Genomic DNA, 288,358 nt, shown 5'->3' with positions numbered 1-288,358 from the left:
GAGCTTAATATCCTGTATTTCAGTTTCCATAGCTTTGGCTTTGATAGATGTGACAAGAGAATACCAGCCAATCTTCAATGGATTAGTTGTAGAAATCCCCATTCCAACCTTATGTCTGACAGACTAATGAGTGTGCACAACCATGATCTGTCTTCCCAACTCCATAAGAATGATCTTATCAATCGGGTGTCTAGGAAGCATGTATGGCTGCCCACTATAGCATCCAACTCTCATATAAGTAAAGGTCAGGAATTGAAGAAACAAGCACCCATACTCATTCACTCTTTCCCATGCTTCACCTGACACCCTTTTATTCTTTAGAGTTTTGTCAAACTGAAACATAAAGTAACCAAAGAATGCATCTTGAAATCTTCTAAAATGTAATATGTTGGGTCACAAAGGCAACTGATCATAATATTCCCACACAGGTATAAGCAAGCGATCACCCTTGGTAGAAAGACCAGGGAAATTTCTCGGTGATGTTGCCAAATACACCAAGTATGAATTCATGGTGGTAGGGACTTTTGCAAGTTTCTCGCACAAAGTATCACTAATAATCTCTCCCCATGATATATGATGGGATTGCCTTATGAACATGATAAACTGGTACATCCAGGGCTCAAAAACATTAGTGTTCAAGACCCATCATCCTGTTGGGGAGAGTAACGATGTCTCCAATTTCCCACTTAAAGTCACAATGGTACAACTTAGCCCACCTTGAGAAGACGGCTTGTGGCTCATGAATCCACTCGTTAATATAACTTTTGCAGTCCTCCCTCTTGACATAGTACTTGGTTGCACTACTTTTCGAAATCTCCATATAAACAGGTGCTGGTGGTATTTAGAAGACTTTCTCAATTTTATCTGCATCAAGGCGGATTATTTCCTCACCATCATTATTTCTAATGGTTCTCATCTCCTTGTCAAAGTGATGAGCACAAACAAGAACAAATTTAGGTTCTCGGGCAGCCACTGGAAAAGAAGACGCATGATGAATGTGATTGTCCAACAACTCCTGCATATTGCTATTTTGCAGATCCTTCACCCTCTTAATGAATTCTGACATGTCCACATGCCCTATCTCTGTGTCTTTAATGTGATCCAAAGGAGAGGAAACTTGCGAAGGTGAAACTTCATTCTAGTACTTGTCATATTTATACTTCATCTTCTTCAGAATTGGAGATGACAACAAATATGACATTAAAGGACAACCTAGTATACTGCGATGGAGACTTAAAAGTGTCAAGGCAACATCATAATCAGCTACAACTAACATTTTCCCTTCTTCAAATGGGAAGAACTCCAACCCTTGCACTTCACGATTTTGTGAGAGAAAGATGGGAAATAAATGGGAATGCTGGGAATTTTGACTTTGACCAATTTCAGATCTTGGGGATATTTTTACAAGTATACAAGTTGAGAAGAATGAACATGTGATTGGGTTTTTAAAACCCCAATGCAAGTATACTTGTAAAATGGAAAATGGAGAAATGAGTGAAAAATGAGATTTAGACTTGTGGGAAATGATGTGAACAAAAAGTACGGATATAGGTAATATGGATGGATAAAAATGGGAAGGTTTCGGGGATGTCATTTTCAAGAAAATGGGAAGAACTTTGGACATGCAATCCGGTTCTAAATCCCCGATTTTGGAAGGATGGGTATTTTTCATCTTTGCAACTTGGAATTTTAACAAAAGATGGTTAAGCTATTATAACCATAAGGGAAGATCAATTATTTTCATCTAACTTGTAATCGGGATTTAAAATCCCAAATACAAGTAAAGAGGGAAAATGGGGAAGAACAATGCAATTCACAAATTGCTTTGCAAAAGGAAAAATCTCTCGCACAAAACCAATTTTTGGGACAAAACCAACATATAGACAAATTCACAACTAGAAAGGAAAAAAAAGAAAATAAGAAAATGAAACAAGAAGAAGAAAAGAAATCATACCTTGCTTTAATCCCAAATGACTCTTCAAAAGATGATCAATCTTTGAAAGAAGAGAGGAAAACTCTTAAATAGAGAATAAATCACATTCCAAAACCCTAGCCACATTTTTGCCAAAACACCATAGGCAGAAAAACGTGACACAAAATGCAAGTAAGTAGGGCCAAATCACTAAGGACAAACCAGTTTAAGAGTCCCAAAGCCAAATGCTTAAGGGAGAAGTGAAATCGTGGCACCAAAACCCCAAAATGCAGCTTGGAAGAATCACGTGGAAAATGGTTTTGAAGAATTAAAACGCAAAAAATGAAGGTTAAACTGTTTACCAAATCAAATGCAACATGTTCTTAATCTCACAAAAATCGCCTTGCAATAATATCGCCTCCTTGATCCATAAATCTCTCCACAAAAATCGGGAAGAATTTGTGGCAAAAATATTTTAGGAGAGGAAAATTGAGTTCTTGGGAAAGAATTACAAGTTTCATTTTACATGTAATAGAGAAAATCGGATTTTTTTTTCATATTACATGTTTAAAATTTCACTTTTCTTTCAACAAGGCAAAATCGGGTTTTATAAACCCAATTGGAAGGTTAAAATGCCTTCATTTTCACTTTGTGGAGCAAATTGGGTTTTCTAGAGACAATAGAAATTTTAAAATGTCACTTTATTCCATTTCTAAGAAAAATCGGGTTTTTGAGAGAGATATACAAGTTATAATAACTTGTAAAGGGAAAATAAAATCCCTTCAACAAGTTTTAATAACTCAATGCATGCAATAGGGGAATAAAATCCCCATTACAAGCAAAAAACACTAAAATAGGGGTTTTACAAAAGAATTACAATTGACTTTTAAATATGCAATTTAAAATTCACTTGTAACTTATCCAAACATCCCTATTAAGACTTTAAAAGCCAAAAAGCATCAAGAGGGAAATAAAAAGTAAGTTACAAGTTCTTTTTTCAATAAAGTGCACTTGTAATTAGCGAAAAATTTTCCCTACAAAGACTAAAACATAGTAAAATCATTAAAAATTGCAATTCAAGGAAAATTTCCCACCTGCAGATAGGGAGAAAAAACCCGAAATTGTAGGAGAGACATAGAAAACAAACTCAGAATGTGATAAAATTTGAAACTTGGTTTGAGGATGGACTGAGGATTAAGCTAGTCCAAGGGCGAAGCAAAATTATGCCTCAGGAAGCATGCCATAGAGTAGAGTTTTCATTTTTTGACATAAAATTTATGTAATGGTCGTTCATTTTTTAAAACAAAAATGAGGATAACACACTGCTTAGAGCTCACTCCTCAATTACAATAAGGGAAACAACCCCTTAAGGATCACTGCCTTACATATCATCTACAGTGATGGATTACAATGAATGAACTCTGAAATAACATCTAACAATGCTTGGATGAGTTTCAATTAAGTGTCAAATCTCTAACTGTATTTGCTCTACAACTCTGCTATGTTTCCTCTCTCAGTTAGCTACCAGATCAAGAATGCGCACGTGAAACTGCGTTACAAAGGATTCTTGATCACCATTCACTCACATATCAATCATACCATACACCAAAAAGATTTTCTGCATCGGTCTTATATATTCGCAATCACAAAATAGATCATTCACCAAGTCGACCTGCTAATGTAACATGTAGTTATATGTTGGCTTGACCAGATCACCAAATAGGTGATAAAATGATGTCTCTATGTCAGCTCAATCATCCCATACATGATTCATATCCCACAATCACCAGAAATCTTCCAGATCAAAATTGCTCTACTCAACCTGAAATACCGGTTAACTGGCTACCGGTTGACATTCACTTCTGAATATCAAGATCCATGATTATTGGATAGGAATCTCAAGGAGAGTTCCCATCAATGACAAACCTAAACCATTAATTAAGCATTAGAATGCATCGAATGAGTGTCAATTTCCAACAATCTCCCCATTTGGCATTGATGGCAACACTCGTGAAAAATGACTAAGTGTTGAAACTTGTACATCAGATCAAAATTGCTAAGGCTCCCCCTTAGACAAAGAATTCTGAAACCTGTAATTACACTTTTCTACTGTACATTTTCCACCTTTACTCTCCCCCTTTGACAACAATGCCAAATATGGGGCGTTGTCCAAAATGTATATATAAGGATACCTGTCGGAGACTTTACATGAATTTGAAAATATTAGCAAAAATGTTCTTAAAAAATCCTAGGTGAGTGTCCCACCCACTCTTCAATTTATCCAAAACTATGGTGAATGCACTGAAAACATATGCATGAATCTCCACATCCTTCAATTCAAATGGAACAGGTTGTCCCATAGCCTTTAGACAGTCAACATTATTAATTAACATGGTGTCCAATGGGGGGGCAATCAAATTCTGAAGTTCACCAACTCTCCTCAAAATTCTATCCTTATCCGTATTAAGGATTGAGATTCGATCATTGAGAGCCATTATTTGTCCTTCTACACTTTTGGTAAGGGATACATTAAGATGAAAAGACTGTGAATACCAACAAGTTTACCCTAGCAAACACTTATTCGCTTGTCTATGTCTACTATGAACTTTGACAAAATAAGACAAGACTTATATATTTTACCAACTTTTGATAATGCATCTGAAATAGTCTGCAGACCTTTATTCAATCTCACTCTATCATCTTCTATCTTTTTTTGAAATGTCTGCATCCTTACCTCCTTAAATCTATCTAATACACGCTTAGTAGTAGACTTCTCTAGAGAATCAAAATTGGTATTTACATTGTTAATCGATTGAAGTAATTTATCAGAGGGGCTAGAATTAGGATCAAGTTGCACACCCAGAACCACCTTATGCAAAACATCAATAGACATCAAAATAAGCTTTTTATCTTCAGATTATGACTTGACCAGATCTTGACTGACCTGATCTTGTACAACTACTACAAGCATCAACTTTTCAGCAAGAGACATTTGTCCAAGATCTAGAGGACCATCAAGATTGATAGAGATTTGGGTTAGGGTCCTTGTGACTAGAGGAGTGTCAATTTCTAGATCAACAACTCCCTTCCCTTTATCTACCTCAACATCTCGCACCTTTGACTTCTTAGGATCCTTTACCTCAACACCATCCCCTTTATCCATTACACCAGTGTTACTACTTGGTGCGGTATCAACCTGTCTACCACCAGAGGATTTGTATTGATCTCAACATCAGTGGTTACATTGCCTTGGTCTTTCGAATTCTCCTTGGTCTGAGTTTCATCCTTTTTATCACTGGAGTCACCTTCCTTTACATTTGGATGGGAAGTCTGAACTGCATCACTGTACAAAGGATTGTTCTTCATGATTCTTCTCTAGATATCGTCAGTCTCCTTTCTCACCTCTTCAACCCTTCCAATCATCAACTTGTTCACCCTATTTCTTCTTTTGAATTCCTTTTTATTAGCTTCCTCAATGAGCCTTTTGGCTTCATCTTGGGAGACATAGGTGCAAACATTAATCAATTCTCTTTCTTTCATTTCCTTATCAATTTTATTATCCGTCAATCTTCTTGCATCAATAATATTATATAAATCTTTAGGGATACTCCGCTCCAATTGAATCAAAGTCTTACTAAAGTTATGTAAGTATAAAACAACAACTTCTTCAACCTTTCTCTGATTTGCCTCATCCATATTTTCATAATTTACTCCAATATTCTTCAAATTTCCATCAACAAGTATCTCATCAACCAATGATCTGTTGACAATGGAGGAACAATTGTATATTTACCTTGCATATCACCAGATTCAAGATCTTTATCAAGTTCCATTTCTAGTCTTCCTTCCCCTCTTGGGTCTTCCGGTAAGGGCAGGTTCAAATTTATCTTTCTTGCTTTGCTCCACACCACCAGATTGTGGTTTCCTCACAACTTTGACAAACTCTCCTTTCTTCTTGGCCTTAATTGCTTCCTCGTCTGACTCAGTTTCAGATGCCATCAGAGATACAACAACATAAGTTCACTTAGGCATCTCCTTTTTCCTCAAGATTCCCTTTCTGGATGAGCTTTGTCTTGTAGATGGTGCAACCAGAGCAAGGGCAAATTTGATTTCCTTTGGTTTAGCTTTAGAGGGAATCGATTTGGCCTTAGGTTTCTTGGTTTCCTCCTTATCCTCCATCTAAGCATGTTTCTCCCTTGCCTGCTTCACCTCCTCTCGGGTGAATCCCATCTATACTGCCACTTCCTTAACCATCTTGGATACTTTCCTCTTCCTAGCAGGGGTTGTGAATTGCTTGTGCAAATCTAGGTCTTTCTCCTTGAATGTACCAAACCTTCCTTCTTTCTCATCAACCAACTAACTCAACATATGTTGAGCATAAGCATCTAGGGTAGCAACATCAACTTCATAACCCATTGGAATAATCCACACAGTCCTTGGCTCAACTCCTTCCATTAGGCATTGGTCTTTATCAACCATGAAGCAAATTTTTTTCTCATACTTCTTCACTATCTCTTTTGGGATTCTTTCTCTTCTCTTCATTATACCTTGTAAAGTTTTGAAATAACCCCAAGGAGTAGATATCCTCATTGTGGCATCACCAATCCCCATAATCCCTTCCTCTTGTCTTCCTTCAACATTAGATAGGCAGAGTATATTGTTGTGTCAAAGACAGTTTTGTCTACTTGACTGGTATGTACTTTATATCCAACCACCATTGATGCAAACTTGACGTCAAGCTCCAGAATGTCATTGATTGTTATTGCTCTGTTGTAAAATTGAGAACCAGTGGTGGGAATCACAATGTTGTTTGATATCCTCAGGCTAGGAGCTTCAATGAATGCGTACAAACAAGTCACGTCCTGGATTACTTTCTTAGTGATCTTGTAAGGCATATCCAACCACATAAATTCATCGTGAATTATGTTGAGTACGAAGTGGATCCATTCTTTCTCATCAAATATTGGAAAGTGTACGAATTGAGTGAAACCCTTAACCTGCAAGTTCTTATATTCCAACTTGAGATTCCCCAAGTTGTCTGCCAGATGCTTGTTATACAGGGTCAACATATCAGCGCTCCTGATTTCTTCAAGATCACAATGGATATATGCCTTGATGTCCTCATTATGAAGATCACTGTAGGGTACAAAGGAAAATACTCCTTCAGGATCATCCTCGATAGATTTGAAAGGTTGTTTCTTAGAAATGGGTTGAGCTCTATCCTTGATTTCCACAACCAGTGGGGTAGCAATTCCAGATACTGATGCCATTTTGAACTTAGGGTTTTTCAAAAACTGATAGCTTGAAACGGATAAATACCTCAATTCACAACTACGCACAAGAATTCACTTTATGATCATTGTAATAATTGTTTGGATCTTCAAATCAGCTCTTTCTACTCCTCTACACTTTCTCTTGTTCGCATTGTGAGAAATAAAGCTTTGAAATCCTTTTTTAACCTTTGAAAACCTAATTCTACATTTTAATAAATGTTGCAACTGGTTACCTTGATTTTTATGGAGTCGCTTACCGAAGCATCAACTCTTCACTAAATCTTCCAGATAACATCTACATATATGATTTAAGCCTTCTGCAACCTTTCAGAATCGATTTCAAATCTTCGAAGAGGGGGTTCTTAGGATTTACATGACAAGTTCCCCCTAAGGCAAAAAGTCCTAGTCACCAGATGAAGATCCTACACTAGATTCGAGTGCAAATCCATTGTCTGCTTTGGATTCATCTTTTCTGACCCACATCTTCTCATGCTTGTCTATGATCTCCTCTACCTTTCCCTTGCCTTTCTCATCCGATTTTCTCTTGTCTACCGGAGCACTCTTGTTCACATTTTTGCATCTGCAATATTTTTCAATGTGACCAATTTTATTGCATGCACGAAAAATAACATTCTGCATAGGTCTGAAGTTCATCTGATTTGGTCTCATCTCGGCACTAGTTATAGATATGTCCAAACATCCCATAAGCATATCATCTCTTGTTTTGAAAATTATTCATTACTGTTTTGCACATGTTTGACTTGTGACCAAAATTATTGCATATGAAACATTGACCGATAATGGTAGGACCATTGTTCATATTATTCATTCCAATATTCACTCTACTTATGCATTGATTCACCATATGACCAAATATATTGCTAGTAAAGCATCTACCATTTAATTTATGAGCATTAGGTTGTCTTACCGAAGGATTCTTATTCTTAGGCTTTACATTGCTTTGTCCATATCCAAAGGATTCTCCTTTCTCAAATCCAAGTCCTCGCATGTCCTTTCCATGTCTCTGACTTTCCAGCATTTCATTAAGCCTTGCTAAGCTAGCATTGAATTTGTCTTTGTCTTTGTTGGTTAACATATTTACCCTTTCTTAATTTTATGATGAATGACTCATGTATGCCCTTTTTGAAAAAGGCAAATGAAACCAACAGTGGGGTGAACCGATTATTGGTTTAGCCTCTGCATAAGGGTGCAACTTCCTGTAGGATATTCAATGAATTTTTAAACATACAAAAACATTAACTTCACTTTTAACCAAAAAATGACAAAAGGCATTTTGCATTCATTAGTCAACACCACATGAATGCTACAAAGATAAATGCTTTATATGCAAAGCCCACAGACTTGCAATCAGATTAATCTCACTTCATAGAACTATCCTTATTAAATAAATTAAATCATCATGGACTCTGATCGAGTGTCTCTCATGCCTCAAAGGATAAGGGGGATCAAAATATCCAAACAAAATTTAACAGTAGAGTTATTTATCAGATTCATTCACAGACTTATGAAAAAGTGGATAATCAAAGAAGTAACATATTATGCACATGCACATTTATCCCAACAGAGACTTTATTTTCACATTCAAACACACAGATTTGAAAGCTCCTAAAAATGTATCATTTCATAGATAAAAATATCTTCACTTAAAAATCCACAAAATTCCAAAAGAAACAAAGTCTTCTAATTTTTAAAGTTTTTTAGACCTTTGAAATGACTTTCCTAGATACATAAATAGCCTCCAGGCGTATAGTTTTGAAAAGTAACCAGAATTAAATTTTAACTCTTTCCAAGAGTTAAAGAAATTGTCCTGCCTATAACTATCATAACTAAAAAAATAATTGTCTAAGAGGCGTGAACAAAGTGACATGATCAAGATTCTGATGCAATCGAAGAATCTGCTTATTTATCCTGCTTTGTCGGGGTTCTACGTATATTCCACCACTCCATATGTGTGGTTGAGAAGTCGAGGGAAAGATGATAATGAGGAAGCCCAATATATGCAATGTATTGCTTCAAGACTTCTTTGTCCTTGCTTACCTGCAAGACTTTAATCTTATGTGCTTCCAGATGGTCAAAGCAAATTGTCAACATGGACTCAATCCTCGCTATTTGAGAGAAACCATCAGTAGTCAGGGATTTTGTCTCTTTGATGAGCCACACTCTTTCCTTGAAGGCCTTGATCGTCTATGCCACATCTTTGTCAGTCTGTCCATCATCCTTTGATAACTGTATATCAATGCACTTCAGATTTTTTTGCATTATGTTAACGAGTTATTTTAACTCCTTAAGAAATTTGATGGATTCTTCATGGCCTTGTTTGATTATTGAGTTCCTCCATTCAATATTTTTCTTCACCACATACAACACATTATCATCTAAACCATCCACTGGGTTCTTAACAAGAAATTTCATAACTCCAAACCTTTGCACATCATTCATTTGTGTCAATATTTCTACCCATTTATTATTTTCTTTTTCCCATGTTAAGGCTTCCAATTCCAGCTCCTTACTTACAGCTACAACATCCCCAAACACTTTTATCAGATTATCAATGTAATATGTGCCTTGTTGTGCTATAGAATCAAGCCATTTTATAAAAAATGTCAGCTATCATGCGGTTCCTTTGAACTTGATCTAGTAGCTTCAGGTTCACTGGCGATTTTAGATCAAAGGATAGTGACATTTGTGACAAAGGTTGGGGATACGAGTTATGTATGGCATTAATATGTTCAACCATCTGTCTGACAATCTGCTTCAACTCTTGTTTGTCCTTTTCGTCCTTCCAAGTTCTGGATATCATCCTCTTGGTAGAGGACTCCAAATGCTTAGCATCTGCAGACCTTGAAGCAACCCCTAAATCAACCCTTTCAACCACATAATCTTTTTCAGTGGCATTTTCTGCATCTTTATATGAAATGGGCCTAGCCACTTCTGCTATCCAGTGTCCTGTGTTATAATTAACATCTATCATGGCCTCCGTTTTAAGATTTTTAGACAGATGTTTTCCCAAGGAATTTGCTAACTATATCCTCAATGATAATGGTGATGGGAACCACACTACATTTTTGTTAATAGAGGTCTCTAGCCATCTGGGAGCACTGGAGGAAACTTTGGGTAAAGATGTCTGATAGCTGGGAGGAACAACAATGGTCATGGTGCCTACCGGGTCCTGGTCTTATTTAGGTTATTTTTCCTTGTCCATATCTTGAACTAGGGAATCACTCAACACTCATTCATCCATGGTTACCTGAGTCTATTCGCCCAACAACAATCTGGTTCCCCGTAGGTTTCCTGCTTTCCTTTTTGCTTTTTGAGCACGTGACTCGAACCAACGAGAGATTCAATGGAGATTTATTTGGTCTTTTACTACCCACTTCCTTTGCCTTTCATCTTGTGGCACCTGCAATATCAATAATCAAATTAAAGGACGAAGTGGGAAACTGAGTAGCAGCATGAAGTTGACCAATTGTTTCTGTATACACCTAAAAATGGCTATGAGTGATTAAATTAATTTGAAAAGATTAATTTATTTAATTCATTTCATGTCTTTCTATTAATTAATTTAATTGAAATATTTTATTAATTAATTCATCTATCCTCTTCCTCTAATTAATTATCTAATATTTAATCATTCTTCTAATCAATTAATTGAATATTTAAATATTTAATTATTTCCTCCAATCATTTGAATATCTAATATCTAATGATTATTCTTCTATCCTATAGTCTCAAATATTAAATAATTTCTAAATTATTTAATCCCTTATCCAACTCATCAATCACGTGGCTAAAGATATTAATATTTCTTAAATATTAATTCATCATTTATCTTCAACTTCCAATTTAATGAAATATTGTGTACGTACACATATATCATAACCTTCTTTTGTATTCTCTCCAACATCCCTACATCTTAGGAAGGACTTGAGTCCACTTGTCCTCACATGCCTAAATCTTCTCCAACCACCCCTAGATTCCCTTAGTCAGCAACCCAGTCAAGGTGAGATGAGTGACACTTGTCTTCTCCTTCGCCCTTTCTCTCAACCTTCACCTTTGCTCACAACCATCCAAATCCGCAGATGTGATCATGACTGCTGATCTGAGCCACATCATCTTATCCTCTCAAAGTCTATAAAATCAAGAGTTTGAGTTGAGAGAGAGTTAGTCTTGAAGTTAGTCTTCAAGTGAATTTGCAAGCTAATCATTTGTGAAAACTTATGCATCTGTGAGTTTTAATCTTGAAGCAAATAGCATAATCATTTAGCATTGCATATCATAGTATTAGTTAACTATCAATTATCAGTCCATTCTTCATATGCCATCTTGGAAGCTATCGGTGCTTGTCTGAGAGCACACCGTCTGCAACCAGGAACAATGGAGTTAGGACACAATGAGACTTAAATCATGAAGGTAATAATAGTGTTTTTATTTTATATGTATTTCATGTAGTTTCATTGGTTGAGTTTGGATTTCCTATAGCATTTCCTTTGTATTTTGTGAAACTAACATGTTGCAGGTAGTATTCTAATGATGAAATTCAAGTCAACACATTTTGGTGCCTACCGTGGGGCTTAGGCTTCGAACTTACCTTTTCTAATATCTTGTCTTATTCTTGTGAAATCAATTTAACGCTTTTGTAAGTCAATTTCACGCATATGTGAAATTTGATAGCACATATGTTGAGTAAGTTAGCGCTTTTGTTGCTCAGGTTAGCCCTGTTTTTAATAGAATAGCGCTTTTAATCATGAATCCACAAATTCAAATAATAGGTTAGCGCTTCTGTAACATTGGTTAGCGCTTTTGTGATGCAGGTTAGTGCTTCTGAACATAGGTTAGTGCTTTTGTAACGCAGGTTAGCACACATGTTCTCTAAGATAGCACATTTGAAATAGAGTGCAAAATTTGTAATCAAATCTTGAAATTAGTCTTGTGGAAGAGCAATATATATGGAATATAAAATTTAAGTATAAGTGATGTCACTTATACTTTAAGTTATATTCCATATATATTATCAGGATGTTTGAGAGGGGTTTCAGACCTCTCGGAGTTATAATGCAAAATCTAGTTTTTGGAAGATCCTCCAAATTTTAGACTTAGTCAAATTTCAGGGTATTTCGAGATCAAGAGTGAAAAATTTGTAACCACGATTTGAAATTAGGCTTGTGGAAGCCCACCTAAGGTTTTGGATTTTCACTACTTTTTTATTGCAGGTTTCTAACAGTTTCTTGCAAATTTGGAGGAGTTAAGTTAGGATTTAGTGATTTCTTTTCTAGCTTTTTCAAAGTTGGTTAAAAAGAACTCATATTTCCTTTTGGGTAAAAATAAATTCATTTTTCAATTTGGTGTTCTAAAAAGTACCTCACTTATTTTTGGTCTCTAAAAATAATCACATTTGCAAGGTAAAAAAAACAACAAATCAAACATTTACTTTCTTGCAAAGTTTGGATTCAGACCTCAAATTTTGGGCTCTAAAAAGATCAACAATCTTTCATTTTCTTGCAAAGGTAAAAAGAACAATCAATTTTTTTTTTTTTTTAAAAGTTAAAAATAACAATCAACTTGTCCATTCTTACAAAGAAAGTTACTTTTTGCAACGATTTTCATTTTATTGACCAGGATTTCCAATTCCTAGTTTAGAAAATCATTTGCTATGTGGGGCTAAAATAAACACCATGCTTGTTGGAGCAACATCTCCAAATAGAACTTAGCCAACAATTGCTTTGAAAAGGTTAAAAAGAACTTTGATTGCTTTGTCTTAAGTGGTAGGTATATGCTGTTGGGTCTCAAATCAATAGATTGGATAGGCTCTAAGGAAATGCCAACTCCTATGATCAAACCCTCCAATTGACTTGGCCAACTTATAGAGTGAACCTATTTGGTTACCAACTCTCTCACTTTAGGCTCTGCAGGACCTAGGCGGGTATACCTACTCACTAGTTGTTCCTTCAACTAATGCTTTTTATAGCAAATTTAGTGTCTTAATTTGATATCTCCTAGTCTCAGAATGGCAAAATTTTCTTAAACAGACTGATTTCAGATGTGTGTATTGATCTATGTATCTCACAAAGGTATATATGTTACACTTTGTCTAAATTACCTACTATACCTACTCTACTAATCCTAATGCTTAAAAGTAAAGGGTAATTGGTATGGTTAAAGGGTTTGTTTACAAATGATCAGTGCCTTTCCTCTTATTTGGGCTACAAAGTCTTATATTTCTTCAGGACTTATTGTGTAAACTTATGAGACAGTTTTTAAACCCACCCCCTCTCGACGAGTCTGTCAGTTACTATTTCTTATGAGCTCTACTTCAATGTCTATATTGTAAACCGCTTGAATGAATCTAACCCTAACTTTAAGAGACCATCCAAGGAAGAAATACAGGGAACAATTACAATTCACAAGTAAATCTTTTTTATCCAAATCTACAATATGAAACACAAAATTTCACTAGAAGAACACAAATAACCTTATCTCCTTTAGATAATATCATAAGCAATTGCCTTTTGAAAATATGTTAACTCTCAACACATATGAGAAAGAAAATGCAACTGGTTATTTTTTATAAAAAGTTTATAAGTACAAAATTGCCTCCACCTCTTGTCTCTCTATCCTCTCTTTACATTTTACATCACACATATATATGTGGTTGAATATTTTTCATACCCTTTTGGGTGAAAAGACACCCCCCTTTAAAATAAAAATATTTCCAAATCCCGAAATTGCCTTAGTTTATGTAATTGATTGTCACTTTACAAGTTGTTTAGGCATATTAGAGGTGTTTTAAGGCTATTTTATGGGTATATAATGGATAAATGGTCTTTAAATGATGTAAATACCCCCTTTGGTGCTTCACAATCCATTTTTTATGCTCATTATTGTGTTTATGTTATGGTTTCATATTGTGCAACAAATATAAAATATATTACTTGTACCTATTCAATATATATATATATATATATATATATATATATAATTTTTCTTGTTCCTTGTCTTAGAATATAGAATTCTAAAAATTGCAAAATTTAGGGTTCCAACATATGCTCTCCCCTCAATTGGGTGACCAAAAAGCCGAACCCACTCTTTTATGCTTTATTTACTTTCAAGCAATTAAATCCTTTAAAGGGCCTGCCTTCCCAAAGCCTTGAAAGGGCTAGTGTGAAGGGTACGAACCAAGTGGGAAACGACTTTATTGCCAAGTTTACCAACCCACTATAATCAAATGTGGAGGCTGATGAAAATCCCCTCCAACGGAAGTGTGTATTTGATAGCCTTCTCCTAGTATCCTTGTGATGCAAAAAACCTTTGTTCTAAAGGTTGGGAAGCCTCTTAATTGATTTTATCATTTTCCACATCGAACGAAATCCTTACTACGAACCATAGAAGCAGAAGCTTTGAGTTGAGTCAGTTGCCATACATTGGCAATATCATAGTGCAAGGGTGGGGAAGAATCCACCCCCAAGATTACTCACCATATATCTCCCAAGATAACTACTTAATTGAGGAGCAATTCTCTTTGGGTTAATTTCTGGCAAAAGGCAAAAAAATGGGCGCCCTCTAGGGGGTGACAAGGTTGTTTGAGCTGACAGAGTATCGAGACTAGTGGACTATGATATTGTTGATGACCTTTGAATAAAGTGTCTATCTGATGTGTCCTTTATTGTAAATCAAACCAATGAAAACATTAGGGATTTGAAAATATCCTCACAAAAACAAACACTCAATGTTTAGCATAGGGATGATCATTGTTTTCATGTGTGGTATGTCTTCTTGTTATGAACATTGAAATATCTTGCAAATCAAGCAATACAACAATCAATTCAAAACAAAGAGCAAAAGAGCAACCTTAGAGAGAAAATAATTTCAAAATCCAACAAAGCACTTTTTTTGAGGTGGTTATAAACTTCTCAAACTATCTTTAGGCAAGACTTTCATCCAATAAAATTAGGGGAGTATCAAACCAAGTGATCAAGAGTTTATCATCCAACTATCTCAACGACAACAATACCTAGCTCGGTATTCAAGTTAGTCAAATCAAGTTTCCATATCAAGAGACTTTATCCATATCATTTGGCATACTTTGTCATAGGGGCCTATCAAACAAACCCTCTATTCGACTTAGTGAGCTTGAGTATCCGAAACAACGTACCCATCAAGTCAACAACATCAACCTATCTAAACTGAAACTTTGATCACTCATGTGAGCATCCTTTTTGCTTGAAAAAGAAGAAGCTTATTCAAAGGAAATGAGTCCTATCCCAAATCAAGATCAAGATATCATGGCTCTCCAATCTAATCCCATTTTTTATCAAGATCTTACCTATCAAGAAGCTTATGATGATCCCCTAAAATTCTGGTATTCCATCCATGATGATCCCCTTTTATCTCAAGAGCATAGTCCCATTCAACATCCACCTCCTAAGAAAGAGCACGGTATCCCTTCCATCTCCTTCACTAATCTAATTCAAAATCAAGTGAAAAACACAAACTCAAATGATCCTACTCCAAGTCAAGATCAAGATCAAGAAAACTCTTCATCATCCAAATCCATTTTAGGTCCTTTCGTTCCAAAGTCAAACTCTTCATCGTCCAAATCCATTTTAGGTCCTTTCATTCCAAAGTCAATCTCTTTATCCTCCAAATCCATTTTAGGTCCTTTCATTCCAAATTCAATCTCTTTATCCTCCAAATCTATTTTAGGTCCTTTCGTTCCAAATTCAAACTCTCCATCCTCCAAATCCATTTTAGGTCTTTTCGTTCCAAATTCCAACTCTCCATCCCTTCCATCCATCTTGGGTCCTTACTTCCCTCCATCCATCATTCCATCACCTCAAATGAACCATAAGAAAGATCAACAAAGGCACACATCTTTTAACTTCTTTCAAACATCTATCTAAACATATTTTTAAAACTATTCTTCCATTATTCCTTTATCTATTTTGGGTTCTTATGTCCCAAAATTCAATTTTCCTCCATCTCTTCAACACTTCTCAATTTGTGTACCAACACTCATCTTGAATACATTTTCATCTATCCTCACACAAATCTTCAAACATTCTATCTATTATCCAACACCTCTTTTCTATCCTTCCATCCCTTTCATTCAATCCTTTTCATTTAATTCATCATTTGTGTCATTTTGTCACATGCTTGCCCATGCTCGAATCTCATGTTCATTCCATTTCCTAGATATATATTCATGATACACTTCAGAATCTGAGGTTGTTCCACTTTAACATTATCTTTTGGCTGGGATACACACTCAATCCATAAAAGAACCACTTATCGTATCTTTGTACCGACATCTTTTGATTACTACATCTCATACACTTAATCAATTGCTCTAAATCATTGTGATCTCTTAGTCGAAGACATGGCTAGTGAAAAATCTAAAACCTTACCTTAGCACCATTGTAATAATCAAACCCATGTAAGTTTCACTACTTACAAACCAATGCAATCAAAGTAAGAAAAGAAAATACAATATCAAAAGATCCAAAGCATGATCAGGAAAATAAATATCTAGAAAAGAAAAGAAAAAAAAAATGAAATATCAAAAGCTTGGCTATGGGAATATGCAAGTAACTCCATTAGGGCTATGGACACCTGGCTGGAAATGGAGCAATATTTGTGATATTACAATGATAACCTCGTTGGATCTATGGACGCTTGTTAGTATCGAGGCTCTATCCAGGATGCTTTTGAAGTCAAGGTAACCCATGTAGCTAGCCACGTTGGATTCTGAAGATTACAATGATCATATGAGCTATAATGAACCCAATTGCACACACATGGGTAATCTAAGACTAAGTACCTTGATCTAGTTTGGGATTCTTCTTCCCTTTTGAGTCTACTTCCTAGTTTCTAGATATGTTTGGTTGAATTTTCCGGAGGTTCTAAGTGTGGGTTGGGTCTCTATCTTTGAAAAGTCTAGGAACACTTATTCAGGTGGTGCTAAATACTATGACAATCTTACATATCACCTCTTTACAAATGGAGACCTCTATACTTGGGGTCAAAGTTTCATCCACTCTATTCTTCATACCACATCTCCCATTATCCTTCCTCCAATATCCATTACCCTATCTAAATTCATCTAGTGCTATCGATGATCTTGCTTCATGCTAATCTATATCATATATCCTAACTATTCATTTCTTCCATCATATATCACTAACTATGATCTTGTTTCTCCTGTCCATATCCTATCTCCATCCATATCCCCTTTTTCATCCTTGATCTTGATCAAAACTAAGGACAAAAACATGATTTTAAGAAGCTCTTGATGTGTCTCCTCATAAGCTACTTTCATCTTTCTCCTATCTATTTCTACCTCAATGGTTCAGTCATCTATTCATCCATTCCTTGTCTTGCTATACATTGGGGAAACCAAATACATCTTTCTTCTAATCCAAAAAGCTCGAAAAAAAAAAAGAAGAAAAAAAATAAAATAAAATAATAATAATAAAAAATCAAAAGAACAAAATTGAAAACCAAAGCATGAGCGCATGGCCCATCTATCAAATGAACAAACAGGAAAACTCTCAATGTCTACAATCAAACTGATCACATGTCTTGTTAATCAATTTATCACTCGAAATCTATCAACATCAACATGTCTTATACAAAGATAGGTACACTCGAAACCAGACAGATCAGTCTTATACGGGGTACTCACTCTTTGAAACCATACGTTCTTATCAGTCATCAAATAAATCAAAACAATGACATAGATCAGTATGATTGCTGGATTTTGTTCTGGGTAGTCTTATCTTTATCAATTGATGCCAGGACATGTTTCATCTCTCAAAAATCAGAAAAGTAGAAAATCCCTAAAAAGCATAAAACAGTGAAAATAGAAAGAAAAAAAATCAAAATATGAAAAGAAAAAATGCAATAAATTTAGATGGTGAAAACCTGGTAAACCGGTGCTATCTAAAAAGTGAGTTCTTCCATCTACGAGATTGCTTTGCACACCTATCCACTCCATCATATGCAATCTATCACTTCCTAGCTTATCCATTCCATCTTTCACGTCTGTTGCTCTGAACCATTTAGTATGCAACTTGCCAACAATTATCAATTTTTGACATACTTGTCATAGTCACTGTCTTAGATCTTATCAAAATCAATCAATCTGCATTCGTATCCCGCCATGGTTTGGATCTTGATCAATTCATACATCCATAATAAAGTTTTGTTTCTGGTGGGGACAAAATCCTAATTCCTTTTTCAAAGGTGATCTTTTGAAATCCAAAACATTCGAAAAACTTGGAAAAACCAAAAACATCTAGGGTTTTGAAACAGATAACGAGCAACAAAGTAACAAAGATCAAGGCATCTTATGACAACTGAATCATGAAACTCGAAAAACGAAGAATCAACCAACAAGTAATAAAGGATTATCAAAGATCATTCATCAAGATGATTATATCAGTTAATTACCATTAGAACATGAGAATGACATACAAGATTCAGTGTTTATATCTTGATTTTATTGCTAATCATGTACTCTATGCGACTTAAGGATGTCCATGACTAGAGAAGCTATGATGGGGCATGATTATTTTCTTTGATTGTTGTCTGTGGTTTATCTCTTACTAAAGTATGTACTTGGTCTCAGAATATGATCGACAAAAGATCAAGGAGGACGTTTCGAGTCATGCATGAAAGGAGATAATCCTTGTCTGTTCTGCAAGAAATACTCAGGTCAGCTTGACTCATTATGTCAAGTTGCTTGTATTAACATGCTATATCAAAATACATGTAAGAAATACTTCGGTCATCTCGGATCATTATGTCAAGTTGCTTGTATTTTCTTACAACATTATAAAAGCTCAATGATGAAATCAAGCACTGTTACACGACAATATATGAAGAATGGTAGTATCATTTTTAGTTAGATCATTTTAGATTAGCTCATTATTTGTCTGCATTATAAGCATTCAATGTTAGTTGCATTATAAGCATTTCATTTAATTCACAGATCAACGGTCATGAATAAAGATTGAGTATACTTGGACAAACAAAAACAATTTGCATTTGATCATTATAGGTGCATTCATTTTAATCATCATCCATTTCATTTATTTGCATTTTAATCATTGCATTAGTTTGCTTTCAATAAAGTGCATTTCATTAATCATGTAGTGTATCATCATTATTATTTGCATTAGGATCATTGAAGTTCATTAAGATCATTTAGTTGCATCTTCACACTTAGATTCATAGTCATTATAAGAATTACATTAAAAAATCAAAAACATTTCACATCGATCATTTGTATTACATAATCATTCATTTGCATTCCCATATAGATCATTGCATTTGCATCATTTAAGTTAGTAATCATTTTCATTTGCATCCAAGATCATCAAAATAAAAAATAAAAAGCATTTATCATTGCATCATCATATAAAGCATCATCATGATGAAGAAAAAAGATCATAACATCATCCATATAATCAATACATATATTTCATCATCATAAAATAGAGTAACATGCACAATAAAAGATCATCATATAAAGTCTGTGTCCAAGTATACAATGATATCAGATCAAAAGTACAAGTGTCCCATCAATACAAATCGAGTCAAGAATCATGACTGCCTCTCGAGCTTGCGGGTCTAACACCTGGATCACCTGCGACACCTGCAACAACATCATCATCTAATGGAATCATTCTTCACTTTAATATCTTCATCATTCATTCAACTGTCATCTATCAGGTCTTATATAGGATATATATTTCCTGAAACCAAACGTTTTGATCATCTATCATGTATTATACAGGATCTATCTTTCTTGAAACCAGACGTTTTGATCATCTTTTGTCTTATATGGGATGTATCTTTCCTGAAACCAGACATTTTGATCATCTTTTATCTTATATGGGATGTGTCCTTCCTGAAACCAGACTTGATCTCAATCCAATCAATCTTATCAATCCAATTCATCTGATCAATCTCCAATCTATTCACTCATCTATCTTTCATATAACAGTATTCTTCTATCGAGAGATCATTCATTCCTTTAATGCACAAACAATCTCTCGAGGGGGCATCATCATCAAATCAATATCCAAGAATTAGTATCCATGGCACACAATCAGGATTTTCAATCTTCATCAGGCACACTATCGAGACTTGATTTAATCTTTGAAACAATGTTAACTCAACATCATTTCAAAGAGGGGCAAAATGTATACTCATAAAAATGGCAATGAGTGATTAAATAAATATTTTATATTTATTTAATGTTTATTTTTCTATTAAAAAGTTAATTTGAAAAGATTAATTTATTTAATTCATTTCGTGTCTTTCTATTAATTAATTTAATTGAAATATTTTACTAATTAATTCATCTATCCTATTCCTCTAATTAATTAAATATCTAATATTTAATTATTCTTCTAATCAATTAATTGAATATTTAAATATTTAATTATTTCCTTCAATCATTTGAATATCTAATATCTAATGATTATTCTTCTATCCTATAGTCTCAAATATTAAATAATTTTTAAATTATTTAATCCCTTATCCAACTCACCTTCCATCTCCACTTCATCTTTCCTTTGCCAACTCATCAATCATGTGGCTAAAGATATTAATATTTCTTAAATATTAATTCATCATTTTTCTTCAACTTTAAATTTAATGAAATATTGTGTACGTACACATATTTCATAAACTTCTTCTATATTCTCTCCAACATCCCTACATCTTAGGAAGGACTTGAGTCCACTTGTCCTCTCATGCCTAAATCTTCTCCAACCATCCCTAGATTCCCTTAGTCAGCAACCCAGTCAAGGTGAGATGAGTGACACATGTCTTCTCCTTCCCCCTTTCTCTCAACCTTCACCTTTGATCACAACCATCCAAATTTTCAGATCTGATCATGACCATTGATTTGAGCCACATCATCTTATCCTCTCAAAGTCTATAAAATCAAGAGTTTGATTTGAGAGAGAGAGTTAGTCTTCAAGTTAGTCTTCAAGTGAATTTTCAAGCTAATCATTTGTGAAAACTTATGCATCTGTGAGTTTTAATCTTGAAGAAAATAGCATAATCATTTAGCATTGCATATCATAGTATCAGTTATTAGTCCATTCTTCATATGCCATCTTGGAAGTTATCAGTTCTTGTCTGAGAGCACATCCTCTGCAACCAAGAACAGTGGAGTTAGGACACAATGAGACTTAAATCATGAAGGTAATAATAGTGTTTTTATTTTATATGTATTTCATGTAGTTTCATTGGTTGAGTTTGGATTTCCTATAGCATTTCCTTTGTATTTTGTGAAACTAACATGTTGCAGGTAGTATTCTGATGATGAAATTCAAGTCAACATAGTTTCCACTTTAGGAGCGAATTGTGATCCCTCAACCAGTTTTATGTTCTCCTTATGACATTAAAGGACTAAGTTTGAATAATTTCTTCCTCTCTTCTATCCCAATTGATTTTAGGAATTGGTTGCCCTTGAACTCTCTCATTGAACTTAGGATCCAACACATCTTCACCCTCCTCCTCCCATACTCCTGAAATATTTATTGACAATCCCATTGTAACTATTTGTTGCAAGGTGAACCTTGACCATAGTCTTCTTCTGACCTCCAATTCATCATAAATTTTTTCCCAATAGTCCTCTAAGTGGGGTTTGTGTCAAAAATCTGCATCAACATTCAAATTCTCAATTTCATATCCAACTTATGTCTGGCAATGTAGGGCTGCAAGTTCAATTTCTTGAATTCTAGTTCTAGGTTCAAAACATCAGAAACAGACTTGCAACTGTAATGGCCAAGTTCGACTAGAAAAATTACCCCAAATTTACCTTTTTCCTTTAATTTCTTATCTATGTGGGCAAGTTGTCTACAAACTTGAATAAGCACATTGTTGTCTAGGGCATACCTGGGCAATTTAAATGGTTCACATTCAAATCCCCCCACTCTAATGTAGGTAAATCTAGATAATTGGATGTAGTAGCTTCCATATATGCTGACTAATTCCCACACTTGCAACAACTTTAATCAACCCACTCTTAACAATCTTTCCCATCATTGAATTACCATCTGGGTTTCCCACACTCTCTAGAAAATCTCCCAAGTCAACCTGAGACAAAGAAGTATCTCCCAGCTCCAGAAGTGTACACACTAAACATGATGTGTGGCCAAGTTTCTACAAGGTTGGTCTCATGACTGTCACTCTTACATTCATCAACAACTTCAAAACGAGGACAAAATTCTACCCAAAACAAAGATTTTACTATAGTGGCCTTCTGAGCAAGTAACACAATGGGAAAGGGATAACCAAAACTCACCTATTATTGTCATGAAATATCTACAACCCTTAGAAGTATGGAGCTATAACTACCTTCAGCACCCTTTTCTTCTCCAACAATAAGCAGCTACTAAATTACAACTGAAGGGTTTTCCTATTAAAGGTAAAAAAATCTATACAAAACTTACGCATGCTTCTTAATAACTCATACAATCATGCAAAGGAACTCTTGATTTGATGGGATTCTGACGACTGCTTTTATTACAAATCACTTCCACACAAGTGACTCGAGCTTTCATGAGTACTTTCCATAATTGGGATTTTCAAACTTGACATGCTCAAAATATTCCTTTTTCTGCGCCACCTTTCATTAACTTCCCCCGCCTTGTTATATTTCTAGAGCCAATTTACAATGACCTTTGAACCGTGAACCATTGATTAAAGTTCAAAGGTTCAAGTTCAACATGAGAGAACAATCATGAAGGAACCTTGAAGTGTAAAATACCACCTTGCGGCTCAACACAAAACTGAAGTAGGAACGAGCGAAGACTTTTAGATGAACACAAAGATGAACCTCAAACTTTGAACCCGACAGAGTTCAATGGTTCAAGTTCAAAACAGACCTAACATACTTAAGCTTGTCCCATAACAACAAACAAAAACTGCAGAACACATAAAGACGCCATATGAACTTTGAACTCTGAACCGAGACATGGGTTCAACATATAGGTTCACTGAAACAAGACAAGTAAGATCACTTCATAAATAAGAATGAAACGTTCTGAATTTGGGGAGGCAACGTTAATTATGCTTTATTTTACCAAAGATAGGATTTTGGCTATTGATAAAATAGTAGGGTAACATCGGTTCTGACTAGGGACCAGGATTGTAAAGGAGCAAGAAATGAATCTAGAATATCTGGTTACACACACAAGCCAACATAAAAAAGGTCCAACCACAACAAAAAATGACAAAACATACAACACACCAAAAACCTATGTATAGAGCAGGAGGACGTCTTCTTACAATTGATAAAGATTTAAATCCTACCCATTATAGGACAAGGGCAAGACAATTCCATCAAGATATTCAAGTTTAAATGAGTTAGTGCCCATGTTGACTTGAGTTTCATTATCAGAATACTACCTGCAACATGTTAGTTTCACAAAATACAAAGGAAATGCTACAGGAAATCCAAACTCAACCAATGAAACTACATGAAATTGATATAAAATAAAAACACTATTATTACCTTCATGATTTATGTCTCATTGTGTCCTAACTCCACTATTCCTGGTTGCAGATGGTTTTCTCTCAAACAAGCACTGATAGCTTCCAAGATGGCATATGAAGAATGGATTGATAACTGATACTATGACATGCAATGCTAAATGATTATGCTATTTGCTTCAAGATTAAAACTCACAGATGCATAAGTTTTCACAAATGATTAACTTGAAAACTCACTTGAAGACTAACTTGAAGACTCACTTGAAGACTCACTTGAAGACTCACTTGAAGACTAACTCTTTCTCAACTCAAACTCCTGATTTTATAAACTTTGAGAGGATAAGATGATGTGGCCTGGATCAATGGCCATGATCAAATCTATAGAATTGGATGGCTGTGAACAAAGGTGAAGGTTGAGAGAAAGGGGGAAGGAGAAGATGAGTGTCGCTCATCTCACCTTGACTGGGTTGCTGACTGAGAGAATCTAGGGATGGTTGAAGAATATTAAGGCATGAGAGGACAAGTGGACTCAAGTCCTTTCTAAGATGTAGGGATGTTGGAGAGAATATAGAAGAAAATTTAATAAATATGTGTACATACACAATATTTCATTAAATTTGGAGGTTGGAGATAAATGATGAATTAATATATAAGAAATATTAATATCTTTAGCCACACGAGTGATGAGTTGGCAAAGGAAAGATGAAGTGGAGATGGAAGCTGAGTTGGAAGAGAATTAAATAATTTAAAATTATTTAAGATTTGAGACTATAGGATAGAAGAATAATCATTAAATATTAGATATTCAAATGATTGCAGGAAATAATTAAATATTAGATATTCAATTAATTGATTAGAATAATAATTAAATATTAGATACTTAATTAATTAGAGGAATAAGATAGATGAGTTAATTAAATAATTAAATATTAGATATTCAATTAATTGATTAGAATAATAATTAAATATTAGATACTTAATTAATTAGAGGAATAAGATAGATGAGTTAATTAATAAAATATTTCAATTAAATTAATTAATAAAAAGACACGAAATGAATTAAATAAATTAATCTTTTCAAATTAACTATTTAATAGAAGAATAAACATTAAATAAATATAAAATATATTTAATTGCTCATAGCCATTTTTATGTGTATACATTTTGCCCCTCTTTGAAATGATGGCAAGACAACATTGTTTCAAAGATTAAATCAAGTCTCAATAATGTGCCTGATGGAGATTGAAAATCCTGATTGTGTGCCCCCTCGGGAGATTGATCGTGAAATTGTTTAAAAATTTGGATAAGTGATTGATCTCACAATAATTGAAAAGGTCTGCCAATTAAATTCATTTATGAAAAATAAATATAATTGCCCCATTGAAAAAAATATTAACTACCCTTCCGAATAGTAAATATAAAATTAACCAAAGTTAATTTTAATCTCATTTGCATCCTTATCAGCTTGTGAAGAAATTATCTTGGTGAGGTGACAAAATGGTAATCCCATTGGAGAACCATCGATTTGAGCATGTTCAATGATAGTAGTGACCTCCTGAGTATGGGTATCCGGTATGTACCTTATCTCGAGCTTTTTGCAACTTGTCGTACAATTTTTCATGTTTGTTTAGTGTGTTTGTGGTTATTTTTAATTTTTTCAGTTTCGGTAATTTTTGTTAGCGTTTTTGTTTTCTATGTTAGTGCTTTTGCATGTAAAGTTAGCGCATCTGATTTTTGTAGTGCATATGTTCATTTTGTTAGCGCATTTTGCTGTGTCAGTGCTTTTGCTTTTAGTGTTTGTGCATTTGATGTTTATGACAACGCTTTTGATTGTTTCACGTTTTTGTTCCAAGGTTTAACACCTTTGCAAAAAAGGTTCACGCATATGTTCAATTTAGGGCCTGTGTTCAATATAATAACGCTTTTGTTCAAAAGATTAGCGCTTTCTTTTCAAATGCATTTGTTTGATGTTGTTCATGTAAAAATTCACTTTGATGATTAGATTTAGGCATTTTGAAGCGAAATTGTGATGGATAGGTACTTGATCGATTGATTTGATAATGTTGATTGATAGGATAAATGATTGATTGATTTGATTTGATTGAATAGATTATCTTTAAGAAATTGATTTAGTTTCTGATGAAGAGCATAACAAAGTTTGATTGAACTCAGTGATTAATAGAAAACCATGATTGATAGGTTTAGATTGATTTGATAGCTTGATTTGCTTCATTTGAAAAGATTTACAAATTTTTGATGTGATAGATTAGCGATCTCTTTGATTTTATAGATAGATGAATGATGATTGATCGAATTTTCTTGGTAAACAGGAGAAACTTGATGTTCTCCAATGTCGGGAGATATTCCTGGTGATGCGACACTTAGTGCTAGAGCTTACATAGGCAGAGGTGAGACATATAGATGCCTGCAGATTATGCCACTTGTTATACATGCCTGATATTACCCATAATAGGGGATTGTTGACAGCTTTAGCTAAGAGATGGCATAGCAAACATAACACTTTCCACCTGCCCATGAGTGAGATTAGTGTGACGCTTGAGGATGTCTACAGGATCCTCCACATCACATTGACCAGTAAGTTAGTTCATTATGATTTTCACGATTATGTAGGGACAAAGGCTTGCAGAGTCGTATTTGGTGATGAGAGTATTTCGAGAGGAGAGATCCGATGGAAGGATATGATTATGTAGTATGAGACTCTCCCTGTGATTCTTGCAGGATTGATTGGGGGATTCATCTGTCCAGACAGAAGATCTCGAGGTTTTGCTGCTGGGTGAGGTGAGATTCTTCAGAGCATGATGCAACATCAGACTCGATATGCGTGGGGTGTTTGTATGCTCACTCATTTGTATCATGATCTTCATTAGGTTGTTTTCGATGAGAGTGCTAGTCTGTCGACAGGATGCACACTTTTGCAGATCTGGTGCTGGGAGCACATTTCTATTATGCGAGCTATTCATCATAGAGTTTGTGGTGAGAGGCAGCCATATGTTTATCTGTATGCTAGTATCCTTACTCAACATAAGTTGGGTAAGATGGCGTATTGGCGTTGGGTTCTTGATTCACTAAATAGTGTTATTTGGAGACCTTATATCGATTGTGAGCCATGGATGGATGATGCACAAACATTACCATTTATTATGTAGAGTAGATATCTCATTGGTCGGACTCCATACATTGTTGAGAGATAGTTGATTAGTCGCATTCTGAGACAATTTGGTATCATTTAGCCTATGCCTACTGGTGTCACGATATACGCACGATGGTACAAAGATAAGAAAGATTGGGGACCTTCTTTGTCATTTGAGATAGCACATGCAGAGTTTCTGGCTACTCCTAGGGTGGCTTATGATATGAGATTGCACATTCTAGATCCTGGGATTATTGCAGATTATGCTCAGTACATACTTGCACACCCGTTTCCTCGTATTACCAATCCAACATATCCTCCTCCCAGCTCAAGAGATGAGGATGATGATGATTCAGATGATCCGATTATCAGGAGACAGAGACGGAGATGAGAGCTTAGAGCTTCTTAGGAGGCCAGAGGGGATGGAGATGAGGGTGGAGATGGAGGTGGTGGCGGTAGGAGACCTAGACGGAGAGGAGGTCGATTGAGAGTCTGTGGAGGACCTTTGGACCAGTTGGCAGGATTGGGAGACCGCTTCCGATGGGTGGGAGAAAGTTTGGATGGATTGGGAGGGATATTGGCAAGGTAGGGATGAGATCATTGAGAGGATTGCCCTCTATAGGAGGAGGCAGGATGACTAGACATGATGAGGGTTGCAGGAGAGGCATTGATTTTGGTCAGATTCAACTAGACCATAGAGTTATTGCAGCTCATGGTGGAGAGGATGAGGATCCAGAAGATGATGTTCCACTCATTAGATGATGAGTTCTAAGAGATACTCGGATTGAGATTTCAGCAAGTGGTCAGGGAGGTGGAGATGAAGGGATTGTGGGTCATGTGCCTCAATAGAAGACCATGGATAGTCTCAGAGCACCGATAGATCAGCTTAGAGCATAGGTACAAACATTCATGGCAGAGAGAAACAAAGTTGTTAGGAGACAACAAGATACTCAGGGCCTCCTTGATCACATTCAACAGGTTGGATCAGGCACTCTCTCAACTGATACTGTTAGAGAAGTAGTTCGGGCCAGGAAGGATACTTCCCATTGGCGATGATTATATGAGGATTTAGTTGTAGAGAGCCAGAGAGCAGGTAGCTATCATACCATCGTGAGGATGGATACTAGTAGCGGTGGAGTCATGGGACCTCCTCAGAGGAGTAGTGATCATGTGAGACAGGCATCTGGAGGATCTTCTCGCCCACAACCACAGAGATGGACAGAGTCAGGTGGTAGCGGTACAGGACAACCTTGACTTGACTTTGTATTGATGAGGCACTTGTACTTTTGATCTGATATCATTGTATACTTGGACTTTTATTATTTTATGATGATATTTTATTATGCATGTTACTCTGTTTCATGATGATCTATATGCATTGATTATATGGATGATTTTGTTTTTTCAATGTGTAAGATGATTTAAATGCAAATGATCTACATGATATGTTTTTGATTTTTATATGTAATGCTTATAATGATTATGAATCTAAGTGCAAAGATGAAACTAAATGATATTTAATGAACTTTAATGATAATGAAAATAATAATGATGATACACTACATGATTAATGAAATGCACTTAATTGAATGCAAACTAATGCAATGATTAAAATGCAACTAAATGAAATGGATGATGATAATTTAAATGATTCTAAAGATGAATGAACCTATAATGATCAAATGCAAATTGTTTTTTGTTCGTCCAAGTATACTCAATCTTTATTCATGACCGTTGATCTGTGAATGAAATGAAATGCTTATAATGCAGATGAATAATGAGCTAATCTAAAATGATCTAACTAAAAATGATACTTCCATTCTTCATATGTTATCTTGTAACAGTGCTTGATTTCATCATTGAGCTTTAAAATCTTGTAAGAAAATACAAGCAACTTGACATAAAGATTCAAGCTGACCTGAGTATTTCTTACATGGATTTTGATATAGCAAGTTAATACAAGCAACTTAATATAATGAATCAAGTTGACCTGAGTATGTCTTGCAGAACAGACAAGGATTATCTCCTTTCATGCATGACTTGGAACATCCTCCTTGATCTTTTTTTGATCATATCCTTAGACAAGTACATACATTAAAGAGATAAACCACAAATATCAATCAAAGAAAATAATCATGCCCTATCATAGCCTCTCTAGTCATGTACATCCTTGAGTCGCATAGAGTACATGATCAGCAATAAAATCAAGATATAAACATTGAGTCTTGTATGTCATTCACATGTTCTCATGGGCATTAACTGATATAATCATCTTGATGAGTGATGTTTGATAATCTTTTTATTACTTGCTGGTTGATTCTTCATTTTCTGAGTTTCACGATTCAGTTGTCATAAGATGCCTTGATCTTCTTTGCTTTGTTGCTCATTATATGTTTCAAAACCCTAGGTGTTTTTGGTTTTTCCAAGTTTTTCGAATGTTTTGGATTTTCAAAGATTTAAAAGATCACCTTTGCAAAAGGAATTAGGATTTTGCCCCCAGCAGAAACACAACTTTATTGTGGATGTATGAATTGATAAAGATCCAAACCATGGAGGGATACAAATGCAGATTGATTGATTTTGATAAAATCTAAGACAATGACTACGACAAGTATGTCAAAGATTGATAATTGTTGGTAAGCTGCATATTTTCTACTAATGGTTCAGAGCAATATATGCGAAAGATGGAATGGATAAGCTAAGATAGATGGAAGCAATAGATGTGATAGGATGAAGTGGATAAGTGCACAAAGCGATCTCATAGATGGAAGAAATCACTTTTTAGATAGCGCCTGTTTACCAGGTTTTCACCATCTAAATTTATTGCATTTTTTCATATTTTAATTTTTTTTTCACTCTTTTATGCTTTTTAGGGATTTTTTGATTTTTTGATTTTTACTAATTTCTTCAAGACTTTATATCTCAAGCATAGAACTTCTTGAGATGAATAGAATTGATAGGTTGAACAAACCAATCACCTTCAAGGGTAGATAAATTGTATGCTTCTGAGTCATATGTTGCTACTATGACAAAAGGTCCTAGCCAATTTGGTTCAAATTTACCCTTCTTTTCTTGGTCTTGCTGATTTCTTGGATTCTCCCTTAGAACTATATCTCCAATCTGAAAAAATACGTGGCTTGACTCTATGATTATAACTACTTTCCATTCTATCTTGATATACTTTCAAATGATCTGTTGCATTTTGGTGACGTTCCTGGATCAGCTCAAGCTCTTGGAGTCTAGAGACTCGTTGTTCTTCCTCTTGTATAAGACCTTTCAAGGAAACGCATAGAGAAGGTATCTCTACTTCTATGGGTAATATGGCTTCGGATCCATAGACTAAGCAATATGGAGTTGCCCTCGTTGGTGTGCAGATGCTGTTTCGGTATGCCCAAAGAGCAGGATTTAGTTGAATGTGCCAGCCTTTTCCAACTTCATTGACTCTTTTCTTCAAGATTTTCACGATAGTTTTGTTTGATGCCTCGGCTTGACCATTTCCTTGTGGATAATATGGAGTAGAAAACCTATGTTGGATATGAAATTTCTCACATAGCTCCTTCACATCTTGATTCTTAAATGGTCTTCCATTATCAGTGATAATTGTCATAGGAACTCCATAGCGACAAATTATATAATTCAAGATGAATGATGATATTTGTTTTCCTGTCACTTTTGTCAAAGGTATTGCTTCAATTCATTTAGTGAAATATTCAGTAGCAGTCAGAATGAACTTATGTCCATTAGAGGACGAAGGGTTTATCTTTCCTACCAAATCAAGGCCCCATTGAGAAAATGACCATGATCCGGCCACAGGATACAATTCTTGTGCTGGTGCATGAATGATATTCCCATGGATCTGACATTGTTTGCATTTCTTGGCATATGTGAATGAATCTCTCTTCATAGTAGGCCAGTAGTAACCCATACGAAGAAGTTTCTTAGCCAATGTTAATCCACTTGAGTGTGTGCCACAAATACCTACATGAACTTCGTTAAGAACTTTCTTAGATTCTTCTTGTTCAAGACATCTCAATAAAGTACTATCTAGACCTCACCTATATAAGGTATCGGCAATAATAGTATAGTGAGATGATTGACGGATAAAGTTTCTTCTTTGATTGCAGGATAGGTCAGGAGGAAGGATATTCTCTTTTAAGTACTGATAGGTTTGGCCGTATAAGGATTGACTGGTTCCCAATATATGGCAAATCATGTAGGTATGTTGGGATTGACTGGTAGGGGTTAAGATATCTTCCATGAGGAATTTGTAATGTTGTTGATTCTCCTGATTCTGCAAGAGAGATGCTATTGTAGCCATTGTGTTTGCTGCTTTGTTCTCATTTCTTGGGATTTGAGTGAACAATACTTCTTCAAAGTGTTCTTTAAACTCTTCTACTAGCTATTTGTAGGGCATGAGCTTGTCATCCTTAGTTTGATAATCATCATTTATTTGGTTTATGATAAGCTGTGAATCACCATAGACATGTAATTCCTTGATATTCCATTCAATAGCCATTTTGAGCCCAATAGTCAATGCTTCATATTCTGCAGTATTGTTTGTGCATGGTGTAGACACTCAAAATTGTCATGTCTAATTAAATAAATATTTTATTTATTTAATTATCTAAGCCTAATTCTTCTATTAATTAAATAAATTTTTATTTATTTAATTAATTCATTTATCCTCTTCTAGCCTTATTTCTCATTTAAATAAATACATTTATTTATTTAAATTATCCCTTTCCTAAATTAAATAAATATTTTATTTATTTAATTGTCCTACTTCTTCTATTAATTAAATAAATCTTTATTTATTTAATTAATTCATTATCTTTTTCTACACATGACACATGTCATTCATCTCTTAATTCATACACTACTTACCTCTTTCATTATTTTGGTATTTCTTTTACCTACCCTCTAATCCTAGCCGACCTCTCTTTTTACACCTCTCAATCTTAACCCTCCATTTCTTATTGTGTCTTCTATTTAAGGAGATGCTTTCTTCATTGTCAAACCCTAATCACTCTAATCACCCTAATCACTCACCCTAATCAACAATTTTGGAGGACTTGGCTACACTACGATCCTACTTGCAACCACATTCCGTTCTTTGTTGAACTCTTGTGCATATAAAAATCTGAGAGCAAATATATCAAGCAAGATCAATGGAGATAGGAAGAATGGAGATCAAAACCCTATTGGACATGTGATGGTATAATCTTTGTGATTTTGAGTTATTTGCATTGTCTTAGGTAATCTTCATATGTTATGGTGGATCTTTGTTGTTGTTAGGCTAGGGTTTGGTGGTTGAATTCATTTAGCCTTTCAATTTTGTTATTATTGTTATCCATTTTCACCATACACACATGGAAACCACAGTCTATATGATTTTGGAATTGTGTGTCCCAGAGGTGTGATGAATAAAATTCCTGTGCCTGATCCATATTGCGTATAAGAAATATACTATTCTCAAAATTTTGTACTTACTGTCAGAATGTCTGCATCAGGAATTTCAATGTGCCATGGTATGTCATTATGTAAAGGTTCTTCAGCTAATTGATCAACAATGACCTGTCCTTTGATAGATTTTCAATCAACATACTCTATATCAAATTCACTCAGTATCATAACCCATTTGGATATTCTTCCTATCAAAATTGACTTGTCCAACAAATACTTTAGTGGATCTATCTTTGCTTTTAGTTTCACATAATGAGTCAACATATAATGTCGCAGCTTCTGAGTTGCAAATACAACTGCTAGACATGTTTTCTCTATTGATGTATAATTCAGTTCATAGCCGACAAGTGTTCTACTGATGTAATACACTGCTCTTTCTTTCCCTTCTTCATCATGTTGTGCTAGGAGAGCACCTAATGATACGTTTGTCCTCGAGATATAGAGAAACAATGGTTTCCCTTTGATTGGTGATACCAGTACTGGAGGATTCATGCGATATTCTTTGATTTGCATAAAAGCCTCTTCACATTTCTGATCCCATTTGAATGAAACGTTCTTATGTAAAAGATGAGTGAATGGATGACATCTATCTGCTAGTTGAGAGACACATCTTCTGATTGATTGCAATCTTCCTTGTAAAGATCACAATTGACTTATGTTCTTGGGTGACTCCATTTCCATGATGGCTTTGACCTTTTCAGGATCTACTTCAATTCCACGAGCTGATATAATGTACCCAAGAAGTTTTCCACAAGGTACTCCAAATGCACATTTCTTTGAATTTAATATCAACTGATATCTTTCCAGCCTATCAAAGATCTTTCTTAAGATGTTCAAATTTTCTTGTCTTGTATGAGATTTTGCAAGTATATCATCTACATAATCTTCCATAAATGTATGCATCATATCATGGAAAATTGTTGTCATAGCTCTTTGATAAGTTGCTCCTGCATTCTTAAGCCTAAATGGCATAGAATTCCAACAATAAGTACCCCATGCACAGGTGAATGCTATATTTTATTGATCTTCAGGGGTGATTCTTATTTGATTATATCCTGAGAAGCCATCCATTAATGAAAACATCTCATGCCCTGCTGATAAGTCCACAATTATATCAATGTTGGGTAGTGGAAAATCATCTTTGGGACATGCTTTGTTCAAACCTCTGAAATCAATACAGACTCTTATTCTTTTATCTGGCTTTGACATTGACACAATGCTTGAAACCCATTCTGGATAGGCAACAAGTCTTATGAAACCCACATCTAATAGTTTCTTTAGCTCTGCTTTTACAAGAAGAGTGATGTGTGGATGCATATTCCTTAGCTTTTGCTTAACTGCTTTTTCTTTTAAATTCATATTGAGATGATGCATTATAAGATCTGGATTAAGTCTTGGCATGTCTGCATAGGACCAAGCAAAATTTATTTGTCTTTGTCTGAATAATTCTATGTATTCTTTCCTCTCTTTATCTAATAATGAGGCAACATAATGAGGTATCTTGGGATCCTTTGATGTGCCAATGTTTATTGCTTCTGTTGGTTCTATTAGAATAAGAGATCTCTCCTGAAAATATGCAGGGAGGATGTAAAACTTTCCATCTTCTGGTGCCTCAAAGAGGTTTTCACCGTCAGATATGTCCTTTATTTTCCCTTTTGATTGTTCTAGTGTTGTTATGAAATGGTTTTCAATAGTAGGTCTCTTTCCTTGTTTTATTTCAATTTTGCGACTGGAAAGTTTGGCATTCTCTCGATTGCAAGAAATGTTACTTGATTTCATAATGGAATATATCTTAGGTGTTATGGGCTTGACAACATTAAGATACACAACTAAGTCATGATCATTGGAAAAGACATCCAATTCAAGGTTTTCTAGATTATCCCAATCAATTAGTTCTGGATGAAGAAGGGGTAAGTCATAATCATCATCATTGTTAGGTGCTTCAAAGTTCATGACATAATGGTCATAATTTGGCGTAGAATAGGTAATGTCATAGATAGAATGATCTTGAGGATAGTCTCTCCCAAGTGTTCTCCAATTAGTTCTAACAAAATTAGTATTAGTATTTTGTAGTTCACACTCAAATGGTTCTTCATCTGACATTCATCCCTTATACAAATGAATTATATCAACACACACATCTTTAGTACTGCAAGTTCCTTCTTGAATATTTTCAATAAATTCATTTGTATTTTGAAGTTGACATACTTGTGTACATGATATGGAGAATTCTTTTGCTAGCTTTTGTCTTCTTTCAAACTTAGCGTCTTCTGGACTAAAAGTCAATCCTACTTGACTATCTCTTAGTTCTTCTATGGTTCTACCATACCTTGGTACATCTTGCTCTTTATTTGATAGAAATCTAATATTTCCAGATGCTTGATCCATATCTATTTTTACTTCTTGTGGCATTACTTCTTTGTCTTTTTCATCCCCTTTCTTTTGTTGTCTTGTATATGCCTCTTTTCTCTAGATTTTGAGTTCTTCTTGTCTTCTTTCTAACTCCATCTTTTGTTTTGTAATAGACAAGTCTTCTTTTGTGATATTTGTTTGCTCTTCATTTTTTTCTTCACTTGATATACTAGATGAGACATCTGGACCCCATTCATATTCATTTGAATATGTCTCTGAACCATTATCTAGGACTACACCACTATACCACATAGGAATGTTGTATGGTGCAAAAAGTTCCTTGATTTATGCCATCTCTATTTTCACTGTTTCTGGAGTATCGTGTTCAGATTTTGCATTTGCTCGTATTTCTTGAACTTGTTGACAAGATTCTTCTTTTCTTTTGATTGAAATCTCCTCTTCTTGTTTCTCATGTTCTTCTTGTTTCTTCTTAGTGGCTACTATTTCTGCTAGTTGATGTAGCTTTTCTTGCCATTTTTCTTCTTTAGAGACTAATTTCTTTCTCCACTTTGGCTGTTGATAATTATGGTGCTTTTGATTTGATTTTAGATATCCAAGTCCTGATTTATCTTCTTTAGATTGCGAGTGAGGACAAATAGGTTTTGAAATACCTTGATGTCACTTACCAATTTGTTCTTTTCCTTCATATCCCATTTTTTGCATGATCTTATAACCATTGCCATATTGTTATATGGGAATATTGATTTCTGCAGCTGTTGCTATGGTTTCATTTTCATTTTTGTACAACCAACCAATAATATCCTTGTCTTCAGTTTCTTCTTCAAGTGTTCCAACTCTAACAAATGCTCCGTTAAACATGTCTTTTGATTTCTCTGAGGTCCGTGATTGGATATTTGTAAGCTTTCCATATGACTTAGGTGAAAGTGGAAAATTATGTAAAGAATATTTTCCTATTCCTTCATGATTTAATTTGAGCTTTTTCTCGAAGGTTTCCCATAACTTGAATTTATTTGGTAGGATATACTAATTCTCTGTTATGTGGAACTCTTGTATCTTGTGTTGGCTTCAGATTATTGCAATATTGGCTAGAGTTTGCAATTATAGTGACCTCTTGTCCTTCATGAGGAAATTTTAGACATTGATGATATGTAGAAGGAACTGCTTGCAAGTTGTGAATCCACGACCTTCCCAGAAGAATGTTATACGAGAGGTTCAAATCTAAAACCTGACATAATTTATTCCTTTCCACAGGTCCTATTTTGATTGGTAACACCACAATTCCTTTAGAAGAACACTTTGCTTCATCATAAGCCTTAATAGTTATTTTCTTCTTTAGATCTACTGCATTTTATGAATATCCCAAAGCTTTTATTAAACTTAATGCACAAATATTTAAGCCTGCTCCACCATCTATGAGTACGAGTTTGACACGAGTTTTATTAATGGTGACTTCAACATGTAAGGGGGCATTGTGAGGATGTTGCAAGGACGCATTATCATTTTCAGAAAGTGATAAGCAATGAGGGGCTATAAGGTGTCCCACCATGTTTTGGAACTGATCCACATCCAAATCTTTTGAAACTATTGTTTCTACTAAAGCTTTTTCCAAAATTTCCTCATACATAGGTGAAACTTTGAGAAGTTCCAAAATTGATATTTGAGTGGGTATCCTCTGTAATTTCTCTACTAAATTGTATTGTTGTGAAGTGGATGTTGAGTCTTTTCTTATACCCGGAAAGGTGACCTTCACTTTGCTTCTCGTAATGACATTGATTGGCTCTAAAGGTGTGTTATCTTTAACAATGATGACATTTACCACATCATCATATGTATAAGTGTAGTTCACTTTGGCTTTTCCTTTGTCATAATTCGGAAGTGGAGTTTTGAAAGCTAGGTGTGACTCGTTTGTCTTATGGCTATCCACTGTGATAGTTCCATTATCGATTAGATCTTGGATAAGGTGTTTCAATCTCTGACAATGATTTGTTTGGTGTCCTTTATTTCGATGGTAATTACAAAAAAAATTGTCATTCCACCAATTAGGCTTGACTTGTAGTTCATAACTTCTTTCTTCTGGTAAAACAATTAGTTTGTTTGCAAGAAGAGTTTTTAAAGCTGATTCCAAGGGTTCTCCAATGTTGGTGAATTTCTTGCAAGGATTGGAGAAGAAAGACTTGGATTTATTATTTTCTTGATTGTTATTGTTTGGGATTTGATTTGACAGATTAAAGATTGGTTGTTGTTTCGTAGCACTATTGTCGTCATTTCCTCCATCGATGATATTCCTATTCTTTGACCAGAACTTGGGTTTGTCATTGTTTTCATTGTTGTTGTTGTTGTTGTTGCTGTAAGAATTATTGTAAATTTTTAGCTCTCCTTTCTTTACCATCACATTTTCTATTTTCAGACCATTCTCAATCATCTTGGCGAAGGAGGGAGGACATTGCATTTTTAGTCGATAACTCATTTCATTGATAAGATTATCAATGAATATGTCCATCTTTTCTTGATCAGGTACATCTCTTGGATACCTATTAAACATCCGTTTCCATCGCTGCAAGAAGATCATAAAATATTCACCATTCTTTTGTTTAACATTGCATAAATCTAGCATTGTTATCTCATTCCTCACATTGTAGGAGTATTGTGAAAAAAATCTATTCATGAGTTCTTCAAAAGATTTGATTTTAGATGGTAATCTTGAAAACCATTCCATTGATTGTCCATTTAAACTCCTAGGGAAAAGACGCATCAGGTAAGTTTTGTCATGTGCAAATTCCATACTCATTGTACAAAACTCCCTAATGTGATCTAGAGGATCATATTTTCCATCGTATTTGTCATATTTAGGGATCTCGCAATGCTGTGGAAATGGTATCATATTCAAATTTTTATCAAAAGGATATGGGCAGATACCTTCCAATGAATACTTCTTGGAGCTTGTTCCATTTTGCATACCTTGTATCTGTTGTTGTACAGTTTGCATTTGTTGAGTGAGATTTAACAATGAATTATCCATATAATTTCTCCTTATTTCTTCGTAAGTTCCTTTATCACTATGCTCTTTTCTTGTGTCATCACGTTCTTTTCTTGTCTCTTCATGACTTTCTTTGTTTACATCTTCGTTATTTGGATCATCTATGTTTTGGGTGTTACTTATCTTTGCATCTTGTTTCAAGCTTTCCATGTTGAAGTCTTGTGGCAATTTAGCTCCTGATTTTGCCAACATCAAAAGATATTTCTCTTTTTGCTTTGCCAATAATTTTTCCATTAGTCTATCAAATTTGAAATCTTGCTCAAGGTCTCTAATGGTATTATTGACCGCTTCTTCGTCAACAGTCGTATACCCTAAAGTTTGTAACATCAGATTATCTTCTTCCTCCATTTGTTTTGTTATTTTCTAAGTTGTTCGTATTGAGCTCTAGTCCAAATTGGCATGTGATTGTTTCAAAATTTTTAAGTTTCCAAAGGACAAGTCAATAGGTGATTATTGGTTTAGGAAGATATGCTTTGTTGATTTTACCACTATTGTTTGTTCGTTGTGATAAAGTGTCTCTTTGTTGAAAAGCATGTCCTTGCAAAACTTCTTCGTCAAACTCTGTCTCGCAACCACGTAAATAGTGACAAAAATGGTATAGGAATGTCCTATGTTTTAATAAGATCTTGTGATTGATATACAAGAATCTTATTCTTTTCTAAGTAGCTTTATAACTGGGTTTTCTTTTCTTAAGGTGATACTTAAAATTCATATAAGCATCTGATAGTTTACAAGTTTATTTGATTCCAAAGTTGGTGAAATTCTGATTTTGATATGACCTAGGTTCAAAATAGGAAATATATATCCAAGATAATGAACACAAGATGAATTGATCAAGCTTCATGATAGAGGATTTGATATGTCCTGATGATAAGCTTGACAATGATGTTGTTTTTTGCACTTAAATTTTTTGAATCAATAGCTTGTTGAATTTTTATGCTTATGGAAACCTTTCAGAAATAGCTTGTTGGATTAGTGACCCAATTATTGAACTAGTTTGGAAATGTGTGATAGTTTAGAGACAAATCTACTCAAGAAGTGTTTTGATACTGATGTTGAAATTTTGGTTTGATATGCTTTTTTAGATGTGAAAAAGCCTTTGTGCTAACTCTTGTGGTAAAGAGTGTTAACTTATGGGATAAAAGCACTATTTTGTTGCTTGAAAACGCTATTCTAATTATGTTTCAAGGATTTTTCTCAAATCTTTTAGCAAGTTGTTGGATTTTTGTTCATTTTTAGATGATGATTTTCTTCAATTTTTTACCATTTTGAACATGTCATAGACATAGAAGACACAATGTTTTTGAAAAATAAAATGCATAAGCAAGTAAAAATCCTATGGTAGGCTGAGACAATAATTGTTGAATCTCACGTTGGGTTTCCTCCAAGGCTACGCTATTCAAAGTGGATATTTAGATGCTTCACCTCAATGGCTCCACCCTCAGCACTCACTTCTCTGGGGCAGCCAAGCACTAGTTTCCATGAAAACTCCCCATGGAAAACTTTATATCTCTACTAAGAACCGTATGTGTGTGAGCCGCTTCAGAGGTTCGACCTCTTGCGCAAACAATTAGAAGGATTTTGGCAACTAGTACAAGTGGTTTTTAGTAAGGCTTCTAGTCATGTGGCCATACATGCGACACTTTTAGCTCTGTAAATACAAAAGGTTCCCAACCTATAGAGGTTACGTTCCATAGGGTTTATGGGAAAACATAGTGTCGGTATGAACTTATCAACACATGTTGCTTGTTACTTTCATTACAAACACGATTTATTTAGAGTGGATTGGAAGGACTCGGTATTAGCCCGTTTCCACTTTGGGTCATTCCCCTCTCACTGGCCCCCTCAAGGTAGCTTGGGAAGGCAGACCCTCTAAAGGTTATACATTAAAGAAAGTAGGTATGGTTTTCTGATCACGTATGAGGGTGAGAGCATACTTACCTACTACTTCATCAAGCACAGAAAACACAAGTTTATTTTAGCCTTCTAAAATCTATGTGCAACTACTTTAAATAAGTCACTCAAAATGCATGTTGCATCTTGTTAATTTATCCCCTTAGTTAAGTTAAATGAGCATGAAATGATGTGTTACTTTCCAAAATAGAACTCTTAATTAACTAGGTGAGGAAATGCATGAAATTTTCTTTAAAAAAATCCTGCACATACATGTCAGTAGTTTGAAAAATTAAAGTTCTTGGACATTCGGACCTGCAAGAACATTTTGTTAGTTGCAAATAAAAGCGTTATCCTAACAAATGCATTCTCTTTCACCTCTAAAGCACTAACCTAAAGGACAAAAGCACTAACTTGAAATACAAAAGCTCTGCTCTGCGGACTAAGAAGTGAGAACTAACTCATTGTCTCCATACACCTTTAAGGAATTGATCCCTCTTGTTTGTGTCGTTTGGAGATCCAAAATCAAAGCTTCTTACTCAACCACATTATTAGTACAACTAAAATGAAGTTTGGAAGAAAATTAATATTTCTCCCCTTCAGGAGAAATTAGTAGCACATCTACCCCTTCACCATTATTTTTCCTTGAGACATCAAAGAACATATCCCATAATCCATGCATGTCATTGTTTTCTTTGGAGAGATTGGGAACAGGGGTGTCTTCCTCATGAATACAATATGTACCTAGTCTGGTATCTTTGACCTCATCTACGTGATCAAACTATAATGCATTTGTCCACTCATCAAGTAGGAAATCGGGGACCTCCTCCAATTGAGTTGTGGGCTCTCTTACTGAAATTTACTCTCTCTCCTCATGGAGGGTACAATTCATGTTGATAGGGCTCAAAATGATCTTTGGCAATAGGTTCAACCCTAATGGTCACTTCTGTACCATACCTTGTTCTGAACAACATATGCAATCAATTAGAAGATAGGTAGCCACCTATCTTAGTAGTGAATTCCCTAGATAGACAAATGGCAAAGTAGGTTAATAGGTCAATAATTGATAATCTTGCAACACACTGCAACCCAGGGAAGCATGCAAGATCAAATTTAGGCCCTTAATGACCCCCAAAGTCTGAATTGATGTGCCATCAATTTGCACAACCCCTCTTGATATAGGCTCATACTTGATGCCTAGGCAGTCATCCACCTCATCGGGCATAACCAAACTACTAGCCCCACTATCTATCATACAATTATGAATAAGATTATCTCATATGATTAAGGAAAAATTTATACATACGAGGGTGTTCAGACAGTATGGCTGAGTACAAGGAGTACCACATGCAGCTGCCTTATATGCTTGAAGACAGTGGGATATTTTAGAGTGGGGTCCGACCATATCCTATGAGGCAACTTATGCAGAGTACTTTGGATTGGAAGCACAAACATGGGATTATACATCAGATTTTATTGATAGAGGAATGATTGCAGAGTACTCACACTATTTTGTGGCACATGCAATACCGAGGATTTCTTGTCCAGATGAGTCAATGCCTTCCTTTGATGATGATGATGATGACATACCACAGTTGATGACACCAAGATGGAGGAGGGATGAAGATGATGAGGGAGAGGGTGGAGAGGGAGAGGGCATAGATGGGGATGATGGGGGAGATGGTGGAGGTGGTGCCAGCAGCTCTAGTCGGCGGAGAGGGCAAGAGGATGAGCCTAGTAGATGGAAGAATAGGTACAATGGAGGAGGAGATCCACGATCCCTCCTACATAGGGCATAGGCATATCAGATGCCCCTAGTCAAGCTTCAATATAGAAGTAGATAGGACATCAATAGATACAGATCAGGGTGCCTTCTCATCAACAATAGTCTTAGATTAGTGCATTGCATTCCTTGGTACAACAACTACATGGTTAGCTTATGCAGGTACAAGGTCAACTTGCGCAGGCCCAGGGACAAATTGCCTCTCTAACATTAGAGAGAAATGTAGCTATTGAGAGATGGGCGAACAGAGGCCTTGGCTGAAAGATTAGAAAGAGACGCTAAGGGGACTATTACAGGTGAAACCCTTAGAGAGATCTGGTACTTAGTCAAGGAGATTGAGTATTGCCAAAATTTATATGATGATATTGTACCTATTTATCAACACGCCCCTATTTATGTAGCAATATCCTAGACTAGATCAGAACGTAGTCGATCGCGGATAGAGAGAAGTGGTGTTACAAGACCACTTCACTGAGATCCGAATATTGGGTCGTCTTGGGGAGCAACAAGAGGTGTAGCTAGACCTACCACCTCAGGGGGGAGCACAACTTAGATTGTTATGTTGTATTACTATTTTGATATATACATGCCCTGAAGACATTTTATTATTCCTCTCATTTTTTGATGTATCTTTCATATTTTGTGATATCATTATATATTGGACATCGATTATTTCTTGATTATATGAGATGCAATAGAGACTATTGATCTATATGCTTCATGATGTGATTGTCCATTACTTACATGATGGATGCATTTACTTTTACATGATTAGATGTTCCTATGATGTGTTGCTTATGAGTTTGTAGATAATGATATGCAATGCTCATGCTATTTATGATGCTTTATACAATGTTTATGAGGATCTATGCTATGACTGATGCAATGGTTTATGTTATGATTGAATATGCATTTTATGACATTATGATAGAATGTATGATATGAGATTCTTAGTAGCACTTGATGCTTATGTGTGTATGCATGATTTCATTATGTACAATAAGAATATTATGAAATGAATTTTAATGTGATGTGAATAAATGAAATGTGCAATGATATGATGATGCAATGATAAATGCAACACAATGTGATGATGTATGAAATGATGTATGCAGTGCATGGATGTACACTGACGAGAGAATATAATGATGTAATGATCTATAATGAAAATGAAATGACACTAAATGCAATAATTAAATGAATGCAACTATATACAAAATGAATCTAATGAAATGATGATTAATACAATGAAACACCTATCATAAATAATTACAATGATGATTATGCACACTACTAAAATTAAATGCCATGTAGATGAATTGGTTATATATATTTTTTGTTAATGTCCAATGTATTCAATCCCTTAATTAGAGAGATAACATCATTTTAAAACCTCAAGCCTTGGAAAAGTGATGCATGAAATGACTATGCAATATGCGATATGAATGCAATCTATTTTAAATATGCAAACGCTAATTAATGCAATGTTGTCATTAGGACGGTCACTTTGTCATGCTTTTTATCATCATTGAGCCTTTAAAATGTTATAAGTTAGTACAAACATCAACGGTATAGATAACCCATGATGACCTGAGTACTGCTTACATGGATTTTGATATTGCAAGTTAATACAAGCATCGAGGTATGATTAAACTAAGATGACCTGAGTATTTCTTGTATACAAGAGACAAGAGTTAGTCATTTTCTTATGCAAATCCGAAATGTCCTCAATGATGCCTTGTTGATCATGTCCTGCAACAAATTTGCATAGTACTAATGATTAACTTATAGACAACAAAAATAGAAAATATCATGCTCCTTCCTTGCTCCTCTAATTCAAGACATCCTTGACTTGCTCAGGAGGCATGATAACAAAAATCAAGATACAACAGTTGAACATTCTTGCTAAAGTGATTGAACCATAATTTAGAAGATATCATCCATTGATATTTGTTTGTTTGATGTTGGGTTTGATTTTACCTGTTGTTAAATTTTGATCAATGTTCAATGTTGAATTTCATGACCATGGTTTTCTGATGGTTGTCTTATGGTTGCTTTTTTGTTGTGTTAGGTTCAGGATTTTGCCCCTAGTCCAGAAAAAAACCTTTATTATAGATATATAAAATGATCCAAACCACGGTAGGAATTTACATATGATGTGTGAATATGTACAAAAAGGTTTTATTATGGATATGTACAATGTCAATGAGAGAGATGGAAAAGCGGAAAGATGCATGGACAATTAGATGGAAGAGCTAGTTGACAAATATCATCTCTTTCCAGGTTTTCACTATTTGTTTCATTGCAATTTTCTCATATTTGATTTTTTTGCCTTTTTTATTTTATTTTATGATTTTTCACTTTTTTTTTGGATTTTTTATTTTTTTCAAACATAAAACTTTTTGAGATGTAAACTATTAATAAGCTTTTCAAGAAAATCACCTTTGGGTGTTGATAATTAGTAGAAACCAGATCCATATGCAACCGTAATGACAAAAGGAACTAGCCAATTCGGTTCAAACTTCCCTCTCTTTTCACGATCTTGATGATTGTGTGGATTTTCCTTTAGTACTAGATCTCCAACCTGAAACATCCTATACCTGACCCTGTGATTGTAGCTCCTTGACATTATCTATTGGTATGCTTTCAAGTGGTCAAAAGTATTTTGTCAACATTCTTGCAATAATTCCAACTCTTGTAGCCTAGATACTCGTTGTTCTTCATTTGGAATGAGACCTTTGGGTGATACTTGCAAGGATGGTATGTCAACCTCAATAGGAAAGATTGCTTTAGATCCATAGACAAGGGAATATGGCATACCTCCTATGGGTGTGCGGACACTGGTACGGTAGGCCCACAAAGCAAGATTTAACTGAGCATGCCAATCTTGGGAAGCTTCATTGACTGTCTTTTTTAGGATTTTCAAGATAGATTTGTTAGAAGCTTCAACTTGACCATTTCCTTGGGGATAATAGGGTGTGGAAAATCTATGTTGGATCTGAAATCTATCACAAAGTTCTTGTACATCAACACACATCAATGAGACATTATTGAGGAAACTAATTAATGAACAAAAAAGACAATACTCCCCAATGGCGTCCCATTGTCCTCTATCTCCAAGGACCTTGTGGGTCTATTGATTTAGCTCTCAGTAGCATAGACCTCCAAAATGACAACCTGAAGAATGTGTGGCTACATGATTTAAATGAAGTGCATGGTTGTTGTGTTATGATTAAATGAACAAGATGCTAAAGTTATGCTAAATGCCAATACGCTAATGGATACTAGTATGCTAGAATGAGTATACTAAAATGCAGAATGAAAGATGCAAGATTAAAAGCTAAGAGCTCATGAATGAAAATTGAGACATGACAAGATTCAACGGTCAAGATTAAAAGCTAAGAGCTCATGAAAGATGTAGATTTTCCAGGGGAAGAGCTGAGGTGACAAGATTCAACGGTCAAGATTTAGCCTAGAGAGATGGACGGTGAGAGACGAAGAAGTTAGAGAGGAGGTTGGGAGACATGACACTTGTCATCCTTGGAGCGACAAGTGGCAAAGAATCTCCAACAAATGCTAACAAGAGGGCAAGTGGCAAGGATGCCATGTGTCTTCAAGAGAGAAGGGAAACTCCATAGGAGGTTAGGATAAGGAAGTTGGAGGGGACAAGGTTAGTTAAACCCAAGGTTAGATGGTAGGTTAGACTAGAAGGGGGTTAGGTTAGGTGGTTTAGGATTAGGAGTCATGTGAAAATTTCAATTTAAAAATTCAAATTAATTAGAAAGAGATAATTAAATAAAACAAATTAATTGAATTTATTTATTTAATTAGGAAAAATGGAGGAAATGAATTATGGTAGGAAGAATTAAAAACAAGTGAACTATACAAATAAATTTTCCAATTTATTTATAAGTAGAAGAATAAAGGAATTTATTAATTAAATAACTCATATTTAATTAATTCTCTCTAGGCCAAATTTTAATGTATACACATATTGATTGGTGTGTTTGTGAATCATAATCATTTATTTTTCTTGAGTGCTATGCTTGTTCCCTTGTTACTATCTCCTAAAAAAATAGGGCAACCTAAAGGTGTCAGGTAGTCGAGTGGCATAAAACCACCATTGAGGATCTAATGTATTGAAGGCTTCATCTTGGAGGAGCTTTGGTTTACATGCAATTGGAGGTTATGTACTCATTGCCTTAGAAAATGTATAATTGTTTTTGGGATTAATGTGTCTCAATTTTTGCAAATCCTAGCATTTGTTTGGTGATTATTTAATTATTTTATCCTAAGTTTATTTGTCTATGTTATTTAATTATATGTGCACATGTTAAGGTGCATGGATGACATGGTTCCTAAATTTTAGAACATAGGTGTACCACTTTTTATGAGTTAACTAAAGTCATAGTTGATAGTTAAATCATGTCATATTGTCAACTAAAAGTTGTAGTTTCTATTTTAGTCAAGTTTGGAAGTTGCCTTTAAAGGTGGAGTTTAGCATGTAGGCACTTTCTATTTTAGTTTGAGTTTACATTATATGTGGGTACCTTGGAGGTGCAATTATTATTTGGTAGGTGTAATTTGCATGTGCAAATTTGTTGACAAACAATTGGAAACTTGTCCTTGTGCATACATAGTGCTTTTATTGTCTAGCTTGTGCATCTTCAATCTTGGGCATTGTATTTTGGAAATTTATGATTAATGCATTGAAATCTCCTATATATTTTTAGTAGTTGTATTTTGGATTTAGTTGTATGAGGTGTTCTTAAGTACTATTATGCTAACAAAATTACTCCAAAATTGTGTAGAAGTGTGAACTCTTGCAAGAGCATAGCTATGCAATTGTATTATATATTTTTTGACTAGCAACATATTGAGATGTGTTTTGAAGTGGGGTTTTTCTCTCAAAAGGGTTTTCCTCATCTATATGTTGCAATATGTGTTATTGATGAATATCTATTTACAATGATTTGAATATGCATGTAACTTTGTAATACTTTAAGTAGTTAGAAAATTCCTAAACTATCCCCTCTACAATGATTTGAATATGCATGTAACTTTGTAATACTTTAAGTAGTTAGAACATTTTCAAACTATCCCCTCTACTTAGATTGGTGTAGGAAGTGACTTCCACACATTCAACTTGCTTTCAATTGGAATTCGAACCTAGACAACCTTGATTCTATTATTGGGCTAAAGGGTTTTTGCATTTTCATTTGTTTCAATGGACCTTCACATAAGTTTTTTATGTAACATTGTTTTAGGTGAAATATGGAAAACACATATAAAAGGATTGAGACGAATAATTTTAATGATGGTGAAGCATGTGTTGTCGTGTTCACAATGCTTAAATTTAAAGATGTGTGGTTGATAGACTTGGGTGCATCTTTTTATATGACCTTGCATATGGGTGGTTTCTCAAAGTATGAGGCATATGATTATGGAAAGGTGTATTTGGGTAATAACTCTCATTTGAAGATTTATGGACATGGTAGAGTCAATATAGATTCTCTAATGATAGAGCGAAGGGGATTGATGGTGTTGTACATATACCCGGTTTGGCACAAAACCTTCTTTCGATATCATGTAAATTAAATGATGTAGGTGTGTAGAGTGTTTTCTTGAGTGGAGGATGCAATACGATAAGAGAAGCTATAGTGTTGGCCAAGGGTGTTTGGATCAACACTATGTAAAAGTTGGATACATGCATGATTTAGTGCAATAGTCCCTTTGATAAACCAAAGAAGAAGTCTAAAGTTGGATTCTTCATCCTCACGATCAACTCAAGCAGTAAAGAATTTGTTTGCATCTACTTTTAGTGGTAATGCATTTTGGGTACATAAGGGTGTTCATTCCTTGGAGATGAAGCTTCCAACTAAGAATGCAACGTTATGGCACTAGAGACTCAACCATATTAGTGAGAAGGGTCTTAGAGCCCCAAAAAATAAAAGTCTTGTTCAAGGTCTTATTGATTATAGTCTCAACTTTAAATTTTGTGAACATTGAATCTATGGTTAACAAAACCATGTTCAATTTTATTCTAGTTCTCATAAGTCTTATGGGGGTTTGGACTATGATCATTCTAATGTGTCTGGTCTATAAATATTCCTTCATTATCAAAATCTATGTATTTTGTTTCATTCATTGATTATTATAACATAATGATAATTTTTTATATTTTCTTGAGAGTAAAATTAAAGTATTTAGTAGGTTTAAATTTTTTAAGGCCTTCGTTGAAAATTAGACTAGTAGATAGATTAAGTATTTTGAGGTCTGAAAAGGGTGGTGTGATTTTCTCAAAAAAAATGATAAGTTCTATAAACATCATGAGATTAAGACATAAGACAAATCCATACAACCCATAACAAAATGGAGTTGCTGAGAGGATGAATAGGGAGTTGATGGAAAGTGATAGGAATATGCTAAGTGGTGTTGATTCTTACAAGAATTTTTGGGTTGAAGTTGTCACCACTGCATGTGTTGTGGTAAATAGAGGTCCTACATAAACTCTTATTGGAAAGACATACAAGGAATGATGGTGTGGTCAAAATCCTTCCATGAGACATCTCAAAGTATTTGGTTGCAAGGCATATGCACATGCAAGAAGTGAGAATTTTTTTAAGTTGGAGAACAAAATGATCAAATGTATCTTCATTGACTATGGTGTAATTTGTATCTAGTGGTCAAGAAGGTTCCCTATAATATAAATGTAATTATAGAAGAGATTAAACATTCTATTGTTAAGCTATAGCTAGAGAAAGAAGAGAAACAAAATGAGATAGTTCAAGTTCCACCTACGCTGATGAAATATGAACTATTTAGTCCTATTGGTCCTAATGATGAAGAGATCCATACCAACTCTAAAATTTCTAAAGAAGAAGAAGAATAACCTCAACCTCATCCATTAAGGTGGTCTACAAGAGTTAGGTGGTAACTGAAAAGGTTTGGTTATTCATTGTTAGATTCTAGTTGTATTTTTGTTATTATTTCTAACACTAATGAGCCTAGGATTATAAGAGAGGCCATGTGTATTGATGGTATAGATTCTTGGATTAAATCCATGCACGAAGAGATGGTTGCTTTGAAGAAACATACTAAATCGGATCCAGTACCTTTTCTTGAAGAATACAAACACATTAGTTACAAATGGGTGTTCAAGAAAAAGTTTGGTCTTGATGGTAGTGTTGAAAAGCATAAAGAATGGTTGGTCATGAAAGGATATTCTCAAATGGAGGGATTTGAATATGGTGAAATATTCTCTCTTGTAGAAAAGCTGGTATCTATTTATTTCTTGTTATCACTTGCAGTAGTTTATGACTTGGAAATTGAACAAATGGATGTAAGGACAAAATTCCATTAAGGTGACTTGGAGGAAAAGATTTACATGTCACAACCAAAGCATTTCATGGTAAAAGATAAATAAAAAATCTTATATATGTTGAAGAAATATTTATATGGTCTAAAATAGTCTCCTTGAATGTGGTACCAAAATTTTGATACCTATGTGTTGAGATTGGGATTTTAGAGGTCTAATTTTCATGATTGTGATCATTACAAATCTGATAATGATCTCATTCTCATTATTGCATTGTACATTGATGATATGTTGTTCTTTGAGAATGGAAAATCTTTGATTTTTGACTTGAAGCATTAATTGTCAAAATAACTTGAGATGAAATATTTAGGTATAGCTAGGTATATTCTGGGAATGGAGATAATAAGATATAGAACCAATAAAAATATTTGGTTATGCCAAATAAAGTACATGAATTCGATGTTGGAGAGATTAATCACATCTTCTAAATCCTTGGTAGTTCCTATTTTGCAAGGAATGAAATTATCTGTAAAAGATTGTCCAAACTATCCTACGAAGATAGAGGACACAACTAGAGTATTGTATGCATGTTTTGTTGGAATTTTGATGTATGTGATGGTCTATATGAGGCCATACATTGCCCAAGCAGTGGGAGTCATGAGTCAAATTATGGGTAATCTTGGATAGGTACATTAGGATATAGCGAAGAGAGTGTTCAGATACTTGCAAAGTAATTTGAAGTATTCACTATGTTATCATGAGTATCCTACTAGACCTTAACATTAAGTTATTATTCATGGATATATGGATCCAGATTGGGAAGGTGACACTGATTGTAGAATATCCACTAGTGGATATGTGTTCATGATTTTTGGTGGTGGTATCATTTGGACGAGTATGTGGCATGTTGTAGTCATTTTTTCCACTGTAGAAGTAGAGTACATCATATCTACTCATGCTTGCAAGGAATCCATTTGTATTAGGAGGTTGTACTCACATGTTGGTTTTGATGCGAGAATGATTAATATATGTTGTGATAGTCAAAATGCCATTTCTTAGCAAAGAATCCTACTTTCCATACCGAAAAAAGCATATTGATGTTCAGTTTCATTTCATTAATGATGTGGTGAAAGGTGAAATATGAAAAGGTGAAATTGGATAAGGTAGACACTTAGGAAAATGTTGTAGATGCATTGATAAAGCCAATGAGAACTAATAATTTCATATGGTGTTTGAAGTCTATAGGCCTCAAGATCACTAGTAGTTGAAATATTATTACTTCTATTGGCTCTTCAAATGTTTTAAATAATTAGGAGAAGTGTTGGGAATAAGGTGTCGCAAAATTTTCAAGTCCTAGCATATATTTGATTATTATTTGATTATTTTATCTTAAATTTATTTTCCTATGTAATTGAATTGCATGTGCACATGATGATGTCATTTATGGGAGTGGCAACTCGAGTTTTCTTCATACATGTGACGTTTCATGGGTGACATGCTTCCATTTTTTTAGAACCACTTTTCATGATTTGATTGTAGTCATAATTGATACTTAACTCATGTCAAGTTATTAATTACAAGTTGCAAATTTTATTTTTGGGGAGCCAAGTTTGGAATTTTCCTTTACTTGTGGAGTTATGCATGTAGAAAAATTCTATTTTGAGTGACTTTGTATGTAATGTGGGCGTGTTGGAGGTGTAGTTATCGTTTTTTAGTTGTATTTTTGCATGTGTAGTTTGTTGACAATTCATAGTCGTAGCATTGCATGTGCAAGTGTATTGACAATTACAAAGTTATCATTATTCATCTGTAGTGTTATTGGTGCCTAGCTTGTGGATCTTTAGTCTTGTGTGTTGCATTATAGAAATGTCTAATTAATGAATTGTAATCTCCTATATATTTAGCACGTATACGTTGAAGATAGTTGTATGATGCTACAAAAATCACTCTACAATCATATAAAAGTGTGAATACTCTTGCAAGAGCAAAGTTTTGAATTTGTATTGTAATTTCTTTCCTGATAATATATTGGGTTGTGTTTTGGAGTGTTTTTTTTTTTTCTCCTGAAAGGGTTTTGCAATGTATATTTTTTTTTATGTGTTATTGTATTGAATAATTGTTTACGCTAATTTCAATATGCATCTAAATTTGTAATACTTTAACATGTTATTTTTTTTTTCATTTTCTCCACTTAGATAGGTGTAGGAAACATCTTCCGTGCACTCAACTTCTTTTAAAATTCATGACTTTGATTCCTCTATTGTAATTGTAATTATTATATTAGAACATTTTATATGTGCAATGTCAACCTCTCACATAAGTGTTGACGGATCTATCTTTGTTAACATGTTTTCTCAACGTTGGTTTCAAATGCTAGTATAACTCTTTACATTTTTCATTATTCTAGTTAAGTTGGTAAAATAAACTTAGAGAACATTTGTATATGGGCTTGAAATAAATCTAAGGTGTTAAAGATCATTCAAATTTGGCTTTGGATCTTGTGTTATCCATCTTCGTATTTGTGTCTGAGAACCTACTATAGAGTGGTATCATTTAGGTTCTCCCCCTAGTTAAGGACCAAAAGGGTGTGCTGTCAATAGTTTCCCTTATCCTCATGTCCTTAGATTTGTGTTACAGTCTCTTGTAGGCCTTCCATCATATGGGGAGTTTCTCCTTCACTATTCAACATGTTGGAGATTGGATTGGATTGCCTGTCTTGGTCTCCAAATCATTTTTTATTGTTTTGGAATTTGTTTGCATTGTGATTTTACTTTTGTGAGTCTGGGAATTTATCCCTAGGTATGATACTCTGAAACAATTATTCATTCACTCTATCCAAGACTATAGAGTGAGGTCAATACTACAACACAAAATTAGGACTACAGTGCAATTTGTGGACTCCATTACGTGTTATAGATTTCAAACGCATCAAAAAGACTCCAATGCATCATGCTAGTGTCCCTTTGGCACACTAATATCCTTTCTAGGCACTATTTTATCACTTTTTTGTTGACAAGAGTTTCTCTAGCAATTTCTTGAAGAAATTTTATAAACAAAAGTTGTTCCCGTTAGCCAAGTGAGTCCTCTAGTGTTCTTTCTTTGTTGACAAGTGTTGTACTTAGATATTTATACCAACATTTGCATTAGGAAGTATGTCATTTCTTGAAAGCCACATACCTCCTATTAAAAAAAAACTTGTGAAGGGTTTCCCTTGTATTTGGGTGTTGTTTGATTTGATGTTGACTGGATTGGTGGTGGATGTTACCCTCATACTGCACCTCATCTAGGAAATCATTGGTCATGTCATCTAGTCAAGATATGATATCTCGTAGTAATTTTTCCATTTGTATAGGTATCCTTTGTTGTTTCTAGTGTCTCCATATTTTTATTTGTATTTCAAGTCAGTTATTCCTTCATTTGACCCTTGTATTGTGATTGCAAGAGATCACAATTGTATTTTAATAGTCAATCATCATCTGCATGTCATTATAGTATCTCATATGGCCATCATGGTGAATTAAACCCACAATTGATGAATCTTCCATTGGTACCGCCTTGTTTATAATATTTTGAGGTCAATCATGTTGTTAGTGTCATTAAGACATTGAGTTGCACATGACACTTGTATGCATACTATTGTTGAGACATGGACCAGCTAGGACTTGAACCTAGGACCTTCCATACGATGCTGGAGTGCTCTACCACTGAGCTACTGGCCCCTCTTGGACCAGTCCATCATCGGTCCGAATGTGGCTTATTTCCAACACCAACACCCACCTTAAGCCACACCTCTTGTGTGCTTGGGGCTCCTAGCCTGGACCTGGCTTTGATACCATGTTGAGACATGGACCAGCTAGGACTCGAACCTAGGACCTTCCATACGCTACTGGAGTGCTCTACCACTGAGCTATTGGCCACTCTTGGACCAGTCCATCGTCGATACGAGTGTGGCTTATTTCCAACACCAACAACTATTGCACGTAGTATGATATGTTGTCATATATTATTCGTTAGTGTTCTTAAAAAAATCTTCAATTGGCTAATGCCCTTGGTGCGTGTTTGGGGAATCACACTTCCAATATTTTAGACATGTTCTTTAAAGAAGTGAGGATACATGATTTGTCATAGAATATCACCTCAAATAGGGAGAGTAAGTTCTTCAAAAACTTATTGTTCACGGTGTGGAAAAGGTTGGCAACACAATGAAACTACAATTATGTATAACATCCACAAATATATGGTAAAACAAATATTGATAATAGGAGTTTGGAAATTTTCCTAAGAAGTTTAGTGGGAGACAAACTAGCAAACGAGATACACTACTGGCACAAGTAGAATTTATTTACAACAACTTAATGTATCAGGGTATTGAAAAAACTCCTTAAATTATCTATGGAACATCTCCCAAAGATGTCACAAACTTGATGGACTACCTATAAAATTCTTTAGAAAAAATATTGTTGAAGATCCTCTTTAGGTGTATAGAGAAGTTGTTAGCAAGAGACATGACAAAAACTCAAATGGGGAACTTGAGAACTATAATTCTCCTTAACATGTCTAATAATATTTTACCTAAAGTTTTGGCTATTAGGCTTGTCAATATTCTACCATCCTTTGTTAACTCTACTTAGAGTGAATTCATTATAAGTAGATACAATCTACAAAATTTGATCACCAATTGAGAATCAATGGAGTGGGATACAGCAATAGAGCAAGAAATCATTATACTCTTCCTAGATTTTAAAAAGGCCAATGACAAGGTGGATTGTTCATTTATTAATTTGGCCCTTGAAGTTTTTGGTTTTCCTAAATAATTGTCATATAGTGAAGGTGTTATATAATGATGTCACTCAAATAGACATCAATGACTCTCCCTCAAAATGTTTTCTTCGAAGGTCACAAGCATAATTTATTCATATGCTATATATTATATTTTGAGAAATAAGCACAAGGCAATTGATAGAAAAGGTTAAACTCTTCCTAATAATGACAACCTAATCAATATTTGCTTTACAAAGGACACATCAATCTTTGTGAAAATGGATGAAAATAATTTTGATAATATGATGAATAATATCAATCTATTTTGTAAGGCCTTAGGAGAAAAAAAATTCAAAGAGTAAATCTACTATTCTAAGTTCCAATGACTCATCTTCTAATTGGTTTAGTAAATTTTACTTTCAATGGGGTGGCCCAGCCAAACAAATAAGGTACTTGAGAATTCCCTTTGCCATTAATCCATCTCTTAAGGAAATTCGGGGTTGGATTAAGGATAAAATTGAAAAGAAAATACTCAAGTGGAATAAGGACTATATTTTCATGGTTGGAAGACTTCCAAATTGTTGAAAAAAAGTCCTCCGAGTTCTTAGGAACTACTAAAGTAATGACAAGTCAAAAGAGTATTATAATATTTTTATGGTCTAATGGAAAAAGTGGGAAGAAAAGAGAAGTTGTGAACCAGAATTGGTGTTGCTTAGACAAAACTAAAAGACTCTTGGACTAAAAGATCCAAAATTGCAAGGAATTTATGTTGCGGTAAAGTGGGTCATTAGATCCTTTAGTGGAATGGAATCTTGGAATGTCCTAGTAAGAAATAATATTCAATTAATTATTCCTTAACAAGCTAAGCAATGGAAAAATTTACACCCTCATACTATCTACTGTGGTATATTTCCTATATCCCTTTTTGGCTCAAAAGTATTTGGAAATCTTGGGCAGTTGCCAAAAGTTTCATCAAAGGCAACAATATTTTAAAATAAGAAGAATAAGCTTTGTAGTTTTCGATCAATCTAGTGGAACCTACAATGGAAAAACAAGCCTTTAGCTCTTCTCCATGGTTGGGATAGCAAAGGGATTAAAGATTTCAATAATGCGTTAGATAACACTCTTTGCAAAACATGGCTTGTTCTTGACAATAAGTATAGTCTACCCAATACCCAAAGGAGAACATACTCATTGTTGAGGAAAACATGTTACAACATGCAACTTCTAGCTCAATTGAGTTTCAATGCTAAAATATATGATAACTTGAAGTAGAGTGATGGTTCTACTTTCTATAAGATTAGCCCTAGAAAATTGACTCCCATGAAGTCACCAGAAACCCAAATGTGTGTTGGCATTTGAACTATAATAAAGGTCAATGCTCCAAAGTGCTTGCACTCTGTCAGTCCCATGTCATTGATCAAAAAAGGGTTTGTTTCAAATGGATGATCCTTTTAAAGACATTGTCTATTGAATTAAACTACTTCAACTTTGATTTTAACTTAAATATGTCAATTTATATGGTTCCTAAAACTATTAATCCCATTTCTTATTGTTTCTTTCTTAAGGAGATGTGGCATTTGTTTTTAGCTAACCTTGGTGGGATAACAAAAAAAAATTTGTTGGCATAAGATCCTTTTTGGTTAAGTGAAATGTCTTAGTAGGTTTGATAATTTATTTTTGCTTGTTTTAACTATTGAGATCCTTTAGTTTTTTGTGGAAAGCTAGAAATGAGGACTATTTCCAAGAGAGGGGAATCTTACTATGTCCTTAAAAAAACTCACCTTCCATAGTCTTGTCATGCAGGTTACCTAATGTTGAAGATCTCCAATAAGAAATTTGAAGAGTTAATCGGTAATGATCTTACTAAAATATTAAAAATTGAAATGAAAACAAGATTTTAGTTGTACACAAAAGAAGATGATGATAAATTTGTCAAAGCCTATTTGGAATTTCAATGAAGATACAATAAAAAATTTCACCTATGACAAGCTTGTCAAGGATATGGGTTTAAAAGAAAGGAGCTTTGAACTTACGATAATGATCCAAATCCAATGACATCTTTGAAATCATCCCACCAATCAAAATATATGGCAATGACAAATATAATGAAAGCTAGAATTTGAAATACTAGATAATGTTTTGAGCTTTGCATTAACTAATTATCCCATGGTTATATTTTGATGCTTGGATGAACTCGTCGATAACTCTCGTTGCCTAGCTTGGGCATAGTTGACTATTTGTAGCTCAATATTCAAGAAAAAAATTGACATTGGTGTAAATTAGTGGGATAAAAGTTTGGTTATAAATCTATAATATATATTTGTGATGGGAAAGTATTTTGACCTCATTTCTAAAGTTTTTTTTCCAAAACTAGGCATTTGTTAAATTATAAATGTAGTGTCTTTTTCATCAAAATGGGCATCCATATATTTGTATTTTTCATTTTTTTTTGGGTTAGATGTGTTTTAAGTGATGTATAGTGAAAGACACTTTTATCACTTCGGTCCATGCAATACATGTTTTATGTTTTTTTAATTTTTTATTTTCTCAAATGTTAAACTTGTTTACAATCAAATTTTAAGTTTATTATTTAAAAAATACACTCTTAAATATGCTTTGGGATTGTGTTTTTACTAATAAAATAAAATATTTGATATTAGTTTTTATCAATGGCATTTTTTCTAAAAAGAATTATTATTTTAAATCAAGATGATATAAATCAAATGCAACATTCTCTACTCATGGTATTTATTTACATAAGTTTTAATGATTATAGAATATGTCAGATAAGCTATGGTGATTCCACCACACCAAATATGACTTTGTATACCTTGTGTCAAGGTATAACAAACATGTAAGACATTAGATCTAATAAGCAATAATCAAGTCAGTACCTTAGGAATAAATAAACCTTAACACAGACAACAATAGATAACCCGAAGGCATAAAAAGGAAAGGTTACACCAAACGTGTAAATATACAATAACAATCCCCCTTCAACAAGATATGGAGGGCACAAAGGAAGGTGGCATGCCACAAATATCCACTCTCAAATGCACTTCCTAAAACCAACTAGAAAACAATTTCTTTTACATTCCATAACCACAAGTCATTCTCTCGAACCTAATATAATAACCAAGTTTCTAAGACAATTCAATCAATGCTCAACAATATACAGCCAATGAATCTCAACACTCGACCAAAAAAAAACATGATCCAACTCAAACTCCTATAGTTGCATAACATTCTAATAAAGAGAAGATGATGAAATCATCCATGATAACCCACATCAAACTCCATGCAATCTCCAAAAACTAACTCCTCACCCAAGATTTAAAGATATTTGGCACAAACCATGAGAGCTCACCCAAGAACTACTAAAGTTTCACTCAAATCAAAATTATGGTTCATTTGAGAACCAAAAAACAAAAATGGCTGGATTGAAATTGATAAAGTTCTTCGCTGTTTTTTAGATTCAATTGTGTTTGTATTTTTTATTCATCAATCGAATCCAGAAAGAGCAGCGAAAAGCATAATAGATTGTAGAAAACTGATTACTTCAATTAACAAACAAATTTACCAAGTCAAGAAGGTATCAAGCTCTTGTGAGTTCTGGTTTGAAGATGGTGCCAAATATTTTAAACCCGGATGTCTTTAACTTATTTCACTTGTGTAATGTGTAGTGTAATAAGCCCTTAGACTTGTATCGCATGGTTGTGTGATGATAATTGGCAAGATTATTTGTGACTAAGTTTGACCATGCATAAGATGTTCACGGTTGGTAAACTTGTCAACAGGGGATCTAAATGAATTTACTGGGGGCATCTCACTTCCAACCACATATTGTGGAACTTTTGTTATGGATAGGAAGGTACATTCAGAAAATAGCCTCAGCAAAACATGCATTCATCTCATGCAAGTCGATAGACTTGTAGTCACAGAGCCGTCATATTAACGAATCAAAGTAAAATGAACAAGAAGGATTGCACTGGATATAAAACTCTTCATACAGAATATGGACTCACCTTTTCATATCGAAAATGTACTTTATCTACAAATTATCAATATTTTTTTTTATTTCATATTACTGATTGCCAATTGTTAATAGCATAATCATTATATTGTACTAAATAATTATGGAGGATTTGTTAGCATGATAGAACAATAGTGTGATGCAATTAGATTACAAAGTCACTGCGTTGTGATTTAAATATAGATTCATATAAATAATTGATATTCCTCAGTCATTAACCATCGATTGATTAATTGAAAGCTTCATTATGAAGGATTTGTATATACGAAGCTTTAGATAGGCTCAATAGAGTGCTCAATGGAGTGTCTTTACTGCCATTTCTATCCAACTTGTGCAAAATGTAAAAAGCTTTGATTAGATGGAAAAATTGGGATATTAAAGCCTTCATGACTTCCCCTTAAGATTGTTTTATGCATAATCCACATGTTGGCATCTCCCTATTTATATTTTTTTGAACATACAAATGCCAAACGTAATTAGGACGTAAACATAGCATACTGTAAACACAAATACTAAAAAGCCGAGCACAGTATGCATGAAGCAAGCTGAGTCTTTACCATGAATGATCAACTTCAAGGAACATAAATGAAGCTATACATCCGGAAACTCAGTATAACTCAGTATGATTAACAAGCATAAAAACAAGCAGCCAATAAAATACAGATAGCTTTCACAAAGCCCTTTCTTCGAGTAGACTTACAGGGTATTACATTTGTAGACTCCAAATTCTTTCAGTGCAGCAAATCCAGCTCAACATACACCTAGAACTGTTGGAATCTCTACGTGTCAGTCTGCAGAAAATACTCAGCTGTATAAAAGTCTCATCAATAACGTTGATGTGTATCCTGCTTCAATCTTTTTGATGTTTAATGAATCGAAGGAAATGCTTATATGTGTAGAAGTTTCTCATCAATAAGGTCGATGTCTATTCTGCTTTGAATTTTTTGTTGTTTTCATAACGAGTCCAGGGGATATCCAGGCTTTATTCTTTGCAGATATGTCACCTTCTGACCAGCAACACAAACGACCATCCTCTCCTCCTGTCCAGACAATATGTTGATTGTGAATGGGATCAACTCCCGCATTCAATGGTGACCAAACAGATCTCACAACACCTATATGACCACCATCAAGAACTGCATTAACTGAACCAATTACACCAGAGTTTGGTTGGGATTGGCCACTTCTTGTGTTGTAGCTGACTGGAAAATAACCTAGTGAACCATCATTTGTGCCTCCCTTGAGCCAAAGGCTATCTTGGGATAAGGAATAATGGCAATCAACAAAGTAATCTACCTGCAAGCATTAGTAGAAAACAACCCATATGTTCAGTAAGATTAATAGTAAACAAAAGCTCCTCAAACCCAAGGAACGCCAAATATTAGTTGAGAAACTATTTATAAAAAACATGAACTACAAATTGTGCTAAATTGCACCAGTTTCAAGCACTTCACTACATAAATGCTTCCCGATAATATAAAGCCTAAGGAAGTTCCAACCTAGTCATTCCACAAATGATTTCATTAGAAGAAAGTGAATAAGCCTTATATCTAATATGTATAAGGCTTGCAAACCATGAAAAATTACACTTCCTCGAAATATGCAAAGCAAGCTTTGGCAGGAAATGCAACATAGAAACAACTGACATACTAATATAGGAGGCATGATCTTCATATGGGTGATGATGGGATTATTTTTCAGTTTTTCCCTGAGATTCTGAGATAGGGGAATGGAAGATGAAAGAATGTGGTTTAGGGGATGGCAAAATTCTCCTAGATTTTGGAGATGGCAGTGGAAAAATGACAGTGTGACTACAGGGAACAATGAGGAGGTGGACAATAAAATAATATTAAAAAATTAAAAAATTAGAAATAAAAAATTAGAACTAGCAAAAAGCAAGTGAAAAGAAGAGATCCAAGTGTAATGCCTCTCCCGTTTTAAGTTTGGAGATGCCAATATCTCATTATGTTTCGAGCTTGATCATGGAGATATTGGGTTATGTATATGTTTTGCTCTTTGAGTGCCTATTCTATGATCAACTTCACTGTGTTTTGGGTATCTTTAATATTTATTATGTGTTTAGACTATTGATCATTGCTGTGATATCATTGTATTGTGTGCATGTGTTCTTCTGTACCTAATTCCTTGAGGTGGAATGATGTACTCTTGTGTATGCTATTCCATGTGCTGTTGGGTTGATAGGATCCAAAAGGGTATCTTTAGATTTTTGAGTTTTGCACTTTGAATTTTTGGTGTTCTTGAAGGTCCTTTAATGGTGATTTTCACTATTCCCTAGTTTTTAGGGATTTTTGAGTTATGATTTAAAAGTGGAATTTTATGATTTTGATGTGAAATTATTATGTGGAAGAATGGAAAATGATTATGAAATTTCGAATTGGGATTGATTCAGATCCGTTTTCATTTTGATTTGATCAATTGTGCATATTATGTGAATTTGGCTCAATTTGATGAAAGTGTGAATTAATTTGATTTTGGTTTCATTGAACCTAGGGTAGGTATTAGGGGCAATGATGGGAGTGGTGTCCAATTGGGGCCAGGGCACAAGTGCCTGCCATGGTAACTCACTGGGCATTTCCTTAATAAATAAAAACTAATGACACATTAATAAAATGAACAAAGATAAGTGGATGCCCCTAGCATGCCTTGAGCACTCCTATAGGCTAAGGATGTTTTGGGAAGACATGCCTGCTCGTGGAGCGTTGGGATTTATTTGGAGACATGCCTGCTCATGATGAACTAGGACTTGTAAATCAGGTTTCCTTGTTTGTATGAGAGGACTACTCAGTTCCGGATGAGCCATCCCTTCGAGCTACATGATGACACTTGCTGCTCTTTCTCTCTAACATCTAGCCCTATAGATTTGAGTAGCACCTAGAAGATGTTGTGCCTTCCTTCTTGGTGTTGTTTCATTGATGATCATATGATTGCCATGTGTTGACCCATGATGTTATATATCACCTTGTACTTGGATTATTTTTGGTATTCTTACCTTGATGCTTCACGTGTTGCATACTTGTATCAGTGTTTATATCATTCTCTTGGTTGTATTGTGTTGTAATTGAAATGTTTGGCATTTCTTTCATTTGGGGTTGTTTGCTCTTTGTTTATGTATGATGTGCTTTCTTGTGTTTGGTGTTTGTGTAAGCCTATACTTAGTGTGTATTATTGTCTGAGTGTTTGGGCCATGTGTATATCTTGATGAGCATAGTGGTGTGGACCTCCAGGTTCCACATGGTCGAGGGGCATTGCTAACCACCATTAGGGACCAAAGATCATGGCTTTGAGGATGGCATCGAGTTTGTCCTATCATTCTCCTTTCTAATGCTTTCAAGTTCTCAATTTAAGCAATGTAATTTATGGATATTTGAGTCCAAGCTATGTATTAATGTATATGTTCATGAGACGCTCCTCCTGGAGGATGAAGTAAGCAATTGATAATGTAATGGATTAGAATAGTGTTAACATGTGCCAGTGTTGGCATTGGACATGAATTTATATGCTCTCTTTCTCTATATTTTTAAGTTGTAACATGGATAAGTGTATAGAAAGTTTTCAATTGGGCTTAAAATAAACCAATTAGTGTCTTGTGTCATCTTGGAGGGCATTGTAGTCCCCTCTCAGCATTGTCAAGTGGTCTTGAGTAGATTCGAGTCAATTCGAGTCCAATTGGGGCTCTTGGGATGCATCTTCGATAGTCTTGTAAAGCATCCAAGTGTTATATGTCATGGTTCTTTGTGTTCTTTAGAGTGTTTGAGCCTTTAGTGGGAGTTTAGGGTGGTTTGGAGGCATTTAGAGTTCTCCCCATCATCTCCCTCTCACATTGGTGGTGCCCAGTGTCTAGGAGTGTCGTTTGAACATTGTCCCCGCACCTTTTTGGCATTTTCATGTTCATCAAGTGTCCTCGAGGTGATTTGTCTACTCCAATGTATTTGTGAGGCCTTACCCTAACTTCCATTCACTCACTAGTTAGGACACTAGTGCGGATCGGGGAATGACAGCATGGGACAATGTTACTAGGGACACTAGCACGCCTGGTGGACTATGACATGCAGAAGGACTAGGGCATGTCGTGCTAGTGTCCTCTAGGCGTGCATGTATCCTGGCTTGGCGCCCAACTCCTTTGTGTACTCCTTAGTCCTCAACACTTTCTCGGTAGGATTTACAGAGCCTTGAAGTATCAGTTTGAGGACATCAAAGTTGTCGTACGGTCGTGGAAAGTCAAGGGAACCTATAAGGTGATCCTTGTATGTTGCGAGTTTCAATGGTGTCAATTGCATCGATATGCGAGTTCAAGTCCGCCGGAAGCCGATTGTTGCACCTAGGACTGAGGAGAAATCCTAGTTTGCCAAGAGAAGTCTTGCAACTCCTTATGATGTCTTGTAAGAGTTGAAACCCTTGGTTGACCTTGCATAAGGAGTCTCGATTCACACTTTGACTCCTTGGCGAATAATGTTTGTGCCTCCAAAATGCCCAAAACTTCATCCAAATGTTCCAACTTTTGCTATAAATGAGGATATCATCAAAGAAAACCAAAACAAATTTCCTTAATTGTTTATTGAGCACTTGATTCATGTAATACTAGAAGGTAGCTAGAGCATTAATCAAGCCAAATGGCATGACCATAAACTCATATTGTCCAAAGTAACACTTAATAATTGTCTTGTGAATGCCATCTTAAAACTTGATTTAATGATATCCTAATCTGAGGTCTATCTTTGAGAAGTAGACTATTCAATGTAGCTCATCGATCTTAGAATTAGGTATTTGTTTTTTGTGGTCTTTTTGTTCGAGGCTTTGTAGTTTATGCACATTCGCATCTTTCCATCCTTCTTCAACAAGACTACAAATTAAAAGAGGGCCTTGAACTAGGTTTGATGTGACCCATGACCAAAATCTCCTTAATGGCTTTCTCTAGTTCTTCCTTATGCCTTATGGGATGGTGATAGGTACTGATGACTAGTTTGGTTCCTCCTTCCAACTCCATGACATGCTCAAACCTCTATCAGATTGCCATCTTAGAGGTATATCACTAAAAAATTTCTTGTAGCTATCCAAAAAAAGATTGGATATCGACAAGCTAAGACTTCTTGCTATTTGAAGAAGTGGTGTGAGTTATCAAACATGCCATAGTGGAAAGTTCTCTCCATTCTTCTAGCAGAAATGATTCTAGGTGCTCCATTTGCCATTCCTTAGAGCACTTCCATCTTCCAATTAACTTGGAGCTTAAGTTCCATAGTTTGAAAGTACTGAATGAATTTCCCAAGGGAATGTAACTATTAAACCCCCAATACTACATCAATATATCCTATGCCAACAACATAAAATCCATCCATCACTTTGTGATTTAGCAAGGGGAGGCTCAATTTGGAAATTTTCTTCGTGCAAGGCATGATGAATCCATTAGCAATCATCACATTAGATCCTTTGAAGACTTTTTTCACAAGAACTCTCTTGACCACCAAACAATCATCAATCAAACTGTGGGTTGCCATATTGTTACTTAACATTGTAACCCTCTACCCATGAAGAACTCCACAAACTCTAAAGGGGTTATATTCAAGCTAGTGTAGCAAAGGAACCTCTTGAAACTATTTACTCATCCTATCTTTCAAGTTCACGTCCATCTTCCACTTTTTCTAACCTAGGTTCCTCAGGTCTAGATTCTGCATTTGAAAGAACTTCAATGTAATGCAATTGGCCACGACCAAGATATCTATGTCTTGGTGTCGATGATTCCTTGCAAAGAAGCAATTTTTTTCCATCTCAACTCATTCTAGGCCTCTTCCTCTTTTCAAGAAGGATTATTCTTGAGCTAATTGATTCTCTTTCAAAAGGCTTCTTCAAGGGAAGGGTCTTTGTTTGAAATTCACTATTAGTAACTGAAGTTTCTAATGCCAAAGACCTCTTAATTGTCTTCCGCAATGATGGCGGATCGAAAGCATTGACAAACCCTTGAGGGTTTTAAATAGGCTTTCTATGAACAACATAGTTAGCCTCTTTTTAGAGACATCAATGAAAATCAATCACATACTTGTCCACAATAATCTATTTCTAAGATGAGCCAACTCTTTGGAATGGATTTTAAGGTCTTTTATGTCAAATCGCTCGATCAATCTTCTACTAAACTCATGATAGGTATTGATAAGACTATGACCTTGGATGACCAATCCATGGTACCACCACTCATGAACAATACCTTCAAGATGAAGAGTGGCAAACTTGATGGCTTCTTCCTCAAACATGGGTTTTAGTGATAGGTACATATCTAGCTTCTAAATCCACGCACGAGTTGTACATTTGTTTGACCCATCAAAAGTTGAAAAGGACAACTTCCCAATGAATGCTATAAATCTCTATTATGCTAATTTGTTTGGGTCTTGGTTCAAGTCTAGATCCATTCCTTGTCTTCTTCAAATTAATGAAATGTGTAAGGGACATTTCTACTTGAATCTCTACATGAAGATACCCATACTCAATATAAGAAGCAAAAATATATCTAGTAGCAGATTCCATACATCTACTTTTGGTACTTCTTCCCTACGTAGGAAAGTTGGTTGGAAAGGTCTAACACTGAATCAATAACAGTTCTATTGTTGTTGTTACTGTTATTATTCACCAAAGAACTCCTTTCAACATTTTGATTTTGTGTAGTCCTAAGAACATTCAAATTTTGCATGGTCTAAATCAACTGAGCCATCATATTTGTCAGCTGTTGTTGCCTTTGAATAAGATTATTAAATTGGGTGTCTTATTTCTTTTTGTCTATCGTGACTCTCTTATCTCTTCCCTCTATTATAAACTCTTCAATTTCTGGACCCTAGTGCCCACATTGAAGTTCGGATCAACTAGTCTTTGCTCTCTCTCTACCGGTATATGTATTCTCTATCACTCATGATATAATCTGCATCAACTGGAAGTCTCTCAACAAGCTAGCAAGATCACCAGCTCTAATACCACTATAATCTCCAAACATATTCACAATTTTACAATGAACAATGCATGAGCCTTAACACCCTCTGATCATCAAGATTCTGATGTGGACAAGGTGAGAGTATATGGTGAAAGGGGTTAGATTGATATCATAATAAAATGCTTGTTGGCAACAAGTCATGTAACTCAACAATGCAACTGTCACAAAAATCTAGAAGTAATGAAATAAATATTCCAGCGACAAGCCTTCCAAATTAATTACAAACAAATAACTGTGAATAACTGAAACTAGTTTTGGTGGCAAACCTTACAGAACAAATTACTAAAATCTCAATCTGACGGAGAACCATACAAATTAGTATTAGAAATATTAATGCTCGAAAGTAAGTTATTTTTCAATGTTGTGGCGGTATAGCTTTCCAAACCTACAAGCAAGAAATAACAATGGCTCTTATATAATTTCTAACTGTAAACCAGACAAAAATTTGTAATAAAAAATATTATTTTAATGATGAGTAATACTGAATATTAAAACGAAGATATCTCTAAAATAATTTCCAAAAATCTGAACGATATTACTGCATTTTACTAAGACATGTACGGCTATATATAAAAGAATACTGCAAGCTGAAATGATGCAAAACTGGCAGCTTATTATGGCTGTGATCTCCCTAGCAGTGAACAACAGCATCTTTTATCATTCAAAATATATCATTCATACCTCCAAGTTGAATCGCAGCCTCCCTAGAGGAAATAGCAAACTAGATAAAAGAATAGAAGGCAATGTCAAGGTTGCGATCACCTTAATAGCAAGTACGCAGCCTCATTATTTCAACTTCCATTTTAATCGCCTCTCCTCGTATTAATATGAGGTGCTACAAATTAAAAAATAGTCTTCAAATAAAGTATGGCCTCCAAATCAAGCAGCTATGAACTTAGGAAAGTTGTGGTTGCGTACAATGAATAGAATAATATGGTACAGCAGCCTCAGCCATAGTTTGAACGATATTTAATAAGTCAACAACGCCTGAAATGGTATGGCAAGCAATTACAAAGGAAACAATATTTGCATAGCATATGTTTATTAAAAACTCCCAAAACCTGGAAATAAACTAAAATTAAAATATCACGCCAATATTTAATCTCACCCCACACAAATCACTAAAAACTGATAATCTTAATACCAATCGGAAATATATTATGAAAAATCTACAAACAAAATAACTGAAACTAGAAGAACTGTACAACTATTCAGCACCAGAAATTTGTTTGGATGGAATTATTCAAATGAATAGAAAGGTTTTTATCCTTGATTCCAATTTTGGCCAAAGGGTTTTCATCCTAGAACAGAAAAGATGAACAATATTCAAAATCAACAAAAATGGATTTGATAATATGAAATTGATAACCCTCTCCACTCCTCAACTCCTCATATAAGTTCTTTAAAAAGAAATTAATATTATTTTCTTTTTTTTTCCTTTTCCCTCCAACTTTATGTTTAAAAGTTGTCTAAAAAATTCTTCTAACTAATAAAACTTTTGAACCCATTCATAACAAGGCTTTTTCTACCACTTTTAAATTAACTTTTTTAATAATAAAATATAAGTTATTTTTTAATGAATAAATCATAAAGTGACTATTTGGACAACTTTAATTAAATTATCGATCTATTTCCATTGTTACACAGGGACGTGTTGCCTGACTAGGGGGAACACATCACAAACATATGTGCAATATTTGATTAGGCCAGTTGCATCATTCCTTAATGCCAATCCCATCTTTCATTATTGTGGGTAAAGGATGCAGGAACATCCAAATACACTCGCAATCTTGCTCACCGAAAAACATGGTCATTCAATTTTGGCGTTTTTGCTCTGCTTTTTCAAGTTCTTTTTGTCCTTTTGCTTGGTTGAACTCGTTTTCATAAGTGGGGTGTACAGCCAGGCGAATGGCCCTTGCTTAATTACTGACTTTATCACTTCAAAGTGCTTGTTGGGGCCCACCTACCAAGCAGTGTCCTTAGAATTCAATTATAAACCATTTTGCTTCCATAGAAACAAAATGTAAAATAATTTTTCAGGATGATAATTCTGTGTAGAACTTAGGAAAACTGAGGCTTTTTAGCTTTCTATACATGATTACTATTCCTCGTCAAATCTGACTTTGATTGGCTCAGCATAGATGCTGACTATACTAGCTTTCTATTTATTTGATTTCATAGAAGAGTGTAATACTCTAGCTAATTTTTTTAAACCAAAATATTGCAATTTTCACAACTTAGGCATTTCATCAAACAATTTGCTTACTGCTGTTTTGGGCTTTTGTTTCAACTTGTTTGAAGGGATGTGGTAAATAGTTATCATAACAATAATTTCCCGATCTTCATAATTATAGCAAATTCAATTTAACAAAAAATATTAAATAAAAATAATCAACAGCTAATTCTTTTACAAATTCTCCATATGGTTGTTGTAAAATGATTTGCACAAAAAATTGCATATAGCAGTAACAATATTAAATAATGTTCAATATTCATAAACAAGAGCTGACCTCAGCTGCTGATTTATTAGTTATTACCAATCACCATCAGCAATGTTTGACTCTTCCTTAAAGTTGTACAGCCTCCCAAGGATGGTATGGTTCCTGCATAACATGGTATATCAGCCTAATTTGAATCTTCAACTCCCTTGCGGAATGTACGGCAAACCTGAGGAAGGCTGTGCTAAGGTGAAGGAAGGCTTTGGAAGGCTTAAAACATTTAAATCGCCCTCGTTTGAAGTAGTGCCACGTTTGACTAGACTTTGAATCCTTTCCAAACTACCACGTCAGCTTGTGGTCTCCAAAATTTAGTACGGCACTCCCTCATACAACTACGCTAAATTCACATAATGTTGCGATCTCCTTTTTTGTAGAGTTGTGCTGGCTTAAACAAGTCTAAATAGGTTGAGGCAAAATATATTAAGGCGTTTAAACCATAGTTTGAAAACTCGGCTAGGACTTGTCAAGATTTGTGGGGCACGCGAGTCCGTTGGCTCACCGAGCGGCAATATTGTACATGAAAATAAAACTAGTTAATTAAGTTGTAATTGTCTTGGTTAGTTGGCAACCGAGGGGTGGCAGTTGCGGTGCGACGGTTGGCGCTCACACCCCCTCAGTATCTTTATATACTTTCGAATGTAACTTGTGACACGCGATTATGAATGGAATAACATCTCTTATATTTTATCTGATGTCTATGGTATTATTATTCTGCATTATGTGTCTTATCTATATGCTTTAAGCTATTCACCCAAGAGGGTAAACATTTGGCGCCGTTGCCTAGACATAATCGAGAACGGAGGGAACAGATGGTGCACGGACACGATGGGCCTACCCGTTGGTGAGATAAACCCAGAGGTTGACGCCGCGCAAACAGAGCTCTACAACGGGGAAGACATTGCGACGAGGGAATTTTCAATCCTGCTCCAGGTAGCCATCGAGACCTACGTCTGAAGAGAAGCCACGGAGGCTGAAATCCCAACAAGTGCCATGTGGACAGCACTGGAAGTTAGCCCGACAGTAAATCGGTTGATGAACCACCTCCCCCAGTTGCTTGCATAGGCATCACTGGCACAACGAACTCGCCTGGAGGAGATTGCCTGAGAAGAGCGACGCCAACAAATCCTCCAACAGTACGAAGAAAACAGTCGTCGGGAAGCGTAGCGAGATGGCACGAGGCCAAGCAGGAATTATACCCTGAATCCCATAGAGATAAAGGAACATTCTATATTCAAATAAAGGTGTCATAATATTCACACAAGTTGTATCTGATGAAATGAATAAATAAAGGAGTGTTTTGGTTTTATGTGTTGTTATTTATGGAAATGTACGGGAATTAATGCCCAACCTATTCAACAAAGATAGAAATAAGAAAGCAGAAACAAACGAGTGGGAGGCCGCACAGAGGGCCTTGATTCTGGAGCAACAAGTCGAACGTAGACGGAGGCTGAGGCAACTTGCCGAAGGGTTGCCCCAAGGGAACCAAGGAGGTGTCACAGAGGGTGCAGAAGCCGAGGGAAATTTCTATGCGTCGCAAGAACACCGTAGGGTGAGAAGCCATGAATAGTTTCTAGAGGAAACAAGGTTACGAAGGAATCTAGTCGAAGAAACCCAGGATCAGTTCAGAAACTTATCCCTTAAGCCACGAAGTGAGGATCACCAAAGGGAGCCAGTAGTGGGCGCGGGTGAGAACGAAGGGGAGGACAACCGTACGGTTGTAGGTGCGACACATGACAGACAAAACACCGTACCCCCAGTCACTCACGCGAGACATACCGGCGCCGGAGGGAGCAATGCAGGGGCACGAACACCGCCACAGCCACCTCCGGGGAGACGACCCCCATCGATGGCGAGTAAACAAAAACTGCCGAAGTTCAACGGCGACGGGAAGGAAGATCCCGTCCGCCATTGCAGCACTTGCGAAACCATATGGTCAACGAACGGTGTTACCAACCAAGACGAATGGTTAACACAATTTCCAACAACCTTAAAGGGAGTGGTCATAGACTGGTACTTAGATATGGATAAGGCCAAAGTCGGCACATGGCCCGACCTGAAGAAGGAGTTCGGGATAGAGTTTCACCTCCTTAGAGATGACAACGAAATAGTAGCCGAAATCTATGGTACAAAGCAGAACAAGAACGAGACTATCTGAGCCTATAGTCGGTAGCTCAAGGAACTATTGGGGAAAATGGAGAGTCAACCAACAGATGGGTTGAAAAAGAGATGGTTCGTGGAGGGACTGAAACACTCCCTCTGGAAGAAGATGAAAATTGTTCCACCAACCTCGTACGAAGACGCGTATAATAGAGCGATGGATCTCGAGAGCGAGACCAAGACATCCAAGAAAAAAAAGAAGGATAGCTCGTCCGAGGATGATGACTCTTCTGAGGAAAGCAGCATCGATGGCGAGGCGGGCAAAAAGGTGCAAGCGCTCCAAAAAGACATGGAGCGAATGAGGAAAGAATTTAAAACAATGAGAAGCACGGGTCGGACAGAAGGCGACGTATGGTGCACGAAGTGCAAAGAAGGAGGACATACGAAGGGTACTTGCCCAAAGAAGGCCTTTTGTGAGATTTGCCAAGTGATGGGACACTCCATTAAGGAGTGCCCATACAACATGAAGACCCGAAGCACGCAAATGAACCAAGTGTTGTTCACTAAGCAGGCCACAACATCCACGCTAGCGAGTACGGCCCAACAAACCACGACATCATCCGGAGGTTACCAGAACAACAGACGCAGCAGCGGAAGGAACAATAACAATAACAGAAGCCGCATCCAGTATGATGCCAAGGGCCAGCCAATGATCTAGTGTAGGGCCTGCAATCAGTGGGGGCACTTCGCCCGTGATTGCACGAAGGAAGCCACCCCTCAGCACCTTTGTCGATGGTGTGGGCCAGGGGACCATGAGGACACAAATTGCCCTAAGCCAGGGGTTAACCTCCTCAACATTGAGAAGACTGGTGAGAAGGAAGTACTGGCGATCACCCGCGCTCACACGAAAAAGGCCACGTATCCCGACCCCCGTACGGAGAAGGAGAGATTATGGGAGGCAAAAGCCAATATCGAACGTGAGATGACGGCCGAACGACGGAACAACGAGGGGGTGAGTACATCATCCCGTACGGAAGCTAAAAATAACATCATTGGGCAAGTACTGCAGATGGAAGTACCTATAAAGGTAAAGGACCTTTTGGAAACAATGCCACAGTTGAGAACCGCCATTTTTAGTTCCATGCAAACCACTGCGCAGGCACCTTTGCGTGCCACACAGGCGGAAGCTCTGGTCAACCCCTCGGCTGACCAAATGTTGCTGGCCTTAAATAGTGGTCGACATCCTGCTGTAGTAGAGATTGGGATTCTCGGGGCTATCCTCAAAGACACCATCATGGATGGAGGTTCGGGGGTGAATGTATTGCCAAAGGATACATGGAAGAAGCTCGGGAAGCCAACACTATGGCCACCCACGTTCAACTTGGTAGGTGCAGACCAGCACGGCATCAAGCCACTCGGCACCCTAATGGCCCAGCCGGTCACCATCGGCACGCAACCCTTCATACTAGATTTTGTTGTAATCCCACTCAAGAAGAAGGGGTACAACGCCATCTTAGGCAGAGGGTGGCTGGTCACAGCAAAGGTGAACCACGATCGGAAAAAGAACACCCTTTCTATGTAAAAAGGGGGGCGGAAGTATAACATTGATCTGAGGACCCAGGTTGTCGGTGAGGAACTGGCGTCATCTGACTCGGATTCAGAGGATTCAAACAGATGGGAGTGGGACTCCTATGAAGGTAAAGACGAGAGGGAACCAAACGAGGAAGGAGTGCTGGAACTTGGCGGATGTTCAGAAGATGACACTTCCTCCTTGAATGGACTCTTCCACTGGCAAATGGAAGACTATGAAGTGTTTCACCCGGCTTGTCACATGCTACAGATTGAGGACGAGTCAAGCGAGAAGGAGGAGTTTCCGCCAAAATACACGGAGTACAAGGAGGGAGACACCAAAATAAATGATGTCTCGGCATACGAATTTTCAAAAGATAGGCCAATGCGGTACGAAGACCCCACTGTGAAGGAAACAAACCTGGGGGACACTGCCAATCCCTGAAATATCTGGGTAGGCGACGATTGGAGCCCAGTCCTGAAGGCTGCAGCATTCAAAATCTTCCTGGAATACAAGGACGTATTTGCGTGGTCCTACAAGGATCTGAAGGGGGTTCCTCCAAAAATGTGTGTCCACCAGATACCATTGGTCCCAGGAGCTCAACCGGTACGGAAGAGGCCATACCGAATGAACAAAAACTATGTTGCCAACGTGAACGAGGAGATCGAACGGACGCTGGAGGCCGGCATCATATTTCGAGTGGAGACAAGTGAGTGGGTCTCGCCGATTGTGATTTCACTAAAGGAGGAGGCCAACAAGATTCGCATCTGCGTAGATTTTCAGTGCCTCAACGCCGTCACCATCAAGGACCCATTTCCCATACCCTTCACAGATAGTATCCTGGAGGAGGTGGTTGGCCATGAAATGTACTCATTTCTCAACGGCTTCTCAGGGTACAACCAGATTTTGATAGCTGAGGAGGACAAGCTGAAGACCACCTTTGTGGTGGAAGATGGAGTCTATGCGTACAATCGGATGCCTTTCGGCTTGTGCAATGCTCCCGCAACCTTCCAGCAGATAGTCCTTCACATCTTTGATATGATGTCGGTGGGAAATTTTAAAGCCTTTTTGGATGACTGGTCGATTTTCAGTAGCGAAGACACTCACTTGGTGGCGCTGAGAGAGTGCATGGAGCGGTGTCAAAGGGCCAGGCTCACCTTAAATCCACGGAAATGTCGGTTTATGGTACCATAGGGGAAGTTGCTAGGCCATATCGTTTGCAAAGCTGAAAACTGACCCAGATAAGGTACGAGTAATTGTGGAAATGGAGGCGCCCATTGATGTGACAGGAATCAAGTCCTTCTTGGGACACATTGGATACTACCGGAAGTTCATCAAGAACTTTGCCCAACTTTCATTTCCACTCGACAAACTAACTCAAAAGGGCGAACCATACATATGGGAATTGGCACAAAGGGAAGCATTCCAGGAACTCAAGACGAGACTGGTGGCGGCACCCATTCTGGCCTATCCAAATTGGGACCGAGAATTCCACGTACACGTGGATGCCTCGAACTATGCCATTGGTGCTACGCTAGCGCAGGAAGGGGCACACGGGTTGGATCACCCCATCTATTTTGCAAGTAGGTTGATGTCGAAAGCTGAGAGGAACTACAGTACCACCAAGAGGGAGGCCCTCGGGATGGTCTATGTCGTACAAAAATTTCGACACTACCTGCTAGCGACACCCTTCACGTTCTATGTGGACCATCAGGCCTTGATGTACCTAGTAAACAAACCCATCATCCAAGGCAAGATAAGCAGATGGCTACTACTACTTCAAGAGTTTACGTTCACAATAATTGTACGGCTAGGCAAAAGCCATGTCATTGCTGACCAATTATCCCGGATCAGGTTTGGAGAACCACCAGAAGGGGTAAATGATGACTTCCCAGACGCCCACCTATTCAAGATCGCAGTACTACCACCATGGTATACTGCCATCAGGGAATATCTCTCCACCTCCGTATTCCCCCAAGGCATGTCGTCGGGAGAGCAAAGAAAGCTTGTGTTGAGAAGCTACACATTCCAGCTGATTAATGGTTTATTGTATAAAATGGGGCCCCACGAGGTGTTACGTCGTTGTGTGATGGAGGAAGAGGTGCCAAGCGTCTTGAGGGAAGCACATGAGGGGCCCGCAGGAGGCCATATGGGACTGGACACGATGGCAAGGAAGGTGTTGCTAGCAGGCCTCTGGTGGCCCACATTGTATAATGATGCGAGGGAATGGGTAGTAGGTTGTGATACCTGCCAAAGAGAGGGGAGGTCGCTGAAAAGGGATTTCATGCCCCTCAACCCTTCGCATGCTCAAGAATTATTCGAACACTGGGGGCTGGATTTTATCGGCCCACTCAAGGTGAGCCGCGCTAGGAGATGTCGCTACATAGTGGTAGCCACTGAATATTTAACGAAGTGGGTTGATGCGCGGGCCCTACTAGATAACTCGGTCGTAAGTACAGCAAGATTCATCTACGAGCAAATTATTACACGATATGGGATCCCTATGCAGTTGACAAGCAATAGGGGTGGACATTTTGTGAATCACGTTATTAAACTCCTTACTACGGAATTCAAGATTTTCCATTCATTGTCTAGCCCCTATTACCCGCGAGCCAATGGGCAGGCCGAGGCTACCAACAAGATTATTGTGAGCGTGATATACAAGTCGTGCGGTGTCGAGGGAGAAGACTGGGAAGAAAAGTTACCTTCGGTCTTGTGGGCCTACCGTACAACCTACAAGGTGACCACAGGGCAGACTCCGTTCCAACTCATGTACGGGCAGGAAGCTGTGGTGCCAGCGAAATTCATGGTGCCAAGCCTTCACATTGCAGTAGAGAACAAACTCGGGGATATGGAGAGCCTGAGGGAGAGACTATATGCCTTAAGCAAGTTGGACGAAAAAAGAATGGAGGCACAATGGGCCACAGAGGCAGCCCAGTAAAGACGGAAGGTCTGACACGACAAGCATCTTCGTCGAATGAAGTTTACTCCTGGGCAGTTAGTGTTGAAATTCAATGGGAGGAACGAAATCAAACCAAGAAAATTTGAAGTGCGATGGCTAGGGCCCTTCAAGGTACGCGAGGTCAATGCCAACGGGGCGATTAAGTTGTGGACGCTCGACGGGAAGGAGATACCAGATGCCGTCAATGGGTCCACCGTGCGGTGGCACCACAGGGTCACCATGCGGTGGCAACGCAAGTCACCGTGTGATGGCACCGTGTGTCCACTGTACGGTGGTGCCCTCCACCATAAATAAACATAATGTAGGCCAAGGAAAAAAAAACACAAGGCAGACCCAGCCAACAGGAAGAAAAATATTCCGGAGGAAGGAGATTGCACACCAAGTACACCCACCCGCCATACACCGTACTACCGACCGACAGGAGCAAAGGGAACGCTGGCAGTTGGAAGCAAAAAGTGGCAACAGACAGTTGGAAGTGGCAAAAAGTGGTAGGTTGGGTTTAAAGCTATAAAAGTAGATTAAAGAATTAATCTGAGACCAATGGACACAAATAAGAACAAGGCAGATTGGCAAAAACGGTTACAGCCATTAGAAGACAAGTTGCAGGGAGGGCGAAAAGCTTCAGAATCGAGTGCAAACATAGGCAAACGAGTTTTGCCATCTGAAGTGCGTATTGCAGGCAGCCTCGGGATGAGCAGCAGTCAGAAAAGCAAGAAGCATTGTCCAAAACCTCTAGCGACAAAGGACAAGGATGAGGTAACAGCAGATAATATTGTGTTCGAAGGTCTAAATGGAATAGACTGTAGGAACTGGTGGGCGAAGACACCTCACGATGACCTGATAAAGAAAAGCCTTCGCCAAGCACAGGTACACTAGTGTTGTGACGTTTTCACACATCGCCCCATTGCAAATGGGGACCCTTGCTTTTTTGCTTTTTTAGGGTTTGTTCTTTAGGTTTTTTAGGGTTTTGTTAGCTAGCCTTTGCATTTTGAGTGTCGCCCAGGGGATCACATCGATAAGCAAGTCCGGCTTGAGTGAGGTCCTGATCCTGAAATTTGGCTAAGTCTGGAATGTCCTGATCCTGAAATTTGACTAAGTCTGGAAACTGAAAAACCTCCAAAAACTAGATTTTGCAATATAACTCCTGGAGGTCTGAAACCACTCTCAAACATCCTGAAAGTATATATGGAATATAACTTAAAGTATAAGTGCTTATACTTAAATGTTATATTCCATAAAAGTTATCCTGATAGAGAGTTCGAAAGTCAAATTTCGCTCCTGTCCCTCACTAGGGGACCAGAGCGAAAATACTTATTTGAGCCATTCCTGACCGTGTTTGGACGAATTGAGACATCAAAGGCATGGTGAAGGACAAAATGAGCATGATAGAGCATCCAGACTTGATCAAAAACAAGGAAATGATGAAGTTTTTGCCTGGAGGGTCAAATTCGCTCCTGTCCCTCACTGAAGGACCAGAGCGAAATTCTTCATAAGGTACGATCTGGGCAAAGATCAAGCAAGTTTTATGTTTGAAGGCAAGAAAGGAGATGAATTGAACCCGTTGAAGACAAATTGAAGATTATCAAACGTCAACAAGGGACCCAAATGCCCAAGTTCGCTCCTGTCCCTCAGTCAGGGACCAGAGCGATATAATGGTTATGTTGCCTTTCCTCCAAGTTCAAACCACTCCAAGTCAAGGTGAGAGGTGGCAAGGACATTTCGAAGCGTCTCAATCAAGCACAAAGTTACAAGGATCGCCAAAATGAAGGATTTGCACTTAAAAACCTAGGTTCGCTCCTGTCCCTCTCCAAGGGACCAGAGCGAAATCCTCATGAGGCTCTAAATTTTGAAAGTTTATCAAACATCAAGTATCCAAAGGGATCAAAGGGACTTCATTCTACACGATGAAAGTGATGGCAAGTTGATGGAAGCAAGGACAAGCTCAAAATCTTAAAATTCACTCCTGTCCCTTAGCAAGGGACCAGAGCGATATTGATTATAGTTGCTAATTCCTTCAAAAATCACGTTAAGTCAAGGTTTTGCAAAGTGGTAAAAGGTACAAGGTGTCTTTTGAAGATGATATGCAAAGGTTTCGAACGTTAAATAATCATCAATTGAGCTAAAGAGACTATATCGCTCCTGTCCTTTGGACAAGGACCAGAGCGATTTCTATTAAAACACTCATGCTCCTTCAAAATCAAGACAATGCAAGGGTGGGCAAGATCGAGGATGCCATTTGAAAGATAATGAACAAGGAACAAAGGTTGAAAGATGGCAAATTCTAGCTAGAACACATGGATCGCTCCTGTCCCTCTCCAAGGGACCAGGGCGATGATCTTCTAAACATCAAATGTGTCTTGTAGAATTCAAGCGAAACGAAAGTGGAATGAAAGAATAGCATTGTTTATCCTTCACAATGAAGATTGAGATTCGAAGTTACAAAGGTCAAGGAGAAGACACTAGGATCGCTCTTGTCCCTCTCCAAGGGACCAGGGCGATATTTACTAAAACATTTGTTATCCTTCGAAGATCATAACAAAACAAAGTTGCAAAGGGTCTAAAACGTTGCTTGAAAGGTAATGAGCGAAGAGTTGATATTAAGAACGGAGAATTTCACGTAAAAGAAGAGGGATCGCTCCTGTCCCTCTCCAAGGGACAAGGGCGATATCATATCTAAAGGACATTCATTTGCAAGAACAAGTCAATCAAGCTTGAAGGACCTAGCGAAAATGGCAATTCCAACGTAAGGATGAAAACTTTGAACGTCAAAAATGCAAGGATCAAGACCAAGTTGATGGATCGCTCTTGTCCCTCAGTCAGGGACCAGGGCGATGAGGTTTGTACTCTTCCCAATTGTCTAAATTTGGCGTTCAAACAAGTTTTTGAATTTATTTTAAATGCTAAATTCGATAGGTTTTGAAAATTTAATTAAGTGGCATTTAAAAATAACGCGTAACATTTATTAATTAATTTTGCCTATTAAAAATCGAAAAAATTAATTATAAAGGCATAAAGTCTAAGTTACCGGTTCCGGTTCGGATTCGGGTTCGGATTCGAGTACGGATTCGTGGATTTGGCAAAAAAAAAAAAAATTTGGGTATGGGTACGGGTTCGTCCGTATATATATATATATATATATATATATATATATATGTTCAAACTTCAAACATCAAAATTATATATGTTCATAGTTCAAACATACAAATATGAAACATCAAACATACAATGTAACTTTCCCATACAATGATACATAAATGATAACAGATAAATCATAAATCATAAATCCATAATTGCCAATGCCAATAAATATTCAGTAGATGTAATTATAAGATTAAAAATATTGTTTTTCTATTGTTTTTAATTGCTTGCTAACCCGTGGGCCCCGTTTTTGGGAACCCACGAGCTTGGGTTCACCCGGGTCCCCCTGGGTTCGCCCTGGGTCCCACCCGGGTCCTGCCCAGGTGGCTGGGTTCCCTGTGGGTCCTGCACGTTTTTGGGAACCCACGGGCTTGGGTTCACCCGGGTCCTCCTGGGTTCGCCCTGGGTCCCACCCGGGTCCTGCCCAGGTGGCTGGGTTCCCTGTGGGTCCTGCATGGCAGAACCCACAGGGAACCCAGCCGCCTGGGCAGGACCCGGGTGGGACCCAGAGCGAACCGGACCAGGACCAGGACCGGGCACGGACCAGGACCAGGACCCAGCCAAAATAGGGGAGAACCGGTATCTGAGCATAAAGTTAATTAATTATAAAAACAAGTTGAGCGCTTGGGTTTATTTTACAAAAAGTCGGCCTTGGTTTTTATTAAAAATGGCTTTTAATTATCTTTGTTTTCACCAAGTCGGCCTAAGGTAATGCATGAGGAAAGTGCTTATAAAAGGAGGTGTTTATTTCATTTTTAAATCATTATTCAAGCATCCTCTTTCATATGCAATTTGGAGTATACAAAGGAAGTGCGAAAGTATCATTCAAGAGGAGGAGCGAATTTCAAAGGGAAGGTGCAAGCATTATCAAAGGAGTTCGAGTTTCAAGTTAGGCGAACTTGCCAAGGACATTGAGGAACACATCAAAGATATTCCCAAGGGTGGCGAATTGACAAAGAGGACGTTCATTATCCTTCAAGATCACGTTGAAGCCATCAAATTTTGATTTTTGCCTAGGCGAATTCCTTTATTTTGCATTTTTAGTGTTAGCTCTCAAGAGAGGTATGGCGATGTGATCCCTTGTTTTGAATTTTGAAATTTTGAATTCTAGTAAGCTCAATCTTTTTTAGGAAATGATTAATAAAGGACTTATCATTAAGTTTCCTAAAATTTGCTCTCTAATTCATGTTATGTATTGCAAAATCATGTTACTAATTTTGAAATGTTGTGTAGGCATCAAATGGAGATCTCTTCAAGGAAAATCAAGCCGGATCAAGGACGGTCTTCGCCGGGACGATCAAGCCAGGACATGGGTGACCTCTTTCAATCCAACATTCCAAGGCGAGGTACATCATCATCCTGCACATCAAGGACACAAGGAGTTAGAACAAAGGGCTCATTGAAGAAGTAAATAGTTCCAGATGAATTAATTAAAGCAAGCTTCTCAACAACATCAAGTTGAATATCTACCAAGTTACAAGTGTCAAATGAGGTGGCGTCCTAGTCATCATTTCTCCAATCAGTGAGGTCCACCTCAGCATGTCCAGATTCAATGTACTTAACTCATGGAAGGTGGCTCAAACTCTGATGTACCTACCCCGGCTATCCATTGGTCGATTTTTCTAGAGAGGACATGTGTCCAAGCAATACAATTTTATCATTGGTCAAGCATTAAATGTTATATAATGGTTGTAACAAACCCTAATTAGGGTTTTCATTGTTGAATCTTGGCCATTGATCTTGAATTGATCTAAGCCATCAAATTGTATTGAGGGCACTATATATGCCCTGGCATTTCATTTTGTAAAAGAGAGTTAGAGAGAGAGTTGTAAATAGTTGAAGGCAATTAGTAGATAGAGAGTAGTTAGAAATTGATAGAATAGCAATTAGAGTAGAATAGGAGGACAAGGCAAGAAATTGTTGCCATTGATTGTAAACAAACTCCATTTTCATTGAAGTAATGGTGAAATATGTCGTTTTCTTGCAATTTGCATGGTTTCTTGTTGAGTCTTCAATCTTAGATGGTAGATGATTAGATGAATGGAGGAAATGTGATTGATTGATGGTGGAATTCGTATATCCATACTACTAGCAGTTTGTTGATTGCAGACTTGCCTTGTGTAGTCAACTGGAATCGTTTAGCTTAAGCTCAATTTCAATTTGTCGCCTCTTCATTGATATGCATCAACTTGGATGGTATCTATGCCTGCGGTGATGATTTGAACATCATAAAGCTTCCCTTAGAAGATCGCACTAGCCTTGTGGAGATGTTCTATTGATGTTAAAACAAGACCTAGTTAGAGTTTCATCAAAAATCAAATCATTGCTCCTACATTCTTAGTATTAGGATTAGATCCTCTCTTCACCCCCTTCCTTTTTCCTTTTTTTTTTTAATCTAAGTTAGTGAGAGCTTGTGTTCTAGCAAAGTAGATCGGAAATTCAATCACCAAATGTAAGTCCCCTTGTGATTCCAGCAAATCACATCATACCACGGCGAGCTTATCCACATGTAGAGACCCTACCAAAAGGAACCTTGGAGTCATCCTAACTGATCCTTCATGCGAATCTTCAGCAGTTAGAGACTTTATTCAAGAGAGGATAAGATGCCCTTAGGTATTTTATTCTGTGTATGATGGTGTATAAAATACACGTCAACAACTAGGCCGTCCAGATGCCAGTTTTTTGTATAAAGGACTTTGAAGTGGTTTTGCGTGCCATGATTGGCAGCTATGACAGACACCGCCACCAGTCTGTATTTGATTATCAACACAAGCGGATAACTATTTCATTCACGGCAGGTGAGTTCACCAAGGTGTTTGGCATACCGAGGTTGAAAGGAAAAAAAATACACTTCACAGAAAATATCTCCGAAAAACCATGCCACATTATTGCAGTTGATGTTACGCGATAACCTCACCCAGGGAGAAAAAGATAGCCTCAAAAGTGCAGGCAAGAGTCGGGGGGTAAAGAAAACATTTTTTGCCAAGGGAGTATGGCGATGCCTGTTGTCCGTGGTGAAGAGTCGCCTCACAGATGTCAGCCGCGCGTCTGACACAGCTATCGCACAGATAGTGTTGATGAATGGGCTGCACAATGGGGTGGTGTATGATTGGGCATCACTATTGGCGGATAGAATGGACAAGTTCATGACACTGCAATACATAAAATTTATATGCCCCATCACGCCATTGGGTTATTTCTGGATGCAGTCCGCACACAGATCACCCCAGGCTCACAGCAATTGAAGTCGCAAGGGCGTGTTGCACCAAACCAACCGCCCATATTCTATTGGTCGCACTTGGACGTCTCGGCACATGGCGCAGAAGCACATCTGGGCACAAAAAGAAAGAAGGCCGCCATGTCAGACACGGAGTCCGACATAGAAGGGTCCAATGCAGAGGAGGATGCAGATAGCGGCAAGGAGGAATCCGCAAACACCTCCCAGGTGAGCAGAGGGAGCTTTCCGTTGGCAAGAAGAAGTGACCAATTGCCAAAAGAAGAGGTAGTGGAGTTAGCCGATACAGAAGGGTCTGTTTTAGCATCGCAAGTATAGGTCCACTTTACACCGACACGCTTACCGGAGACTTGTCAGTTGGCGGTGCCGCAGTCATTCGGGACAGTGAGCGTAGTCACCACGATGCCAGTTCCTAGCTTTGGGCAACCTTGGCTGACAATAGCCTAAGTCACGGAGTTCGCCGAACTTCTGGCTTGGAGTGCGGAATTCGGCGAACCCATAAACACTGCAAAAAAGTCATAAAAAAACGCCTAAAGTTTGTAGGGTTTCCATGTCACTGTCCCGGTTTTCAAAGCATATTTTTTGCGGGCGCTTTTTAGGGTTTACGACCTTTTTTTAATAAATATGATGCCGATTTCGTCTGAAAAATTATTAGTTCGCGAAGTAGTGTTTTCTGTTCGTTTTTCTGCCTTAGTGATCTCCCTTCGCGCCGTGTTTGTGCCTGTGCGTCGCGCCTATGCCTGTTCCTTTTTCTGCCTTAGTGATCTCCCTTCGCGCCGTGTTCGTGCCTGTGCGTCACGCCTGTGCCTGTTCGTGTCGTGTTCGCGTCGTGTTCGTTCCGTGTTCGTGCCTTCGTGCCCTCTTTGTGTGTTCACGCCATTCGTGCCTGCGTGTTCAAGTAGGCCATTTCTTCCCGCATTTTTATTTTTATATTTTATAATAATTTATTAGATATTAAGATATTCTATATTTATATTTAAATGTTTTTATATTTTATATTCATATTAAGATATTAAGATATTTTATATTTATATTAAGATATTAAGATATTCTATATTTATATTTAAATGTTTTTATATTTTTATGTTTTATTAGATATTAAGATAAATTTTATATTTTATTTTTATATTTTATAATAATTTGTATTTTAGATAAATTTTATGTTTTCTAATTTATATTTTAAATAGATGTTTTTATATTTTAGATGTTTTATATTTTATGTTTTATGTTTTACATAAAAAGATAAAACATGTTTTAGAAGATATATTCAGATTTAATAATAAAAATTGATATATTTTTGTTTTATGCTTATTGAAATATAATTTAATATTACTTTTCCTTTTTAGTGTCGAAAGTAAAAAATTTCATATATTTAGTTTTGATGTTTTTTAAATAGAATGTAAATAATTTAAATACTAAATATTGTTTTTCTTTGGAAACATTACAGATTGTAACAAAATGCCTCCTAAAAAATCAGATTCTCTAGTATGGAAATATGTGACACGTGATGGTAATGAGCTCTTTTGTAAGGAATGTAAGAAACCTTTCAAAGGAAGTTTAACAAGGGCAAGAGACCACTTACTTGGAATCAGTAGGGGTGCAGGAGAAGGTGTTACTGCATGTCCAAAAGTGACTGCAGAAATGAGAGCTGGTTTAGAAAGAGAATAGTCCTCTTCGATTGTAGGAATGCTCAAGACGACACAAAAAAAACAAAGAATTCAAGAGGATGTGTCCAAGTTCACATCTATTTCTTCCTCTTCCATTTTACCCAATGCCTCTTCCAGTTTACCCAAGGCCACAGGTGCATCATGAGGAAGTGGAACATTGAAAAGCTTTTGGAAACCGGTAGAGAAACAACAAGTGGATGATGCATTGGCTGATTTGTTTTATACGAGTGCCATTCCATTCAATGTGGCAAGAAATCCTCATTTCCGTAATGCAATTCAGAAAGTTGCAGAATTTGGCAAAGGGTACACACCTCCAACTTCAGAGGCTTTCAAAACAACTCTTTTAGAGAGGTCAAAAGATAGAGTGACAAAAAAGTTAGTTGAGGTCAAAGCTTCTTGGAAAGTAACAGGTTGCACCATATTGAGTGATGGATGGTCAGATATATGTCAAAGGCCATTGATTAATGTTTTAGTAGCTTGCCCTGAAGGTGTTGTCTTCTTGAAAGTGATTGACACCATGAACCAGAAGAAAAATTCAGAATATATTTTTCAGATACTAGATGAAGTCATTCTTGAAGTAGGGGTGGAAAATGTGGTTCAGGTGGTTACTGATAGTGCAGCGAATTGTGTGGGTGCTAGGAAGTTGATTGTAGAGAAGTACCCACAGATATATTGGAGCCCATGTGCAGCCCATTGTCTAGATTTGCTACTTCATGACTTGGCAAAATTCCCATGGATACATGAAGCAATCCATAGAGGAAGAGCAGTGGCAAATTTTATTAGAAACCACCGTCTCACGTTGAGTCTATACAGGCAACATGCATCTAGGGAGTTGTTGAGGCCTTGTGACACAAGGTTTGCTTCATTTTATATCACTTTGAAAAGAGTGATTGAAGAGAAAGCAGCTTTGAGATTGGTTGTTTGTTCCAATGAGTGGGAAAGTTCAGCACTTTCTAAAAGTGCTAAGGGGAAGAACATAGAGCAAATCATTTTGAGCAGCAACTTTTGGGAGAGTGGAGCAAAAGTTTTGAATATATGTGGACCAATTGTTGATGTTCTTCGTATGGTGGATGGTGACACTCCTTGCCTTGGCATGCTTTATAAAAGCATGGACCGTTGTAAGGAATCTATTCAACAAGCACTAAATAATGTAGAAGCAGAGTACATGGAGATTTGGGAGACAGTTGATTCCAGATGGAAGATGATGCACACACCTTTGCATGCAGCAACATGCTATTTGGAGCCTAAGTTATTTCATATTGATAGACAAGCTGATCCTGAAATCATGTCAGGGTTTTATGAAGCCATTAGCAGGTTTGAACAAGATAGAACAATTGCAGGTCTAATTAGAGACCAAAGTTGGAAATACAAGAGAGCAGAAGGGTTGTTTGGAATAGAAGCAGCCCGAGATGATATGACACGAGATGAGGTACTTGGCTATAGATGGTGGATGAGCTATGGAGCACAAAATCCTAAACTACAACGCTTTGCCATTCGAATATTGAGTCAGGGAGCCAGTTCATCAGCTTGTGAGAGGAACTGGAGTTGCTTTGACCACATCCATTCCAAAAAGAGGAAAAAGTTGCTGTCCGGAAAGTTGGGAGATCTTGTCTACATTCGGAGCAATTTAAAATTGTTCATGAATAGATCAGCAAATGACTCCACATCTTCTTCACAACAACGAATTTCAGAAGGCATGGTAACTGGAGTTGCAGATGAGCCTGAGGATGACTTTGTGGATGATGAATTGGGTAGTGATACTGATGATGATGATGCTACAGCAGCAACTCAGCCATGTGCTCTTGACGACCTGGAGCTTTCTTGAATCTCTATAGTCTTGAATTTTGATTATACCTTTTTGACTAAAAACATCTTCCCAGTCTTGATGACTTGTAGGCTTGTAGCTTTTTTGAAGTTCTAAAGTCTCGATGTTTGATTGTATCTTTTTGATAAAAAAAACTTGAAAATCATGATATCACATGTTTCCTATGGTTTATATTAAGAATGTTGCATCTTTCTATAATGATTTTGAATCTATTCTGCAATCTTAAGTATATTGATAATTTGTTGGATATATTACTAATTTAAAAAATATATATATAAGGCGAATTTGATGCTGATTTTTTTTTCTGAACTTTTTGCCCTTGCCGAACTTCATCCGAACTCCATAGTTGCCGAACTCGAACTCAAACTCGAACCTTGTGACTTAGACGATAGCGATGACACCACCGCGGACGGAGACCTTGGCGAGTGCAGAGGCTTCCATGGTGCACGATGTGCCGAATGTGCCAGGACACGATGTGCCAGGTTTGCCAGGCTATATGCAGGAGGCAATGACGGAAGCAGGCGCTCTCCATGATGACCTCAGTGCCTGGTTGAGCCGTTACTAGCTTACACCTGTGGCACCTGCGGGAGAGGCCGCTCTATCTCCAGGCAAGGCTGTGCATTCCTTGGATATCATTGATCTAGAGGAAGGGAGTTCTCCTAGCAGTGAGGCGCTTCAGAGGGTTGCGTCACCCCCTACGGTTGTAGTAACCAGTCCTTACAGAGAGGAGGGGGTGCCTGTGGGAGTACAGCAAGGTACAGGAGAGTTGGAGCAGTTCATTGGCAAGATGACTCTGAGAGCACAGCGGCTTGTGTCATCTGCCACACTCCAGGTGGATGCCGCCATGGTTGAGCGGATCGAGGGGCTGTTGACCTTTGCCCGCACCGGATGCAAAGAGGAGTTTGAGAGGTGTTTTTGAGTGTGCCGGGTGACCTGAGACGAAGAGCCTGGCGATGCTAGAGGCTTGGCACCTCACTGAGGGGGTTGGCGAGACCCAGATGCAGTCGTTGTTGAGAGAGGTGGAGCAAGCCTTCCGCGAAGGTTATCTTGAGCTTCGGAGGACACAACAGACGGCAACCACAGTTGAGGCCTTGCGCGTAGCAGCAGTGACAGCTCGGGAGGAGCTGACTACCAGGTTTCGGGAGCTGGAGGCTACCATGGCACAGACTCAGACAACAATGGACACTTTAGTAGCGGAGATGTCTGCCTTGCTGATACAGTTGGAAGAGGAAAGGGCATCCAGAAAGCAGTTGGAGACTCGATTGGTCAGTGCACTGGAGAGCGTGGACAAGAAGGATAAGGAGGTGTTGGAGGCAGCCTATATGGTAAAGACTGCCATGGAGCGACAAATGGTGGCGGAGCGGGACCTGAAGAGGACGGAGCAAGTGTACAAACTCCGTGGGCGATTGGCGTCCGCTACTACACCACCACCGGCGCCTTCTTCATCAGGGCCACCCTCTGCACCCCCTTAGTTTTTGATTTTGGGTTCTATAGTCCCCATGTATTCTCCATTTTGTTGTAAGTCACCTGGAGACGACTTTTCTTTTTGGGGGGGATGATGTTGGCGGCAATATTGTACATGAAAACAAAACTAGTTAATTAAGTTGTAATTGTCTTGGTTAGTTGGCAATCGAGGGGTGGCAATTGCGGTGCGACGGTTGGCGCTCGCACCCCCTTGGTATCTTTATATACTTCTGAATGTAACTTGTGACACGCAATTATGAATGGAATAACATCTCTTATATTTTATCTGATGTCTATGGCATTATTATTCTGCATTACGTGTCTTATCTGTATGCTTTAAGCTATTCACCCGAGAGGGTAAACATCTCGCACCTGGCTGGAAATACCCAGACGGCTAAAAAAGGCATTACTTTGGTTTTTTTTTTGTTTCATTCTGCTGTTTGGTGCCCAAAATAGCTCTGCATGTGTCCATTTCTTCATATTTTGGTTCAAACTTGTCCATTTTCAATCATCCCAAAAAAAAATCGGGGGCATAGCCCCCAAACACCCATTTCTGGCCCGCAGGGCAATGCACCCCTTCTATCATTGGGGTTTTCTCATATCTACACTTTTTGCAGCTTATCATTGCTGCCCCTCAAATCCATTAGGGCCCTGTTGTGACCTTTTTCACACATCGCCCCATTGCAAATGGGGACCCTCTGATTTTCCTGCTTTCTAGGGTTTTTGTTAGTGTCATGTGACCTTTTGTTGCAGTTTCACCAGGCCTTGTCCATTTCAGAGCATTTCAAGCCCTGACGATTGAAAGTTAGTTTTTGCAAGTTATGTGATTCCAGAGTGTGAACACCACCAGAGTGATTAGAAAGGCCAAAGGACAAAGATCGCAATCGATTTGGACGAATTTGGACAACTTTCTATTTTTAGAAAGTTTTTTTGCTTTTTCTTATTTTTTAGGAAGTTTCGTTTTTGGCATTTTTAGCCCGATCCCCAGTATGACTATTTTTAGAAAGTTTTTCCTATTTTTTAGGGATGTCTGCTTTTCGTTTTTTCAGGATGCAAACCTAAGGTTTACACTTGCACCACTAACGAGCTTCGACCGGAACTCGAAAATTCCAAGTTTTGATCTAAAAAAGCTAAATCCCTAGATTTTAGGCTTTTTACTTTTTCGGGATGCCAACCTAGGGTTTACACTTGTACCACTGACCAGCTTTGACCAGGACTCAAAAATTCCAAGTTTTGACCTAAAAAGCTAAATCCCTAGATTTTAGGCTTTTTGCTTTTTCAGGATGCAAACCTAGGGTTTACACTTGCACCACTGACAAGCTTCGACCGGAACTCGAAAATTCCAAGTTTGACCTAAAAAAGCTAAATCCCTAGATTTTAGGCTTTTTGCTGCTTCAGACAATCCACCTAAAAGCATGGATTTCAAATTTCAAGTTAATCCAATTAAAACTTAAATTTGATTAAGCTGTGAAATTTTGAAATTTTTCTAAAAATCTTCTAAGTCTGGCTAATGAAGGGTTTTTGTAGGTACAAATGAGGCTATCCAGAAGTCCGCCATGTGTTGAAGAGGCCATCATGGCCAACACTCTAAAGTCCGCCCATGAGGGGATGTGTTGAAGATCGCCTTGCATGGAGCAAACATCAAAGTCCGCCATGTATGCATTGGAGGTCCATGTAGGAGGCACCACCAAAGTCCGCCAAAGGTTGAGAGGCCATGTGGGAGCACTCTCCAAAGTCCGCCATGCTTTAGGAGAGTCATGAGGAGGGACCTCCAAAGTCTGCCCCATGCCTTGCCAAATTTTCGCCAAGAAGGAGGCCATGTAGGAGCAAAGGCCAAAGTCTGCCAAGGTTAGAAGGGTCATGGGGGAGCTAACACCAAAGTCCGCCCAAGAAGGATGTTGCTTGAAGTTCGCTTAGGGGATGGGTTCAAAGTCCGCCAAGGTGGGAGCCTAGCCCAAAGTCCGCCCAATGTGGAGCACTCTCCAAAGTCTGCCAAGGTTGGGAGGCCATGTGGAGAGGTGCTAGAAGTCCGCCCAACGTGGAGAAGCCACCAAAGTCCGCCATAGTCATGTAGAAACCTTCCTAGAAGTCTGCCCAGGATGCTAAGTCATGGAAGAGGAACCTCCAAAGTCCGCCCAAGGGGATGTTGCTTGAAGTCCGCTTAGGAGATGGCTTTGAAGTCCACCTAGGCTAAGGTGGAGAGCCCTCCAAAGTTCACCCAAGGTAGAAAGCCCTCCAAAGTCCGCCAAGGTTGGGAGGCTAAGGAGGAGGAGTGATCAAAGTCCGCCCAAGGTGGGAGCACTCTTCAAAGTCCGCCCAAGTCTAAAGTCCACCATATGCCTAACCCATGAAGACCAACACACCAAAGTCCGCCAAAGGTTATGAGGCCATGGAGGAGCAAAGGCTGAAGTCCGCCATGCCTTAGCCAAAATTTCGCCTTGAAGAGAGCCATGAGGAGAGGTCTCCAAAGTCCGCCATACCTTGGAAAGTCAAACAAAATCAACAAGATGCCAGTGATGTCACAAAATCCACTGGGATTTCAAAATTAAATCCAAAATGAAGAAAATATCTTAAAATCCTCAAAATAAATCCAAAATGGAAAGTTTTTTTTCCTGGAAAAAGAGAATATTGAAGGAATATTGGAAAATTATTGAGATATTAATGCAAAATGGAAAGTGATTTTTGAAAGGGAATATTGGAAAATTATTGAGATATTAATTCAAAATGGAAAGTTTTTTTTGAAAAGGAATATTGGAGAATTTATGAATATCTTCAAACTTAAATCAAAATGGAAAGGTTTTTTTTAAAATTAGAAGTATGAGTTGAATGATTTTAGGGGTTTTACTTGAAGATTTAACCTTGTCTACAAATACTTCATTATCAACTTCATTATTACACCAAGAAGTTCAAAGTTACTAAGGAGAGCTTAGTAAAGTATGTCAGTTTGAAGATCATCTGGAGAAAATTCTAGATATTGCTGGAAGTTGGATAATATTTTTGGCATAAGGTTTACAAATTTCTGGAGAAAGACAACTAGTACGAGGAAGAATCATCCAAACTTTTCTGAATTTTCTGAATATTTTGGAGAAAATTCTAGCCTTACTTCTATCCAAGTCAGAGGTGAAATTAAAATTGTGAATTTTTGAATATTTTCTAGAATCTAATAAATGATTTTTTTTTGAAAATTTTGAAGGAAGAAAATCATTTTTTTTGGGCTAAGCATGAAATTTTTTTTGAAAGTTGACACTTGGTGGTAACCACAACCAGCCTTAAGACTGAGGGTTTTAAGGTGAAAATTCAATTTTTATGGCTAAGTATGAGAATAAAAAATGGAAAATTTTCCAACACTTAGCCATTTCGCAGCCCCGTTATTTTCAAAACTTTACAAATCCTTTTCTAACTTTAAAATTTCCATTGTTTGCCTACAGGCCTTATACATTATGAAATTCTAGGTAGACAAAGATGCTCCTCCAGAGTCGAGGATGACTTCAAAGTGGAAGAACATCAGCAACACCAACCTCGGACACATCAATCTGAGGGAGTTTAAAAAGCGAATGTTTGGTCTAGACAACCTTGTGCCTACCACCATTACGCGAAAAATGATGAAGAGTGGTATTGTGCACGCTGTCGGCTTCCTCCCCACCATGCAGTGCAATGAACTAGTAGTCGAATGTGCCAAACACTACAACCCCATCAATAAGGATATTGTTGCACCTGATGGAAGAGTGTTGGCGAATGTCAGCGATGAGGCCATCAAAGAGGCCTTCAGGATCCCCAAGTACCACAACACAGTATATATGACGAAGGACGAAGTTGACAGTTTGTACCACGACCACCTAGAAGAATATGATGCCATAGTTAACCACTCCTGGATAGACAAGCCGAGGAAGGGCGCCTCCAAACTCCAGAGAAAGAGCCTAGTGCGAGCATACTTCAAGGAGGACATTGGGGACATGATTGTCCTGCTCAATAGAATAATAGGAAATCCTCAAGGAGCTCCATTTGAACCCTGGATGTATTATTTCTATAATGAAATAATCAATGGAGTAAAAATGATAGACTAGGCTCGGATGATCAGCGACAACCTAGACAGCCAACTAAGGAACTTGGAGACGAATAGGACTTTCTTCATGAGTTCTTACTTGTTTTATTCTTTGGCCAGGACCTACAGGTACAAAGGTCTCACTTGTAGAGGAGAAGTTGGGAACAAGGAGAACCAATTTCTAGTATATGATTGCTATCCCCAGCTCCACATGGAGGAGAAGTTCCATTTCCAAAGGGTGAATGATACCTTCCTGATGCACATTACCTGGACACTTCAAGGTGGCCTGCACCAGAGGCTATCTCAGGAGTCTATGGACTTCATTGGTCAATTCGGATGTTGGTACATACCATAGATGAAAAACTCGGATTTTGCAATAACTCGGCAAGGCCAAAAAATTTTAAAAACTCGGGACTCGCCAAAACTCGGCAAAAAACTCGACAAAACTCGGCAACTTTATCGAACATTTGAAAATACATTTTTTTTTTATATATAATTCAAAAACACACATTTACACCAAATTTGTATAACATATATGATTTCCATGATATATAAATCAAATTTTTTTGGTAATACATAGCAACAAATGCAAGTATCATAGCATAAACCAAAAACCAAGTGCAACATATGTATAAGAGTTCAATACATATCAACGTATCATAGTGACAGTCTCATAGAGTTATAGAGTCATAGACCACAAAACAAGAACCTCTGAAATTCTGATTACATATCAAGTTCAAAGTTTGGTATCAATGAAAATAAGAAATCATAAATTGCGTCTACGACTAAAGCTCAAAACAGATTGTGGCCGCTGGGTGGGTGGTGCTGAAGTAGTGGCAACATCCTCAACACTAACAGGTGCCTCTGCTGCATGATCAACCTCCTGCTCCTCCTCACGTGCTGCCACTTCCGCATCCCATTCCTCTCCTGCCCTCTCCAATTCACTCAACTGCTCATTAGTAAGGAATGGATCCAAATCATTATCAACATCATCAGGAGAAGCAACCCATTCTGCTGCATGTGGATCAATGTCATCCAAGTCAAGTGCTTCATGTGAATCTTGCCCTAGCACCTTCTTCTCATGTAATCGAATGTTGTACCGCACATAGACAAGATCATTCAAGCGTTGTTGAGTCAACCTATTGCGCTTTTTTATGTGGATGTTCTCAAAAACACTCCAGTTGCGCTCACAACCAGAAGCACTACAAGGCTGTGATAATATGCGGATGGCAAGCTTTTGAAGATTAGGCGTTGTGGCACCATAATCTTCCCACCACAAATCTGCAAGGATACAAAATGTGATTTATAACTTGTAAAGATTTCAATAATCTTAAAGAGAGAAATAAATGGTAAAAATTAAACATATGTTTTTTTTTACCTGGTCGTAAGGTGGCTCTCCTACGTTTGCAATCAGGTGAAGAAAACAATTCCCCTAAGGCCTTCTTATAACTCTGCAACTCATCAAGTATCAGGTCTCGAAGGATCTCATCATCAACTAATTTCCGAATGCATGTGTCAAGGCCAATTCTAACCTCTGCATCTGCTCTGAAACTCGGAGAGTAAAAAAACTTGGGATTCAAGAAGTAGGCAGCAACATGAATATGTTGGTGGAGTTGATGGTTCCACCTCCGATCAATTATGCGCCATATGGGTTCATACTTGGTCTTGTTTGACCCATACAAGTGTTGAATCGCCTCTTTGGCCTTATCCATGGCCTCATATAGATACCCCATGGAGTTATGATCCCCATCCACCATTTGTAGCACCCTCACCAACGGTTCCGACACCTAGATATAAAAAATCTAACAAAATCAGCAGATTGAAATATTAGAAAATTAAATAATAAATCATCAATTAAAGTTTCAAAACTTACATTGATGATCTCCTCCACTATCTTGGCAAAATTAGTATCAAAAATGGCAATCACAACCTTCTCTGCTTCAGGCTTTGTAGCATAAGGACTCCCCAACCATCTTTCACTCACGAACATCCGCTTCAGGTTGGGCAATGTAGCAAGTATGCTCTACAAGGTGAGGAAATTAGTAGCAAAGCGTGTAACCCCCGACCGCACAAGATCCTTACCTTCAGTGTGCTCTCTCATAAGATTCAGGACCCATGTGTGATTGTAGATGTATTTGGTGATATTCCTTCCATCTTCAACCACTTTCTTTACCCAACTTAGTTTCCCTATGTCCTCAAGGAGCAAGTCAAGACAATGGGCAGCACAAGGGCTCCAAAATAATGTCGGATGTCTAGCCATTAGAAGTTTGCCGGCTGCCACATATGCAGCTGCATTATCAGTCACAACTTGGATGACATTCTGCACTCCCACATCTATCACCACTTCATCCAACATGTTGCACAAGGTCTCCGCATTCTTCACTTCATTGGAGGCATCAATTGATTTTAAAAATACTAACTGTCCTCCTGAAGCAACTAGAAAGTTGATGAGTGTCCTGTTCCTACCATCTGTCCATCCATCAGAAAGAATGGTGCAGCCATTCTTTTCCCAAATAGTCCTTTGCTCTTCCACTAATGCATGAGTGTTTTGGACCTCATCCTGCAATAACGGTCCACTTACCTCGTAACGGCTTGGGGATTTGAACCCCTTACTTGCCACAGTCAACGCGGTGACCAATTGGTCCCAAGATGGACTAGAAATAGCATTGAACGGAACATCGTTGTAGATAAAAAATCTAGCACACGCCACCTTGGCTTGTTGGTGAGCCTCTTTATTCCATGCAGTGCCAAGCAATCCAGGTTGTGCACCAGAAGTGTTACGTGGAATAAAGAAGTTTTCCATGTTGCTGTCCAAAGTTCCCTTTGCTCGTATCCGTGGCCCAAGGGAAGAACCAGATGTCCCCACATCTGTATGTGACCCCATGGAACTCAAATCTGCCCTTGGGGCTGCCATTGCCTCTGCTGTTCTCTTTTTTGTTGCCTTCCTTTGATCATATGCTTCAAGCGTTGCTATTGCATCTCTCGTAGCCTCTTCAGTACATTCCGTACAGCTTGTGGTATCTCGGCATTGAATTTTTGCAAGGTGATATTTGAACCTATTAATGCCACCTTTTACAATTTTTTTGCAATGGTTGCAAAAAACATCTCCTTGTTTTGGACCTGGTCTCCCATGTTTCCAACAAGGGTCTCTCTTTTTGCCACCAACTTTAACTGAAGAAGCTGAATCCATTTTCTTTCAAAAAGATGTGGAAAAGAACCTAGCAAAAGAGAGGCAACATTTAGAGATAAATAACATTGTTACCAAAAAACATCACAAACATCCAAAAATTACAATGACTGTATAACTGTATTTTATTTACAGTCATCTATTAATAGATGACTCTCTAAAATTAAAATTTTTAATTGGTTGTGTATTTTTTTAAGTTTTTAACTTCAAATTTAAATTTAAATGAAATACTTTAATACACATTGACATTACACAGTTGACAGTCATTTCAAATGACTGAGTATTTCACAATTGACTGTGTATTACACAGTCATCAGTCATTTGAAAATGACTGTGTATTACACAGTCATTTGAAATGACTGTGACTGTGTAATGATGACTGTGTAATACACAGTCATTTGAAATGACTGTGACTGTGTAATGATGACTGTGTAATACACAGTCATTTGAAAATTTGAAATGACTGTGTATTACACAGTCATTTGAAAATTGAAATGACTGTGACTGTGTAATACACAGTCATTTGAAATGACTGTGACTGTGTAATGATGACTGTGTAATACACAGTCATTTGAAAATTTGAAATGACTGTGTATTACACAGTCATTTGAAAATTGAAATGACTGTGATTGTGTAATGATGACTGTGTAATACACAGTCATTTTCAAATGACTGTGTATTACACAGTCATTTCAAATGACTGTGTATTACACAGTCATTTCAAATGACTGATGACTGTGTAATACACAGTCATTTGAAATGACTGGAAATTGTAATTACTAATGATTGTGTATTACACAGTCATTTGAAATGACTGTGACTGTGTAATACACAGTCATTCGAAATAAAACAATACAAAAAGATACCTGGTCGTGCGTGCAAATGCAAACAATACAGTCATTTTGACTGTGTAATACACAGTCATTTCAAATGACTGTGTATTACACAGTCAAAATGACTGTGTATTCTAAATAAAACAATACAAAAAGATACCTGGTCGTGCGTGCAAATGCAAACAATACAGTCATTTTGACTGTGTAATACACAGTCATTTCAAATGACTGTGTATTACACAGTCAAAATGACTGTGTATTTGAAATAAAACAATACAAAAAGATCCCTGGTCGTGCGTGCAAATGCAAACCCTATGCAAATCGCGTGGCGTTTTTTGCCTTCCGGAGTCACGCGAGCCGCGAAATGGAATAAAGACTTCGGTTTTTTTTTTGCCTGCGACTTAAGTCGCGTTTTTCTCGCATTTTGTGCCGCGTTTCGGGCGGGTTTTGGCCATTAACGGCGATTATTTGCCAAAAAAATCGCAGCGAGTATATAAAAAAATCGCCCCGAGTATTTCCGCGATTAACTCGCGCGGCATTATGGATCGCGATTACTCGCGAGTTTTTGAATTGCTCGCCGAGTTTTGCAAGTATGGTACATACAATATCCAAAATTTACTTACCTCCGAATTCAGGGACTCTCCGGGCCTCCATACAAGCTTCCGGCTTACCCTACCAACCGAGTGGTGTTGCTCAAGGTTATAAGACAATTGGAGGAGTATATAGTGATCCAAAGGGATAAGCAGAAGAAGGCAGGAACGTCCTCACTCACAATTGGTAATGGGTTGGAAACATGTCCATCATCACAAGCTGTTGCAACTGCGGACAAGGAGCTGGCCTGGTATCCCTTCTATCAATACAAGGCAAGAAAAGATTTCGATCCATTCCATAGGATAAAGAAGATCGAAGGGACAACGTTTGAGCACAGACTGGATCTAGAAGACTACTGGGCTAATGCAGCCGATAGTTTCGAGATCCGAAAGAGGTTCTGGTCAAGAATTCCTTTGAGTATGGTGAAAGCAACGAAAGTATTCAGAGTTGCCAATCAGGTAGAAGAAAGCCTAGAACTTCAGCAGCGGGGCTTTGAAAAGATGAAGAATGAACCCTTAGTCTTAATAGATTGGACAGAGGGAGAGAAATCAGATCTAGCAGACCTCATGAGGTCGATGGTTGAGTATTCAAGGTGGTGGGTGTTTGAAAAGACAAAACAGTTGAAGGCCAAAGGTGTGACCTTGACTTATGAATTAATGGGAGTAGATGATACTTTGTCCGTCAATCCTTGTACCTCTGTCGGTGATGCTCGAAATCCAGAAAGTGTTGGGTCTCGAAAGAGGAAGGAGTTGGGTGGAAGCTCCACAAAGGTCACAGGGAAAAGGGTTGTAGATGAGAGAAGAGAATCCAGCGAAAGTCACTCCATCCTAAGTGCTGCTTCCATTGCGTCCGATCAGAGTGCAATTGGGGAGCAAGGGATGAACATTTGTGTGATTGATGATGAAGTAAGAGTGCTTTCCCAGCCAGTTGAGGAAGTAGTGGAAAAGGTCTTCCAAAGTCCAGACAGGGGGCAAATTGAAGCACCTACAATATTCTTGGATGGCATACCAGCGAACCCGGGAGAGGCAGATGATGAGTTTGATCAGAACACTGTAGAACAATCAACCATTCCAAATTCGCTGAGAGCAAGGATAAAGGCCAAGGTTCCCAAGGAGGCCCACTCAACCGAGGAGGTCACCACAGTATTCTTGGAGAAGGTGAATGAACCCACTATAGCTAAACCACCCAAACCCGCCAGGAAGTTTTCCCTGATTCAGAGAGACAGTGCCGGATTCAAGACAGTCCAGATAGCGATGCCCAAAGAAGGGAAGACTAGGGACAATGTCACCGCAGATGATTACAAGGTTACCACCATAGAGATGGGTAAGCCTACCCAGGACCAAGAGATCCAATATTTTGATGACTCCTGCAACGTTCTAAAGACGAGGTTGGCTCATGAAAAGGAAAAGAGGAAGAAAGTGGAAGAAGAGAACCAACAATGGAAGAAGTATGTTCTCCATCTTACCAGCCCACTCAACCATGAAGTCCCGGCTACTCCACCACAGCCTCTTCAGCAGGGATCAATGAAGGACTATGATGATATGAAGGGCTCGTACACTCAAGAAAATGAATGGATTTCAGACGCTTCGGTGCGTGCTGACACCCTGGTGGAAAACTTGGTATCGGCACATGAGGCAACTTCTTTGTTGATTGATCGTATCCAAGATCTAGCATCCAATTGGGAAGAAGTGGATGAAATTCAGAATAAAATACTCCCTCACCTGAAGGTTATCCGAGGCATGTCAAAGAGGAGCTTAGTGGATGCAGGCATCATACAGACAGGAGACAGGTACGACTTTGGCACGTGGTACTATACTCTGGTCACTCGGATTGAGGTTCTGAAGAAATCCAAGACCAAGTGTTTTGAGACAGAGGCAAGTGTTAGAGAGATCCTGGGCAAGGTATTCCGTGTGGCGATAGAGATTTGGAAGAAGGAAAGCCTAAGGGAGAAGCATTTACAAGCAAAGAACCTGAGAGCCAGGATTCAAGCAAGCTTCTTCCGGGATTCAGGGATGATTGACAAAGGCGATTTTTCAAAGATTGCAAACTTCCTCTCCATCGATGACAACTTCCTCACCCAAGTAGTGGAGTGGGAAGGCATCCTTGCCACATGCACCGACGATGTGGACCTCATCGACTTCCATATTGGCGGTTTGCCAAGTGTCACCATGGAGGAGGTCAAGCTCATTGTGTCCAGATACGTTGAATCTCTAAAAGAAGAAAGTGGCCACTCACCCCAGTGAAATTAGCAGCTGCGCCATGTGTCACTCTTTCATTTGTTTGAACTGAGAGTATTTCGGGAAACCCTAATTAGGGTTTAGGACTTTCAATCTTGGCCCTTGATCACTGTTTGATCTAAGCCATTCATTTATTTTTGAGAAACTATATAAGGTTGCCTCCTCTCATTTGAAAAGGGTGAGGTTTTTGATGTATTGTTGCTTAAGGTCATTTCCAGATAATATATTGCATGTGCGCTGCTTTGTAATCTCTATTATTTGAATGATTTGCATGGTTTCAATTGCCTCAACACTTAGTTAGAATTATTTTAGATTTGCTTTCATTGTTGTTAATTTGAATGAAGGATTTAATAAGTGTCAATTGATGGTGTATCTCCGCTCACACTTTTGGTAAATGGATGATTTCCATCTTGTCGTGTAAAGTTAGTCTGAGCCCATCCCCTGTGCATCCCAACATTTCGATCATAAGCACAACCCATTGAAGATTGCACCGGCCTTGTGTAGTTGTCCCTAGTGTGGCGAAGCAAGGTTTGGTTTCTAGAGAACACCCAGTTGATACTGTCTCCAAAATTCGTAGGATTAGATTAGCCTTCCTGAACCCTATCCCTTTTTCCCTTTCTTTTGAAAGTCTAAATCCCAAAAAATTCCCAAAAAAAAAGAAGAGCCTAAAATTGCTAAATCCATCTAAGTCCAACAGTTCAAGATACTTGTCAAACGTAAGTCCCCCTTGAAATTTCAGCATACACTACCCAAGAAGCTATTCCACTAAAGTCGCTTGTTCGCACATATAGACCTTGGAATCAATAGTGATTTTTCAAGAGAGGATAGAATACCTTCGGGTATCCTATCCTATGTTTGGTAGATGATAAAACAGACACCAACAGGTCCCCACTCCTAAACCCCCACTAGTTATGGAGTATGAATTATGAAATTTCAAATATTAAGTGTTTAAAGATCACATGACATGTGCAATGTTTGAATTATGACAAATTGATAGTCAAACTAGACTTTTATGTTCTCTAAATGCATCAATTTCTTTTTGCTTTTTGTAAAACAACATTTTTTTTTTGCCGAGCCCGAGTCCGAGACTTATTTGAGGCTGCCGAGTCTGAGTTTTCAAACTTTAGTTTAGGCCTTTCAAATATTGGTCTCCTTTGGGGAGCATTCAAAATGTATGGCCTCCTTTGTGACTTAGGAAAAAGGTATGACTGGGCCAGATCTCAATTGAATAAAACATAATATTTAAATTCATTCTTCTGCACAGCACACACCACAGTTTCTGCATTTTCCCACTTGCACACACAATCACAAAGATGTCTAGTTTTTCTTCTTTTGCACACACAGCACTAGAAATTTGCACAGACCTCTGAAATTTATTATTAAAACGAAACTTCAATAAATTTGTACCTGCAAACCTGGCAAACTTGTGAATATGAAAGATACAAAAATCTGACTTGAATCATGTACTTCTCCATTTCCACACAAATTGTGACTCTTAATAAATCATGCCATATTGGCTAGAGGTGGTCTTTCACTCCTGAAATCAATCTTTGTTGTAAGATTTTCATTCTAGTGCTGTTGTTGAACAAACTTGCTCAACCTCCACAACTAGGGTTTCAATAAAATATCAAATACCAAGAATGAAGCAAATGAGTCTCTTGAGCCTCTTTACATAACCCTTTGTGGAACTTTCTGCATATTATATTTTAAAATCACTTTTTAAATATTAAGTTGTCTTTTAATTTTACTTTTTCGAAAACTTAACATTTAATTGTTTAATTATTAAATTATTTTCTGCACATCTAGCCAAATTTGCAAAAAATACAAAATTAACCTAAAGGTGAATTCTGAATGCACCAATATACTCAGGAGCTCACTAGAGATCAAACATAATAAAAATTGATACACTCCAAAAATAAAATATCCCTCCAAGAAGTTTGGAATGCACCTGAAATGGTGAGACTCTCCCAAGAAAGCATCTTGATCCCCTCAACACTAACAATAAGAAAACTCAATTCTGATAAGGATGGTGCTTTCCAAGAAAGTTGGATCTCCCGAGGATATTAAAAAGGCCACAAAAAGAGGACATTACAAACAGACTATCCTTGCAATTATGTTGTATATCTGACGTAACATTTTTGTCTTATGGAGTAAAATGTGATGTGTTTCTTCAAATTTTTGATTTCCTGATCTAGATTAAAGTGCTTAATTCATGTCTAGGAGCAACATGTAGCAAGGTCTTGATCATTTTCCACAATGATGCATGTCAGTCTTAATAGTGTGTAAGAAACTCCACTATTGAGAATTGAATTTTTGCCAAAACAGATAGAACCCACAATCAAATTGGTAAGGAACTGCAATGGTTTCAGGTCCAAAGTGATCCACAAAATACATTGAAGCTAGTGGGCTTTTTAAAGGAGACACAATTCACAACCCATGAAATAGAGGTGACACAGCTGTATGCATATATACGCAATCGATAACTTAAAGTGGTACCAGCACTTACAAGCATCCTTTCCTTCGATTCCAGATTTGTGGTTTAAATTCTGGATTGAAACCAGAAAACATCTTTTGGCCTGTGTCCCATATAGCTTCAAATTTCTCTCAATTGGCAAACCAATGACACTCTAATGGCTCTGATACCATGTGAGATTTTGCCAAGATCTAGAGGCAATGGAAAGCACAAATAAGAGAAAACAAAATAGATGATAGAAATAAACTGTATTCTATCAAGAAAATATTGATCAATTGGATCATTACATCGTTGTTACATACAATGTAGGATAAGCCTGTTTATAAAGAAAAGGCTAAGAGACAAGAGAGCACACAATGATGACTTGTGGCTCAATGAGATGCAAGTGTAGGTAGGGGTAGGTAGGAGAAATAGTAAAATATTCCACATGAGGTGGATCACCCACCGAAGGTGGAATTATCACTCCACAATAAGTGGATATGATAAAGTAGTAACAAAATCAACACCATAAAAGGTGGAAATTCTCCTACACATACTATCCCAATGTGGCACAAACACCCAAGTGTCTCATACCCAAACTACTATGAGATGCATTTCCTAAGTAAACTTAAGTAAGGTGTAATAATATCCATGATGGATAATTATTTACACCAACAAAAGTTAAAGAAATTCATGCATTTTATATCAACAATTCCCAACACAATAAAATTCAAGTATTAACTAACAAAAACACTCTATGGTTATCAATGAATATCCCTCCTTACACCAATCTCCATCTCTCCATTTGTGTGTGTCCACATTTAAAGGACAAATACACACCCAACCGAACAGTACAAATAGATGGACCGTGAAATTGCATTGCTTATTCAGGATTCTTAATGAGAAAAATAAACTACACAACATTATTTTATTACACACTCATCTCAAAAAAAAATCTTCTCCTGTAACATGGAAACCTGAGATAACAGAACATGAGACAAAACATTCTTACATGTGGTAGGTTCCAGTTGGCAGAGGCTGCTGTGCGTGCATCACCAAACACTGCCTCTTGCAATGCATCTTCCCAATCCCAAATGCTGAAGAATTTAGAAGAGATCCATAAACAGAAAATTCCAAAAACATTAATTCAACCATATAAACAATAATGTACTCACACCTGATTATAATTATAATAGGAATTAATGAAGAAAGCATAATACTAGTGGAAAAAAGGTAAAATAAACTCTTATGTCTTCTTGTTTTATTGCATAACAAAGCATAATCAAACCTGAAATCTATTGGGAGGGTTGAAGAACAATATCAGTTTCAAGGTTTACTCTTCGTCGCATTTTGGAGTCATGGACAGAGGGCTGACACAATTTATATTGTTTACAAAAGCATCATAGTTACTATGTTTGAAAGTTTGAATTTTTCAGAAAGGTAAAAAAATTTACAATTATTATATTTCTAAAAACTGAAATCAGACAAAAAATTAAGTAAAGAGCTAGTAACCGCATCTATAGGTGCATATAAAAGCCTGATATAACCAATATTTATTCTCTTATTTGTCAAACGACTCAAACCTAATTGACCACATTATTTACTCTTTTATTGTTTTATTGAATATAATATTCAGAAAAAAAAATCCAACAAATGATGTAAAATTACAGCAATATCATTTACACACAAATTGCATCGAACAAAACTAATTATAAATTTATAGTATCCACATCATTTATGCAAAAATTGGATTAAAAACTACCAGACTATCATCAAATTTTAATTTTTTTTCTCTATATTTTTAAACTTAAAGTTGTGAAAGCCTCCTAAAACAAAGGATAGAGTTAAAATATAATAAGGTCATTGGCTATCCAATTTAATCCATCAACCACACCATCTGCATCTTTACAAGGGAACAAGAGGCACAAAGGTAGTTTATCCTCCCAAGCTAGCAACAAAGCATTGAGTTCCCATCCCCTTCTCGGCACGAGGTATAATCTTTGTTAAGGAAACAACTGCTAGTGACATTGTATGCATCTAAAATGTTTGTTAATGGAATGATCACGAATTTCTTTACTATTTTAGTACTGAATACAACAATATAAATGGTATTTCTAACTTTTATGGTTTTAAAGACCTAAATGTGTGACTCATGACATAATGCACAGAAGATGCCAAGAACAAATGTTCTATCTAAACAAAAATCTTCCTGATCTGCCCAGACTTTCATAAAGAGTTGTAAACTCTCATCCAGAATTATAGAAAATACAAGATTAAGAAAAACAAATTACTTTTAAAAATTGGATCTCATTTTTCACGAAAACATTTTTCAATCTCTCAAGTCCATGAGAAAAGAAAGGAACCCCAATTTAATCAGTGGTCACATTGACCGTTGACATCCAAAGTAAAATCACAGTTTTCTAAATTGGAATTTTTTCAATTCATATTAGCCAATGCCCACAATGCTATAGCAGCATGTTTTATCTTTGTAGAGAAACATTTGTGATACCCCCATATCTAGGCTTGTCTATCTTTGCATAAAATTTGGATTTGTGAGTGTTGGAAATAAGACACACCCAAACTGATGATGAGCTGGCCAAAGAGGGGCCAGTTGTTGAATTGGTAGATCACTCTAGTAACAAATGGAAGGTCAAACGTTTGAGTCCTAGCTAGTCCATATGAGATGGAGCTCAACATGTGGTTTTGCTAGATGGTAGATAGGGATAGTGAGAATCTTGTTAATCCATTCATGCAGATGAGTCATTTGGCTAACTTAAGGGAGTCATATTTAGTTTCACCGTTTACCCACAATTGGCTGAATTTCTTCACTTTGGCATTCAAAGCATTAGGCAAAAATCACATTCTCCTCTTCTTGAGAGTCATCTTCTTCAACAATATTGCCATGTTGTTGTTTGTTCTTCTGATTCCATTGTGTATTGCCAGTTCGAAATGGCTTTGTTTAAGACACTTTATTATTGGATGATCTATTGGCCAAAGAGTTGTACCAACAATTTTTTACATCATCTCTAATCCTTTCACAAATTGGAAATTTCTTTTGAGATCAAGATGAATTGTTGGATTGGGAGCTCCACCAAATTGCTTCTTAGGCTTCTTGACTCAACGACTAGATTGGTTTGTGTTCCAAGATGAGTCAAATAGAAAGTATGTTGGCCAATGCCACGAGAATGTAGGTGCCCCTGTAATGTCCCCTATCTGATCTATTTCAATATACTAAAATTGATTAATATTTTTCAATTAGTTATTAACAAGTGCTTATTTATTTTCCTCATTAGATGATTAATTTCATTATTCATAGTTATTAATATAGATATCAGACCCTACTACTACTTCAGTTTTAAGGAAGGAGGAGGATATGCATGTTACCAAAGCGCTTAGAAACCAACTCCAATAGGCTCCCTCAAAGTTTACAGATCCAAGCCCTTACCTCTCTTGGGTCTATACCCTCAAGGCTTACGGGTCACTGATCCCCACCCTATCTTGGGACTTAACCTATTGCTTGGATTTAGACTGCCCCTCTTTGGAACATCTCATTACCACCTTCTTAAATACTGACAGTAACAACATGATTCAGACTATAAGTGTACTAACTTCTCATGTATTATGAATATATATAAAATTAAGTATGACTGTCATACATATTGCAGTCTATATTAATATTACTATTGAATTCTGCATAAGAATATCATCAGACTTCATATATTAAGCACATTCCCATGCATATCACCAAGAGAAAGGATGTCACTGCCTGTAACTTAATAACAGTTCTAATCTGATCTGATCGATGGTGCTGTCATTGGATGCTTTTGATTCCTTTCCTTTATATGTCTCCATGTGAGGGAGAGGTCACACCTCTCCATCATGTATGCCCTTTGGCAAGAGACACACCCTTCCACCAATAGCACCCTTTGAAAGAGTGCAACTCTTCATTATTTCTGCCCTTTGAAAGGGACACAACCTTTCACAATCAGATCTGCACTTCTTATTTAAATCAGATCTGCACTTTTTATTCCCAAAATATCCCCTCTTCAAATGAGTTCTCTTCTCCCTTTTAAACCTCATATTTGGGTGAGTCACACCTTATCATTTCATGCCTTTTGACCATTCATTAACTTCAATCAAATTTTAATTATATTTAATTATATTCTTTTATATTTTTATTTTATTTTTGTTCTCTTGTATTTTAATTAATTTTGTTATTATCATTTATTATTAAATTATATTTCAACGTGGGGACATTACAGCCCCCGAGGGCACATCACAAATGCATGCTTCACTACTCGACTACCACAACAAAGGTACAGCCGCCATAAAGGCCTGCATTGGAATGCCCCCTCAAGTCAAGTGGTAAATTAGCTCATGCCATTCCATATCCAATAAGGGCACATCACCAAACTCCATATGCTTCCTTCCCAACAATTCCAAGCACTCATTAACTCTCTTTTCAAAGTCCTTTTCATTAATTCCCCAATGGTACTTGTTCGCTATCAGTTTCTCGCCTGTATTTAGCCTTGAATGGAATTTACCACCCAATTAGGGCCGCATTCCCAAACAACCCAGCTCTGATGAAGTGGCAATCAACTTCAGTAAGGGCTTTACATGTTGTCATATGAAGTGGCAATCAACTTCGATAAGGGCATCCACAGAGCCTATGGTGCCTTTGATGGTGACTATCATGAGACCATATGCTAGGATTTTCAACCCAAACAGATCCTATATTTCACACCAAAATTGTAGTCTTATTTTCCCACAAATTTGTACATAAAAGTCTTATTAGGCCAATCTCATCAGCTATGTTTTTGAAGCCCCCCCTTCAAGGCTCTTGTTGTATGCCACAACAAAAAAGATTAGAACATCCATGAGCCACCCAAGAATACCTTTTTCCATCAATATTTCATAAGACTCATAAATGTGTTGTGATATTAGTCTCCACATGATAATGTTCATAAGAAACCTTAACATGATTGACTCAAGGCAAAAGCTTTCCTTACTTTCACTCAATGTGAATCCCAACAGCTTGTCCTATAGATCGATCATTTCTGATTAAACAACATCTTCCAATAAAGCACCAGTTGGTCTTGCATGAGCTCATGCATCGACCCCCTGATAAAATAAGTCTATTTGCAACATTGGGATTTGACCAGGAGTAATACCATACATGAATCTTTTGGTTGTGATAGGCACTAAAAAGTTAAAACCTTATCTTAAGAAAGCACAACAACTTTATTGATGTTGCTAATGCCAATTTTTTTCTGAGTTAAACAAAACCAAATATACAACTTAATGATGTAAAGACCTATCTTCTACTAGAAAGTTTTTTCCTTGATTTCAATTGCAATAAATGCACACATGTAACTTATGAGGGAAATACAGAGTTCAAGAACATGCATTTCAGAATAGTAAAATGATTTTTATGATCTAACAAAGGATTGAATTTCAAACACGAAAAAGAAGAGTGCTAGAGTAGGAGCAAATACCATTCAACACATCAAATCTGCCAAAACAATGTTCTGAAAGACAAAATGGTGGATGCCTCTCCCAGCTTTGGAATTTCCCCACAAAACATGAACTCACTTGAAGAGTGAATTTACTAGTAAGTTGCACAAAATTACCATTAGATTTTCAAGTGTCAATGCACCAATTTAAACTCTTTTTCTAAATATTGAATGAAAATCCAATTTATTTCACTTCAATTATTAAATGAACATGCAATTTATTCAATAATAAAATAAGAATACTGATTTTCCTGTTCCCTGTTCTATTTAGCAACCAAAATCTGATATTCTACTTCCAGTAGTGACATTTGAGTGTTCTCCAAAGATTCCTTACTCGTTCTATGCTCAATAATAAGCTCATCCACTTTAGCCTTAATTTATTTGTATAAATTTAAGGACACAAATCTGCAATCTTGGTAGCCATATCTTTGTCACATCGTGTGCAAATAGGTTGTTTTAATTTCTTCCATAGTGTTCTTCATTGTTTGCAAATCAGCAAGGGAAATATTAAGCACATTTTGACCTCTTGATGCATTTTGAATTATGTTTTCCACATGCCTATGTGTGCTATCCAAACTAGATTGAACTTGCACTTTTTGGCCAGCAGTTACCGAGAACTGATCTTTCCAATCATGAGTATGGAAGGATGGTGAACTGCTGTTATGTTGCATGCCAAAATCAGTACTTTCATACCTGTCATCAAAGTCTCCAAGGCTGTCTCAATTCACCTATGCCTCTCTATTATCAACTTGATGAAGATGCTCAACAACAAGATGAGGATCTAACTCAACAAGTTCACTAAGCCTTTGCTCAAAATCAGCTCCATGCAATGATAAATCAGATTTTGTTTTCAAGATCATCATCAAAATCAACACCATCAATGTCATCCTCCATGCATACATTGAGCTCTAAAATTAGAATATTATCATGATCAAAAGGAAATTCATCCCATACAGGATCCCCATCATACTTAAGTGCCAACACACCCTGATCCCATGCGTTAAAGGGTTGATTGCTATCTTTAGAGAATATGTGTTCACCGTGCTCCTCATGAGTGGTTGCCTCTCTGAATAAGGCACTCTCCAATTCACTAGTACTGAATGCATAATAGGTGTCTCTCTCAATAGGTTTAGTTTGCAAGTCAAACCAAAAGCCACTTATGCTATCATCACTAAAATGAGATAAGGAATCATCATCATTAGCTGATATGAAGTCATCTTTATATTTATTTTCACAAAGTCCTTCATCTAAAAATACATTAGTGAACTCATAACAATTATCTGCTCCACTAGAATCATCACCGGGTATTCAAAATAGGATCCAAGACTACTGTTTTGTTCTTCCCTTATGCACATTCTCATCCACAGTAACCGCATGCATGACCAAAGAATCGTCCTGAGGCTCTGTCACATAGTCTCATGAGTCCAGGCACCATCTTCATCTGAATATTATGTCATAGGCTCCTCATTATCCATAAAAGGTTTCAGCTTCTTAGCACACTGATTAAACACCTTCAAGCTAATTTCACTTTAACTGATAGGATTCCAGTATTCCCCTATTGTTAGCCGATATGATAGAAAACAGAGACTATGGCACATCATCACTCTCATTAATAGTCGTGACTCATAACCATAATGGTTAGCATGGCTGCAATCAGTTCATCCTCATGTGATTCCCTGACTGTAACAAAGAAATGTTGAAATATGTTGTAGAACAAATTTTTAAGTATGGCAACCCTTCTAGAAAAGTGGTGACTTTTGATATCATCTAGATCCTGGGAACTATCCACCAACAATTGAATTACCTCCTTCATCCTGGTATCACCATAAGGTTCCTTGGGTGCAAATTTTGTTATGATCTCGCTCAAACATGAAGTAACAACAGTCTTATCTCATCATCTGCATGTCTCAACCACCTATGCTGACTTAAGAATATCACTGTAGGCACTAAAGCTGCTTGCAACAACACAGAGGGTTACTGCTCTACAATAATCAAACATTCTTCTACTTCTTTCAAAGTGTTGAAAACAGTATCCTTGGGTTGAGATTTTAAACTGAGGTTACTACCGTTGACGTCGCTAAAGTCGTATCACTCCAACTTTCTCCGATCAACGCAGAATAGAATGTTGAGTATCCTATCCTCTCTTGAAATAAGGAAATCCCTAATGCTGTTTGGTTTGATCATGTGGGCGTGACCTCAATGTTTTGGTTGTCAAGTCTTGACTGCAGGATAGCTCAACAGTTTGATGTGTTTTGCTGGAAACACAAAGGGGATCAATGTTGGTGCATGGATTTGGCTCGAAAGGTCTCAGACATGATTTCCCCTACGCTCTACGAATTGATTCATCTGATTCTGCAGTATGTTTGATGCTGCCATGGATACTTTACTTTCAGATTTTGAAAAAAAAGGAAAAAAAAAGGTAACAAAGGGGAAGGAGGATGCTAACTACTTCTACCTAAAAATAACACATTTAAGCTGATAGATAGAAACCTTGCAATAATCAAATTTTATTTCGCCAGCAATTCAAACAACTAGATAAAATTGATGCAATCTCCAAAGGGGAAACAAGTTTTCATGTTATTAAACATAAACGCTGAATTTAAGACATTCATTGATTCCATGTTAAATAACCGAACTAAGCATATTAGTGAGTTCAGACTAACCATGCAAAAGAACTGGCAATCAGCCAATCCTTAATGGTATGAACTAAGATTTCTATCAGATATCAACTTGCAAATATTATTTTGTAAAACAAAATGCATAACATAAATACAAAGAGTGAAGAAATAGACCATGCACTCACATGAAACAATAACAGCGTTAATCTTCATTAAGTTTGAATGTATTTCTGCAGAGTTTCTGCAACAATCCAAGATTTCTTACTAAAAATAAGGGAGAAACCATCCCTTATATAGACTTTCAAAAATAGATGAATGGCCAAGATCTAATCTTACAAGTGGCCCAGATTCATCCTATAAAACATGGTTGCCCATACCCATTAATGGATAACAAAATATCATCACCAACCATCAACTAACTAATAACTACCAACTACCAAAAATAAAGCTGTTCCAAAAAGTGCACTTGCACAGAGCTCAAGAATTTACAATGACTTTGGTAGTTGGAAAGAAACTTTATGCTGAAAATGTGCATTTAGAATTTTTTTTTTTTTAAAAAAACAGATATTTTCAAGAAAGCACTTTTTCTTTCCCCGAGGTAGACTCTTTCTCCAAAAATTCAACTTCCCCTTGCAAGTAACCTTTCCAGATGTCCCAGTGTGCCGCGCGTTCTTCCCAAACATATTCTTGAAATTTTATACAAACAAGGAACAGTTCCTTATTAGAGGGAAAAGGAGGATTGCGCATTTTGAACTGCGTGCCCTCAAGATGAGCGTCCACTATCCTTAGCCGCTCGTGCCAATCTGATTGTTGATCTTCAAAACGTGATATGTCTGTGTGTAGCTTGTTGATGCATTCTGTCTTCCACAGAGTATGTAGTTTTATCAGCCTTCAACCTGGCATTCCATCGTGACACTACATCAGCATCCTCCATGCTATTCTTCCAACCAATGACCAATGCCCTATGGGTATTTTCACCAATGTTTTCGATATTGGACAAGTCCTCCTCCCATTCCTCCCGAATTTTCCTAACGATGTCTGCCATGTCCATTTTCATGCTGACAATCCAATACCACTCTTTGAAAGTATTGATATCATAGGGATCTAGGATAGAATGTAGTGCAAGAATCTGAGTGTGAGTCCAAAAAAGAGCCCTCATGAGTGGTTGTGCCAAGCCAATAGTTTCTTGGATTTTGGCGTACTCCTTTTGTACCTCTAGCATCTTTATCCAAGCTGCATGTATTTTGAGTGTTACTTCAAACACATCATTAATAATCTTCTTTCCTTTTACCTTAATGCCTCGGATCCATTCTCTGACGGCCTTGGCAGTGTCACGCACTCCTTCAAATTCAGCTATAGCCTTTTGTGCTAGTGCCAATGGGGGAACATGGGATTCGGCAATATGTTGCAGCGGTCTTAACAGGTGATCTATGTATCCTTCAGCCTGCTCAGCATGAGCTCGGTACATATCTCTCCCAATAGTCATTTCATCTAGCTGTTTGAGCATATTCTGTACGGAATCCTTGAATTCTTCCCTCTCCTGCTCTTTGGTTGCTTGCCCTATTGGAATGGACATGATGCTATAGTCAAGCAATGCAACCTGATCTGCTGGTTTGTCTGCAAGTGGGGCAGCAATATAAATCGTACGATTCCTTTGCTCATCTTTGGTAATCCTGGAGTAAGTCTTTGGCTTTTTCTTTCCTTTAGCTTTTATTTCTCCTATACGAGAGAAGATATTCTCCAGGTCAATTGGTGGCTTGACAACCACTTTCCGTTGTGCCTGGGCTATCAACCAGTCATGAGGGATGGTCTGTCCAGATGTGACTACTAAATCCCCACTCTACTCTTTAGATGCTCCAGCCGATCCACTACCTATCTGCAACTGATCGGATACAGGAGGAATGGGTGTAGTATCTAATCCTTTACTCACAGTTGAATTCTCTCCAACCTACTGAGTAACTGATGGGTATCCTCTAATAGTGGTTGTTCTTCAGTTCTGTTGGGTTCTTGGGTTCTATCTTCTTCCCTTTCTCCCTCAACCATGGTGTCATCCTTGTTGGCGCCTTCCTGTTGCAACTCATGCCTGCTCTCCTACGTGAGCTTTTGTTTAGCAATCCCTTGATCAGGTGCAATCATTCCTTCCTCGACCTGATTCTCAGGTCCATCCAAACCAATGATCCTTGCCTCTGCTTCTTGCTCATTTTGTATTTGTGGATTATTTGCCTCTGACGCAACGGGATCATCCTATGAAGGTGGAGTTGGAAGGTGATCAAGTTCAATCACATCATCCTCTAAACTGGGGTCCTTGGATGAGGAAGTAACCTCTAGCCTCCTGATTGGGATCTTTTCTCTTCTTGTCCTTTTCGACGTTCAAGTCCCCCTATTGGCTCTTGCTTTCTCTCTCTTCTTTTCATGTTTCTCAACCTCTTCTTTTGGCACGCTTGATGTCCCTTCGTCTTCTGAAGACTGGGAATCGAGACTACCCATCAAATTGTATGTGAATTGGGTTCCTTTATGGGTTAGCCTCTCTATTTGTTGGGATAGCTAGTTATCTGTGTACATTCTTGGACCCTCCATGACAACTTCAAAATCTGTGATAGGGTCCTGAGTCCAATTAATGGTTGGCGGGAGGTCCTTGACTGCTTCAAATTCTCGGACTTGCAAGCAATTTCCATAGTTTGTTACCTGATCCGGAAGCTGGCGGTACTCATAAAGTCGCATTTGTTGAACACTCAACCTTGAATATTCTCGCCAACGGATCTCAAAATCATCTGAACAATTGCTCTAGTAGTCCTCTATTAATGCCTTGGCCCTGTAATGCGTGTCGTAGGCCTTCTTTCCCAATCCATCATGATCAAAGCATTTCTTCGGGAAGTTCTCCTATAAGCAATAGGACGCCAGTTCGTCGAATGACTCCTCAGCCTGCACTAAATTCTTGAAGTGCACATCAAGGTTACCTAAGATCGTGGGGAAGGTGAATCCTGGTTTCTTTTTGTCCCTGAGTTTGTTGCTTCTTGGGTGTGCCTGCCTTGCTACCTCCATGAGGACTAATCTATCTAATGGGTAACGCGGAAGCCGATACGATGTTCCCTCAAAGCCATCTATTCTAATGTAGGTGAATCTGGGGAACTGGATGAACCATGCACCGTATTTCCAAATCAAGGTGGTAGCCTACTTTGACAACCTTATGTGCAACCCTCCTTGCATCAATCTGACTATGCGCATTGTAAAAGCGTCATTGACCCGCTCATATTGACCAATCGCATATGCAATGTCGTTCTTTTCTCTTTGGGCTACGTCATAGTAATGCAACTGAGGATAGCAGTCATATACTTTCACCTGATTTGGCCCATTCCCAATCTCACCTCTCTTGATTAGTCCTGGCAGCGACTGATGTCGAGCAAACATATAGACCAGGTAGGAAGTCATAGCGAGGTACTTCCTCTCTTTGAGTTCAATCAGCTATGTAAGAATATTATCGTTGATGATTTGACCCCAGTCAAACTTAGATTTCCCAGCGAAGACTTGCTTGGTGAGGTAGAACATCCATTCTTCAAAGAGATTGGATTGTGGAAGTACCATGACCCGGCTCAGCAAGTTAACCATATCGCCATACTTCTTGTGGAAATTGTTTTTGTGGGTCTTCTTACCAATCCTAGTGCTTGGAGTTGGGGGTCTTCTTTCTTTGAACCACTCTTCATTTATCAGTGTTTTGCACGGAGTAGGATCCTTGTCATAAGCAACTTGGGCTTCATCAATGGTTACGGCAGTGGGATTATCAGGAAACGGGATATCAAATGCTTCCCCAATGGCTTCAACTGTGAAGTCGGCCATTACCATCCCTTTCAACACCACCAATCCGGTTTCCAGTTGATAACGCTTGGCGGCCTCAACTACTAATTCATAATTCCGCATAGCTAGTGTTAAACCAACTGCCTGAGCAATACCACTCTCCAACATCCGTCTGGGCTTGCCATAGGTGTTAGGAGAGTATACCCTGTTCCTGAAATCTTGAATATCGATATGTCCCAGGTCTGTATCTCCTACATTGTCCCACAGACTTTGGACATTGGACTCCTTGACGACAACTCCTTGGTACTGATACTTCATTTTTTCGAACTTGCGGGGAATGTCAACTTTGGAAGTTCGTGATGCTCCAGTTGCGTCAGGCGCCTTTGAAGACTATGTCGCTGATGTAGGCATTTATCTTTCACACTCGGACACGAATTACGAGACAGGCCTTAATGCGAAAATATGGGTTAGCAGTGCTAGAAGACGACGTTAGCACAAAAATTAAATGGCCAAATAGCTTGAAACTCAAAAGCATGCTTTAAAAACAAGATATTCAAATTTTGCATTTTAGATTGCTATCCGGATAGTTGAAAATCAGTTGGTTATTTAGCAGCCGGCCTTGGAGCAGATTTTCAAAATGTTGCTCCTGCTACTGATGGTGAAAGGTTGCAAACGTTATTGGATTGCGTGATTCAGCGTTTTAAGTTTTTCAGTTTTGTAGAGTGCTGATTGTTTTGAAGATGATTCTGTGTTTGCAGTTCCTGAAAGATGAATTTATGCGTTTCGCAGTTTCAGACCAGAATTCCTAAATTTTGTCCAAGTTTCAAATCTTTGGCTGAGTGATTGATTTAGACAATTTGATGGTTAAGTTGGTGTTTGCTCTGGTTTAATCCTCAAGATTTTACACAATGCAGAAACATAATAACCTTAGTTAAAAAAAATGACCATCTTGCAAAGTGTTAACCATTTGAAAGGAGAATTCAGACTTATCTGAAAGTGCAATGAAGAGGTTTATTGACTGCAAATGTTGATGGTGTACTAACCCGACGTGGCGCGGTTTTAAGCCTAACGGTTTGGAGAGACCTTGCAGTTTCGGCCAAATGCAAACCAATGAGAGAACGTCCTCCTTTATGAACTCGCTAAATCCTTCCTGAACACCTTATGCCTTTTAAACTTGTAAAATCGGATCTGCAAGAGAAAACGCGAACCTTGGATGCCTTGAAAAAACTTCTAAATCCCCCCGTTTAGCTCGGTTTATAAAACATTGAGATGCAAACTTCACCTATTTAGAAAGTTGCAGGGTTTGCCCTTACACCCAAACTCGTGATTTGAAAACTCGGCTTGATGGGAGATTTTACAAACTCGGCATTTGGACAGATTTTACAAGACCTCAAAACGTGCTTTCCCTCTTTATGAGTTTCAGCTAATTTGGCGAAATTGTGCGAATTTATGAATTCTTTGCGTAATTTGGGTGTCAAAACTTCATGAGGTTTTCGGGCAAATGAGTAACTTTGCGCGATTTCAGACTCAAGGCTTTCTTGTCTTCGATCATTGAGGATAGTTCGTTTTCAGCATAAAACACTATCGCGCGAATTTGATCTTTCTTATTATTTCGACCTTTTCGGCTTTGAGGACGATTTGGCAAGTTGGTTTCTTTACCTTTTCGGGTATTTGGTGGATTTCGCGATTTTAAACTTCATAGATGATTTTGGCTTATGGGTAGACTTCGTGTAATTTAGAAAACCTTAAGTGTTTCAAGTATTTTGCCCTTTGTGCGCGAATTTCATCATTTGTAATGTTTTCGGCTCAGTTCATGATTTCGTGAGATTTAATGAATTTCGGCCTATTGACTATTTTCGCAAACTTGTATACCTGACTTAAGTCTTCCAATTTTCGGCTCAAAAGCCTGTAATGCGCGATTTTCCTTAATGGCTTGGTTTTCGGCCTAGAGGCCTCTTTTGTGAGTTGTTAGCCATCGAAACTTTAATGAGATTTTCAGGCAAATGAGGAGATTTGCGAGATTTTAGACTTAAGGCTTTTTCGAGCTATTCATGAACTTGTGCGTCTAGGATTCTATTAACTTTTCGGCTTGAAAGATTATTTTGCGTGAATGCGAACTCCTTAATCTTTTCCGCTAAAAAGCCTATTTGCGACTTTGGGAGATTTCAAACTTAACGTCTTTTCGGGCAAGTTAAGCGATTTGAACTCTTTAAAGTTATTTCGGCTTAGAGAGACATTTTGTGAACTTAGTATTTATCTCCTTTTCGGCATTAGGAGAGTATTTTGTGAGATTTTACCTTTATCTCTTCTAAGCAACTTCGGGCCATTTTGGTGAAATGCAAGACGTTTGGTCTTTTATCTTCAATTTCGGCCTCTAAGCTATTTTTGAGAGCTTTAACATTTTAAAATTTCAGGCCAAGGAAGGTTTATAAGCTTACATTTTTGCCTCAGAGGTCGAAATTGAACTTTTAGTTGCATTAAGACTTGAATTTCGGCCCTCTAGGCCGACTTTTGAATCTTTGGCTCACGTTTGACTTATGAAACCGATTTTTGAAAAACGCTATGCTCACTCACTCTATTCACTTTGCAATTCTGTCAAAAGGGTACATTTTGATATGCCCTCGGCATTCTTGCTTCAGGCCTTAAGCTTGCTGATGAGCGACGTCGATTTGACAATATCAAGTTCTTCATTCATCTTCCCCTTTGCAAATGAAATTGCAATCAACTTTCAAGGTGAATTTCTTAGGACTTAGGACGTAGGATGGCTCAATTTTGAGAAGGATCATCTCCTTAATGCATCAAATTCCTAATTGTTGCAACTCCTCTTGCGAATTACCCGAACTCCCTACTCAGGACCTGAGTGAGGACGAGACAAAAAAACAAGAAAGGGGGACCTTGTCAACGACGGGGAGTGTGTGCAAGGCACAACAACTACCTATATTCATGAGTGTTTTGGCCAACCATTTTCTGTCATTTAATGCTATGCTACATAATGGAAAATCAAATCTCTGAGCTCCCAACAGGCTAGCAAGACCACCAACTATGATACCACTGTAAGATCTCCTATAGATTCTTGGTCAAATTTTTCACTATTATCCTTTGAGTGATTTTGACAAAAACAATTTGCGTACTATGTGAAAGAATACTTGTTCACAGAGTTTAATATTTCAAATTGTTTTGTCCTAGAATTTGTAATGCATGACAACGCATAAATGGAAAAAGATATTTCTATTGAATGACTGAAATAACAATGAATTTCCGAACTTAAACAGCAACAAGGAATAATTGTTCAATCTGACCTTTTAATTGCAAACTCAGAATATAACTGTTCTAATCATGGCATTGCAGCATTATACAAATACTCAGCATCACCAAAAATACATTGAATACTTATCAATACATTGCAGATTATTGCCTTGACCAGAATATAAAGTCTCGGGCCATAGGAAGAGGCTCACACCAGGGATAAGGAGTTGCGCCAAAGAGAATAATCTCACGCCAAAATAAAGGATGCTGATGCCACAGAAGGGACTCCCACAATTTGCAATGACCATATTTTATCCTCGTCCAAGCAGCAGACTCACGCCAAGGAAGCGAATTGCATTAAGGAGATTAGACAAACAAACCTCATGCAGAAGTGAGATGGCATCATATTCAGACTTGGATAGAAGCTGCACCATACAAAGAAAGACACCCACAAAGAGTAGAATAGCAAGTGTCCCTACTACCCAAACATCCACGCCAATGACTCAAGATAATATAAATTCATCTTAGCTCCAGTCATTACAAATATGACATCCAAGTGCAAGCTTCAATCAAAACTTCGAAACAACCAAAATTTGTCTTCAATGAACACTTCTCAAATTTCTTACTATAACCATTGAAGTGCAGATATGAAATCTGTGTAAGTCCGCCGGATCATTAGCCAAGGTAGATCTTTCACCATGAAGCCAATCTTCTCCAAGAGGGTTTTCATCCTCATGAAGGCTGAGATGAACCAAGTCCAATCTCCAAAACCACAAGGGTTTTCGACAAAGAAATAATAAACTTCAACATACCAAAGGAGCTCACAAACTCCTTAATTATAAGCCTTTTTAGGGAACTCTTCAAAAAATCCATTATAAAATCACATTAATGATTTATTAAGCCTTATAACTCCAAGAAGTGATTTATTTTACTTTTAAAACATTTCTGCCATTGAAAGTCACTTTTTAGTGTCTCGTCATTTAAATTTTTTTCGTTCTCTTTCCAACGAGCTATAATACTAAGGTGCCCAATAAATTATTTTAATTAAAATCAACCTTAGTAAATTAATTGAATATAGCTCTAAATTACACCCAAATAGTGACAATGGTTGAAATGCATCAGAATCAAAAATTGACTATGAAGGAGTGATCCTGATGATGAATGATGGTAAACAAACCCGACTAGGTAACTTACTAAAAATAGATGCTCCCTCCAAGAATCTTGGAGACCAAACCGAAATCCACAAATAACATTTAAAAGTGTCGTACAACTCCAATAAACCATCTGAACCGACTGGTAAGAACAAATTATTCCTCTAAATATGCTAACACAAACCTAGAAAATCAATGCCAACTACACTGCAAGAGAGCCTGAAAATGGGGACATTACAGCTAGGACATCAGGTATACATTTGTTCCATTGACCTAATTCCCTTGTGTAATCCTCAATCTTCTCAAACTCATTTCTACTATTGATCAGGTTGTAGACCCTGACCATCCCATCAATCAATGTCATTCCATCTGTAGCAACCTTCACATCAAATTGCTTCACAGCCCTTTCATTTTGTCCAATTTATATCCAAGACAAGAAGCATATGTCTATAATCATATAGAAAAATGTGGCTCCAATTGAGCTGGGTAAGATTGAAAAAGTCTCAACAGATAATGTCTGTAGGCGCTGATTTGATGAACCTGCTCCTTCACATCAGCGTATGATTTATCTCTTCATCAATATATAGCCTAAGTGTGATGCAGCTTCTATATTTTTAAAGAATCCTTTCCAACCAAGCTTTGGCCACCCTAAGGGCATGAGGAGTGAAGTATTCATATTACAGCTCATTATGGTCCATATCCACAGTGAGTAGAGCACTGCCATAGTTGTTAAGTTTTGATAGTCAGTTTGCTTTGTTAGTTTAAGCTATTAAAATTAATATGCTTATCATTATTGCATACCATAGGTCTTTGTGATTGTAGGGGCAGCGTAAATTTTTACCATTTACTTTTAGTGTGTCATGGTTTTTCTTTGCAGTGGCTGACTTGTTACTGATTTTGGCCAGCCTTTTAGACACTTCCATGCTTTGCAATATTCTCCTGATATATTATATTTTTCTTACTAAAAAAAGTAACCAAGTGGATTGTTTCTGACCTGAGTGTTTCAATGTGAGTCAAACACCATAGTTTCTGATTTGAAGCTCCATAAAATCCTATCCGGGCAATTGATGTTCCAACATTCATCACCTATTAAAACAAGCATATATCATACAGTGGTTTCAACAATAACCCAGAAAGGTGCATGTGAGGCCTTTATAAGAGTTCATTCTTATTTGATTAGAAACGAACATCACTGAGAAAAAAGATAAAGAGAATATGTAAAACTAAAAGCTCAAATAGAAGAGAGAAAAGCGTAGTGTACGCAACTCATTCTTTATGATCAAATATTTTTAAAAACTTAAGTGCACTAACTAAGATAATTTTGGATATGTGATCAATTGAGGGGGGAAACAATGCAAACTTCATACATATCAATAGCCCCCAATTGGAAAACATTGTTTAATTTAAAAAGAAACATTTAACATAATTAAATGCAATTCATCGAATTATAAAATTGAAGCATTTTACTAGAAGATGACCAAACATAGCTTTCTAAAGCAACAATATAAATGATGAAGGTAGGTCAAGATCCATCTACAAAAAGGTAATGATAGAAATCATGCATCCTTTCCTCAAATGAAGTCAATAAATAACCAGAAATAAATTCAAAGCCAAATCAATCGTGTGATAGTTTAACTTGAACATTTTTATCTATCCAAATGCAGCAAACAAGTTGCAGTTTGCACAATAGCAGTGGTAAACCCTGACTAAATTAGAGAAATCAGAAACAAATCTGTTAAAAATTATGCATGTTTTAAGATTACTTAAAAAGTTTACCTAGTTTCTTAGGTATACATGCAAGAATGATATCTCATGGCTCAATGGAAGAGAGAGATAATCAAGATCCACATCTTAAAAGAAACACAAGATTCTCCTGCAACTGCTAGATGGATTCTTTAATACTACTATAATAGCAAAAAGCCTTCTATTTGAGAGCTATAAAAAATGAACCCAGCAGTTTGTGACAAAATATGGCACTTATCAGGACTGTTGAGTTTTAATCATGCATAGGATCTTCCACACAAATTCAGTGTGAACATATTGGAAATGATTCAAGTTTTCTATTTTATGTTCCACTTTTAGTTAAAAAGGTAAAGTCTTTTATTTAGCTAATTAAGTCTTTTATTTAGCTAGATATACATTAATAACTTATCTTCCAATTCATCTCTTGTAAGAGATGAGGATCTTTTTGAAGATTAGATTTTAGCTAAATAGTATTAAGATAGGTGCAGGATAGAAGATTTAACATACAGTGATATACATGATAAATACCATGCAGATGTGGTGAACAATTTGTAGAGGTTTCCTTGTAATTTTTCAAAGGAATGAGAAGCTGATTTGAAGGTGTAAATTTTCTATCTATCTATTTCATGCTTCCCTAATTTTAACTGCTGTGTGATTGATGTAGTGTAAAGGAATAATTTTGGTTATCTAACATTAGGTCATGAATTTATTATGTCCTGGGTTTCAAAACCTTAACATATTCCTAATCACAATTGGGAAGCAATTTCATTTGAAGTTGATGGGCTGCCTATTCAGAATGTAAATATAAAATTTATTTGGTAGTTGAATAATTAGTCATATATCTTGACCAAGATGACTTCATTTCAAGCCGCTACAGATATAAGCCACCATATTTCAAGGACATTTTACATTCCAATATTATAGTACCATCACTTAGAAATTACTTGGAGCAGGCACAAAATACCATTCAGGCTTTATAGGAGAATTAAGAAATAAGAAATTGCGGCTAACAACAGGCAAACAAATATCACAGTGAACAAGCGTTTGAAGGAGATATGGCATACATGCATTGCAATATTATAACAAAATGGAAGAAATGAGAAGTTAGCTCTAAAATTCTATAACCTTATAATATTTTCAAAAGATTGGCCAAGTTGTGTAAGCTTAGTATACCACCTTATATTAAAAAGAGAACTAAATGATAATGATAATGTGGCTTTGGACTACAGCCCTTGGACACTAAAGGTATCTACATTCATTATCATAATATGCCATTCCACATTCTCAAAAAACTGATTACTCATTCATTTGTGTATAACTGTGCCAACTTGCTCATTGGTTTATCATAAGAAATGGGAAGTGCATCATCCAAGACAAGAAAAACATGGAAAAGATGCAAAAGCTAAATGCAGTATGTTAAGAGACAGAAAAATGGTGTGGATGAAGTAACACCCTTCACACCTAAATTGCATTTAAAATTTCCCATCTAGAATGGCCAACACCAAGTTGAAGAAACTGAAACACATCATAAATATAATGGATCGTGTTTACTGCAGTTGATCAATTCCATCCTTTTCAAACTTATTTATCTGTGCACACAACAATTACATGCACACTGAGATGGTTGGATGTGAATTAATGCAAATCAAGAGCTTATAAGATTAGAATCTTTCCTTGCTATTCACTCGCAGGATGTTCTCACCAAAACCAACTTCTACACAAAAGTAAGCACATTCTCATTCAAATATGTAATATTGCTACATAATCCAGTAAATAGGTTCCTCTTGAAGTCGAAATTGAACACAGCATCCACATGGTCCACATGTGCTTCATACTCCAAAGAATGCAACGGTGACCTTAAAATCTTCAAAAATACTATCTTCTCAATATATACGTGTGCCACCTTGATATATGCTGTTTAAATGTACAAGCTCTAACCCAAGCCAATGTTGATGAAGTTATCCCTATAGCAAGCCTATAAATGCAATCATATGTTCCTTCTGAATTCATTCATGATCCTACAATGCTGAAGTTTCTTTAATTAGAAAACCAACATTGAACTATTTTCAGTTCCAAGGGTGGGGGTTTTCTCATATTCCATCTCTACATCATTATCTTCTGATATTTTTTCTGGTCTATCTAAGAAAACCTTTTCTATTTGTTCCAAAGAAAAATTAGTTGTTTCCATGAAAATTCCACCAATCCTATGTTTATTTGCCTTTGAGATACAAAAATAGTAATAATGCCCTTGTATACTCTTTTATTAAGCTTATCCATATAATTTTGCAACCCATCCCCAGCATTAGCATCATACTCCTAGCATAAAAAAAATATCTTATCTCAATGAATCACACCTCATAGGTAAATAAATTCGAGTTTCAAGAAAACAAGCCTTTGATGGACCCTATTCCCTCCAATAACTCTGAAAGTGAAAATTATAAACTTTGCCATGTTCCACAGAGTTTCAAAATGAGATCAGGGAATGCAGGGATGGGTTTCAAGGATAGGGACACTATGGACAAAAATTGAGGTTATGAGAAGATGGTAGGGGGGACGATGACTAGAGTTGTAGTACCACTTCAATTGATTGATAGAATTAAAGTCCCACAGGTGATGTTGATGGAGTATGCTGAAGCAATGGAGGAAGAGAGAAGAAAAAGAAAATGCCTTATAAGAGGAAATCAGCAGTTAAGTGAAAATGCCTTATAAGAGGAAATCAGCAGTTAAGTGTTCAAGCTAGAGGAGGTGCTAGAGGTTGCCCTACTGGAGGAGATAGGAGGAAAGATGTTCGAGCAAGAGGTTTGACAGTATACATTCTAGTTGGAAGAGTGTAAGAAGATGAGAAAGTATGTGTTGGAGCTTGCCTTGCATGAGGAGATAGCAGGAAAGGCATTCAAGCCAGAGGAGCACGCAAGAGGTTAGAAGGTGGACACTCCAATCGGAAGAGTGTAGAAGGATGATGGAAGCAAGAAGATGTGAATTGGTTGCCCTATAGGAGGAGAAGGATGTAGTGGTTTGCCTGAAAAATAAATTGTATGGGATGTGGGTCTCGTGAACAAACCCTCAAAATATAAGGATGCAAGCCCCAATAGAAACCCCACTAAGTTATCTAATAATAGTATATTATTTATATATTATGTAATATGTACATTTATTTATATATTATTAGATAATTTAATTGGGGTTCTATTGGGGCTTGCACACTTGAATTGTGAGGGTTTGTTCATGAGATCCACATCCCATGCAATTTATTTTGCAAGAATACTACTTCATCCAACGCTCTACCAATGGGGAAGACTGCAGTAGTTATTTTTCAATTCTCTCTTGTAGGGCAAACCACTAGCAATCTCCCCCATTGGTATAGAGTTAGATGAAGAAGTATTCCTGCAAAAAGAATCGAATGAGATGTGGGTCTTGTGAACAAACCCTCACAATTCAAGGGCAAGGACCTTAATAGAACCCCCACTAAAAGATCTAATAATACATGTGTATATAAATAACATTAAATATGTATGTATACATATATTCTTAATATTATGTATATGTGCATGTATATGCATTTATATATATGACATTATTGATTTATATGTATACATATATGCATATACCTATATATTTAATATTAGTGATGTATAGTCTTGATCAAGGTCTAGAGGGAGAATGATTACGCAAGCTAGCATCGAATATACTCCTATGTGTATAAGTTGGGGATTGGGGGTACCTTGGTATAATTTTGGCCAGCCTTCTTAATACCTCTTATGACAGCTCTAGGACATGCATATTTAATGTATATTGGGAGTTGGCCTAGCTAAAAGTGGCAAGAGGGTTGATTTATTATGGTTTCATATGTGATAAGGTCCTCTTTATGATATGGAATTCATGGTTGTGTGCTGGATGCAAGATATCTCCAAATCCAAGGTGTCCACTAAATGAGAAGGATTCTTTTATACATTGGTGCTCATAGGGTGCATAAGTCAATTCCCATAGCATCTTCCTCCAACTGTGGAAATGGGAAAAGGAGGCAACGTGAATGTGGGGTGACTAGAAATGCAATGAAGGAACCAAATAGATGTGAGATGACTGATGCAATCAAGGTGGTGGAAGATTTCATTGCTTACAAGGAGGAGATCTCCAACACTAATTTATGCTTATGGGTGATGCATATTTGGGACCTTACTAAAGAGATGGAAGGCACCCCATGTGTAGTTATCCCCAAGGCCACGACAAGGAACCTACTCAACCCTAGACAATCACTTGGCAAAAGAAATATTTTTGACATCGCATAGTAGCTGAGTTGTGTTCCATTGCTTTTTCTAGCAACAAGGACATTTTTTCTATGAGGCTATTGACAACGTGGTTGACCAAGAAAAGACATTCTTCACCTACTATCTAGAGCACTTTCTATCATCAAAGTAAGCCTAGCTAGAATCAATTGCAGGGATTGACAAACTAAAAAAGTAATGACCTTAAATTTGCCTTTGGATGTTCCTGTGGATAAGATTGTCTATTGTGAAGAAACTATTGAGGAACTAGTTGCAATGCCACTCAAGCCTAAGTATTTGAAATGTGTTAAAAGAAAGAAGGCACATAGGGATTTAGTGGGGCCCATGTAATTTGCCCTATCCCCAACTTTTGCTACTTCTTTTGGTTCAACTATTGATAACTCCCAAGCAAGCAATGTCAATTTGCCCCGGCCTTCATATGGTAAAGCTAAATTAAACACGAAAACCATGATAGTAAGTAAATAAATGATTCTAGTTGGATGATTTAATCTAGATGGATAAGTCTATGCATCTAGAGAGAAAAATTGTTATCAAAATCCCATGCTTTGATGCTATTTTGTGACTCCTTGATGCCTAACCCAAGTTTAGTAACCAAAAAAAATATGTTACTCATATATAATAATTAAATCAATTTTATTTTTTTGCTAAATCAATCTAGGATAGGCTCCCAAAAGCCGCAAAAAAAAGTGTCAATTCCTATATTTTCTCTCTCACACCAAATCCTCATTATATATGACCAAATCTTCATTCCTTGGAGAACTAATGATGAAGCTCAAGAAAATCTAACACAAATCAAAACTGTAATCATAAGATAGAAAATATTTGGTCAGCGTGGAGACTCCCCTAACATCCTTGGGACTGTTGATAGACATCCAAGCATCCCCTATCTATCCTAGATTCCTACGGATGTCAAGGAGTTCCTCCAACATCCCCTACAAAGGGGAATGCACCTAGGATGTTCCCTACATTTCCAAGGATATTTTCAAGACATACCCACTTGCAAGCAATGGTGGGAGTTAGTGAAGTATGTTTCATGTTAAATTTCAAATATGCCAAGTAACTTTACCCACTTGCACAGAATGTACCCTGGGAAAACCTTCCTCTTGAAGGTGAAAAACCTAGCAATGAAGTATGTCTTTATTATCTCAAATATGCAAAGTAACTTTATAAAGAATTGCTTCACACTTTGAAGCTATATAATGGTGTAGATTCACCCTAGACTGTTGTAGGAATGTGAACTGTTTTATGATGATCTATATTCAATCTGCCTATTGTATGAATGATTCGATGCAATTGGAGGGAGGAAGTCGGATTATATGTATGCATCCAACCAAACCTCCATCCAAGAGTCAGCTTCTTTATTAAAACAACATGTCTCTTCATTAAGAATCGGTTATATTGTGATCAACACGTCTCAAGGGTGGTGGGTTAATCTATTGTTTAATTTACAAATACAAAGTCGGCACATTACATTATAAGAAAATCGTAACTGTCTCTATTATAAAATTGGTATATGAAATTGTCTAAGGCCGATAGGCCAACTAGACAATTTAAGTTATTTATGTCGGCCTTGAAGGAGCCTGACCATAGCTATAATATTATCAACACTCCCTCTTTGCTAGGGAGGAATCCTTCACGATCTCTGTAGTAATATCCACCATGGCCACCCCCAAAGGGTGGGTCCGTCATGACTACTCCCATGAATGGAAATGTAAATGAACACAAGTGCTCATCACGGAATCACTCAACCTGACGTCATCATCTGACATGACGTTCACCATGGCTACTCCCAGAGGATGAATAAACACAAGTGCTAAGTCATGGAGTCTCTCACAAGACATCCACCATGGCTACTCCAAAAGGGTGGAACAAGGGCTTTCACCTCAAACTTCTCTCTCACAGAGAAGAATACATTAACAAGGGCTTGCACCTCAAACTTCTCTCACAAAGAAGAATGCATTAACAAGGGCTTGCACCTCAAACTTCTCTCACAGAGAAGAATGCATTAAAGTACATTTCAAGAAATCACTAATGCTGAGACTCCCTCTCAACAAGGGCTTCATTCTCCACAACTCCAAGCTTGTCTCAAAAATGCACAAACTTCACTTTGGTAAGAGGCTTGGGGAGAATGTCAGTCGTCTTCTCCTCAGTACAAATATATCTCAACTAAACAGCATTCCTTTGTACCATATCTCCGATGTAGTGGTACTGGATCTCAACATGTTTTGTTCTGTCAAGGAACACTGGATTAACCGATAGCTTCACATAGCTTTGGTTATCACAATGAATAATAGTAGGCTCCAATGATTGTCCAAACAATCCTGCAAGGAGCTTCCGAAGCCACACTGCTTTGCGAGTTGCCACACATGCTGCAATGTATTATGCCTCTGTGGTGCTCAATGCCACTGAAGACTGCTTCCTGCTACACCAAGAAATCATAGCAAATCCCAAACTGAAGCAACAACCTATTGACGTGTATTTTGTACACTATCAAACACAGAATAAAATACCCACGGGTACCTTATCCTCTCTTGAATAAAGCCTCTGATTGCTGAAGATGTCGCGAAAAAGGATCAATCAGGATGACTCCAAGGTTCTTTGATGTAGGGTCTCTACATGTGGATAAGCACCAGTGGTCGTTGTGAATGCTATTTCATCAAGGGGCCTTACGTATCCGAATTGCAGGAACAGAAATTTCCTAAACTAACAAGTTCTCAAAAAGATCAAAAGATAGGGTTTGCAAGAGATGAATTCTAACCTAATCCTAAGAATGACTCAATGTAGGCTAGACTTGGTAAGATTCTACCAATTTTAGTATTGCCAAGGAATAACAACTCTACTGAAATTGATGCAATCTTCTAAGGTGACTAATGATTTTTCAATTCATCAAGAATCATAGGCACTACCATGAAGGTACATATCAATAGTTCAATAATGATTGAAGGTTTAAGCAATCCAAATATCTCCAGTTGACCACACAAGGCGTTCTTACAATCAGTAAGAAGCTAGTGGTTTGGAACGTGAATCTCACCAAAGATCAAGCCCAACACTTAGTCCTTCAAACTTAAATACTATTTCGATTGAGAATGATTCAAGAAAGTAAACAACCATGAAGATAGCCACAAGAATTGCAATAAAACACCATAACTTCAATATTTTATTGATCTCAAAGCCAAAATAGACAACAATTGCTTGAAATTCCTTCTTCAATGCTCAATCTTGCTACAAAATAACTCTCTTCTCTCTAAAATCTGATTTATAATCTCTCATCTAATATCTAATATCTCATTTCTAATTTCTAATGACAAAATGAAAATGAGTGAGGGTATATATAGCATCCTCAATTACAATGAATGGCCCAGATCAAAAGAAGATCAACAGCTAAGATTCTGACACCTAAACCCTAATTAGGGTTTATTACAAAAAGTTCCCTTTTTAGTTGAACAATATTAAATGCATAGCCAAATATTTAATTGGCACAAAAATCTAGGAAACATAGACCAATGATAATTAAGGTGCCACATCATCTACAACAACCTCTCTTCTAGAACCTTATTCCCTTTCCAATGCTCTTTCTTAGCATATGCAATGAATCTGGACATAATTCCTTCAATCTCAGCAATAGGAATCTCGAGAAGATTCCTCATTCGTTCCTCCAAGTGGATAACCTGATCAAAGGCCTTGAGAAGAGCCGCATCCCATCCAGGTTCGAGTTCTTTGATCTTCTCAATCAAGAGCATAATAGCGAACATTTGATCCCGTTGCCCATCTATGATAACATTCTCATCCTTGCAAAAGATGACCTTGACCCTTTCTTCCAACTCTTGAAGGTCCACATCCGTCTCAACTTCAATCCCCCTGCCAAGAATGGTACATAACACCTCAAACACCTTGTCCTGAATTGGATGGATGACTCCTTCAACTTGATTGCATTTGGTGCTGATGTCTTCGAAAAGAACCTCCTTCATCTGGAGTAGAGTTGACCACTGGAGTAAACTATGAGCTCCTCCATCCATTATCTTTTCTTGTGCTAGGATCTTCCTTGGTGTTTGCCTGATTACTTGTAGAACAGGAATGATAACATCTCTAGTGTGAGCGAAAGCAGCTACTGTTATCATCAGGTTGTGGACGATCTCAAGGACCTGGATAGCTCGGTGGATTGTCTACATCAATCTTGTTGCAAATTCAACGGCAACTGTGTGGGATTTGTCAATCCAAGAGCTCATAAGCTGAACCAAGCTCTTGACTCTCTCTGCCTCGCCAACTGATTCAAGGGGAAGTGCTTGCACAAGAGACACTGCTGGATCATGACGTCCCAAGGGCTGATTGAGATGGCTAAAGTAGCCTCTCCAAGCACCGACCTCTCTTTCAAGCTTTCTATTCTTTTCCATTTCTTCCCTAAGCTTGTCTTTAAGTGCCTCAAATGAATCGGTTGCCTCATCCAGTGCCTACTCAGCGGTGAGTGGACCAAGTTCAAATGTTTCTACATCATACTCCTCTGCAAGGATTTCACCTTCATACTTGTCCACTGCTGGTGTAGCTATCTGTAACTTCCTGGACCCTGTCTCATCTCTGATCATCTTGGACATCTTGGTGGCCTTCTTCCTCTCCGTTACTTCCTGAGAATTCCCTACAAGGCTCTCTAAGTCAATCACATTATCTTCATCCTCAATCACAATCACCCTTGTCAATCTCTCCTTCAATCAATCTGGAATGGCGGATCTTGTCTCTCTGACTTGTATTACTTTAGGCAATGGTTCTTCTTCTCGGAGAGGAGATGTCACTTCCTCATCATTCTTGTCTTCATGTAGCTCATTGACTTGGGGAGATCGACTTGATGAATGTTGAGGTGCCTTCCCTCTTTCAGGTCTATCATTCTGTACTATTGACTCCATAGATTCATCTACCTCAGGCATCGTCATCTCTTGTCCTTCAACTTGACTTGTCCTTTTCTCATGTCGAGATGATGTACCTAATGAGCGATCTCGATTAGCCTCTTGCTTCTTCTTAGAGGGTTCCCTTTTCTCAGGTCTTTCTTTCCTCTTTGCGCCTCTAGGATGAGAACTGTCTTCACTTGCGCTCGCTCCTCCTTCTTCTGGTCTTTCCTCCAAAGTAAAAGTCATTGGTACGTTCTGTTCTCTTAACTTTTGATGTTGTACATCCACCCATCTGCGAGTACATGACAAAACTGGGGCCATCAAAACTCTCAAGTCTGAAATCTCAGGCTCGTTCCAATCTATCTTCACTGCCTTGTCCTCTTTGTCATATGATGACTGGAGATGTCTGCCACTATCCTGAGCTTGATCGGCCACTCTGTAAACTTTACTTTTTCTGATGAAATCTAAAGGCAATCTGGAATGCATCTTTCTTTTCACTTCTAAATCACTTGAGAGATTCATCCAAAAGTCTTCTACCTGAAATTCGTGCTTGTACTTCCTACCATATGTTTCTTCTATATACCCATAAGGATCAAAATTCTCCCTTAAGGCAAAGAATGCGAATGAATATGAGGCCAACTCCCTCTCTGCATCATCCAAGGCTAGAGCATTAGGACATACCTCAACTGAATTCCCCAATATGATGGGCACGGGAGCTCCATTTCTCTGCCTATGTCTGAATGCCCTCGCATATTCTGCCAACTGCCTAGCCACCTCAAGTAGCACTATCTTGTCTGTTGGACACCTCGGCAACATGTACGGCGGTGAAGGACATCCATGGACTCTGATATATGTAAACTTTTGAAACTGGATGAACCAAGCACCGTACCTCTTTATAAGTTCTTGTGCATCTTGAGATAGTCGATTGTGAATCCTGCCTTGCAATATCCTAGTGATGTTCATCGTGAAGGTATCATTGACTAACTTGTAGTCACTTCCTGGTGGATGATGCAAATGAACATAAGAATCACAAACTCTGACTTCCCCGGGTCCTCTTCCGATCACTCCTCTGTGAGGTAGTCCTGCATATTCGAAACTCCTGATCAAGGCATCTATGACGTATGAGCTCATGTGAAATGACTTGGTAGGCTTTAGTCTTCTCAACTGCACGTCCAAGCAATGGCTAATAATTCTAGCCCAATGAATCGTTCCTTTTCCTTGAACTATCACTTGGATGAAGTAGAACATCCACTTCTCAAAATAGAAGGCTTGAGGTGCCCCTGTAACTCGATTGAGCAAAGTTATCAAATCTCTGTACTCCTCCTGGAAGTCGATCCTATGTGGTGCATTGGGAATCTTGCTCAGGCGAGGACGACTCTTGAGTAACCAACTCTTATTGATGATGTTCAAGCAAGAGTCTGGATCATCTTCATACATGGACCTGGCTCCTTCTAAGCTCTTGTAAATCATATCTTTATGCTCTGGAAGATGGAGAGCCTCACTTATAGCCTCCTCTGAAAGGTAAGCCAAAGTGTTCCCTTCCTTGGACACGATCGATCTTGATTGTGGGTCATAATGGCGAGCACACTCGATCATCAACTCATGGCACTGGACTGCTGGAGGGAAACCAGCCGCCTTGATGATGCCACTTTCAATTATTCTCTTTGCGACAGGTGATGGCTTTCCAATGTAAGGGACCTCTCGAAACTTCTTCACACTGAAGTTTCCCAAGTTGGTATCTCCAATGTTGCTCCACTTTGACACGATCTTGGTCTCCAATTCTTCATTCCTCTGATCTTCCTTCATGAGGGTTGGTCGACTATTGGATGCTCCTGCCTTTGGGGTCGCCATCTTGATACCTACACAACATTTCATAATGAGTAATATATTTTGCAACTTAGAAATATAGAGTAGAAAGGAAGATTTAAGATTTTAATTAGGAAACTTCATGATAAATCTTTGAGTTATCATTTCCTAATTAACTACGCAACTTTCAAAAACTTGAAGTTCAAAATTCAAAATTTCAACATTGGGATTAGGATGATCTTGCCATACCTCCACTTGAGAATTAATTCTAAAAAATGATGCAAAAATAAGGAGAATTCGCTAGGCAAAATGTAGATTGAAGTCCTTCCTTTAGCAAAATGTGCCTCCTTTAATCTTCCCAAGCATCAACTCCACCACCTTAAGCCTTTAACACTTAGGATAATTCGCTCCAACTAGACCAGATTTCGCACCTCCTTCCTTGCTCCTCAAATCGCACTTGAAATAATGAATGAATGATGATTAAAATTATTCAAAATACCCCCCATTATATAGGGCGCTCACCATTTCATCTCCCCATAGGCCGACTTGGCAAAATAGGCCAAAAATAAATAAATTTGAAAAAAAAAACAAGAGGCCGACCTAATAAAATGGATAAAAATAATACTTCAAGCGCTCTTTTTTCAATTTTAATTTAATAAAAATTAATTTTAAATGCCTTTATAATTAAAATTTCGATTTTCTAAGGCTCAAAATTAATTTATTAAATGCCATGCGCCTTTATTAAATGCCAATTTAATTTAAATTTTTCAAATATTTCGAAGTTAATGATTTTGGCATTTCATGCGATTTGGAGGATGTCAACGTTGGGATATGGCAAAAATAAAGAAAGCACATGTTAAGCGCTCTGGTCCCTTGGAGAGGGACAGGAGCACTTTTTCATTTTTAGGCTAGGATTCTCAATTTTTGAAGTCAAACCTTCGTTCACCATGCTTTAGAAGTTCTTTCCTATCTCACACAACTTTGCCTTAGCATAATCTCGGAGGGAATTAGTTGTTTTCATAAAAAGTGCTCTGGTCCTTCAGTGAGGGACGGGAGCACTTTTGAGTCCATTGCATGAATTCTTGATCACATTAATCTTCAATTTACCCTCAAGGCGTACAAAATCATATTTCACTCCATCTTGAGCCTTGGTAATAAAAATATCCTTTCAAAATGCAAGGTAAATGGTCATGTTTGAAAAAAGCGCTCTGGTCCCTTGGTGAGGGACAGGAGCACTTTTGCAAGTTGTCGTCAAAATTTGTAACTCTCGTCTCAATTCCACTTCAAGGCATTTTAAACACTTTTTCAAACTTGCGCCTTGGCCTCAATTTGTCCAAAATTGGCGAGAAAGGCGAGATAACATGTTAAGTGTTCTGGTCCTTCAGTGAGGGACGGGAGCACTTCACCTTGGTCCCTTGGTGAGGGATGGGAGCACTTTTTGCATCTTGGTGTATTTCTTTGTTCTTTTAAGAGTTCAATCGCGTCCAAGGCATAAAACATCCTTCGTCCTTCCCATCCAAGTCAAGTTTTGCCATAAAATACCAAACAAAGAAGAGAAACTTGAAAAAGTGGCATGGTCCTTCAGTGAGGGGCGGGAGCACTTTTTGTCATTTGGGTTGATTTACTCCTTTGTGAACCACTTAAATTATATTCAATGGACAAAACATGCCTCCCTTAACCTCTTCAAATCATAAAATCACCTTAACCTTGCAAAGATATTGCGAATTTGAAATTCAGTGCTCTAGTCCTTCAGTGAGGGACGGGAGCACTTTTTGCCCTCTAAGCCAAATTGTCTCACTTTTCACTTCAAAATTCCTTTGCTAGAGAAGATTTCATCTTACTTCACGCTATGAATAAAAATTAATGTCCAAAAGAGGTCTAAAATTGTGCATATAAAGAAAAGTGCTCTGGTCCTTCAGTGAGGGACAGGAGCACTTTTACCTTCTAGGCAAAAACTTCATCATTTCATTGTTTTCAATCAAGTCTGGATGCTCTATCATGTTCGTTTCGTCCTTCACCATGCCTTTGATGTCTCAATTTAACCAAACAAGGCTAGGAATGGCTCAAATAAGCCATTTCGCCTTTGTCCTTCAGTGAGGGACGGGAGCACTTTGCCTTGGTCCCTTGGAGAGGGACGGGAGCACTTTTTCCTTCAACCTTCAAAATTCACCATTTTTGTGCCTTCAAAATATTCAAAAGTATCAAGTCATGTCCAATTATCATTCCGGAAGACCCTGCACAAAACAAAATAGAAAAGTCAGTGACAAATATGCATAAAATAATATTTGTGCTCTGGTCCCTTGGTGAGGGACGGGAGCACTTTCGTCCTTTCTGGCTAAAATATTCAAAATTTAGGTCTCCAATCATTTCACAAGGCAAAGTTAGGTCATCTTCAAGGCCCGGAATTAATTAGCAAGCTCTCGCAAAACAAGAAATTGCACTTAGAATGAAATTCGCCCTGGGCCTCCAGTGAAGGACAGGAGCACTTTTGTTGTTTCAGGCATCATCTTGCCTCCGAAATTTGATCAAAATTTACCTAGGCAAGAATATACAATTTCATCTTCAAAATGCTAACACTTAGACAAAATTTGATTTTTCCCTCAAAAAACCTTGACTAGACCTAACCTGGGACCTATTTGACTTCCCGACATACTCACCTTATCAACTCAATCTCAATTCTCGGGAGGACGCTTAATAACTTTCAAAATTTGACTAGACTCAGCTTGAAAAATATCCAAAAGAAACCCCTAAGGCTTAGCCCTAGCCCAGACAACTCACTCACTCACTCAAAACCCTAAAAATAGAGAGAAGAATAGGCAAAACAAAAGCAAAAAGAGGGGGTCCCCATTTTAATGGGGCGATGTGTGAAATGGTCACAACACAACCAAAGGTGCTCTTCTGATCAATAACATTCCTTGCCCAATCACAATCAAAATAGCCTTCTAGATTCAAGTCCATACTGGAAGAATATTTCAAGCCATATCGAACTGTGCCACACAAGTATCTCAAGATATGCTTGGCTGCAACTAGATGTATCTGCCTTGGTTCACACATGAACTAACTAAGTGCACTCACTGCATAGCAAATATTTGGTCTAGTGTTAACTCGATACATCAAGGATCCAATCAACTGTCTATACATAGTAGGATCCACAAGATCAGAACTAGCTGCAGATTCCCTCAATTTCTTCAAGTTAGTTTCTATCGGTGTAGACATAGACTTGCAATCTAACATTCCAAATCTCTTCAAGATGTCAATGGTGTATTTTCCTTGACTCAAGATAATCTAATTAGGCCATTGCCATACTTCCAAACCTAGAAAGAAATGCATGAGTCCTAGGTCCATCTCAAATTTTGAAGTCAACTCCTTGCATCTAAGGATGAGATGATCTTTCCCGGTAACAAATAAGTCATCAACATATAGCACCAAGATTAGAATTTCACCATTGAATACCTTGAAGTAAAGATTTGGAGCAGCATCATTCTTGCAGAAACCCAAACCCACCAAGTATTTGTCAATTCTTTCATACCATGCACGAGGAACCTGCTTAAGGCCATATAAAACTTTCTTCAATTTGCATACATGACTCTTTCCCATGAATCACGAAACCCTCTGGTTGCTCAATGTAGACCTCTTCCTCAATCATACTATTGAGAAAAGTTGTCTTCACATCCGTTTGGTGTAGCTTCCATCCCTTAGTTACTGCAATGGCAATGATAATCCTGATGGAAGTATAGCGAGCAACTGGAGCAAATGTTTCTTCATAGTCTATTCCTTCTTTCTGAGAGAAACCACGAACCACAAATCTAGCCTTGTATTTCTCAATGCTTCCATCAGCTGCATGCTTAATCTTGTATAGCCACTTGGAAGATACAACTGACTTCCCCTTAGGTCTAGGAACAATATCCCAAACATCATTCTTGATAATGGATTGATACTCTTCATCCATAGCATCTTTCCATACTCGTTGTTTTGAGGCTTCCTCAACACTGGAAGGTTCAGCCCCAATAAGATTACACATCAATGCGACATAGCTAGAGAATCTTTGTGGTCTTTTACTTTCTCTGAATGTGCCTCGAGGAGCCACAAACTTTTGTGCCTCCTGCATAGTGTTTCTTGCCCAAAGAGGTCTCTTTCGATTCACAACAATATCTCTAGGCCCATTAGTAGGATCCAATGGTTCAATTGGATCATCATTTGCTACAAGTTCAGTGGACTCCCTCTGAATCTCAGAGGTATGATCAATGTCTATGTCATGAGGAGTCTCATGATCTTCATCACCTATCTCCATGCATGAACCTTTAGATTTTCTAAATGCAACATCTTCAAATGTAACATCTCTGCTCACTTCTATTTCTTCTGACCGGGAACGTAAACTCGATAGGCTTTAGAGGTTTTAGTATAGCCCACAAATATTCCTCTCTTGCCAGAAGGTTCCAACTCGGTTCTTTTGTCTTTGGGTATATGAGCATACATTGGACAACCAAATATCCTTAAGTGGTTGACATCAGGCTTTGTCCCTAAAAAGGCTTCTTCTGGAGTCATATTCTGCAATATCCGATGAGGACATCTGTTCTCAACATACACTGCAGTTCTAGAAGCTTCTGCCCAAAGAAAGGTTTGAAGGTCTTGATCATGAATCATGGCTTTTGCAGCTTCAACAATGGATCCGTTCTTTCTTTCTGCAACCCCATTTTGTTGAGGGTTGAAAGGGACACAAAACTCCCTCTTGATCCCTGCCTCGATACAGAAATCATGAAAGCTGCCAAAGGTGTACTCACCTCCATTATCAGATCTTAAAACTTTAATTCTTTTCCCAGATAAGTTTTCTACTTGAGCCTTAAACTCTTTAAATCTATCTAGAACTTAATCAGATTCTTTAGACCTTAAGAAATAAATCCAAGTCTTCCTAGAGTAGTCATCTATGAAAGTTACATAGAACAAAAATCCACTTAGGGATGGTAATGACGTTGGACCACATAAATCAGAATGTACAAGAGCTAAGATTCCTTTTGACCTACGTTCACTACTATGAAATGGACTCTTAATACTTTTACCCATAGCACAGCCTTTACAAGTACCATCATGCACATGACTAAGTTTAGGAATACCTTTACCCATCTTCTCCAATGATGGAAGAGCCCTGAATTGAAGATGCCCAAGTCTTCTATACCATAGTTCGTTAGAATCGGAAGTCATGTAGAAGAGCTTGAACTGGATGAGAGGAGAGTTTGTACAAACTCTAATGTCGATTCCCAATCACACGAGCAGTCTTGATGCTAGAGTTCTTTGACCATTCAAGAACTCTCCCTTCTAAAAATGCTATTTGATAACCTTTATCCTCCAAGGCTGAAATAGACACAAGATTTCTCTTGATTCCCGACACAAATAAGACATCACTTAGGTGAAGAGAGACTCCAAATTCTAGATTGAGTGATGTAGCACCAAATCCTCTTACTGAATAGCATGCATCATCTCCAATGATCACTTGGAGATTAGATTCCCTTTCCACCAAATCCGAAAGATGTTCTCGTTAGCCTATGATGTGTTGAGAAGCTCCACTATCACTTAGCCAAGTGTCACTATCCATGGGAACATTGCTTGATAAGGCAGATATGAAGAGGAATACATTGGAGTTATCTTCAGCTTCCTTCTGACTTGAGACTTTATTAATGTTCGCCATTTGTTGCTTAGGCCTTGTCAACCAATCCCTTGCATAGTGACCAAACTTGTCACACCTAAAGCAGTGAATGCGAGAGAGATATTTCTTCTTCTTCTTTGAATCAGGTGCGGAATCTAATCTTTGATCTCTATTCCTTATGAAGTTTCCTTTCTTTCAATGTCTTCCTTGGTGGATTGAGTGGCAAGAACATGAGTGTCTTCATTTTGAGAACCTTTGACAATTCCCCTAGCAGCCAATCTAGATTCTTCTTGAATGCAATCCACATGAAGACAATCAAACTTAGGCAATTTGGATCTCCCACTTATACTTTGAATAAATGGCTCCCATGAATGAGGAAGACCATTCAATGCCAACATGAGAAGATCTTTATCAATCACTAGATCTCCAATGGCACTTAGTTGATCCCTCAGTTCTGAAATCTTCATGAAGAATGACATGACAGATTCTCCTTTCACCATCTTGACTTGATGAAGTTGTTGTCTCAATGCAAGAGCCCTACTTGTGTTGTTAATCTCATATAGGCCTTCAAAGGTCTTGAACACTTGCATTCGTCATTTTAGAAATGAGAGGCACTAAATGATCTCTCGTGGAGTCGATCAATATCTTTTCCGCTTTTATAGCGTTCTTCTTGAATTGAAGTTTCTCCTCTTGATCTTCTAGCTCAATTAAGTCCTTTTCCTCCAAAAACTGAAGAAGGTCATTTTCTTCAAGTGCAATAAGCACTCTAAACTTCCATGAAGTGAAGTTTGAAGCACCTTCAAGTCTATCCTCGACTTTAAGACCGTTCACCATTTTTGAGGCTTTGTTGATTCCTTTTGAAGGAGAGAGATGAAAGAGAACTTCTTTGTTATAGTGAAATCTGATCATGATCTACTTTACCATGGCTCTGATACCATGTTAAATTTTATGATCAGATTAGATAGATAGTAAATCAAACACAATTGCACAGAATGTACCCTAGGAAAACCTTCCTCTTTAAGGTGAAAAACCCAGCAATGAAGTATGTCTTTATTATCTCAAATATGCCAAGTAACTTTACAAAGAATTGCTTCACACTATGAAGCTATATAATGGTGTAGATTCACCCTAGACTGCTGTATGCAATCCGAACTGCTGTAGGAATGTGAACTGCTGTATGATGATCTATATTCGATCTGCCTATTGTATGAATGATTCGATGAAATTGGAGGGAGGAAGTCAGATTATATGTATGCATCCAACCAACAAATCCATCCAAGAGTCGGCTTCTTTATTAAAACAACATGTCTCTTCATTAAGAATCAATTATATTTGTGATCAACACGTCTCAAGGGTGGTGGGTTAATATGTTGTTTAATTTAAAAATACAAAGTCGGCACATTACATTATAAGCAAATCGTAATTGTCTCTATTATTAAATCGGTATATGAAATTGTCTGAGGCCGATAAACCAATTAGACAATTTAAGTTATCTATGTCGGCCCTCAAGGAGTCCAACCATAGCTACAATATTATCAACATTTCATCCCTATGCTTGGAACAACTCATTTTGGGGGATATTCCCTACATTTCCAAGGATACTTTCAAGACATCCCCACTTGCAAGCAATGGTGGGGGGTAGTGGAGGATGTTTTGTCCCTATACTTGAAACAACTCATTTTGGGGTGGGAGGGGACAAGTCCCATAGAACACTAAATACTTTGTAGTTAAACATGTATGTTTTAATAAGTTATGTGTCAACTATTTAACATTGGCTTGTGGAGTTGTTTTTGAATCCAAGTTGTGTGACTCTATGTTGAACCACATACTAGGCTAACCAAAGTCAGAACTATCTATGTAAGCACTACAGGCAAGAAGCCCCACTATTTCTCCAAGGTTCTCCCCAAGGTAAGGGTGTTCCATTTTTAACACAATAGAGACAAACCCGTGGTGTTTGACCCTAGGTTGTAGGCACTACAATCAAGAAGCCCCACCATTTCACCAAAGGGTCAACCCGTCTTGTGTATTTCTTTATTAATTAAGAATGAATAATAAAAATATATCTTATATTACTATAGTGGACCTTAGAGGACTTCCACTTTTGAAGTTTCCCTTCCACGCTCAAAGATTGTAGAATCAATTTTAAAAATATGCTCTAAACTTATATCATACCCTCCAATACTATTTTGGAACATTCCATGCATAGTATCTGACAATAGATTTTTCCGAATTTTGTCCACTTTTCTGCATATTAAACACATAAAAGGGTAAATTCAATAATAAATTCTGTTTCACATCCACCTTATTATTGACATAGATTATTTCAGAAGCACAACACCTATCCAATTCCTTCTAAATATTCATCTACTAAATCTATTCAGAGAAGAGTATGTTTGTTAAAATAATTTTATTCTTTAAATCATAGTTGCTGAGTCGTATTATTGTAGGAATACTCACAGACTCCAGTTGATCATCATCATTAATGTTGCCACTAGCATCAATAACACAAGTCAATCCGTCCACAGAACCTGAAAGTAGTTTGTCTCTGTGGTTTGGATGAAACCGAACCTGACAGAAAATAATAGAATTCTAAGTTGACTTAAAAAATCTACCAAGACATTACACCTCCTGCAGCTTCCAACAAAAGAAATTGGCAATCATTGGTCAACATAAAGCAAAGTCAAAAACCAAACCATAACCTCTAATTACAGCCCTTGCACAAATAAATTCATGTATCCAACAATCAAGATCTTCCTCATTGAAATCTCAGAAAATAGGAACATATTTGACTGGTAAATAATAGAAATCCATTACCATAGGCACACACCTGAGTCACATCTTCCATATGACACTCCTCCAAGCATGCTACTTGTTTTTGGTTTCTCCAATCCCAAAATAGCACCTACAGACAATCTAAACAAATTGTGGTTAAAATTTAATGCAAATTGAAAATGAAAATAATACACAATATCATCTTTTCTCTTAGACATAAGAGCAGCCGATTTAATTATGATCAAGAAAACACAAATATCAAATATAAAATCATCATTTATAGAGGCTAAACAGTTCGACAAATAAAACAATTTTAAGGACCAAAACAGAAGATTTCCAACAATTCCTTGTGCAACGCCTGAACTTCCAATGGTTAGTGATTGTAAACATCTGAAGCCATCTGCTTATTTCCTAATAGTCAAATCCCATCTAACAAAATGTAGAAATGTTGCAGCAGATTTTTGATGACCAGTGAGCTATCTAGAGGAAAATGAATTGCACTACCAAGTGTAATGGAAGGACTGAAACAAAAAACAGAATACCGCTATATTTTTTAAGTATTTTGTTTGGGTATATTCTCAGAGTCAATCAATGCTTCAAGGAAGATTAAAAATGCATATTGTTTGTGGGTGTTTTAGAAAAAATTTTGATGCGAGTAAGTGAGGAAAATGTAGTACAAATAGTCACCGACAATGCCCCAAAGTATGTTGTTGCAAGTAGATTACTAATGGAAAGACACCTCTCAATTTTTTGAACTCCTTGCTCAACCCATTGCATTGATATAATGCTGGTGAACATTCAAACTAGAGTAGATCAATCCAGTTGCAGAGCATGCACAAAACATTTGCATATAATTATAACCGTGCTTGGGTTCTCTTTTTAATAAGAGAATTCAGAGATAGCAAGGAGTTGGTCCAACCTATTGTCACACATTTTGCACCTTCATTCATTAGGCTGCAGTCTTTGCTACAACCAAGCGCTTCTTTGAAGGGAATGTTTGATAGCAAATCTTCCTACTCAAGGGCAATAGTTAATATGGATGTGGCAGATTGGTCATTTGATAAGATACAGTCTTAGACTACAACAAAGGAAGATTGTGGATGTAAGCTTTTGAAGTGTTTTTTGTCTTCTTTTTTAGTATTTAGTAAAAAAGTTTGTCATTTACAAATTAAGGCTTGACTGTAGGGTTAGCATACTTAATTTTTTAATTATTTGAGTTGTGACTTTTTATAGGTGATTGAGTTGTTGATTTCTCTCATTTGTATTGTCAATGGAGCAAAGCCAACAATGGGCTATATTTATGACGGAATGAACCAAGTCAAGGAGAATAATAGAGTCTTCGACATTTCTACGACAGTGTTGTAGAGAAATATAGTCACATTTAGGATGGCATAGACCATTTCTGGATAAGACACCTTTATAGGCCACTTCATACTTATACTTCTTCAACAGTCATCCAATTTTTGAGACCTTCAAGGCTAATCAGGAGGTCATACAAGGCTTCTACACAGCCATAGAAGCTATGGAGCAAGGTAAATTGTTGAGGGCGAAGATCAATCCAAGATTTAGATCTACAAACAGGTACTAGAAGATCTCGTTTCTCAAGAAAAATGCAAGTTAATAAGGACAACTTCTAGCCTAGGTAGAATTTGTATTCTTTGAAATTTTGATATAAAATTTAAAAAATTTCTTCTTTGTTACTAAATGTTGAATTTCTACGATTTATAACCTTGAATGCAATCGGAGTATATTTGAGCACATAACTCTAAAAAATAGAAAAGAAATTGTCAATGCAAAGGTTTAATGACATTGTATTTAAGCATTACAACTTGCACTCCACCACCAAAAAACAAATTTTAGATGAAGAATTAGCCTCTATGGAGTTGGAGAAGTATGATCCCACCACTAAATGGATTGTCAAGGCTGACTCCATTTTTACAAAGGACCACTCCTAGGTTGATACAATCAATTGTGAGGCATACCTTGTAGTGATGGTGGAGGAAATGTTAGCCCATACAATTAAAGACAAAGAAGTTGTCCAAGATGTTGCAACCTCTTTTGTAGATATAATGGTTGTAGTTGCTACTTTGATATTTTTTTTTTTGCTAATCCCATATCAACAGATTTATACATCCATTGATTATATTTAAGAAACATTTTTAGCATATCCAAGCAATTTTCAATTTGTATTGGCACTCGAGTTTGAAGTTCAAATTTCAATATGGCATACTTATTTCTCTATCTAGACATGTATAGTAGATCTAACTACTTAGTTTCTACACATATTAGAAATTATTTGATATGAGATGGAATATAGTAATTTTTTTCCCTTTAAATTTATAACCATTCAATTTTTAAAAAATTTGCTAAGTTTTGTTGAATCTTCATCAAATTTGGCCAAAGTTGCAATGTACACTACTTCCTCCCCAAATACGTGTAGCAGCAGACTTGGTATGGATTTGGGTATGATACTATTCGGATATCCTGTCCCCTCATACCCAAAATTAGGGCAAATATGAACACATGTTGGATATGCTTGGATTTGAAACCCTAAAAAATGGTCATATTTAGAAAAAAATAAAATGCAAAGAAAGCCATAGGCTTTTGCATAAATCATGTTGCAAGTATGGTAATAATGCCAATGCATGACTGGCTGCATGGGACGAGCACAAGTGCTACTAATGTAAGTTGTTTTCTTGTTCTTATTGATCTTTTTTAGGCTTTTTCTGGGTTTTTTCCATCCAAAATAGTTGACTTAAAAAACATCCCTCCACCGCCCCACCACCAATGCCATCATCTCAAAGATGCTGCCAGGACATCCCTAGGACATTCGAGCGACTCCCAAGAGTCTCCCAACTATCTTAAGGAAGTCAAGGCGTCTCCCACAACAAAATGGCACAAAGGCAAGTTTTTTTAAATTGATTTTTTTTTGGATCATCATTGCTCAAGGCCAAACTCTAATGGCTTGTCGGCCCCACCCAAACCCCATAAACTCTATAGTGTACCCTCATAACCTCATTTCAACTCAGAAAAACAAATCAACAAAGAGCTACGAGTGTAGGTGTGAGAGTGAGAGTTGCAAGTTTAGTAGTTTCTAAGTTTTACTAGCTTCCCAAAGTTTCATTTGTATTCTTATACATCTTTTTATAACTATTTTTCAAGTATTATATGTATTTTGGGGAGAAGAATAGCAAGTGGATCAAACCAAACAATAGATCTCCATTGTGGAAATGTCCAGAGGTGTTCTGTGTCCGAGTCTGGATGTCGATGGCCAAATTGGGAAAAGGTTGTAACCTACTAAAATTGCAAAATATCAAATAGGAGATGAAGATAATAATCTTGTTCAAGCATCAAAATAAAGGTCAACTCTAAATAAACCCCTTTTGAAACCACAATCCTCCTTAAGAACATCTACAAGTCACAATAAGAACAATTTAGGACCTCTTGAAAAATCATTTAATTTGCAAAAATATTGCACATAGTTCGAATGCACGGGCTATAAAAAGGTTCATACCACCCTTTTGACTAAAAAAAAATTATTATTGACAAGCAATTGCAAGTGATTCAAGCTTCATGGAAAATCTCAAAGATTTCTATCATTTGTAATGAATGGAAGGATGCTAGAAATAGGCCCTCGATCAATGTGATTGCAATGATCCCATAGGGACCAATGTTCTTGAAAGCATTTAAATGCAAGGCTGATAAAAAAGATGCTCAATTTATTGCCAATATTTTAGTTGAGATAGTAAGTTGACGCGGCTATAAATTATTGTTTAAGTGATCACAAATGATGAAAAGGTGTACAAACTAGCAAAGTTCATCATAAAGGAAAATTTTCAAATATTTGGTGGAACCCTTGTACAGTTCATTTCAAAATTGATAAAATCTAGTTTGATACAAAAAGATTTATGAAGATACCAAAGAAATTCAAATGTTTAGTTGTTATTAACATGTCACAATTCATTTATAAACAATTTACTAAGTTGGAGCTGCTGAAGGTAACTTTTTAAAATTCCAAATTATATTTTGTATTTTGAAATATATCATATTTGTGAAATGTCATTATACATTTTTTTAAATATATTTAATATTTATTATTTTTTTAAACTATTATTTTTTATTGGAGGTGGTCAAGATTCACTTTGTCATGCATTACATTATTTTTAAAAGACTTGTTGATATGAAACAAACCTTAAAAAAATGGCGATTAGTGATATTTGGGTAGTTTGGAAGCAAACAAAAGAAAGCAAATAATATCAAGATAATCATTCTTGATGATGAGTGATTAGCTCAAGTAAATTACTTGCTCTCTTTCACTAAGCTGATATATGCCCTCATTCACCATGTGACATGGATAAACTAATTTTGGACAGCACCTATGAATTCATAGATACAATGGTGGAGCATGTTAGGGACACAATAATAACTAAATAACAAGAACCTTTCAAAAAAAACAATAGTAAGTAAATATATGAAATAATCAAGAAAGGTGGAGAAAAATAACAACTCTTTTGCAACATTTGACATATGTTTTGAACCCCTAGTACTACCATGATAGCATGTTCGAAATGCCAAATAGAATGGTGACACTAGCATCAGTGTTGAGGCAATTGATGGTTATTAAAAAGCTTTCAAAAGATGTTTACAAATCTTACAATTGCAAGGAAATTTGATAAGTTTGGGACCTTTGCATCCTTTAATTGAACTTATGCAAATGTTGATGCAATAGTAGATAAGAAATAAATGGACCTTGTTAAGTGATAGAGCTTCTATGATGACATGACTAAACATTTGTGAAAATGGGAATCATACTTCTATCACAAGTTTGATATTAAATGAATTATATTTCAATTTAAATTCTTTCTTGTATTTTTTTTAAGATTTGAAGTTTTGTAATTTGTAATATCAATTTCATTGTAATAGGTTTTGAGTACTTCATCTTAAAGGAATTGGAGCACATATGGCTTCATCTGTTATGTGAAACAGAAATAGGTTGACAATATTGTAAAAATTCTAAGTTACCAGATTCTTCTGTGCAACTGCTGGGTCCTAGTTCGGTTCGCCCAAAATTCTGGTTTGTTGGAAATTCGCCCAATCGTCCAAGGTTCGTATTTTGCCCTGTGGGTTCGATCAGCAGAACCCAAGGAGAATTTTGACGCTTTTTCAAAGAATTTTGACCCTAGCAGCAGAACCCGAGGAGAATTTGGGCGATTTGACCCATTTTTTAAATTTTTTTTAAGTTTTCTTTTTGATTCTTCTGTCTTGCAAATTCAAAAGAGTGTATTTTTCAAAGGGAAAAGAATAGTGATATCACTCACCCTATACTAGGTGCATGGATAACAAATTTGATTCAGATTTTGAACTGTTTATAATTTAAATCTATTATAGTTGTGTTTCATGTGTATTTAATTCATTACAAACAGCTATTTACTGTCATGCCATTTTCTCTTCAAACTGGGTGTGTAGCTATGTAAGCTCTAATGGGTTAGGGCAATTAAAAGAAAGCCTAGGGTTATTACATTTCTATTAGAGACAACAAACCTGCCAGCCTTGGAAAGAAGCTAGAAGATGAGTCACGATAGTTAGGGTCTGGAATTGAAGGTAGGGGTAAGAAGATGTTGGATTGGGATGACGATTGGAGAGCCTTCATGCAAATACAACAAATAGCACATAGCTAGGAACAAATTGCAAAACAACAAGAGCAAACAACATAAATACTTCTTCAAATGTTGTAAAACATGAACAATTCTGACAATTCCACCAAATCTACACAAAATAATGGAGTAGAAGGTAGTAACAAAATTGTGGACCTACATAGCCTATATTCTTTCCTAGAGTTGAGTTGACACAAGAAGACGAAGAGTTGAATCCGATAGAAAATGATTTCAATGCTTGCATAGATTTATATTCAAAACTCGATCTAGATTTAGATGTCAAATCCCGTTTGTATATTTTTGCTGCTGCATATATGTATATATTTTTATTTTTTTATTTTTATATGTTTTTGTACGGACGACCCCAAAGCGAACCCGAACCCACCCCCCCAAAAAAATGAACGAATTTGTAAGCCCGAATCTCAAACCAGAATCCAATTCTGAACCGGGACCAGCAACTTAGTAAAAATTAATAAAAATCAATATTTTAATATTCTATTGAATAATAGGACTGATTATACAAAGATTTTGATCTCCTTATATAGAAGAAACCACCCAAATGGATAAACATTACGTGACAGTGACTCATTAAAAAGCAAACTAAAAAAAATAGAAATAAAACACATGCCACTAAGTTGCCTTTATTACGGTTATAAGCTTTATCTTTTAATAATTTAATATTATTCTAATACCCCACTTTAAGGCTAAGCCATGAATATGCCATTCTTCATAAGCTTTTCTTTGAAAACAGACCATACACAATGTAGAACTCCATCAAGCTACCTCAAACCTTCATAAAGATGTAGCTCCCAAGTTGAAGTCCTTAGTTCCCAGATTACCACCTCCCCAAACTCCCCAATCATAAATCTCCCAAACCCTTGGAGAGTAATCCATTTTGAGCTACTTCAATGATCTCCGTCAACTGGTTTCATAATCCTCACAAGGGTATGACCCAATATCATAGACTCCCAAGATAACTACGCAACCATCCATTTTGAGTTTTATCTATACTATTTTCCTTCTTGTCTTCAAAGTGTGGGCATCACAAAATATGTGCAATTCATTTGACATGGCAATCTTTCCAGGCTCTCCTAGAAATGTGCCTAGAGGATCTTCAACATGGCAAACAAAGTGTGTCAGCATTAGCTTCAAGAAGTACTTCAGCACATTTTACTTTCAATTTCTCATAGACAAAGTGCACGGCTGTCCAACCTTCTAAGTCTGCTCTATCTTCATTGTGATGGTCATTTAGAGCAACTCCAACAAAAAATTCCATTTCCAAAAAATATAATAAAATTGAATATTTTCAAACCTTAGTACCTTCTTGCCGAAATTTTGAAAAACTTTGGGACACTGATCTGCATAAAAGCATCACATAGAACATGCATTGCAATCCACGGTTTTCAAAAATCAGTTCCAATTCCATAAGATCCTAGCAAGAGTACCTTACAAGCATCTTTTCTATGTCTAGGAATCTTGACCATCGATGTCAAGAGATTTTACAAGAGTTTCTTTTCTGGACTTAAGATTGCTAATACTCTAGCCCCTGTATAGACAAGACCTTTTACCAATCTTTCTTTTCTATCCCCTAGATTGCTTAACATGCTTCTTGGAGCATGTTATACTATTCCCAACAAGCTTGTGAAAGTACTTCCTATTTTAGAGTTTATAAATATTGGAAAAAACAATTGTAGTGCTCATATTATTGTGTTGGTTACGAGTTGTTTTAACAAATTAGTTCTAGAATTAGGTAAAACTATATGGAAGAAATTTAAGGAAGACTACTTCCTATAAAAATGTATAATCCTGAATGGTTTTATATGGTGAATACAAGCGATATTATTTTGGTGTATTACTCTAGAAATTATCATGGTATAAAGGCTGGAATTTGAAGGAAAAGCCAACCTTCGTTCTCTCTGACTCATTTAGCTTCAATTTGGGAAGAGCACCTTTGCATTCCTCAGGTTTTGAAAGCTCAGAGTGGCAGAAGCATTGACAATGCTTGAAAAGTTTAGCATTGTGCTGCTCCAGTAGGCCCTTTGTTTGAAGAGGCAGATAAGTTTCGACCTCATGAATTGTGACTTGGTAATATGGTAAACATTATGATTAGAATCTGAGTGTGCCAACTTTTAAAGAACCTATTGCTTGAAGGGAGATATTTTGTGCCCCATCCAATATTCATTCCAGAGAGTTTGAGTGTATTTCTTGTTTTGCTGCCTCCCCACAGGATACGAGGAAACGTAATCATAACAGCATGTGATCTTGAAGGTCTCCAAAGAAGTTGGGTGCTAATGAAACACTCTATATCAGAAGTAGGCACCTAAAAGTGGAAAATATTGGACTCAAATGCATTAAGTAGTTCAATCTCTAAAAGAAATTAGTTTGAAACAGTTTCACGAAATTGGTATGTATTTTCCGTTTCTTGATAGAATTTGACAATTCAAATTGCATTGGAAAGCTGAATAACAAGAGAGAAAACCAATAAATTATTTAGAAAAATATTTTTGAAAAGTAAAATCTATTAACAAAAGAAGTGAGACGTTTCAGTAGCTGTTGGGTGTTCATTATGACTTCATTATATCAAACCTGTGTGTATTTGATCAATTGTGAATGAGCGTTCAATTTTCAAACTTGCAAGTGTCTCTATTTAAACCTTTATAGTGAGGGTAATCAAGGATAAATTAAGTTTCGTTCAAAAATTCAAAGATAGATGCAGTGTCTCCATGTAATGTCCCCACTTTGAATAAGGATTTAACAATAAATAATAATAATAAAATTAAAATACAATAACATTAAAATCAAAATATAAAGTTAAATATAATTATTATCTAACAAAGTTAATGAATGGTCAAAAGGGACAAAATGAAAAGTTGTGACTCCCTCGAACATGAGATATAAAAGAGAGAAGAGAACCTCATTTGAGAGGGGTGGGAGAAGAGAAAAGAAAGAAGGGAGCATGTGAATCAAGGAAGAGTCAATGGAAGAAGGAAGGAATGGGAAGTAAATAAGGAAGTGACTCTTCCAAAGGAGTGCAGAAATTATGAAAGCCTGTGACTCTTTCAAAGGGTGGTGATTATGAAAGGTTGTGACTCTTTCGAAGGAAAGGCATGTTGAAGGGGTGTGACTTCTCCCTCACAATGGAAGATATAGAAGGGAAGAAGGTTCATTTGAAGAAGGGATCCAAGGGAGATCAGTTTGGAGAATAACATATTATTCTCAAAGGCAGCAATGAAAGGTGGTGAAGATCATTATAGCAGACTTATGAGCAGATATATAGCAGACTTGTGAGCAGAAATGAAGGATTATGGCAGTAATCAAGCCAGAATTACACCTGCAATCATATCTACAGCAAGGCGATCTATTATAATCTATTAAATTACTTTAGAAATATGCTTGAATCAATTTATCCATATATTTATCGATCATGTGGAAGGAAGTGAGGGAGTGTAAGGAGGAAAGCGGTGAAAAATTCCTCACTAGGTATGGCACCTTGTAAAGATGGTTAAGGACCACGAGGCCACCTCATGATGATGGTCGAGGACCATCAGTTAAGGACTACATGAGGTCAAGGAGGGTAAGGTCTTGACCTTGGCTGTAGGGTGGAGGTTCAACCATTCAAGTGCACCCTATTGGAGCTCCCCTACTATCTCCACATTCATCAATTGTTGAAGTGAATCAATCATAAGAGGTGAGAGGATTACAAGTAGGAATGGTGTTGGCCTCATCTTCTAGGTACACCACCTCATGGTATATGTCCAGGGAGTCTCATGGGTCCAAAGCGGTACAAAGGGCTGTCTTTGGGCTTAGAAAGGATGGACTTCCAGGGCACCCTATTGTGAATGCTCCTCATGTACTCTATCATGGTAAATGAATGCATTAGGAAAATTCAATCTTGGGAAGTAGGATAGAAGTGGCAAGATTGAAGGGAACGGTTATAGGACACCTCACAAGGTACTCCACGTCATATGGATGGCATGGGCCACATGAGGCCAAGGGAGGGATAAGGTCCACCCTTGGGCCTAGGGTAGAGGATCTCTAGGGCACCCTATTGAGTCACCCTCTCTTAGCTCTTCTATGATTCAGCCTTCTCAAACTATTTAAGCAATCTTCTTGTGATTAGATCTATAACTCTAATATATGTTTGACGATTTCTAATTAAAAGATCTATTTTATGAATTATGATTGTAAGTGATTACTAACTTGTTTGCAGGATCTCAATCAGAGTGAAAGGTATCTCAAACCCTACTTTGTTCCTAATTAAATTTGTGATCTAGGGCAAAAATATGGGTATTTATAATTTGGGGACATTACACTCCAACTGATACAAACGAACTTGCCAAAATGGACTATTGAAAATAAAAAAGCATCAGAAACTATTGGCCTTTGCTTATCAAAAGCATACTTACACCATGTAGATTTCATGAAGTCTACAAATGAGATTTGGGAGTCATTATACAAGCTTTTCAAATCCGAAGCAAAAAGTGTCAAGACAACATTGAAGCAAAAAGTGCGATTGAAGCAAAGCTTGTATGGATTGAAGATGGACTAAGATGTAAAAATGGTAGATCATATAAGTTTAAAAAAGATCTTTGGGATGTTCTCAAACCTAAGTCAATCTCTCCAACTGATGCAAATGATCTTGGCAAATGGACTATCAGAAATCAAAAAGCATAGGGAACTATTGGCCTTGGCTTGTCAAAAGTGTACTTACACCATGTAGATTTCACAAAGTCTACAAATGAGATTTGGGAGTCATTAAACAAGCTTTTTGGATCTGAAGTAGAAAAGTGCCAAGAAAACATTGAAGCTAAGACCATATGGATAGAAGATGGATAAAGGTGCAAAAATGGTAGATAACATAAGTTTCCCTCTCTCCTATATCAACTAGCTTGCAATAATGAGAGAGGAAGATGATGTCAAAGCAATTCTTATGAATAATTTGCCTAATAATACATCTGGTATGGTGTCTACATTAAGCAAGGTAAACATTAGTCTTCAAGGAGTAATCTCTACTCCACTTGACCATAATGAAGACTCGAAATCTGAATAAGTCTTATATGTACATAACAAAGCAAGTTCACTTTCAAGGAAGGGATAGTACAAATTCAAGCATTTCATTTCAAAAGGAAAATAAAATTCTTCTACTATAATGAAATAAGACACATAATTTTGAAGAGGGCACAAGATCTACTGGATGAAAAACTAGATCACCATGCTTTCGTGGTTGAAGAAACAGATTGGCAAAAGTAAAACTATGCCAATGATGAAGAGCTATCATGTCCTAGTGAAGAAGAATATGTATTAATGCAGATGTTTCTGGATTAGATTGTGTAAATAATTTTTTGCATCAACGTTTACATCCTGATGATGGATCACGGAGTGTGATTCAAAACGTTGATGCAAAAAATTCATTACACAATCTAATCCAGAAACATCTGCATTAATTATTTATGGATTGTGGAAACTTGATATCATTAAGAATATGTATTTTAAATATATTTCAAGCTTGGACGCAAGAGTCAATGGAGAAATGCGCATACTCGGCAACCTCTCATTAATCACCAACGAAAAGGCCACATATCAACAATGAATATAACAATATTCTTTTTCCAATGGTAATGACAATTTCCTATGTTGTTAGAGATCGAGTGATAATGATAAAAAACAGTGGCTATTTCTATTCCCATGTGTGTTATTTTTTTGATGTAACCTCATAGCGTAAAATATTGTAGTAAACAAAAGCACTAGTGTAATGCAGTTCATGGATCTTAAAACTGTTAGTGGTAATCCAGAAAACCATATGAGATGAACAGATGAGTGTGTTCTTGTTCATGTCCAAGTTTGTGATAAACCTATGTGAAACCATGAAAGGTTGATGGCAGGTTCCTTTTCTTTGAATCAAGATCATGCACCACAAGAGTTGGGCGTGTTGTAGTGGAAAGTGTGAGATTTTACCATGTTCGCATTAAGGGAGGGAATGTTGGAAAAAACAATTGTTAGTGCTCATATTGTTGTGTTGGTTACGAGTTGTTCTAACAACTTGTTGATTCTAAAATTAGGTAAAATTATGCGGGAGAAATTTAAGGAAGGCTATATCCTATAAAAAAAAGTATTGTCCCAAATGGTTTGATAAGGTGAATACAAACAATATTATTTTGGTGTGTTGCTCTACAAATTATCAATAAGCTAATTTTTCTACCATAAGTGGGAGAGACTAAACTAACCAAGACTTTGATTTTGATCATTCACCCTTTCAATTTTGACGACTACAATAAAATTCTAACCAGCACAACAAAGTAAGAATGATACTCACATATTAAAAATGACAAACACGATTAGAGTATATCATGGGGGGCAATGCCATACAAAACATAGTGCGACTTATATAAGCCCATTCTTTGTTGTGAAACAACTTCAACTTCCAAAAGTATATTGTGTGGAGTAATGTACAAAACATAGAGGCTTAGATAAGTGCATTCTTTGCTGTGAAACAACTTCAGCTTCCATGTACCTACCCAGCTAACAATATTTAACATTTTACTAACACTTGATATTATATTATGAACACAAAACATGGGTTATGAAATAACTTATACTTCAAATACTGACAAACTTACACCTATCATTAATGTTAACACAATACATAGAACAAGTTTCTGGATCACACTGGCCACAAAAGCCAAATTTTTGCAAGCTGCTACCAACTCTTTGATAGTCTTAGCATTACTAGTGATCCACCAAGGCGTAGCATTGAATCAAGAGTTTCCAAGAATGTTAAGATGGTCATCTCTTCTTCGTTACTTCTACCAAGACTTTTTGTTGATGGCTATACGTTAAATTTAACTATTAAATCATTATCCCCCTTTCTTCATGACATCTGCCCTTTTGAGACACTTGGATGAAGAAGTATGTTGCAAAGCTGTACAGGATACAATTCAGTTGTTTACAAACGGTACCCTGCAAAAGGAAAAATGTCAAGGTTGTTTGTAGAGGAGTTGTTATCTTTTGACTATGCTTGTCAAAGCTAAGCTTACTTGTTTCATAAACAAACTAATCAATTATGTCTTTGAGCTTAAGCTCATAACTTAAATTTTACATGGGAGGAAAATTTATGCTATCCTATTGTTAAGCTGATCTAATTACCAGATCCTTGCTTTGATATGAGATGCATTTGTTGCACATGTATACACAGAGATATGTTTGTGTGTGTTTGTCTACATTTTAATTACTTCTATGCTCTATATTCAACTTATCTACAAAACTATGCAACCAATCCAGCACACAGATCTATTATATCGGATAGCCACAAAAGTGGGAGGAGTATGCCTTTTGGCACTTCTAATATATCGGTTGTATCTAGGTGCAGGCCAAATAGTTAAGGGTAGTATAGTTATTGAAAATTAAATCCTATGTTCAAATATTCAGAGGAACACGTTACGCCTAAGAATGTTTGATAGCAAAAGTTTGATGCATAAGCAGTATGGCCACAACAAGAAATTTCAATACGTAGTGAATCACTTCATCAAATATGGAGCAAATAAAGTGTGTCTGTGCACTTCAGAGTAAATACTATCATTAAAAGGCACAACAAGATAAGGTGAAAAAAAGAAATAGAACCTAATTATAATTTAAAATTCAATTAAAATAAAATAACCTAACAAATTAAAAGAAATAAAACATAACTCCGAAACCTTAGCTTTAGAACAAGCAGCAGCACAGCAATAACAAGAAATTTTAATATGTTGTGAATCACTTCTCTAAATAACTAACAAATAAATTGTGTTTATGCACTTCAAACTAAATATTATCATTCAAAAGGACAACATGATAAGATGAAAAAACAAATAGAAAGAAACTAATTATAATTTAAAATTCAATTAAAATAAAATAACCTAACAAATCAAAAGAAATATAATATAGACAACAAAACCTTGGCTTTAGAACCAGCAGCAACAAGATCACCAGTAGGCCCACCATTGTTTAAGCTAAACATTTCGTCAGATGAAGAATTACCCCTAAGAATAGAAACCTGCAACATAATATTAGACTTTAATTAGTTAAACTGTCAAAATGTCTTGAAAATATAATGTGGAGAATCAGACATTTATGCCTTTATTGTTTAACAATACTATAGATAAACAATTATCCATTTATTTTGCCTATTTTCTAATATAATATAATGTTACATCCCACTTGTGCCCTAGATGTCTTTATGCTAAATTTACGCAATGTTATTCGTGCCCTAGATGCTTCATGTTATATTGAGTAATGTTATTTGTGCTCAGTACAATGAAATGATGGCTCACAACTTTTACATTGATGTTTTGATATTAAACACGGTGACATTTAAGATGTTTTACTTTTCTTGATAATATTGCGATATCAAAGTTATGACAGCATTTCAGGCTAACTATTTGAATTGGCCAAGTGTCTGCAAGAGATCATCGTCCTCCAAGAAGGGAGCGGAAGTATCATCTAGTCAGGAGGTAATGAAAGAGAGCTCATGTCATTTGAAAACCCTAACCGTAAGATTGAGTCAGGTTGTCTCACGTTATCCTAGTTTCTCTCAACCTATTGTGCCAAGTAACCCTATCTTGGTCAGAATAGATGTTCAGGGTTACGCTACTCTAGTTTTGGAATTGGTTTTTCAAGCTATTTTATTATTATTACTGTTACATTAATCTCTTATACAGACACACACACTCATGTATAAGTACATATATGTATGTATTCAAAACATTAATGAAAACATACATATATGAGCTTATATGAGACATGTATAATAAATATAAATATATACATATATATTATATATCCATTTATTTTTTGCTTGTCTTCTAATATAATATAATGTTACATCCCACTTGTGCCCTAGATGTTTTTATGCTAAATTTACGCAATGTTATTCGTGCCCTAGATGCTTCATGTTATATTTGAGTAATGTTATTTGTGTTCAGTACAATGAAATGATGGCTCACAACTTTTACATTAATGTTTTGATATTAAACATGATGACATTTAAGATGTTTACTTTTGTTGATAATATTGCGATGTCAGAGTTATGATAGGATTTCAGGTTAACTGTTTGAATTGGCCAAGTGTGTGCAGGAGATCATTGTCCTCCGAGAAGGGAGGGGAAGTATCATCAAGTCAGGAGGTAATGAAAGAGAGCTCATGTCATCTAAAAACCCTAACTGTAAGATTGAGTCAGGTTGTCTCACGTTAACCTACTTTCTCTCAACCTATTGTGTCAGGTAACCCTATCTTGGTCAGAATAGACGTTTAGGGTTAAGCTACTCTACTTTTGGAATTGGTGTTTCAAGCTATTTTATTATTATTACTATTACATTAATCGCTTACACACACACACACACTCATGTATAAGTACATATATGTATGTATTCAAAACATTAATGAAAACATACGTATATGAGCTTATATGAGACATGTATACATATAATATATGCATGTGTATAAATATAAATATATACATATATATTTATTAATCACCTAAAACATAAGGTTATGGTTATTAAGTTATAGCGGCCAATCCTTGAGAAGGCCTTATGTGGATATATTGTGGTTTCCATGTTTTATATGTAAGATAATTACTATCTTACGCAAGCATCTCTTTGCATAATTATTAGCGAGGAAATAAAATTACATTAGTCTAGCATTTCTTTTCGAACCCAAACATTGAGATGGGTATCGCCTTAATGGCTGACCGGGAATTGAGGCATGTATTCTCCAAATTCAATTTCAATGAGATGAAATGTGAATGAAATCGATCGAAATTCAATTAACTGTTTTCCAACGGAAGGATAAAAGAGCCCTTTCATTATTGTGAGTGATTATGATCTTTTAAGAGAAAAATAAAAGTTTTGGCCGGATTTTTCCGTACATGATAATATTGAGCGAAGAAGAGAAAATACTTTTGAACTTCATCATTCTGGAGAACCACTATGATATATGCCTTCTCTTGGATGAAATTTTCTACCGCTGCGTAAAGAAAGCTGAAATAAGAAGAGGTGTCTTACTTAGCTTATCGTGGGAGCTGGAAATTTTGCTAGGAAGCCGTAAGGAGCTCACATTCGCCAATTATACCAGGTCATGTGCTTCATATCTAAAATCTGGAAAGGAAGAATTCATGTTTTCTATTCTTGCCTTAGTCTCTTAAATTTGGTAAGGAAGAATTATTGTTTTCTTGTAACCTGCAAATGCCTTATGACTAACTAAAGTTCGTAGAGTTCTAAACTGCTTTAAGAGAAAGAAACCCTACTTTGTTTTAACTGGAATATGTGTTAATGAGCTGAGGTTGCATTTGAACTTAGGAAATGTGAAGGATTTAATAATGCTATAATAATTATAGTACCTCTTAGCCAAGTTAGGGGTAGAACTGAGCAAACCCCATTAAATGGCTTATACGATAATGCAGAACGGGAACAAGAGAAATAATGCTATAATAACTGTAGTACCTCTTTTTTTTTTTTAATACAACTAAATCAAGAGGCTTAATTCATGATAGTTATCTCTTGGTTTCTTATTATTTTAAAAGCGAACTAAAAGAGATATTACTAATTCTATGTATTTGAATCAGAGTAAATAAAGAGCAGCTTCTAGGAAAGAATATTAAATAAACCGGAGTATGGAAGGGTTAGATAGATATATGGCAGCTCTATTGTACAATGTATATGCAGTTTGGCATATCATAAAACGTATTGAGTTCCTATACAATACAGTGATAATATGTACTCTTATTGTGAAATCAGTACATACATGAGAGTTAGTTGCCAATAGCCTATCGTTCCTTCCCTTCCATATCAAGGTAATGATTCAGAGTAAGACCATGAAGTGATGTTTTGTTGTGACCATTTCACACATCGCCCCATTGCTAACGGGGACCCCCTCTTTTCCTGCTTTCTGCGTGTTTAGGTTAGGGTTTGGGCAGCTTGGTGGGCAATTTTGTGTTTCCTACCCCGAGTCTCAAAGTTTTGGTCATGCCTAGTGTCGTTTAGGGTTTTTTAAGTTATAGGATCAAACGCATGAAATTAAGATTTTTTTTAAATGATCCTAGTTTTGTCGAAGTGTAGACCCTTTGGAGCGTTAGCGTGTTTTCGAGCGTCCTCGTCGGTGATTTTAAATGCCAAGGTGTTTCAGGACCTTTAGGAGTTGTTTTCTCACTCCTAAGCAATTATTCAAGTTGAATTTACACTTTATCCTGATAAGTTTCCTTTTGTTATGCTCCATTTTTTGATGAATTTGCCTAAGTCCAGATGAATTTTATTAAGTTTTGAAGTTTCCTAGCGGTTTTGAGTGGAAAAATCATCATTTTCCAGATGAAAATCCATATTCTAAGGGTTAAAAGGTCAAAATTCCATACTAGAGGTGCTTTTCCCCTCATATTCCTGACTACCCATGGTTTTCCCCACTCAAAACCCAAACTGGTCATCGATTTCCCATGAAATCCATACTTTCCTCGATTTTCCACCACTGTGAATCCATACTAGGGTCATTTTTCCCTTAGATGCATTAAATTTTGATTAAGTGTCAGGATTTATCCTGACTACCCATGTTTTTCCACTAGGGAGTATGGATGGGATTGCAGATGACAGTTGTCTTGATTCCACACGGATCAATTTTCCACCAGGTCTTTTGTGACAAGTTTTGAGGATTTTTGTGTAGACTCTCAATCCTGACTGAAGTCGATTTTCCACTAAGAGAGATTTCAAATGTTTTTGAGTCCAGATTTTAATCCAAACTGTTGTTTATAACTAGGGAAAGATGGGTTCGGATTGCCTAAGGCAACATCCGAACCCATTTAGGACCGGGTCCTATCCTTGAGGGGTAGCGTGGCCTCAAGACAAGTCCAGCCCCATCCTCCACGCTACACCAAAAAGGACTCACGCCACAAAACATAAATTGGCACCAAAAAGGATTGAGGCCGACCTTGGTCAAAAGATCCATATAAATAAAGTTAAAGTGCAAACACAATTGAATCATCAATGCAATTAGCGAATTAGCTCTGCTAATAAAAGTGTGAATTTATCCAAGGATTGTGCTAACTTGTCCAAGAGGATATAGGCCTCTTTTGGTGCAGACTTGAAGTGCTTAGAAGTGCAGATCTGACATACAAAAGGGATCAGATCTGGAGAAGCAAGCTAAGTATTGTATTTGTGCAATTAAGAGAGAATATATAATCTGACCTGTGGGTCTTTAATGTTGGGTTTTTCCTCCTTGGAGGTTTTCCCGGGGTATTTGCGTTTGTCTCTTGTTTACTTGTTTCATTTCTGAGTTTACTGAATTATGGTTTAATAAAATATTAAAAATCTGATTAACAAACTAGGGCATAATTAAAAGACATAAATCTGATTACTAATCTAGGGCACAAAATTAACATGGTATCAGAGCTAAGGTTATACTAACCCTCAGACTTCAGTAAGCTCTTACCTTCTGGTTGCTGTTCGTCTTTTATTGAGATAATGACAAGGGTGAATTTAGAGGGCATCATCGGGTCTTCATCAAGGAGTCATTCTTTAATTCATTGTGGAGATTCGAGTGAAGAACCAAAGAAGGAAGTAACTGATATTTCTCCTTTCAGATTTTCAGATCTCTGGAATGCAAAGTGTATACTGTGGAGTTATTACCTTATTCAGACCTTCAGAGTTGTTGATTTTCAGAATTGGTCTAAACCCTAGATTGGTATATATTTCATGATTCTTAACCCTTGATGTGATCCGATCCAATTTTAATAATGATTGAATCTTTGATGGTATGGTAGATTTATTTGCTACTAGACATGCAACTGCTATTTTGTATTGCTAACAAATCAGTTGTATTCCCACCAATCTTCAAACCCTAGCTGACTGTGCTAAGGCACATCAAGAGGAGATTGCGAATTATGGCTTTTGAAGATAGACTACAAAGATAGTTTCTTTTGGGGAAGCTTTCGGTTCCAGTGTCAGTGTTATCTAAACATAAACAGGTGTATTTTTCTTAATTCTTTATTAAATTTGTGATGAGAGACTTTATGATAATTGAAGGTTAAGTATTCCTATTGAATAACTTTGTCAATTTGTTTACATGGGGTTTCTTTGTCAAGTTGTAATAATAAGGGTTTCATTTGCTTCTTATGGGTTTGTGTTTACTTAGTTTTGTAAAACCCTTGTTGGGTTGTGTGAAAAGAAAATGATATTCTCTTTGAATTAATCCGTGTTGCACCAATCATGTTTTGAGGTTCCCTGTGACAGCTGTTTATCCTTGTAGGTCTGCAAGCAAGTTTGTGCCTATGTTATCCCAAGTTAACATCCTTATATCATCCCTGTTGCATTCGAGCTCATGTCATTAAATGTTGTGACAAATGCAGTTTTATTATGTGTCAGTTATCTATTAAAATAAATGCATGACAGGTTGCTTTTAGTTAATTGGTTATGATGATGCTCTTTCCTACATAGTAGAAGTTAGAATGTATTGTTGATTTCTTAGGATTTTCGTTTTCTATCGATAACATTTATTGGCAATCTTGTTGCGTAATCTCTTGATGGAATTTATCCTCATCTTATCTCAACAATTGTGCTATGGGTCCACCTTATTGAAAGATAGATGGACAGGATCCTTGAGATTAACATAAAAGATTGATTGTGCAGAAGTTAAGGATGAGCGCCTCCTTCTGAGTTGGTATACTCTAACCTATGTTGGTTGATTACCTTTTATTATGAGTATGAGCATGTAATTCTTTTCTTGAGTCAAGCATTTTTCAATTTCATCATAGAGTATGATTTCCTATCCTGGAGTACAGGAAATTGATTGGATCTTTCAGTGGCTTGGAATGCTTCTGAAACAAGGCATACTAAATCTTCAAGGGAAATTATTGGGATGGGCATACACTCAAAGGAAGTTCAAGTACTTTGGAAGCTGTGATTGGACACCACTGCTGCTGAGAGGGAGTTCCAGCTATTTTGGTATGTCTTAAGGGGTTATGAGATTCAGGTGTGCAGATTGAAGAAAGCCCTGTATGGCCTCAAACAGGACTCTCGTGCTTGGTATGAAAGAATACTTGTTAAGTTTAAAATTTTGTAAAATGATGTTGACTCTAACATCTACTTTAAGTCATCCAATGATGAAATGCTAATTATAGTTCGATGTGTGGATGATTCATTTCTTACTGGTAAAGATGAACTTATCATTAGATGTAAGAAAGAACTAGCTTCAGAATTTGAAATGAAGGACTTAGGTTTAATGCATTATTTCCTAGGTCTAGAAGTATGGCAAAGGTCTAACAAAATTTTTCTAAGTCAAGGAAAGTATACTATTGATATTTTGAAAAGATTTAGAATGATGGATTGTAAACCCATGTCTACTCCTATGGAATCTAACTTAAAGAAGTTAAGTGTTTCTGCAGCTAACTCTAATTTTGCAGATCCATCAAAGTACAGGCAGTTGATTGGATCACTGATGTATCTAGTTAACACTAGACCAGACATATGCCTTGCAGTGAATTCTCTCAGTCAATTCATGAGCTTGCCCAAACATGTTTATCGTGTTGCAGCCAAGCACATCCTAAGATACTTGCGAGGCACAGTTGATTATGGGCTGAAGCTGCTTAAGTTCAAATTGGTCAAGAAGTGTTACGGACAAGGAAAACTCTTCAAGCAGTCACCCACTGCGATCTCTTGGACCCACAGGGACAGTCCTCAGTTGCATTAAGTATTACTGTAGATAAATACATTGTTGCAAGTGTTGCATCAATAGAAGCAGTGTGATTTCTCAAAATTCGTGTTGTGCTATTTTGATTTATTATCAGGGTTGTATATTGATGCCTGACAATTCAGTGTTTTATGGTAGGACAATCCTATGTTGCAGATGTTCTCACCAAGTCTCTTGAAGTTTGAGATAGACTTGGAGCTGTGAAGAACACCGCCTTGGTTGAGAGGGAGTCTCAACCTCTCTGATACATTGTGTTGTATCAACCATCCTCTGCGAGCAATGTAAAATAGTAGAAAAGATCCTCTCCACCTTCTGCGGGCAATGTAAGGTGGATCCAGTCTATGCTTGTGTGCAAGCTGGAAGACTATGTTATGTAGTTCCATTCTATTCTTGTGAGCAAGATGGAAGACTACAATATTCTGATTATGTCTATTCCATTTCTTGCTTGTGTGCAAGACGGAAGATTATGATGTTACATTCTTCTATGGGAGAAGACTGAGGTAAAGACAATGAATGATGGATATGCGTGATCGATAGCATGAAAAGACTCCATGATGTGCATGAATAAATTGTGTATGTATTCATGACTTGCAAGTGTGCATGTTAAATTTGAAGACATCCTCCACAGGCATTACAAGATGGATACTATGGGATATTGTGCAAAGAGGTGCAAAGAGGCAGCATTCAGCTAAAGTATATTAGCACAGATGAACAGGTTGCAGATATCCTTACCGAACCCTTATCTAGAGTGAAGTTTGAATACTTCAGAGACAAACTTGGTATTGTGGAAAACGGAACCCTGATTGAGAGGGAGCTCCAATCTCAGTGACTCTATCTGCAGCACCTTGATCATTCTTTGCTTGTGTGCAAGAATGAATTGTGTCCAATCTATGCTTGTGTGCTAGATGGAAAATTGTAATTATGTAAAGACCCACTTGTGTATTACACTTTCTATGCTTGTGTGCTAGAACCATCCTATGCTTGTGTGCTAGGTGGAAGATGTAATTCTATGCTTGTGTGCTAGATCCATTCTATGCTTGTGTGCTAGATGGAACTCTAAAGGTTCAGATTATGTATTTTCTTCTTCCCTAGTTAAGAGGGAGTGTTGTTTATAACTAGGGAAAGATGGGTTCGGATTGTCTTAAGGCAACATCTGAACCCATTTAGGACCAGGTCCTATCCTTAAGGGGTAGCGTGGCCCTAAGACAAGTCCAGCCCCATCCTCCACGCTACACCAAAAAGGACTCACGCCACAAAACATAAATTGGCGCCAAAAAGGATTGAGGCCGACCTTGGTCAAAAGATCCATATAAATAAAGTTAAAGTGCAAACACAATTGAATCATCAATGCAATCAGCGAATTAGCTCTGCTAATAAAAGTGCGAATTTATCCAAGAATTGTGCGAACTTGTCCAAGAGGATATAGGCCTCTTTTGGTGCAGACTTGAAGTGCTTAGAAGTGCAGATCTGACATACAAAGGGATCAGATCTGGAGAAGCAAGCTAAGTATTGTATTTGTGCAATTAAGAGAGAATATATAATTTGACCTGTGGGTCTTTAATGCTGGGTTTTTCCTCCTTGGAGGTTTTCCTAGGGTATTTGCGTTTGTCTCTTGTTTACTTGTTTCATTTCTAAGTTTACTGAATTATGGTTTAATAAAATATTACAAATCTGATTAACAAACTAGGGCATAATTAAAAGACATAAATCTGATTACTGATCTAGGGCACAAAATTAACACAAACTAGGATCGTTTTTCCACCAGAGGGGTATTTTTGTGTGATGACTTAATTTTAAGTGGAAATTTTTATTCCACACATAGATCGATTTTCCCTAGACCCCCATTTTATGCCCATTTGATGATTTTGTGAGGAGTTTTCTATCCCTACCGGGATCAATTTTCCCCTAAGGGAATATTTTATGATTTCAAGTGATTTTTGTGAGCATTTTTTTATCCTTACTGCGATCAATTTTCCACAATTGGCCCATTTTTGGATTTAAATTGAAATATTTTAATAAAGTGAGCCTCCTTTAATTGTTTTTTAATAAAAGGCAATGATTATTTTAAAACAAATAAAAAACAATTAATGATTTGCAATGAGCATTTAATTGATTCAACCTTCTAGAAGCAAATCGGTTTCACCAAGCAAGTATAAGAACAAGTGTTTTATCCCACATTGCTTGTATGGTGAGATTTGATGATGAAAGCAAGTTCAAAGGTGAGAGAGCCAGCATTATTTTATTATCACATTTGCCAGGTGTCTCCATGCAAGGGTGATTCCCTCTCGTATTGGCGATTTTTGATGAAGTGTTTTGATGGAGTGGTTGATTGAAGACTTCCATTTTTTTTCCTCCATTTTTCCAAGCTTGGCAATTCACTTGATTGCTGCCATTGGATTTTATTGACTCCATTGTTTTTAGATTTTCGATTTTTGGGAGATAGTGCTTTCTTTTTTCAAGTTTGGCGATTTTTTGGTGAAGGCGATTTTCTTTGTTGAGATTTCCATCCTCTAAACTTTGGTGATCTTCCTTGCTCACTTGCTGTTCTCAGACCTAAGTTGGCAGATCGCATGCACATCGAAGACATTTTTCAGATTTGAAGGTGGCGCCATAGTTGGGGCGAAGTTCGATTTTGTTTGACAAGTGTTTTGTGACATATTTTGGTGGATTCCTTTCATGCTTGATATCGCCATTGCTTCCTACTTGCTGTCATTACCTCATATCTGAGCCTAAATGCCATTATTGCAGCTAGTTCGACCTCCATTGTTGGCTGACCGTCAATATTTAGACTTGTACTTTATCACCCAGTCAACCACAACTTCAACGATTTACACTTGGAGACATTTTGGGGATCATTTTCAGTCAATTATCAGAACATTTGAGAGTTGTCACAGGTCTGTAACTTCATTATTGGCTGCTTGTCCTCAGAAATTTAACTTTTACCAGCCATACCTATGTTCCCGAATTTTGATTACTTTCGTCATCATGATTGATTTTCATCAAATTTGTGCATATTTTGAATGATTGCAACATGTTTTGAGAGGTCAATTTATTAGTTGCAGGTTGTCTTCAGATTTGTTGGCAGCCACTGTTGACTGCAAAAGGTGTCCTCAGACATATTTTTGTGTGAAACTGAAAACACAATCTTTCACCCCTTTCCTTAGTCACTGTTGATCCGGTATACTCCTTTGCACTTTGATTTGCATGAAATTTCTAAGTATAAGGAGGTGTTAATTTCATGAGGGTTTTCATATCCTAACCTTGTCACATTTTGTATTTAAATTGTTGAAATCTACCTAGAGTGTGGATTATTTTCCTAATTTCCATACCCTAATTAGTCTAAATCATCAAGAAGTCAGGAATTTTATTAAGAATATTATATTTCTCCTAAGTTCTAACTTCAAGCTTCGTACAGGTGCGATGTCGAAGTCCGGACTTAAGGAAGGAGAGAACAACAGAGGATTGTTGAGACTTGAGACTGGATTCTATCCTGAATCCAAGATGGAAGGAGATAATGGACACGAACATGCATTTCCTGAACATGAACCTGATGCGACAAAGGATGTTCGGAGTTGGAAGCCATATTCCTTCTCCGGCGTATGTGAACATTATGAATAGTGGTATTTTTCAAGCCACTGGGTTTCCACAGTCCATACAGTGCAGTGAGCTTATCCTAGAGTGTGCACGATGTTATGATCCTCGCTCCCAAATGATCGAGACTCCTAAGCGCATTGTCATTGCCTACTTTGTTGAGGATGCGATTGCTGAAGTGTTTGGAATTCCACGTGGAGCAGACATGAAGGATGTAACTAAAGACGAATATGAAGATCGGTATACAAAGAAGATGGATACGTGTAAGACCATGGTGAACAAGGAGTGGATGATCGAGCCTAGGCCTCATCATTTCAAGGCTCCGAAGACACTCATGTGCACAAATTTCAAAGAGGAATATAGTGATTTAATATTCCTACTTAAACGAGTGATGGGGATGCCGCAAGGTGCAATATATGATGGATGGATGTTCTATTTCATCCAGGATTGTCTTAGAGGAATGTTGATAAATTGGTCTAGAATCATAAGTGACAATCTGGACTTTTAGCTGAGGAATGTGGAGCGGTTCAAGTTATTCACCATGACTTCCTACTTAGTATACTTGCTTGCACGGTTTGTTACATACAAAAGATTGATATGAAGAGGTGAAGTCAGCAATGGACAAGGACAATTCAAGAGTTATGAGTGCTATCCACAGCTGAACATGTATAGAATTAAAGATTATAAGAGAGTAAATGATGTATTCACGATGTACATCACGTGTATGTTGCAAGGCGAAATCCACAGGAGGTTGTCCAAGGAGGCAACAGAGCTGATAGAGAAATATGGATCGTGGTATATACAGTTTCCCACTTTCACGTACCTTAGGATTCATAGGTTTCAATTTGAACCCTACAGGCTTCCTAGGTATCCTTCCGACAGAATGATCTTGTTGGAAGTGGTGAGACCGCTTCTAGAGTTTGATTCCATTTAGAAAGAGAAGCACAGGACAGGCATGACATTCCCTATCTCAATTGGGAAAACATTGGAGGTTTGCCAGTCTCCCTTAGCCGCCAGCACTGCGAGTGAGGAGCTTGCATTCCATCGATTTGCAACCTTCAAGAAAAGAGAAAGATTTGATCCAAATAAAAAAGTTGGAAGGATCAGGGGAGAGAAGTTCATCCACAAGGCAGACATAGAGGATTATTGGGCCAACCTAATGGACGAGCAAGGAGTGAAAAGACGAATGTGGTCCAGGATGTCAATGGATTTCATTAGGAACTATGGACTTTTCCTCATTCCTGATCAAGTGTTAGATGACAGAGATCATACACATCCACAGTATGAAAATCAAATGAAGAAGGTGATCTTATTGCCTAATTCGTCAAAGTCAGAAGAGATAGATTTAAAGATATTGATGAGAGAGGTCTTGAGTTTCTCCCATGCATGGGTAGATATTCAGATGAAAAAGTTAGTTGATATGGGTGTTTCCTTCACTTATGAAAAGATGAAGCCAGAAGAATCCGCTTCCGAGGATGATCAAAGGACTACCAATGATGTCAGGATTCATGCAGATGAAGAGAGTCAAGCTCCCAAGAGAAGGAAAAACACACCAGGAGGAGTCAAGGCCAGAGGGAAGAAGATTGAGGAGGTCAAGAAGAAGAAACAAAAGACTACCATTCCTTCACCCCCTCTCAGTGTCTCATCAATCAAGGAAGTTGAAATGATAGAACGGAACAAGGAGACCTAGCAATGTTCCAACACAGTGATACTACCAGAGAATATTTAGGATTTACACGCCACAGCGACATCTGCTCCACAAAATGAGAATGATGATCAGTCGGGATCCCCTACTGTCCTTTTTGAAGTTAGTTTGGGAAATGAGGTATATGATTTGACCAAGAGCAATCCTCATGATGATGATGATGTTATCTCGACATTGAGAGGGCTTGATCGAGAGATGTGTCTCGATGATGGTATGGAGATGTCTGCAATTACTAATTGGCTAATGAAGAGTATGGAAAAGAGTAAGAAAATGATAGAGGTACAGCCTATTGATAACATTCATGACTACTTAGCTAGGAGCAATAAGGCATGAGAATCCCACCCTTATTTCCCCTATTGCAGTTGATCATGGACTACATTCACACTATGAGGCAGCGAGAGATACACTCTCAGAGGTGGAGAAATGGATTGAAAGTGCAAGAAAGCAGGTGGATGATTTCCTTACTCAGTTTGTCCATGCATATGATAGGACAACAGGGCTCACGTTTGGAATCCAGTATTTGGAGGGAGTTTGGGAAGAATTTCGGCCTATCCAAAAGAGGACTATTACACGCCTCAAAGCTTTGAAGAAGATTCCCAAGTCCACATTGATCAGGGAGAGTATTGTGCATAGTGGAGACAAATACGATTTCCATGGCTGGTATTGTTCACTGGCCATGAAGAAATAGACTTATGAGAACGCCCAGTTGTGTTGTACAGAGATGGAAGGATCAATTCAAGATATTCAGTTAAAGATCCTTGCCTCAATTGAGGAGTTATTGGATGTTAATGTTAGTGATGCTAGTGGTTTACACTTAATCGAATTAAGAGACAAGATGAAACTTATGTATTTTTGTCAATTGGACTCTTTGAAGAAGAGTCAGATGGATGATTTGGTCTCTTTGTTGATTCATGTTCATAGTTCGCAGAAGCTCATGCCAGATTGGGAGAACACTTTGGATGCTTGCTCAGAAGCATTGGACGTAATTAATTTATAGCAAGATACCTTACCTACCATTTCCATGGAGAAGTTAGATTTTGTATTGGCTAGATTCTTGGAGCATGCTAGGAGAGAGAGAGAGAGATACAAGGACGAATCTTCTTCCCTATTTGATGACTAGATATCTTTCTATTGGGCCATATATTGGTGGCACCATTTTTTATGTAAACCCTAATTAGGGCAATTCTAGGGTTTTGTTGGCATGATCTTGGCCTTTGATTTAGTTTTAATCTTGGCCATCCATTTTGTATGAGACTCTATATATACCTCATTGTCTCTCATTTGTAAAAGAGTTTTTGTAGAATTGTTGGTGTATGCTACAGCGATTTGAATCTAAATCATTGTTCAATTTGTTGGTGATTTTGCTCTTCAAATGTTGTCTTTGCATTCATGGTTCTCAATTCCTCCAAGTTAGATTAGAATTTTAGATTAGAATTTGTTTTCATGTTTGTTAGATTGAGTGAAATATTTGTTGAATATATTTGTGTGGAATCCTTAATCCATACCACTAGCCTCTTGCCGTTGGTAAGTGCGCCTTGTGTGGTCAACTGGAAATTTGAGTAAGCTTAACTTCAATTATTATGCATCCCTTGACAAGCGTCAACTTGGATGGTGTCAACGTTTGATGGTAACAGTCTGAAAATCCATAAGTATACCTTAGATGATTGCACTAAGCTTGTGTCAATACCTGTTTGTGAGACCTTGCCTAGTTTGATTCCACTAAATTTTTTCATCATTTCCTACATTCTAAGGATTAGAATAGATTTCCTGAACCCTATTCCTTTTGCCCATTTTTTTAGTAAGAATTAAGTCCCGAACTACATTGCTAAATCCTAAGTTGTCAGTACACCTATTCCGCATATTTCATGATCAAAGAAGACAATCCGAACATTTGTGTAAGTCTCCAAGTGAACACAGCAATTCGCATCAACGATTGAGTTACCCACTCGTCAAGACCTGACATGTAGAAACCTTGGAATCATTTTAGTTGATCTTACCTTTAGCATCTAAGGTGATTTTGTTCAAGAGAGGGTAAATTACCTTGGTATATTATTTTGAAATGTTATGTGCATAAAACACATATCAACATGTATCCGGTAAGGAAAAGATACACTTGAACTGCATGTGAGAGTTAGTTACCAGTAGCCTAGTAGCCTATCTTACCCTCCCTTCCATATCAAGGTAATGATTCAAAGTAAGACCATGAAGTGATGTTTCAAGTAAGGAAAAGATACACTTGAACTGCATGGCTGAATATTTCATTTCTTATTAAACAGTGACATTTAGTTAAGGAAAAAAATGTTACACCTAAGTTATGCATCTAGTAGTTACCATGTAAGATTAGGTGGTCATCCTTTACATGAGTTCTTAGAGAAGAACCTTGTTATTTTTCCAAGTTGCCGCCGAGTAGGGTTTAGAACTTTGACTTCGTGCATGAGCATGAGCGCAACCAAATTAAAACCTTTGGCCAAGGTGATGCTCTAGTCATGAGCTTCAATCAGTTCGATAATCCAGCTATACAACCCAGTCAGAGGTCATACTAGTTAGGAATAGCCTATAGTGTATGACCAACTAGGGAACTGTGTAGGATTATACACCAGTCTCAGATGGCATGAGTTCAATTTCCCATTAACTCCCTACAGAGAGTCGAGCCAATCCAGTTGGATACAGCACGGGGGACTAGTAAGTCCGTCCTTGGGCGGAAAAGCACCCTGATGATACTTTCCCTCTTCCAATCATTGATAAAAGATATGTGAGTGATCAGAATTGAACATCTGGAAAAATGTACCCTCTAACCTCTCAATTATTTTAATTTGATATGTTGGAATTTTCATTTGTATCAATAAGATATGTTCGCTGATTAGATTTCTATTATGTTTCAAGTTTCCTGTTTAAATACAAGTTTTTGTTCAGTTTTTAAAAAAAAGAGTTGCAAGTTTTCCTATCACTTCTGTTTTTAAAGTTGTAATTTAATTTGCATAGATCAGTGCATGTTACATATAACATGCATCCTTATAAATAATAGTCCCACAAGACAAGAAATTCTGATGTTTGACTGAATGCATGATTTCATCACTTAAGCAACCAAGTGCGTCATAAGACAAGTGACACATGAAGACAATTTTCAAAGCAATGAGATACATCATCATAACATAGTTGTGCATGTAAAAAAACACATATAATATAATACACTCTATTATCAAAATGAAACCATCACTTTAAGCCAGATACTTCACATTGAGAATACGTATATTTTGTGATACAATCATCTCTAGCTGCAAGCCAAATTAACATTTAAAGGCCGATTCAATTTTCAAGATGATAGAAAAATAGGTTTGATAGCTATCCTATTGCATTTTGTCAAGTCATCATTTACTTGTCGATGAGACCACCCATCCCATGGCCATTTCCTAGCCAGTATAGGTACTCTAAGCATCTAAGAACTAGTACCAAAAGATAAACAAAAAATACAAAGCTTTCGATAAAACAAAAAGAATCCTAGAAAAAAGGAAAAAATTAGATGCATAAGCCCAAACTCCTTTGATCGTTTAGGATTATGGCACCAAATTCTTCTATAATTATTCTCTACTCAGAAGAAATAATAACAATACGATACATTAAGTGTTAATTGTTTAGTGTTTTTAAGTGAAGGAGAAATAAAAGAGTCTACAACTAACAAGCTGCACAATATGATTAGACTAAGTTGCCAGTTTGGGTTCGGGTAGATGGATTCAGTACCTAGATATGGCCAAAAAAAATTGGAGCTCGATTTGTTTTGGGGTTGTCTGTACGAAAAACATAAAATAGCAAATATACACACATTTTGCCTTTATTCGACCCAATTTTCCAATATATCCTCTTAAGTGTCTATGTTTAAATGGTAAACCATAAGAGTCTTTTAATTAATAAATAAATAAATCCTTATCATCAATTTATTAATAGTCGAAGACAATAAACCCTTCACAATTTAGTAATAGAGTCCTTTATTGATTTAAATCTTCAGAATTTATTTAATAATAGGTTTTTATTATTGATTGAAGATTGAAAGAAAGATTAAATGATAGGCTTTCATTATTTTTATATTCCAGCTAAACAAAGATTGCTCAAAAATGTGGCATGGGGAAGGGAAAGCTCTCAACAACGGATGATGGAGGATGACAACAAACAATCTCCTTTGTATATAACTACTTTGCTCAACTAAGGAAGCTATAATGTCCCCTTTTAAAATTCCTTATTTTTTTTAAAAATAAAAATAATAACTCACAATAATGATTGCACAGATAATTATAAAAATAAATTTATCCTAAAAATTGTAACTTCAATTATGTAATTCAGATTTAAAGCTAATAATGTATCTCCAAAAATATAAAACTCATTGTTTAGCCCCTGATTTAATTCTTCTTTCAAATTTGCAGCTGTCTCCCTTTGTATAAAGCCTTTGAAATGTTTCTAATTTTTGCTCAAGTCAGGAGTTTTCGTCCACTAACTTGACAAGAGAAATTAAGGGTTTTCCTCCTCCGGCTGTTAGCATATTGATTCATGCTCCACAAGGAGTGATAAACATATATAAAATGTATTCTTCCAATGATGCTTATTTCTCCTTGCTTGGTGTCTCTTTTATATATATCTTTTTCCTTCAATGATTCTGATTCATCACATGCGCCTTGACTTTTGATTAAATTAAACTTTAATTTTATATTTTAAAATTATATTATATTCTATTTTTTATTTTTTTATATTGTAATTTTTATTATTCTAATCTATTTTTAAAAAGGGGGGCATTACAGTCCGCCCTTCCCAAGCTTCTTTGTCCTCAAGCAATCACATACTAGGATACTTTTCGAATTTCTTCTTCACTTGACTGAGCCTTTCTTGAAGAGGCAAGCATCAGAAATCAATCTTGGAAATATTATGAACCTCTCTACTGATGTGTAATTTGTTAATTGCTTACATTGAGCAATAGTGTCTTTCTTGTCTTCCAATAGTTTTGATTGATGATTCATTTTGCCTTGCAAAACTTGTTGAATCATACCTAACTACTAATTGTTATAATCACACAGAATAGCAAAAGGATTTGCAGCGTTATAAGATTCAACTTGTTGGTTTGGGCCTTTCCCTTTAGTTTTCTTATACACTTCGTCAAATTTAATTCATTCCTTTGAAGTTTCCTTTGCTTTTGATGGATATTTTGGTTCTAGATATATTCTTTGCTCCTTTAATCCTATAAATCTAGATTGATGTTGGGTGTTCAATACTTCCTTTTTCTCCTGAATGTTTTTCATTACCTATTTAGTATTTGGGCATACCCTTGCCAAAGGATTTGCAATGTAGAAAAAATGTCATAATATTTTCTATAAATTATTAAGTTATATGAAAAAAGAAAGTTTCCAAGTACCCCCTGGTATTGGTATGAGATAGTGTACAATACATCTATTTTTGAAAATAGGAGATGGGGGGTACTTGGAGACCTTTTTTTTTCATATAACTTAATAATTTATAGAAAATATTATGACATTGAACTTTCAACATTGGAAATCCTTGGAGACTTCTAGCAAACTAGGTTTTTTCACACCCTTGTGATATTGAACCAAATCCCAAGAAGAAGAAAAAGCCTAAAGCAGACTTCTTGTATTCCAAAGAAACTAAATAGTCTACATCCATGTATCCTTCCAAAGAAAAATATTCATTCCATTTATATTAGTATTCCACTGATGCATGCCCCCCCACCCACCAACCTACAACATCCACTCCAAAGTTGTTTGTGCTTCCTAGACATAAGATAAAAAGTTGCGATTCACTCAAACACGGGATATAAAAGGGAGAAGAGAATCTCATTCTAGAGGAGGTTGATCCTGAAGTCGAGTGGACCACTAAAACAGAACCTGTCTTTAGTGACGATGACATTGATTAGGCCGACTAGGCAGATACAGAGTCTGAGGCTGTAGCCATGGTAGAGGAGGAGCAGAGGGCATGAGCAAAGACAACAGAGCCAGAGGCAGACACTGACACAGATATTCATATACCTGATGTTAGTGAGGATGGCATGGTGTCACGAGGAGAGGCTATGGCTGCTGAATCATCCAGGACCTACCTTAGATGCCTTCGTAGGGGGGATGCAGGCTCCTCTGAGCCATAGGCATGTAGTTGTTTTTACTTTTGATATTTGTATGGAACATTTGATCATATGATGACATGGATTTTTTATTCCAAGAGTTTTGTAATATTGTATACATTTGACAATATTTATATATCTATGTTTGTTATTTCCTTCATCTACAATTTGCGTTTATGCTTATCTAATTGATGTATACTTGTGTATGTAATCAAGTTAGCTTCTATTTGATGATGTTATTGTGTCTTTAAGGTGTATTTAAAAAAGGGTGCATGAAACAAGTTTTAAATCTTTAAAAATATCTCAATTTCTTGAATTTTTCACTTTGCCGAGTCCAGTCAAGTCTGAGCCGAGTTTTTTTTGCCGAGCCCGAGTCCCGAGTCGAGTCTAAGCCGAGTCTGAGTCCCATTTCTTTGGTCTGCTATATGATGAGAGTCATCCTTGTTCCATTTTATGCCCCATTTCCACCTATTTCATGCACCCTCATATCCATTTTCCTATCAAATCATACCATTTATGTTGCTTATGATTAAAATATATGAGTTATTTAATATAGTTTTATGATAAAATTCTGAAAAATAATAATTATATTGTTTTTACTAATGAGCATTTGGAACTAAATTAGTCAGGATGTTATATTGGGCTCTTGTTGTTGCTGTTACAGGATCTACATATTATGTTAAGTTGACATGAGCATCATAATACTCAACACTCAAACGTGGGTACAAATGGAGCTACTGTAGATACAATTTCTTACCAAAACACTATGCTCAACTCAAAATGATCCTATACCTGCATGCCAATGGTCAATACACTTCAACTACCAACCGTACATTACTATATTTTCTTCCCATAATATTGCAAATCGTCTCCTACAGTCATGAATGGAGGAAAAAGGATCCATGCAAATATTTATGTGACATTTGGATACATTTCGTTACTCCTCCAAACCATGCTTTTCCATAACATGAATCCTTCATTATAATACGGTGGTTTTTTGTTATACTATTTTGATGCCAACAAAGAATAAATAGTCTATTTGTTACACAACATTAGCCACGGGCCACCTGCATTTGGAGTTGTTATATGGTTTATTTGCCTCAAGAAAGTACGGTCATGGGCCAACCCATCCAAGTTATGGAAGGAAGCTTTACCACGTAGTGGGGCAGTTGTGATGAAGATACATTATCAAAACCGTTAGTTTGTCTATTTCCTATATATATATATATATATATGATGTTGTAACAGTGTGGTTTCTTTACCTGTGATTAACAATCAAGGCTTCACGTAAGCCTCTAAGTATAGTTTGTTGGCCATAGGCCACAACAAACTACCTATTTTATATCATATGGCTATTGTTGGCTATACACACGACCTCTATTTATTTGGTCAACTGTAACAACAGCAGGCATGTATGTATGAACTGAAATTATTCTCTGAATATCAGTATTGTCTGATTTGAATTCGAAGGTCCTTTGAGCGTTCTCTTCAATCGGCTTGTTGGGAGGAAGGGTGCCCCCTCTACAGCTGCCGATTGAGTGTAAATACTGTATTTTTCTGCAGGCATATGTTATTTGGTTATACATTCTTGTCGACTGGTATTTCTGCTACTATAATTACGTAGTTGATATATGTGTAAGTTATCTATTAATTTAGATTGAACTAAATGATATAATTTTTGTGTAAATTAAGTACGTTATTGATTTGAGTTATATATGCACGTTTTTATGAATTCGACAATTTGTGTTGAGTTTCTGTTTCATAGTTTGCTGTAATTTCTGCACAGTTCATGTCCCCTAAATAGAATAGAACAGCTCCTGTCGCCAAGAAGTGACAGTTCCTGTCACCGGTTTTATTTTGATTTGCAATAGGTTTTCTTTTCATAACTGCATTCATCCCCACTCATCTTTCGACTCTCACCCCTTGATGGCATATTGCCCGGACACCTTTCACAAGTTTACGCCCCCGGATTGACACGTATAGACCAAACTGAAAAATCATTATAAAGTGTTAAATCTTTGTTATTCTTTGCCCCAGTGTTGACCTATCACTATGCTTTGTCATATACATTATTATTTCCTATATTTAATTTATCAGTTGTAGCGGTAAACATTTTAGTGTCGTTGCCTTAAAAGAAGTTGGGTCAGCCTTGAGTGATCCATGCCCGTAGACCCCATTAAAGGTGAGAAGAGGCCACAGGGTGGTCAAGACCAAGCGATTAGGTGATCCGCCGACCCTCGGTCGAAGGGAGCACAAGGACAAGTTGAAGTGCTTGAAGTGTTGGGACGCTGGAGGTGGACATGTAGAGGACGCATGTGTGGCCGAGAGTGCAAGGAAAGCACCAAAACGTAGCAATCGAAACAATCCACCAAGGTTCGACACACCTGGAAGTACTCGAAGTGTTGGGGACGTTGAAGGTGGACGTGTAGAGGACGCCTACGTGATCGAGAGTGCAAAGAAAGCATCGGAACGTAGTGGTCAAAATAGTCCCCCCAGGTCCAGCACACAAGGCAAATACAGACGGTACCTTCTGAGTGAAAACAATGATGAACACCCCAAAGAAGCAGAAACTCTCGAAATCCACAGAGGATGGATTAGAGGACCACGTACGCCATTGCAAGACATGTATAACGATATAGGAGGCGAATGGTCAAGATGACAAGGACTACTGGCTAAAGGCATTTCCTGCCACCCTTCGGGGGATTGCCATTGATTGGTACACAGACCTCGACACTAAGCACTAGGCGAGATGGACTAATCTAAAGATGGCATTCGAGGAGTTCAAACTGTTGAGGGATGCCAACGAGAATGTAGCAGAAATCTATAATACCAAGCAGGGTAAAAATGAGTGTATGTGCTTACAATCGTAGGCTCAAAGAACTGTTGAAGATGGAGAACCAACCAGTCGACGGGTTGATCCCTTCGGCGAGCTAGAAGATGAAAGTAGTGCCTCTGTCCTTGTACGCTGATGCTTACAATCGAGCGATAGACATCGAGAGTGAAAACAAAACCTCCTCCCAAGGGAAGAGGAAGACCGACAATGACGAGAGCACTGAAGGTAGTAGTGATGAAAAATCAAAAACCATACAGGTCCTTCAATGGGATATGTTGAGAATGATGAAAGAATTGAAGGTCGAGAAAGGAACCAATAAAGAAAGTGATGAACTATGGTGTATTGAGTGTAAAACTGAGGGGCACACAAAAGGTAATTGTCCTCAAAAGATGTTTTGTGAGATTTGTCAGATGATAGGTCATTGAATAAAGGAGTGTCAATATAATTTGAAGATTAGAAGTACATAGGTATTCTTCACACAGGTAGAGTCTAGCCCATCAAAACCATAGAATGTATCATCAAGCGGTTATGGAAATCAACGAGAGTGAAATCAAATACAATACGACTCCAGAGGACGTCCTATCATACAATGCTGACAATGTAGTGAATGGGAGCACTATGCGAGAGATTGCCATAAAAAGAAAGACAACATACAATTATTGTGCAAATGGTGTGGACCAGGTGACCATGAAGACACCAACTGCCCAAAGCAGAAGGGTATTAATATGTTGGATGTAGAGGAACAAGATGTACCTAGACGCTAGTACAGAGAAGGAACGACTCTGAAAAGCTAGAGCCGAAGTAGAACGAGTGTTGGCGAAGGAACGAGTAACCTCCAATTGAGCTGCAAGTACATCATTGCAAGAGTCAAAGAAAAACATAGTTCGGCAAGTGCTACAGACGAGCATACCCATCAAGGTGGCAGACCTTCTTCAAACTATGCCACAACTGAGAATAGCAATTACCAACGCGATCATTGACGACACAATCATCTAGCAACAATGTAAGCCACAAACGAAGAAACTGACGAGGAAACCACCACACGAAGGGAATGAGGCCAGTGATCCAATGTTGTTGACAGTGAACATCAAGAGGAAGCCGACTGTTGTCGAGATGGAAATAATGGGCCAAAAGTTGGCAAACACCATCGTAGACGGGGCTCGAGAGTTAATGTGTTATCAGAGAACACTTGGAAATGTCTAGGGAAGCCGACACTCTAGCCGTCGACCTTCCACTCGGTAGGTGCCGACCAACATGGCATCAAGCCGTTGGGAACATTGATGCCACAAAGGGTAATGATTGGGACAACAATTTTTAGTGGACTTCTTAGTCATCTCATTGAAGAAGAAGGCGTAAGATGCACTCCTTAGGAGTGGATGGTTGATTGCAGCCAAGGCAAATCATAACTAGAAGTGGAACACACTCTCGATCGAGACTGACGATGAGGAAGTATGTCATCGACTTGAGGAATCAGATGATGAGTAAAGAAACGGCATCCTCTGACTCAGAGTCCGAGGGTGGAGAGCTAGGTATGGACGAAGGGAGGAAGGACATGGAACCTAATGATGAAGGGGTGCTCGAACTGGAAGATTGCTCTAAAGATGAGATGAGTTCCCTGAATGGACTATCCCATTGAAAAATGGAAGAGTATGAGGTATTTTCGCCAACATGTAATTTCCTTGAAGCTACAACTCTCGGTGAAGAGAAACCCATGGAAGCATGTAAAGTTATGGATGATACATTGGTAGTATGGAGATTGAAAGTGGAATGAAAAAGCCCACGAAGGAAGAAAAGAGGCAATACGAACAAGGGAGTTTGCACGAAAGGAAATCATACCCATAAGAAGTCAAATCGTATGCAAGTATACTATTAAAAAATATGGAATTGAGAGAAAAAAATTAAACAGAAGGAACCGTACAGGCAAAGACAAGAACAGTACATAGGAAGTCTGTACACCATACAAAGAGAACGAAGATTGGTCACGAGACTACTTCCATACACCGTATGGAAAGCAGGAAGGGGTTGTGCAAGGAGTAGGTCACTCACCATACAAGCACAACAACGGAAGGCAAGAAGGGGTCATGCAAGGAATAGGTCACTCACCATATGGGCACAACAGCAGCGTACGACATCCACCATACGAACACAACAACAGTGTACGCCATCCATTGTATGGACACATCATGTACAAGGACAACAACAACAACTTACGTCATCAACCGTACGGGCAAAACGACATATGCCATCCACCTACAAAAACATGTACGAGCACACCAATGGCGTCATCCATACGCCGTACGGAAGAGAAGTTCGTACAAGTTGAACCATACAAAGAGTTTTCATGGCATCCGAAGAAGCCCGTATGGTGGCAAGAAGAAACAAATCCGTACAAGGGGTCTATACAGCGATGGAAGAGGCTCGTACAATGTTCGAAGGAAACAAATCCATATGAGTCTATACGACAAATGGAGAAGCATGTATGGGTTTAGAAGGGAGCAAATTCGTACGAGATATGACCATTGAAGAAGTTTGTACGATATGGGGCAAAAACCATACATGGGGATAGTTCACAGAAGGGCATACAGAAAGGACGTGGAGAACAGGAAAAACATGTTACAATACGAGGTCAATCCCAAACGTCATACGATACAACACCGTACGGAAACAGTAAACCGTACGCAGAAAAGCAATCAAGCCCACACATGAGGAATGAGTCAAGTGGCAAGTGAGTCAAAGTTGCAAGCCGTATGTGAAAATGCCACTTGACCCGTGGGTTAACTCTGCAAAATCTCGATTTTGTGACTGCATCAGTATTGCTTCTGGCATCTTTAAAAATCACAAAAATTATGTGTGCCATGGAGTTCTGTGTGGTTTTGAAGATCTAAATTTGGTGTACCGTGACAAGGAGCGTGCCCTAGGCGCTATCCCAGGACACTGCGAGGGGCATTTCCCCTTGACCCCACAAGGGGTGTTGCCCCTTGATCCCACTGGGGGCGTTGCCCCCAAACCCCCATTTGATTTGGCAGGTACACCACAAGTTGGGGTTGTCCAGTACAAGTCATTGCCTACACTATTGTCATTAGTCTTTCCAAATATTACTTGATGTTTACTTGTCATCTAGAAGACGACTTTTTCTTTTGGGGGGGATGATGTAGTTGGCATAAAATACTTTTTGTTATGTTTGATGATTTTGGTTACCTTACAATGTATTAATTAATTGTATTAAGTGGGTTATCACTCTCAGGTAGTTATGTGTCGATTGGTTAACAGTCGTGTTCCTCTCGGCAACCATCAGGTTCTTTAAATATGTTGTGTATCGCCAAGGAAGGTAGTACGATATAGTCGGACTTATTGTCATCCTTGGTCGACCATCTCTGGTATTCTTCTCTGTAATAATTGCATGTGCGAATAAAGATATATTTTACTGTTGTGTCTAGTATGCATTGTCATGTACATTATTATTTCTTGTATTTAATTTACTAGTTGTAGTGTTAACACTCTTTTCCCTTTACCTTGAATTCTTTTGGCTGACTCAGAAATCTCCTCTAAATCTCCATGCAAGAATGCAATCTTGATATCTATTCACTCCACTTCAAAATCATACATTGTAGGTATGGATAACAGCATCCTCATAAAATTCAACTTAGCAACTAGAAAAGAAAACCTCACTAAAGTATATTCCCTCAGTCTAGAAATACCCCTTTGCCACCAACCACGCCTTGTGCCTCTCCAATGATCCATCTCCTCTACACTTAATGTTGAACACCCACTTGCAGCCAATGAGTTTCCTACCTTCAAGTAGATCAACCAAGTCCCAAGTCTTACACTGTTGTAATGCCATTGCCGATTGTTTTGTCTCTTAAGGTTTGTTACGAGGGACCTCCAATTTCCTTTGTCTATGGATTCAAAGTTGGAGTAGGTTGCTCTGTCGCTTCTTCGGGGGCTCCTTCAATTTTCGCTAGTTGGATAGCCATCCATCGGCCAGAAAGCTTATTATCCAAACTGCAAATGCTATTATGACTCCAAATAACCAGGAAATTTTTTTTGACACATCTTTGTACCAGCCTATAAATCCTGATGGCAGAAGTGCCGAGGAGCTGGGATCACCTCCTTACAGTAATGCTTGCTCTCCAGCCCATAGAATGTGTCCAATCACTAGACCTAATAAGAAAACTGCAAGAAGCCCTACTATTCTAAGGGTAAACAATCTGCTCTTAAAATAGTTGGGGTTTTTAGATTCTACCTGTTTTGTCGGTTATCTAGTTGCCATATTTTTTTTTGACAATCAAATTGATCGGGCGGGACTTAAAACCATTGAGATGAATGAGAACATCCATCTTGACGTAACATGGCCTGCCCTAGTTGCACTAATTAGAATAGTAGGGTGAAAGAGTAGGGGGAGGTGGGCATTTCACACAAAAATATCATACGCGATAGGACCCCCCCCCCATTCCAAGTTGTAGCCCAAAAGTTGCGGGGAACTTTGTACGGAGCAGCTGTCGGTATCACCAACTTTCAACTAACCATTGTTTGTCAATAATCTTCACTATATCCTGTTTGGTTGAAAAGAAAATCCGAATTGTAGGGGTGAGTGACCATTTGAATGATTGAACTTTGTTTGCTCTCTCCTAATAAATTATCCCCGCCCTAAGAGTAGGGTGCATTTCCATGAGAGAAGCTAAGCAGTAGCTTTCATTCCCCTCAAGGTGCCCTTGGTATTTGCTATTAGTTAAATGTCAGAGTTAGCAGGGCGGCCCAGTGATGGACGGAGTCCACTTTCTATATTTCCCAACTCAATCGTGTGTAACTAGTTGCAAGGTTGTTTGGCAAGGGTAAATGGGGTAGGTTTTTTCTCGCCATCCAGGCTTTGAGAAATGTAGATTTCCCATAGAATTGATAGGGGCTTCAGTAGGGATAGGTTCCCCTACTATTTGAAGGGGCGGACCAAACTCTTCATTGGAAAGGTTGCATTATTTTGCTAGAATGGTAGGGCTATTTTAAGCCATGGTGGGTGGTCCCCTTACCATTCTAAAGGGTAGGGCATGTTACGTATAGAATAGAGAAAGGCCCCTTAGAATAGTAGGGGCCCCCCACCCCAGATGCAAAAGGGGTAGGGGTTGAACGTGTCGGTGCTCATTATGTTGCTTGTTCCAGCTTTCATTCTATACGTAGTAATATGAATAGTTAGGGTAGGATGGGTAATAATATTCTATAGCTCTCCCCCCTTTCTCATACGAATCTCCTCTTACATGGAATTTCTCCAAGAGTGTTGTCCTTAGAAGAGAGAGTATGTCCTACAAACTTTGGTTCATCATCAATACAAGTTAGTGCAAAAATGCACCAAAAATCTAGTAGACTATTCCTTTCAAGTGATTTCAATGTCTTGTAAATTTTCTCACAGCTACTAATGGAGATCTTGCCACATCTAATTTGTTTCCAGAATTTGCAGCAATTATGCCTTCATCCTCTTCATCCACACTATCATGTCCAATTGTTTGTTCATTTGCAGATGCATCTTGCTGCTCTAATTTATATTTATAATGCATCCTATGACGCTCCTTTATAATTGGCTATTCCTCCTTGGATAAAGTTCCTCCCTAAATATGCATCCCTTGAACATTGAACTTTCCATGTTATTGGGTTCCAAAACTTGTAGCCTTTCACATTATCACCATACCCAACTTCACAGCATTTGAGTCCAACTTAGATTGTTAATAGATTCCAAAACTTGTAGCCTTTTGCATTCTCACCATAGTGAATGAAAATACACTTTTTGGTGTTTGTCCTTTAGCACATGAACAAATGTCTTAGTCAAATACCCATTTATGTGTGTTACAAAAGGCTTCTTACCTGTCCACATATTCCACGGTGTCTTCTCCTCAAGCATAAAAGTGGGAGGCCTATTTCTCAAGTAACAAGAAGTATTAACCACCTTAACACAAAACACTTGTCCTAGACCAGCACTACTTAACAAGCCCCTGGCTCAATCCAACAAGATTTTGTTTAAACTTCCAGCCACTCCATTTTGTTGTGGTGTGTAGAGTGTTATCCATTGCCTAACAATCCTTGTGTGTTTCAAGAATACCTCAAACTCAGAGTGAAAATCCCATCCATCATCTAAACTTAACACTTTGATCTTCTACAAATGCCTTGAACTCTTTAAACATGTAAAACACCGCAGACTTTTTCATGAGAAAATGCACCCACGCATGTCCAAAATAATAATCTATACAAGAGATGGTACCAAGACTTACCAATTGAGTGCATATTACAAAACAAAAGATATCATTGTAAATCACTTCCAGTATCTCCCTAGCTCTTGTACTTCACAAAGAAAACCACACCCTATTTTGCTTTTGAAACACACAATGTTAACAAAACTCAAACCCAACAAAACAATCTGAAAGACCTACCACCTTATTTTTACTTACAAAGATTTTCAGGCCCTTTTTCTCCTATGTCAACCAACTAGTGTTATGACAAGGAACCGGAATCAATTGCAGTAACATTGACTAAGCTACACAACATTGATACCTATACAGTGTTCCATGTCACACTCTCCTAGCCAACTTGCAACCAGTTCCATCAAAGGTAATACGCACTCCAAAGTCAATCATGTTAGAAACTGAAATAAGATTTCTTGCCAAACCTAGAATATATAAAACATCAAAGACTATCCTCATTCTCCCATCCACAACAAACATTTTCACCTTTCCTTGACCAACTATCCTAAGGGGGTTACTACTACAAAGGAAAATGTGTCGTCCATCACACTCCTTGTAATCGAAGTAACACTCCATATGAAGAGTCGTGTGGTATGGTGTACCTAATTCAATCAACCAAGAATCATCACCAATATGTTACCAAATTTAAAAGCATAACTAGCATTCTCATTAGTGCCAAAGGATCTACCAAAGGAATCATCCTTCTTTTTGGGCCTTCACTCCTTCATGTGACTTATCATGCCACAACTCACATTGTTTTCAGTTTACCAGTACTTCTTGGACATCTTATCTCTACCCACGTTCTTCTTACCTCCTCTAACTTTTGACCTACCCTTTACAACCAAGGCAGCAATGGCGGAATCATCCATAGAATTTCTTCTGATTTCTTCACTTAACGGGACACCTACAACATCCTCCAATTTCGGTCAAGAACAATTACCATTGATTGTCATAATCAAATTTTCCCAAGAAACAAATAAGGAACAAATGATCATCTTCTTGTACTTTAAATCATGTTGCTATTGACTAACTTAGGATCATATTGAAGGCATTGAGACAACCACTTACATAATCTCCAATTATCTTCAATGAATACAACTTCCTTTCAAGAAAACTTTGTTTACAAGACTCTTGGACTGATATAGGGTTCCTATCTTCTTCCACAACAAATATACAATAGACTCTTCTGACACATAAATCAATGCAGGCTATAAAAGACATAAACGAATAGTAGATATAGCTTTCTCATCCAATCTATTCCAATCCACACCAAACATTCCTGCAACTTTCATCGAAGAAGATACCATTGTCCATTCATCTCTCTCTACTGAGAGGTCTTCAACCTTCAATTTCTATAGCTCAAAAGTTCTAACCATTGAAACACTCAGTATTAGATCTTGATGTGCTCACCATGAATCCAACAATACACATGCTCTTAACTATCACAAGAACCTTTGAAGACTCCCATTGGAACTAGTTGAACACATATTGCAACAATTCTTTATGCCAAGGTTTCAAAATTGCAATCCATCAATGGTTTCACCACTAAACCCAAATGGCTACGGCGTCAAACAACATGACTCTAGCCAAGTAATCACTCTCTAATACCAAATACTAAGAACTTAATCCATGTCACAATTGATCAACAGACAATTGAGAAATAACATGAAATGAATTGCAAACCACAAATACACACGGGAACAAAATTTAGTGAAAATTCCTTACAGGGAAAAAAAACAATAAAAGGACGATCACAATTGTATTATTCAAAAAAAATTCCTTGATCACTCTTATAGAGTATCTCAATCTACAAACAATACAACCTCCAACAAAGTTTACCACAATTTCATAAACCAGCATCAACCTATTTCAGTCATACAAGCAATTAGATATAGCTATTCTCATGGAATTCCATCTAACTATCTAACTACCACATAGAATACCAACAATCACACAAACAAAACATGACCATACCATGATGTCAACATACAATACATTATATTCAACATGACTTCTCCACGTGGATAATCACTACATATAAAAAATTACTATTGCTCACACTTCATCAAAGGTTGTTGACCATTTATACCTAAATTGTGTACATGTCTTCCTCCAATACAACCAATAACCAGCTAGGGCTTGGTGGTAGTAGAGAGAAACCCCTAATTGCTTCTAGCTTCTTCCAATACCTCTAAGCATCCCTTAGAACATCTCCATTCTCCTAGCTGTCACCGCAAGTACTCCAACATCGCATGTGCACTTGCATTGTCATACACACTCGTGTAACTTACTCAAAGAAATATGTAACAAACCATTCCCTTTCAATTGACCTATGGTTGCAACCATAGAAAAACTATACTTAGACAAGCCTCCATGTTAAACTACTACATATGAAAGTCACTGCAACTTACTGCATAACATTCTATAGTTGTTTAGAAATTTGCAATCAAACACTCTCAATGTGAACTAAAACGCTCTCCTCTACACCTTGGGGATGTGCACGAAGGTTATACACCCAAAAAAGATCAAATGTGAAATGAATGGTTTTTTCCCAATTTATGCTTGTTTAGGAATGATGTTGTCAAGCAATTTGGTCTATGCTTGATTCAATAAATGCATGGTTGTATGAACTACTTCTAGCCAAAATGCAAGAACCAAACCTACAACTTTTAACATACATCACACAATTTCTACAATGATACAATTAGACTTGTGCAACACCATGTTGTTGAAGGTAATTCATGAACTTCTGACTAATGAATTCCCTCCCTCCATCTAAGTAGGTGGCCTTGACGAAGTGTGACTGCAATGAGCTTTGTCCAAGGGCTCAAACTTCTTTCAATTTTGAAAAAGCTTCATCTTTGTTGTTCAAGCATGTCATGTCCCCTAAATAAACATTTGACATATGTTATAAAATATTAATTATTTTATATGAACCTGTTGTGACGTATTCACACATCGCCCCATTGCAAATGGGGACCCCTGCTTTTTGCTTTCTAGGGTTTGTTTTCTAGGTCTTTTAGGGTTTTGTCTATTAGCCTTTGCAGGATGAGTGCTGTCGAGGGGATCGTTGGGTTACAGGCTTTGCTTGAGCCAGGGTGAGTCCACAGGGCCCCAGAATTAGGGTTTCTTTGAGAGTCTTCCTTAGGGCCTGGTTTTGCTCTTGCTGCTAATTGTGTCTTGCTTTGTGAGTGGGCATCATTCTTGAAGGTCCGAGCTAGGTCAAGTTGGTGAGTGATGAAGTCTGGAATGTCATCCTGATCTTCAAATGCCCTGAAATTTGGCTAAGTCTGGAATGTCCTGATCCTGAAATTTGGCTAAGTCTGGAATGTCCTGATTCTGAAATTTGACTAAGTCTGGAAAACTGAAGAATCCTCCAAAAACTAGATTTTGCAATATAACTCCTGGAGGTCCGAAACCACTCTCAAACATCCTGAAAGTATATATGGAATATAACCTAAAGTATAATAAAATGATCCTGACGGAGAGTCCAAAATGTCAAATTTTGCTCCTGACCCTTCCAAAGGGTCCAGAGCGAAATTCTCCATAGGACATTCTACTTTGACCAAAACCTAGAACTAACGCATTCCCAGGCTTGAATGAAGGTAAAAGCACTTGTTTGAATGAAGAAATGTGAAAATGAAGTCAGGATCTTGGCCAAGAGTAGGGATTTCGCTCCTGACCCTTACAAAGGGTCTAGAGCGAAAATCCTTATAACTCTTGTTTTCTTCCTTATTTTGGCTAGGCGTTGGCTTGATGGGAGATGAATGGGTATGTTTTTGCCTTGAGAGGGAGTTTGATTGATTTTGAAAAACAAGATTTTGGCCTAAAGGAGAATTTCGCTCCTGACCCTTCCAAAGGGTCCAGAGCGAAATTCATCATAAACTTCATTTGCTACCTTGTTTGACCTTGAAACCTTCTTCCTCAGGTGGAAAATGATCTAAGTTTGCTTCTTGAAGTGGTTTGAAGTTTGAAAAGTGAAGGATTCTAGCCAAGAAGGTGAATTTCGCTCCTGACCCTTCCAAAGGGTCCAGAGCGAAATTCCTTGCCAACCTATTCTTTTGACCTTGTTTTGGCTTAAGACATTATCCCTTGGGTCAAGGATGATGTTTAGTTACCTCTTGAGGTGATTTTGAGTTGGAAAAAAGAAGAATCAAGCCCAAATCATGATTTTCGCTCCTGACCCTTCCAAAGGGTCCAGAGCGAAAATCCTCCTAGACCTCATTGCCTTCCCTATTTGACCAAATTGTGATGTCCAAGGCATGTTGAAGGAGAGAATTGACATGATGGAATCCTTGAGAGTGTTTGAAAACATTAAAAATGAAGGATTTTAGCCAGGAAAGGAAATTTCGCTCCTGACCCTTTCAAAGGGTCCAGAGCGAAATTCCTTATAAGCCTACTTTTTGACCTTTCTTGGACATGAAACCTTGTTCCTAGGGCAATGAAGGATGAGATTCTACCTTGCAATGAAGTTTCAAGTTGAAAAAATGATGATTTTTGGTCAAGAATGAGAGAATCGCTCCTGACCCTTCCAAAGGGTCTAGAGCGAATTTTCTCAAAACCTATCTTTTCCCTCAAATTTATGCCAAGTCTAGTGTGGGTCAAGATTAGAGGTGTCTTTAGGCATGTCCTTGAATGGTCAATAATTATCAAGTTTGAAGGAATTGAGCCAAATGATGAAAATTGCTCCTGACCCTTCCAAAGGGTCCAGGGCGAAAATTCTTCAAACACCTATTTTCCCTTGCAAAATCAAGTGAAACTTGGGTTGAACGTGAGAGGAGAAGTGTTTTCTAGCCTTTTGAGGTGAATGCAACTTGAAATGATGGAGGAATAAGCCTAAAACTTGAAAATCGCTCCTGACCCTTTCAAAGGGTCCAGAGCGAAATTCATCAAAGTCACTATTTCCTCTTCGTGTCAAGACAAGATTTTGATTCCTAAGGCATGAAAAGGCTGGAGAGAGGTTTATTTAAGCCTTGCAAGATGAATTGGTGTGAAAAAATGGGGTAATTGAGGCCTAATCAAGAAAATCGCTCCTGACCCTTCCAGAGGGTCCAGGGCGAAATCCTTTGAAACTGCTATTTTTCACCTTGTTGGGGCCAGGCGAGGAGCTAATTGTGAGGTAACGTTGAAAGGAGGTCTAAATGAGCCAAGAATACAAAATTCACTCCTACCCTGTCCAGAGGGTCCGTGGCGAAATTCTTATAGGGCCTGTCCCTGGAAAGAGTCTTGAACTAACTTCATGTTAATATCTTTTTGTTGATGATTTAAGTTGAAAATGCTATGTTGAAATGAATTTATCATGTGTCCTTAATCATCTTTTGGTTTGTTTTGGCAGATGAAAGAAGACCAGGCTAGGACAAGGACGACCTTCTCCAGCCCAGCCTCATCAAGGACGACCTCTTCCAGTCCAACATTTCAAGGAAAGACAAGGTGGCATCCCAGTCATCACTCCTCTAGTCGGGTTGGTCCACTTCAGCATGTCCAGATTCAATGTACCTGACTCATCAAAGATGGCACTAACTTCGATGTACCTACCCAGGCTATCCATTGGTCGAATATTCCAGAGAAGACATGCGTCCAAATAATGCAATTATTTCATTGGTCAAAATTAAGTTTGTTGTAACAAACCCTAATTAGGGTTTCATTGTAAAATCTTGGCCATTGATCTCAAAGTGATCCGAGCCATCGAATTGTATTGAGGGCACTATATAAGCCCTGGCTCCTCATTTGTAAAGCTGATAGTTAGTCAGGAGTTAGAAGGTGAATAGTTAGAAATAGTGAATAAGTCAGTTAATAGCATAGCAATTAGAGTAGAATAGAAAGAGAAGGCAAAGATTGTTGCCAAGATGTTGTAAAAGGCTTGTAAAACTTCACTGAAGAAATGGTGAAATCTATGGGTCGATTCAACAATTTCCATGGTCTTTATACTTCTCAGTTTTGATTTCATGTTATTAGATGAGTGGAAGAAATGTGTTTGATTGATGGTGAAATTTGTATATCCATACTACTAGCAGTTTGTTGATTGCAGACTTGCCTTGTGTAGTCAACTGGAATCATTCAGCTTAAGCTTAACTTCAAGTGTCACTTCTTCATTGATATGCATCAGCCTGATGGTGTCTATGCCTGTAGCGATGATCTGAACATCATAAAGCTTTCCTCCGAAGATCGCACTAACCTTGTGGAGATGGTCCTGGGATGTCAAGACAAGACTTAGTTAGAATTTCATCAAAGATCATTCATTGCTCCTACATTCTTAGTGTCAGAATTAGATCCTTTCCTCGCCCTCATCCTTTTTCTTTTTTTTTTAAATCTAGGCCAGTGAAATCTTGTGATTCCAACAAATCAAACATTTAGGTCATCGAGTGTAAGTCCCCTTTTGATTCCAGCAAAATCACATCATACCATAAAGAGCTTATCCACAAGTAGAGATCCTACATAACAGGAACCTTGAAGCTTCTCCGATTGATCCTTCCGCGATATCTTCAACATTCAGGAGCTTTATTCAAGAGAGGATAGAGTACCTTTAGGTATTTTATTCTGTGTTTGGTCGTGTACAAAATACACATCAACAAAACCTTCCCCATTCATTCATATAAATGATTAATATTACATGTGTAATGGTTAAAAGGCATGTTGTTAATTACATGTGTTATTGTTTAACTATTACGGGAATTTTAACTACCAAATTGGTGTTAATAAAGAACGGGCACCAAAGATGAGGGATATCGAAGGTTTATGAGACGAAAACAAAGTTGGGAAGCAACGTTTGATTATCCGTGTGAAATCAAATACTTTTGTTAATTCCTTTCGCCAGCCTGCAACTGGCCTATTGGAACTGGGACGTAACATAGCCCGAAAAGAAACCTATGTATTACCGTGGACTCCAGACAACTCTGTGCATTGTTGTGTATTTCAGAAACCATCCTTGGTGGGAAGGATCGCAACTCTGGGCATTAACATTGACTCCAGGCAACTTTGTACATTGCTGTGTATTTCAGAAACCATCCTCAGTGAGAATGCTCGCAAATTCTATGCATGACCGTGGACTCCACGCAACTCGGTGCATTGCGGTGTATTTCAGAAACCATACCATGGACTCTAGGAAACTGACAGTGGGTGTAGCACTCGGCACGTGAACTCCATTCAATGGCGTTGATGGTAGAAATCCGCACATCCATTCATTCCATCGTCAACAGAGAGACCCGATATCCGGTGTGTGATTAATTTGTTTCTACATGGTGAGTGGAAGCTATGATGGAAATGCAACATGCTGTAAACTTCATTCGATAAATACTCGATGTTGAAGCCGCTGCTAACACGCATCACAGGGAAGTTTTGAAACTCTCTGAAGACAGTCAACCACGTAAAGGGACATTGACAGCTACGGATAAACTACAGGTGCACTATTTTGCAATATAACTCACTATAAATGACTGTTCAATACTTGTTATGAATATCAACAAAAATGAAATGAAGTTTGGGCCATACGGGTTACATTGTTTAATTAAATTCATAGGCCTTTCACCTATCAAACAGTTAAGTAAAAACTATATCTCTGTATAAACTGGACTGTTGCAAACTGTCTCTAGTAGGGAATTTTACAGTGGTATCAAAGCTTTGAATCCTGCCAGCCTGTAGGGTATTGAAACTTCATGAAACCTTAATGCACAATTGAGTATGCACCAGGGAGATTATAATTTCCGAAGTACTAGGGCCCGTCAAAACAGATTTCCTAACTCTCCTTTAGCGCAAAGTAGTTCCTACCGATAGTTGGGGTGGGTGGGTGGGGTGGGGGGGAATTATAGGGAGGTAGATTAGTTGTGGTGAGACCGACCGCCATATAGAATATAGGGCTCAGTGGTGAATCAGTGGTGATCTCAGTGGTGAATCAGTGGTGCAGCATCTAACTACAGAGGAGACCGACCGTCTCAGTGGTGAGACCAACCGTCTCGGTGGTGACTCAGTGGTGAATAATCCTATTCACTATTAGTTACTTGTTCCTATTCACTAGAAAGCGATGGTGATGGTGATGGAATAGAGGGAGAGGGCCCCCTATCTGAACTATGTCATCTATTACGTTTGAAATTGAGGATAGCCACACAGAAACTGATGAAGAACTTATTTTTGAAACCAACATGGGAGACCGAGATAACAATAGGGATCTATTGGCTGCACTAATCAGAAGTCAGCAAGATATGCAAGATAACGTTAACAGAATGACCAACTTGATGACCCAGTTTATGGCCAATAATATAAATCAGCACCAAAATAATGGAAGATAGAACAATCAACATCAAAATAATGGGGGAAACAATGGGGGTAGAGATGAACAGTCAGTCAATAATCAGCCAAAAAGAACAGGAACAGCAAGACCATTTATGCCTACATTTACTGCTAGAAACTAGCCGCCTGAAAATAAACCCACAATAAGAGTAATACAGGAGGAAATACATCAGGATTGGTTAGGTTCCGGAGAAGAACTCAGATCAACAATGACATTTAGAGAATATTTAGATGTCAGAATGAAACATAGGCCAAGAGGAAAGCAAGGAAACAACAGTGAATTGCAAAGGAAAATTGGAAAAATGTCCATTCCTTATTTTGATGGTACAGGTAAAACAACTGCTCGAGCATGGGTGCAAAAATTAGACACATACTTCCAATTAAACCCTATGTTGGAAGAGGAGGCAATTAAATATGCTGCATTACATCTTGACGGTGTGGCACATGAATGGTGGCATTATGGGCAAATAACTTTGGGACATAATTTGATAGGTACTTATGTGGAATTCACTGAGAAACTTATTGATAGGTTTGATTCCAAAGATCCTAAATTACATCTTAAGGATTTGACTCAGCTTAAGCAAACTGGAACTATTGAACAATATATTTCTGAATTTGAAAAATTGGCTGTCTTAGTTACTGAAATTTCAGAAAGACACAAGATTGTGATATTTATAGATGGATTGTCTGATTCCCTCAAAGGTTGGGTTAAGTCCTTAAACCCCCTTACTTTACAAACAGCTGTCAAAAGAGCAAGAGAATTAGAACCATCTTCCAAAGGAAAAATTTTAATAAAGGACCACCTCCTAAACCAAAAAAAGACAAACAACCTTTCAACAAAGATAATTTCCCTAAAAACAGGTTAGATAAGGAGGAGAGGGAAGAGCTTTGAAGGAAAAAATTGTGTTTCAATTGTAGGGAAGCATGGCAGCCTGAACATAGATGTTTAGGGAAGGGAAAAATTCATTATATTGAGGCTATGTCTAACAGTGAGGATGAAGAGAATGTTGATCCTAATATAGAACGAGCATCACATAACACAGAGTCAGAAACAGGTACTAAACAAGGAGAAGGAATAATAGCATCCATGACAGGAACTCCACATTATAATATTTTCAGAGTTAGAGGATTTTTGAATGGACGGCGTGTAATTGTTATGCTTGATAGTGGTTCTACTCATAATTTTATAGATGCAGCACTTGTGGAAAAACGTGGTTTGCAGACTGAAAAACATGAGGGATTTGATGTTAGAGTAGCGGGTGGAACTAATTTATCTAGTACTCGTAAGGTTCCTAAATAGAATATTACTCTTGGCAATTACACTATTACTGATGATTTTTATGTGATTGATTTGGCTGACACTAATGTTGTCCTGGGCATACAATGGATGGAAACATTAGATGAATATACACAAAGTTTTAAAAGAATGGAATTCTCTTTTAAAATTGATGATAAAAAGGTAGTCCTTTGTGGTATGTCTAACAATGGTCCCAGGATCGTCAATGCTAAAAGAATGGAGGCCATTTTCAAACATGGAGATGTGGCATGGTCAGCACAATTTTATATCTCCAACAAGGTATCAGGCTTTGAATCTAAATCTTATCAAAATGATTTGTTAACAGTATTAGATTCACATCATGTGGTTTTTAGTGATATCCCTCCAGGAGTCCCACCTGATAGAGGATTTGAACATACTATAGAATTAGAAGAGGGTGTTAAACCAGTTATCACTACTCCTTATAGACACCCTAAAACATTCAGGGATGAAATAGAAAAAGCAATTAAAGAATTATTGGATATGGGGCATATCAAACCTAGTTCTAGTCCTTTTGCATCACTGTAGTGTTGGTCAAAAAGAAGGATGGAACTCTTCGTATGTGTATTGATTACAGAGCTCTTAACAAGAAAACAATCAAAAACAGGTATCCAATTCCTCGAATTGATGAATTGTTAGATGAATTGCATGGTGCTATTTATTTTTCTAAAATTGACTTGAAATTTGGGTATCATCAGATTAAGTTAAGAGAACAAGACATTCATAAAACTGTTTTCCGTTGTCATTATGGTCATTATGAATTCTTGGTTATGCCGTTTGGTCTAACAAATGCTCCGACAACATTTCAGTCTTGTATGAATCATATTTTTAACAAACAGTTAAGGAAATTTTTGCTAGTATTCTTTGATGATATATTGATTTATAGAAAAACTTGGGAAGAGCATTTGAAGCATATTGATATAGTTCTTGGTATTATGGAATCACAATCACTATATGCAAAGGCGTCTAAATGTGAATTTGGAATGACTGAAATTTTGTATTTAGGGCATATGATCAATGCAATAGGGATACAGGTTCATCAAGAAAAGATAAGAGCCATTTTGGATTGGCCACCACCACAGAACCTTACAGAATTAAGGGGATTCTTTGGTTTATGCAGTTATTACAGGAGATTTGTTAAAGGATTTTCACAGCTTGAGGCACCCTTGACAGATCTTACCAAAAAGGGGGCATTCCGATGGACTGAGGAAGCTCAACAGGTATTTGAGAAACTTAAAGAGGTAATGAGTTCTTGTCCAGTACTTGCTCTTCCAGATTTTAATCAGCCTTTTGTGTTGGAATGTGATGCTTCGGGTGATGGAATAGGGGCAGTTTTAATGCAAAACAAACATCATATAGTCTATGAAAGCAGGAAACTTAATAAACTTGAGAAATTGTATTCTATCTATGATAAAGAAATGTTGGCAATCATGCATGCATTAACAAAATTTAGACAAGATTTGGTTGGTAGCAGATTTGTGGTGAAAACTAATCATAATAGTCTGAGATATTTCTTGGGACAAAAAGATTTAAATGACAGACAGCAGAAATGGATCAGTAAGATCCAAGCTTATGATTTTGAGATTGAATATGTAAAGGGTAAAAATAATGTTGTTGCAGACGCTCTATCTAGAAGGCCTGAAATCACTACATTGTCTGTAGTAACAGCTGATTGGAAATCTTTATTGCTAGTTGAATATTCAAAGGATTCTTTTGCATGTGATTTGCTAGATGGTAATATACAAGATGACAAATATAAAGTTATTAATGATGTTATCTATTACAAGGACAGGATTTATTTAATTCCAGGTTGGAAGTTGAAAGCAAAAATCCTCCAAGCTATACGCAATATACCTCTAGCAGGGCATCCCGGATACTTTAAAACGTATCGACAGGTAAGAGAAAGGTTCACTTGGAAAGGATTAAAAAATGATATTCTACGTTATATCAAGGAATGCACCACTTGCCAACAAAATAAAGCAGAGCAAACTTACCCTGCAGGGTTATTACAGCTACTACCTATACCAGATCAGAAATGGGAAAGTATATCAATGGATTTTATCACAGGTTTACCGAGATCCCAAAATAAAGATTGTATTTTTGTTGTGGTTGACAGATTAACTTAATTTGCACACTTCTTTTCTATCACTACAGAGTTTACAGCAGTTCAGATTGCAGAGTTATCTTCAGAGAGATCTTTCGTTTACATGGTTTACCTAAGACTATAATCAGTGATAGGGATAGCAAGTTTTTGAGTATATTTTGGGGGGAGCTTTTCAGATTGACAGGTACAGAGTTGAATCATAGTACCAGCAATCATCCGCAAACCGATGGACAGACAGAAATAGTGAATAAGTGGATCGAAGGTTACCTTCGTAACTATGTAGCTGGTCATCAAAAAGCTTGGGTTCGGTAGTTATATTTGGGTGAATTACTATAATACTACTTTTCATATGTCAATTGGTATGTCTCCTTTCAAAGCATTTTATGGCTATGATGTACTCTCTTTTCTTGAACTTACCTTTGAACAGAGTAATGTACCTAAATCTCATGATTGGCTTCAAGAAAACCAAGAAATTTTGTCAGCTCTTAAGGAGAATTCGCAATGTGCTCAAAATCAACAGAAACTCTATGCAGATAAAAAGCGAGTTGAACGCCATTTCGAAGTGGGAGACTTCGTATTTCTCAGGTTGCAACCTTATCGGCGATCTTCTCTCAAACGTAGTGGGTCTGAAAAATTACCAGTGAATAGCAAGATACACAATGTATTTCATGTATCTTGTCTCAAGAAAGCTTTGGGGCAACTGGTGTCAGCTTCCGAAGATTTACCTCCTCTGAATGATGAAGGGAAGCTTGAAATGATTCCAGAAGTAATTTTGGAGACCCGCGACAGGCATTTGCGGAATAGGACAATCAGGGAATATCTCATTAAATGGCAGAATTTACCATTAGATGATGCTACTTGGGAAAATGAGCAGGTTCTTCAACATCCAGAGCTACAGTTGCTTGTGGGCAAGCAACATTTGGGCAGGGGCGACTGTCATGTCCCCTAAATAAACGTTTGACGTATGTTATAAAATATTAATTATTTTATATGAACCTTCCCCATTCATTCATATAAATGATTAATATTACATGTGTAATGGTTAAAAGGCATGTTCTTAATTACATGTGTTATCGTTTAACTATTACGGGATTTTTAAATACCAAATTGGTGTTAATAAAGAATGGGCACCAACGATGAGGGATATCGAAGGTTTATGAAACGAAAACAAAGTTGGGAAGCAATGTTTGATTATCCGTGTGAAATCAAACACTTTTGTTAATTCCTTTCGCCAGCCTGCAACTGGCCTATTGGAACTGGGACGTAACATAGACCGAAAATAAACCTGTGTATTACCATGGACTCCAAACAACTCTGTGCATTGCCGTGTATTTCAAAAACCATCCTTGGTAGGAAGGCTCGCGACTTTGGGCATTAACGTGGACTCCAGGCAACTCTGTACATTGTTGTGTATTTCAGAAACCATCCTCAGTGAGAAGGCTCGCAAATTCTGTGCATGACTGTGGACTCCACGCAACTCGGTGCATTGCCGTGTATTTCAGAAACCATATCATAGACTCTAGGAAACTGACAGTGGATGTAGCACTCGGCACGTGAACTCCATTCAACTGCGTCGATGGTAGAAATCCGCACATCCATTCATTCCATCGTGAACGGAGAGACCCGATATCGGGTTCGTGATTAATTTGTTTCTGCGTGGTGAGTGGAAGCTATGATGGAAATGCAACATGTCGTAAACTTCATTCGGTAAATACTCGATGTTGAAGCAGCTGCTAACATGCATCACAAGGAAGTTCCGAAACTCTCTTAAGACAGTCAACCACGTAAAGGGACATTGACAGCTACGGATAAACTACAGGTGCAATATTTTGCAATATAACTCACTATAAATGACTATTCAATACTTGTTATGAATATCAATAAAAATGAAATGAAGTTTGGGCTATACGGGTTACATTGTTTAATTAAATTCATAGGCCTTTCACATATCAAACAGTCTGTTGTAAACAGTCTCTAGTAGGGAATTTTACAAAGCAATGGACTCAAAAAATTTTGATATAATTATCCACAAAAAGCTAAAAGATAACAAGCAAGACTAGACTTGGTGTCATGGGTTTGTAAAAATTGGTATGCCCCAAATCCAAGGGATCGAAGGCTCATGTTACCATAGTAGGGAAAGGAGCTTGATGTTGTTTCCTAGAAAGATAGAGCAAATAACTTTTATTTTCTTCATGGGAGGAAGTCCTTACACCATGGCTCATTTACTCAAGGCAAAAACATAGCCCAATATGAGATGACCAAACCTTTTGTGTCAAACAATGGTGGATAAATCTTCCTTAACTACAAGGGCCTTGTCTTCATGGGTAACTTCAACCAACTAAAATATTTTATCAATCCTTAAAGCATGAGCTACAACTTCACCATTCTAAGTCTTCTTACCATTATAGATGTCAAATTCAACCTTCAAGTTGTGCTCTAGCAATAGATTTATGGACAAGAGGCTCTTCATGAGACCTAAAACATAAAAAACCTTCATAAGTCAACATTTGTGAGCCATTATTGGTAGAAAAATGTAATTTTTACTCTATACTTCATAAAATGTATCATCAACAAATGAAACTTGCCCATATGAAATTGATGCAGTTAGGTTGTACAACCACTCTTGTTCTCCTATCATGTGTTTTGATGTACCAAAATCAACATACCAAACAAGACTTCCAAAAGCGATGACCTGAGTTTTTATTATATACAAAAAATATTCTTCAACATAATCACCTATTAAAGCAACATTTCCTTGTTAATTCTTGTCTTCTTTTGCCAACAAGGATGTGTATTTTTTTCCCCTTAAGAATTATATTGTGGCTTATGTCGATTAGATTCACCATTGGCAAATGATTTGTATCAACATTTTTATAAAGTGTGTCCCTTCTTCCCACACATGAGACACTTCTTTTTCTATGCAAATACATTTTCTTGTTTGTATTTTAATGAACCTAATAAACCATTCCAATGTTCAGATTTCTTTCCCCTCTAGTATGATGTGAGGGCCTAATTCTCTTAGGGATTTTATGGTCTCATCATGAATTGCATCCTCGTTTTGAAGAAAATTCAACAAATTTTCAAACAATGGCTTTTTGCTAGCCACATTCAAACAAGTGACAAACACTTGAAAAGAAGGGGGTAGTGATCACAAGACAATAAGTACAAGAGTCATCTAACACAGTCTCCCCTAATGCTTACAATCATGTCCTCAATTTTTCAACTCTTCTAAAGAAACCCTCCAACTTTTCACCATTTAGTGTCTTTAGGGTGATGTAATTAACTCTATGAATGAAGGATCTTATTCTAAGTTTTTGATTCATAAACTATTTTGAGGTAATCCTCTTTAGCAGTCATTGTTAAGTTGTGAGGTCAAACCTCATGTAAAACACCAAATAGGATAATCAATTTGACCTTCTAGTTTGCCTTATCAAACCTTCTCCACTCATCTGCACATGTTGTTGGTGTAGTGATTCTTCCAACAACATCCCAAAAAATTTCAAACTCAATACGAGTTTTGACCTTGGTTTTCCAAGCTGAATAGTTGTCACCTCTTAGTAAATAAGAGTTCACAAGAATGATTTTTTGAGTATTTGAAGCCATTTTCTTCTAAATATTAGCGTTCTTTATTTCACCAAAAAGGTTTGCCCTAGCAATGACACCTACTTGGATAGAAATCCTTGTCTTCAATTGTAACCTCCCAATGCACCTGAAACTTCTTACTATCAAAATTTGCATCTCATGATAGAGACAAACGGATACTAAATTGAGTGAAAATAAATAATTTTGTACAACTATTTCTCTTGTATGCAAATGGGATAAATGGAAAAATAAAATAAAAAGGTAAATGCACCTTTCTCCTTCAGAATTGATCAGAATTTGGAAAATTCAAAATGCACCTCAAAACCTTTGATAAGTTCTGAACATTGCAATAGTGGGCTTTTAATTTCTTCAAGAGTGTGAATTCTGAGTTATTCCAGATGTTTGTAATACTATATTATAACTTCTTTTTGTTGTTTTAAGCAAATTGGCAGTGAGGTGTAATCATCTCTATTGCTTCCTTTTTCATGGCGGCATTCACTTTGCTTTCGGTGGCTTCATAAAAAAATCATCCCACAGCAGAACCTGGCATACACTGAGTGGTGAGAAAAATTTGTGGCAGCATTTAGATCCCCTGGCTGCATTCACACATCTAAATTTAATTCCTGTACATGCAGTTCATTCAACCCTTCCAATACTACACAGATAACACTTTGTATATATATAATTTTTAAAAACCTACACATCTCCTTCTTCTGTATAGGCAGCAGTATAGCTGGATTATGCACATGGCCTGCAAAGAACTCCAACACAAAAAATTTATTTGATGGCAGTATACACAAGATGTTAATGATGCTCACACAAGGTAGGTTACAGGCAGTGCTCTGACACCACAATGAATTCGGGCAATAGTTATTAAGCAATGTACAACTAATCAAAGGCATATTAAGTACAGGAGAATGTCAGTTCAGGAATAGAACCAACCAACCAACCAACTAATACTACCTATGTTATTAACAATAGTACAAGATTTAATAATCTTGTTAAAAATTATTCTTAAAATGATGTATTATTAAATATTTATTTATTCTAACAAATAGATGAAAAAGAGACAAAAACACACCAGGCAAAATTTTGGAATGATGCAGGAACCAACTTTTTAACCTACAGAATTCTTAAATTTTTGATAAATGGATTCTGGAATACATTAAAATTGAAAATGCGTAATATTGAAGACATGCAATGTTTGATAATCTCCTTCAGTGTCCAAAATCCAAATGCATAAAGAACAAGTTTTCAAATTTGCTTAGTTTCTTCCCCCGGAAAGAAATGTGATGGCAATATGGTGGCAAGATTAAATCTTTTAGATCTAGATCAGACATAAATTATAGCTGTGCAACCTTCAAATGTTGAAATTTCCTACCTATATTGCTTTGCATATCCAAGCAGATTTTTATATTGACATCGAGCAGAAGCAGTTTCAAAAAACTTCATGAATAAAATTCATAAGTAGGAAGACCAGTTTGTTGCATTGCAAATCCAACGTCTCACGCAGAAAGTTTCATTAAATTAAACCATATTTATTTTATACATGCCTTATAGTTAGGCATTTAAATTTGCATTGCCTAGCCTCCTCTGCCAATCTCTATGTTAATAATATCCTCCTTCACAAAATAGATATTATCTGCTGTATCTTTTATTGATGCTCAAGGGTTACAGAGAAATTATCTTGTTTTGACCAAGGTCTTGTACCTAACTGGAAATGACACAAAATTTTGGTCTTGTCCCTAGCAGGAATTGGACTGGTCCACATATCACCCGATACTTTTCCCATTATTTCAAGATAGCAGAAAGTGTAGAAGTGCTTTCAATGGAACATCTGGTCACTCAAGGCTCAAAGATTTGAAAGCAAGTATCCTTAAATATAGTCAGTTCCTTTTTAGTGTCAAAATGATAACTATTTTGAAGTGTGGCTCAATGCACAAACATAAAGTTTGTAAACCAGTGCAAGAAACCAGCACTTAGCCTTTCACAAAAGCATGGCACTGAAAGCATATGCATATACCTATTGACTAACCTGTTGCCGGTTTCTTGTGTCCCATGCCCGGATAGTACCATCAACAGAGCAAGAATGCAACAGTTGTGAAGAGTTCACATCTGAAAATGAAATTTCGCTTATTGTACCCTCATGTCCAATAATGTCTCCCAAGTATTGGCCTGTCATTGGAGAGTAAAGCTTGATCACATTTGTAGATAATGAAACTGCCATTACAGAATTGTCTTGACTGCATCCAAATTCAACAAGATAGCATTATGAGCTATGTAGAAATGAAAGTTACAGAATAAACAGAACCACAATTAATAATCCCTGTACACTCGCATCAATATTTTCAGGGATATAACCAAAGATAAAGATATACTTTGATGAACAGAATAACAATCTGAAAATGCATCTCTTAAAAGTTTCTTTGCTTCTATTACCCTAGAGAGCACTAGGAACAAAGTCTAAAATAATGGAACTTTAAGGGTCATTCCTAGGTTATCACATGACTGGGAAAGAGTTGAAGCAGTACTTACTAACAAACAACCCTTTATGAGATCAGAAAACTTCATAAAACTAGGGTATGGCTTCTAATATGATCAGATACACACTTCTGAAACTCCCTCTTTTAGTGATAAAAAATCTTAATCACTTCTTCCTCCTATTTGGGAGTTCGGTTTGTTTATGAGACTTACTGATTTAGTAACTTACAATCTTAGTTTTGTAAATGGTATATACCTCTTGCAATTTGAGTGACAAAAACTTTAGATCTATTTCAGACTATCAGATCGGTGATGAAGTATTTTGAATTCTTGTATAAAACCAAATCCAAAAACCTAACCCCAAAGTTTTGGGACTGTAGCTTACCCACATGAATGAACAGGAATTGCAAGATACTACATAAAACTTCTATCAGATATCTAATCAAAGAAATGAGCCATAAGAAGGTGTCTGAGGATAGATACTTAGATACCAAAGAAATTTATGTATCTATCAAAACAGGAGTATATGTGCTTAGTCATTAGACATTCACATAACATAAAGAATCTATAACTTAAATACAAAATAATATTTCTTTTATATGAAAGAATGTTAAAACCTAACTTATTCATCTATTTTTTATATGGTCACTGTTTATGGTAAAAATGGAATAACAATATTGAAAGACTAAAATAGATTCAACCACGAAACCCTAGCCTAACAACAATAAAGCTCCACCATAACATATGAAGATTACCTAAGACAATGCAAATCAACAAAATCACAAAGATTATACCATAGATGGAACACTCGCCGAAAACTCGGTGAGTGACAAAAACTCGCCGGGTTTTTGCCGAGTTTTTGCCAAAAACTTGGCAGCAAAAAACGGCCAAAAATACATGCATTTTTTGTTTTTCTATATGGTTTTGGGCTGAGAAGGGGGAAACTCACTTGGAAGGGCCACGCTGAGAGCCCACTATGCCCTCAAGTAATCGCTGAGTTTTTTGGTCTGTCCGTCAGGATTCATATATGGAATATAACATTTAAGTATAAGAAACCTTATATCTTTCTTCTTTCTTATACTTTAAGTTATATTCCATATATACTGTCAGGATGTTTGAGAGTGGTTTCAAACCTCCAGGAGTTATAATGCAAAATCTAGTTTTTGGAGGATTCTTCAATTTTCCAGACTTAGTCAAATTTCAGGATCCTTTGGAGTGACGTTTCCTTATATCTTTCTTCTTTCTTATACTTTAAGTTATATTCCATATATACTGTCAGGATGTTTGAGAGTGGTTTCGGACCTCCAGGAGTTATAATGCAAAATCTAGTTTTTGGAGGATTCTTCAATTTTCCAGACTTAATCAAATTTCAAGATCCTTCGGCGATGCCCCTTGACCCCAACTTGGGGGCGCTACCCCCAAACCGCCATCAAAAAATATAGGGGGAAACTGCGCTGATGGAAGTAGGGAAAATTTAACCTCCGAGTTTGATTAGGCTCCATATAACAACATAATTAGCATTGAAGAAATCCTGGTATTATACATTTTAGAGTTGAAAGTTTGAAACTATGAGTATGAATGATGAAATTTCAAATATGATGAAAGTTTGAAAGTAGTTTTAGCTGGAGCTGGGAAAAGGAAGTTGCATTTACTTTTGGTTTTACAAAAACTATTTACTATTTTGCTTCCAGCCATCAGCATTTCTCATGAGGATGCGATTTTGTAGACACTTTGCATTTAAATATATCTAGAATCAACTTGTTTATTTTGTGTTATCATTTATTGACTCATTGGATGCATCTTCTCATTAAATTTTGCAAAACAAATGCATTTTTTATTAAAATTAAGCGTGTTTTTACGTTGTCGAGTTTTTCGCCGAGTTTTTCCAAGTTTTTCCCGAGTTTTCGCCAAGTTTTTTTCTCAGGGGCTTGGCAAGTTGAGCCGAGTCACGAGTAGTTCAACTATGAATTATACCATCACATCTCCAATAGGGTTTGAATCTCCATTCTTCCTATCTCCATTGATCTTGCTTGATATATTTGCTCTCAGATTTTATGTGTGCACAAGAGCTCAACAAAGAACGAAAATGTGGTTGTAAGTAGGCTTGATCGCATATGAAAGTTCGAATGCTAAAAATGCTTAGGAGATTAGAATGATTAGTTGAGAGTTGATAATAAAGGAAGCATCTCCTTATATATAAGACACTACAAGAAATGGAAGGATAAGATTTAGAGGTGTAAAAGATAGATGGTCCGCTGGGATTAGAGGGTAGGTAGTGTAGGAATTAAGAGATGAATGACATGTGTCATGGGTAGAAAAGGCTAATGAATTAATTAAATAAATAAAGATTTATTTAAATAATAGAAGAAGTGGGATCAATTAAATAAATGAAATATTTATTTAATTTGAGAAAAAGAATAATTTAAATAAATAAAAGTATTTATTTAAATGAGAAATAAGGCTAGAAGAGGATTAATGAATTAATTAAATAAATAAAGATTTATTTACTTAATAGAAGAATTGGGCTTAAATAATTAAATAAATAAAAATATTTATTTAATTAAACAGGACAATTTTAGGTGTCTATAGTCATATCTCATAATATTATGCATCTTCAAATGCCTAGGCCTTCCTTGTGTTACAAACCCAAAATCTAGACAAAATATTTCATTTGCCTCACTAGACAATCAACTTGACACATTAATTAAATTTCAAATTTATTAAAATGTGTTTCATACCACAAAAAACCAAGAGCTTCTAATGCGATTTAATAAGTAAAATGAGTTGACTCATACTTGCTTCTAATGCCATACGCCTTCAAAAACTACTCTCTAAGGGCAACGTAGTGGCATCATCATACATCTTATCCCCTGACTCTAAACAACTCAACCATAAGAGCTTCATCTTACTGAGCCCATTTTGATTACAGATGAATTGATCAATGAGTTTCCTCAACACTATTTTAAGTGACTGTCTACTTTTTACGATTTGGCATAGCATCTACAATATAGACATTTTGCTCTCAAATGTAATTCCATCCAAAGCACTACTACTATAACACCTACACATTTTCTCCAACATCCCATTTAAGTTTAAGCTTTCTTCCTTCTTGGATCCAACAATATTAGCCCAGGTTTCTCCATGTTTAAGCATTCATCTAAAATATTACTGAACTCTCAATTAATCTGCATCATTAATCTTGAATCACATCTTCAGTAATTAATTAAATATATCCAGTGTCTATAAAATATCATTCTAAAGAGATTTTTGGTAAGTTGTGAGACAATAGCATCTAAGTCAACATACTCAAGAGTTAGATCTCAATTCCTCATCACCCCCTTATTGTAACCAAGTTTCTTATGTGACAAGAGATCCCAAAAATTAGTGGAGGTATAAGGACAATGCCCCCAATGGAGTTGAGGGGTAGCACCCCTCATGGGGATCTAGAGGAAACACCCACAACAAGGTCCAGGGGCAAAGCTCCCACCATCAAGCCCAAATTAAGGCCTTTGAAACCACACTGCAGTGTCCCCTTTTTAGGATCACCCTATATTTTGCCCACATTGAATAGTAGTGCTACAGCCTGCAATATATAAGGATTTCTGATCTGACCTCTATCTGCCTGATTGCTACAACAAAAATCTATTTTCTATAATTCATGGGTTAAACTCTATTTTATTTATTCTCTATATCTCTATGCTATGGAAATGCTCTTAAGTTTTTAGAAAAAGTAGTTTGTGTCTATTTTTCTACAATTTTTTATGATGTTTTAAAATCCAATTTTTCACCCATTTTTTCTAAAAAATTTATACTTTTGGTTTGCCAATTTTTTCCCAAACGATTTTTGCTGCTATGATATAAAGCAATGCAATTGTGGAATATGATTTGATAAGCTTTCTAAAATATTGAATTAACCCTACAAAACTCCTTGCCTCAATCACAATGAAATTCTTGGATCACTTCAAAATGAATTCCACTTCTACTAAATTCCTAACAGTAGCTGGATTGTTGTCTATTAAGTTTTGATCTCAGTTACTTCATAGACTTAGCTAATCATTGATCTCAGACTTAGACAACTATTTGGCGTATTTGGTGACTGCCCTCTTAAAAGTTAACTTAATATTTGCCTATGTAATCAGCAATATGAATATATACAACAAAAAATTATTTCCTACAATTCACAGGTTAAACTCTATTTTATTTTCTCTCTATATCTCTATGCTATGGAGATGTGTCCTTAGTTTTTTTTTTTAAATATTTTTTGTCTTTTTTTCTACAATTTTTAATGTTTTTTTTAAAATCTGTTTTGTTCCCAATTTTTTCAAAAAATCTTATACTTATGGTTTATTGATTTTTTCCCAAATGATTTTTGCTATTCTAGTATATATTATACTTAATATCAAAGTATAGGCATGTTACGTGATATGAATCAGCTCACTGCAGCTCTAATGAAATCCCATAGCGGTATCAAACAAAAACTCCAGCATAGGTGGCAGTTTTGTCTTTTGTGACTATCTTCATTATAGATTACAATTTTACATCTCTGTTGGTTGATTACTAAAAAATAGTCCCCATGATGATTGAAATTTCAGAATCTTTTGGCTTACTTTAAGATTTTTTTAAACTATCTAATGGTGATCTAATAACAAAGAAACAATATTTTGTCAAAGTCTGTCTTTGGAAGCCATCATGCAAATCCTTCGATATCAAACCTTTGTTCATACCATAGTGGCATTTAGATTTCATGTTGATAATTGGTTGTTACAGCCGAGTGGTATGATTATGAAGCATCCTTGTACTTCAAAGATTGTCTTTTCTAGTAAATATTATAGGTAATATCAAAGTATAGGCATGTTACATGATATGAATCAGCTCACTGCAGCTCTAATGAAATCTCGTAGCAATATCAACCAAAAACACCAGCATAGATAACAGTTTTGTCTTTTGTGACTATCTTCACTATAGATTACAATTTTTACATCTCTGTGGGTTGATTACTAAAAATTTCAGAATTTTTTAGCTTACATTAAGATTTATATATATATCAACTATTAAAAAGCATACATGTATGTATATATATATATATATATATATATATATATATATATATATATATATATATATATATATATATATATATAATTTATTTATTTTTTAAGTTTTAGAAGTATATATGTATATACATATATGTATACATATACATATTTATAAATATAATTTATTATTTTTTTTAACTTTTAAAAAATATATGTATAATTGTCCCCCTCCCATCTCCAAAATTGTCATCCCTCGTCCGGAAACATCATTCCTTGTCCCGGAGACTCGGAGAAACACTAGTTCGTATTTACATGGTGATTAAACTTAAGCCACCTTAAAGAGACTGCAATATGATCACATACTATTTATGATGGATGTGTTGGGAAAGAATAATGTTTTTACATACAATTCTTTATTGATTTTGCATTTGATTACAATACAGTTGGTACTTTTTAAAACCTTAGGATTATGTGATATGCACGAATGCTATTTGAAATAGATGTTTTAAGGGAAACTGGCTTCTGGTTTTTGTAAAAGGGTTACAATTTATGAAGATTCTTCCTCCCATTTCTCTGAGTCGATTCATTCAAGCAGATTTGAATGATTGTGCATATATTTGCCTGTATGCATGACAATCCATCCTAAATACTAAATTGGTCAATAGATAACACCCAAGGAAGATTAAGAAAAAAGATTAGCTTACACTTTTGGATGGTAGAAATCGAATGGCACTTAGTGATATATTGCTCTGCATTGATTCGCATCCACCCTAAGTTTATCGACACCTCAAAGATGGACTCTATGCCTGCACTCTTGAAGTGGCGAGACATGCAAAAGCAAAGGAGGGTTGCAACTCAAAATTAACACCAGAAGGCCCTCCAAAACAAAGGTTATAGGTCACTGGATTTGATCTTGATGTTAATAATTCACACGTAAAGCACTTAAAGATTGCAGAAAACTCAGGTCTAGCTCTATGGTCCCATACATTATTTTTGTTTCAGTGGACATAACTAAAATCAAATATGCTTCTGGATTCAGCTGTGTAGAAGTTTTTGTATCAATGTTTCGACCAGCTGTGTAGAAGTTTTTGCATCAATATTTCGACCTAAAATATGATTTTGAAACATTGATACAAAACTTCTACACAGCTGAATACACAAACATATTTGAATTTAGCATGAATTGTGAAAATCTTATCTCTCTAACTAAAATCATTTCATTCTATTCTTTTTCATATAATAATCTGAAAGAATTAGGGCTGCCGTAGTGCCAACATTTTGGTAGATGGCAAATCCCAACCAGAGCTTATGATTTGAATTTTCATAAACACCCTTTCACTTCTATATTCTGTGGTATCCAAAACTCAGCTCAGCACGTTTCCCTTTACATTTCAAATGTTACCCAAGTGGGTTGGATCAAGAGATTTATAAAAGATTTGGGTATGAAGATTTTTAAGCTCGCTATGGAGACGAAAAGAGAATACCTGGCCACAATGTCGAAAATATAGTCAGGGTCGTCAGGGGCTCCAAAGCTAGCCTGGATGGTGTTGGTCAGTCCTAATCGCCTCGGAATGGAAACCCCTTCAACATCCATATCCGTGTCCATATCCATTCGCTGTTTATCCCAGGGCTTGTTCGGCTGCCACTCTGTAACAGTGTATATCTCCTTTTAGAGAGTCTAGTTAGCTTATATGTTTTTGGAAATTCCACGTTTCAAGACATTTATATACCCTGGCTGGATGGTGCTACCCTTATGTTTTGCATTTATAAGGGAATGTAGCATAGAAGAAGAAGAGGACATGAGGAAATGGTATGTCTAATCAAATTCGATTTTTGTAAATTAGCTTTTTGCCTACGCAAGTTGATGATAAGTTTCAATATACTTCTACTTGAATAAATTATACTATGAGCTAGCGATTAAGATATTAACTAGTATATTTATATTTTAAAAATATATGTAATTCTTTTAAAATACTAAATATCAAGAATACAAATCTATAAAAGCCTTGCATGCAAAAAGTTGTGAATCTAGCTAGAGACAAGTAATAAAATAACACCTCTATTTAGAGTAATAAAATAACACCTCTATTCTATTTAGAGTAATAAAATAACACCTCTACAAAAGCTGGAACATCGCATATTTCATGCATTTACCCGTCATTTGTATGTCAAATTGTTTGAAAAATAGATTTTTGTTTATGGATATTTTGATGTCATTGTAGATGCCTCTCGACATAATAAACTTATCTTGCTATCTTTAAGAGCATCACACTCTAAGATAAAATGTTTTTCAATTTCCACTTGAGGTACAAATAGTGCAAACCCATTCTTCCCAAACCTTTTTTGGTGTTTTCCACCGCCTGGTCTCACAACAAAGTTGATGAGAGTTAAATCTAAGATGAGCAATAAGAATTTTAGCTCTTCATGATATGTTAACCCCGATGTAAACTTTTTGAAGATGATCATATGTGGGGTTGAACTCATTGATATAGTATTATTTCTTTCTTCCTAGCCCAAAACCCTAAATTCTCTTATATAACTTTTCCATAACGAAGGCCTTTATCTCTTTGTTATTTGTGGGGAACATATACAAATAAATGTTCCATTTACTCTTCCATTTGATGTTTTTTTGCATCCACGTCTTCTTTCTTTTGCACAATGTGTCATTAAAGATAACCTTAGGCCATTTACCTTCTCCCATTTACTTAGTTTTTTTTTAAATAGCTAATGAGGCACACCATAACAATTGCTACAATAGGGGCAGCTCCCATTTCACTTAACATTATATCATAGGGAATTGTACTTTTAGTTCTGAACTTGCTTGTGATTAAACATTTTTGAAGTCTCACAATTTGCTTCCTTTGTGAGATTGAGGTACTACTGGCCCAAATTTCACACCCATAGAAGACAATCAACAACACAAAAAGCTCAAAAAGAATTTGGATGGTTTTCCAATCCCATGGCTCTACCTCTCTACATCTATTTTAAGAGCATAAAATATTTTCCAACCTCCTAAAGTTTTTTTCTTCTTGTAACCTTCCCAACTTAGACTTTTGTTGAAATCAATTCCAAGATATTTGTAATTTGTAACTTCTTCACCAATGTTGCCATCAAAGTAAAACTTATGTTGATTTTGTTTTCTTCTATTGGAGAAAACCATAGGAGATGTGTTATAACTAGCAGTTACACCAAGAGGAGATGCAACGGTTACACAATAGTATTATATACTTTGAATAATATTTTTTTTAGTATGGTGTTGCAAAATGTAAAAAATTATTTTTATTAGATGAATTGATTTTAAATTAACACTTCCACCAAAAAGAGGTGCAATGATTACGTCGATAGTAAAATATACTTTGAACCATATATTGCAAGGTACAAATCTTAAAATAAATCTTAATGTATTGAATTATTTTAAAATTAACATTCTCAAGTGATACAAAATAAAACATTTCATCCTATAGTTGAATAGTTTCATATAATAAAATAGGTGGATAATAATATTTTTATATTATAGTTGTGTAATTTATATCGCTACATTTTATTATTTTATGTGTATATTATTATATTGTTATATTATTATATTTATTTACATTTATGTCTAATTGTACCCTTACTTAAGATGGACCCTTATTTACCACCAACCATAACCCTAATATGATGCTTTATCCTAGAACTGTAACCAAACTTAACCATAATTTAGCTATAACTATGTTACCCCCTATTTTTGCACTCATTGATTATTCTTACATTGGTATATTTGTGTTGAGAAAATGTGTGTTTAATTCAGCATAATTAATTCTCTTAAGTTGTCATCTTTTTGTTTTAAGTTTGTCTCGGCCAATGCATCTTTATGCCTAAGTGTTCCCGTCTTTGAACCTTTTGTTTGAACCTGGATTTTAGTTTCAAGAGTTCAATGGTTCATCGATTCATTGAGTCTTTGTGTGTATTATGTCTTAGTTGTAGCAAGTCTAACTTGTGTAGAAAAGTTTGTGCAGAGAATGAACTTGAACCTTTGTTGGTTCAAGAGTTCAAAGATTCAACACACAGTAGAATGGAATTTACTTTCATAATTAGAACTTTTACCCACGAAAGAAGTCTTTGCAAGCGAATCTTGTCACAAAATAAACGAGGCCAGTATCATCTATTTCTTATTGTCAAAACTTGTCAGTTTTTAATTAAAAAGATTTTCGAGCATCTTCTGAGACTGAGAGTGGAACTTCTAACATTGCAAGACTTTATTATTTCTATGTTGATGGATTTGATTCTTCTGAAGATGCAGATGATCATGTCATTCAACCAAAAGAATTGGCATCTTACCTAACCACGCCTACTATTAAACAAAATTTTGATGATATGTATAATGAGGAATTAAACAAAAGGTTTTTGGAAAAAATTTCTTCTTCTGATTTTGAATCTTTCACATTTAAATTTTTTGATACATTTCAAACAATGATCAAACAAGCATAAAGGGCCAGCATGGGAAAGAAATAGATAGTTGTGGATGGCTGGAGGTTGGTACACAAATGGATTATGATTCTTTTCAATTCACTTGTAGCTATGGTGAAGGACACATGCAGACTAAGTGTTTGAGAAATTATGAGAGTCTCAAAAAACAAGTGGAAGACAATGAATTATCTACTGTTGATACAATATCTAATATTCAGCCAGACTTCGAAACATTTAAATTTGGTGTCGAGAGTTTTGAAAATAGATTGGGTCTTATGACTATGTATATACTTGAGAAAATTTTGGTTATGGTTAGTTTAGTCTCTTTTTCTGCTTGGTCAATTTTAGCTTGTTAATTTTCAGTTATTTGGACCTGTTCCCCTCCACCCCTCTGCAAGCAATGCCCTTTATTCCTACAATTTCTTTGACTCTATTGCTCAATGAATAAGGCACTTGTCTCACCTAGAGATGTTCTAGATTCTATCTGTCCTTGTAGTCCTCGTCCCCCAATCAGAGTCAATTGTTACCCCCTATTTTTGCACTCGTTGATTTTTCTTACATTAGCATATTTGTGCCGAGATAATGTGTGTTTAATTCAGCACAATTGATTCTCTTAAGTTGTCATCTTTCTATTTTAAGTTTTTCTCGGCCAATGCGTCGTTATGCCTAAGTGTTCATGTCTTTGAACCTAGAGTTTAGTTTAAGAGTTCATCAGTTCACTAAGTCTTTATGTGTATTATGCCTTAGTTGCGGCAATTCTAACTTGTGCAGAAAAGTCTGTGCGAAGAATGAACTTAAACCTTTGAACCTTTGTTGGTTCAAGAGTTCAAGGTTCAAAGGTTCAAAACGTAGGAGAATGTAAAGAAAAGTGATTAAGGAAGTGTATTGTGGGTGAAGTCTGTAATTTTGAACCTTCTGATTGAACCCTGCGGTTCAAAGGTTCAACAATTCAATGGTTCATTCTGTTGTCAAAATTTTGTGGGAAATGGAGTTTTTTAGCTGAAAGTTATGAATTTTCTTTTTGTGTTTAACCTCCGAACCAACATAAAAAGTTTCAACAGTTCAGTGGTTCAACGGTTCAGTCTGCTAGTCCAATTCTGCACATATATTTGTCAATCCAAAAATGCAGCCAAAAAAAAGTTGCGAATTATTTTAATTTGAGAACAATCCACCCAATATTTTGGTCTTAAATGCTCCTAGATTTAATTTTATGACCATACAAGCTCACATGATGTATTATTTTGATATTTTTTCAATGCAACAATATAGTTGGCAGGGCCAATTTACAAAGGAAGTACCTTAATTTTGCAAGCTATACAAAAACGATAAAAAACCCATATGTTATTTTAATTATTATTGCTCGCAAATTTTCATGGTCCCAGGATGCTCGGGTAATCTGTGGTGAAATTAATCAAAAGTGACTATAATAAAAATTAAAGTTTTTTACTTATTTATGTGCACCAATTTAAAACATTAAAAAAAAAAAATTAAATAAGTTTTAAGAGCAGCAATTTCAAGGGAATGTGAATTGTATTCCCTTTATCAAGAATTCGTTATAAAACTAAAAGTCTCAAACAAAAAAAAGGGGCTATATATATAACAGAGAAAGAAGAAAAAGGGGTTGTTAATTTTTCTCTTGCAAATGTTGTTGTTATTTTGTTGATGCAAAGGAGAAGGGGACAACATATTTTTTGTTTCAAACATAATTTTTGTGCAGGGGTAGCATGGTCCTTGAGTCATTTGTTATGTATTCGAAGAAAGGAGGAAATATATATTAAATCTTTGAGTTTGAATGTATTATTCCAAATTGAGATAATCTTTAAATTATCTAAATTGTCTTTTAATGCTTTCCTGTCCAATTTAATTGTGCATATGTTTCTCATAAAATCTTTGAGTTTTAGTCATTCGTAAATCTGAAAGGGATATATCAAACCTTCCTTTTATCTTTTGGTGGTGGAGAAGTTGAGTGAATAGTCTTTTTGTTATTTGTTTGTGTTTCTCTTTGTCTTTCAATTCATAACCGCATTCATGCCATGGTGATGGGTGAATGTTAATTGACCTTTTTCTGATTTATGGTTAAAAGCATACCCCAGAAAACTAAAATCAAATCTTACGAGGGAGTTGTACCTCTAAAATTCAGAAGAAGATTATCAATCCCATGATAATCTCTCCAACTGTTGGTACTTATTTGTCCTTCTTCCTGGGCATTTTGAGTCATTTTCTATACTTTCTTTGAAGGACAAATATGTTTTAACCAATAAATAAACACTAACAAAACCATAAAACTTACAAACTCAATTGTAATTGTAAATTTATTGGTATTTCATAAGGGTTCAAAGCATGGTTTAATTAGGAGTGGTATTAAATAGTGTTTAATGTTCACTTATGTTTAAGTTTAAGGTTTAACAAGGATAAATAATATATTGTTATTATTGTAATGTTTTTATTATTATGTTATTATGATATTATATTATATATTGTATTATTCTTTTTAATTTTATATATTTATTGCCATGTCTATATATTCTTGGTATTAGGATTATATTATTATTTTTATATTATTATTAAATTATTTCTACTATTATATTTTTCTGGTAGATTAATTACTGCTTGGAGCAGCACCCATTATATTATATCGACAAAAATTAAAAATTTGTTCGTGGCAAAAAAATGCCTCATGGACCATGACTTTAAACCTAATGGTGCATGAGCACCTAGTTTTGCTTATACTCTCCATTTTTGGTATTTTTCATGCTTAAGTGTCTTGTTAGTTTTGACATGTTGTCATAGGTTGTGTTTACTCTTTCATAGGTGTTTGATCTCATTTTGTGCTTGAGAGATCAAGTTTTGCTTCTTAGGGCTTGAATTGTCAATTTTGTCCTTCTAGGCCAAAAAGGGCTAAAAATGAGAAATTGCTTTATAGGTCTAGAAATGGTTGGAAAAGTGTTGGAACATGTTTCGTGAGTGATTTTAATCATTCCTAAGTGTCTAGGAGGGATAGATAATTTAGGTTTCTCAAAAATGTCATTTGGAGCAACAAAAGTTGATTTCTTGTTTGGAAAAGTTGTCATTTTCAAGACAAGTTTGTAAAAGACAACCTCCTACAATTGTTTGTTCATATAGGACCTCATAACTGATCCATGGTGCTATAAATATTCCTCTCTCTTCTTTTTATAGGGTTGGTAATTGTATTTGAAGACATTCTCAATTGGAAATATCAAGAATTTTGGCTTTTTAATGGTTTTTGAACTCTTTTTCTTGTGACAATTCATACTGGACAATTCCTTTTCATACTGTACTTGTTGGAGATTGTTCTTAATGTACATTCAAGGCATTTGATGTATTAATTTCATTGGTTAAGCATTTGGAAGTTGATTGTACAAATTAGTTTCATTTTTGGCTTTTGACTACCCTTTCAAAGGTTTGGGCCTCAAAAATGCATCAACTTGTCTAAATCCAGGTTTGGGCTCCCATGGATGGACTTAGACAAGTTGTATGGCACATGTATAGTGTAAATATTCCACATTTTGGCCAGGGTTGTGAGAAAGAAGAGTTTTTGAGCATATGCTAGGCAAATTGGTGATGGATTTGGCTAGCAATGTGAGTAAGACCAAACTTGTTTGTGCTCAAGACCAATTTGAGTATGAAAACTTGAGGTAGAGGTTTGCACTAGCATTCAAGGGGTTTTGGATTCATTTTGAGTTCCAATCAATGTACTTTTCATCTTGCAAGTGTGTGTTAACTCTAGCTAGCAGCAAGTACCCAGTTTTGGGGAATTAATGATTTTTTGGGTCTAAACTTGCTTTGTGTATATATCCATCCTTTGGAATCTTGTGGTAGGTGTTGGAAAGGTGTTATGAAGTTTCCACAGACCTTGGTGAAGTTTCCCATGCTATTCTAACATTGAAAGTGCAGCAAAAATAGTGAAAGTGCAATCATAATGCATAAAACAGTCAAGTAAATGTTTTGTAAGGCAAGTGTTTGTCATATTGTCATGCAGGGAAGTGATGGAGAGTTGATTCAAATGGTGTGGCAGAGGTCCTACTTGAATTTGGGGGCTTGATTTGCTGTTTAGAATTAACTTTCTTTGTAACTTGGTTGAAACCCTCTGAAAACCCTACTTAGTAGCCTAAAAACGTGGACAGTCATTCTACAAACTTCTCAGGGGCCAAAACCATGAAAATCCTTGATTTTACACCTTATTGACACCATCCATGTCAATTTTTTTGAAGGTTGTGGTCATCATTACCCTCTGCAAGCAAATTTCACTCAATTAGCCCTCCACGGGCTAATAGCCCTTTTTAGGCCTGTTTTCACAAAAAGTTGAACCCGATTGTCCAAACAAAGTACGAACCTTCCAAAATTGTCTAAAATAGTTGAAAGACATGATATGGACCTATTCCCATCAATTTGGATAGTCAAGACATGATTTTGAAGTTTGGACCCCTGGTGGAGGACTTGAGTAACTTGAGGAAGCAAACTAGAACAATATTGCATAACACACAATAGGGTCGTTGTTTGAGGAGAAGTGTGGGTGTTGGAGTTTGATGTTGCCAAACAGTAATTGAATACATTAGAAAAACATTTTCTTGGGCCCACTTGTCAAATTAGACCAATTTAGGCTTATTGAGTAACTTCTCACTCAATATCCCTATCATAGTGGTATCGAAGCTTGAGTAAGATTCAGGTGAAAAGAGAAAACAAATTGACTTAGGATCATTAGAATCCTTAGAATCAAATATGGTGACCAATGCTGAATTAGCCAAGAAGGTCGAAGACCAAGAAGAAGAAAATAGAGCACTCAGAGAGAGGTTGGAGTAGCTAGCAACAAAACTAGTTGTAATTGAAGTTAAGACTAAAGATGTCCATGATAAGGTTGGAGATAAGGGTAGAACGGTGGCAATAGAAGATGAGGCTCCCATACCTGACCCTGTTCTTGAGAAAGAACCATTCTTGAAGGCTTTGAGAGCCATGAGTGGTAAAACCTTAGAGGGAGTGGCTCTTTTTAGTGGAAAGATGGATCCAGATGCTCTTATAGAATGGATTGAAGGCCTAGAAAACCATTTTGAATGTGATGGAATAATTGAAGCATAAAAGGTTAAAGTAGAAAAATCAAGGTTGAGAGGGGAAGCCTTAACTTGGTGGAAGTTCATCCAAGAGGAAAGGGTGAAAGAAGGTAAGCAACCAGTAGCCACCTGGAAAGCAATGGTATCCAAAATTAGAGAAACCTATCTTCCTGAAGAGTATGAAATCCAACTACATAGGAAAAGACAAAATTTGAGACAAAAAGACTTAGATGTCAGTAGCTACACTGAGGAGTTTCAAAAACTATGAATGAGATCCAAGGTAGTAGAGGATGAGAGTATAAAAGTAGCAAGGTATTTGAATGGATTGAGATGGAACATACAAGAAGAGATGAGTTTGCTATGTCCACAAACAGTTCACAAGTGTTATCAACTAGCACTCAAAGTGGAAGATAAGATTAAGAAAAAGCAAGAGAAAAGCAAAAGAGGAAGAGTTAGGTGTAGAGATGGTAGAGGCCATAGAGGAGGTTTTGGTGGAAGAGGAGAACAAAGGTCCTGAGGAGAAACCAAACTTATTGAGCAAAGTGGGGATTCATATAGCAAGAGTAGTTGTAGAGGAAGGGGATCTAGCAACCCAGGTAGAGGTAGATCTAGTGGACTAGGAATAGGGTCCTACTTCTCCACCATGAAATACTACAACTGTCAGAAGTTGGGGTACCCTACCTACAGATGTCCAGAGAAACCCACCTCATCAGAAGGAGGTGAAAGAAAAGTGAATTATGTGCAAGAAATTGAAGCAAGCAACAAAGCTCATGAAGTGAGCTTAACATCAGAAGATGGTGAGAGTTTGATGATGAGAGGAGTCTTAATAATGGAGCCAATCAAGGAGGAACCTATTCAAAGAAGGTCATTGTTCAGAATTAAGTGCAAGATTATGGGAAGGGTATGCAAGGTGGTCATTGATTCAGGATCCACAAATAACATGGTTTCAGAAGAAGCAGTGAGTAAACTCAAACTAGAAAGAATCCCTCACACACATCCCTATAGAGTCACATGGTTGAATATGGAGCAGCATGTTCTTTTCAATGAACAAACATTGGTAGAATTCACCATATGAGGGTGTCAAAACAACATCTTATGTGACATTCGTCTAATGGATTCTTGCCATCTACTTCTTGGTAGACCTTGGCAATTTGATAAGAAAGCCATACACAATGGTGAAAAGAACTCCTACTCATTTCAGAAGGATGGTATTACATACAAAATTTAGTCTATAAATGAAGAGAAAGAGGGCAGCAGTTCAAAGAATCAGAATATTTTGATAGTGAATGAGAAAGAGTTTATTAACACACTCGAAGAGGGTAAAGGAGTGGGATTTGCACTCATAGTGACACCCAAGGAAGAAAGGAAGGATAAGAAAGTTGAAATACCACAAGAAGTGCAACAAAAACTTGATAACTTTAAAGAAATTATAAGGGATGGAACACCTGCAACCTTACCACCTCCTAGAGCCATTAGCCATTAGATAGACTTCATACTAGGAGCCTCTTTACCAAACAAAGTGGCCTATAAGAAGACACCTGGACAGAACAAAGAAGTGGCAAGACAAGTGCAAGAACTCCTAGATTAAAATCTGATAAGGAAAAGTATAAGTCCTTGTGCAGTACCCGTCGTTTTAGCACCCAAGAAAGGAGGTACATGGAGATTATGCATAGATTCAAGAGCCATTAATAGAATCACTGTTAGGTATAGATTTCCTGTTCCAAGGATTGAGGATTTGATGGATTGTTTGGGAGGTGCAAAGTATTTCACAAAAATTGACCTCAAGAGTGGTTATCACCAGATCAGGGTAAACGAAAGCGATGAATGGAAAACAACCTTCAAAACAAATGAGGGTCTTTATGAGTGGCTAGTTATGTCATTTGGTCTTTCTAATGCCCCAAGTACATTCGTGAGACTCATGAATGAAGTGTTGCATGATTGCATTGGTAAATTTGTAGTGGTGTACTTAGATGATATTCTAATATTCAGTAAAGCTAAAGAAGAGCATTTGAAGCATCTTAGAATTGTTTTGAACAAATTATATGATGAACAACTGACAATAAATTTGGAAAAGTGTGATTTTATGAAACAAGAATTGGTTTATCTTGGCTTTATGGTCTCAGGTGGAGATTTGAAAATGGATAAAACCAAGGTGGAGGCCATCACAAATTGGCCTACACCCAAATCAGCAAGTGATGTCCGAAGTTTTCATGGCTTGGCACAGTTCTACAGGAAGTTCATTAGAGGGTTTAGTGAAATTTGTGCACCAATGCTTGATACTATAAAAGGTGGAGCTAAGGTAAAGTTTCAGTGGACAAATGCAGCAAATAAGGGGTTTGAACTTTTGAAAACCAAGGTTGCTTCTCAACCAGTGCTTATACTTCCTAGTTTTGACAAGTTATTTACTATTGAATATGATGCTAGTAATATTGCAGTAGGTGCAGTGTTGAGTCAAGATAATAGACCTGTAGCTTTCTTTAGTGAAAAGTTGAATGATGCTAAAAAGAAGTACTCTTCCTATGATTTGGAACTCAATGCTTTAGTTCAATCACTTAGAAAGTGGAGACATTATTTGCTTCCAAAGGAGTTTGTTATTTATACAGATAATCAGGCTTTGAGTTTCTTGAATTCACAAGATAAGTAAAATCATAGGCATGTTAAATGGGTTGAGTACTTACAATCATACACTTTTACTCTTAAGCACAAGAAAGGACAATGCAATAAAGTAGCAGATGCTTCGAGTAGAAAGCTTCTAATAGTGCAGGAAGTACAAGTTCAAAGTATTGGCATGGAATGCTTCAAAGGAATGTATCCTAATGATGAAGAATTTGTAGCCATCTATAAGGTTTGCCAAGCATTTGATAATTCTTTTCATAATGAATATGTTGATTATACTTTGCAAAATGGTTTGTTGTTTAAAGGTGGGCAGCTATGTGTTCCTAAAAGCTCAATGAGGGAGAATCTGATCCAAGAAAAGCACAATGGGTGTTTGAGTGGACATTTTGGTCTCAGCAAGACATTGAAGTTGGTGCAACGTTTCTATTATTGCCCTAAAATGCAGCGAGATGTCAGAAGGTATGTGGAGCAATGTATGGGTTTGTCAGAAAACAAAAGGTAATACTTCTAACGCTGGTCTTTATCAACCTCTTCCAATTCCTACAAGGCCTTGGGAATGTGTTAGCATGGATTTTGTAGCAGGCTTACCTAAGACTCCAACTGGTTTTGATAGCATCTTTGTTGTTGTTGATAGATTTAGTAAAATGGCACACTTTGTTCCTTGCAAGACTACACATGATGCTAGTCATATAGCCTATTTGTTTTTCAAGGAAGTGATTAGAATCCATGGTTTACCTTCTAGTATTATTTCTGATAGAGATGTTAAGTTTCTTGGCCATTTTTGGAAGGCATTGTGGAAAAGATTGGGTACTAATCTTTCTTTTGGTTCAGCTTATCACCCACAGATTGATGGCCAAACTGAGGTGGTCAATAGGACTCTTGGCAACCTCTTAAGGTGTTTGACAAAGGAATATGGCCAAAGTTGTGATCACCTCATCCATCAAGCAGAATTTGCATACAATGATAGTGTTAACAAGTCAACTGGTAAGAGTCCCTTTGAGATTATTTATGGGATGCACCCTAGGGGTGTCATGGAGTTAAGGGATCTTGGAAACATGTAGAAAAAGAGTGGTACAATAGATTGCATGGCTCAATCAATGAAGGATTTTCATGAGCAAGTGAGAAAGACTCTTCAAGATACCTCACAAAAAGTGAAAGCTAGAGTGGATGCATCAAAGAGGGATGTTCAATTTTCAGTTGGGGACTTTTTGATGGTGCATTTGAACAAGTATAGATTGCAAAAGGGAGTTCCCAAAAATCTCCAAATGAGGCAGATAGGTCCTTGCAAGATATTGGCTAAGTATGGTTCTAATGCATATAAAATTGATTTGCCTACTGATCTTTCTTTGTCTCTATTTTCAATGTTTCAGATTTGGTGGCATTCAAAGGTTAGCTTCCTAAGGAGGATGATAGAGTTTCAGATGTTCACAAGTCACTTTTAGACCTGTCTTTGCCTCCTCCATCCATTCCTCAAGTTGAAAAGGTGTTGGACTCAAGAGTGTTCAAGAAGACTTGCCATCGAGTGTACATGGAGCATCTTATCAAGTGGAAAGATAAACCACTTTTAGAAGCCACTTGGTTACATGAATCTGATTTCTCTAAGTCTGGAATTCCTTCTTCTTTGCTGTCTCAAGCAATCACATGACTTCTTTGTCTTTGGGGGAGTATGGTGCAGGAGCACGTAGTTTTGCTTATACTCTCCATTTTTTGTATTTTTCATGCTTAAGTGTCTTGTTAGTTTTGACATGTTGTCATAGGTTTTTTTTAGTCTTTCATAGGTGTTGGATCTCATTTTGTGCTTGAGAGATCAATTTTTGCTTCTCAGGGCTTGAATTGTCAATTTTGTGCTTCTAGGCCAAAAAGGGCTAAAAAGTGAGAAATTGCCTTATAGGCATAGAAATGGTTGGGAAAGTACTGGAACATATTTTATGAGTGATTTAAATCATTCCTAAATGTCTAGGAGGGATAGATAAGTTAGGTTTTTCAAAAATGTCATTTGGAGCAACAAAAGTTGCTTTCTTGTTTGGAAAAGTTGTCATTTTTAAGACAAGTTTGTAAAAGACAACCTCCTACAGTTGTTTGTCCACACAAGAACTCATAACTTATCCATGGTGATATAAATATTCCTCCCTCTTCTTTGTATAGGGTTGGCAATTGTATTTGAAGACATTCTCAATTGGAAATATCAAGAATTTTGGCTTTTTAATGGTTTTTGAACTCTTTTTCTTGTGACAGTCCATACTAGACAGTTCCTTTCCATACTGTACTTGCTAGAGATTGTTCTTAATGTACATTCAAGGCATTTGATGTATTATTTTCATTGGTTAAGCATTTGGAAGTTGATTGTACAAATTAGTTTCATTTTTGGCTTTTGACTGCCCTGTCAAGGGTTTGGGCCTCAAAAATGCATCAACTTGTCTAAATCCAGGTTTGGGCTCCCATGGATGGACTTAGACAAGTTGTATGGCACATGTATAGTGATGGAGAGTTGATTAAAATGGTATGGCAGAGATCCTAATTGAATTTTGGGGCTTGGTTTGCAGTTTAGAAATGACTTTCTTTGTAACTTGGTTGAAACCCTCTCAAAACCCTACTTAGTAGCCTAAAAATGTGGACAGTCATTCTAAAAACTTCCTAGGGGCCAAAAACATGAAAACACTTGGGTTTAAACCTTATTGACACCATCCATGTCAGGTTTTGTGAAGGTTGTGGTCATTGTTACCTTCTGCAAGCAAATTTCACTCAATTAGCCCTCCATGGGCTAGTAGCCTTTTTTAGGCATGTTTTCACAAAAGTTGACCTGATTGTCCTAACAAAGTATGAACCTTCCAAAATTGTCTAAAATAGTTGAAAGACATGCTATGGACCTATTCCCATCAATTTGGACAGTAAAGACATGATTTTGAAGTTTGGACCCCTGGTGGAGGACTTGAGTAACTTGAGGAAGCAAACTAGAACAATGTTGCATAACACACAATAGGGTGGTTGTTTGAGGAGAAGTGTGGGTGTTGGAGTTTGACGTTTCCAAGCACTAATTGAATACATTAGAAAAGCATATTTTTGGGTCCACTTGTCAAATTAGACCAATTTAGGCTTATCGAGTAACTTCTCACTCAATCTCCCTATCACCTAATAGAGACCCAACTGATTATCCATAACCATATAAAAAAAATGTGGCACACCAAACAACAAATGGTGCCCACTCCTAGCTGCAAAATAAGACTAGGCCGCAACTAGGGGTAACCTATCACTTATCAATATAGACATAGACCTACAACTATTCACATGACCATACTAAATAAACATAATACACATCACATTTTTTCTTTTTGTTACACTGAGCTTGAAATTGGGCACTCGACACCACAATTCGTATGTCCATAAGCAACAGTGATTGATCCAGGATACGCACCTGCAACCTCCTGTGGTGTCTCCTCCCTGATGTCCATCCCAAAGGCCTCCTCTTCCTCCTCGTTATTCAAACCTTCTGCCCTTTTGTATGCCTTAATCCAATCTCCTCCCTCATTCAATGTATTTCCAAATAGTTTCTCCAAAAATACCATATTGTGGAGAATGCTTGGCTTGCAACTTTCAAATACCTCTGGTTCAATTTTGGATAAAATTAACAGTTTAGGCACCTCCACCCCACCTCGTTGAATCATAAAATAGTCTTTCAACAATGGAACCCTTAGTCTCTCATCCACATTTGCAAGAAAGACTGAAAAAATCCATGTTGACTCGATGTCGGTGATGAGACAACAATGGAACCCTTAGTCTTGTGGGCTTTTTCTTGTTTAAAGAAGGGGTGTAGCAATGCAACGAAGACTAATGGGGTTCAACTCTATTTGCAAAGTGTAGAGGTGAGGGGGAAGGATATGTTGGAAGATTCCAATTTGAAGTTGTTGAAAGATGCGGGGCAAGAGAGAGGATGAACAAAGGTTAAAAGGAAGAAATGAAAGAGAGCTAGAAGGTTTTAGTATGATTCTTCACTCTCATGAGAAGGGTAGAGTTAAGTCAATAATGTAACAATTGACCTACTCTATGGTCAGACATCTCTGTGTGTTTTTATTTGGGGAGGCGGCTACCAAGATGTAGCCCTACCTATTCGAGCTAGTTCAAAAACCCGATCTCTTAATAAAATCAATCATTATTACCAACCCCCCCACCAAACAAACAAACAAAAAAAATCTAATTGCACCCTAATCTAAAATAGGATTTAAATTAACCATAGCCATTACTCTACTCAATACTTTATCATTGAACCATAACCATAACCCTAATCCCAATTTCAGTTGTAATTGTACCCAATTTATTTGTAAACCCTAGCCCTAATCCTAACCCTAATTTAACTCTAAACCTAAACATGAACACTAATTAAACCATAACACTTACATAGCATTAATCATAGTTATGATTAAATTTAAATATTTTTTCCAAAGAGAACATCAATTTGATTTTTTTATACTGAAATTTTTCAAGCAACTCTGAAACTAACTATTATAATCCAATAATTTATTTATTTTTATTATATTTTAAATTAATAAAGAATTTAATTTTTCTAAGAATTTAATTAAATTATTATAATTTATATAACAATATTTTAAATCATAGTATCATATTGTTAGTAATATTAATATATTATTATTATATCGTCACTATATTGCTATATGTCATAATCCTTAATTATCCTTATTTTAAAAATTATAATTTAATTGAATTTTGTATTACTTATTTATTGCAAATTAAATTATTGACATTATGAAAGGATGAGTTAAAAATTAATAATTGATATTGCTATATTTAAAATATAAAGATTTACTTGTTTTGGAATTGTGAAAGGTAGCACATGTCAAAATTAAATTAAACATTTATTAAATACTTCGGTTGAAGACTTTTGGTGTAGGCAATATTCATGGCATGATTAAGGGGAGTTTTTGATAGTCTTTTAGTGGTAGATGTGAAAGAAGGAAAAACCAAAATAAAGACTTTTAACATGTAGCAATTTCTTCATGTGCCAATTGTTGACCCACAATAGATTTATTTTTAGATAACTACCACATGCATCTTAAATTCATTAGCTCTATCATATAATTAAGGGGGGAGGGGGGCAGTTATTGGTATCCTCTAGTCTTTCATGTGTAGAAATTGTAATTAAATACAAATGGGAGATACTATATTTTTTTATTTTTTTGGTATTAGGAAGGGGTCCCATGGAGGGGGCTTAAGTTCCATTTTTAAAGAAGAGGTGGTCTCATAAATAAATTTAATTTTGCTATGGGATTATTTGGAATCTTTTCCCAAAAAATAGGAGCCCCTATTTTTTAGGCATGTAATTTTAGGAATATTTTATACCACTTATCATTTGAATTTTAGAGCGAAAACTAAATTTATTTACAACAAGTTTGCTTAAATTTAGGAGCTTAAATTTTTAAGCTGAAATACAATACTTCAAAAAATTTCTAAAAAATCTAACACCTCCAACTCCATTTTTTAACAAACTCCCTCCAACCTTATTAGTACTTGTCGTTAGGTTAGTACTATTGCAATTGGTTGCACCAATTTTCATTAACTTGTTATTACTAAATTGTTTTTCCACCAATTATATCTATGAATTTTATTTAGTATGGTTTAATTTTCTTTTGCAATTATTTACAAATAGGGTTAGGATAAGGGTTAAGATTAGTGTTCAATTTAGGTTAGGGATTATTATGCATTAAATTTAAGATCAATTAAAATTGAGGTTACAAAATACTAGCCACTACGTGACACTTGTTACAATTCCATTTGAAGATGTTATCACTATAAGTTTAAAAAGGAGGTGTTACCAGCGTGGACCTTAACTCTTGCACAAGCGTGAGCTTTTATAGACAGAACTTTAATAAAATTGATGGAGAGGATCGAATATAAGTCTCACGCCTTCTAGTCACACCTACAAGTAATATAAAACCATTTTGTGCTGACTTTGCAATTTAACTCTCCAATGGGATGAAATCTCCTTGAGTCATTTCTATCAAACTTGGTCCATACTTGCACATTATGCAATTGAAACACATCTAAGATTCATTTATTAAATACCACTGTAGCATCGGAATTAGGAATCATCAAAACAATATATCAATCAAAACACTAGACATGATAACTCAATCATAAGAGCACTCATTGCAAATGAACCTAATCCTAAGCACACTCAATAGAGATATGAAAACAAAGCATTCAAAAATGAAAAATTATGCAAACCAAATGCAGAATTGAATGCTCCTTCCATGCGGCTCCATTGTTGTTCTTTCCTCTTCAATGGATTTGTGGATCTCACCTACAAGTGCACATACAATTGAAAGCAAGATTGATGAAAAGCTCAAGAGTACTAGAAGCATAAGTTCGATAGTTTGATTAAGGATTCAGATTAACTTTGATTGAAAATCATCCAATTTATAGAAGAATTGGAGATAGGACAAATTAGCATGAAATTGATATTTTGGCAATTGATTTCAAAAATGGCACAATTGAGTGGAAAGAGGAAGGTTATGACACCTTCTATGTCATGAATTATGACATATTTCCAATGCAATGGTTAGAGAACTAGGACCTTATGACATCTTGCTGTGTCAAGAGTATGACACATGAAGCACAAAAATAGGGAGAACTAGAGACAAGTTAATTAGGTGGAAATTGCAATTAGGAAAATTAGAAAATAGGTGGAAATTAGGAATTAGGAAATAATAAAAAATAGGTAAATTAATTAATAATTTCTCATTCATTAATTAATTTACAAAAAAGGAATAATTAGCCAATTAAATGAACATTTAATTGCAATGAGAAGACTTAGGATAAATAAATAATTTATTAATCCTAGAGAGAGAAATGACAAATTAGGTTAAATGAATAAATCATAAAACCTTAGAAGAAATGCAAGGATGACAATTAGGTCTTGACAAAGGATAGTTAATATCGATTCGATCATGATTTTGAATTGATAAATGACTGGTGTTGATAAATGATTTGATTGAGATTGGTTGACAAAAATCAATGACAAATTGACCAAATTGACATGATTGAAAAGGACAAGGATCGATGACAAATTGATCGCAATATGACAAGATTGACAAGGACAAAGATCGACCAAAATCATGACTGAAGGTTATTGTTGTCGACAAGACCAAATTTGAGGGTGAGATAAATGAAGAATGTAGAAGAATGACTCGATGCTCACAAATGATAAAAACCAAGTGCGCAACATAGAAGAAATGTTAATGCGACGCAAAAACCCTAAAATAAGGCAATGCGCAAATGTTAAAGTATGACTCCACAAGCGTTGACCATTTTTAGGTGTCTACAACCACTATTGTATATCGTATGATCATTGAAATCTTGGAATTCTGTTCTATAAGATACAAAGTGAAACTTAATTGGTTGTTTCGTTTTCTATTTCATTCGGGTAACCTGGTTTTAAGAGTGGGGATTGGTACATTTCATTCCACTGTGCAGGGGCATTATGTCAATTAGAATTGTAAAGCCCTTATCACCCCAAATTTTGCATGCTCGTTCTTTGGTTAATTGATAGTGTTGAAGGGAGAATTTAAATTGGGGAGTTCGTATTATCGATGTGTCTCTTCTTGCTCTCAAATTGAAGAGCCTTATGTTATCTGTCTCTCTTATAAAACTCTCTGTTAAGCCAAGGAAAATTCTTTTCAATATCATTATACATCTTTTCAAACTGAATCATTGGAGATTGGCTTTTAAACGATCCACTACTTTTATTATCGATTCACTTGAAATTTTGAATGAACCTTTCCAATTAAAAACATTTCTTGCTTATTCTGAATCGATAATGGTCTGAGAGATTCGCCTCCTAGATGCCTTATATCTCATAGGTTATAGGCTTTGTAATAAGATACATCATCGCTGTTATGAGCAAACATTTCTCTTCTAATCGAAAGCTCCCATTTTGGCATAGGCAGGGGGAAATACTGGCAAAGAATTCGGCCTTACACCTATCAATTTTATTATTTGAAAGTTCCTACAGCCACTTCAAGAAATCCGTTTCCTACAAATCATGCAAATAACATGTTTCAAGAGATGACATCTCCTCGTGGCATTATGTCAAACAGTTCGTGTGCCTTGTTTGTGTTCCCACATTCTGCTTTCATGGCTGCCAACACATTATTATTTTTTTCTGACAAAATCCACCTTCCATCGTGTTTTGATGGTATTGCCAATATCTTGTCCCAAGTTTCCATCACGACATAGAGAGGAAGGATGTTAGCAAAGGTTGTGGGAAGTGAACTTACACTTGCTAAAAGCTTTTGTTTGGAAGTTTAGGAAGCTGTTTCAGCAATCCATTTTAGTTCTATGGCGACACTCTTACCTTTTTGGCTGCACCCCACCAAGTCTCATTTTGTCTCTTCCAATTGTTAATCTGTGATGAAGTTGCTAATCAAAGTATTTGACATTGGTGTCGTATTTACTTATGCCAGTTTATATAAATAGAAATTGAGCTATGAAAGTTTCTGGTGCCTTCGAAATTAAATTTGTTGTGCATGTCTGTTTAAAATTTCTGTCCATGACCGAGTATTATGGCAATCCATGAGACCAATTTTTCTAAGCCAATGATTCACAAGACCCGGTTTGTAAAGCCACACTGCAGTTTTCAATGAGAGGATATCAAAATAAAGATCAAGTATTGTTCTCTAAATCAAAACCATTAGCTTAGGCATATTATAGATCTCTCACTGCAAATTTACACCTGCCAATATGTTTATACTTCCTTGATTTATACAGATTTGGTGACCATAATGATTTTCCCTAAGATTATACTGGCAAACAGTTTAGAGGCTTAATTATTTCCTTCCATCTCAAAAGATAAATCTTTGTAGATTTAACTACATTACTGGACTACGAATTATCTCTCCAGACTGACTTGTTTGATTCCCTACTTTTCTTTTTATCACTCTTTAAATCTATTAGAATACTGAATATATTTATTAGTAATGTACATTTGTGGCTTACATATTTGGTAATCTGAAAAATCTGAGTAAGTTGTGTAATGGTTACCTTCATTGATAATAGGGGTGTGAAAGATTAAAAGAGCAAGAAGCGAAAACGAAACAGTAGAAAAGAAAAACACATAACACAAGGTTTAGCGTGGTTCACCACTAAGTGGCTACATCCACCAGAAACGCAGGGAGAATTCTTATTAACCAATATCCAATACTACAATCATACATGACTGCACTCAGTCATTTATAGAGAGATGAAATGAAGAGTCTTCTGGGGAAGGCAAACAACCATGTGACTATTGGGCTTCAAATACCCAACAAGGGGAGCCGTCTTGTTGACAATTGAAGGGACGTGCTCTTTGTTTTTTTGTTCAAATTTCTCCCATTCTTTAGACCTTGGTTGTTGTTGCAACCTGAGACTCTTGAAATGTCAGCATCTCTTCTAATGTTTGACATAGTATCCAATTCATAAGTCCAATTATGATAGGTTTTTGATGCACACCAATAGATAAAATATTGTGAAATTTGTTAAGTTTTTCAATCTCAAATTTATTATAGCCAATGTTGGGATTCCATTATATTACACACAAAACATGACAATTAAAAATAGTGGAAATGTTGAACTCGAGACATGAATATTTTACACTTGCAATTCCTTTGGAGCTTACAAGAAACCTCTGTAACCAATCTTTTAGTTGCATTGAAACATTACACTCCTTTGATTCATTGAACTCTTTCATTTGTATGTATGATGAGCTTCAGGGTGTCGGTAATGGTTTAAAACATTTAAATAATCGTAAAATTGTGTTTTTAACATAATAAAACATGAATTTATGGGATACATAAGTCATTACATGATCTATTAACTAGTATACCTATCTTTAGAGAAATATAGGTAAAGTACGTCGAGAAATATCTTAGTTTAAAATTTAATTTTTACATATTGTCCACTTCAAATAATTATGAAAAGCTTTTCATTTAGAAGCATTCTTCAAACAATTTCTCTATGTCAATGGGACCTTGGTCTACTAGTAAAGTTGAATAGCTCTGAATGAGCCCACAAGAGATCAATTCTTGTTGAGTGCAAAAGCCCTAAATGAAAAACCATGAAGGAATAAAATTCATTTCATAACCATAAAATTCTAATTTGTTGCCTGCATCAAATTGCCCTAAGCAACAATTTGATACTTGAAATCATTGCCAAAATCACATCTGCTAATTAAAAATATCCATTGATTTTGTATTTGCATTAAAACAAACATCCTTAAATGGGTCTAGTAGAGAGCCCCACAAAGTTGTAATCTGATCAAATTAGGTAGTTGATCACAAACATTTTTTTAAACAACCAAAAATGGAAATTGGGAAAAGGGAAAATTCATACACGGCTCTACTGGGACACAACTCTGCTTGCTTGGTTGTCCCAATTCTCAGTAGATGCATAGATTTCAAGTTCAACCAAAACATATCTAACATGTGATTAGAAAACTATTGATTCCTGTAATGGTTCGCTTCATTTTACAAATCGTTTTCTTTGACAATTACTCATGCTTGACTGCATATTATTAAATTAAGAACTATCCTTATTTAATTATAATTCAATCCAAGAATACTAACTCGCTTGCTTTATCAGGAGAGACACACTTTATCAGAGGGTGAGGCAAGTAATCGAATAATAGACTTTTAATGGAAATGAAAGTTGTTATTCTAGGATAAAGCTCGGAGTTAGGGTTAGGGTTTGAGCGATAGTTCAATAGGGTTAAGGTTTAATTAGGGTTATGGTATGTTAGCATAAAGATTTAGTTAGGGTTAGGATTTGATTAGCTCTAGGTTAGGGATATTATGAAGGTTAGGGTTTGATTACATGGTAAGGGTTTGGTTATAGTTAGGGTTAGTATCATAATTCAATTAGGGTTATTATTCAATTACATTAGGGTTAGGTTTTAGGCTATATTTTAATTACAATTAAGGTTCAATTAGGGTTAAGGTTCAGTTATGGCTAGATTAGGCTTCAATTAGGATTAGGGCTAGTATTACAATTAAATTAAGGTTAGAGTTAGTATTATGGCTCAAAAAGGGTTAGCATGGTTTACACTTTTGTAAAGGTTTAATTAGGGTTAGGTTTCAATTAGGTTTAGGTTAGGGAGATAATCAAGGTTGGGTTGGGTTTAGGGACAAGGTTATGGTAGTGGTAGGGTTTAAATTCAAGATAGGATTTAATTATGATTAGGATTAATTTTAAGGTTTGCATTTTTTAGGGTTTAATTATGATTATATTAGGGTTAGGGTTAAGGTTAGGTTAGGGTTGTTGTTAGGTCATAATGAGGGTTACCATTCTAAAAATATTCTTTGGGTTAGGTTCAAATAAGAATTTGCTTTAGTATTACAATTCAGTTAGATTTCAATTAATTAAGGCTAGGTTTAGTGTTAAAATTTGATTGTGACCCTAATAACTATTATATTAATGCATCGTAGAGAAAATAATGACTATTTAAAAAATATACCCTAACCTTAAATGAACTATAATACTAACCCTTTGACTAATTGAACCACATCCCTAACCCTAACACTAATTCTAATTAAACCAAGCATTATCCAAACACTAGTTCTAATTAAAACTGTAGCATGAAACTTAACCCTAACCCTAACCCTAATTTAACACTAATCATAATTGAACCCTAATCTTAATATAATATTAACCCTAATCTATCTTAAACCCTAATACATAATTGAATCATAACCCTATTTCTAACCTAATTGAACTTCATCCCTAATTATAATTGAACCCTTATGACAATTTAACTTCCCTAATCTAAACCTAATTTAACCCCAACTGTAATTGAACCTTTATGCTAATGTAATCCATAACCCTAACTAGACCTTAACTTTGAAACTAGGCTTATTATAGAACCTTGACCCTACCATCATTCTTTATCCTTAAACCCAAACCATTTTTAAATCCTAACAGTAACTCTAACCCTAATTTAATTGTTGTAATAACCTTAATCCTATTTGAACCCTAGTCCTAATCATCAAACTAAATCTAACTGAACCTCAATCTTTACCACAAACATTATCCTAGAATAATAACCCTAGTTGTAGCCTAACTTTAATCCTAAACCTAATCTTACCATAATTGAAACATAATCAAAACCCAACCCTAAACTTAATTCTAACCCTACAGTCAAACCCTTCCTCCAACTCGAACCCTAATCTAGCCATAATTAAACCCTAACCAAAATTAAATCTTAATTGTACTTCAAACTAATCATAATCAAACCCTAACCCCAACCATAATCAAAGCCTAATTTATCCATATTTAAACCCTACCTCCAACTTCAATCCTAATCTAGCCATGATGCTATTATTAATACTATATTATTCTTTGATATGAAATAATATGTTATCTTAATCTAGTTACATATTATTAAATATATTAATATCATACTAATATATTAATAATATACTAATATATTAATATAATTATTTGTATTAAAAATAAAGTCTATGTAATATATTAGAAATTACTTTAATGATATATTATTTTTGAAACATTTTTGCATATACATAACTTTGATTTTTTGAAGTTAGAAACATAAAAAATCTTTTTGTTGATACAAATCTATTGAAAAATCATATCTATATAATACATTAGAAATTACTTTAATGATATATTATTTTCCAAACATTTTTGTATGTATTAACTTTGATTTTTTGAAATTAGAAACATTGTAACTTTATCATTAAAATTTAGAAACATGAAAAATCTTTTTCTTGATCTTTCTAAATTGAAAACTAAAAATTATATATTATTTTTGAAATATTTGTATAGACATGTAATTTTGATTTTTTGAATTTAGAGACGTTATAATTTTATGTTTTAAGATTTAGAAGCATTATGATTTTAGTTATTGTAACAATTCAATATATTAAATAGAGAATGGAATAGTATTTGGGCATATATTAATTAAAAATTGCTACAATACTGTTGATATCTTTTAAATATTCATATACACTTGATATATCATCTTAAACTTGCACACATCAACACTTCACAGTTATCATTATTTTCATAATATTGATGTGTATTCGAATTTCCTTTCTTTAATTTGAAATAAATGTACCTTTTTAATGAAACTTTTAATATTAGATATTTGATGAAATCTTTTCTAATAAATATTTATGCCTTCTAATACAAATTATAAAAAATATATATTTTATGAACAACTTTTGATTAAAACTATTTTAAATAATAATTGTCCAAATAATCAATACCAATAGTATTTATTAAACCTACATTAAATATTAAATATTGATTAAATTATTTAATTAATAAACATACAAATAATACATTAAAAAGAAATGCAAAATAGCCACTCTTACTAGTTTTTCAAATTTTCTTTCATTATTTTATAATCAACGCCTTCTATAAAAAAAATGTTATGGGTTAAAACAAAATGTTATAAAAAAAAAAGTTATGGGTTAAAACAAAATGTTAATGAAGTGATTTTAATTAAAACATTAAGTGAAAAATCATTTATTAAATAAAATAGCTGCTAAAATCAAATCCTCACAATCCTCATCACTTGATATCTCTGAGCATTCCCATTAGCTTTCATTTGTGGGTTACAAGCACTTCATTGTAATGTCTAAGTGTAACGCCTAAGCATACAAGTAATACAAATTAATGCAAGATTTGATATCATTCCTAGGCCTACCAATATTTGTGGATAATGAGCTCCACCGTATGAACTATAGTAGTTCTGCAGAAAAAAAAAATTAACACATTTTCTGTCTTAAAAATCTTGAGCCTTCCCATAATCTTTCCATAATTAGAAACAATCACTCCATAATGATATTAAAAATAAATTAGAAACTATCACTCCATAATGATATTAAAAACAAATCTTGAGCCTTCCCCTTTCCTATGCTTTATTGCCACTTTTCTTTCCACACAAAAAATAACTCAAAACTACTTGAGATTCGCCATTTTTAAAGGACAGGACATGAATTTTTTAAATTGAGATTAGAATAAGTGCACGGATTTTTTCAAACATACCTATTTTTTTTATCAGTGCAACTATTTTACTTCTATACTACATGTCCCAGATTAATGTTTTGTCTATAATCGGAAAATGAAACATAAGGATATTACATAATGAAACTGATAAATTCATTTGTGGTTAAAAATAGTTCTGAAAATGCATCATGTCAATGTTTTTAATTAAACCATGAAATACGATGCTGAAACAACACAAATCAGATTGTTTGTTTCCAGAGCATCATAACTGCTTCAGAAAAAATATACTAATATATAGAAAATTTTAAATGTTTAGTAAATATATCTTTGCAATTAGATTCTTGTGGCCATGTATTTCGATAAAATCGTATCTGTTTGATGACCAATAATGAGGCTCTTACCTGCTCCCTTTATCCAAGAAATAAATCATAAAAAATATACCAAATCAAACTTTGAATCTAGGAACTTCTCTCAACTACTATTTCTAAACAAGAAAAAGCATTTGAGTATTTTTTATTTCCACACTTTTATCAAGCTACTGAAAATGAAGATGCAACAAAGAATGCAGAAAAATAGAGTAATGAAAGACAAAAACAGAGAGATCTTAGAAAGGCAGCCTTTTCTAGAACACGATCTTAGCATGGATGAATCTCTGCCTAGTTTGCTCCCATATGTGCTTGACGAAGTTGCATGGCGGTGCCTTATCCCAACAGAGCCATTGCCTCCTGCATCTTCCCAACCTCCATGCAAATGCATGCAAAAACAAATCTTTCATTAGATCTAAACCAACACAAAATGGCTATTGGTCTACCCTCTAAGCCTTGGTGCCTAGGTTTGACCCTGTCTATTTTTCTATTGAAACAATAGAAAAATCAAAATGTAATAGTTATCTTGATGGTGCAATGTATATTGCCTAGCACTTTTATAAAGAACTTGATGTAATAAATTTGTATAAGAGCAAAAAATGAAGACAACACCATTGTCAAACAATAAATTCGACCTACATGAGGCCACAAACTAAGGAGACAAGCTTGGCTTCTACAATAAATCTGTAGCTGCATTGGTTTAGGAGTAGCATAGGTTTAAATTCATACAACATTGTGGAAAATCCTAGGTTGCCGAGGGTCGTATGGCTGCTTTAGCCCCTGGTCTGCAATCTCCATTGAAATCTTCACTCAAATGAAAAATGTGAGAACAAAAGTATGGAATTAAAATCGCATTGCCTACTCCTCCACTACCCTCCCAACACGCTTTTGCTATATAAATGAAATGTCATCTTTAGCCATTTGTGTCATGCATATTTATGATACTCCGTAACACAAAGTTTTCAATTGGAGAATGCAAGTACAAACCGCAACCTACCACAATTAACTCACTACCAGCCACATGCAAAATTGTAATAGCTCTGGCACAAAACATTCATGGCCAGCCACATACAAATTTGTAACGACTTTTTTATTATTTTGTACATCTAGCAAATTGGTATGCAACTGTCAACTTTATCTGAAATTGATTTTTGTTTATGGACAACTTGAATCCCGTTGTAGGTCGCCTCTCGACGAAATAATAGGAAACATTAGTAATCTTGAGAGTACTATATCTAGTGGACTTTTAAAGAGTGATTATAAATCTAGTCTTCCTACTAAAATGTAGAGATGGAATTAAAGAAAGTGACTGTAACATGCAACTCGGCCAAAATGTGGAGCACTAATAGATTTTTACATTCAACTAAATAAGCCTTGTAATGTTACCTTCAAATTTTAATATCAATCTTGTCTAGATTTAGATTTCTTATGAAAAAGAAAATGGTAAAGAAATAAGAGGTCACCTTGAACCAACATAGGAGAAGATGATGAAATCTTAGTATGATCCATTCATGATATAAAACCTTAGCTAATTAGATTTCTTTCTAAATTGATATGATTATAAAAAGGATCATGAAAAAGACTCTTGGAATTTGTGATGATAAATTATGTACGATATGTAATATTATTCCTTTGTGTGCTTCTGATTATTCTTGTGTATGTGCATGTAACCTCTTGTATTTTCTATATGCTCTTGTATGTATTTATGTTCTCTCGTATGCTATTGTATGCGCTTAAGCATAATTGTAGTCTTTCTATGCTCATGTATGTTTGATGAGCTTCTATATGCATGGTTGTGTATTCATTATATATCATGTGTGTATTAGACGAGTGCCAAATATAGAACAACAAGGGAGGGTAAATCTTGACACCTGATTTACCTATCGGTAGTTAGCATAAATCTTTGGTCAAAGTGTTTCATCAATGTGATGTATGTTGATTTCTTTCTTACCTCTTGCCATATCATGGAAATATGACTGCATGGTCATAGATGATATGCATATTAGATATTTTCATGTTGCACTAAGATTCTATCCCCTGCCAATTTCAAGTCGCTAGACGTCTTCGTGTAGGATCGATGATTCTTCGTGTCAGGAAGAACTCCGAGGAAGCATAAATGCTTCATGATTGGGTGGTAAAGCACTTCGACAGTGTTCTCGCCCATGGTTTTCTTGTGGGAGAAAGATGTTGGAATCTCTTGTTAGGATGATTATCAACTATGTTTTATGTATTCATTGTAATGGACCTTATGGTCTTTTGTAACTAAAATAATTTTCTTATGTTTTGCCAAACTCTTGAGTTCATGTGTTTAAGCATTGCATCAAATTTATAATATCATGTATCTACTCTTTTGCATATTGAGCATAATGGTTTATTCAAAAAGAAAGTGTGTTTGTAATTATGTATAAAATGGTTGTAATTATGCAAATTTAATATTTTAATAATATGAAGGCCTATTATACTATATAATAATTGATATTTTATTATTATATTTTTATTATTATATCATTGTATGTTTATATTATTCTTATTATTATATTTTTACATTTTTTAAAACATTTTAAAAAATAAATTATATTATATTATATATATTTATAATTATTTATATTTATATCTAATTGTATGTAACCTAAAATGGACCCTAATTTAACCATAACCATTAGCCTGTCTCAACTATATATCTTAGAATTTATTTGTAAGCCCTATCCCTAACCCTAACTCTAATTTGACTCTATTTCTAAATGAAGACTAATTAAATCATAACATTTATGTATCATCTAATTATTTTGATTTTTCTTTACTTGTCAAATCTTATATTTCCTTAGTATTATTCAGATATGAAATCTTTGAAGTTGCTATAAGAATTTTGTTATAATTAAGTAATTTTATTTTTTTAACTAATTTTCATTTTTATTCAATCAGTGACATACTTACCAATTCATTTAAATAGGAAAAACAATTATAAATAAAAACTCATTTTAGAATAACTTCTGCTAAAATCTATGTAAAACACACCGTTAGATATCAAATTTCAAAATACATAATATTAATAAATGATAATAGAGATTTTATTGTAATGAATTTGAAGCAAAAAATTTAACAATCAAAATGAGATAATATCTTAATCTAAGAATATAAACATTTCATAATCAAAATTGAAAACCATTCTTCTTGTCTTGCAGACATGGCACAACATTAAAGGCATCATCTTATAACCGTGCCATTTGAATTTTTTATTGCCCCAAAATTTAAGAATTTCGCCATTAGAGTTTTGTTTGGAGAAAAAAAAGCTGGTAATGGGCTTTTGAATTATTCACCAGACAAAATCGTACAAGGCAATTTTGCCCCCAACTGAGTGTTACTATTGATATTTTAACCATCTCCATTAATTTATTTATGTGGTGTTACAATATTTATTGAATTTTAATTCGAGGATAAGTAGGCATAAACATAAGGAAATTGGGTGATCAAATAAAATGTTCCATCAAGCTCATCTACTAATTCACAATCACCCAAATGAAGATCACAATAGTAGAACGTTCTTAAACCACCTAAATTACTGTTGAACCCATATCAAACTCAGATTAGACAATCATTGTAGTTGCATTATCACCAAGGAAATAGAACTATAATGTAAGGGAAAAAACCACAACTTTCCAACCACCATAAGTGTATAGATGACAACCACTATGGCTAGAAGAAGATGAATAACAAGAAAAACTTATAGTATTCAATTTTCTAAGATTTGTTTAATAACATAAATAATGAATTTCTTCATATTGCTAACGCCTCTTTCCACTGGTCAAACTCTTCTAAATCGAGAATTGATGATATTGTCGTGGTTTTTCTTCGTGAACTCACTTTAAATAGAATTTTACATGTTGCATCTTTGATAGTATTTCTATTTTGTTTTTTTAAATGTTTGTACAAATATTTGTTTTTAAAACAAAAAACAACATTGTGTTTACAATGAGTTTTTGTTGCATTGTCTTCATAAAATGTAATAGAATTTCAATTTTTTTGTTTTTAAAATAAAAGAACATTGCTTTTCTCAAATTAATAACAAAAAAAACATCTATTTTGTTTTAGTTTTACTTTTTGTTATTTAAAAAGATTGTCTTCATAAAATTAATAATAAAATAAAATTTGTTTTGTTTTAGTTTTTTCTTTTTGTTTTTATTAACGAAGGTTTTAACATCTTAGCTTTGTCTAGTGCCATATCAATAATTTCATCAGTGCATCTCCTTTTCTTTGTCGATTTGCTGGGAGAGGGTTAAGACATTTCAACATGGATCATTCGTGTTTTTAAAATGATCACCATTGGACAAGCAAATTTCATCGATCGGAACAAGAAACATGAGTCATAAATGACTTAGGGAAAAACTAGGAAAAACTTGCAGGTTGGACTTTAAAGTCGAATCTACAAGTTCAAACAAACATCATACGTAGGTCAGACTTTAAAGTCCGACTTGCAAGGGAAAAACTTGACAAGCAGCTGCATGTCAAACTTTAAAGTCCAATATGCAATCTGGGAAGGAAACTCAAAATTCGCACATCGGACTTTAAAGTCCAATGTGCAAGGAAAATCAATCACAATTGCATATCGAACTTTAAAGTCCGATATGCAAGGAGGGCATAACAACTTTGCAGGCCGGAGAAAAAACTCCGACTTGCACTCTGCATCAAACAAAATGCAGATCGGACTTTAAAGTCCAACTTGCATCAAACAAAAACTGCAAGACTACGTATATCAGACTTTACAGTCTGACGTGCAAAAACACAAACTAACTCCTTCCTACAGGTAAGTCCGACTTGTAAGTTACAAAAGCAACCCGACTGCAGGTTGGACTTTAAAGTCCAACCTATGAGTCACTAAACACAAGGGAAATTGACACATCGGACTTTAAAGTCCGATATGTTGTCATCACTCACTAAAGGTCAGACTTTAAAGTCCGACCTATCAGCCAAAACATAAAAACTTTCTAACTTCTAAATGACCAAACATAAAGACAAAACGTGAAAAGCGACTAATCGATGAGGTTGATTAATTTTTCCTAGAGGACGTGAGGTACAAAACATACCAGTTTGGTAGGGCTGCCTCATGATTTCGACCATGCTGAAATTGAAGACAACATGTACGAAGTTGTGATCTTCAGAATTGACTTTATTTACAGAGATGAGTAGGTTCCCCTTTGGACGACGAAAAGTGTGGAGGACCAAAGCGATGGAAATTCTACTCTTGACATTTCAGGAGCTCCTTCAAGAAATAAATCCGAACACTCTTAAATTGCTCAGATCTAGGTTCATGGCATGATCCGATGATTGTAGCTAACTTTTAATGTTTTTTTACTTCAATTATAACACATTTACCCTAATTTCAACATTCAATTTAAAAGAGGATAAACAAGTAAACCCCCAAAGTGAATCTAATAAGAACTCTCAGCCCCATCCTTGTTGATTATTGGCTAGATCTATTAGGTTCATGCCTCTTTTAATTGTCCCTAAGTCTAAATATTAGCGGTTTTCATACATCCAAATGTGGAAACCCTAAGATTTTCACCATTACATTTTGGTGAACCCGACATCTTACACTTTAATTTTCTAATTTATGTTCTCAGAACTGAATGTTTATGCATTTCAAATTCAAATTTATGTTCTCAGAACTGAATGTTTATGCATTTCAAATTCAAATTTACATTCAAAAGTTTAATTTTCAATTGAATACCAAAAATTTAGAGGTTAAATTCACAAAAAACCTAAATTTTAATTCTAAAATTGAGCTTATGGGTTGTTTAAATTGGATTTATTATTCAGATTTGATTATTTATTCAATTTAAAATTCAAATTTTCCCTCCTTAGTGTCATTTTCAATTTGAATTACATAAATTTAGGGGTTGAACTTACAAAAACCCTAATTTAGAATTTTAAAATTTGCATGTGGGCAGCATAATCTTTTAAATCAATTTTTAGATCTAATCTTTGTGAATGATCTAGATGCATTTATCTTTCAAACTTACAAATCAAATTGCTTAATTAACTGGTTAATAAATCATTTTTGCAAAATTTTGTATTGTTTAATGATAATTTTCAAATTTCAAATTTAACTTTCCCTCCTTTGTGCATGAGTTTTACTACCATTAGTCCTAGCTAAAATATTTCCATGAGAAGATGTTGTAGAATTAAGGTTTCTCAAGGTTTAATTATTAAGGATATGGAGCCTAATTTGTTACATGAGAATGTTGGTGGTTCTTCTATTCCAACAATTGATATCATTTATCCTCATTCTATACATAATTCTCGCGACGAGGGTGAATCATTGGCTAGGTTTTCCATTGATCAATTGGAGAAGATACACAATGAATTTGAAAATATTCAATAATGCACGAGTCAACAATACCCGAAAAAGTGAGGTGATCCCATTGATTGAAGGATTAAAGAGTATTTTAAAGTGGTAAAGTTGGCATTGATTTTTTGTGTGGCCTTACTCATATTGTTGACACTAATATCATGCCTATGAAAAGTTGTGTTGAAGTCCTTGGTTACACTCATGCTCCTAGTCAAGTTCATCATTCTATGGCTACATATATACCTAGTGTGCCTACTTTCACATCTACTATCATGGATACTTCCACACAAAATTTTAATCTTATACATGTTAGTCAAGGGGGAAATATTGCTAGTCAAATTCTTTCATACCTCCTTCTATGAGTCTTCCATTTGTAACCCAATCATCTCCGATACATACATACCATAGTGTTCCACCTCCTTACTCTCAACCTCCACCTTCATTCAACAATGTTACTCCTGCATCTCAATCCAACACCTCGAATTTCAACCCATCCACATAAGCAACCATCAATAGCATAGCCCAAACCATCCCATCCTTACAACAACAAATAGCTTCTATGAATCAATCCAAATTTAATGCGCTCACATTTGATGTAGCGAGCCCATTATCTAATGATATTGTTTGTGCTATCCCTCCTAAACATATTGAAGTACCTCAATTGGAGCTTTATAATGGAAGGGTGATTCCTTGACTCATGTGAAAACATTTCAAACTTTGTGTAGTTATTTTGCTCGTGATCAAAGACTTTTGGCCAAATCATTTACTAGAACATTTAGGGATAAAACATTGCAATGGTGTTGTTCTTTGCCTCCTTATTCTACTACATCATTTCAACAATTGGCTAATGCTTTCATTCAACAATTTCACAATAATATTGGTCCTCAGATTACTTTGACTAATTTGATTCATTGTATGCAATGTGTTAAAGAAAAAATGACTAATTTAATTGGTGGATATAAACATTTGTATTCTCAAATTGCTTATCCTATGCATGATCAAGATGTTCAAAGAATTTTTATTTTTAATTTGCAAAAAGACATTCGAGATAAGCTTCTCTTTTACGAGTTTACTTCATTTACGCAGTTGTGTGCAATGCTTTATAATTATCAACTTCTAGTGAGTCAATTTGAATCTTCTCCTTCAATGGATCTGGTTGATAAGAATGAAAGTGCTCAACAATATTTTGTGAAGTTTAAAGCAAATGAGGGATTCATCAAGTTCAATGAAAACAACAATACCCTAGTAGCACTTGCAACAACAAATGTGTCTCCTTTATCCAAGTATTTTAAAAAAGAATTTACTCCTCTTTTTGACTCTTTGCATAGTATCATGACACAACTATTAAACAAAAATATGTTGAAACTTTCTCCCATCAAACCAATTGACACTTCCAAACCTTTTCCACCTTATCATGATCCCAAAGCTTTTTGTCAATATCATTGTCAACCTGGTCATGACACTAAAGAGTGTTATTTCTTAAGGAGTAGAATTTGAGACTTTATTGATAACAATACCATATCTATAGCTGGTGCAAATGACAAAGGAATTAAATTTGTAACTCCTCCCAATCAAAACCTTCAAACTTTTACTAATCCTTTTCCTTCCCATTCTACTAATGTGCTTGAGTATGATAATCTTGCATTTTCTCCCAATTTCCTTGGCCTTGAGTCTAACAATGTGTAAACCTATACCTCCTAAGGACCTATGCATACTTTTGATCCTAGTGAGACTATTGAAGCACCTGATGGCCCACTATATATCACTGTGAAGATCAAAGACAAACTCTCACGAGGGTTGCTCATTGATCCAACGTGTATGGTGAATGTGATAACCAAATAACACATTTATACTTTAGAATTACATCAAGTAACATATGATAAATCTAATGTAGTGGTTGACGTATATGATAGTTTCTCTTATCCTACTATTGGTTCTATTACTCTTTTGGTTGAGGTTGGTACTAAGTGCTTAAATGCCATTTTTGTTACCATTCCTACATCAGATCAATTTCGTGTGAAGTTGGGACATCGTTGGCTCTCTTCCATGAAAATAATTCCTTCTACTATTTATAAATGTCTTAAATTTCCTCGTATTAACAAAGATCATTAGAATTAATCATAACATGTATCAACCCACAGTGAGGTGTGGAGATGTTAATCTTGATTACTTTTGGTATAAATAAATTGAACCTCTTAAGACTCACAGTGATGCTGTTTTTCAATCTTATCAAAAGTGGAAAAATGATATGATCTTATCCTTGAGTAAGCCTAGAGATCCTATACCTATTTCTCCTCCCCATGATGGACCTGGTCTCCTTCCTACACCTTCTATTCCTCTTTTATATATTGTGGTTTCGCTTCCTACATCTTACAAAGGGAAGTGCTTAGCATCCCCTATTTTTCAACCTAGTAGACTTTCTCCTATCCCTCCTTTAAAGAAAGAGAAGAAAACTATGTCTATTGATCCTAAACCTTCACAAACCTCCTTTGAAACTAAATGAAATTGTTGTGTGCGAGAACATCAACATCATGCTAAGGCTCGTGAACTTGCTTCTCAACCCATTTCCTCCCCAAAGACACCAAATGTTGACATGATCCCATTTCTCTAGCCTTCGCCTAACCCAAGGGAGGAAGTTCAACTTAAATCTCCAAGGCTAAAGATTCTTAAAAAAGATGATGGTTAATGTTCTATTCATATTAAGGATCCTATTTTTATTAATCTCGATGGAGAGATGGATGAAAATGATGTTCATGATAACAATGATAATGCTAATGATTCTAATGATGACTATGAGCTTGTTGATGTTGATAATGATTTATCTAAACAATTTTCAAAAGCATCAATCCTAGCTCCTAGTGACAGACAAAGTGACTCATCATTAGAGCGTGGTCCTTGTTTGGAACTTGTGGTAGCTCCATCTATCATGCTTGAATTTGCTCCTCTTGCATCTTATCCACTGTAATGTTCCCTCACCGTACGATATAACTTGCAAGGCGAAGGAACTATTGAACTGGCAGGGGCAAGTTGTACGATGGATAGGTCGTACGGTGGGAGAGGAATGGTCGTATGATGGTAAGAGGAGGGAGAGACATATCGTGGAGTGCGAGGGTCGTATGGTGTAAGGGTTGTACGGTGGGGTGAAACAGGTCATATGGTGATGTCAAGGCAGGTCGCACGGTGGAGTCAAAGAAGGTCGTACGACGGTGAGAATGGCAGGCTGTACGGTGGTGAGAAGAGGGGTGGTAGTATGGTGTGAGATCGTACGGTGAAGGTGCAGAGGTACGGTGAGCTTCAATGGTTGGGTGGTGGTCTTCTGGAGTAATGGATTCTGAATATTAAGAGTTCCCCTTATGCATGTATACCAGATTAACAGATATGCAACTAGAGAAAGTAAACAATGATTAAATTCAAGATTTTCCAGATCTAGGATGAGTACAAAGATAGAATAGGGTGAGAGGTGAACCTCACCAAAACTGCAAATACCAAATAGGGAGGGTCTTTCACCTTCAAAATGGCGGATAACAGAACTCCAACAGGAATTTGCACAATAGAGAAAAATACCAAAAATTTGCATGCCTACGACAATGACTAACACAACCATATATATGGGCTCCGGGAAACTTCCCAAAGGGTTACAAATGGGCCAACATGACCAACCAAAACTTGCCTAATCTAATTAAATAAAAGGGCTCGAAAGATTTATTATTAAATTTGGGGTCTTACAATAAAGTAATTAAATTTATTATTTAATTATATGGGGGACATCACATCCACCTTCCCAAAACAATGTTCAACGATATTGGGAGGCACATGATTTGCTTGATTAGCTTCCTTCATGTCGTAGATTCTCTCTCTCTCTCCTCTCTTGCTTGTTTGTGACATTCCTCTATTTGTTTCTCAATTCTTCTATTTGTTGTCCCTAGTGTTGTCTACTTAAGGATGATGCAAAGTGTTGACATCTCTTTTGGTCTCTCCCATGTTGACTCAAAAGACACATGTGTCCTTCTTCCATTATGGTTCTACTTTCTTTGGGGGATGAGGTCGATTCAATGCAAATATACTTCATGATATACATTATTTATCATAAGAGCATATTGAGCCCAGAATAAAGTAGAACCCTTATGTGTTTTGTGATCATAATCCTTTGATTTGTCGTTTCTTGGGGGAATATCATTGTGATAATGTGCTTATCTTTTGGATGTATACTACCTTAAAGAAATTGCTCCTGGTGCAACATATGCAATCGCTTTAATGTAGGGGCATAAACTCCGCTCAACATTTCATTGTTTGCAATTTCAATACTCAAGTTACTTAGCATTTTGTTGTGTAATTTTGGTATTTTTCTTTCATAACTCATAACAAGCAAGCCTTACTAGGTTAGTTGTCATGACTTCTCTCTCTTTCTTATGATGCCCCTTTTATCCTGATATTGAAGTAGTAAGATCCTAAAGTCCTATAGGGGATTGGTGTATCTTGCCTTTTCAATGAATTAATGAAAGCTTTTCAATGTGAACCTTTGTAGTTTACTGAGAATATGCTTAGTTTCACTCTTCTGCTAAAGTGGGAGCTAAATGTAGGGTCCTAAATTGTACCCCTTACCATTTTGTCCTCATTTGGGCTCTCACCCTGGCGTTTCTGTCTCGAGGCCTGATTAGAGCCTCGATTTTGCTCACACCATTAAAATAATCCTTTTTTTCATTCAAAACACACACTTTATTGCCCCATTTCTTATGTCCCTGATTGGTCAGGACTAGGGCGCTAGTGCTCTGGACCTCCCAATTAGGACCTATTTTGTGGCCCCTCAATGATAGCATTAATTTGACGAGGACCTAGATCCCGTGTCGGCACATGTTGGAAAATTAAGTTGTTTTTTAATGGGCATGTATAAAAGGAGGTCTACCCCTCTCATTTTGACAATCCAGGAATTCAGTCAAGCAATAAAACATTCATTCAAATTCAAGTGAGCAAGCAATCAGTCTTCTTTCAAGCATTGGAGCAGAAGTAAGGTCAAAATTCAACCATTGGAGTTGACATTCATGTTCTATATTTATGAAGACTTCATGAAACCCTAATTCCTTGCGGAGACAAACAAAAATCCCTTAAAAGGTACGACATCAATGTTTCAGACATTATTAAGCATTTCCCTCAAAAGGAGATCATTTCTTTTACTGCAATTCAATTTTTTTCATTTCTATTTCATGGTTAACTCCAAAACAAGGGTTTGACCCAAGACAAACCCTTATTCCCAACCTATTTCCCTTCTTTAGTGTGCACACAAACAGGTATGAAGTTGTGATCTTTAGAATTGGCTTTATTTACAAAGATGAACAAGTTCCCCTTTGAACAACGAAAAGTATAGTAGGACTAGAGTGATGGGAATTCTAGTCCCAACATTTTAGGAGCTTCTTCTAGGAACATATCCAAACACTCTTACGTTGCTCAGATCCAGGTTCGTGACTCAATCAGATGACTATAGCGCACTGTTCATATGTTGTCACTGTAATTCTAGCACATTTACCCTAATTTCAACATTCAATTTAAAAGAGGATAAACAACCAACCCCCCAAAGTGAATCTAATAAGAACTCTCAACCCTATCCTTGTTGATTTATGGCTAGATCTATTATGTTCATGCCTCTTTTGATTTAATGGTCCCTAAGTCTAAATATTAGTGATTTTCATACATCAAATTGTGGAAATCCTAATATTTTCACCATTACAGTGATATCAAACTCCTATCAATTTTGTTGCTTTGCATTTGCACTCGTACCAAATGCTCCCCTATTTACACTTCTTGGAAATCCTCCCTCCAGATTAGGGAGGGTCTCAGAGCTGGTATATATTTTGCAACATGGAGCCATTCCCCCTCCCCTTGGCCTTGAAGCCTTTTCATGGGATGCCCATTGTAATGAAATCCCCCATGCCATAATACCCCCAACCCCTTACGCATAATTCCACTAACCACCAAGTATCCTCTTTGGTTCTTGATTCTAAACACTGAGTGAGGACTAGAGAGGTGATATCCACATTCATTTTGTACTTGTATTCTACATTCATGACTTCATCTCCCAACAACATCTTAATCAATTACATGAATATTGGGTTCTCAATTGATAAATATGCCTCAAATGGTCATCAATTTTCTTCCCTAGAAACACCAACTGCTGCTTTATTGTTCTCAATGTGAAGTTGGCTTCCATCCTTCCTCTACAACACTCAATTGATGCTCTTCACTTCTCGAAAATATCTCTACACCAGATGGTTGATTCTTTGCATTTAACACAAATGAATGATACAATTCAATGTTGCCTTTGTATGGTTTGTCTTGCATGCTTAGAGTGTCTTGGAAGACACGATATTCAATGCCTATCAATTCCCTAGCTTTGTATCTGCACTTGTACTAAATCCTCCCCTATTTGCACTTCTGGAAAATCCTCTTACCACATTTTGTCATTTCTTGCAATAAATGAGCTCACCCACTTTGATAAGGTATCCACCACCTTATTTCCTTCACACATTGCATGGTTAATTTTGAAGTCTAAAAATGAGTTTAACTTTGTTCTTAAACTTTTAATGTATTTATTCAATTTCCATGCTCGAGCTTCACTTTTTGTTCGCTTTAATATTTATTTGTGAATCTCCTTCGAAATGTAATTTTAGTACCGCTATTTTTCTTGCCAAGTTAACAACGAGCAAAGTAGCCTTGTATTTTTTTTTTGTTATTTGTTCCATCCATAAGCTTTTTAGAATCAATTGCTAATATACTTCATATCCAATCTCGTGCTACACACTCAATACTAGACGAACCTGGGCTACCTTTTGAGGCCTCATCAAAGTTAATTTTAATCCATCTTGCATATGATGTAATCCTTTACGAGGAGAATAATAATTTATATTTTTTAACAAAATTATAGCATGTAAAATTCTTGCATATTTCTTGTTGTAAGATAGGATGTGTCCAAGCATGTGCAAGTATGTGTATCCAAGAGGTAAATGCATAGCAATACCATCAATAAGAAGCATCTTAGAGGCTTGGTTAGTCTTTTAAATATTGACAAGATGGTGTAGCCACATGAAATTTATTTTGGGTTTTTTACATGTCAGGGGATATATAAAATTTGTGCAAGGATGTAAGATTTACTAGTCGACAAAGGGGAGAAGCCAAATCACATGCTCATATCAACCTTTCCTAGTTCCTCAATGACCTAGGAATATTTGAATGGATTTTTTTCTAACTTTCCAATAATGTGTAGTGGTCATGAAATAATTTTTGTTCTTGCCGGTATGTTTTAAAAGATAGAGCATTTTGTACTTTATAGGCATAATAATGATATTTTGCAAGTGGAGAATTGGTCTTTCAAGGAGACAATGAGTTTGCGTGGATTGCCAACTTGGACTATGTTACATACATACACAAAATTCGTGGGATTATTTTGGAGGAAATATAGAAGAAGTTGAACACTCATTTACAACTAAATTTTGATGTGTCATTTTCAAATAGATGGGGCAAACATAAGTGACGATACATAAGCTTTAGAAACCTATTAAGATGCCTTTTGGAGGTGAATCTTAGACATTGGGCCTAATCTCAATGCAGGCATAATTTATATTTAACAACTTAGTGAAAAAGAGCATAGGGAAAAGCTTATTACAAAGCATTTATGACTAGAACTTATTACGAGTTTGTAAACTATGTAACATCCAAGGGCTGACAAGGAGAAATGTAGAAGAATACGAATTTATATTTATATGTGTCACACATAAAGAAGTGTGGATATAAGAAAAAGAGAGAGTTAGAATTTCAAATATGTGGCATTGATTTAGCATGGGTGTGTAAGGAGAGGTTCTCAGGTGAGCATATGATAAGATAAAGTGGAAGAATGTAGGGCTAGGAAAGTTGTTTTGCAAATTTGAGAAGAATACATAGGAGATAGAGTTTTTCAAAGGGATTGATACACCATCAATCTTCAATGTTATATATTTATGCCTCTATACAAGAGGATAATCTATAAAAGCAAGTGAGAGTATAAGTATTGGAGGAGTGAATTGATGTAATAGTTACTCAAGAAATTGTGTGAGTATAAAGAGAATTTGGTGAAACGGAAAGGTTGTAGAGTGGAGGATGCAATGTGGTTGAGTAGATCGAAATTTACCAAGAATGATTAGGATATCATGGTTCAATATTTTCCTACTCGTGGTATTTAATGAAGGAGGATTCAAGTGCAAAAGAATGCTAGAAATATAAGTCTTTTATAGGCATAATAATGTAAATATAAGAGATAACAATTCATTGCGTGTGGTGTGCACATGGTTTAAAGTTTATACAATGGGGGGTCCCACACAAATAATAATAGCCAATGCTTAATAGTGGTAAATAAGTGTTGTTTTAAACTAAGAGCCATACTTATAGAGGTTGTTTGAACATATTTTAGGATACTTAAAAGAACTATGGATAATTTAGTGGTAAAGAAGTGTTGTTTTAAACTATGGATATGTTTATTGGTCTTACTTGCAAGTGGATTTTGAAAGTTCACAAGGGTTTGCTAGTTATACAATGTTTGTAAGCCCAACAATATACATTCAAGGTTCTGCCAACTATTTTGCGGTGCTTTATATCCCATGGGAGAGGATATAAGACAAAGCATGCTAAAGATTACATTTTTGTTTTTTTAGATCATTTTTCAAAGACGTGTATTCTAGTTGCTTGTAAATAAACTCTAATTAAAAATGATTTAGTTGATTTATTTTTCAAGAACATTTGTATTAATTTTAGAAAACTAGAAAACTTTATTTTAGATAGGGAAACAAGGTTCTTAAGTAATTTTTAGTGCACATTTTGGGCTAGAATGGATATAAAGCTCAAGTGGTTTATGATGTCCCATCCTCAAACAAATTTGCAAATAGAGGTGTTTAAGTAAGACTTAGCACAACTCTTATGAGGGTATAATCAAAGGCATAAAAAAAGTTGAGATGAGAATTTATTTAATTAATTAATTTAGCCTCTTATAGCCCTTTCCTCATTTAAATTTATTTATTTAAATTACCTTTTCCTTGAATTAAATATTTTTTTATTAAATAAATATTTTATTTATTTAATTGGTCCCACTTCTTCTATTAACTAAATAAATATTTATTTATTTAATTAATTCATTAGCCTTTTCCCTTCTATGACACATGTCATTTATCTTTTAATTTTCCTCTACCTACCCTCTTATCATTTTATCATTTTCTATACCTACCATGCTATCCTAGCCAATCATTTATCTTTTCATCTCTTAATCTCATCCGTCCATTTTCTAAAGTGTCTTCTATATAAGAGGATTCTTTTATCCTTCTAATCCTAATGCCTTTAACTAACGTGTCTAATCAATCAACCCTAACTAATGCATCTATCAAGCCTTCGATCAAACAACTTTATAACCACAATCCGTTCTTAGTTGAGCTCTTATGCACATACAAAAATCAGAGAGCAAATATATCAAATATGATCAATGGAGATAGGAGACAATGGAGATCAAACCCTACTTGGCTTGCAAATGATATTATTACTTCAATTTGTTAATTTTCATGTTCTTAGGTATCTTCATTGGTGTATGGTGAATGTTTTATTATAGGACTAGGATTATTTGTGGTTTTGCAATAGTTTGTCATCATCATTTTCCACCTCACACAATTTCTATTCAACATTCCTATAATAAAGCCATTCATTTGTTAACAAATTTGTTCTCTTTCAAGACTTGTTTTAGCTATCTACTACTTAACCGATTTATTGTTTACCTTGAACAATTGAAAAAGACATTGAAAAAGAGGATGAATGATACATTGAATAACGACATTCATAGACAAGATAAGACAAATTCATCCTAAAATATAAAAAAAACAAAAAAAAATCTCAAGCAAAAACAAACATCACCACAATCAAAACAAGTGCCACATAGTGATGAGCACTCGCCTTTATAGTATTGGAGTTAAAGTTGTTTGATAGCTATATGGATTGTACTTAATGTTGGGTTGAGAATACTAGAAAATGATTTTATAGTGTATTGAAATTAAAGTTATTTGATAGCTATATGGGTCAAAGTGTAGTTAAAGTTGGGTTGAGAATACTTAAAAAGGATGTTGAAAAAAAACACTAATAATAAGATATGAAATAATTGATACTTAAACTAGCATAACTATTTTTTTGTGATTGCTAGTAATAATAATTGAATTTATAAGTTTTTAAATTATTGACATAATTGTTATGTAAATAATAATTTAAAGTGTATAATTATAGTTATAATATTTTTATGGTGATAATAATTATAAAACTATGGTTATTAACAATCCACTTTCTAAAATGTAATGCAATTAATTATTAATTAATACTAAAATAGAAGAAATTAACCCAAATGACACATAAAATAAGATTTCATATAAACAAACGTAAACATTACTAAAATAAAAGTTAAATATGTATAAAGTTATTAGTAATTATTACATTTAAAAAAAAGAAATTTCAAATATTTGTTAAAATTTTTGAAAACAAATTTGATTATAATCTATATTATATTAAATGATATTATTTTATTTTTTAAAATTAAATAATTAAATTTTCATCCATTAAAAAATAGCCTTCATTGATAACTCTATGTAAGCACACAGAAATGAGGTTAAAAACACTATATAAGAAGGAACAAAATATAAATAAATGAAATTTACCACAATGATATAAAAGAAATAAATAAAATTAAAAATAAATGTTAAATTTTAAATATCATATCATTTTTTAACTTTTTAACTTGGAAGATCTTGAGTGGAATCCCTATATTTATATTTTTTTAAGCTATATAAATTCTTAATTATTTATTTGAATACTTTTATTTATTTTATTAGCCTAGATTAATTATGTAAGTGGTTCCTTTTCCTTACCAAGCCTTAGAGCTTATCCAACTAGATAACTTTTTTTAAAGCATAATGAAAAGAATAGCGCATTATTTAAGTTTTGTCCCTAAAGGCCATACCGAGGTTAATTATTTTGATTAATTAATTTTCTACTTGATCAAATGGTCTGTTAACAGGCGGAAAAAGCTCTGACTATTGATACTTCTGGATATATGTCGCTCTCAGAGTCGCTTGAGCATTCATTTTAATAGAAAGATATAAAGAAGTTATGGAATTATATCAGTACTTTTTTGATTTGACAGGGTACAATAGTTTTGCACTTGAACAAAGAAAATTTCAACATTTTAGCGGTTATTAGATCGCTTTTGCTTTTACTCCCACCACCTGCTACTCTGCTCGTTAAATTGTTTCTAGAGGTGTTAAATGTGGCATGCTTCCAACCGATAGGGTTTTAACCAGAATAATATTGCAAATGGCTCACGGAGGTGCTATCGACTGGCTTGGCAATGGCAATGGAAATAGAGTTAAATGTTCATATAAAAAGGCTACCACGGTCGTATGCACCGCGAATTTAGTAGCGGCGCTTTACGTTTTACACACTCTGCTCGCCCCTCTTTATATATTCTCTCCCACACAAAGTTCATTGCAAGGTAAGACTGGTTTTTTTCTTTTTTTCGCAGTTGGAATTTGAGATTTGCGATCATTTGTTCTGCATGTTTACTTATACTTTTTTGGGGATCAGTTCTAAAATATACAGAGCACGAGCATACGCGAATGCAACAAGCCATAAAAGTTCGCCGGGAATCGGAACCTGTAGATCTAATTCTTAGGGTAAGTTGCATTTTAAAAGATTTTCTTCTGACATTTTTTGGAAAATGTAATGAAAATGCCTAACAATAATGCAATGCAATATTGGGAATGGGGCGAGCTGGAGTGTTAAATATATCGGCGTTTTAATAGCGTAGATCCTGATTCTAAAATCCGGGAGACATGATTGAAAAATTGAAATCGGGAAAACAAGGCACCCTATGCACTTGCTCACTCTTAGGGTATTATTGGAGGTCATAAAGGAAAACGTTTATGTGCAGGTGAAAGAAATAGAGGAGGAGGCATTGAGGGAAAATATGATGGAGAAGCTGTTGCAATCTACGAGAGAGAAGCTCAAGGATGAGGTTCTGCGAGTACTAAAAGAGCTGAACGCAGACAGTAATTCAACTGCTCAACAAGGTGTCAATACTATTTTTGACCTTTTTATTTTTCCAAATGCATCTTATGTTACAACAAAGACCAACATAGTTACATTGGCAGAGCAAGAGAGCTAAATAGAAAGTGCTACCCTATAAAATCAGAGAGACTAATTTCCATGCGTTTTTCCCATAAGAGTTTCATCTAGTGCGTACTTTCTAGTTAGCACCATTTCCTTGAGTTTTGGAGGATGGGGGTATGGGGTTTCAGGATGACAAAAAATTGTGGATTTTGAGAACAATCATTAAAATAATATTAAGCTAAACAAATGAAAAGAAATTGAGAATTAATAAAGTAAGCACAATACATTTAATTTGATTACACAATCTATATGTTAGTATTGTATGAACATTGAAATATGTTTATCTTTAGAGATGCCAAGAAAAGAAATGCCGCCTCATTCATAGTATAAAGTTACATTGAGAAACAAGCTTAGAAATTAGAATTAATTGTTAAAGTTTTGGAAATCGCACAACAGTTGGACTTAAGATTAGAAATTAGAGTTAGTTGTTAATGTTTTCAAAATTGCATCCCATCACTAGAACAGCTACACTCAACTGGCTTCTGTAACGGGACTTCAACTGGCAGCAGTCCTCATCAATTTACGTTGCAATGTGATTTCTTGCAATACATGAGAGCAGGCGCCGGGCACAACAACAAGCTTTTCCACTCTCTTACAGTTAAGTCTATTTCTCTTAATAAAGTAGATGAAGTTATATGCTGACCGATTTCACTCAGTAGCAGAGGAACTAAAAATTTGAGAGAGGAGTTGAATGTCAAATGTACTTAACAATCTTAAAGGTCTATATAGTTGCCACTGGATATTTGGTCTCTCTAGTGTCAAATTGGCCATGTCTACTCTCATAGCATTTGAGTTTAGTAAATTTGATCCACTTTGTTCTTACTTTTTCGAAGGCCTTCATGGGAACTCCTTCACCTTGTTATCATCAATGGGCACAACTCTACGTGGCCTTTTTTATTTTTATGTTGGTTTTATTGCATATGTGACCATGTGTAAAGGGTTGTTCAGCATCTCCCACCTCCATTGAATAGCGGATTGGACATGCTTGTGGTAAAACTCTAGGGTGGATCTTAGTTTTGAATGGTGTAATGCCCCTTTTTGGGATATTCCTGAATTTTGCCCAAAAGCAATAATTCGAACTTAAGATGAGAACTGCAATAAATTTATAAATATAATTTAATCAAAAAATGAAGAAATTTTATTATAATATTCAACTCATAATTCAGAAAATAGAAGTTAGCTTTGCTTATCTGGAATAATTCTCCTTAAGACTGTCTTGTCGAAGATCAATAAGTTATGATGATATTCAAATGAATACACCATAGTTATTCAGATCAATAGATTATAGCATATTCCTTGCAGCCAATCACATTGTGAATTATTTGGAAACACATGCAAATGGCAATATTAAGGCTGGTCGTCCTTGAATTTCTGAGAATAAATTTGTAATATAACACGCTATCTCTGGATGAGATCTACACCCAGTCTGCAGATTAACACTTTGTGCAAATTGTGGCCGGAAGGTCACCATTTCTGGAGTCTTCCTGCTCCACAGTACTTGGTTTTCTTACCTGTTTGGAGGCGTGTTTTAAGATGCTGTCAAAGCTCACCAAGCCAAAATAAATTATGATAGCTGAGTTCCAAATGACGGTATCTGTTTGCTACTATACCCTTGGTTGCTCATCAGAAATTAACATAATGTTGATCTTGGAGGCGTGTTTCAAGATGCTGTCAAAGTTCACCAAGCCAAAATAAATTATTATAGCTGAGTTCGGAATGACGGTATCTGTTTGCTACTATACCCTTGGTTGCTCGTCAGAAATTAACATAATATTGATCAAGGTTCAAGAAGAGCTTATGATAAGGTGCTGTCTACAAAATATCATATTACTCTGCTACATTCACTTTTAATTGGTTTGTGGATAAGATATGTGAATGCGCCAGATTTTTGGAAAACAAATATCATCTTTCTGTTAAGTAAAATTTGCATTAATCATCCAGCATCTCCACTTTCAAGAAAAATCCATCAGTCCATGGATGGATCCACATCTACACAGTGCTCACAATGCTACTATCCACTTCATATACACGTAACATATTTCTTGTTTGGGGTTAATCCATGTCACAAGTACCTAGCACATTCTTATAGTCCTTTGGAATTTGATTAATTTTAATGTTGGCTGAGTAGATTTATTTTGTCCATTTTAGAACTACTCAAAAGTACAATTTATTATGTCCATTCCAAAGTTGAATGACAGATCAACAACTTAATTCTTGGATCACCCAATTTTAGTGATTGACATTCCAGATTGATGTCAGCTCTTTCATCTAGGGCTACACACAGGTAAGATTTCAATCTAAGCTGACTAGTGCTTATAGAGCTATAAATTTGTATAAAATGCTTCATGGGAGTAATTCCCTGTCAGCGAGCTTTATTCAATCCTCTTGTTAGGTGTCCTTTTTGCTACATTGAAACTTACAAAATTATTTTTATTCTGCATATCATTCCCTTTCATCTGACTCTTACTGGATATTTGCTTCTTAATTTCTTAGTGCTAGTTGCCACCTAGATATTGTTTGTTATTATTTTTTGTCTATTTCATAGTACAAAAGATATTTGCCTGTCTTAAATTTTCTAGTCTCTAGGCTGGCTGTAACATTGGTGGGACTTGGTGGTAACCAATACTCTGGCAGTCTGTTGATGAAGTGCTTCATAAACTCTTCAATTAGAATTCAAGGATCAACATATTCATTCAATTACTTGCTACTTGTTAATATAAGTTAAGTGTACTTTTAGAGAAGGAAATATTGTGATTGAAACAGAAATTAAACTTGAACAAAGTCACACAAAACTCAGAATTTATCCTCGAAACCCCAATGTGGAGGAAAATCAGATTTTATGGGTCAATTGCCTTGCTACCTTCTTTATTATCTTGGGAAGAGTGTTACAACAAGTGGAACTTCATCTTTCTGATCTCTGCTTCTGTTTTTCTCTACTAATGAACAACTAAATTCTCTCTTACAATATTTCTCCCATCCTCCAATTTAAAAAAAATGCTTTAAACTCAAGTTACATCTCCCTTTATAGATTTCTGTGAACAATAGGGTTCTCCTGGGCCCTAGAATAATTCTTGGCTGCAGAGGAAGTTAAAATGATGATTGTTTGGTTCAGAGTTAAAATTTGAAATGTTCATTGTTGGTGACCACGGTCAAGGTTGCTATTGTGATTTCAGTCTCATATCCTTTGTTTTCCTTTTTAGTTTCTATTTCTGAATTTGTCTTTATACCCGGATTCATTTCATTGTTCAAGTTTATGTTTCTCATACATTTTCTAAATCCAATTATAGATCACATTTTCCTTCCTAGGGAGTTTTTGGTTCCATAAAATTTCATTGAGACAATAAGTGGGGGAAGTGTTGTTCCACTTGTTCTTTGGAATAGTATTTTGCATTACTCATCTTGTGATCTTTGAGTCCTATTTTCAATTTTTCTTGGACTTTATTCCAGGTTTCTCGTCTTCTACTCTAGCATCACATCCTTTGTAAGTATGAACTTTCCTTGCTCACACAGATTTTTGAAGGAGGATTGTACATTTTCTTGTATTATATAAATTGTAGAGGGCTCACAAAGTCACAAGTATTCACAATTAACAACTTATTGTATCTTCTTTAAAGGAAAGAGATCATATTTGATTGCATTCTCGCCTGTGGTTGGCTTGTCCCTAAAGCCTTTCCTTTGCCAAGGAGAGAAAAACTTTGTCCCCAAGTTTTTTCTCCTTTCTATGTTGATCGTGCCTTTGTTTATACAATTGTTGTGTTCTTTTCAATACTTCCTTAATTTTGATTTGGATTTGTACAATTGTCTCAACAAATTTTAATGTTTAGTCACTTCATGATCTTGCCCTATTTGTTCATTGTGCTTATCAAAAGCTACAGCGAGTAGACTAGAATGTAGATAAGCATGCCTTAATTGTCCACTCACTAGTAGAAGAATGTGATGCCTTGTTATAAAAATATTGAATGTGAGGGAGTGATCCATCACATGCCTTGGTACACTTAGTATTATAGCACCTAATAAGCTCCACTAAGGTCTTGTTGACCACTTCTGTCTGACCATTTGTTTGTGTTTGAAAGGTTGTGCTTTTCTTTAGCTTTGTTTGTGTCCATCATATCCCATAACATATACTAAACATACCAAACCTTGTCTCTCTATTTGAATTTATGGACTTAGGAACCCTAAGGTGCACCTATGCATTTGCAAAGGACATCTTAGCTCTCCCTTTCACTGTGATAGTCTTTTTATAAGCAGTTAGAATACACATTTTACTGAAGTAACTGGATCTGTCAACTACCATAAACAAATTATCATTCCCATGTCTACTTAGAGGCAAACCTCCTACAAAGTTTGTGGAAATTCTTTCTCATGGCCTTGTGGAGATTGGTAAATGCAAATACATCACATGTTTTCTTCTCTTAGATTTGCTAGTACAACATGGTTTACATCTTCTAAAAAATCTTGCTACTTCTTGCTGCATTTTAGGCCAAAACACATACCTTTGCACATGAGCCACCTTTTAATCTACTCTGGAATGACCTGGCACTTTGCAACTATGTGCCTCCCCAATTAGCAGTAACTTTTGTGCCCTTGGCAGGGATGGAAGCCTTCTTCACTTTTTACAACTACCTATGATAGAAGTTCTTTGTACTTCTTCTGAAAATTCTTATCATGTGCATATTCTTTTATATAAGCAGCCTTTGTGAATGGCTCCAAATGAGATACCAGAGCCATGGCTGAAATGGGTGGCCTAGACAACGTATTTGCCACAACATTGTTAGTTCCTTTATATTTAATCACCAAATGAAACTGTTGTCGTAATTCCATTCGTTTATAATGTGTTGCTTCTTGTAACTTGTTTTGTACATGTAAATATGGTAGAGGTTGGTGGTTAGTGTGCACAATAGTTTCTTTACCACAAAAATAATGTTTCCATTTTCTAATTGCCTGAATCAATGCATATAATTCATTGTTATACACCAACTATACTCTAATTGCCAAAGGAAAAACTTCTGAATGATAACAAGCATGTCACCACCTCGAAGCAAGATGATATCCAAAGCACATTCACTTGTATCTGTTTCTATCTCAAATGACTTTTGCATATTAGGTAGAGCATGCACATAAACATGAATTATCTTATATTTCAACGTTTCAAATGCTCTTTCATGATTTTCCCCAATGAAAGTCCCTTCAACGGTGTGGCTATGCGTTGAAAAAAGGAATAAACTTGATCACAAATTGTTGAGCTCCTATTAACCTCCTAGTTTCAGGTAGCACGCTTTGGTGTAGGCCAACTTACAATTGCTTAATTGGTCTATTCTTACTTCTCCTCTTATCACATGCTCTAAATCAACCAATGACCCTGTGAAATTTACATTTCTTTAGATTGTGTAGTAGTTGTTTTTTGTTGTAGCCTTTGCATAGCTTGCCTGGTGTGGACAAGATACTCTCACAAAAGTATATAAGAATTCCCTTAAAACGTCATTCATCAATGTCATAAAACATTTAAGCACATTACTCAAACCAAAAGGAACTACTAACCAGTCATATAGACATTGTTCTGTTTTGAAAGCAGTCTTCTAAGATTTTTCTTCTTTCATTCTCACCAAATGAAAACCAAACTTAAAATCAAATAGTAAAATAATTAGCGAGTTCTAGTTGGTCTAACAAATCAGCCATCTTTAGAAGATGATACCTATTCTTAATGGTGATTTTATTAAGAGCTTTGTAATCAATACACATTCTCCAAGAATCATTTGTTTCTGCACCATCACTATGGATGACCCACAAGGTGAAGTGCTAGGACATTATTCTTAATTAGTGATTGTCAATGCAATCTGGTGACAGGTAGAAGAGATTTTGGTAGGAGTTGAATCTCATGCTACATCTCTCTTCTTGGTGGCAACCCTTTAGGCTGTACGGTTACTTCTCGCAAAGATGAAAAGCCTTCATCCGAGCCTTTCAATTTAGAGTTGGTCATGGTACCAAATCCCTACTCCATCATCTTTCTTTTAGCAAACCAAACAAAATTGCCTGGTTTCTTGAATTAATTTAATGGCTTGAATATAAATTATCATAGCTACTTTAGCCCTGCTTTGGTGCGCTGTCATTATGTACTTAATCTCATCACTGTCCTATCTATATTTGTTAGCCGTTCTCAAAAAAATGCTGTCCCTAACATAAAGATAAGGACTGGCAAGAAGCATTAAAAGGATTTACATCTGCTTCAATCGTATCTATGTATTATGTATTATTCCCAAATTTAACCTTGCACCTTTCTGTTACTTATATCTGTACTTCCCTTTCCACCCATCCCAATGTTTATGGCAGTAGATGTACCTGTGTTTTCAGACCAAGCCCTTGAACTAAATTTTCTGAAATGAGATTTCGTTGTGAACCAGGATGTATTAATGCATTTACTCTGATCTTCTTTCTTTGTAACTTCAAATCAAAATGTTTGTTCATTTCTCAAGTTCATTTTTCTCCTTGGTGGCAATGCATCCAAGTTTGTCATCTATATTCAAATTATTCTCTATTTTAATATCATCATCTTAAATGGTTGGCGTAATTTTCTTTTTATTCTCCCTTATTCTAATTTTTTGTATGCAGTTTTGGATGAAGCTTCCAACACTTTGAATTTACATGTCCATCTTTCTTACAATGACTTTTAAATCCTCTTTTTGCACAACAGAATTAGTTTTCTTTACTTTCCAATCACTCTTATTTTTAGCTTTCTATTTGGAATACTGACCTTATACCTTTTCTTCTCCTCCTTCACATAGTAAGCTTGGGCACATGCTTTGTCCAAGTCCTTTGAATCGGTAGTGACTACCTTCCTTTGGGTGTGGGAATGGAGTTTGTCAAGATACTTTGTTTTTAAAGTCCTTGTCTAAATCCATACCATTTAACATGACTTGCTGTGGGAATTCCATAGTGTAATCATGCACTCTTTGACTACTTTGTTGTTTAGAGTACATCAATTAAAATTTTTGATCCCGCTTATGCCCCATGTTACCAGGTTCTCCTGCCACTTTTCTGTGGGGTTCACCCATGGTCCCACTTGGGCACTTTGGGTTCCTTGTGGGACCCTTGAGCGAGACCTTGTATCTAAGGGGACCCAAGGGCCACCCAAAGAAAAACAAAATAAATATTTATTTAAAACATTTTTATAATAAAAAAGTGTCAAATACCTGATGTGAAGGGTCCATGGGGAAATTGAGGTGCCTGAATGGGACTTTGGGCGAACCCAAGGGCTCCTAACAAAAAAAATTCATTTAAAAAAATATTTTTATAAATCAAGTGTGTCAAATTCCTCATTTTGCCCTTGAGTGATAAAATTATGAAAGTGTTATGTGCCATGAATACTGTAGTTTGAAAGGCCTTAATTTGCACTTGGTGGTGGGGGCTATGACCCTTGACCTTGCCAAGGTCACTGCCTTCAAACCTCGTGAGGAGCATTGAGCCTTGATCCCATTGTAGGCATTGCCCGCCAGATCCCTACAGGGGGTGCTACCCCTCAAACCCTTTGGGGTCTCCACTCCCAAATCCCCACTAGTTATTGGGATCTCTTGTCACATAAGAAATTTGATTACAATGAGAGGGTGACAAGGAATTGGGATCTAAGTGCTGACTTAGATGTTATTGTTGCACATCTTTATAAAAATATTTTTAGATGAGGCAGCTTCTACATATCACATTGCTACTGGAAGTGGCATTTTAACTCATTGTGGTTTAAATGAAAGTGAACAAAATGTTGTCTTTAATGCTCTCAATGAAGAGCAACATAAAGATTATTGAATATTGATTATAACCTAAGTCACAGGATATGGCGATTTTCATGGATGAGGTTCGAATTTAATCGAACTTCAAACTTCTATAAAAAAAATCGAATTTAATCGAATTTCCTCTATAAAGCACTGCTATCTGCCTCTAAACACAACTCAGCTGGTCGTGGGTATTCTTTGTATATGCTTTGTATCTATTGGGTCATGGGTGTCTGCAACTTCTGGGTTGCCCTCGGTTTTTCTCCAACAAGGGTCGCTATTCTGATAATTTATTAGAAGTATACATATATTTAAAAATAAACAAAATTATAGAAGGCGAATTTTATCCGAATTTTTTTTCGAATTTTTCCCTCGTCAAATTTCATCGGAATTTCATGGCTGTCGAATTTGAATTTGAATTTGAACCTTGGGACTTAGATTGTAACTTTATGAAATGTCAAATTCCTAATTTTGCCCTGGAGTGATAAAATTCTGAAAGTGTTATGTGCCATGAATTCTGTAGTTTGAAAGGCCTTCGTTCGGGCTTGGTGGTGGGGGCTCTGCCCCTTGACCTTGCCAAGGGCACTGTCCTCAGACCTCGTGTGGAGCATTGACCCTTGACCCCATTGTAGGCATTTCCCCCCAGACCCCTACAAGGGGTTCTACCCTTCAAACCCTTTGGGGTCTCCACTCTCAGATCCCCATTAGTTACTGGGATCTCTTGTCACATAAGAAATTTGATTACAATGAGGGGGTGACAAGGAACTGGTATCTAACTCTTGAGTGTGCTGACTTAGATGTTATTGTTGCACAACTTAATAAATTTCTTTTAGATGAGGCAGCTTCTACATATCACATGGCTACTGGAAGTGGCATTGTAACTCATTGTGGTTTAAATGAAAGTGAACCAAATGTTGCCTTTAATGCTCTCAATGAAGAGGAACATAAAGATTATTGAATATTGATTGTAACTTAATTGTGTATTGACATTTTTCAAGTCATTGAATTCTGCATTAATGAGTTTTCTTTTCTGTAAATTTATGAGGTATTGAAATATTTTATTTATTGACAATTATGAGTATCATTTTTTATATATAAAGCTGAATGCATAACCGTAGCCAAGGAAATTTTTTTGCCATACTGCCATACCTGAACCCTGTACCTGTATCTGTTCTGATACTAGGATTGGCGACTTGGCTTATGCCCTATGTGATAGAAATTTATCTGGATCAATTCCTTAAATACTTCTCATTAGTTAATAATAGTCTTATTCCTCTTTTTGCATTTTGCAACAGAGCTTTCCCACCATACAAGAGCATGATTTTTCCTTTTAAAGGCACTCAAAGCTAATTCTTTGTGCCTTAATTACTTTATGCACACTGAAATATATTTTAAGTTGTTTGATACATACATCCAATAATTTCACAATTATTTCTCCAACAAAAGATTTAATTTCTAATTTAGATGGATTTATATTATTTTCTTTACCCTAGTTTGGTTCTTTCAAGAAATCATTCTCTTTAATTTTGTCTTCTTCACCAATTCCAAACTTTCAATCAAGTACTTTAACTGAGTTACCGAGAAGATTGTTGTCGCATTTGACCTTGTTATCTAGCTAAATGTTGTTGTTTGTTCCAACTATTGCTGATTTTCCATGATCCTTTTCATGTAGCCCTGAAGTGCAGTCACTCTTGCATTTTACTTGTTGATGGCTACCTTTTGAGTTCTTGTTTTCTCTGCCATACAATTTTTTTTGCAAGTCCACAAGAATCAAGCCATTCTGAAACCAAAAATTGGTCCATAAACTTTTCAATTAGAATTCAAGAATCAACTAATTCATTATATTGCTTGGTTTTTGTCAATACAATTGAAGTTTGCTCTTAGAGAAGGAAATATCGTGAGAAATAGAAATCAAATTTGAACAAAATCACAGGAAACCCAGATTTTAATCTGGAAAACTCCTAAAATGAAGAAAAACCAACTTTTATGGTAGTTGCAATGGCCTTGCTACCTTATTTATTATCTGGGAACATCATCTTTCTGCCTTTTACTTCTGCTTATCTCCTCTAATGAACAGCTCAAATCTCTTGTACAATATTTCTTCTATCCTTCAATTCTGAAAACATGCTTTAAATGCACGTTACAATTCCCTTTTATAGATTTTTTGTGAAGAACAGGACTCTGCTAGGCCTTAGCAGAATTCCTGTGTGCATAGAAGTTAAAATAGTGACTGTTTGTTCAGATTCTGAATGTGAAATGCTCACTGTTGATGGCCATTAATGCTATCATGGACCCTACAGGGTCACAACTGCAATTGCAGGTTACAATTCCCTTTTATAGATTTTTTGTGAAGAACAGGGCTCTGCTAGGCCTTAGCAGAATTCCTGTGTGCATAGAAGTTAAAATAGTGACTGTTTGTTCAGATTCTGAATGTGAAATGCTCACTGTTGATGGCCATTAATGCTATCATGGACCCTACAAGGTCACAACTGCAATTGCAGTCCCGTTTGTCTGTGTTTTTTTGTCAGTTTCTGTTTCTGAGCCTGTCTTCGTACTTGAATTCATTTTACTGTTCAAGTATCTGCCTCTCATACATGTTCGAGATCTAATATGGTTTGTATCCTTTGCTTTGTAACCTGAATGTGCTGGACAAAACTTGGTTGTACCATTCATTTTATTTGTTGACCAAAAGTTAAGAATCAATCCTTCCATGTGGTAGAAAGCTCGTCTTGTTGAAACTTTGTCATGCACCAAACTATTTTTAGATTTTAAAATCTGAAAAACTGCAAGAAATAATTATTAACCAAATCCGTCCCTAATTAAGGATACCTGCTAGCTCTGAATTCAAAATAATATTTCATAGTAGCAAATACATATTCCACTGGCATTGAGATTTGGTACCTTGTAAACTAAGCACCATTAATCTGTTGGCATATATCATTGTTCCAATTTTTTTAATTTTCAAGAGGATATTTATCTACACATTGCTATGGGCTGCCTTGGAGCCTTCATGAGCTTACGAAACACAATTTCCTATCTTGGAACCACTAAACCATCGTATCTAAGAATTAATAACATGAGAAGTACAAGATAACATTTGTACATTCTCATATTATTTTAACTTGTAGATCTTACTCTTTACAAATTTATTCTCTACCGTTGACACAATAGATTTTGCTGTTATCATTGTGGTGTGAATTTTTAGGACTTGATCTGGTTTGTACAACAAGCTTGATTTAGCCTATGTATGGTTTACAAGATACTGTTGAATATTTTGCACTGGCCCTTTGGCATAATTGGCTTGCTGGGTTTGCATTTTGTCTCAAGAGATCTCTTTATTTCATCACTATTAGGATTTAAGCAATATTTAGAATGCAATGCATATGATTGTTCGTTTGCATAAACTCAGTACAAAATTCTCTGCATTCTACAGTGATGAACATTTAGTAACTGATAGCATTTTTGAATTATAGTCCTTGAAGATTGGCGTAAGAAAAAACTTGAAGAAGCTAAGAAGGGCAAGAATATAAAAGCCGTTGCTAATTCTACTGTGCAGCCTGTGGATAATGGTATGCAATCACTCATCTGCTGCTGGGTAGTATCTTAAATCATGACAATTATTGTTTGGTGGTTTTATGAAATGGTAGACTTGGTTCATCACATAATATTAGTTTTTTTTCTCCTTTCTACTCCTCTGTTTAGCACCGAAAATTTGGACTTTTGTTTATAGATTCTGTGCTGGGGGTCCTTTGAGCAGAGATGGTGGCCAAAGTATTGGAGTCTGATTGGGTTTCTGTTTTGGAGGAAGCTGGTGTTCCATTCAATCCTGAAACTTCAGATGATGGTAGTGGAAAGCTGCTGCAGGGTGGGCCTGAGATTGGTAATGAAAGGATGGCCTATTTTATTTGGTCTTGTATGCTCTTTTAGTTTGGGTTTATATCTACTATGTTAACTCTGGCAAACATTTATGTCTTTTTCCCTTTTGTTATCTAGAGTTTTTTGTGTTTACAGTGGCATAATATTCCATTCATGTGTTAATAATTGTTTCCCAAATGTTCTGATCAGCTTAAGCAGGATTCAGAAGTTTTTTGCAGTAATATTTTCCAATAATACATCATATATTTTATTTTACTACATTTATAAGGATCTTCCACCAAAGTTATCAGATAATAGTGTTTGGGAGATTCTCTAAAATGATTTTACTTCATGTACTGCTGCTCTGTGGTTGCATATTTTCAGCCTCGTTTGTGATAGCTGCAGAAAATTTTGTTTCCACCATAGCTGAAAAGTGGCACCCATCTTTTTGTATTAGTTTTCTTTTATTTTTGTTTCCAAGCCATAGCTGAATAGCTGCATCTATATTTTTGTAGCAGTTTTCATTTTTTTCCATTTTAAGATTCTCCTCCTCTATGGCATCACTTGTAGCCTAAGTTGCTGAGTCGTGGGGTTTTTGGGTGATTTCAGGTAGGAAACGTACCCGAATCGGATTCTGAAATGAATCTCCTGTGGGTACATCCAGGGTTCACGTTTTTAGATGCCAAAATGTTTCTGAAATGTTTAGTGATTCTAGTTTGAGCTTTTTGATATTCTTAAGACCTACAATGCTGATTAGTGAACTCAAAACTTATCTATCATTAGATTCTAGTTTGGTCTTTTTGATATTGAAAACTGAATTTAAATTAGTATGTTATGTTTCAAATTTTTTAATTTGTAATAGTTTTGTTTAGCATATGTATTCGTATATGTATATGACATTCTAAACTTAATTCTATTTTTTAGCTACATATATATATATATATACATACAATAAATGTACCGAAAATGTACCTGTTGTGCTACAAACATCATACCCCGTTTGAGATCGGGACCCTTGTGCTGTCTACCTTGCTTAGGGTGAGAGAGAGAAAGAAAGGCCTATGTCCGAAATCGCGTCTCTCAGACCCTCCAAATCTGCCGAAGGAATCCCAAATTTGGTATTCATGGGTCGCGTATGCCCTCCTGTGCCTCTGTGAAGGCCCATAATAACCCGACCCAATCTTGGCAAATAACAAAATACGGAGCAAGTTTGGGCTCCCAATGAATTGCGTGTTCTGTGCATGCTCCTTGCTATCACCAAAAATACTCGGCGAATATATTAGGCCCTAAATTTGAAGACGAACATGGCGGGTCAAAGTTCGGCCAAAGGGAGTTTGTTGCAGGTGCTCTCGACTTTGCAAAATCGTGCCTTTCAAATCGACTTTGCATTTGTCAAAGGAAGCCCGACTTCACCTTGTCCCCACGCCTTTGCAATTCCCGAACATATGTCGACGAAGTGATAAGGGGCCAAAACCGAAAATGTAAGATTTTGTCATTTCCTTCCTAAATGGCCGATAAAAGACTCAATGAAATGCCGAATAACAAAATATCGAGCTTTTTCCCTTATTTGAAATAAGTGTGGGACAAAAGAATGGGGGTTCGATACAATATAGGTTTCAAAGCATTTTAAAACACCTTGCACTTTCCTTCTAAAAGGCTGAATTTTCTCCTTTACTATGCCCAAAGTGAAATAGGAGGAAGGGGGGTTTCGATAGGGTTATAGGCATTAAGGGACTTTTTTGGGCACTTTTGCCTCTAAATGATGAAACGTTAAATTAAGTGAAATGAAAGGGGGAGAGGCATTTTAAATTATAAAGGGTTTATATTCGCAATTTCGCCTTAAAAAGACCAAACTTTCTCCCTTACTAGGCAAAATTAAGTGAACAAAAGAAAGAGGGAAACATGTTTCTGCAAATTGGCCTCCAATCGCCGAAGTTTTCCCTTAAATGGCAAAATGTGAAATTTTAAAATAAGGGAACTTTTTGGCACTTTTGCCCTCAATTGCCAAAGTTTTCCCTTAAAAGAGAAAAACATCAAGTAAAATCATAAAGGGAAATTTTTGGTACTTTTGTTCTAAATTGCCTAACTTTTCCCTTTTAAGTAGGTGCGATTTTAACTCAAAAATGAAATGAAGTAAAGGAGGTTCAAATAATTTAAAAAGTAAATGTCTTTCATTTTCCCCTCCTATTTGCTGAAACGAAGCCCAACATTGCCTTGACAACATTTAATATTTGTGAAAATTACTTAAATTTTTCGAGGTGATTGGCTCAAACTAAATCAATTGTTTGCAGATTGATGCCAATGGAAGGAGCACACAAGATCAAAATGGTGATCGCAGAACAAAGCTGATCAAGAATATGTTGCGAAGCCGAACGTAAAACGGGACCACCGAAGAACTTGTCCCAAAGGTCGGGAAGGCGAAACCACCACCACCAACAAGATTGAAGGCACAAGAACACTCAAAATGCTACAAGAAATATGCAGATTCAGAAATGCACAACAGAGGATTCCAGAAAATCAGTTTGTAAAAATTGAACTGTTTTAATGTAAGCAACTACTTGTGGGTCCTCATTAATACATTAAAAACAAAGGGACACAGGCCAGTTATTTCTTTGCTACTTGATTGACCAAAACTAATGTCAAACATTTGTCAGTAGCTGAGAAGGTGGTTGGGAGGACAACTGAAAGCTACTAGGTATGGGCTAAAGCTGCCAGGATTCTAGAAGGAAGATTTTAGCCATTGGAGGTAGTCAATCCTGGCCCTTGATCTGAAATGTAAAATCTATAAAGTTCAGATGCCTCTCTTTTGTAAAGAGTTAGAAAGTTAGAATCTTAGAATTTTAGACAGCTAGATGGTTAGATTTTAGCAATTAGCAGATTAAGAGTAGAATAAGACTGCCGTAAGAAATTGTTGTAATGGCAGTTGAAATCAATATATGAGCATTGAAGTATGGTTTTTGTTATTTTGTTTTCTTCTGTTTGCAGGGTTTCCCTTCAGCTGGTTAATTAGAGTTTAGTGATTTTAATGGCGAAATGTGGGGTATTTGATTTGGTTTTGGGTTCATACCATTGGGGGCTTGCTAATTGTAGGTCACTGCGTATGGTTAGTCTAAACCTCACTATTGTACTTAGTTCAACTATAGGTATTCGTCGTAGGTTGCACCAGAATTGGGTGCCTAAATGAGTACCTCTAGTCTGAAAATCCTTCATTCCCTTGGAGCTTGTGTTGAATTCACACTTTCAGATTAATAAAGAAAACTCAGAAAACAGAATTAACCTTTAACTCAGATAGTTTGCTGTTAGATTTTGTAAGTTTCAGATTTAGGAACAAACAAAAACATAACCAAAATTGAATAAGACACTTATTACCCTGGGAAAACCTCCTAGGAGGAAAAACCCAGCCAGAAAAGATCCTTAGATCTGATTATGGATTATGAATAATATTTTGATTACAATACTTATCGCAGTTCACCCTTAGGGCTAATGGCATCTTCAATTTTCCGTAGTCTCAGATCTGCCTCTTAACCAGTTTGGGATCTGCCTTTTGTTGTATCAACCAGCAACCAAAGATTTGACCTTGAATAGCAGATGGATGAAATGTATGTCTTCAGCTGATCACTGTGACCAACTTCAGAACAGCAGGTCCTTCAACTGTCAGATCGCATGATGAAGAGCACTCCCCTAACAGCAGAAATAACAATGAAGAGAAGCTAATGGAGTTCGCACTTTGCTGAAGATATTCGCCTTTGAATTGAAGTATTTCGCACCTCTTAATTACAGGTAGAATTAGCTATTGATATATGTTATAAATGAATGACTTAATTCATATATATATCTGTCCCTTGGCGGTAGACCTCTAGGTCGGCTTGCAATAAACATTTTATTTATTAATTTCTTTTCCCCTTAACACGTTTCATTTGGAGTGAGGTATATCATGATGTGTGAGTTATAGGGTCGGCCCTATTGAAGAGTGGTGTGTGAGAAGGGCCCAGCCTTAAAGGGTACACGTTACCCTTTCAAGATAAAGGGCCCAGCCCTTAAGGGCGGATTCCAATGTTGCCTTAGGCAATTGGAATCCGCTCTTCACCCTAATTAAAACTAACAGCTTGCACTATCCCTGTTAAGTTGTGAGTATATCTCTGGCGAAGCAAGGGTTAGTTTATGGAAATCTGTCTGCTTGCAGCATTAACTGTTAATGTCATTGTGCTTAGGATTCTTAAACTCTTCCCTTTTGTTATTTATTCCCCCAACTTGAGATTCAAAGCATTGTTGGATGCAAGCCAACTTGTTGTAAATGTAAGTCCCCTTGTGTTACCAGCAAAACACATCAAACCGTTGAGTTATCCCGCAGTCAAGATTTGACATTTGGAACCTTGAGGGATTTCCTTATTCAAGAGAGGATAGGATACTTAGCATTCTTTTCTGTGTTGATCAGAAAGAGTTGAAGGACGACTTTAGCCACATCAACAGTACCCAACCCCCGAAACAATTTATGCTGTATTGGCGTTTCATACCCACGTACCCATTCCCGTTCCCATACCCGATTTGGCAACTTAGCTTGTAGCTGAAAACCCCTGCTTGGGATCCCACTTTTAGTGTCCTCCATTTATAGTCAGTGAATTGCAGTATTGTGGATTCCTTTCTTTTATATTATGATAAAGAAAATTTACAAAAATGCTGTCCTGTAGGGAGAACACCTCCAAATCTCCTTTTCATCGGATTACATTAAGTAAAGCTTCCTGTATCAGAGGAGTGTTGTAAGTGTCTTCATGTGTTGATCAATCTTCCTTAGAGGTAAAGGCTTTGTACACAACAAAAGCCCAATTCACATCACCTACCATCTTGAGACCTATCATTTGCTTAAGCAAAGACACTGCCTTATCAGCTGTCCTCTTTCGAAGTTCATTCTTTGTGATGGAAGTGATGACGAATGGTTGCCATGGCTCAACAATCTTCTTTTCATGCACTGTCAGTAAACTGTTGAGTGATGAGAAATCAATACCATCCACCACCTCCAATACCACCATGTCCAAACCACCATTAGTTGTTCCTTGATTAGTCATGCAATCATCCTGATAATTTCGTTTTCCTCTCCTAAATCACGTAGCATCCCTATAAGCATTGAGGCAATATCAAGTTGATTCTATGATTATGATCCACCACCTGGAATTCCTTTTCCAACACCCACTGAATAGCATGGACTATTCCTGCCTTGGTCTTAGAGATTCTTTTGAGGCATGCTCCAAAAATACCTCCCAAAAAGGCGTTTACTACTGGTTAGATATCAAGCGGACATATGTATCCATTCTTAGATAGAGAAATAGCTGTTTGGAAGGGCTTAGGAAGGTGAATGAGTTGTTTGATTCTTCACCATCATTAAGAAATAAGAACTAATAAGCCGAATACACATGCTTTCCCACCAATGAATCATTAATCCTGAGTCTTTCATCTCTCGTTGCTATAATTTTCCATCACCTTTTGTTCCTTAAGAGCCACCATAAATAAAAATTGTTACTTTTGCTTATGCTCACTAATGCAGATGGTATGACACAAAAATGATTATCATCCAATCAGCCCACCTCTGATGCTCTCTTCTCCATTGTGGTATAAATCAAACTTATTCCCAAATGATTCCCATGCATAAGCTTTTGTGCTTGTGATGCCACCTGGACTGTTGTCAATATGAAAGTTGGCTTAGAAGTCTGTTTCTCTATATACATGTTGAATTGTGTATTCTGTTAATGTATCAAGAATGGGCCAAACATGCTTAAGGATATTTGCAATCTTCCAATTTGGTGAACCTTGTTTCCTCAATGCATCTATTATACCCTGTGAATTCATTTCAATTTGAACTGAGTTGTTTATCTTGTATTGTTTGTGAGTGGCAGACCAAAAAGGAGGGCCTGAGCTTCAGCCACATTGTTTCTTCTATTGTTCAATTTTCTTTGATCCTATATAAATTAGTTTTTCCTACTTGTGACAAACAATGCAACCTGCTCTTGATACTCCTAGATTTGATCTCGCAGCTTCCTCAATGTTTAGATTTATGCATCTAATCAGATGAGGTAGATTTATAACCACCTACGGAGAGGGGCCAGTAGTTGTACAGGGTCCAATTGTTGTACAGGTATTTGTGTTTATAATGTTCAGTCTTACCACATAATTATACTATATATTGTAAGTAAACAGTCCAGTGTAAATAAAAAAATAGAACCTATGAATGTTATAAAAAAAAACATAAATACATTCTTTAACAAGTGAAATAAATAATTTTTTGTTTCAAATAGAATATCATAACTATCTACTATAAGTGTGTCATTTATAAAATAAAATGCTCATTTAAACAAGTATTTTTGTCATAGTGAAAAAATATTATTCGTGTGTACAACTATTGGGGTAGCAATGTATATGCATTGGAGTATTTTATATTAATAATTTGTCTTATCACAAATATAAAAGGTGTGCACAATAAATACCTTGTATTTTTCCACGGAGTGAAGGATCATCAAAAAGTTTTAGTATTCAACTATTGGTCCATTTGTGTTGGATATTAGTTATATTTTATATAATAATGTGTTTTTTTATAGCAACAAATAGTTTTTGTGTTCAACTTTTGGTTTGTTTGTGTTGGATATAAAAGGTAGAAATAACAAAGATTAATGGTTACTAATAGGTATTTGGTCCATTTAGGTTGCATGTAAGTTATATTTTAAATAAAATTGCGATTTTCTACTAACAACAAATGATATTTTTTTGTTCAACTGCTAGAGATTTTTAGATCAAGTTTTGGTTAAATATTTAAAGTCATTTTTAGGACACTTTGCCTAGACATGCTTTTTTGACGAGTTGCATGATGAGTAACACCTCCAAACCTTAGTTGTAGTTACATAAGTGTTCATTTTACATTTCCAAAAAAATGGAGGTCTTATGATATTTATGGGCTACATGTTGACGAAGTTAGCCCGCACAACTACTGGTTCCTCTCCCCTACCCCATGAATGGGGAAGCTCATTACATATTTATTATTGTCTTGAAGTGATAAATTTTGTGCTTGAACATTATGAATTTAAGCTTGTGTATGGTGCCTTGTTTTGTTTGAAACATATTTTACTTATCATCTCTGTAACAAGTACACAGGCTTAAATAGTTCAGAGAGCTCCTGGGACAATGTGATGCTATTATATACTTATATATACTCTCAACACTTTCTGCAGAAGATGGAATTATACCTGGCAGGACGCTTCCTATTCAATGTCATGCTGAAGCTCACACGGACTATGATGGAATTGCAGTTAGATGGGGTCTGACACACCATAAAGAAAGCGCAGCAGACTGTTGTCAGGCTTGCTTGGACCAGGCAAAAATTGCAAAAGTTGGTGAAAAAAAGTGCAACGTTTGGGTTTACTGTCCATCTGAATCTGGTTGCTATTCTCCAGATAAATATGAGCACAAGCATCAGGAATGTTGGCTGAAGCAGGTGGAGTGCTTTTTCTTTTATTTTGGACAGTCTGTATGTACTTCTTTGTGGTTCTTTGCTTGTGCTTCCTGCAACATTTTGTGATTGAAAAAAGTTGTTCCTGTTTTGATTCACAAAAGGATCAAAAACTGCGGGCTAGGTTGGCTAGCATGAATTGACACGTCTTTCAATAGGAAATACACATCTGAACAAAATAGATTATATTAAATGAATGATAGAACAATTAACAGAATGCAAGAAGAAGCTATCATTAATTCTGCAGACATGTACAATAGTGAACTTAAAGTGAATGGCCAAGAGACCTCTGACCTGTGTGATCATGGACATATGGCCACAGGAGCTGTGTCCATTGTAAAAACATTTGTAACCTGTATGTACTAACCACAAGTACTGACTAATGTCTTTTCTATTTAGTACCTATACATGACACAACATGGTTTTGGTCTGACAACATAATGGCAATACCACTCAAAATTTGCCAAGAGATACTGGTCATAAGTTATTTTATTGAACATTCTAAATCCACTACCTATTTCTATCTCCTCTGTAAGACTCAATTATGTCAGGTACTGGCTGGAGCGTGTGTGGCGTTTTATCTTTCTGAACATTGACAATCTTATACATAAGAGTCAAGTTATGTATACCTATTTTAATATAGACATTCCCTTTTCATGTATTCTGTGTTACTGTATCATATGATGATGACTATGCTATACTATTGTAGATAGTTTTTGATTGTTACTGTTTACGGATTTAAAAAAATTTGCATTTCACATTTATGTTTTCTTAATTTCATACCTGCATTAAACTATATGATGCAGTTATTAAGGATCAGATTGTGAAGTAGCTAATAGTATTTTTTTCCGAGCTGAACACTCCATCATGCACCTTTCCAGCACTAAGTCACCTGGAAGACTGCTTACCAATTTAAATAATTGAAATTCCTCTGCACAATCAGAAGCACAACTTTTGGCTTAGACAATCCTGCAACTGTCCCAGAATAGTTAAAAAAGAGCTACAGTAAACTGAAAATACTGTGTGTTTTGTAGTCAGATAACAAACAATCATGTCTTAAGTTCAGAATTAAATTTGTTTGTAGTTATAATCATGCCTAGTTGCAAAATCTATTGCTCTTGCCTCTGTGTGTGAAGTGTTGTATATAGTATCTTATCTAGTTATCTTCTCATCTATTGCCAAGGTTCTACGTTGCCTTCAAAATTATAATGTTGGACATGTTAGAATGGTTGACTTGTCATTGATGTCAAATAGACCTATGCGGCGATCTGTCAAACAGAAACATGAGAATGATCATCAGAATTCATGAAATTAGTTTAATATGCATAAGTGAATTCAGTTTAATGTGAATGAAAATTGAGAACTGTACAAAATGATTGCATACCAAATGCTGGCTCCTGTAAGAAAGTTGTAAAATGCTGCATGTGCATTGACTGATAACATATTTGGTGAAAGTTTGTACTAAACTAAGGATGCTTAATGTGCTTGTTGGTGATAAAAATGAATAATGATCTAAACAATATTACTATAGGCTGCAGGAAAGGTTCCAGTCAGGGTTCTATTCTTAGAATGGTTTTATTATTGAAAAGATATAGTTTCAAAGAAATTCAGTTATAAACTGTTTGGAATCTGATAGATGAAGTTTAAGTTACATTGTTTTATTAAAAAAGGAGTGAAACTATAATTGGTTCGATGATTAGGTTTTAACTGTTTGGACAGTTACAAACCACTTTCAAACTAATTCATAACCATACAATCAATAGAAACACTGTATATATCATTCTGGGTGAAGGACGTATATTAGTAGATTGTGTGATGTTGAAATCCGTGAGAAGCAAAAGAGATTATTACTAAGAAAGTCACTCCTGTTTATAGAGACAATGACAGACCAATGATCGCAACAAGTTTTAATTCAAGTTGCGAAAGGAGTATGCTTCTTTTATAAGAAGAACAGAGGTTGGATAAAGAGTATATGATTGTGTGTTGCTGTCATAAGGGAAGTTCTGCTGGTAATGTGACTATTTTGATTAAGTATATACAACTGATAATGATCCTTGCAGTGATGCAAATCAGGTATAATAGTTTATCATATTTTCATTAAGTTTGTTCTAAAGTTGAATGACAAAGATTCTCAGGGATTGCTGATAGAAGTTTGTGATTCAGATCAGTGAAAGGTCTCTCATATTTTATTCTAGTTTGTTCTAAAAGCTGTATGGCAAAGATGCTCAGGAATTGCTGATAGAAGTTTTCGATTCAGATTATACTTGCAGAATTCTATTTGCTCAGTTAGCACTCATTTTGCATAAAGTTTATTTGCAGATCATTTTATACAAGATGTCTGAAGTCTGTAATTTCAGATTGGAATCACTTGTCTAATTTTCAGTTTGGAATCACTTGTTTATCAGTTCTAATATTGTAAAAAGAAATTGAAATCAGTTGTTACGTGTTCTTGTAACATTCTTAAAGTTGGTGCTCTAAAGTATCTGAGTTGGTGCTCAGTCTGAGAAGTTGGTGCTTCTATTAGAGTCGGTGCTCTCAAGCAAGGGGTTTGGTGACTCCTTAGGGTTTGTGCCCTTAAACATTGTAATTGGATTCATTGTGAGGCTAGATTAGGACAGTCGATCTTAGCAGCATTTCTCACTGCGGTTTTTCCCATCTTGGGTTTACACGTAGTCTCTTGTGCATTGGTTTCATTGTGTGGTGTATCTTTTCAGTATTCAGTTTGGTGCTTTCATATCAGAACTCAGTTTAAAAGTTTTTAATAAGTCTATCAAAAGATTTAGCTGGATAAGGATTTACGTTTTATTTACTACTGCTCCACCCCCACCAACCTCTCAGTAGTAAAATTGTGTTCTACAGAACAGGTGGCCTGAACCTGGAATTTTGACATGTACAAAGGTTCATGAACATGTTTGTGCTTGATTTTGAAAAAGAAACTAGGGCAACAATTAATGACCCTATTTAAAGCAATGAGAAGATGTGGAGGGCAACCGTTGTTGAACTAGGAGCCATTGCTAATGAACAAACAAAATCTTGGATCAAAGTTCATTTTATGATACCTAAATAAATGGAAGCAATCAAATTTGGATGTTGCTCAATGAAAACCATATTTATGTGATTTTGTTTATGGTTTGGGACAAAAGCTAAGTTACTGCTTTGAGAATGTTGCGATGACAATTTTTTTGGGGTTGGTATCATTTTAGGTGTGTCTACAGAAAAAAGGTATAAAACGCATAAACATATTTGTAGTCTAAAAATAGGAATTATGTTCAAAGTACCACATAGCATGCATATAATAAACACAACCACTATTTGTTACCATGTTCTCCAATTGTAGACGTCATGCCTGCTTTGAAACAATTCGGGAGGGAGCGCTTGGTCACCTTGGGTTCCCTATGGGACACATGTACCCATAGGGAAATTGAGGTGGCCGAGGCACTCCCAAGTGTTCCCATAGGTGACAACGTGTTGTGGGTGCAAAAATAATAAAAATATTTTTTTAATGTACAAAGTAAAGAAACCCTAAAATGCATCCTATACCTAAATTTCACTCCTTTGCAACTTCATTTCTCTCCAGCACAACCTTGCTCAACCATTTGTGCATTTTGAAAGGTAGTTGGCTTTTTCGAAGGAGATTGATCACAAAGTGCCAATGGGGTGAATATAACTTGCACAAAGGAGATCTAATCATCTAAGGTATGCATTTTAACCTATTCTTTAGTTTTTTAACAATTGTTTTCAAGGTTTTTGATGAGATTTTATAAGTTTTATGATGAATGTTTTCAAGTACTATTTATTTAGTAGAAAAAAGAAATAAGTTTCAAGATTTTTAATAATGTTTTTTGGTGTTTGTTTTGAACTTGCATTAGTTTATACATATTGTAGGGTTGCATTTTTTTATTTCAAATTTTATAATTTGTTAAATTAGAGTCTCAGTCGTAACACTCAGAAAACTAAATCTGTTTCTCTAATTGTATCAGCGCACAGAATACTAATTCTGTTATTTACGATTTAATTAAGATTGGAATTTAGTTAGTGTTAACTAACAAATTAGTTTTGCAAACATTTAGTTTGGTTAAAGTAATGAACGCCAGTGTAGAGGATCGTGGCTCCACACAGGGGTCACGACCCTATGTGGAACCACGTGGTTCCACATAGGATTGCTACCCCCTGTGGGCGCACGATTCCATGAAGACAATCGCATATATACGCCATCCTCCCTATTGAACTTGGTGTTCGAATTGAATAACAAAACAGGCAGAGATCGGTGACCTATATATACATTTGCCTTCGTACCTACAGAGGCAAATCGATAAGAGACATAATCGATTTTCATTTCTTCGATCTGACCCTAACATACCAGATTTTGAAGCTACAGCAAATCTGATTGCACAGAAACAATAACAGTCTATTTTACATTTACATAATTTACAAAAAAACCATATTGCAATCTATTTAGAACAGTGTTCCACGACCATTGGGGACGCGGGGACAAAAGGCCTAAGTTTGGGGATGGCGGAGGGGGGGGTGGCGGGGTGGTGGTGCTGATATAGTTATACATATAGTACTTGAAAAACTAGTTGTGAAAAGAAGTATAATAGTATAATAATTACATTTCAAATGAACTATAGGAAATTAGTAAAATTACAAAATAGCGAAATTTGAAATATTAAATCTCAATACAAAGATTTCTTGAATGCTAATTGCTAAATAAAATTGTCAAATTGGAGATTTCTATTATTAAAATATCATATTAATATCTGATATCACAAAGTCTATAATGATGATTACATGATACATCATTACAATGAGTATCAAATAGCAATAGCATTACAAAATGGCTAAATGCTCAAATCGCTCAAAATAAAAATAAAATAAAAATAAAAATTTCAATTGCTTTTTTTGAGTTTGATGTGTTCGAACAGGAGACTCCTGCAAGTCTCCTTGGCCCTCAAGAGACGCTTGGGAGTCTCCCAAGGAGTCTTGGAGATGTCGGATGGTCGATTACTACAAGTCTCCTCGCCCCTCAAGAGATGCTTGGGAGTTTCCCAAGGAGACTTGGAGATGGCTGGGAGTTTCCCAAGGAAACTTGGAGACACCTGGGAGTCTCGCAAGGAGACTTGGAGATGCCTGGGAGTTTCCCAAGGAAACTTGGACACAACTGGGAGTCTCCCAAGGAGACTTGGAGATGTCGAGATGTCTCCCAAGGAAACTTGGAGACTTTGAGACGTTTCCGTGTCTCCGGTGGAGCACCGGTGGCGGTGGCGAGATGGTAGGAGACGCCAAGTCCCCATCTCTCCGTCTCGGAAACACGGGCCTGAGGGAGGGGGGGAACGTGTCTCCATGGAACACTGATTTAGAATGGCCATTAGTTCAAGTTCAATGGGTATTGATACAAATAAACAATTTAAATATGTTCACACATTTCCTTTATGGAAATATGTTATGATTCTTGAACAACTTCCAATAGGCGGGGCATTCATTTGGAATTGTGGTGAGCACAAAGTCCAATACAAGAGCTCTAGTCAAGTGAAAGCTCACTTATGTTTTATAAGTGGGTGGAGATTAAAATATGTGAAGGGCGAACTAGGAAGGGGTTGCGAAAAGAAAAAATATGGCATTCATTATAGAACAAGAAGAAGTTGATGTTGTGAGTGAAAGAGGAAAATTAAAATTTCATCCTTTAGCAAGGAAACCATCAATGCAAACACCTATAGGTTTAGTAATGGCCTCCCAACATCCTTTCTTTGAGATGCTCTCCCTCTAAGAACAAGATCCCTCTCCTTCCTGCAAAAGATGCCCATCAGCTAAGGCATCCGTTTTTAGCAAGGAAAATATCAATGCAAACACCTAACATCCTTTCTTGGAGATGCCCTCTATTCAATAACAAGATCCCTCTCCTTCCTGCAAAAGAGGCCCTTTGGCCAAGGCATTTCAAAATGAAAGAAGAGATATTGTAGAGGAAAAAGTTGCATGTTGCATTTATGCCAGTGGTCTTCCTTTCAACTTGATTAGATCACCATATAGGTGGGAAATGGTGTCGACAATCAACAGTGCACCTGCTGGTTTCACAGTCCTTGTTTTGAAAAGGTGTACACCACCTTATTGGCAAAAGAATATTTTTTTGTAGAGAAATCATTCAAACCAATTAGGGATTCTTGGATTGAAATAGGAGTGCATTTTTTTGATGAAAGGAAAGATTGCAAAATATTGACCTTCAATAAATATTATTGTAGTGTTCCCAAAGGGGTTATGTTTTTGAAAGTGATTGATTGTGAGGGGCAAATCAAGGATGCAAAATTCATTTCTAAAATTCTCATTGAGTCCATAGAGGTGGTGGATTTTGAAAATGTTGTGCATGTACAATGAAAAAAATTGTAGGTCTGCAGATGCTTTGGTTGAGGAAATGTATGCACACATTTTCTGGACACCATGCACTGTACACTCCTTTAACATGGTGATGCAAGTAATTGGCACTCAAATAAAGTGGGTGAAAATCTATATACTGTGAGGGTGAGGAGATCCAAATGTTTGGGACAAACCACCATATGTCACAAGGCATTTTTTAGGACTTTCTCGAATTTGGAATTGTTGAAAGTAAATTTAATTTAATTAATTAATTTATTTTTTAAATTTAATTTATGCTAGGTTAATGTATATTTTAATGTGTTATCAACATCTTTTACAAGATCCTAGGTTGGTGAGACTTGATTTGAATCACACATGATCATTTTGAGACGACATGTGAAGTTGTGAGAGGCATTGCATGCCATGGTTATTAGCCAGCAATGGAGTATTTCGAAGCAATCAAATTTAGGGAGGGTCTAGACGATCAAGTCATTGATCCTATAGATGACGATTAGTTGGCTAGTGTGGGCTATGTCTTGAGTTTCATTGAGCATATCATGAGTATGATCATGTTTGCTGATACAAATTAACCATCTTTGGGGGAAACCTATGATGGCATTGACTCCATGATATAAAAAATAAAGGTCATAATAGCACAAAGGGAAAATGTCCTTGAAGAAACATTTTTCGTTAAGTGTGGAAAAAATCATTCATAACTGTTGGAACAAGATGATCATACCATTATATCTACTTGCATATGCATTGTCTCACAAATAATATAGTGTAAAGATAATTTCTTTGCCAAGAAGAACTGCACTATATAGAGATAGTGAAGTTGCGCGAGATTATTTGTTCCTTCAAGCTCTAGCAATCAAGAATTTATCACAAGTATTTTTTATCTTTTATTTTTTAACGTTTGTATTGTAGACTTTAGTGCTTACCATTCTTTAATTTCTTTTGCATTTTTTTTTAAAAGTAAGTGTTGGTTTTCTCTCTAGTTTCAACATGTTGCAAGTTCTTTGGCTGAACGAATTGGTATCCACTCAATGAAGCATAACAAGTTGGCTGCAAAAAAGGCAGAATACTTGGTTTATGTTCATTCCAACTTGCATTTTCTATCACATAAGCAAGATGGCTACAAGGAAGGGGCAACGAAGCATTGGGACATAGCCCTTGAGTGTACCAACTTGGATGCATTTTTCGCAGAGCTTGCTAGTGTCAATATGGATGATGATGATGATGAGACTCTTACACATGATGCATCTAGTGGGAGTGGCATTGCATTTACTTGTGGTCCAAATGATGTTGAACCAAACAATGACGTATTGGCATACCAAAACCCTGCACTTGTACATGATCCCGTACACGAAACATCAACTTAGCAACACCACTACAAAAATTAAAAATACGACTTCAATGTCAATTTATCAAACTTGAATGCCATGATAGATATTTATTGTTAAATATTAAAATGACAAAATCAGCAATCACCATCATATGGATCTTCATAAAAATTATCATTATCATCATTGGCATTATATGGTGTAGGTGCGTTAGATGAATCAAATGGAATGCCATTGGAACTTGCATTAAAATATGTTGAATGAAGATTGTTGGGAATTGGAAGCATGGAAGCTATCATGCTCTAGCTCAACATCCCACAACCTCATTGCCTCTTCCTTGTCATTTTGTTTGTGTGAAAGAAGATGCAAGTTGGAATGTACATACAACTCCCTTGTCTTTTTTGATTCCAATCAGTTGCACTTTATTGAAAGGATGAATAAGTATGTACTTCAATTTTGCTCAGATGAAGAGGAACTGGCAATCTATTGAGGTAAATCATAAAGGAAACTTCAAACATGGAAAAAATATTTCAAAAGTAAAGATAATTTAAATTTAGAGAGTTCTTGGTAAAAATTAAAAGACCTGACTGGAGTAAAACTCTGATTGGAAGAGGTTGTAGTTGTTATAATGAGCTGGGACCTTGTAGGCTTTTAGATTCTTATTAACTTTCATCATCATTTCTTGTCAATACGGTGAGCAAACAACGTTGAAAGCCAAACCATACTTAGATGCATTTGAAATGTCTTTTCCAATGGCCTCTCAGTTCTCTTATGTGCTCTCTTCTTGATGCATGGCCAAAGATGTGTGTCTCTCTTTATTAACTTGAGAAGTAGATGCAAAAGTAGGAGGCCTCAATGCTCAAGATCCTCTCCTTGCCAAATGATGACCTACTTTATATGAAATTGCTTCTTCTACTTACTCTTCCTCTCTAATATATTCTACCTCTTTAGATGTTGGCAAGGGTGTAGAATTCTCGTCTAGGCAAGCTTTGATGGCCACTACATTAATGACAGATAAATGGGCTTTCACTTGACTGAATGAGCTTGAATATTTCACTTCGCACCCATTGCAAACCTAAACACATCCCATTGTAATCCCTATGGCAACAAGTTTGGAAATCAACACATTTTAAACAAATGGAAACAAATATGTATGTCCCATCTCATTTAATATTTCAAACATAATTGAGCGAAAACAAAACAAGAGATTTCATCGGTAAAAGAAAATGAAAGAACCTATTGTAATGTCCCCACTTTGAAATAGAATTTAATAATAAATAATAATAATAAAATTTAAATATTAAAAATTAAAATTAAAATTAATCTCGATTTATTTAATGATTAAAATTAATCTGCACTAATTGATTATATTATACACTAATTTAAATTAATATGAAAGTATTTGTACTAACCAACAAAAGTGAATATTAACAAAAGTAAATCAACTGCTAATTAAACAAAGCATGTAACCGATCCACCAAGGGTCACGACTTTGTGGAGGCAAGCATAGTTTGGAGGAGACGTGACCCTCATTTAAGCCACATCTCCCCCCAAGGATCGGGGCTGCTGGAGGATTTAAAAAGAGAAGACAGCGATACTTCTCACGGGGAGCTAGAAGGAAGGAATGGTCAAGTCTGCCAGCAAGGAAAAAAGACAGGAATCTATGTTATCTGGCAGCCAGCGATCAGATCAGATTGGAATTGTTATTAAGTTACAGGCAGTAACATCCTTGTTTGGGTGGTATGCATGGGATGTGCTTATTACATATGCTTAATATATGAAGCCTGACAATGTTTTTATGCAGAATTTAATAGTAATATTAATAGTAATATTTATAGACTGCAATACGTATGACAGTCATATTTAATATCATATATAGTGGCAGACCAGATCTGACGCAGGTCAGATCTGTCTGTCTTTACAGCCATTAGATAGACTAATAATTAGTGTTTAGGCAATGGCAGTGTTAATAATTTATATAATAGGTAATATTATTCAAATCATTTATTTATGTATATATATATATGGATATAATGTTTGATCAGACAAATAACAATATTACATTGTAAAATCAGTATAGTAATGGAATTACTTTAAAATATTTCTGCCATTACTACCAGTAACTAAGGAGAGGTGATGGATTTCCCCCACCACCATCATCGGGACGATGAGACGTCTCAAGGACTCCTAGGAGTTTCCTGACCATCATGGGGATGTCTAGGAGGATCTCCTAGACTCCAATTAGAAACTGTCTAAAAACAAAAAAAGGTGATAAATTTTTGAAAATGACATTTGTAATGAAGGTTTGTGAGGTTTTGGAGGCCTTATTGTTTGTCCCTAGACCTCGTGTGGGGGGCTGCCCCTAGACCCCCCACAAGAGGCGCTACTCCTTAACCTTGTTGGAAGCTCTACCACAAATCTTCACAAGGGGCGCTACCCCTTAACCCCAAATCTCTACCCACCATTGTCATTGTTAATGCAATCAATGTCATGTCTTTTATGTTTGTTAGTTTTAATTTCACTTAGTATGCCAAAGTTTCATTTGCAATTCTTATCTAAGTTACCGGGTTCGACACCTTAACTCTGGATACCGGTTCGGATTTGAGTCCGGTTCGGATTTGAGTCCGGTTCGGCCCTTGGTTCGCTACAACTTTGACTTTATCAACAAAGCAGTGATTAGTGGATTGATTTTCTAGGCCTTGGCTCATCTCTATATATTTCGAGCCACGACTTCATGTCATTGGTCGATATATGTTTGATAGTGGAGATGACTTTATCATGTGCTAAAGTATCAAAAAAATATTACAATTTAGGGTTTTAGTTTTTTCCTTGGAGAGATTGCTGGCTTTTTGAATTGTAGAATTGAACTCTATGGTTATTTGCTAATGTAAAAAGAATTGAACTATATTTCGACGGGTTTATTAAAATTTAATTTTAAAGTTTTTTAGTAAATTCAATGATATATATTATATATTATATATGTATTATAATATATATTGTTATATAATATAATATAAAATTTAAATATGTATGTTATATCATATAATAATAAGTATATTATAATACACACATTGTTTTTGTACTAATGAACCTAAACCCCTTTTCAAAATTTTGCTAAATCGGCGAACTAGGTTCTCGAACTGAACCGATGCCCGAACTCAAACCGGCAACGCTGATTCTTATACTTATTCTTGGTTTGCTCCCAAAGTTCAAAAACTCTGCCCACCATTGTTAATGTTGAAATTTCAATGTAATCATTGTCAGGTTTTTAATGTTTGTTAGTTTAAACTTTAAACTTTACACAATATGCCAAAGTTTTGTTTACAATTCTTATACTTTTTCCTTATACATCTTTCTATAACTAATTTTTCAAGTACTATATGTATCTGTGTCACCTCTCAGCCGCCCCCCGACGCCATCCCCCCATCGTCCCTGTTGTGACCTAATAACACATTACCCCATCTCAGATGGGAACCCCCTACTTTTTAGGCCCTCTCAGTCTTTTGTTTTGGTTTTTGGGGTCTTTTGGTGGCAATCTCGTTAGTCTCTTTGCTTTGCAAGTGTTTGGGGGTCTTTTGGCTAAGTCTACTTTTTGTTTGGGCAAATTTGGTTGTCTAGGGCTTGTTTTGGCTGTTTTAGGGTTTCTGTCTTAAGTCCTAAATTTTAGGGGTTTCTATTAGGGTTTTGGAAAAACTGAGCATGGAACTAGAATCAAGGCTCTTTGAAGAACCTCCCAGTTAAATTTGAGCAAAAACGGAGCAACTTTCTATTTTTAGAAAGTTCCTATTTTTTAGGGATTTTACTGAGTCCTAGAATGTCTTCATTTTGCCAAAAATAAAACTTACTATTTTTAGTAAGTTTCTATTTATAGTTTCATTCTGTGTCCTGTTTTGGGGTCTAACTATGACGTTTTGAAAGTTTCTATTCTTGGAAAGTTTCTTGTTGACAGGACCATTTAGGCAGGCGATGAAGATTGAATATTCACGATTATTTCTAAATCAGGAAAGTCAGAAAGAAAACAAAGTGAGTAAAAAATGGCTAAGTGTTGGCATCAAGTCCTGAAGTGGAAAGCTCAAAAATCATTCGAGTCTGGAGACCAACGTGAAAAAAATTGACATCCAAGTGAAGGAGTCTGGTATCAGGGAAAGAAGAAATGTTAAAATTCCTTCCATAGTGGAAATTTGCACCCTATACCTAGGAAGGGTGCCAAAATGGACATTCCATGGAGAGTGTGGAAAGTTTAAAATTCCAAGCTAAAGTCAAAAATCCGGCCTAGGAAGCAGTAGGGCGCTAAACTCTAATTCTCATGGAATTCAATGGAAATAATGAATTCCTCCCTCATTGCAAAAATCTGCCCCAAGCCAAGGTAGGGCGCCAAAATGGAATGCTCTTGGAATGATGGAAAAATGATGAATTCCTCCTTAATGAAGAAATTGAGAGTGCCAAAGTGGGGGTGGCGTGGAAGATAGCAAAATGAATGAGTTCCTTGGACAACTCAAAATGCTGCCCTAGGAAGCAATGGGGCGCCAAACTCAATATGCCTTGGAAAATGCTTAAGTTTATGAAGTCCTTGCCTTAAGCCAAATTTGCGCCCTAGCACTGTGGAGGGCACCAAATGAAGGGAGCAAGGGAATGTTTGAAAAAGTCAAAAAATCCATGCCTTGTGAAGAATAGTACCTAGGTCCTCAAGGGGTCGCCAAAGTCAAGGGAACAAGGAAAAGTGAAAAAATTGTGAATTCCATGCCTTGGTAGAAATAGCGCCCAGTGATGGGGTAGGGCACCAAATGGAGGTGATGAAGGAAGATTATAACATGATAAAATTCCTCCTTCAATGAAGAATTGCACCTAGGGGTAGTAAAGGGCGCCAAAGTGGGGTCAGCAGGGAAAGTGAAGAAATTTGATGAATACCTCCTCCGAGTCAAAATTCCATTCATGCTAGAAGCAGGATTCTGAAAATCAAATGGCCAAGGATGAAATGATGAATTCCACCATACGAAATGAATTCCATGCTCAGGTTTGAAAACTCAAAAAATTGTCCAAGGCATGAAAATCCAAGGGTCAAGGAGGAATGAAAAGCATAAATCCCCTTGAGAATTTTTTTTTATTTCCATTTTTAGACACCAAATCTCATCATAATTCAATTTTTTTTTCCAGATTTGGGATCGTGAGAGATTTCTCTCTCTACTAGACCTGGGTCCTAAATTTTAGGAAAATCCCTAAAAAAATAGGAGTTGGTCAAAAAGCGTGGAAAATTCCCTCTAAGGCAGGAAATGTCAAGCCAAGTAGATAAATCAGTTGAATCTTGAAGAATCTTCCAAATTACCTCCGAAATTGGAAATTGGAAAGTAATGAGTTGGCGAAGGAATATTCTAAGTCGCATGACTTAGTGCATTAAGAGGAATTTCCAAATTTGAACTCAAAAACAAGGAAGATTCCATGCGCATGGCGAGATAAATGGGAAAGTATGATGCATAATGAATGCAATTGCCAAAATTGATGCCTCCCAACTTAGCAGCACGATTTGAGAAATTCTATGTAAGCATGGAGACATTTCATTTCTCATTTGCAAGTTTCAAGCAAGAAGAATTGGAGAAGAAGTAAAAGGTCATACTTAGTGGAATTTTTCATCATTTTCCAAGAACTTTTTAGGATAGCAGAATCAAGCAAGGCAGCTACCATCACCAAGCAGGCGTAGATAAAAGCAAAGATGAAGGGCTTTCTTCCGGTTTCCCAAATAAATTCTAGGTGGAAGGAGATCAATGATACAAATTCGGGCACATTCAACCCGGTTGCCTTCAAGATTAGAATGTTTGGAATAGCAAGATATAATCCATCCCCAACAACTGTCAAGTTTGTCAAGAGCAGAATTGTTGCGGCAGTTGGTTTTCCTCCTGCTATTCAGTGCCCAAATTTGATTCTGGAATGTGCAAAGCATTACAATTCGGAGCAGAAGACAATTTCAACATCAGATGGCAAGCTGCTGGCAACATTGACTCCGAAGTCAATTGGTGAAGCTTTCGGAATTCCTTCACACAATTCGATGACATACAGGACCATTAGCCGAGCTCAAGCAGTGTATGATGCGGGTCCTGCCAGGTGTGCGGATATAATCAACAAATAGTGGTTGCTGAAGCCTAGGCCACATATCTCCAAAATGCCAAAGACTCACTATCTTCGAATTCAAACAAGAATATGTGGACCTGATAAAAATACTGAGTAGGGTAATGGGATGTTCACATACTATGAATTTTGAAACATGGATGTTCTTTTACATCGGCGAGATCATGAATGCAAATGGGCTAATAGATTGGGCTAGATTGAACAGTCATTACTTGCACAAACAACTGAGGGATTTGAAAGAAAGGAAGTCCCAATCCTTCTTCATGAGCTCCTATGTAATTTATATGCTTGCAAGAAGGGGAGGATTTGATGGTCTGCTAGCAAAAGGAATCATGGGTTGCAGACCAGCACAATTGAAAGTGGATGAGTGTTATCCTCAGTTGCATCTTCACAATGTTAGTTCTTACAAGCTCGCGAATGACACCTTCACTATGTACCTGACAAGACTTATGCAGAAGGAATTACACACATGGGTGTCACCACAAGCTAGGGTCTTGGTTCAAAAGTATGGAGCCACGTTCTTACAGTTTCCGAAATTCACCTATATCAGGACACAAGGATTCTCATTCTAGTCATACAAATTGCCAAGGTATCCATTCGACAAATTGGTACTGCTTGAACTCACGAGGCAGTTAACAGCCTATGATCAACTATAGAAGAAGAAGAAGAAGCAGTCTATTGAATTCCCAGTTGTCCTAGGTGATTTTGTGGAGGTGTGCCTAGGTTTGGAAGCAGCCGAGTAAGCGGTATAGGAATTAGCATTCTATCATGATCAATTATAGAAGAAGAAGAAGAAGAAGAAGAAGCAATCTATTGAATTTCCAGTTGTCCTAGGTGATTTCGTGGAGGTGTGCCCAGGTTTGGAAGCAGCTGAGAAAGCAGCAGAGGATTTAGCATTCTATCGCCTGACATATTATACATCCAGAGCTCAGTATGATCCTTATCATACACAAATCTCACTTAGAGGATTATTGGGCAAGTGCCAAGGATGACCTTGAAGTCCGAAAGAAAATGTATTCCAAACTGCCCCTTGACACCGTCAGGATAAGTGAAATTATCCAAGTGCCGGATCAAGTGAAAGAAGATTCGGACTTTACGCAACCTGAATTCAAGAAAGTGAAAGATTAGCCCATTTAGTTGCCAAACTGGTCGGAGCCTGAAATTGATGATTTGGATATCCTAGCTAGACTTGTGTTGAAATTCACTTAACAATGGGTTGATTGACAGATAAGGAAGTTGAAGGAAGGAAATGTTCACTTGACATATCAGTTGATGGGAAGTCTAGATTCCCATAGTGAAGCAATTGAAGGATCTTCGCAGGCCCAGGTAGAAGGAGAAGTACGACTTGATAAAGGGAAAAGTGCTCCAAAGAGGCCAAGGACGACAAGGAAGAAGGATGTTCAATATGAAGTCTAGTCGGAAGTTCATCATGAAGCCCAGCAAGAAGTCCATCTTGAAGTTCACCAGGAAGTTCAACAAGAAATGCAACATGAAGAACCTCTGCAAAAGAGAGCAAGGGTAGAAAGGGCGCAGTCACCGGCAAGTTCTTCCAGTGTACGTGACGTAGAGATGTTCGCGCAGGAAAATCTAGCGGATCCACCTCTAGGCAATACTCCAGCATCAGATATACTCAACATCAGTGCTTCACACAGACCCAATCAGCCAAGAAGTCAAAGACAGGAAAGTCCTCCGCACCAGGAAGAAACTCATCAAGATAGTTTCATAGAAGCCATCCTTGGCGAAATGGAGGAACAATCACAAGAGCAAGAGCAGATGGAAATCCATAGTCACTCCATTCTCGCTCCTAATTGGCTGATGGATAGACTAAGAAGGGAGCCGGAAAAATAAATTATTTTTCCAACTCGGGAATTAGAAGAGCTGTTGAAAAGGATGGATCAGCCGACAGAAAGGAAGGCTCCCCGTAAATTTTCCAAGGTCGTGAGGGATGAATCTGGATCTCGGACCTTACACATAGTTGAGCCTGCAGTAGATAAGGACATGAATGAAATTAGGCCGAAATATTATGTTATCAGACAGTTGATTTTGGTCATGCTTCCACAGGACAAGTAATTGAAGACTTCGAAGGATCTTCCTTAGCCTTGAAGGAAAAGATGCTAAAACGAAGGCAAAATGTAAGAGGCTGAGGGAAGAAAATAGAGCCTTATGCGAATATATTAGAAGTCTTAAGCGTCTGCCCAGGGAAGCAAGTCCCTCATTCATTCCTCCTTCCCTCCCTAAGGAAGTTGTTAATGACACAAAGGTAATCAGAGCAATGGCACAAAGTTCTAGGGAATGGGTAAAGGATGTCTACATTGCAACAGGAAAATTCATTGAGGACTTGGCTCAACTTCATTCTAGGTTCATGGACCTTCTGAATAGATTGGAGGTAGTGGAAGGTTTGTGGGAAGATGTTCACATATACCAAGACTTAACCATTTCGAGGCTCAGGGCTATAATAAAGATTCCGAAGCAAACATTGATTGATGGGAAAGTAATTCAGGAGAACGAGGTTTATGACTTTCCCCGGTGGTTCTGCACAGTTTGCTCAGGAAAGAATACCTTTGACAAATTCAACATGGAGTCTTTAACTTTGAAAGACTCAATCAGAAGGGTGCAGGAGGAAGTCATCAATGTAATTGAAGCACTATTCGCAAAGAAGCTCAACAAGGATGGAGTAACAGTGAACTCCTTGAAATCCTAGTTGCACGAGTTCTTCTTCGTAGTTTCATTCACTAAGGAACATTTTGCAAATGTTTCTTCATTTTCTAGTATGATGAAGAAGACATAGGAAATCGTGATGGAGTGGGAAAGCTTCTTTTCCAAGAGCGAGGAGGAAATTACCTTGATGGAGTTTGATATTGAAAGTGTGCCAAGTGTCTGCATCGGGGAGCTAGAAGCCATCATCAGTAAATTCATTGCGTATGCAATTAATGAACGGGATAATGGTTGTCCATTCTTGGACGAGAATCATTTGACTGAGTAGTGGCGGCGCATTTACTACTGGAATATTTTGACTTAGTGGCGGCCCGGTCAATGAATGTTGAATGCATGAGGAATCTTTTGCATGCAGCAGTCTTATTAATGATTTTATGACAGATTATCTATGCATGTAGCCGTCGAATGGGGAATGATGGGCATTTATTTCTTGCATGGGAATATTTGCTATATTTTGGGCAAGTTTGATGTAGTGGGGTGCATTTAGTGCACGAATGGATGCCATTTTTGGGCTTATTCGAATTAATTGTATATGGGCTTAATGGGTATTAAATGCTGATCCCCATCTTGTTGCATCTTGAGTGGATAATCTTTTAGGGAAAACCCTAATTAGGGTTTGCATGTAGCCAAGGCCAGAAGCCTATATAAAGGGGTGACCCCCCTCATTTGTAGAGGGAGGAGAGATGGTTGTCTGAGATTGTTGCTAAGAGTTTTTGAAGCAAACACTTAATTCATTGTTCAATTATTGGTGTGTTCTTGTGTTGTTTTGAAGCTCACAAGGTCTCACTCTCTTTGTATAGATTAGATTTGCTTTCATGTTGTTAGATGAACTGGATTTGATAGGGTTGCTTGTTGCATACTGTGCAAAGTTACCCTGAGCCTCTGTTATATATGTATGTTTAACTTCGATTATCAGTGGAGATTGTTCAATTTGATGGTTTCTATTGGTGATTTGAAAATCCCTAACACACCCTCTGAAGATTGCACTGCCTTCGTGTAGTTGTGCTCTGTTGGCGAAGCGAAGCGTGGTTGGATTTTGCATAAGTAATCCCGTCTCCTTGTTCGTAGGATTAGATTAGTAATAGCTTAGTTTTCTAAACCCTTCACTCATTTGCTTTCCGCATATTTTAAACCCCCAAAAATCCAAAAAATAGAGCTTTCATTGCAAATCATTCGCGAAGAAATCCTTGAACCCGCAAGTTTGTTAAGATCTTCTGTGAGAATACGTAAGGTCCCTTGGGTTAACAGAAAACCCATCAACTATTTGAGTCACGTCCACGTGCAAAAGGAACCTTGAGATCAACCTTTTGATCTTTCTTTGCAATCTTAGCATACGGTTTGATTTTAAACAAGAGAGAGTGAAGTGACCATTGGAAACTTTATTCTGTGTTCAGCGTAGTCCTAAAAAACACGTCAACAGTCCCCAAACTTAGGCCCTTGGTCCCAATGTCCCCCATCCCTCCGTTAGGAAACTCAATGGAACTATGCCTTTTTGAGTTAAACTCTTGAGAATTATATAGGCCATAATAGCAGAAATCATGAGAAAATCACAATAGATCATAATTTCTTGCAGCTTGCCCCTTTTCGTGATTTTCAAACATAAAAGTTGCAATTTTTAGCAACAAATGCCTAGTTTGAGTTTTTGCTAATTTATTCCTAATGTATTGTGAATTTGTGAGTTATTGACCAATTAAATTGCTGAAATTGCATATACTAATTATTCACTGATTTTCTGACAATTTTATTCTATTTTGTGCTGATTTTTTTTGACAGTGGTGACTTTTTCTTTTCTTTTTGAAAACATTAACCCTATCTTTTACTTTTTTGAAATTCCTAACCCTAACCCATTTTTTTTTAGATTAAATTGTGGTTTTTGGATTTTTTAATCTTTTGGCTTGCCAGTTTATTCCCAAGAACAGGTTTTTACTGCTATGATAGAGGCCTTGGGGTTATAAATGTAAAAGTAGTTGTATTAAGCACTCAAAACTAGGACAAGAGGCGTACTGCATGCTACACTTGTAGCACTTTAAATTACCATAGTAATAGGCAAATTTTAGATTCAGTAATTAAGTTCTGTGGGTACAGACAAACTGGAATTTTGTCAACCTATTGTAGGTAAGCCACACTTACGTGTAAAATATTTTTTTTGGAAACTAACAAGAATGCCTTTAGAGTAAATTCTTATAGTATACTATACGATATGAGGTAACTTTGACATTTTAATATTAAATGAATGACAAGCTTATATATGTAAAAATCATCTATATCATTATGGTTTCTTTGTGGAAACTTTTTCTAGATGATTACGTTTTTAGAAAGTAATATTAACTACAACAAAGGTAGATCATGCTTTATGAAATGTTGCCCTTCAGTTTTTTGAAACTGGTGAGAGAAGGATGCTTCAGGAGCAGCTAAAACTTGGACCATATCCTAAAATGCACGATACTTTAGCTAAAAGCTCAACAGCTGCAACCATGACAACCTATGTGTTGCACTCTTCAATTTACACTTCTCAAGTGTAATGTCCCGTTAATAAACTACCTTAGACTGTTGGGACAATTACCTTGAACTCTCCTCTTTACTTTAATCTGTACTTATGCTTAGATCCAACAAGGGAAGACATGCCAAATATCTACTATCGTTTCAGATTCAGTTCAACAAAGTGTATATGCGATATGATATAGGTACTAATATGATTAATAACAATGTCTGTTACAGGGATATGAAATATGTTATGAATGTAATATTCCTATCATTAATAGTGATAGTCAGTGGTACTATGTCTGACATAAACAATATAAGTATACAATTAATATGTATTACTGGCAATAATGTATTTGCTATATCAGATGTGATAGTGTAATTATGCAATATGGTAATATCGTTAAGAACAATATGTTGCTGTCTCAGATTCTGATTTGTATACTTGCAACCCAGTAATTGATGCTGTTTCTGATATGCACCCTTAATGCCTGCGATCACTGGTATTGCCTCTAATCTGAAGTTTATTCTTGCAACCTATAAATGCCAAGTGGCAAATACTTGATTTGAGCAGATTCAGAAATGGATAAGATTTAAAATAAGTTTTCAATCCTTCATGCCGGTGGAAGTGATAATGAATGCCTTCTTATTGAAATGATAAGTCACTTTGCAAAAGACATGACTCATGCCCATCCATCATCGCCTCCCTTTTTTATACTCATCGCATCTCTTCATGCCCCTTGATATATAATCGGTGTCTGATTATTGTAATCACTGATAACTACTTATTATCGTGCCTTCTCATAACTTAACCACAATCGCTGATGATTATTATATCTTCTCTAATCATCGATTAGGTATTCATGATAACAATCACTGCTACTTAATATAAATCCCTAGTTTATTGATCTCTCTTATTATCGATGATTAATCACCTCCTTGAATTGACTAACGAAATCCATGAGAATTGTAATTGATAGTTACGATATTTCTCTTAATCAATTAATGATGCTTATCTATCATCTTCTTTGATATTACTTAACCCATCGATGCTTGATGATTATCACGTAATTAGTTAATCGATTATCATGCAGATTGATATAGACTTTCTGGTCGGGTTCCTTGTCTGAATCCATTCTGCTTGTTTACACTCCTATCTGTGTTGACAGGAATGCAGACGTGTAAACAGGTGGACTGAGGCAGAGTTTGTGCTGATTCTCCTCTCTTCTTTTCATTCCTTCCTATATCCATTGTTCCACACTCCTTTGCCCGGCGCAATATATTAGGTATAATTTATCAAGGTTCAGTGCTTGACGGCAGATAAACGTCTTCCTGTTCTTTTTGGATAATTACCAGCAAACATATGTTTGTATACGTGGCAACATCTTCATGATATTATTGTCTTCTGTAATGTCCCTACATGCTTGGAATACCCGTTATGGATTATTCCACATATCATATAATTTCTATTCTTTAATTACTTCTTCTCTGTATTATTTTATCATCCTTTCTTATCCTCGATTTATTAAGTCTTTATTTTGCTATCTATAAACATGGTTAGCTTTCCTTATACAATCACTTGTATTCTTCATTGTCCTTCGTTGTAAGGGCTTTGAATTCTCATGCTATTTATAAAGATAATACAAGGAGCTTTCTTAATATTAACAAATACTGGATGGGACATCATCAAGCCATCCCCACTGATCCAAAATGTCAAGCCAGGACAAGCATTGCGATCCTCTACCTTTACTTCTCATGGAGCTCCACTTAACACTGCATAAATGATTCTCAGCTTTTTTACATTTCTTTAACGTATCCTCTTGTCACAACAAAAAATAAAGAACATTGGATACAATCAGGGATTTTGAAGCACCAATAGGAGGGATGCAAGTTTGAAGTTTTAAAGATTGTGTATAAAAGGTTTAGTGTTGGTTGGGAGGTCCATCAATGTCTTCTATAACCTTGTGGCAATATTATTGTGTGTTTCCAGTGGATCTGAAGAACTGCATCACATGATATAAGACTGAGTCCTCATCTCAATGAAACAATGATATATTTATTGAATGTTTTTGATTACGTGAAAAACAGGTTTTGAAGGGACCCGAAACCCTGTACAAATCAAACTAGGGATAGAACTTGACCGCTCAACAAAGAGGAGAGAGCCACATCCAAAAAATAGTGTCTGCCCCGAAAGATAGCAGGCAACCCAACTAAAGACAGGGCTGAAAAAACCAGCCCAGCCAACCAATTACAAGGGCCCTCAAGATTTACAACTGCCCTTGTGGGAACGAAGAGTAATATCAAAAGAAGGTTTGGATGTTTTTGAACGTTACCCCTTTACATTAATCCATCCTTCTTCAACTTTAGCTGCCGCAATAGACCAATCCGAAGAGCCCATCACTGATCTGTCCGGATTGGAAGAAAGAGCATCAGTAGAGGGAGCAACAACTGTCGCGGACACAGGACCACATCCAGCAGATGGGGCAAAAGCTGTATCAGCACACGGTGAAGCAGCGGGCTGTGTAAGAGACAACAAACCATTTTCAGCAGAAGAGACAGTAGCAACCTGTATCACAGCATCTTTAATCACAGAGACATCCATTGTGTCATCCGAAGAATCTTTCTTTGCCATTAAAGAATCCGAACCAGCCATAGTAGAAACCCCAACATCCAGCGACTCTTCAGAAGAGTCCAAATATTTTTTTACCGTATAATGCTGGTATGAGGCCCTCGACCACCATGAAGCCATTGGATTTTTCTTCTCAAGCCCACAATTCCCAGCTGCATGGCCGGTTTTAAAGCATCTACGACACCTGAAAGGAATACCTTCATAATCCAAAGTTTGGTGGACCCAGCTGCCAAAAGAGGAATTAGTGACAATCTTAGCTGGTAGTCCCTTAGACACATCTAGCTCCACCAGAATGCGAGCAAAAGTAGTATGATAAAGCCCAAAGGATATATTTATTGAATGTTATAGATTACCTGAATTTTGTCCTTTCAGGCATGTGATACATTTTACTCCTTTATGTTTTGTTATAATTTTTAATATTAAGCCTTTGTTAAAGAATTAAGTTTTGGAAAGCTATCTTCTATATATAGGTATTGAGGTAGCCCCTGGCATTTATAATAGTGAAAAGTTTATTAACTTATCAATTATCATTATCTAGAGTTATATGTGGTTTCTTAAGGAATATGTTGTTCGTTGATCATGTTTCAGGAAGTAACCAGAACCATAACCATAACGAGGGTGTTAGTCTATGCTTCTGCATAAAACTACAAATTAATATTAGAAGCAATAATATGGGTAAACTTCAGACTAAAGGTTTATGTTCTTTGGCAACAAACAAACTAAAATTTTATCTACGTCGTGTATTCAATGTTAGTAAATTGTTGGCAATCAATGAGAAGGCTGCCACCATTAAGTAATTGTTATGGCACGTACCTTTTTCAGATATCCTTCATTTTTTTTTCACGTATCTGAAAATAAATGGAAGCCCTGTTGGATATGGAATCAGCTAGTATTATACCGGGTTGGTTAGCATGAACACTTTGTCACTCAAAGCAGATAAGATATTGGTGCAGCAGGAAGGGTATCCATTCCAAGATAAAAACTTCTTAATCCCATATAATACAGGCTTTTCAATTTGAAGGATCAGCTCTCTAAATTTTGTTTTAAACATTGTTATATGCATAAATTGCCGTGGCAGGTAGCATGTATAGTATACAGAATGCATTCATTGATTTGTGATTTAAGATTGTTTTTCTTTCATTTGTCATATGGTGTTCTAATCTCTTTTCTCTCCATTTAGGCTGATAATGCAAAGCTCAACTTCAAGGGCAGATATAGTGAAGCTTATAGACGGGAGCATCCATCAGCACCAGTGGTGGTTCCTTGGGTGTCTGGTATGACATCTAGCTGAGTGATATTTCAAGGGATTTAGAGATTTACTATTTGGCAGAAAGAAGCTCTGAAGTTCCAAGGGGATGTTTTGGACCTGTGTCCACAATAATCACAGGGATTGAGTCTCAAGTGTTCGTTAGCATGTTCTTTGTGGCAGATGCTTTATTTTTTGGTCTCCAATGGAATTTGGCTTCAATATTCCCCAAGCATATTTATGATTGCAGTGAGAACACAAGTGATGTGTTTTCAAGAAATTTCTGGGCTATTTCCTTTAGCCTTTGAGATTTTCTGGTCGAGTGGTCAGAGAGGCAGGAGCAGATTATGTTCATGACGAAAGCCAAAAAAATTTGCTTAACAATATATTTCCTTAACCACAGGCGCCTTTTTAAGAAAATACTTATATGGTGCATTCTTTGTCAGTATTTGAGCTATTTGCATTATTTAATGCTTCTTTGTTGGCCCTTGTGAGTCTTGCCTATGTCTTGGTGCTTGACATACAGGTAAGGCCTATTGCATCTGCTTTATTGTAGTTGGGTCAGGTCAAATGGCATTTTCATGATTCTTTCTCAGATTCATGTCCATAATACCATAACCTTGTTGATTTTACTTGTCGACTTGTTGATTCACATGTTCTTATTATCTTTCTGGCATTTGAGTGGAGTGTAAATTGTGCTCCATTTTTAACTCTTAAGTTGAATCCGGTGTTAATACCTATAACATGCATCAAACAAATATCTATCACGAGAATCCTTGGGCCCCAAAATTAAAAATGCACAGATTCTAATGCAGTGGATTTTCTTGTGTTGCTTTGTCAGAAGAGAACGAGTGCTTTGGATTAACAATGCAAATTATTTCTACAAGTGCGGTGTTGTGTGTAAAGGCACATGCAATGGATCTGAGTAAAACTCTAGGTCATTATCTACATTATGGATTTGGAAGCGCCACACGACAATTGTTAACATATGTAGATTAAATTTTCTGACCTGATTTTATCAGTTGTCATAACATCAGTTCTACTTCTAATGCTAAATTTGTTGACTTTCACGTTAATAAAAAAAGATGCATCAGCGTAAATGTGCTCATGAAATACATCGACTTAATTGTGCTCATGAACTACCTCCCCGTGGAAGGTGTTTTATCTGTGTCCATTAATATGCCTTCAAATTGAGTAATAATAAAAAAGGAAGCAATTGCTTAAGAAGTTCGTGGTAAAAAGTTTGGAATAACGATCCAATTTATTGAAGGTAACTTGATAATACATCAGGGAAATAATTCTTTCTTGTTTTTTTCTTTTTTCTTTCAAAGCTAGGATTATTTTGCTGAAATATTTTAAATTGGATCGCAATTCAAATGACTTCAAAGATAACACAATATGGTTTTAGCTTTCACGTGTTTGTCATAAGAACAATAGGTTATTTGATTATTAGACACTGATCCTTTTGATGACCATGGATAACAAGATGGATACGACTTCTTTGAGCCCAACTATCTTAATTGGATTCTTCTCTTTGAACATTCTTATTCAAATAAAACAAATCTTTTGATTGAAGTTCCAAAATATAGGAGATGGTCTCCTTGTAACTACCAATATCATATATCTCATTGTCAATTGTATTTACCACTATGAAGAAAGAGGAAGCAATGGTTGAGGACATGAAAATTTTAGAGTTGTAGTAGTCATTTACCACCTATGATCCTTTTTGGATTGACTCCAACCTCTTATGGAAGATAACAACTCATAGATGTTATATTGATCATTTCTTATTTTGGAGTTTCTAACTTCACTATCATCTTCTATGCATTTTAGTCAAATTACCATTTAAATTCATGGTGAATTTTAGTAGTTTGACATTTCTTATTTTATTATGAGATATGAACAAGAAACATGCAT

The 288,358-nt window shown here is 36.4% G+C and overlaps 2 protein-coding genes across 5 annotated transcripts; one reads left to right on the top strand and one right to left on the bottom strand.

Annotated features, from left to right (window-relative positions):
* Nucleotides 1–57,862: 57,862 nt before the first annotated feature.
* Nucleotides 57,863–201,140, bottom strand: LOC131048564 (WD repeat-containing protein GTS1). 2 transcript variants are annotated; one of them, XR_009106464.2, is made up of 9 exons: nt 200,869–201,140; nt 193,903–194,110; nt 149,346–149,444; nt 135,817–135,891; nt 135,447–135,557; nt 115,634–115,725; nt 99,332–99,416; nt 65,284–65,508; nt 58,699–58,826 (listed from the first exon to the last, which is right to left on the bottom strand). XR_009106464.2 is itself a non-coding variant. In XM_057982561.2 (8 exons), the coding sequence occupies exons 1-8, from the start codon at nt 200,994–200,996 to the stop codon at nt 58,440–58,442; spliced, it is 1,185 nt and encodes a 394-aa protein (XP_057838544.2). In that variant the 5' UTR covers nt 200,997–201,138; the 3' UTR covers nt 57,863–58,439. The 2 variants fall into 2 exon arrangements, 1 of the variants encoding a protein (XP_057838544.2); XM_057982561.2 differs by lacking the exon at nt 65,284–65,508 and having other exon boundaries at nt 57,863–58,826; nt 200,869–201,138.
* A 42,110-nt stretch (nt 201,141–243,250) lies between these two features.
* Nucleotides 243,251–287,073, top strand: LOC131048563 (uncharacterized). Of its 3 annotated transcripts, none has more exons than XR_009106463.2 (8): nt 243,251–243,775; nt 243,868–243,956; nt 244,214–244,352; nt 255,686–255,781; nt 255,970–256,092; nt 263,282–263,544; nt 267,172–267,255; nt 286,376–286,511. XR_009106463.2 is itself a non-coding variant. In XM_057982560.2 (8 exons), the coding sequence occupies exons 1-7, from the start codon at nt 243,556–243,558 to the stop codon at nt 267,218–267,220; spliced, it is 975 nt and encodes a 324-aa protein (XP_057838543.1). In that variant the 5' UTR covers nt 243,251–243,555; the 3' UTR covers nt 267,221–267,255; nt 286,376–286,511. The 3 variants fall into 3 exon arrangements, 2 of the variants coding, with proteins under 2 accessions (XP_057838543.1, XP_057838542.1); XM_057982560.2 differs by having other exon boundaries at nt 267,176–267,255; XM_057982559.2 differs by lacking the exon at nt 267,172–267,255 and having other exon boundaries at nt 286,376–287,073.
* The last annotated feature ends 1,285 nt before the right edge of the window (nt 287,074–288,358 follow it).

Source organism: Cryptomeria japonica, chromosome 3, assembly GCF_030272615.1.
Source record: "Cryptomeria japonica chromosome 3, Sugi_1.0, whole genome shotgun sequence".
Classification (NCBI taxonomy): Eukaryota; Viridiplantae; Streptophyta; class Pinopsida; order Cupressales; family Cupressaceae; genus Cryptomeria; species Cryptomeria japonica.
Note: the sequence above shows the minus strand (reverse complement) of the source record. Positions and strands in the feature narration are given on the sequence as shown.

Coding starts and splice junctions, on each gene's coding strand:
- LOC131048564 (XM_057982561.2), bottom strand. CDS start 200,996: ATGGATATGGACACGGATATGGATGTTGAAGGGGTTTCCATTCCGAGG. Junction 194,111..200,868: donor ATTTTCGACATTGTGGCCAG/GTATTCTCTTTT, acceptor ATTTGGATGCAG/TCAAGACAATTCTGTAATGG. Junction 135,892..149,345: donor CTGCTGGTTCTAAAGCCAAG/GTTTTGTTGTCT, acceptor GATTGTCTGTAG/GTGCTATTTTGGGATTGGAG.
- LOC131048563 (XM_057982559.2), top strand. CDS start 243,556: ATGCTTCCAACCGATAGGGTTTTAACCAGAATAATATTGCAAATGGCT. Junction 243,957..244,213: donor CTGTAGATCTAATTCTTAGG/GTAAGTTGCATT, acceptor GTTTATGTGCAG/GTGAAAGAAATAGAGGAGGA. Junction 256,093..263,281: donor GCAGGGTGGGCCTGAGATTG/GTAATGAAAGGA, acceptor CACTTTCTGCAG/AAGATGGAATTATACCTGGC.